At 45.3% G+C, this 288,358-nt stretch overlaps 1 protein-coding gene, 2 long non-coding RNA genes, 1 other non-coding gene and 1 pseudogene across 8 annotated transcripts; 4 read left to right on the top strand and 1 right to left on the bottom strand.

The window, feature by feature from the left end:
* The first annotated feature begins 6,355 nt into the window (after positions 1-6,355).
* On the top strand, positions 6,356-7,244 carry LOC109271394 (EP300-interacting inhibitor of differentiation 1-like; annotated as a pseudogene).
* Positions 7,245-56,443: 49,199 nt separating this feature from the next.
* LOC109271695 (uncharacterized) lies at positions 56,444-65,185 on the top strand. Its single transcript, XR_002082074.2, has 5 exons — positions 56,444-56,657; positions 62,418-62,524; positions 63,368-63,582; positions 63,681-63,869; positions 64,620-65,185. It is a non-coding gene; the product is annotated as an uncharacterized LOC109271695 (long non-coding RNA).
* A 55,774-nt stretch (positions 65,186-120,959) lies between these two features.
* Positions 120,960-283,329, bottom strand: CLIC5 (chloride intracellular channel 5). Of its 2 annotated transcripts, none has more exons than XM_019457315.2 (6): positions 282,575-283,329; positions 169,515-169,624; positions 165,652-165,777; positions 156,896-157,002; positions 131,826-132,010; positions 120,960-125,543 (listed from the first exon to the last, which is right to left on the bottom strand). In XM_019457315.2, the coding sequence occupies exons 1-6, from the start codon at positions 283,229-283,231 to the stop codon at positions 125,376-125,378; spliced, it is 1,353 nt and encodes a 450-aa protein (XP_019312860.2). In that variant the 5' UTR covers positions 283,232-283,329; the 3' UTR covers positions 120,960-125,375. The 2 variants fall into 2 exon arrangements, with proteins under 2 accessions (XP_019312860.2, XP_019312861.1); XM_019457316.2 differs by lacking the exon at positions 282,575-283,329 and adding an exon at positions 223,488-223,830.
* On the top strand, positions 223,971-271,501 carry LOC109271697 (uncharacterized). Of its 4 annotated transcripts, none has more exons than XR_008423071.1 (7): positions 223,971-224,071; positions 225,874-226,023; positions 230,380-230,601; positions 232,713-232,808; positions 232,975-233,054; positions 252,613-252,649; positions 269,368-271,501. It is a non-coding gene; the product is annotated as an uncharacterized LOC109271697 (long non-coding RNA). The 4 variants fall into 4 exon arrangements; XR_008423073.1 differs by lacking the exon at positions 269,368-271,501 and adding an exon at positions 259,977-260,444; XR_008423074.1 differs by lacking the exon at positions 232,975-233,054.
* LOC128777874 (U6 spliceosomal RNA) lies at positions 226,607-226,714 on the top strand. Its single transcript, XR_008423188.1, has one exon. It is a non-coding gene; the product is annotated as a U6 spliceosomal RNA (small nuclear RNA).
* Positions 283,330-288,358: the final 5,029 nt, after the last annotated feature.

The following is a 288,358-nucleotide window of genomic DNA, read 5'->3' as shown; positions in this document are numbered from 1 at the left end:
TCCTTCTCCAATGTTAGTGCTTATACTCATTCTTCCAGCTTTTTGGAAGTCTCTCCTTTCCTCTCCACTGTGCCTCTCATGCACCCAACTCAAGGCCCTTCTCCACGAAACCTTCCCTAGTCCACACTCTTCTTGCTCATTGCACATTCTGTCTGTATCTACATTGATATTTACACTATCTGATGACATCTCTTGGGTAGATGTTTAACTCTGGGTACATGTATAATTTACCTCACCAATTGGATGGCGAACTTGTAGGCAGAGGCCACTCATCCTTTGTTCCATACTGTCTTGCCATGGGGCAAAGCATGCCACCAGTTCGTCTGAAGTTGACCGCAAGTGAGTTAAGAACTCTGATCATTCATTCTTGGTACAACCCAGTCACCACTCAGACCTATTATTTATATGAATGGAGAAAGTCTTGTAGATAACAATGCTGAAAGCATTGTAAGATGTCTGCGGCTGGCTTATATTTCACATGGGTTTTGAACAGGAGTGTTTTGAGTTTTATGTTATTTCTTTACAAACACTCTTCCAGCATTTACCATGAGGCAGGTATCAGTCATTCAGGTCCATGAGCTTTTAAAGAGCATGCCCTTTCTTATTTTTATTTTCTTTGTCTTGGCATTTTCTTTGTATGGCGTTGCATGTTCATGGAGTGTTGTTCACTGACTTCAGTTCTATGTGTTGGTAAAGAACTGGAATTCTGGAAAAACTGTAGAATCTTCTGAGTCAGCCTCTGTCTTCTTGTGGGTTTGTAGCTATCTAGAATGAGCACACTCTGTCTTCTCCAGCAAGACTTCTAGTCTTTTTCCATAGCTTATTTCTTTTTACTGCTCTCTTTGCCCCATTGTTTTCACATAGGACTCTGCTTTTCTACTTCTTGAACCATTTCAGGACTGAGGCCTAAGGGCTCTACTTCCCTTAGAACTTAACTTCCAGGAGTTTTTCATCCAATAATGGAGTGGAGGATAGGCCTTAAGAACACTCTGAGAATGAATATTTCTTCTTGGAAGACCAGCTCATTAATAAACATGAACATAGAAATGTGGGATGAAATGTGGTCACATCACAGAGAAAATCAGTTTTCTTCTAGAATCAGGGAAGTTTAAAGGGAGTTTATTATTAAACACCTGCCTTGTGCAACCCTTCTCACCTTTCCCACATCTCTCTCTCTCTCTCTCTCTCTGTTTCTCTCTGTCTCTCTGTTTCTCTTTGTCTCTGTCTCTCTCTCACACACACCCAAACACACACACACACACACACACACACACACACACACACACACACGTGCACACACATACACAATCTTTTCTGGGCTTTCAGATATCTTATGGAGCTGTAATTAAGTTAGAGTAAGTTAGAAAATCTATGTTCTCAAATATAGAAATAAAAATCTCATTTTATGAAAACATAGTATTTTTCTTTAAAAAAATTTTTTAGGGGTGTCTGGGTGGCTCAGTTGGTTGGCCATCCAACTTCGTCTTGGGTCATGATCTCACAGTTCATGGGTTCGAGCCCCGCATCAGGCTCTGTGCTGACAGCTCAGAGCCTGGAGCCTGCTTCGGATTCTGTGTCTCCCTCTCTCTCTGCTCCTCCCCCACTCATGCTGTGTCTCTCTCTCTCCTTCAAAAACAAATAAAAACATTAAAAAATTAAAAAAAAAATTTTTAATGTTGCTATTTATTTTTGAGAGAGAGAAAGAGCATGAGCGGGGAAGGGGGAGAGAGGGAGACACAGAATCCAAAGCAGGCTCCAGGCTCTGAGCTGTCAGCACAGAGCCCAACAGTGGGGCTCAAACTCATGAGCCATGAGATCATGACCTGAGCCAAAGTCAGACGTTTAACTGACTGAGCCACCCAGGCACCCCAATGCATAGTATTTTTCTTAACCAATAGATCTGAGAGGATAGAATTCTGGGATTTGGGTGTTATATGACCTTAGTTGGTGACCTCTACATTTTAAGGATGAGGAACCTGAGACCCAGAGACACCAAATCATTCACCTGAGGCCACAGGTGCTTCCGTGATAGAACTGGACTTAGATTTTCCATCTCCTGTGTCCTGGTTGGTTGCTCCTCAAAAAGGATGATGATTGGGGCGCCTGGGTGGCTCAGGTGGTTGAGCGTCCGACTTCGGCTCAGGTCACGATCTCGCGGTATGTGAGTTCGAGACCCGCGTCAGGCTCTGTGCTGACTGCTCAAAGCCTGGAGCCTGTTTCAGATTCTGTGTCTCCCTCTCTCTCTGACCCTCCCCCATTCATGCTCTGTCTCTCTCTGTCTCAAAAATAAATAAATGTTAAAAAAAATTAAAAAAAAAAAGGATGATGACAAATCTTGATGGCTCACAGATACTTATTTTCTTTCACAGGCTGAACACCAATGGTCAGGCTCTGAAGAAAATTATAAGTTGACTGCTGTTTTATTTGGATGTACTCACTATGAGATTTGTTTTGAAATTGATTGGCACTGACTGTTTCTTAGTATCACAATAGGCTAAGGCTGAGTTTATTCTGTTGTTATTCAAATTGCATATTTTTATAAGAAACTTATTAGATGAAAAGCTTGGGAAACCAAATAGGTTGGATCTTTCAAAAAAGTGAAACACATACACACAGAAAGAATGTTTTCCAGATGAAAAGAAATATAATCATTAGAGGCTGATCTTATGGATCCACAGGGAAAATTGAAAGTACCAAGAAGGGTTGTAGAGAGACCCTATTTACCAGTTCTTACAATGAACCAATGTAATTAAGTTTGTTTCAGCAATTTTGTTTTTGAACAAGGCAAAGTGCTAGACAGGATCTTTAGATGGACATAAAGGAGTATAAAACCTGGTTTTTTTCTCCAAGCACTAGCAAACTAATGGGGAAAAGTGAAGAGATTTGAGAAATGCTCTGCAGAACTATGCTCCTGGTTGAAGAGAACAACTTTCTCCATAAGAAACTGTCTCTTCTTCTTTTTTTAATGTTTATTTATTTATTTTGAGAGAGAGAAAAAAAGGCAGAGAGAGGAAGAGAGAGGATCCCAAGCAGGCTCAGTGCTGTCAGCACAAAGCTTGATGCAGGGCTCGATCTCATGAACCATGAGATCATGACCTGAGCCCAAATCAAGAGTCACGTGCTTAACCAACTGAGCCACCCAGGTGCCCCAGAAATGGATTCTTCTTTGGTCAAAGACATACAAAGAGCTGCATTCTCCTTAAATCAAATTCTCAAATTTATAATTTTTTCTAATCTTTCTTGAATGGATTTATAACATCTGCTGGATCCTCCTGGTGGAATAACAAGTTCCAAGCATTTCCTTTGGATAAATGTGAACACTATCCCTGTGAGATATCCTTTAAAGGCATGTTACCTTATTGAATGGAATATGCTTTTTAATTTCCATACAACTTTCTTTAAGCTCCTATGAGTGGGAGAAAGGAAGGGTGTCATTAGAAAAAGCCCATGGTCATTTATTTCTCTTTTGTTATTTTTGTAGATATTGCTAACATCCTTTCTAAGTTACCCATTGAAGAATCTCCTATCCCTTCAGTTATTTTAATCTCTCTCTTTGAAATACTTCAGTCTGTCCTTCAGTTCTCTCTCCCTTACCCTCTTCTTATTTCTTTTGCTTTATTTTCTCTCTTTGTTTTCTGCGTTGTCTTATCCAGGTCATTATGTCTTTCCAAGGTCGGAGAATGAGAACAATGCCAATTATCCTAGTTGGGTTTCGCCATGCTTTTATTCAGGAGTTGAATAAAGTATCTGTATTTAAAAAAAAAAAAAAAAACAATCATACTGATTATGTGCCTGGAATTTTATTGGTCTTTTTGGCCCTGGGTACACACACATTGGGATGATGCCTTCAGGGAATAGCCTATAGCGTTTCTGCATTCCTTTCTCGTAACCAGTTACTTGTGAGGATGCCAGTTGGGTTATGGATGTAGCGGATGCCAAGTGTTTCTTTTTTGTTGTTGTTAGGCTTCCAGCATTCATGCAGAAATGCTTATAATTTTTGGCTTATTTTCCATCCACTTCCCATACCTGTTGGTTGCCTGATTAGGTGTGCAAAGAAATTTTCCCAATTTTTCCTATGCATATGGATTCTTTCCAAATCCCTCTAATAATATTCCTGAATCCAAGGCTTACATCCTTCTCACTGGTATCTCATTCTGTTTGAGGGGAAGTCACTTCAGCATCTCATCTAGTGGTATCAATTATTCTTCTTCACAGCTGAGGAAGCCTTTTGACAGACCAAATTTTAAACCTTAAATGGATCACTCAGTAGCATTAGTTCATGCATTCATTCACCCATATGCATTTTTGTGTGTGAGTGTGTGTGTATGTGTGTGTGTGGGAGAGACAGAGAGAGAGAGAGAGAGACAGACAGACAGACAAGCAGACAGACTGACTGACAGACAGACTCAGCCTGCCACTTGGCTCAGTAGTGGCATACCCCAGAGTAATTGTGAGAGGGGAAGAGGTGACTCTGTTTTTCTCCACCTGGTTTTGGTTCCTTTGGACTTTTTGCAGTATATATTTGGGTGATTTAAGGGTTTTTTTTTTAAAGGGTAATTTTGGTTCTAAGCAATTTCCCTTTATGAACCAATCTTAGGATCTTACAAGTACAGGTGCTTGGACTGAATTAGAGATAAGGATTCCTATCGTAGCATCATTCCTGCCTCTTTCCTTTCCTCTCTACCACAGGTTGAAGGAGTATGGCTTGTAAGTCAGTAAACTAGACTAATTCTATTTCATATGCAAGAAACGCTAGATTTAGAGGTAGTGTTGACTTGCTCAAGGTCACACAGCTGGTTAGTATGAGCATAAAATCGAATTTCTACCCCCTGAGACTCAAGGCATTGCTCTGGAAAGAGCACATTGGCTTTCCCTTCCTTCTTTTGGTTCAAAATCTCCTGTATCACCTTGTAAATATTTATTATTCATGATGCGGTACCACTTTAGTTCAAGCTGAGTTCACATTTCCTATTGATCTGTTGCCAAAGATCTCCCCTTAAACTCTACCCGTGCGCTAGTATCCAGAACGTCACTCCCCATGCACACCTTTCCATTATCTCATGCACGGAAGCTTAGATTGGTCCTCGCCAATCCCTGATCTGGGTCCTGCTCATGATGTGAGCAATGATTCTAGAACACCTTGCATATGAAGTCTATCTAATGTCATGGTGTTCATTAAATATCATCTACCCACCCCCCCCCCACCCCCACTAGATTTAGGGAGATATTTACAATAAACCTGGCCCTCTTTTAAGCACTTTACAAAAATTATATTAGTCAATGCCTAAAACAATTCCTGAGGTTAGGTCCTGTTTTCTCTTCTCTGGGTGAGGAAGTGAGGCTTGGAGAGATGGCATGGAAAGCAGCAGAGGGTTCGAGTCTGGGTTCGTCTGACTCCAAAGCCTAGGCTGTAGACCTCCAGGCTCTCCCGACTCAGTCATTTGGAGCCAGGACTTCCTTATACCATTAGCTCCCACATTTATCGTCTACATAACCATAATGATTAAGGGAATGGTGTGGGGGTGGACTGCTGCTTTATGAAGCAGTCTAAAATGATTTTCACTCCAGTTCGTAAAGACGGCGGATGGGCTTGTTCCTCAAATTCTGAAATCCTAGGGCGAACAGGCAGTTTGGAAGCTGGAGGTAAGTTTAGGGCAAACAAGGAAATAATACTTCTCCTAGCACGTAATAAAGTTATGGAACTCATTACCCTGAGAGGCAGTACAGACAGGAAATGTAAATGGATTAAAAAAGAGTTTGGACAAATTTATGAATGACAGAGTCGTAAAAGGCTTCTAACAGAAGCTGGAATATACGAGGTGTGACTATGAAGCAGTGAAAATCTTTTTTTTTTTTTTTTTTTTTTAACAAACACCAGAACTTGTATATCCGAATAAATATATTTTTCCTTCAAAGTAGCTGCCTTGGGAGAATACGTGCTTACTTTAATACTGCTTGCTTGCTCAGACATATTTGGAACTCACAGGAGTTTCTTAAAGGTTCAAGTTCACCCGCCTCCCCTTTTACAGATAAGGAGACTGAAACCTAAAGCCATTGCATAACGCACCCACGTTCACACAGAAGCCCTTCTAGGATTAGAATCCCAGCTGCCCGACTTCAGCTGTATTACCCCTTCATTGCCACGTGCTGTCTCCGGCTCTACATTTCTTCGGAGTCGGTGGCTCATTCTTTAGGTCGTCCTAACGGTGGTAAATCTTTATCCTTTGTGAACGGGTTTCTGGGACAGCCAAAACCGAGGAGATTCAAGGCTGATGATTAAGCTGTTTGTTCAAGCTGTGGATTGGTATTATGTGTTCGGCAAAAACGCCTTTGGAGAGGTCGAACCGCTTGTACGATGTCAGAAATGAACGGGCTGCCCGGGCTGTATGAAGAGAGCAATGACCTGCAGTGGACCTCGCAGTCCCCGCTTGGCGAGGGTGAACTCCCGCAGATGGAGGTAGGCAGCGGGAGCCGGGAGCCATGCCTGAATGCCTCCCGCAGCGGGGCCCAGCTGAAGGCCCAGTGGAGGAGGAGGCCCGGCCACAGCTGGAGGCCCAAGGCCCAGTGGAGGAGGAGGCCCGGCCACAGCTGGAGGCCCAAGGCCCAGTGGAGGAGGAGGCCCGGCCACAGCTGGAGGCCCAAGGCCCAGTGGAGGAGGAGGCCCGGCCACAGCTGGAGGCCCAAGGCCCAGTGGAGGAGGAGGCCTGGCCACAGCTGGAGGCCCAAGGCCCAGTGGAGGAGGAGGCCCGGCCACAGCTGGAGGCCCAAGGCCCAGTGGAGGAGGAGGCCCAGCCACAGCTGGAGGACCAAGGCCCAATGGAGGAAGAGGCCCAGCCAATGGTGGAGCCTCAGGGGGAGCGAGGCCTTGCTAACCGGCCCGGCCCTGGGGAGCCGCCGGGGCCTGGTCGCGGGCCCTGACTTCGAGAGCCAGGACGAGGGCGAGGATTTTGATGACTGGGAAGACGACTACGATTACCCTGGAAGAGGAGCAGCTGAGTGGTGCCGGCCACCGAGTATCAGCGGCCCTTGAAGCAGCCAACAGGATGTTTCTGAGAACATCCAGAGCTAGGGAAGCAGCCCTGGGTGGCGGGTTTCAAATGCATTATGAGAAGACCCTGTTTGTTCAGTTGGCTTTTATCGAAGAGCTGTTTACACGTATGGTTGTCAATCTTCTGACCGAAGAACTCGGGTGTGATGAGATTATTGATAGAGAGTAACTAAATGCCGTTAAAAGAGGAGGAAAAGTGGAGGAGAGACCCCACATTCTACAGTCTTTTGGGTTCATTCCAGAGAGTACCATGGCCATGAAAAACTTGATCTTCAAAAAAAAGATTTTTGTCATTGTTGTTGCCTTGCAGAATAGAATAGGGCAGTGACTGCACAGTTATGGAAAAGAAAAAATTGTTAAAGAAGAAGAAAAGGCATCTTAGGACTGTGGAAATCTGTTTTCGAGAATGTTCCTGAAACACCTGTGGCTTTGACTTTGCTATTGATCCAGATTCTTTTCCTTGCGTTGGGGAAAATATCTTTCATATTTCACTGTAAGGGATGGTTTTGCAAGAAAAAGTTAACATCAAGACAGACTGCCAGTACAAAAGCCCAGTGATAATAATTACATGAGAAAAAGTAACTAATACATCCAATTTAGGACATGAGATGTCTGAGTCATTTGGACTGAAAGCCCACTGAGAGAACTCTGAAGATTCCACTTTGTGGTCTATCCAAGCCAATTACAGGCGAAAGACTTTGGTTGAACTTCATGACATAAGACCTGTTAAAGGGAAAATGTCAAGTAAAAGGAAAGCCCTACATCTACAAAAAGACTGAACAATTATGCCCTCAATCTTTAAAGGTTTTAAACCTGCCCAGAAATCCTCTTTGCTATCTGAAGTTTCCCCTCTGTCTCCTCCTCTAAATAAGCTTGTTATTGGTTATGCACCAGCATTTGAGATAATAAAATTTCTTGTTCTGTAAAATATATATATTTAATATATATTTTTATATATACATATACTTTAAATATTTATATAAATATTTAAATATTTATATTTATATAAATATTTATATATTTTTATATTTATATTTATAATATTTATAAATATATTTATATTTATTTTATATATTATATTTATATATATAAATATATATATAAATATAAATTTATATAAATATATATATTATAAATTTATATATTTATATATTTATACATATAAATAATATATAAATATATATTTTTATATATAAATATATAAATTTTATATATAAATATATAAATATATATTTATATATATAAATAATATATAAATATATTTATATATTATATATTTATAAATATAAATTTATATAAATATATATATTATAAATTTATAAATATAAATATAAATATAAATATATATTAAATATTTATAATATTTATATTTATATAAATATATATGTAATTTATTCAAAACCTGGAGCTTTTTTTTTTTTTAAAAAGAGACACTAACATCATGTTCTTCTGCTTCCTATAAACTGGCTTCTTGCTGGCCATCTTCTACTGCCCTTAAGGGGTATGTAACACACCTTCACTTTTAGACCACTTCATAAGCCGGGTCTTTGAGCAGGATGGTGGCAGCATCTTCTTCCCCATGACAGGTAACGACAGCACAGCCAAAGGAAATTGCTCTTTGAAAGACAAAACAAAGCGAGCCCCTCTCGGGGCAAGAGGAGATGGCTTTGAAGCTCTTGGTACTTCTGGAAGGAATGCTGTAGGTACCCCAGAGCCCGACTTCAAACAGATGAAAGACAGTTTGAATAATGAGGATGGAGAGAAGAGCCTTGAGAAAGCAGGGTTAAAACGTGAGTATAGAACCACCATTGTCATTGAGAAGATAAAAGAGAATTGCAGAGCTCAGATGAAAAAGAGGGGAGATGACTGTGAGCCTCCCAGAGGCAGCAAATGTGGGCACCAGGGATGGATCTCATCAAGATCCAACTAAAGACAGAGGTCACTGGGAGCTCACTGGTTTGTATTCATTCATGCTCTGCCAGTTGAATTCACTTTGATCACCAAATATCCTTTTCATTTGGATTTATAACAAAAATAAAGGAGGAGGGAGAGTGATGGGAGGAAGAGACAGGCAGAGCGAAACCCCAAAGTCCATGAAGCATGTTACACCAGTTTTGCTAAGGCTTGGAAATGTTACTTCTCCAAATGGACTCACGGCCTTGAACCAAAGCTAACAAAGAAAAGACAAACATGTCACCGAAAGTAACATGTTGACATGTGTTGATGTCTCAGCCAAAATTTATAACATAACCCAGAAGGAACACTTGAGATGCCTGGCCATGCGTTCTAGTTACTGGTGTGTTTCTGGGGAATTCTGGTAGGACATACCCCAGAGAGGTCAAGGCCAGCAAAGAAAGCTGGAAACAGCAGCTCTAGGTCCTGTGACTAAAGCTGTTAAAAAAAAAAAAAAAATTAACCTTCGTCTTGTGATGTGTGAAGCAGACAGAGCAGAAAACCTGGTTAGGATAGAAATGGAAAAGAGTGGCTATCATGATGAAATCTTTGAAGAGAATCTGTAAGAAGAGAACAACTACATACGTATGTTTCTCCACACACGTACACGCACATACACGCATGCATGCACGCTGAAGATGCTTATAGAGGTGTCCACAGTGCATGGTTTCTTGGGGCTTGACCAAGAAACTGTAGGGCAGTGTAGGTAAGGTTATGGCCATGCAATCCTCGTGTGTAGGTTTGCACATGCACACGCGGCCCACTGTGTGCCTCTGCACGTGTGCGTGTGCACATACAGACGTGCGTACACACTTATCTCACACAACAGAATTATTATATACCCTCTTGGGTAAGACAGGGAGGGGAAGAAGTTGAGCCTTAGCTGTAGGTGCGAAGTTGCTAATGGTAGGAAACTGCTTATTTGGAAAACTTCTACAATTCCACTTAATCCCACCTTGGCTCCCACCCAACCCCACAGAGCCTTGTGGATTTAGCAGAGACACAGAGGTTAAAAAAGGACCCCTGGATGCTTTTTCGGGAAAGGCCCTCATTTTGGAGGGTCCCTACTGGGTCCCTGGAATGAGGGAACAATCACTTCCTCAGCTTTGCAGACAGGCTCCCAGGGAAGGTGCTACCTGGAGCAGCGCCGTCCTTTTGGGGCACAATTTGGGGGTGGGGGTTGGCTTACTCTGCAGTATGGGGAAAGTATAGATATGGCTGTGGAGTCCTTGCTGTCTTTACTTAAGAATGGACAGTCTTCGATATGGTTTCACTCTTATGTGGATCCTGAGAAACATAACAGAAACCCATGGGGGAGGGGAAGGAAAAAAAAAAAAAAAAAGAGGTTAGAGTGGGAGAGAGCCAAAGCATAAGAGACTGTCAAAAACTGAGAACAAACTGAGGGTTGATGGGGGGTGGGAGGGAGGGCAGGGTGGGTGATGGGTATTGAGGAGGGCACCTTTTGGGATGAGCACTGGGTGTTGTATGGAAACCAATTTGACAGTAAATTTCATATATTAAAAAAAAAAAAAAAAAAAAAAAAAAAAAAAAAAAAAAGAATGGACAGTCTTCGGGCTCAAAAATATTTTGCGGGGGGCGGCGCTTGGGTGGCTCAGTCAGTTAAGCGTCTGACTTCGGTTCAGATCATAATCTCACAGTTTGTGAGTTTGAGCCCCGCGTCGGTCTCTGTGCTGGCAGCTCAGAGCCTGGAGCCTGCTTCGGATTCTGGGTCTCCCTCTGTCTCTTCCCCTGCCCTGCTCACACTGTCTCTGTCTCTCAAAAGGTGAATAAAAGTTAAAAAAAAATATATGTATATACATATATATTCATATTCATATTCATATATATACATATAGGTATTTTGTGGATCTTTTCTCCCTCCATCTCTGTCTTGCTGTCACCAGGCTGGATAAGCACCTCATCTTCTTCCTGACCTTTGGCAGACATTGCTGTGGATCCTTGGTGGTCACAGGCCGCAGTGGACGCAAAGATGCTCTGAGTTCAAAGACGGGGCTCCCAGCCAATCCATTTCTATCCACCTGCATCCCGACTCCTGGCTACTGTGTCAGCCCGGGATCCAATATACCTCTTTTAAAAAGTGGCAAATATTATTTATTTAAAGAAAACCCATTCATTTTCAAATTACAGTGCATGTTTCAAATTGAAAATAAATCTTGAAAGACACTATGAGGTATTACCAGTGTTTGCCAGACTCAAAGGGGCAGAGAAAACACTAGAATCATCTGGCCCAAGGCGCCTGGGTGGCTCGGTAGGTTAAGCGTCCGACTCTGGCTCAGGTCACGATCTCACGGTCCGTGAGTTCGAGCCCTGCGTCGGGCTCTGTGCTGACAGTTCAGAGCCTGGAGCCTGTTTCAGATTCTGTGTCTCCCTCTCTCTCTGCTCCTCCCCTGTTCATGCTCTGTCTCTCTCTGTCTCAAAAATAAATGAACGTTAAAAAAAAAATTTTTTTTTAATCATCTGGCCCATGAATAACTTGAGGGCTAGAGAAGGAGATACTTATCATTCTGTTCAGTCTCCTGCATATTCCCCAAATGCGCCATGACAAACTATGAAAGCTTGTTGTCCTTTGATACAACAAAATAAAATCCTTGCTACCCCCCACCGCCCCCCGCCAAAGTTAAATAGAGATAGTCCATTCTGGTTCATTGTGATCTCTTCTTGAGTTTAGACGGACAGTTCACTGCTTCATGTGTTCAGGTGCCACCTGAAAACTTCATCAATAATGACCTGTGGAGATAGATAGGGCTTCCATGGGAATCTCAGAGTCCCACAAGCCCTAGCGAGAACTTTGCAGCTTTGCACCCTCAAAGTCCAGTTCAGGCTCCTCCCAGAGACTCTTCTTTCTAGGTCTTCTTGCTGCCCGGTCTCAAGAGTTTCTCCCGCCCCCTAAACAACTGACCAAGTCCACGTTATTTGATTAATCTAAAAGGAAATTAAAAACGGAAACTGGTAGCATGGATCCACTTACCTGATCCTGCTGTTACGTGAGAAAAAGCAACATGGCCTACTTAAAATCCATGTGGGTTTGAGACAAATAGTGCCTGTCAGAAAAGAAGCTTTTTCCTGTAGCATCTTTTTAGACTTTGTTGGGTTTTTTTTTTTTTTTGCTTCCCAGGAACCACTTTTTTACCTCCAGACATTCTTCAGACTAATTCCGCACAGTGAGCTACTGAAACGTGAGCAGGAAAATTAAAACGTAACGTGTTAAGGGACTCGTTCAAGCTGATCCATGACCCTGGACACTCAGAGGAGAGTGGAGTCCTGGCCTAGGCGTGGGGTATGGAGACCCGTGAGCGGATGACCTTGGGGCTGTGTCGCTAAATCTCAAGTCCAGGGAAGGACCTCAAGTATGTGGAATGGAAAACCAAGTATCTAAGCCAACCGACATGCATAGCTTTGGAACCCTGGTTCCACCACTGTTTAGCTTTGTAAATATGGGGCAGTTATTTAATCTCTGGACCCTCATCTGTAAAATGGGAATGATGGTGGGTAATATGGCAATTTGACTTGGCATTTGGTAGCCAGGGTAGAGATTTTGGCATTCACACCAAATTTTATGACCATAAAAGAAAAATAGCAAAATGCTAGCTGTAAAAATTATCAAATATTTTATAAGGAAGACACCCCGTGACTCCCACCTATCCGTGAGACTCATCCTAAGGATGAGAGGGAGTTTGGGATGGAATATGTTTGGAGAAGGGGGTGGGGGAGTCAGAAACGGGCTGAGGGTTACAGAGAAAATGGAACATTTAATTATATGACTTCTGAGCTTTATCAAAAGGTCTCTCTTTAAAATGCCCTTCCTTGTGGTGGGGGCGGGGGGCATCTGGGTGGCTCAGTCGGTTAAGTGTCCGACTTCAGTTCAGGTCATGATCTAGCGGTTCATGAGTTCCAGCCCCGCATCGGGCTTTGTGCTGACAGCTCAGAGCCTGGAACCTGTTAAGGATTTTGTGTTTCCCTCTCTCTCTGCCCCTCCCCCACTCGCACTCTGTCTCTCTCTCTCTCAAAAATAAAGGTTAAAAATTTTTTTTTTTAGATGTCCTTCTTTGGAGATGAATTCTGTAGGTTCTGGGGAGGTTTAAATGAGATAATGTTTGTTAAGAGCCCAACATGTGGCAGGTATGGCATTAATGTTAGCTCTCCTTCCCCCTCTCCCTTCTTCTACCCTCCATCCTCCTTTTCTCTCTTCCTCTGAGCCCATGCTGTTAACTCCAAGCTATACTGCCTCTCAAACTTAGTATCTCAGAAACTGGGCCCTGTCATGGCACAGAGAAATCGACATTCATTTTCTTGGCATCCGCAGGGGATGCAGCCATTTTCCTCAGTCAGTTAAAAGATTGAACCCTTCCATCACCTTTACACCCTATTCTCAAAGACCTTTTAGGTCTACCGACTCCCATTCAGGGTCACCGGTGAATCATTCATTTGTCCCCAGCTAGATGGATGGAAGATGGATAGGACAACTGTCCAGGGTTCTAGGAGCCCATGGTGGAGATGAACTGGGCTCGTAAGGAAAAGCTGGCCAATTATAGGGGCTTAATTAAGGGCCACGTTTTACAGGATGGGCCAGGAAAACAGGGGAGGGAGTTGAGTTGACTGAGAACCCACGTCAGCCTTGTTCATCTGAACTACTTCTTGGAATCAGAAGCACATTGTTCTGGGTCCCACCTGACACCTAGGAATAGGGTGATGGGAGAAGTTCACATGCTGTGATTATTTTCAGTTTTTCATTTTTAAATTACCCATGTACAGCAGGGATTTTTTTCCCTCCCTATAGCCTGCTTTTTTCAAGCCCTCATCCCTGTTGGGGAAGAGATCTTCCAGAAAGATATCGAAAACAGACTTCCCGGTGGAAAAAACTCATCAGAGTTACGCTGCTCAAGGAGGCCAATGTGGGCGAGAGATTGGCTGTTTGTAGATGGCCCTTTCTGAGGATCCCAAAGCCCTACAGCCTCCTGAGCCATGCAGGGGTCTTAAAGTTCTCCATGTAGATGGGACTAGGGCTGGGGCAGGCAGGGGGTAGGGCCGTCCCAGAGTTTGGGTGCTGGATTTTGGAAGAGCGAGGTGGCTGCCTTTCACTCTCGCATAGACCATCAGGCAACCCTTTTTTCTTATTAAGTAATTCTGACCACTTTCCCATACTCAGAAATTTATTTCTCCGACATCACTCTTTTTAAACACAGTTTCAAGTTTATTTATTTTGAGCGAGAGGGAGCACAGAGCCTGATGTGGGGCTCGATCTGAACAAACCGTGGGATCATGACCTGGGCTGAAATCAAGAGTCAGACACTTAACCCACTAGGCCACCCAGGCGCGCCCCTTCTCTAACATCATTCTTAGGGCCTGTAGTGAAGTCCATGGAAGGAAGGTACTCTTTTTAGTTTCTAACTTCCTAGTTTGTCTTTCTGGGCCGCTTGCAGTAGAATCTCCAGAACTTGTCTGCGTGGCTTAGTGAGCTTGGGGGAAACTTCCCCTCCCCAGAAGAAATCAGAGGCTGACGGGGCTGATGTTAGCACCCCTGCCAGGGGTCCATCTTGACCTGAGCCCCTGCTCCTCACGGTGGGACAGGGCCCAGGCCTCGATGTTCACAGCCACAGTACACATGGCATTTCAGCCAACACACACAATTACACTGTCCCTTAATTAGAACTCTCTCTTTATACCAGAGAAAGCCTCAGCTGCTTGTCAACGAAAACATATTTGTACCGTGGCCTTCAAAGCACACACACATAAATTGCCAATTATTCCCCATTCATAGACTCTGGCAAGACACAGGGGAGAGCTGTTTGCTTTCCCTTAGGCCAAATTAAGACTTGCCTTTCATGGCAACTTATTTGTGGGAGTAATTTTCCACCTCATTTAATTAGGCTAATTGATTCAGCAGTCCCGTCAAGGGGCAACACGGCACTGGGTGCTCGGGGCAAATTACTCTCGTGCTCCTTGGACTGGCTTTGAGCAATGACCTGATTAGCTTTCCTGTTTTCAAACCCAGGTCAGGCCAGACCCTGTGTGTCTGACTTTGCGGCACACAGGTAAGTACATGTGGAGAGCCACTAATTTATTAAGTGCTTTGAAGAGAGCTGGGTGCTCAGCCCAGGCGGGTGATTCCATCCAAGGAACAATTAGCCCACTGAAGCATGAGAGTGAGTTGTAGTAACCAGATTCCGGGGAGCTGGTGGACTGAGCCGATTCCGGAGCAGCTAAGTGTTGTCATTCTCTTCAACTGTCGGTTTAAATTTTATAGGAGCCATTCTGTAGGCCATGTTCCAGTACATCCGGTTCATGAATTGTTTTGAAAGATTTTTAGGAAAAATAAATAAGGGGTAGGCCCTCAAATCTTGCTAAATTACAAATGAGTTTCTGCCCCCTTTTCCAGGTTCTCCTTCTCTCCCCTGTCCTGATAAATGTGTGTTTTATGGAGTGTTAGGTATAGAGACATTGGCAATGCAGCGGAAAGGGACCATTGGGCAGCCAATATTCATTGGAGCCATCTATGGCCGGGCACTGTCCTCGACTCTTTATATGAATACAAAATGTCTATTCATTTATTTAATCCTTGGGAACTAGGTACAGTTGGTATCTTCATATACACATGAGAAAAATGAGACTTGAGAGGTTAGGGAACAGGCCCAGAGTTATATACCTGGTGACCATGGAGACAGGACTCAAACGCTATGCTCTTCACAACCCCCCAGGAAATGCTTGTGGGTACGGACAAGCAATGAAGTGTTCACAAGTTATGAGGGAGGAAGATGTGTTCTCCTTTTGCATTGTTATATAAATGTCCTCCTGTTAAATTAGGGAAGAAGATGAGACCGTGTGTCAAAGTTGACCTAAAACAGGAGGCGGCAAACTTTTTCTGTAAAGGTCCAGATAATAAATATTTTAGGCTTTGTGGATCACATGTGGTCTCTGTTGAACCTACTCAACTCTGTCTCGTAGCACAAAAGCAGCCATAGACAATATGTAACCAAGTGAAAGTGGCTGTGTTCCAATAAAACTTTATTTATAAAAACAGATGGCTAGGGGCGCCTGGGTGGCGCAGTCGGTTAAGCATCCGACTTCAGCCAGGTCACGATCTCGCGGTCCATGAGTTCGAGCCCCGCGTCAGGCTCTGGGCTGATGGCTCGGAGCCTGGAGCCTGTTTCCGATTCTGTGTCTCCCTCTCTCTCTGCCCCTCCCCCATTCATGCTCTGTCTCTCTCTGTCCCAAAAATAAATAAAAAACGTTGAAAAAAAAAATTTTTAAAAACAGATGGCTAGGGGCCCCTGGGTGGCTCAGTCGGTTAAGCGTCTGACCTCAGCTCAGGTCATGATCTCGCGGTTCATGGGTTCGAGCCCCGCGTTGGGCTCTGTGTTGACAGCTCAGAGCCTGGAGCCTGCTTTGGATTCTGTGTCTCCCTCTCTCTCTGCCCCTGCCCCACTCATGCTCTCTCTCTCTCTCTCTCAGAAATAAACATTAAAAATTGAAAAAAAAATAATAATTAAAAAAAAAACAAACACAGATGGCTGGCTGGATTTGGCCCACAGGCCTCAATTGCCAACCTGTGGCCTAAAAAATAGTATTGTATGCACTTAAACCACCATGAAACAGTCCAAAATCTTAAAAAGAAAATAAAACTTGTAACTCTTCCATTTTACTTATGATACAAATGCACTCATGTTTTCATGCCCAAGCTAATCCATTTCTTGAGCCTCATTCTCTCTCTCTCTGCTTTCTTCTTATAGGCGACAGTTCAGTGCATTGCATAAACATGGCTCTGAATTTACCATTTTCCCAACCTAAAAGCAAGGGTGGTCAGGCCACCTGGGGCAATGGTGAATGGTGGGTGAGAGGCAGAGCCCCTTTCCAATAAACAACCTGGGCTGTTTATTGGGTTTTTGAGGCAACTAAGCCTCAGGGAAATTCTGGGAGCCCGAGGTTGGCAGAGACACAGGGTGAGGTATCCCCCTTTGTCACTGACCAGCGCAAATGTGCCTTCATTTTGTACGCCATCAGGAACACCTCTGTAATAATTTTCCTGTCCTCATTAAGTTTGAGTTTGCAAGGAGACTCTCCAAAGCCAAGTTAAATACTCTGAGGCTTTATGTCTGTGATTCAGGCAACTGCCACCCAAGAGAGGGGAAATGCCTGGCTTCTCCCACAGAACAAGGTCTGGGGCAGGGGTGGGGGAGGCTTTCCTCTCAGGGAAACTGACATAACACGGCCAATATTTTCATTAAAATAATAGAGCCCAGTGAAGTCAAAATAATAAATAGTAAATAAAATAATGGCGTCACCCTCTGCAGTGAAGAAGGCAATTTTACTTTCACAGTGTCTTTAAATGTTATATATTTATTTCATGCTTGTTTATTTTTGAGAGAGAGAGACCGAGTGTGAGGGGGGAGGGGCAGAGAGAGAGGGAGACGCAGAATCCGAAGCAGGCTCCGGGCTCTGAGCTCGTCAGCACAGACGGGGATTGAACTCGAGAACTGTGAGAACGTGACCTGAGCCAAAGTCAGATGCTTAACCGACTGAGCCAACCAGACGCCCCTTAAATGTTATTTTTGTCATTGTGTCTGGAGTCAGATGCTTTCTGGAACAGAGCTAGAGGCCCATGGCCATATTAACAGGGCCCATGGAGAGTGGCCCTCTGATATCAGGTGGAGGAGGGCCAAGGTGTTCACCCGGCTTCCCTCTGCTGGTTCCAAAGACGTTGTTCTCAGAGGCGGCTTCAGACACATACATGGAAATGGCTGCACATGCCTAAGAAAGGCCTCTGTTGGGAGAGAGGCTGGGAGTCCCCGAAAGGAGGGGTAGCTGGGAGTTAGTGGGCTTTTATAGGCACCATGAGATACCACACATACCTGGCACTCCTCAGAGACGATGTTCGGCATTGTTCTGGGTTCTTTCCTGGCTCTGGCCTTGCTCCTGTCTTCAGGTATCTTCCTGTCTTTTACTCTCTTACTTCCTCTCTTCTGTATCCCTTCTTCCCACCCCCCTCCAACCACAGTTCATTTCCCTGCTCTGTTTTACACTATAACCGAGCATGACCAATGACAGAGAGGAAAGATTGCAATTTCCATTTAAGTTCCTGACAAAGAATTGCCAACATAAGCCTGTGGATAAGGGCTGAAGTTTTGAGTAGAAACCTGAGAATCACCAACATTCCAAATGAAAGATTCTTTCAAAATGAAACATGCTGCTTTGGCATGGGTATGTCTTAAGCCAAATTATAGAAAGGGCACAGACCCAAACTTCAAAATTCTCAGTGCATTATGTAGGCAGCCTTATCAACAAGACTCTAAAATGTCTCTCAGAGAGAATAATTCGAACATTTTCTGTTTTTTTTTTTTAAAGTTGCCAAGTTGACATGTAAAAATTAACTACATTTTCCAACAAGTTTTTGGAACTTGTTAAATTTTCATTCATTCCACAGATATTCATTAGATGCCTCCGAATCTGACAGACACCATATTAGACTTCAAAATATAAAGATGTACAAGACACATTTCCTTCCCTCAAGGAGCCTCATGACTTATTTGTATTCCACGACATCACAAATGTACCTGGCACACTTGTGTTGTTACTCTTCCTTCTTTGGAATTTTCTTCAGGGAGGGTAATTATACGTCTTGGTTTGCCCGGGACAATCCCAGCTTACACCTATTGTCCCTGGGGAATTATTGTTAACTCTGCCCTTTGCTCACCACAAAGCCTCACTTTGGGTGATAGGATGATACGGCAATCCTAACCATAAGCTCCGATGAATGAGTGGGTGCACGAAAACACGCTTTTACGTGGTGACCTGCTCTTTCATCCACATCTGGTTAAACCGGTAGCGAACATCTGTCTGAAGCAAAGCCAGTCAGATTCCCTCCCTTGAGAATTTGTACTGAGACTCAGAGGTCGAGCCAGATGGAGTTGAACAATGGAGCTGAGGTAAGGTGGAGTGGCCACCAGATCTGTCACCACAACAACCGAAAGCCATATCTGCAAATTCTCGTTGTGAGGGAAAAGGAACCAGGAGCTTTGGAAAGAAGCCATGTAATGGGGAGTGAGATGCTGCTTTCTTGTCACTAATGTGTCACACACCACCACCGAGCTGGCAAAGAAACGTGACCTCTACTAGTCTCCATCCCTTCTCCCACCAGGTATCAGAAGACAACTGGGAATGGAATGAAACTGCCAAGTTCAGGGGGTGCCATGAGCCCCCCCAAACTACCCTCCCTCTTTTTCCTAGGGGACTTGTGCTCCCTGAAGTCAAAGGATGGAGTCCTCAAGAAAATCACTTACAAGTTTTCATGTAGACCCTTGAAAGTAAGTCCAGAAAGTAGAGAGAGTTGGGTATTCCCTGGCTGTGACACTGAGCACAAGTCTTGAGAACCCAAACTGGGGTTACCAGAGAAGAAAAAAAAAAACCCTGGGGAGAAATCGCACAGTGTGTCACCAGGCAGAGATAAGTACTGCCCCTCCATGGTTCCTGAGAGTATGGAAAAATAAATAATTGCATGTCGTGAACCCAAGATTTGGGGTTAGGAAGGGTAATTAGGATTTGGAGGCATCGTCTTGACAGAGACCAAAATAGTTCGGGAACATCAGAGCCAGTGGGTATATCCAATGACTGCAGGATACATGAAAACGGTGGCTTAGTTTCCCAAGAGGCCACCCCAACGCAAGAGTGGAGAAGAGGACAGAAGCATACGTGGAAGCAGACTGTGTCTTACTCTCCAGCCCCCGCCAAACTCCTGGTATACACCGCCCTGGGGTCATGAAGGTGGGAAGAGAAGATTGTCCCCTTGGATATGAAGTTGAGGCTTGAAGTCAGTAGCACTGACTCACAGAACTGAAGAGAGGCTGCTTTGATAATCGAGGTGATGGAAAGGGCAACCACTGCTCAGCTGTGGTTAAGAGCAAGGCAGCCTACGGAAAGGGCAGGAAGACAGAGCCCAGCTGGTGGTAGACGCTCCATAAAGGAAACCGCCTCATGTTTCTCTCCCAGTGACTTGAGATTTCTTATTAAACCAGTTTGTGGATAGAATGTTAGGGATTCCCTCAAGGTCAGCAGCAGTCTTCCCTGGCAAACCCTGGTTCCTTAGCAGGCTCAACTGCCACCACACAGCTTCGGTGTCTCGACTAGCTGACATGGTGACACCTGCCAAAGCCCCATGAAAATGCATCAGAGAAGTTTTTGATGTGGGTAAATCAGACGCATCCCTTTATTAATACATTGCAGCTACTGCTCTTGAAAAGTATGGCATGATTCACGTTCCAAAAATCTGTTAGACTCCGAGCACAGGGCATAACACTAGATTTTATATAATTTCTTAAATTAAGCTGGTCTGCTTAAGGATGACATCTGAGTCTGGCCATCAAACATTGCAACAAGTGGTGTCATGTAACTCGCCCTCTGTCTCTCCTCTTCCTCATTATAACAGTGAAAGGACATTGAAAGCTTGTGTGGATAAGGAATTTAGGCATGTGGACTTGTGTACGAGACACCTAGTGCTGGGGGGGGGGGCGTTGGCGGGAACCAGTGAAAGCCTTCACCTAGAACCTGTGCTGGAGGGAACTCATGTTCCAGAAGATAATGGAAATGAGAAGCTAGCTGACCGATTATGACTTTCCAGGCCTTTCAAGACTTCCTGAAAGTGACTTCCTTGATATTTCCTTCATTGTAATAAATCTCTTTTTACATGATTCTGGACTGAAGTATGCCAATAGTGGCACCCAGATAAAGGAGAATAATTGCTATTGCAATTCTCAGGACAGGACATGGGAGCAACCTTAAAGGTGGTTTCAGAATATCTATTTCTCCTGCTTTCGTGAAGAGTTTAGACACTCATTTATCTAAGACACATATTCTTAACAGAGGAAATATTGCTGCCAAGGGGGCAAAAAAAAGTGGTTGGGGGAGGGGAATTAGATATTGCAATGAAGTACGGCCCTCCAAAACTCAGCCTTGCCCATCAACGTAAGCAGATAGACAATATATCTGCAGTGTCCAAATTTCATGATGGCAGGGATACAATTAGGAAAAAAATGTGTAAAAAGTCTCCCCAAGGGGGAGATATAATGAAAAAAGTCTGAGAAACACTGATCTAGGGAAGGGAAATAGACAGAATATGGAGCCCCTTCCATCTAAAACGCTAGACAATGTTTTCCCGCTTTCACTACACAAATATAAATTCCTCACTAGATGACTCACGTGAGAGAATTAGATTTATAGATGGTCTTTGCTTCTAAATGGACATTTGCCTCAGATTTCTGGCTTCCCTAAGGGTCTTAGGCCCACAGAGAGATTCTCCACACACCAAATCTTGCCTTTCTCCCAGGCAGCTTGAATGTGATAACAGACTCTGGGCTAGAAGGAATCCTGTCCAAGTTTCATCTCTCTCAGATGCACCTTCCCATCCTATGAGCAATTTTAGAAGTCTATGTGTATTTTTATAGCTTTGTACTAGATTAATGTGACGAAGTCTAGGATTTGTTGAGGACAATTTATTCCATATGACCAAAAATGTAGACTGAACTCTTAGAATATAGTAAGGCAAGTAAGTGGATGTGAGTTTCTGTGCATGAGGACTACATTCCAATAGCTTGATGCATTCTCCCCTCATGCTTTGTATGTTTATGGGCAAAATTAGAATTAATCAGCCACACTGTTCTCCAATAGAAATTACTGACCAGCTGAAGGCTGGTACCTCATTGGGCCCCAAGGCAGCAAGCTTTGGACAATGTATACATCTCCTCCTTAAGTCTAATTTATCCACAGTACTCTCTTCCTTGGCATGCTGACTGCCCTGTGATACTTGCCAGAATCATGGCCTGATGATCTTTCCCTGGATTAGTGTCCTATGAAACCAGCCTTGTCAACCTCTCTAGCAAGGTGAGGAAATACAGTGGAGATCAGGGAAAAAATAATTTAGGTGAGACTCAAAGAAACAACAACCAATTTGCATTAATAATCATTATTTGTACCTTCCAGGGATACAAAGCTATTTTAATAGTCAGAAATTAATCATTAACCATATGAACAAGGCTGAAGAAAAAAAGATCACATGATCATATCAATTAATTCAGAAAAAGCATTTAATAAAATTCAACACATATTCATGATTAAAATGCTCAGAAAAATTGGAATAGAGGGAGCTTCCTCAAATTAATAAAGACCATCTTCAAAAACCCTGCAGTTGACATTATACTTAATAATGGAAGACTGACCACTTTCCCCCAACAGTAGGAATAAGGCAAGAATGTCCATTCTTACCACTCTCATTCAACATGGTGCTGGAAGTGCTAGCCACTGCAATAAGGCAAGAAAAGGAAATTGAAGTTATGCATATTAGAAGGGAAGTAATAAAACTGTCCTTATTTGCAGATGACATGATTGTTCATATAGAGAATACTAAGGAATCTTAAAAAACAAACAAGAAATATTCTTCTAGAATAGATAATTGATTTCAATAAGGTTGTGGGACACATTAACATACAAAAATCAATTGTATTTCTACTTATCAGCAATGAGTACATGGACACCAAAACAAACAAAAAATACAACACAATTTATAATGATTCTAATTAAAAGAAATATTTAGTCATAAACCTAACAAAACATGTTCAGGACTTGAATGCTAAAAACTACGAAATACTAAAGGAAATCAAAGTTGATCTAAATAAATGGAGAAGCATACCATGTTCATGTATTAAAACACAACATAGAAAACATGTTGATTCTTCCCAAATTGATATTCAAGTTCAACTCAATCCCTATCAAAACCCTAGGAAAGTTTTTTGTAGGTATAGATAAGATTAGCCTAAAATTTAGGTGGAATCACTTCTTGGCCTTCTGGTTAAAATCAAGTGTAAAATTTATACAGAAAAGCAAAGGAACTAGAATAGCTAAAACAATTTTTGAAAAATAAACAGGAGGAATCAGTCTTTCTGATATAAAGACTCATTGCTAGAAGTATTGGTGGAGTGATAGGCACATACATCAATGGTAGGTAACAGGAAACCCACAAAGAAACCCACACAAATATGCCCAACTGATTTTTGAGAAAGGTGCAACAGTAATTCAATGGAGGAAGGGTAGAATATTTAACAAATGGTGCTGGAATAATTGGACATCCACAGCCCTGCCAAAACCAGAAACTTGACCTAAACCTCACACCTTACACACACACACACACACACACACACACACACACACACACACATCTCAAATGGATAATGGACACAAGTCTCAAATGGATAATGGACTTAAATAGAAAACACAAAATTATAAAATTCTTAGAAAAAAACCCACAGAAGTTAACCTTCAGGATCTAGGACTAGGTAACGAGCTTTTAGAGGTGACACCAAAAGCATGATTCACAAAAGGAAAAATGATAAATTGGACTTCATTAAAATTCAAAACTTTTGCTCAGCAAAAGGCTCTATTATGAGGATAAAAAGAGAAGCTACAGACTAGGAAAAATGTTTGCAAACTACATATGTGACAAAAACCTAGTATCTGGAATATTAAAATAAAAACTCTTAAGACTCACAATGAAAAAATCCAATTAAAACACGTGCAAAAGACATGAAGAGACATTTCGCCAATGAGGATATACAAATGGCAGGTAAGTACATGAAAAATTGTTCAACCATCATTAACCATGAGGAAAATGCAAACTAAAACTACAATATTACTAAACATATATCAGAATGGTTAAAGAAAAAACAGTGATAACACCAAGTGCTGATGAGGATGTGGGGAAACTATATCATTCTTCCATTCGCTGGTGGGAATGTAAAATGGTGCAGCCATGAGTTTGGCAAGTTCTTTACAAACTAAACATGCAACTACCATCCCCTCCATCAACTACACTCTTGGGCATTTACCCCAGAGAAAGAGAAACTTACGTTCACACAAAAACCTTTCCATGAATGTTTATAGGAGCTTTTTTCAAAATAGTCTCAAACTGGAAATAACCCCTGTATCTGTCCGTGTGTGAACAGTTAAATTGTGCTATATACCTATACCATGGAACTTATTCAGCGATTAAAAGCAAAAAACTATTGATGCATGCATCAACCTGGATTATGTCTAGTGAAAAGGGCCAATTCTATAAGGTTGCATACTGTGTGGTTCCATTTGTGCAACGTTCTTTGATTGTCCATTAGTGGTTGCTAGGAGGCGTTGCCTGTGAGAGGAAAGTGGATGTAGATATAAAAGGGCAACACGAGGGATCCTGTGGGGATGAAAATGTACCAGTATCAATGCCCTTGTTGTGATATTATACTATAGGTGTGCCAATTGTTACCACTGGGGGAAACTGGATACAGGGAACAAGAACTCTCTGTGTTATTTCTTACCACTGCCTGTGAACCTACAATTACATCAAAATATGATGTTTAATGGAGTAAACATTACTCCATTAATGGATCCATTTAATGGATGTAAAATGGAGTTATGTGGTGAAAACTAATGTTCCATCTAGCATTGTCTCCTGGTCCTCATCCACACTGTCTCTCCAGGGGCAATTTTCTTGTTTATCCGTTTAGAAAATTCTATGAATACACAAGCTTAAGCAAGAATATATCATATGAATATATATCATATGAATATATATATTCATAAGATATAATATGAATATTAATATATAACATTTTATGTAGAATATTTCTCTATAGTTTTAGTTTGCATTAATTAATCTTATTATGAGTTGAGTATCTTTTCATATAAGAGTGATTGTATTCTTTGTCCTGTGAACTATTCTTAACTTTAGCCTCTTTTTCTATTTGAGCCATCTTTCTCTTTCCCAATAGCAATTTTTAGGGATTTTGTGATATATTGAGGGTATTAGCTTTTTATGATGTGAGTGGCAATTATGTTTGTTTCACAATTTATCCTTTTGGTTTTTGTGTGACGTTATTTTTCCTATGCGGAAATTTTAAAATTTTAATTTGTCAAGTGCATTAATCTTTCTTTTTGTGGCTTCTGCACTTTGTCTCGCCCTTAGAATGGCCCTTCTACCTCCAAAATTATTTTGTAAATTTCCCACATTTTTCTTATTAGTAGGGTTCTACTTTTCATCAGGGATCCAGGCTTGTCCCGCCCTCCTCTGGTAGCACCTTATTGCCTAGGCATTGGTCTTTTCAGTCACGGGAGGGTTGTGAACTTCTGGGCATATCAAGTCCACATTCTGAGAAGCAGACCGGAGTGGGGGGCGGGGGGGGGTGAGAAACAAATGAACGAAACAGGCTATTGAGTCCATTCCTTAGAAAAAGCTATCTCGGAAGTTCCAGTCATCAACTTCTGCTGATACTCATGGGCCAGAACTGGGTCAGATGGTCACTCTCAGCCTCATGGGAGTCTGATGACAAGAATAATTTTAGCTGGGTACCTTGATGTCCCCCTCCACAAGAATTGAGGTTCTGTTAGTAAAGAAGAAGGTAATAGCAATACCAAGCAAGAAACTGACGGCGCTGCCCCCAACCTCCTTGCGTGACACACAGGTGCATTTCCTGGCTCCCTTCTTGTCACCACATGTGTGTGTTTGCACTGCTTACCCGACTTGTAGCACCTGCTGTAACCAACAAGTAGTCTGATGGCCGGTCTACTTCAACTTCCTTTATGAGAACCACCTTTTCTTCCAGAAACTTTAAAGATTTTCTCTTTATTTATTTATTTTTAAAGACTTATTTATTTTGGGGCACCTGGGTGGCTCAGTCGGTTAAGTGTCCGACTTTGGCTCAGGTCATGATCTTACGGTTCATGGGTGCAAGCCCCACATCGGGCTCTATGCTGACAGTGCTGAGCCTGGAGCCTGCTTCAGATTCCGTGGCTCTCTCTCTCTCTCTCTCTGCCCCTCCGTCACTCATGCTCTGTTTCTCTCTCAAAAAATAAACATTAAACACAATTCAAGATTTATTTATTTTGAAAGAGAGAGAGAGACCAAGCAAGGAAGGTGCGCAGAGAGAGAGAGAGAGAGAGAGAGACAATACCAAGCAGGTTCCATACTGCCAGATGTGGGGCTCGAACCCACAAACTGTGAGATCATGACCAGAACCAAAACCAAGAGTCTGATGCTTAATCAACTGAGCCACTCAGGTAGGTGCCCCTCTCTTTATCTTTTAAAATTCTGAAATCTCCCCCACCCCTGGTTGGGATCCTTTTAGACATTCTTCTGAGATTTCATGGGTCCCTTCCAATCTGGAGATTCCCATCATTTTTAACCCTGGGGAAAGTTCATCCCTCCTTCTTTTAAATTGTTTTGTCCTCTCTTTTGTTCCTGTTCTCTCCTAAAATTCTTATTGGACGTAGGCTGGATTTAATAGCTTTTTCTTCTACGTGTCCTACCTCACCTCTATATTTTCCATCTCTGTGTCTTGTTGCTTTACATTATGAGACGTTTACAGATTGCTTATACATCAGTTTATAGATGTTAATAGATCGGTAATAAATTCCAGACAACCACCTTGGTCTTTGGCCTACTTTATTCTATGATTGATACAATGGTTTTATTTTGGAAATTATTAGTTTTTAATTTCCCCCAATTTTTTCTTGCCCTTTAAATGCTTCTTTCTTACAGTAACCTGCTCTTGACTTCTGAGTGCATTATCTTCTTAAAACTCTCTGCAAATACTAACTATACATCTTAAAAATGTCACTTCCGTTCTCTGAAGTATGGCTGATCTCTTTATTCACCCGATTCTTCTCTTTTATGGAATCAGCTTTTCTTGAGCATTGGATGACCCTTGGTTGTAGGGTTCCCCTGCTTTTGTTTAGAGCTGTTTGCCTAATGGGCCTCTCCCACAAATAGGACAGGCCGCCTGCTCTAGGTACGTGCACAGAACATGGGCTTCCCTATAGGGTGCCTAAGTATAGAGTGTGCTAGAGAGCCCAGAGGGTCAAAATAAAGAGGGCTTCAGTTTGAGGATATTACCTTTCAGTATATTTTACTCCTGGATGGAGCTACCTTTTTGTTTCTCTAAGAATCTAATGGGTGTGATGGCTACAGTTACCAAATGATTTATTTTAATGTGGTCTCAGACTCGAACCCACACCTGGATCCTTCCCAGGCAGAACACCTATTGTCTTCAGGGATCAAGTCTCAGGTTTTATTCTGGGGGCAAAAGTCGCCACCAGAGGTAAGGTGTTGTAGGAAGGGGTGAGGTCTCACTGCCTCAAGTGTTTGGAATACAGTTTAAAAATAATAAATACCCTGATGATTACTAAAAGTTCCTCAACAGAATCTTAGGGCCTAGTAGAATGACTGATACTTATAATTAGAACCATCATGATTCATTGCTTACGGTTTATATTATGTTGAGAATGTTTTGTTTAAGAAGTTAGAGGAGTGTGTATTTTCTTTCAGAAAATTTTGTGATCTCAATTAAAATATATAACTTTAAAGGGGTGAGCTTTGTTTATTTGGGAAATGTACTAACAATAATGTCAGATAAATGAGGCATTAATCTGACTACAGATGTGTGTGTGAGTGTGTGTGTGTGTGTGCGTGTGTGTGTGTGTACATGACAAAGCTATAGTTAACTGGGCTTCACTTAGCTTGGTCAACAGTCAGGCCTTTTCTTCAGTTACCTGTTAGGTGCTTAGCTCTGAGCTAAGTGCTATGACTTATTCCTAAGAAAGAGAAGAGGGGAACAGAGACCCCAGGCCATATGTTTTTCATAATCTGGTAGCACATTCATTATTTAGAGTTATGTTTATATTTCTATTATGAACTTCTTAGCCTGAATAAGATTCTTTGTCTTTATGAGATATTCGAGATATTTACACACACTTGAGAAATAGGTATATAATTTCTTCTAAACTAAGGTATCATCACTGTTCCAAATATATGATTCTAATTATCAGTAGAAATGTATTCATGACCCTAATTAATTAAATGTCCAATTACTTGTTCCTTGTTTAACCCCATTAGCCTAAATAAAACTTTTTATAACATATAAACATATGTATCACATAAATTACTATATTTCTTCATTGTAGATGGGCTTCTGTGTGTGCATGTGTGTGTGTGTGTGTGTGTGTATGTGTGATGTGTATATATATGTATTTTTTTACAGAAAAGAGGCTCAATGTAATGCCTTGATTAGGTGACTCATATGACCATAAGGAATACATGGATTCATAAAAATTCATAAGGATTTATTGAAAAATTTTATGATTCAAGCTTTTGTCCCATCTTAAGAACTGATATTTGCCCTAATACTTTTATCACTAACTTTAGTTTTGTTTGTTTTGCCCAATACATATTTGTTAACACTATTTAAAAACAAAATTAATTGGGGCGCCTGGGTGGCTCAGTCGGTTAAGCATCCGACCTTGGTTCAGGTCATGATCTCACGGTTCATGAATTCAAGTCCCGCATCAGGCTCTGCGCTGACATCTCAGAGCCGGGAGCCTGCTTTGGACTCTGTGTCCCCCTCTCTCTCTGCCCCTCCCCCCTCACACTCTGTCTCTCTCTGTCTCTCTCTCTCTCTCTCTCTCAAAAATAAGCATTAAAATTTTTTTAAAAAACAAAAAATTAATTAATAGTAACATTATTGAAAAACAAAGATTTTTACCTCACATAAAATGCATGCTTAAAATTTTATAACCACTGGCTTCTAAAGCAACTAAAACTTTTTTTCTTTCTGTCTAGAAGTCTTTTTTTAATCTTTCACTGTAGAAGTCTCTGTAGGGACAGATGGGACACTCCAGGTAGGTCAGTTCCTGGGAGTTTATTTGCAAGGCCTTATTACAGAGGTACAGGTGGCAGATGGACGCGCCCAAGGGAGTGCCAGGCAGGAGAGCCAGAAAAAGCAGAACCATTTCCACCCCGGGGGCCTAGAGACAGGAGGAGAGGAGTGAGGAGAGGTCAGCAGAGCCAGAAAGGAGGAGATTTCTGAGAGAGAGAACGTGAGGGGCACGGCAGACCAGGGCAACCTCAAAGGGAGGGAAGTGAGCGAATCCATTCCGAAGATACCGAGAATACATAGAATAAGTATGCAGAGTCCACTCTCCTTCCTTCTCCTCTCCTACTGCCTGTCAGGGCTCCCCATTGACCCAGTGGGGAGCAGAAGGCCCAGGGATCTGGTTCTGGGTTTATACACGCATCAGTCTCTGGGGTCAGAGAGCAGGGTAAGATGCACATGAATGGGCACACCAGGCAACCAGCACATTCACAGTGTGTGTGTGTGTGTGTGTGTGTGTGTGTGTGTGTGTGTACGAGGTAATGTGTATATGTGGGGAGGAGGTGCACACACTTACATCAGTATCAGAGGTGATCTCCGAAGTCTGAGGCTTAGTTTGGCACAAAAGTCAAAGGAGGTAAATAAAAGGGACTCTATTTGATCTCAAAGACGGTAGATGTCTTACAGATACGACATAGGACTCTTCAGAAGGTAGGGATGGATAGGGTCTTACAAATCTTACAATTCTTCCATTTTCCAGGTGGTGACGAGGCCCAGAATGGTAACACGGCTTCTGTAGGTCTGTGCCAAGTAGAGACCACCTTGGATGAGGACCCAGGCCTCTTGGCTCCCTAACTTTCCTTCTTTCCACCCCCACACAGCTGCCATTCTTCTCCACATTCTGTTGACTGCCCACTGCTCTGGATCCCATGAAATTTACATAGTTGGCCTTTTAAGGCACCCGGTCCACCTGCTCCTGCTTTCCCGGGGGCAGCCTCTGGTTTTATTCTCCGCCAAACTGGAATCAGATTCCAGTGCTGTGTATGTAGCCCTACCCAGCCTATCCACCGAGAGTCACTGAAGAAAGCAGATTTTGCTGGAAATCAGAGGCGAGGGGAGAAAAATCCTCATTCAATCTCTACGATCTATCCCAACGTTACTGTTAGGCTATACATCTTCCCTTCCTTCTTCTCTTCCCAGATGTACTTCTGTGTCCCTTTCTTTCAGCTCTTCCTTCTCTGTCTCCATCTCTCTCACACACACCTGCCCACAAACCTACCCAAATCCACTTTTTCAGTATTTTTCAAACGGTGGGTTGGCTATAAACCAAGAATGGATGGGTTGTTCTGAAATCGATTTAGTGGGTGAGACCAAATTTTTTTTAATGAAATAAAAGTTGTTTAAAGTGAAATAAAGAGTGTGTGTGGTCTTGGGGGCAGTTGTAGTGTAAAATGTATTTCTTATGATGCGTCACAGTGAGAAGAGTTTAGAAATGTTGTCCTGCATCATATTGCCATCCATATATGAAAGACCATTATTCTGAGAATCATAGCACGGGGTTCAGTTTACTAAAGATCTTCTAGTTTCTAGGATTTGCTCTCTATAGGAGACATGGAGCGGAGGGTCAGAAACAACAAATGATGTTTTCCTGTCACATATGTAATGAGCCCATCAGTTAATGAGCAGCAACTGAATGTTTTAAGGTGTTGTTGAAGGGGGGCTTGGAGAGGTTCTCTAACCCCAAAGAGTAAGGGGTGAGATTGAAAAGCCATACTGTCCTCCATGATGAGTGAATAGGATGTAGGCGGACAGAGAATGGTCACAGCGGGAGGAGGCATCTGAGGACCATCCCAGCGTGGGGACCAAGCCACGTAGCTAGATTCCCCTGGAATATAGAATCAGAGCTCAGATGGTTGTTTAATTCACGGAAGGACCATCCCACCAGGCTGGAGGTTCCGTGGATATTCAAAAGTATAACTTGGGTTACATGAGCTTTGCCCTCTCTACATTTTTAAATACAAACTGACCTTCAGTTCTGACCCCTTTACTTCAGAAAAATATTCTATGATGGCTGGAGAAGGCAGAGAAGGTGGTTTTAAATGTGGAGGAATCCCTCTAAAGCCCAAGACACTGACAAGGTACCGTTAACTAAGGAGTTGGCTGGGACCTCTCAGGAAGGCACTCTTTGTGTTACCTATATACATTCCCAGGCTTTAAAAAAATATTTTTAATCTTTATTTACATTTGAGAGACAGAGATAGAGCACGAGTGAGGGAGGGGCAGAGAGTGAGAATCCGAAGCAGGCTCCAGGCTCTGAGTGGTCCCCACAGAGTCTGATGTGGGGCTCAAACTCGCAAACTGAGAGACCGTGACCTGAGCCAAAGTCAGAAGCTTAACTGACTGAGCCACCAGACGCCCCAAGTTCTGCTTTCTTAATGTCCAAATTGTTAGAGCATGAGTCCATGCATAATGTATGTTTATTGGAGCTCCAAATGTACCTCAGATGCTTCCAAGAGTCTGGCAGGAGACCGTGCTCTGAACAAATCTTCGTTTTATCTTCTCATTTTGCTTCTGGCTCAGTGCAGAATACTCTGAGATTGCCTTTCTACTTTGTCTTCTGAGTATCTATTGTTGATGACTCAACTGCACCATCAAGATGGGGTGTTGCTCACCTCAAGTTCACAAGAACATAGAAGCTTGTTCTTGATTTGTACAAGCATTATTGAAAACCTAGACATACCTTCTTGAACCTTAGGACTTCGTGACTACTGCCCTGCATCCTGACTGCCTATAGATGGGCCACCTCTCTACATTGTCATTGCTACCAGCTCCTTCCACTGTCTCAGGGACAGCTGGTTTCCAATACTGGAATGGATCCAGTGTATCTATGTCTTAGGGTCTGGGTCCAGGGAACACCTAGCCTCCAAAAGAAACAAGAAAACTTTCTAGTCCAAAGTTTATCCCTCATTTCTTCCATTATTCGAACTTTCCAGTGTAAGTGTCAGGTGTTCTTGGGGGAAATTCCACTTATACACACCAAAGTGGTTAATTACAAAATAGTACTATATTGGTGTACTTCAGAAAGTCTGGGTTATCCTGTCTTATCCATTGTCACCTTGGTAAAACTTTCTAAAAATGGTCATTCGTTATTCACTAAGCGGTTGAAGTTGCCTGTGAAATGACTTTCCTAGGTTCCATCTCTCTGCATTGCCCCTCATTCCAATCCCCTTTCTACCCCTTCAATTTCTTCTTTTGCTTTGCAGACTATGAATATTTTTCCTCTTCTCTATTCTACTAGGTCCACAGACCCCCTGAGTCTTGTTGATATAGACTAACTCAACACATATATTTTTGGACGTTTATTGTGTCCTAGTTACTGCTGCCAGACTACACAGTTTGCTCGTTCAGCAGAGAGAATTCATAAACTCATCTCACCATTGTACCATGCATTCAATGGTCCATGTCTGGAAGCTGCCCAAAGAGAAACAAACATGGAGGAATATCAGAGTCTCTATGCCTGTAAGGGCTGCTGAAGATTTGTCTTCATTCCAAATGGCAGGAATAAAATCCATCTGGGCAGGGTGTCTTAGGAAGCTACAATAAACCAGAAGTAGCATATTCATGTAGATTTTATGGGATTCTAGAGTGAAACCATGAATGAGTGTTTATTTTTAATCCCCCTCACAAGGGTCATTTTAATTAAAGTCTTAAGTTAAAGGGAGTTGGTGAGTTTATCAGCCTAACATTTGACCTAATGTATCTTCTGTTTCTTTGCAGGGCCATGAAATTCTTCATGCTCTGGGAGTTTTGTTTTCCTGTACCCTTTGACATAGAGCTTTCATTGAGAAGCTATTTCATGAATAGCCCCACCCTAGGGGGAGCCGCTTGTGAGCAGGGGAAGAGCTCTGGGTGAGTAAAGGCCATTTAGCTGACAAGAGGCTTACTGTAAAGCGTGAAGGTAAAGGGAATTTAAGGGAGGGAAAACAAATTGCCAGAAAACCATCCTTTCCAAGAGCGTCCTATTTTCTAGTTTGACTTGTCTAAAATTCCATCCTGGACCAACCACGGCCAGCCCAAGCCTCTTCACTCTGTCCATCAGTGAAGGGAGAGTTGAAAAATCACCTGGGGGAGAAAGATCCTTAGGAATAACGAGAAAGCATTGGGACAAATCTGGTCCAAACTTCACGATTCCTTAGTTTCAAGCTGAATTCAAACCTTTTGGGGCTCAGGGTTTTTTTTTCTGTTGGCAAACCACAACATCCTTTTTCTAAGAAAGGAGCTTTAAGAAAGACTTCTTGGCCATCAAATAGCTGTTAGAAAACAACATTTTGATGAGTTAAGTGTAAATGAATCAGAAACATGTGGATTAGATTTACCTCAAAGTCCATGTGGGTTTGCAGGGAAAGGAGGAAAAGGCTTAGGCAGAATCACACTTGGGGTTTTGCCGAACCTTAATGCGAGTGAAAAACAGGTTTGAGGGGTCATCAACTGCCAACACCAGGAGGCTGTGGTTGCTCCCCTGTGTACTGTCATCATCGTTGTTGTTATTATTGATTGTGTATGTGGGCATTCATTTTGCAGTGTTTCATTTTCTTTCTTACACTTGTTGCGCAGACCACGTCTGTGAAATGAACTGCCCAGAATGCAGAAGGGTCAATGGCAAGATTGTGCTTAGGACACAGAACTTTCCCTTGCTTTACCACTGAATGCTGCTTTGTCTCTCCAAACGTAAGAGAAGAGAAGGTGGAAAAATAGTCCTCACGTTGTTTAAAAAAGGAGGTTTGTTTGGATTCATTATGGGAGAGTTTTCAGCGTGAAAACTACCTACCTTCCGTAAGTCAAGAAGTCTAGTGACTTCCAAAGTAGTATGGAAATAAAAGGAAATTTCCAGACAGAAGAGGTATATTGATGGAAAGAGTAAGTAAAGTAGAAATGGCCTGTGTGACCCATTCCGTGAAGCATCCAACCCTTTGATTTCAGCTCAGGTCATGATCTCAAGGGTTCCTGAGTTTGAGCCCCACATCGGGCTCTGTGTCAACAGTGTAGATCCTGCTTGGGATTATCTCTCTCTCTCTCTCTCTCTGCCTCTCTCTCTTTGCCCCTGCCCCCCAAATAAATAAATAAATAAATAAAATGTAGAAATGGTTATACTAAATGGTCTTTAATATTCCTTCCATTCTCCCTTATGCATTCACCACAAAGTCTTCAAATCTCCCTGCATCTATGCTCTGAGTCCTTTCTATCTTTCAATGGAAAAAGTGTTCTTCATTCTATCAAAGGCCAATCCCTCTACTTGTGCTCTAGACCTACACTCTCCAATACGGTAGCCACCAGCCACAAGTGGCTATTGAGTGCTTGAAATACATCTAGCCTGAATTGAAATGTGCTCTAAGTATAAAATACCTAGTATCAAAGAGGAATGTACAATATGTTATTAACAATTGATTATACTGGGGAGCCTAGGTGGCTTAGTCGGTTAAGTGTCTGATTTTTGATCTCAGCTCAGGTCTTGATCTCCGGGTCAGGAGTTCAAGCCCCATGTTGGGCCCTGCATTGGACCACATATTGAACTCTGTGCTGGGCATGAAGCCTACTTTAAAAAAAAAAAAAATTGCTTATGGGAAGCCTGGGTGGCTCAGTTGGTTAAGAGTCAGACTCTTGGTTTCGGCTCAGGTCATGGTCTCGTGGTTTGTGAGTTCGAGTCCCATGCTGGGGGCTCTGAGCCTGCTTGGAATTCTCTCTCTCTCTCTTTCTCCCCTGCTCTCTCTCTCTCTTGCTCTCAAAATAAATAAATAAACTTAAAAAATTGCTTATACTGATAACGTGTTGAAATGGTAATATTTTGAATGTTGTATGAAATTAAATATATTATTGAAATTAATTTTACTTCTTTCCTTTTTACTTTTTCTAATGTGGTTACTAGGAAATTTAAAATTACATATGTGGCTTGTGTTATGCCCTAGGCCCAACATTCCCCAGGGGCTCAGGGACATTACTCTTCTAACAATGTGGTTTCTCTCCTACATCTTCAAGTTTTCCCTCTTGTCTGGATCATTCTGTTAGCTTCCCATGTGTGCAAATGGCTCTCCAAACAAAAGGAAACTAAAACCCTCTTTTGATATTGTCACCCTCGGTAGCTTCCACCCTGTCCCATTTACCATCATGGTGCAGCTTCTTGAAAGCATTGTCTACACAGTCTGCCTGCACTTCCTCATCAGCCAACCTCAGTCCGTTTTCTCCCCCTGCTAGCCCAAATTTGCTCTTGCTAAAGCCACACCTGGCCTCCACAGTGCAAAATCCAAAGGGCACACCTTTCCTGACCATATCTATAGTGTTTGACATAATTGATCACTTCCCTGCTTCTCAAAATTCTCTTTTCTTGGCCTTTTCCTAGATGCCTGCAATCCTCTCTCTCTCTCTCTCTCTCTCTCTCTCTGTCTCTCGCCATTCCTTCGCAGTCTCTGTTGTTGCCTTAGGTCTTTTATACTATCTCCAAATACAGGAGTGCCTCAGGCTTTTATCTGTCCTTTTTCTCACTGTCTATTCTTTCTTTAGACAACTTGCTCCATTGTCATGATTTTAAATGCCATTTACGGCATGTAGGCCCCCAGGATCTCAAGATATCTCCTAGAGATTTGGAAATACCCACACTCTCTTCCGCTCTTCAACCCCACATCTAAGTGCCTACCTGACTCTTTATTTAGGCATCTCTCACACATCTCCAACTTATCATGTCCAAAAGGAGCTCTGAAGCATCCCCTCCAATTGTTGTTCTCAGGCAGTCTTTTCTATCTCAATACAAGACATTGCTATCCACTCAGAAACCTGGGAGTTATCCTCAATTCCTATCCCCTCTTTCACATAAATATATCACCGAGTATTCTCAATTATAGCCCCAAAAATGTTTCTCAAATCCATCAGCTTCTGTCCAGATGCCTGGTCCAAGTGGCCAGCCTTTCTCCTAGATTCCCACAATTATCTCTGTGCTGGTTTCAGGGAGTAGCTTCAGAGCCAGAGCTCAAACCTAAGGCCATGTGATTGTTCCCCCGTGCTCATACTCCTGCCTTCTACTCTCAGTCCTTTTTGTTTTCCCTACAGGCAGTGGGGATAGATAAAGTTCAAAATCTCTGGATTTCTAGATTAGAAGAGCAAAGAAGGCCTCTTTGCAGAGGTGACATTTAAGCTACTGTGAGAAGGATGAGAAAGAACCAAGCATAAGAAGATCAGAAGAAAGAGCATTCTAGGCAGAGAAAGTAGCCAGCACAAACGCCCTGGGGTGGGAATGGGCTTAGAATATTTGAGGAACAGAAAACAGGCAAGTTGGAGTAGGTGGAGAGAGAGTGTGAACCTGCGTTAGAGGGTCACTGGCTACTGTAGGACAAGTGGATGGAAAGGGAGCCCACCTGAAAGCCTCAACAAGTGTTGGGAGCCTCTGTGCTAAGTTGGCGGCTTGAGCTAAGTTATATCAATGGATATAAAGAGAAGGAGGAGTGGATTTATTTGAGATGTGCTTTGGAAGTAGAACAAACAGGACTAGCCAGTGGGTTGAAGGTAAGAGAGGGGTAGGATTCCTTTTCTAAGATGATGAATACCCAAGGATTTGGATTTGGGCCACATAAACTATGAATATGCTAGTCTGGAGTCCAGAAAAGAAATCAGATGTGTATTTATTTGTTTTCTTATTAAAAATTTTTTAAATGTTTATTTATTTTTGAGAGAGAGAGATAGAGCACAAGTGGGGGAAGGGCAGAGAAAGAGGGAGACACAGAATCTGAAGCAGGCTCCAGGCTCTGAGCCATCAGCCCAGAGCCCGATGTGGGGCTTGAACCCATGAACCCCAAGATCATAACCTGAGCCAAAGTTGGATGCTTAACCAACTGAGCCACCCAAGTGCTCTGTGGGTGTGTATTTTAGAGTCTTCAGTGTATACATGACACTTAAAGTCACAGGTACAGATGAGAATTTCTAGAGAAGGAGAATCGAGGAAAAAGAGAAGAGGACTCATTACTGATAAATAAGTAGGAGAAGAACCGACAGAAGAGCATGAGAAGAAATAGCCAGAGAAGTAGAAGAAAAACCAGGGGACTGTGGGCTTCACAGAATCTAGGGGGAAACTGTTTCAAGAAGGTGGGAGCAATCCCCCGTATCAGGTGCCACTACAAAGATGATGGACATGAACCCGAAAAAGTGTCTGTCGAATCTGACTCCGTGGAAAGTTGATGGTGACTGATAAGAAAAGTTTGAGTAGAAAGGGTAGGTAGTGTTCTTAAATACTTTTAGCACATTTTTTATAAGGAATAGCCAAGAACCGAGGGCCGAGAGAGGTGTTTTGTGCAGATGAGAGATAGTAGAACCCGTTTACTTGCTGATGGGAATGGTCCAGGAGAGACAGAGATAAACAAAGCTAAGACCCATGTTTGACTTCCTCTAAAACAAGCGCTGGGCACTGTGGGGCCAATAAGTGTTTAACATCTATTTGCAGAGTAACAGTCCCCATGGCCATTGCCTACTTCTCTTCCATCTTGAGATCAGCTTGGAGGGCGTGCGGTGATTCCTTCTGGTCAGTTGAGAGTCTCCTTGTATTTCTCCTCCCCTGGACATCCGTGTGCCCTCTGCTGACAAGTGTCTGCCAGAGTTACCCAGGACTAAGCAAGGACACTTTGGTCTGATAAAGCGTACTCCAGGAACGGGCTCAGAACCTGCGACTTTCCCTTTGAACACAATATAAATGCTACCGTGGACCTTGGAGGTTAATTCATTACAACAAAGCAATTAAATTGAGGGACTGTTTGGAAGATAAAAAGCAGCGAGTAATAACCAGTTTGGAAAACTCGGCCATGATGGATTTCTATAATTTCCTCTGACTTCACAGAGGCGCGTCTGGTGACCCGAGGCAGGATGGTGTGACTGCCCAGTGGTGTCAGAAACGCGAGGGGGAGATTATTTTTATTAAACAAGTTCCTTCTGAAGCGTTGGCCTCTCTGGCTTCCCCTTTCTCTCTCAAGAAGGTCATTTGCCAGCTGGTAATGCATTTAACCCTTAAACATACAGGCAACCTCATGTTAGCCGGGAGGATCCTTTTACAAAGGATGGAAAGTGATCGAAACTGCCTTTTCTCCTAGTTAGTAGGCTCGGTTGTGAATTGGGACTGCTTCCCCTGGGCTGTTAACCCACCTACGTTGGTTTAATTGCTTTACTTGTCCACACTCCTCTGGCAGGTTTTGTATAAATTATCGAGAAACAAGATGCTTGGCTTGGCCTCTTCTTCGTGACAATGCTTCATCCATAGAAAGAAGAACGGAACGCTCTCATGGCAGGGCTGGAGCTGGGCTAAAACCCCTGGATTTGAATTAACTTTTTTGGTTCTGTCCTCTGCACCTCTTTCTGTCTCACAGAGCATGTAGCCATCCTAAACTGTTCATTCCGTAGACATTCTTGGGCACCCACTTCGTTCGTGACACCGTTCTGGGCACCGTGAGGCAGATAAATGTTTAATCGTGTGGCCCCTGCCCTCTGGAAACCTGTCCCTACTCTGTTTCAGCAGAGAAGATGATGAGGTTGCTGACACAGTCATTTTAGGAGATTGTTTTCTTGGAGCCAAATTGCCCTGTCTCATTAATGACAGGCTCAATTTCCATCAGGTTTCTTGCTGGGTCTTGCAAGATGTCCAAGAGGGAGCTTCCTTCCAGCCCAAATTGTAATTCTCTGCAGATACGTGTTGGCATCCACCACTCAGGAACATAATGAAGTTAATTTTAAGAAAAAGCAAACACAAACATAACAGCGATCAGGAGAGCAGCCACAAATGTCGGAGCCGTTTCTTCAGTGGAGGAATTAGCTCGTTAAGTAATTTGCACTGCCTCTTTTTCCACAAAGGATTTAAGGAGAGGATCGTGGGGTTCAGAGGCATACGGCTTCAGGTTTGCAATCAGGGGGCTGAGTTTGAGCCCCAGCTCCGGTTATTTGCCCCCTCCCCTGCCCCTTTGTAGCCTGTAGGGCCCAGATGTTGTTAAATCATTTGTTCTACCTACTTCTCGGGGCTGGTGGGAGGATGAAATGAGATAATAATATACATGAAAGGACCTTGTTAAGGAATAAAGCGCTATGCACATGTTAGTTATTATTTCGGAAACCAAAGTTAAGAAGAGATAAAAATCTTAATCGGGGAGGAATTTTCTACAGAGCTAGTTGGCAGGTCGTTTCTCTCTCATTTCTTCTCTGTTTGCAACCCAAAGAATTAGCAACCAGATAGGAAGGAAATGCCATTATTAGAATATAGGCTGTCTGGGTGGCAGGGAGGTTTTAGCTGAGGCATTTTTAGTGCTGTGGTTTCCAGGACTCCGATTTGCATACCTGCAACTGTCTAGCCCGCTGATGACAAAAATACACCCAAGTGACATATATTACGCTTTGGGTTGCTGGGGTATCTTCAATTTTTACCTTGAAGCTCATTCATTTGGGTGGAGGCATTGACTCCAAGCAGGTGGTTCAGAACAGTGTTCAGTCCAAAGGTCTGTAGAGAGTCTGGATATCAGAGGACCGTAGTGACCTCTGCCACCACCAGCTGCTTTGTCCTCCCTGAGAGGCATCACCTTGCATCTGATAGGACCTGGCAAGTGGCTCCTCAGGCCATATTTGCTATTTTGTGAAATCCATGTTAGACATTTCTTATTTGAAAATTAAAATATGTATATGTGCAGACACACGTATACACATCCATTTACTTATGGTTCCTTTTAAATCCCTGACCCGTTCGTTTTGCTTGTTTATTCATTCACCAGTTGTTGGTGTTGACCAGTTGTTTGCTCACCAAGTGGTTGTTCATCAGTGTTCTTTCAAAAAGTGTTTCTCAAAGAGCGGGGCCCTTAAAGGTCCACCTTTACGAGAATGACTTGGGGTGTTAATTGAAAATACGTATTCCCACCTTTGAGACTTGTCAAATAAGGCTATCGAAACGTGGGACCCTGGAATCTGCATCTTCAACAAGCTTTCCTGGAAGACATCAGGCACACTCAAGTCTGAAAACTCTTCTTTAAATAGCGTCCACATGGATTTGGTAGTTTTACTGCCATTTCTCTGGGGTTGAAAGTTCCTGGACTAGCGCTCTGGATTTCACTTAGAGCATCTGGATCAACTCTTATTAGCTCTACATTTATCTTCAGCCTTGGTAGACCCTTCACCAATTTTGATTTTATTCTCCTTGGCCTGAAGATCATTCTTCTTTCCAGACAGAACAAAAGCAAAGCAGGAGTCAGAGAGCTCTGTTTTCATTATGCCATCCTTCAAATTTACAGCATTGAAACCAGCCCCTATAGACCTCTTTCTGTGTAGTTAGTCCACGGCTGCCACACACACACACAAAAATAATAATAATAATCTCTTTTGACTCTTGCATTGTGACCAGCCTCACTCACCGTGGATCAGGAAGACTATTCTGGTTTATTCAGAAGTCTCCCTGGTTTAGCAACGTTCCATGTCCTCGGAAACTGGAACAGCTAATAACCCTATCAGGGTACCAACGTCCCCGCCTCTCTTCTTCCAGTTAAGCCTAACTTGCATATGCATGTTATATGCATGTTTCATTTAATGTTCATCTTTGTCCCTATTTCTTAAATTTATGTCTGAGAGTTTCCTGTGCAAGAACACTGGTTTATTTCAATGGCGTTACATTTTTTTTAAACCATGTGGTGATGCTACTTGACTTCTGTTGAATGAAGGGATCTTTGGGACTTCCACAGAAGCCTTCTGTGTGTGGAATCCGAGCTGCTCCAAGAACTGGCTGTGCTTTAGCCTCCTGCCTTTTTGCACTGAGTGACACATTAGCTGGTCTGCTTTCCTTATCTGTTAAGTAGGGTCATCCTCTCAGTGTCTGGGATCCTTTGTGCCATTCTTTTGGTCAAAGGTAGGATCTATACGGTTCAAGATGCATCTGAAAACAAGAAAAGAACCCAAGTGTCAAGCCAACTTGTAAGTAGAGTGGCATTTAATAAGCCACCAAGTGCTCACAAGGATACCAAGGTATTTCTAAGTCGATTCCATGCCTTCTGCTAATATTACCCCTCCCTGCGTCTCTTACTTCCACCCTCTGATGTGGGTGGTTCTAATGTTATTTTGGGAAGGGGCTGAAACCACAAGAAGATTGTGTCGTATTGAGTTAAGAGAGGGGATTTCTTGAGATCTGAATTAGTCATAGTCAGAGTGCACACATTTGCAGCAGACGTGGGACAGTACACTGTCTCCTCTATGATTCCTTGTCTTCAAATGGATAATAAGATGCTCAAAATTTACCCCATGCCAGACCAACTTCTAATTTTCTTCAGTTACACTAGGCCCCCCATTACTAAAATGGGGTTCAGGAATCAGTACCCTGTACTGATTTCTTCATTTATTTTATATTTAAAAATAAATAAAACCACTCAAGTAAACCATTTGGGCTACTTGAGGCATCTCCCTCTTTTCTTTCACCAGAGATCAATAGAGAATTTTCCGTCACAGTAATAAGTGCCCCCCCACTCCTTTTTAAGATCTTCCCACTGCCATGAGATAATGTTTCCTGCCTGACCCACAAGGCCATGGAAAAATGCCTTCAAATTCTAGCATTTGCCAGACACTCTGCTCTTGGCATCTCCCATCATCTACATCTGGATGGCATCATCCACACGCTGCAGCTGACCACAGCCTTCCCCCAACCTTCCTCCTGGCCTTGAACCCTCAGCCACCTGTTCTCCAGCAACCTTTTGGCAACAGGCTTCTGAATTCTAAGAGAGCTATCTCCTTGACTTGGGTTACTCAGCCTTCCCCTTCTAAAACATAATCCTCTTATTTTCAATTCTGGTTTGAAAATGCACCCCGCTAGATCTGGGGTTACCTGGGACAGCATAGTCTACATCATCTTAACTCCTCTTCGTTTATGCATCAAACAAAAGGCCATCTTAGTTTGCAAGTGAGGTCCTTCCTTTTTCTTCCAGATACAAGGACACCTTTAAACTCCGTGGAAATGTTTAGGAAAACTAAGAACACTAAAAGCCCTCCACAGTGATTGGAATAAATCCTTAGATTAACCTAGTATGGTGCAACCAAAAAAGAAAGGTGCTTGCTGCTTTTAGAAGTTATAGCCATGCTACTTCCTAGAAAGAAGACAGACCTTCTATTAAGTATGGAGCTGCCCTTTTTTTTTTTAAACGAAAATACGTTCATGAGGTTTTGACTATACATCATGTTTTATTTCTATGAATGCATTTGAATCAAAGAGAGGCCTAAAGTAGCTTTGCATAATTTTTTATGAAAATTTCAGTGTCCTCTGGGTTAGTCCAAGGGCTTGCCGTTGGGGAAAGGGGGGTAGTAGCAGGCAGAAGCTTGGTTAAGAAATGTGATAGAGGAACTCTGATGTACGGAAGACCTAAACCATGTGGTGGCCATTCAAGCCCTCATGACGAGCTTAAACAACCTACTTTATTAACATCAGTGTCTAATATCCAATCGCATTCAACAATATCCAATTTTAACTGTATCATATCCTCTGTTGTAATCCCCTAATTTATCTCCAAACCTTCAGAGTCTGTTCCACACAAGGCAAGTGTTGGGTCTGCACTGGGGAATAAAAGAAGGATGATATGCACTTGGGAGTAGTGGTGTGGGTAAGAAGATCACAGAATGAAATCAGAGTTGATTAGGGGGAAATCAGGAACGTGGGTTTAGGGCTCATGGGTGGAGGCAAGCTCCAGAAAATTGTAAATACCTTACAGAAATCCTAAGAAATACTTGAAAGTCAGTGAATTCCCCACAGTTACAGAGGATAGAGGCCTGAGTTATTTTACATGAATATTAGACAGAAGTTTGTAGAAGGTTGTAGACCTTGGGTCACTTGGGTTGTATTATTTATGGAGCACGCTTCTTTCTTGAAAGCAGACGATCTAAAATCTTCAGGGAAGACATCAGATCTCTCAACAGACTTTCATAAACACTATTGGTTGAACCCCAGTCCACTGAAAATTTAATTTGCATAATAACTTTCTTATGTTTTGCTACTTTCCTCTGACACGATCACAGATACACAGTAATGTTCACAGACAACGATTCCACTTTTGAGCACACACCAAGTACTTCTGCTGTCATGGCTGCAAGGCAATCTGAGACTTCTGAGATAGGGCAGCAGAAAAGGGGGGGCATGTCAGGATGTGTAAAGCCTATTCTGGGACTGGCCCTCAAGGGGGATAGCTGAGTGTGTCTCACAATGTCCATGCCTGAACTTGAGTGGAATGCCTGTTGATGAAAACACCCTAGGATGCTGATATGGTGAGTGGCTCTCAGCAGCAAGAGTGTTTGGGAGGGGCAAGATTCTTTGTCTGGAGGGTGGGTACCTTGTGCATCCAAGAACTTCTATTAGGAGCAGGATCCAGGTAGTGGGGAAGAGGATAGTGAACAGTCTCCTGAGTCTAGGGAAAGAGGCCTGGCCAGAGTTATGTGTCTGTTGAAATGAATTTGTCCAGGATTATGAAACTCTGATACTCGACCTGCTGCTTACTATTGCCACAAGCTCCTGAGGTAGAGGGGCAAGGAAAACATGCTTTATTTCTAACTCAGACTTTGACCCCATATTCTTGTCTGGTGTCATCCCTGAGACACTGGGCTGGGTCATACGTGAACAGTAATGACCCCATTTTTCTCCTCTTATCCAAGACCTAAAGTCAGGTCTCTTTGGCCTCTAGCCCCTGGGCCTATATACGGTTTTACTCCCACCACTCCGACAGTGAGGCTGCACCCAAAAAGGAGAACACTGGCCACATTCACAGCCATGGCATCCCCTTGAGTCACAGTTTCACTGCCTAGGAATGAAATCTAACTTTGTCCTGAGACCCCATGATTTCAGAACTCTTTCTGCTGGAAGTGGCGGAGAGATGAGGAGATTGGAGAAGCCAGCTGGAGAAGAGGGGAAGCTTTAAGCTACTTCTGGAGGTGACAGGGTATCATTAATGTTATGTTAGGGTAGAGACTCATGTGAGTGGGCTGTGGTTTAGAGCAGGGCGTCTGTCCCCATGGAATTAATGGGATATGGAGAAACAATGACTGAGAGGATGAGCCTAATGCCAAAGGTGTGGGGGGATACCGCATGCTCACCTCATTCCCACGAGCCATCGGTTAACATGACCGATTCCAAACCAATTCCAAACTTGCTCATTAATTGGTAGGGGGCCTCTAATTGACCACCCGGCTTGGTTAGGGCTGAATTGGGGCCAGAATGGGTTTGGGGTGGTAATGGAAAATGTTCAGGTCTCACACAATGTGAGGCTGGGGCAGAAAGGAGAGATAAAGTAGTCACCAGTAAGACGTTGTGGGCTCAGTCTTTCCCCACCAGGGAGACTGGCATTAGTCCTCTTTAGCTTTCCTACTTAGGCAGGATTGGGAAAATAAACATTGATCTGTAGCTATTTTGCAATGACGTCTCTGATATACCTAGGAGAGGGTCATATTCTCATACAACAGCAGGAAATTCTCAGATGCAATGCCCATTGCAGACACAGCCGTGCCTTTGGCTAGTTGTCACCCGGTTATTCTGATATGTTATCTGAACACATTGGTTTCTTGGCTATGTTTATTTCATGTAATACATTTACAACACATAACAATCAGTTGGACACTGGCTCTAGCAATCGGGAAGGATGTCAAGACCAGTGGAATGGATGCCCCACCCAATCGGAACGGACACCATGGCCAATCAAAATGGAAGCTGACCGTAGCAATCGGTAGTGCCACGACAGTGTGGACCAGCTCGAGGGGCAGCTCAGTTCCGATGAGTGCTGGGAACAATTAATTCCAATAGCAGCCTTCTCCTAGTGAGAATTTCAGGAAGTATGATGGGCTTGTTGAGTTTGTGGTTCTTTAAATCCTTGCAAGGGCTGCTTTGAGGCAAGGCTGGTCTTCTTAGCACATTGCATGGCATATGCAATGAAACATCTTCATGAGGGTAAGGCGGCAGCCGGAGCTTGGCCACTGGCCACCACTCTTCTGCTGAGAACTTTAAAGCAAATGTGTGTAGGGGGTGGAGGCAGAAAGATACACGCCAAGATTTAGCTTCGAATTCCCTCGAGACGGTCTGGAGGCCGATATGCACACTCACGCACATGTGCTGATGCTCGCGTGTGCACGCTCACAAGGCACTCCGTGCCGGTTAGTGCTGTAGGGGTTCAAGGGAGCCGGGCCCAGGCAGGGCCAGCGGCTGGCCAAGGCATTGTTCATTGTATTGTGAGTGACATGAAACCCACCGTTTGACAGCCAGCCCGCAGAGCTGTGGTGACGTGAAAGGCTCGCTTTAGATCACGCATTCCACCGCTGTGCATGGATTAATACGGCTTTGAAAGGGCTTTTCTTTCTTTCTTTCAAATTTAATATGAGAGTATATGAGGAAGAACATGGTAGCAATTAGCTGCTGCCATGAATTTTATGAGCAGTTTGCTAGAAACCACATTAATGACTCCACGGGTAGTGCTGAGATCAGTTTTGCTATGTTATTTTTTCTCTCTCCCTCCCCTTTCCCTCTTAAAAGAGGCCAGTTCGAAGCCCTAGGATGGCATCAGGTGGGTGGCCCTGAGGGGCCAAGATTCTCTTTTCCAAGACAGGTAACCCATCTCTGCTTGGGTCCTGCACAGAGCCCGCCCGGTGGCTCCAGCCTTGTTTTAGAGCCTGGAGCAGCTGTAAGGACGGCAAGTAGTCTGGCCTTGGCCCTGACAGGTGGAGAGAAACCCCTGTAGGAAGTGTCCACAGTGAAGTTGCCACCGAAGAGAAATTTGAAAATCCTGCCCGCTTCTCAGTTTTAACACGGGGAGCTAGAATAAAATGGGGGCATCAGCCAGGGGTGGGTAATGCAAGCAAAGAGTCTTTATAAATTCTCAGGAGGCATGGATGGAGATGATTTAAAAATATTGTACCCGAAGCCCAGGGAAAGAGGTGGTATTGGATGAAGGGACCGGATGCAGGAAGCCAAACCTTCTGCACGGCTTCTTGGGCACATGTGCCGAAAGCCAACTGAGGTCTGTGTTCAAAAGCGATTTCAAGGCTTGGATCTGGCACCCTGAAAGAAACAAAAACGTGTTTGTTACCAAGTCATACACCTTGATCCAGTCGTGAAAGGAGGATCTGTAAACACAAAACAAGCTCGAGACGGTCCCAGCCACGATAGTCAATCCGCTAGCTGGCAGGAGAGGTATAAGCAAAACAAAACAGAACAGAAACAATGAGCAAAAAACACCTCAGTCTGCTTGAGGAGAAATAGATGTGAGGGTGCTGAGAACGTAGCTTTTACTTCTGATTCTTTTCTGGGACCTGAAAAGTTAACAAAGGGAGCTCTGGAAGAAGTCGAGGTGAGATGGGAAACTGAGGCCTCCTCTATGATAAGGAGATGAGCCACCTACGGAGGAGAGAGGGAATGACAGCTGTCTCCTGGGGACAAGCATTTGCAAACCCTTCTCCGTTGGCCAAACTGAAGTTGTGGCTTCATGTCCGGGAAGCTTTTGGGCTTTTGACTCAATCAGCGATTCAGACTGACCAGAAATGAAGAGCCTAGGGGCGATGACAAAACAATACCTCATTAGCACATTTTCCCCCGAAATATATAATATGATGGGGGTGTTGCTTCTTCTCAAGTGCCTTTACGAGGCGCCATCTTTCTGACCGGTAAGAGGTGGAAAATTCACGGTAATCAATCTACCGGGGCTTGAATCTTTCATGCGAGGCACATCTAATTCTTGGCAGTTTGTCTGGATGAGGGAAACGATACCACCAAATATTGTTTGATAGAAACATGATTAAATGGACTGTTTCCTGACATTTCCTGATGAAAACATCGTATTTTAGTTCAGACATGAATATTTCAATAAGGGGGAACTAGACTGTTAGTAAACTTGGCTCATTGAGGACATTCCCCATTTGAAGATTTTTTGATCTGGGTTCAGCTTTTTTAGAGTGGGCCATCTTATACACCTTTGATGCCTCAGCTAAATATTGTCAGATTTGAAAGAGGCTATCACACGCATGTGTGTGAGAGTTAGAATTGTCGGTTTAAAAACACAGTCCCCGTGATGTAACTGTACATGCAATTTACAATGTGATCAGTGGCGAACTGACCCTCTGCCTCTTCTCAAATACAGCAAAATCAAATGCGAGGTCAGTGTTAATACAAAAAAAATCACTCGTGCCGGTCACTAGAGTTCTCCTTTTGTTTTATTTCTTCAACCATGCACGTGTGTTAGACAAGCTCTTTTCGATGCCTTTCACAATAAAAAAAGTGTAAAAATTTAACTTGGAACTCTGAGTTAAACTTCCCTCCTACACACACACACACACACACACACACACACACACTTAGTATTAGTCTAATCCTCATAAAATTTCTAGTTGGGGCCCTGACATCCTGGTGACACCACGAGTCATGAAAATAATAAGAACTGGAAATCAGCAGGTATGAGGGAAAGCTGAAGGCATTGGCGTCATTTAACCTAGAGAAGACAAGGACCCGGTTGATTTAATAATGGTCTCCCAGTTTATGGAGGGTTATTATGCAGAAGATGGTGTCCAGCTGTTTTTCATTTCTAGTGAAGACAGAAAAAAAATAACTCAAGAGGCTGGAATTGCATCGGGGGAGATCGGGGCGAGAGCTGAAGAAGCAGGGCCTGGCTGAAGGGTTATGAGACTTTGGAATGAACAACCAAGGAAGATTATGAAATCCCCATCTTTGGAATTCTGAAATTAATGGGATCTGCGCGGCCCAGCGTGGTAGAATGGGTTGGTTATCTGCCGGCTAGCCAGCGAGGGCCAGCCAAGCGGAGGGTGTCTGTAGGCCAAGGCCCCTGGTCACCAACAGCCTGCAGCCGGGATCCCAGTGCGGGGAGCCAGGAGCCTGGGGCCTGGTGACAGAGCCCTTCTCTGTGTGCTGGGGTGAGCTGATGCTTCACGTTCCTTTCAGCTCAAGTGGCTCCAGAGTCGTTTAGGATCTCTCTGCCTGCCATTGGCCACCCTGAAATAGGGAAAGAATTTGAAACAAACCCTCCAGGACATGCAGGCCCAGGATGCATTTGCAGCGCTCGGGATACACGGTCACCGGGCAGCTCACAGAGGCGACCGAAAAGTATCAGGGCAACGGGAATCCCGTGGAGAAGAGATGTGGGAAATCGGAAGATCTGGATAGTCAGCTTAACTCCTTTCTTGCTCTTTTTAAAATATTTTTTTGACACAGAAGCTAAATGTACTTGATGACCAGATTTCTCTCTCTCCCCCGCCCCTCTTCCTCTCGCGTTTCCCCTTCCTCTCTCGAGTTCTTTCAAACTTTCTTTACTTAAAAACAAAATATTTAAAGTATGACAATTAGGTCTCGTGGATGCTGAGAGGCAAACCCAGGGAATTTGAGGAAGGCAATCGAGGGTTTTTTTTTTGTTGTTGTTAAAAAAATAAAAGCCTAGAGCTTTGCTTCACTTAGAAAGGATACTCTTACTCGTGTCTGTTTTAAATATATTTTTTAAGGTGATGAAACATCCCAGGGAACAGAGCTGTATGTGAAGAGATTTGTGTGGAAAGGAGGATTTTAAAAACTTTTTTTTTTTCATCTTCCCAGAGCAGCCCAACCTCATACTTCAAAGGAACTGAGCAGAACTTCTACCTAAGGGAAGCCTTGCCTCCCCCAGCGGGCTTGGTTTCCATACCATGGTTTTTCTGGAAATGTCCTCTTTCCATACACTACCTCTGAGTCACGCCTCATTGAGAGTGATGATTATGATCTCCTCTGGACGTTCAGTTGCTGCTGAGAATCGGGAGGATATTTTGAGCCCTGGAATTTGGGCTCTGCCACATGTTTGGATTAACAACCAGTTAAACCTTGCAAGGGCAATATTTTTCTATGCAGTTAGTTTTTATACCAAACAAGGTTTGTAGTAATTGGATGCCCTACTTGAGCAAAACTGTTTACCAGAAAATAAATCACTCCTGGCATTAAGAAAACACAAGGGCAGGGATTCGCCAGCACAGCATCATCCCGTTCATTTCTCATAAACCTAGCCCCAAACATGTGCATTCTCATCTATGATGACTTATGCTTTGAATTGTGGTCTCTTTATTTCCATGCCCATTATAATGCTTACCTAAACATTTCCCTCTGTTTAGCTGCAGTGCTTCTGGTAATGACTTCTATTTGGCTGCTGGGAAGCATTTGCCAGCTTTTAGCAAGCCCCTCGGAAAAGAGAGAGACAGAGAGATTGGAAGGGGGGAAGGAGGGAAAATAGAAGAAAAGAGGCACATTTTTTTTTCATAATTGGCCACTGAATTATGGAGAACTGAAGCTTGCAGCAACTTCAGGCTCATCGAAGTTAGCTCTGTGATTTGTGGATGCGGAGTGTGGGAGCGTGCTGGCTCTAGGGGCCGTAAGAGGCAAAAAGGTGGAGTGTGAACTCAGGCCCTCTGACACCTGTTGACCTTTGCCCTGTACTTCTGCGCTCCAGTAGTCCTCTTTTTCTCTGGACATCGTGGATGCCTAAAAAGGAGGCTACGAAACCAAGATGATAGGCCATGTTGTCTCGGGAAGAGACTGGAATAAGGCTAACGTTAGAGGACATCCATCACGGTAGCCAAGAGAGTCAGTGAGTTGCAGGGACGGGACCACAAGCTGATGACGTGTAGGCGAACCTCCACGAATGGTCTTGCCCAGTTGCTGGCAGTCACTTAACACCAGTTAAAGCCACGTTGGAAGAGGCTATTAGTAATGCACATGTCAGGAGAAAACAGGAAAATGGTCCAAATATATGAGGTTTTCAGACTTAGAGACATTTGTTGAAATTCGTATAGAAAATGGAAGAACAGCTACCCCCCCCCCCCGCCCCCGAGTAATGATTTATTTGTTTTAACTGACCTCCATCAGAACTGGTAGCTCTAATCATTCGGAATGAATCTAATTGGCTTACCGCCAACGGGAATATCTGATGCAAGTCAATTCTGCTCCTAAACCGTAAGTGCTGTGAAAGGGAAAAAGCACCCCAAAAGTAATCCAAAAGATTTAGAATTAGCTCCCTTCATTGTTTTAGTCGGACTTTGGCATCTTGGAATATTTCGGGAGCCTGCACAGCTAATGTGTATTTTTGACAATGGGGGCAAACTCGTGGCTTTTGAGAATCCAAAAATGAGTTGCTGAGCATGAGAAGATTTTAGTCATTAATGAAGTAAACATATTTTTTCTTCCAAGTAGACTTTTTCCTTCACTTTAACTGGGTACTGTCATTTGCAGAGAGGCTGGGGTCATGAACGTGGCTTCAAGGGAATCCCCCTGCTTCACTTATCTCAATGATAAAGTCATTCACATGGAACCACACGGAACTTGGATTCTAGTGTTGAAACCGCTTCTTCAGGCCTGATTTGCATACGCTAGAAGTATCTTGAGAGCTGGGACAAAATTATTGAACCAACCACATTGTCTAGCACTTTTCTTTGCAAGTACTAGGAAATAAATACACTTTGGAGGAAGGAATCCGTGAATGAATGAATGAATGTCAGAAGTCATTTCACCGTAGAATAGATAGATGTTCCTACTCATATAACAGCAGTGACTGTTGGGTCCTTGCCACGTGCACTGCAGTGTGAGAGGCACAGAGTGAGACATACAGACGCGGTATAGCAGCCAAGGCTCCTGCCCCAAAATAGCTTACACACTACACAGGGCACAGCCACAATTTGCAGTCTTTTCCTCTGGGCGACATCATGGATCCAGCCAGCTGTGGGGTCACCATCTTCCCCAGCGGCCCCTACCACCGTAGAGGCTAGAGTTCCTACCTTTTTTTCCCTGTGAAGCCTTAACTCCCCCTCCTCTCCCTGCCCTGGAACCCGCTTCCTATACCAAGGCAACCGGCAGAAGGACCTGTGCTGGTGATGTGATACCTCATCTACTTGACATCTACTTCACCGACTTCAACTCCTTGACTTCATCATCTTCCGAATACTGCTGGGGGGAAACCAAGTGAAATTTTGAGTGTTTGTAAGTCAGAATGGCCCGCTATTGACACTCTCACAAGATGCAATCAAATTTTGGCATATTTGTACAAAGTGGATAATCCATAAGCTTTTGGAAGTATTGTAGATTTTTCCAAGAAGTCCTTCCTCTAGGACTCTCTCTCAGCCAGGCAGGCCCGGTGTCGGGGGATGATGTTTTTGATGGACTACGCTTCTGGGAGGTGAGCGTTGATGAGGTTTTGTTAATTGTAGCGGAGGAACCCTAAAGTGGAGGCATGCTTTGAAAAGTAGTTAAAAAAATGCCCTTTGTTTGCCAAACAATCTGATTGGGATAAATACAGCATAAGAATTTCAAAGTAAACACAACTATATGAAAAGATCTAATAGCTCAACATGACGTGATCCCTGCAACCACAATGTAGAGCTGCTTTTATTATTTCAGTCAAGATTCTTCTGGACTTTTTTTTTTCCACATGGGTAATACTTTAAAAATGGAAATATTCTCAGGAAGTTTGAGGGGAAACTATTAATCACTCATAATTTACTGGGGATTAATTTATATCAAATGCTTTCAGAACTGGAAGTGACTTTAGAAATATTTTAGACCAGTTCTCAACCAAGGGTGATTTTAGCCTCCCAGGGGACATTTGGTAACGTCTGGAGACCTGTTTGGTCGTCACAGCTTAGGGGCCCTCCTGGAATCCAGTGGACAGAGGCCAGGGACGCTGCTAAACATCCAACAGTACATAGGGCCATCCCCACAACAGAGAATAATTGGCCTCAAATATCAGTAGTATGACTTGGTGAGAGAGCTTGTTTTCAACCAACTCCCTTCCTTTTGGAGTGAGATGCCCAGAGCTTGAAGATGATTTGCAAAGTCACTCAGCCAACCAGTGACGGGAGGAGGGGTGTCAACCTTGTCCCCTGTTCCGTGCTCAAGGCTCATTTCACTGCAATGGAATAAAAGGCTTTCCTCCTGATATCTTATTGAGACCAGCAGTGTGAGTTGAGAAAATACAAATTTTGATAGCTAATGGAGGATTCAGGAAAACGTGAGAGGATAATTCTCCACCAGAGATCTGGGAGGAAAGATAGATACAAGTAGTGGGAGGTGAGAGTCTGCAAGCAAGAGAAACGAAACAGCCAGAGAGCCATAGTGGGGGTGATGGAAACCAATTGTAGAAGAGGCACAAAAGGAGCAGTGGGGACACATCCCCCCAAATATTGCTTGCTTAGCAGTTTAATATGGATATTTCTAGGGTGACTAACTTGTCCCAGTTTGCCTGGGACTGTCCTGGTTTTAAGACTGAGAGTCCCATGTTCTGGGAACCCCCTCCGTTCTGGGCAAACCAAGTGTGTTGAGTTTCCCATTCCTTCACATGAACAGACTTGATCAAAGTTTTTCTACCAAATTGCATATTTGGACAATTTCAGGGAAGGGCACATGAGACCTCTTCTGTACATTTTTGCAACTTCCTACGAATATATAATTATTTCAAAATAAAAATTTTTAAGTAGTTTATTGAATGTGATCTGAGTGAATCACTAACCTTCTCTCAACCGAGACTCCAGGGCACTTTTACGGGACCTGATGGGACAGCCAGAGTGGAAAGTCATAGGATGTCACAACCACTGTGGGCACCAATTTCATAGGTAGTAAGGGTACCATGTGGTCACGGGACAAATGGTGTGGTTGCCATTTAGGCATGGTCAAAGGGTTACTTAATCTTGAAGTAGTCCAGATCTTTCTGTGGTGGTAAATAGTGCAGTTTAGGGCATATGCAAAGCAGAATGATTTATATAAGAAAAAAAATTGTAGGGGAAACTTCCACTGAGACCATTGCTCATTCATTCATTCATTCATTCATTCTAGTGCCACACACTCTGCTAAGTGGTGAGGAATAAAAGTTGGGTGGGAACTCTTCTTGTCCCTTGAAAGGTTTTTTAGCTTGGGGCTGAAAGAAAGGTATTGAGCAGAAATGTCCATTTTAACTTTAACAATGTAAAACGTGCTTCTTTCATAAAAGGGAGAAGGGAACATTCGTTGAACACCTTCTACATTCAAGTTACTGTGTTCGAGTTAGACAGCTCAGTATCTTCAGGCAGATAAAACCGGACTTTCCAGAGGAACCTGGGGTTTTCAGTGTTTGGACATCTTTAAAAGAACATTTGAATGCAATGGAATATTCATTTTTTAAAAGTAATTTTTAGTGCTTATTTATTTATTTTTGAGAGAGATAGAGAGTGAGAGGGGGAGGAGTGGAGAAAGTGGAAGACAGAGAATTCCAAGCAGGCTCTGCACGGTCAATGTAGAGACCAATGAGAGGCCTGAACGTGTGAATCGTGAGATCATCACCAGAGCCGAAATTAAGAGTCGGTCACTTAACCAACTGAGCCACCCAGGTACCCCTGGAATATCCATTTTTTAAAGAGGAACATCCACAAGTAAAAATTGGCCTCACGGGCCTGGGAATCTGAGCATTGGGTAGCAGTGTTTGACCAGAAGATTTCTCAATCCATCCCAAATTTCTTATCTCTTTAGGTTAAATCCTGGAAAAAACGTATATAATTATCTGAAAATTTTCTAATTTTCAAGGGCACATGACTCTTCCACACGGGGAGGGAAGGTACTATTTTACAGGGTTTGTTGTCAGCCTTGCTCCTGTCTCTTAGATGAATTCTCTTTTAGCTGCAAATGAATGCTACTGTATGTTTTACCAAAAGCAGGAGAAAAGTACAGTGGGCACTCGGCCATATCAGGTGGGTCAGGAGACAAAGGAAACAGAAGGAAAAAGGAGAAGGAGGAAGGAAAGCACAATATGCTAAAACAGAAACTGGAAGTCATGGAGGCAAACCATGGACTCTTGTTTTCATTCAGAATTGCTCATGGTTAGGAAGTCAGAGCAGCCATCTTGTTTTTAGGTGAGTCCCTCTCTAGGTTTCTGTCTTTGGCCTTCAGCAAAGACATTACTGGAAGAATCCCTGGGGGGAAGCTTTTAAAAGAATACCTACCCTCAAACCCCACCTCCAGAGATTCTGATACAATTGGTCTTATATAGGACTTAAGCATTAGTATATCCTCCAAGGTCCCGGGGTAGAGTCATAACTGAGAACCAGTATTTAGCATAAACTGCTAATTTTTATGGATGGAGAAATCAAGTCCCAGAGACATTAGACAACTGAGAGAGGTTCACACGGCTAGACGCAGAGGTGGATCTAGAACTCAAGCCTCCCGCTTCCCATGTGATAATTTTCCACTACTGCATTTCGAATGCCTCACATATGAAGAATAAGTCCCTAATGCACTTCTGTTTTTAAAAACACCTAACATGGTACCGAGCACAAAGCAGCACTTAATAAATATTTGCTGAATGAAGGAACATGGCACATGTTTAATTTTCTCCCCCACACCCACCAGAAGTATTACAATAACATGTTCTTAGACGCTAAAGTGAAATGGAATGACTTTCACGTTGAGTCCCTTTCTTAGGGTTCAGTACCTTTTTGTGACTCAATCTACGAGCCTGTGATTGAGTGGATCATAGAATTCAAGGGGATTTCCATTAAAGTAATGAAGTAGCAGTTGGCTTTTCAGCTTCAAATTCTTTCCCTTGTTAAAGAAAGTGAAACATTATCTTGAGTAGGGTCGGCTATTTAAATCCCGCTGAATGGATTTTCAATAGAAGTGATTGAAAAAAAACATTTTTAATTTTTTGGAGGAATTTGTTCCATTCTGTCTTGTGTTTCATTATAAACAGGTTTTTTTTTTTTTTTTTAGCAGAAATTATTCTTCGTGCCATAAATGTGTGGTGAATGCCTCCCAACCATATTTCCACACAGACCACAAGTCTTTGCCAATTTTTTTTTGTATGTAGAGCCCCCACTGATGATGGCTCAGAACTGAAACCCGATCTAATGCTACTAAACTCCTGGATTGAGAAGAGTCTTAAAATCAACTTTGGCGGTTTAGACAGAAATTAGCCCAGAGCCTCTGGTTTCTCTCTTTTACTAGAATTGTTGATGATGCAAGACAAAGCCTACTGAATATCGGACAGTAAGCCTTTGAGGGCAGGGATCAGCTCTCTTCTCCTCACTTTGATATCCTTCACACATGGAGAGCTCTCTAAACCATGCATTCTCAGTGGAGATGAGAGCACCCTCCAGGGTGATTCTTGGGGGAAGGGCATAAGAAAAACCTTAGAAATGGTTTATGGCCCTTCAAAGGGCCACAGTGCGAAAGCAGATACACAGTATATCTGTGGCATTAAATTTTCATGGGGAGATTGGGTGAAAAAGATCTAAAGGCTCCTTAGGGGAGTCATAATTTAAAAAAAAGTTTGAGGGGCCCCTGGGTAGCTCAGTCGGTTGGGCGTCCGACTTCAGTTCAGGTCATGATCTCACTGTTGGTGGGTTCTAGCCCCGTGTCAGGGGCTCTGCACTGATAGCTCAGAGTCTGGAGTCTGCTTGGGATTCTGTCTCCCTCTCTCTCTGCACCTCCTCCCTCGCACTATGTCTCTCTGTCACTTGAAAATAAATAAAGGTTTGAAAAAAAAAGTTTGAGAAACACTGCTCTAAACATATTTATTGACTGAGTGTAATGTATGGCTGGGGATGGTGTTTCATGGCTCCATCTTGGACAAGTAACCCAAGCAAAGATTCCTGTATCTGGAGACTTAGCCAACTGCCATAATATTTTGACTTTGGTTTCAATTATACTCCACATGTCCCACTGTCCTTGTGGTTTGAGATTCAATGTGAAGCCACAGGCACCAGGGAGGACTCTTTGGTCCTTCACCAATTTGAGTGCGAAAAAGAATTCCATCATGGAAAAATCGGAAGGGAATGAAACTGGTACCACGAAAGTAGCAAGGAACAAGGCAAAGCTATTTCATGGGGAATGACCCACAAACTGTCTCTTACAGAGCGTCCATTCAGCTATGACTCTGCCACTTACCCAATTTTTTTAAGACACAAATCTCAGTTTCCTCCTCTCTGGAATGGGGACAATAGTAGGTGTCATCCCCACCTCAGAGTGTTCTGGTCGATCAAATGGGATCACATATGTGGACACACAGTCTAACCTGTAAGTTGTTAATTTTAGCATATTGTTATTTTCCCGATGATTGAAATATTATTTCCCTAGACTATGAGGACACAAGCAAGGATTTGAAAGAATAAGATCTTTCCATGCCAGTGAAAGATCCATTTCAGGCCCTGGAAGACTTTGCATGACGTGCCACATGCCACGTGCCCCTACTTGGATGCAAAAAGAGCTGGAAGGTGAGGCCTCAGACCAAGCACTTACTTTCCAGAAGCGAATTTGTACAATTGAAGGGCGCCACAAGGAAGACAGCTAACAGGCTGTGCCATGAAAGAAAACCACTTAAAACTATACCTAAATGTTAATTATCCATAGCACAAGCATACAAGAAGTTAAACCATCTTAGAATGGTACCTACAAAAGTGGTTCCAGTTCTGCATCTTGACCCCCATTTCTGTCCTTGGGTCTCTTTCTCTTTGCAAGAACACCTCCTTCTTCCTACTTTCATTGTGCGTATTTTACCGTTAGGGCAAGTGCCCTTCTATCTGTAGGAGTTTCTTTAACCATAGATTCCACCCCTTTACCCTACAGGAGTTTTCCCCTATATTGGAGTTTATTCAGTCTGGAATAATCTGCCATCTTGGGAGATTCCTGGGGAGAATGTAGGACAGTAGGGCATTCCATGGAAGCCTTTGACATTCTAAGACCTTCAAACAAATCCACTGGGAGGGGAACACAATGGTTCCGGTCCCTGTAGAGCTTTCCACACCAAGGTAAGGGGCAGTTACACTTTCTTATCTTTCCACTTTTCTGGAGTATTATTGAAACAGATACACACGTATACCCACATATAGAGGAATCTTCTGAAGACAAAGATCACTTTCCAGAAAAAATTCCAGTTTCAACCCACAGAAAGGGACAGAAACCCTTTTTTAACGGCACCACCATGGTAAGCTGCTTTGGTAAACTGCTTCTCTCATAGTAGAGTTCATGATTCAAGTATTAAAACAGAGTAGTGTTGGTTGGTCGTTTGTTTTTCACTCATCTTTGAGTTTAAACAAAAAGTTTATTTATTTATTTTGAGAGAGACAGAGAGAGTGTGAGTGGCAGAGGGGCTGAGAGAGAGAGAGAGAGAGAGAGAGAGAGAATCCCAATCAGGCTCCACAATGTCAGCTCAGAGCTTGATGTGGTGTTTGAACCTGAGATTGTGACCTGAGCCGAAATCAAAAAGTCAGATGCTTAACCAACTGAGCCACCCAGGCACCCCTCCTCTTTGATTTTTAAAAGTACGCTTAAACTTTGGGAGAATAAGAAATATGAAGCATTGTATTTATCATTTGCAATAGTTTAAATTCCCAGACAAATGCTATTCCTCACCCCTCAACCCTGTGGGGAGTAAGACTAGTTTCATTCTTCCACTCAAGACTTATTTTCACTTCCTTCCAGCCTGCTTTCATTTGTGCTTCAATGCCTTTGCCTACTGTGTCCCCCTGACTAGCAATGCCCTTTGAATGATTTTTTTCATCTTTCAAGATCCAACTCACTCTGTGCCACTTTCCCTGGCTTCTCTGGCCCATGCTGGCCTATTTCTCTGACCTTCTACTATGTTCCACAAAGTTGAATAAATAATTGCTTTACATGTTTTTTCCTCTGTTGCCAAGGTTGTATTTGCTGGTACGCGGAGTAAGTGCTTTATACATATTTATTGTCTGGATGAATCTCACTTGATGGCTGGAAGTGAGAGAACATTCTTGGGTAATTGATGAGAACTGGTGTTTCTTCAAACTCTCTGGGAACAAGGAAATTAGCCTATGACTTCATTCTCACAGGCTGGGCAACCTTGAGCCACTTACCTAACTTCTGTAAGTCTCGGTTTGGGTATAAAAAGGAGATAATGGAAAAACGACCACTTTGTCCATTTTTTGGGAGAATGAGGAATAAGATAGGAAAAGTGGCTAGTACAGCGCCTGGCATATAGCAGGTGTTCAATCAATAGTAGCTGTCATTAAGAGTGTTGTTATCGTCGTTATGGTAATTCTCCGCATTATCCGATACAGTTCTGGGCATGTTGATTGACCATTTAGTCCTGAACAATGAGGCTGTTCAAATGTCCTGTAGTATCCTTCACTGGTCTGTTCTCTATGATTTGCTCAGGGTGCAAGAGACCTGTTGAGGAAAATAAGCTGGAAGATTCAGTAGAAGTGCTGTATCCAACTATCATAGCCAAGCTACGTAAAAAATGAAAACTTTCCCACTGAATTTCCTGGACTGGCATGAGGTGGGTGTCGTACCCACACCTTAGTTCAGACTACGTGAGGAGTGTGATAAACCAGAACTCTGAATAGTGGCTTTCATGAAGTGGCTCAGATAAAAATCTTACTATTCAATTTTTTATTTACAACTTAGAAATTCTAGATTGGTTGACGTTGGCTCCATACTTTAAACCAACTGATGGGAAGAAAAATCTGTTATTGATTTACTGGCCTTCTTTTTTTTTTCCCTCTTGCCTCTGAGCACTGATGAAAAGTCTCTCCAAAACAAGTATTGGGGGCCTCACAGTCCTCAGGGAACTGAGGGAGGAGGTGTGGGGTGGGCGGCATTTGCATCTCATTGCTGGCTTCGAGGGTTGTGTCCCTTCTTCAAACGTTTCGCTCTGGCAAGCCACTCTTCTTCCCCCATCCTCAGGGAAGCTCTTGCCCAGCAGAGTGGCCCATAAGCAGGAATCAGCAGACCTGGATTCGGTTCCAACAGGGCTCCCTCGACAGCCCCTCCCATGAGCTAGACACATCTCAGTAGACGTCTTTCCTGGACAGTCTCTTACCTTTGCCACTCTGTCCCCCGAGGGGAGGGTCTAGAGGTGGAAGAGTTCCATCAGGTAGGTAAAGTTCCAGGGGGGAAAGACAGACTTTGATCCAGCCATAGAGGAAGCCTCATACTCTGCGTTAGGGCTAAATCTGAAATTGGACACAGCACACACACGCACACACACGCACACACACGCTAATGATGGGGAGCCGAGTGCCAGGTGCCATGCTAGGTGCCATCTTACATATTCTTCATAACAATCCTGGATAGTGGAACTTACTACCTTGAATAAGGCTCAGAGAGCCCAGGCGGCTCCCCCAACATCACATGGCAGCGCCCTGTCCCTTGCCCTGCCCGGTTTTCAAAAAAGCCGGCCTTAGACCAGGCCCAGCATCACTCCCACCATATCTGATTCGATAAGGAGTTGCAGAGCCCGTAAGATTCAAGGGGAGGGACGTGAACTTCGCCTCTCCGTGGGGGAGATGACAGTAAATGTATGGTCCTATGTAGTTTCACCGGGTCTCCAGAACAACTTGTTCCCAGGGAGTTCTGGGGGCGCTGAGTTTTTTACTGTACTTCATTTTCATGTTGTACCTTGTGCTTTTCAGAACATCTTAGGGACTATTTACTTCATTTGATTCTCTTCTCTATTTTTTTTTTTAAGTTTACTTATTTATTCTGAGAGAGACAGAGACAGCGCGAGTGGGGGAGGGGCAGAGAGCAGGAGAGAGAGAATCCCAAACAGGGGCCGCGCCACCAGTGCGGAGCCTGATGCAAGGCTCAAACTCACGAACCATGAGACCATGACCTGAACTGAAACCAAGAGTCGGTTACTTAACCGACTGAACCACCCAGGTGCCCCTCATTTGATTCTCTTTTCTAAACAGAGCAGCTGGAGAGATTCTTTTTAAGAGTCAAGTCAGATTATGTCATACGTCTGCTGAAAATCTTCCAGTGGTTTCCATCCTACTCAGAGTCAGAGTCAAAGGCCTTACAAGGTCCTAATCCATCTGGTTCCATTTTCTTAGGACCTCAGACTTACTACACCCCCCACCCTCATCCCTTCCATTGTTCTGGCCTTGCTGTTTTTTAATGTGCAGGCTCACTCACCTTTGCCTCAGGGCCTTTGCACCACCTGGAATACTCTTCCCCCAAATGTTCTCTGGGGTCCCTTCTTTGCATCCTTTGGGCCTAAGTCTCAATAGCCGGCTCTTAGACATGCCTTCCCTGGTCTCTCTTCAGCACTCCTCATTCTCCTTCATGTCTGACTATTTTGCCAAGACACTTATCACCGTTAGAAATTCTACATGTTTAGTTTACTCATTTATTTATCTGCTTCCCCCCGTGGAGTTCTAGGGAGAGAGAGATTTTTACCCAGTTTTTTTACAACTGTACCGCCCCCCACTTCCCAGAGACTACCACAAGGCCTGCCCCTGAGCGATGGTCCATAAATATTTAAGTTCAATATGAAATATTGAATAAAAGCATGAATTCTTGCAGCAATGATCTTTTCTAGTCAAGGTAAGTATTGTGCTCTCAGCTTTACAGATGAAGAAACAAGCCCACGAGTTTCCGTGACTGGTCTGAGGTCATGCAGATGGTGGTAGAACTGTCTAGAACCAGGTGCCCTGACCCCTAGCCCCAGGTCTTTTGGGCAATAAATTGCTGAGTTCCCATGTGGCTATTTCCATGCAGGGATGTGAACGACTCTGATATGGGTTCAGATACACAGACACGCAGGCTCCCACTGCAGTGAGAAGAGGGTACCACACGACTATCATTTCCTGGACAGAGAAATATGCATCTCTGCCCGCTGGGTTCAGAGCAGTAGTAATTACGAGAGTCTGGAAGGAAGTGAGAAAAACATCAGGGACATTTAACAACCTTCACTGACCTGCAAATTATTATTTACAGTAACACAGAGCATTTCCTCTGCGGAGGCGAAGACACAGAACATATTATGCCTTTTTTTTTTTTTTTTTTTTAACATATAAGCCTGAATCCCCATAGCACGCTCCGGAAGCAGACAAAGAACAGAAAAGAGTGAGTGGACAGGTCAGGATGGACTTAGCCTTAGGGGATGAAAGGAACGAATTCTCGCCATCCTTTTTATTAAATTCCTCCCAGAAACTCCCTGAATTTGATATTAAAACAGCCTGAGAATCGCATTGTAAACTCTTCAGAGTCTGGGTCGGGCCTTACTGTTCGTGCATCTCCTGTTGGTTGAGCGTACTGCTTTATGACAGAAGGTCCGGAGAAGTGTATCCAAATTGACTGCCAGGGCCAGGGCTGGAAGAGGCTTTGATTCGAGGCTCTTCCAACCTTGGCCCCCGGGGCACCCACCATCCCTGGCCTGGGCCTACCAGAGCTCTCCGCCTCTGCCGACAGGGAGCTCATTACCAACTAGAGCAGTCCTTGGTTCTTATTATACTTCTCAGGCTGAACTCCTGTCTGCCTCCTGTGAGGCCCACCCTTCGGCTCTAGTTCTGGGCTCAGGGGTGAGAGAGACCAAGTTAACGTCAGGTAAGCATTTGCACGTGTTAACGAACATGTTCTCAGTGTCTCACAGGCTCTAAAAGGCAGAACTTGGCAGCTAGGAGTTTTTGAAAGCAGGAGTTCTCTGAAAGTCCTCCTGTGTGTGTGTGTGTGCGCGTGTGTGTGTGTGTGTGTGTGTGTTACGGGGTGGGGACTGGGTTTCTAGCATGATGGTGCAGAGCATGACGTTGGAGTCAAGATGCCTGGGGTCTGCTCCTGGCTCTGTCACACAGCTGTGTGGTTCGGGTATGGCACTTAGCCTTTCTGTGCCTCAGTTTCTCCATCTGTAGAATGGAAGTAATAATGACAGCTTCATAGGGTTGTAGTGAAGCTCAAGTGAGCTAATGTCTGTGAAGTGCCTACCTAGCCCATCGTTAGCCCTTCTATGCTGTCCACACACGCCCGCTCATGCTCAGGCGCTCTCTCTCTCTCTCTCAAAAATAAACATTTAAAAAAATTTTTTAAATAAATAAATAAACGTGACAGCCTCTACCTCTCGACTAGTGACAAAGCCTGCACACCAGAATGAATTTCTGGATTCATTTAGTCAGAATTAGCGCGAAATCACATAAAATAAGAAGAAAATGGTAGCCATGTACCAAATGTTGGATGGGTTAGAAAAGAACCATGAAGAAAGGAAGCTGACACTCCGAGGGCCAGCTGTGGCCTGGGCCTGTGTGAGGCCGTCCGCCTGCCCCCTCCTTCCACAGCCCTTGGGGTGGTGGTCAGAATCTCCCTGTTGTTAACGATGAGCAGTGAGCAGCTCAAAGTGCCCCGCTTTGAATCGAGAATCCCAACCCTAGTCGGTCTGCATCCGGCGGGAGGGGGGGAGAAGCCTTCAGGATGTGGCGGGAATTTGGAGCCGGGGGGCAGGAGACCTGGTTTCTTATCACAAGTATTGGGGCAGGCTGGCTCCTGTTTCTTCACAGGTCAAGTGGGCATCGGAATATCCACTTTACATTTCTCCCAGGGTTTGTAAGGTTGCTTTTGATCCTTTGATTCATTTATGTGTAATATTTATTTATAGGCACAAGAACAAAACCAGAACTACCAAGGGCTGTTGGAGTGGGGGGGGGGTCTCTTTCTCGGGCCCCAGCTGTGGGCCCGTGCCCCGGATGGTGACTCCCTATGTCGGTATTTAGTTTTGGCGATTTCTACTACAAACTTAGATAATTCCCTTATACAGCTGTGTCTTGAACGTGTTTAAATTGCATCCGTTCTCCCTCTGCTATGACAGGGATTTTAGCACAATTACGCTCTCTCTCCTTTCCTCTGTGTTTTCGTACCTAAGACCGTTGTCTTCATAATCTCCTGGTCACCTTCATAGTTTTAAATAATGCACCTAAATCTTCATGTTGTGATTCCTCAGCTGTTAAGCAGTACCTGTCGACTTACCGGTAGAACAGAAATGCCACAGAAACGTCTGCCCCTTTGGCTCCTTGCCACCTCCCAGGGCCCAGGACCTTCCCAACACAGGTAGGCACTAGCTTGCTATTTGCTGCATGGACGACTGTAACCTGAGCCAGAAGCACACCTGCGCTGCCTTCCCCTCCCCTACCTTCCCCACTTCCTTCTCTGAACTGTAGTATTCACTTTAGTTTTTCAGGGTTTTTACGATTTATATTCTAGGTCTTCCAAGTGTCATCTGTAGGTTGGTTGGAAAACCTGAAAAACAGGGACTCCAGGGTGGCTCAGTCAGCTGGGCGTCAGACTCTTGGTTTTGGCTCAGGTCATAATCTCACGGTTTGTGGGTTCGAGCCCCCCATCGCGCTGTGCACTAACAGCGGGAAGCCTGCTTGGGATTTCTCCTTCTGCCTCTCCCCCACTTGTGCTTCCCTCTCTCTCTCTCTCAAAGTAAGTAAATAAACTTAAAAAAAAAAAAGAGAGAGAAATTCTGAAAAGCAATACACAGGGTATAAAATACTGTGATTATAAAAATATTATATATTGCAGAACCAAGGAATATAACCACATCTGCATCACTTAACAAGGGGACCTTGGGCAGGGGATGTTCCAGAAGCCAAGGCCAAGTGGATTTTTTTTTTTTTTTTTTTACCCAAGCAAATGCCGTCACAGCCAGTTGCTGTCCATGGAGGAAGGTTGGGGGCTGTAAAACTCAGAAAGTCTTTTAACGGTGACCCCACAGCCTATCCCTTTTCTTCATAGCTATGGTTCTGACTTGGGAGTCTCCCCAGGGCTTTTCTGGGAAGGGCACCTCCTTCCCCAGGCTAGTTCTCTCTTCCTCTATGTGTTTGTGGGGTGTAGATTATTCCACTCAACTTTATCCGTCAATATGACCTCATCCTCTTTGTGTTCTAGGCGTTTGTGAAATTTTCTGGATTGCTGCTGGGATCTTTCCATGCTTGATATGGATTTATTCTTTTGCGTGTATTTACTGTTATTTCAATAAGATTTGGGAAGAAGGAGAGGTAAGGTAGGCCCAAGGTACCCTTTTGACCTTCAGCATTTATTTTGAAAATTTTGAAATGAACAAATATTTCTTCAGTGAATAACCAGGAGACCTTCTGGTTCAGGTGAGGAGGCTCGTCATGAGTGGGTGTTTGATGGGGTCAGAGAACCAACACTTACATCCTAACAAACAGTGCCAATTTCATGTCCTTATAGATAAAAGAATACTTTCACCGGGACTACCTTGACAAGTTCATGTGTCCATGAGATGAGAATAGAGAAAAAAGTACAGGAACAAGTTCCAGCGATGAGAAGAAGAATGACCGAAGCATTCCATAATTTATCTTAAGGCAGCAATAATTTGTGTGTCTGGAGACACGCTTTGCAGGGAAAAGAATCAAGACTTGCTGAGGTAATGTCACGTAACAGAAAGCGTGGGGTTGGTGACAAGCAGACGGAAGTCTGAAACCTCGTTGTGTCTTACATATCTTCTGCAAAGTGGGTACAGTAAAATCTGCTCGGCGAGGATTGAGCAAAGCGACACATGGGAGGTACTCAGCATAGTGTGGGTTCTTTGGGACTGGTAATCCCCATGAGGCCGGGGGAATGGACTAGAAGAAAGTTGAAAGATTTTTATAACAGCTCTGTTGGGTTTACTGCAGCCATTGCTGTATCTTTATTGTCTTTCTGTCTGTTTTTGTCTGTTTCTCTCCCTGTCTCTTCTCCTCTCCCACCCCAGTCCTCAGCGCTAGTAAAATCTTTAAGCATCCTTTGAAAGAAAATTGCATGGTATCAGTCACAGGAATGTGCTACCATTTCACGGTGGCCATCCGCAGCTCTCTCCCAGGACCCCAGATGGAGAATCCCAGCCGGGCAGGAGAGACTTTGGTGGAGGGGGAGTGGTGTTTCCTGGATGCTCTTTTGCCTTCTCAGCCATTTCCCTTAAGATGAAATGATCCCCTAGTTATGGGACAAATTTAGCCCCTATCCCTCCATGGCCAGGGGCTGTGGCAATATTCTACTGACTCCTCCTCACTGGATTTTGGAAGTGTAGGCTGGAAAATCACTGTCAGGTTCTGAGGGCAGCACATTATGGAATAATCAGGACTTGGCACAGGATGATGTTAAAAGTGCTTTCTTTCTTCCCCAACACTACTTTCAGAGATGCTTGGTCAGATCGTTCTTCACTGCTTGGGGGCCGGCAACAGTGCACAGATCCACATGACCTCCCGGAAACCGGGCAAGTCCTTACTCCACCAGAGTCGGACTAGACCTCTTGGTCCCATCAGCCTCTCGTCTATAGACATTTTTCCTCGTGGTAAAGCAGCCCACCATGAGCTCCCCAAACACTCCCTGAGGTCAAGCCTCTCCCCCAGTGAGGGATTAGAAGCACCAACCTCACTGGCTGTGTGACTTTGAGCAGGTTACCTAACCTCTCTGGGCCTCCATTCCCCCAGCTCCAAAGCGGAGTTAACAATAGAACCTACCTCAGAGGGTTGGGATGGGAATTCCGCGCGTTAGTTTATCCATGAAAAGCCTTAAGACAGTGGTTCTCAACTTTGGTGTGCTCAGAATCCCCTGGAGGGCTTGTTAAAACACAGATTGCTGGCTCCCAGCCCAGCACGTCCCTTTAGTTTGCATTTCTAACTAGTTCCCAGGTGATGCCTACGCTGCCTGACCGAGAACCGCCCCCAACCCCCCCGCCCCATTTTAGAACAACGCCTGACCTGGGACAGCGCTATATGATTTATTTGTTACTTGTTATTTACCTGAAAGATTTAAAAAAGGAATGCCACGGTACCTTTGGAATACATGGCCTGATTAGGTAGTCCTTTTAGAAGATTCGGGATATCAAGGGGATTAGCTAGCCCTCCTATTGAGCTGGAAGGGCTGTAGGAAGATTAGGAGATGGTGGGGACCGGAGATGAGACGGGCAGCCTGGATGCAGTTCAGTATCCAGGAGCCCCGTGGGCCTCCCCCTGCCGCTGAATTTATGGGTAAAACAGAAGGCAGGCGCTGGGGAGCCAGATGAGGCCTGCCTTGCCTCACTCTCCAAGTATTTGGGGCTCAGGGTGGTACCAGGGGCTGTGGGAAATCATGACACTAAAGACTGGGCCGCGGCCTTCGGCGATCTCAGTTGCAGAGCTCCCCCTCCTCCACACCAAACAGTAAATAGCCACTGGGGGCGTGTAAGGTGAACACGATGTCCCCTGTGTACTAGCCTTACGGCCTTGGGGAAGATGCTCTCACTGGCTGAGCCTCAGTGATCTCGTGTATCCTCCCAGGGTCCCTGTGACGATAGGAAGCGCGGTAGAGCCCCGTGAGAGCGGGGACCTGTCTGTGCTTTGCACCGCGGCATCTCTGCTCCCGGCTGGTCCCCCCCACATGACAGGTGTGCCCTACTCTTGGTAGAAGGGGTGCTCTGCTGAGTAAAGCACCCGCGGCATCTGGCTGGTGGCGTCTGGGCACGGGCAGCTGTCCTTGTGACTTCGGGTGAGGACTGGCCTAATCGGGGGAGACGACTGGAAGATGTGGCAAGCTCTCCAGACCTGGAGGGATGGCAGGGAAGAGGAGGACGGAGGACGGAGGAAGGAGGGTATTTCAGATGGGGCTGAGGGCATAAGGCAAGGGGTGTTCCAACAAGGGGCGTTCATCTCCCCACAACTGCCTGCCCATGAAAAAAACAAGAGGCAAAGAGTGCAGGTCAGTTTCTTCTTGTTTGCCTTCTAACTGACAGAGCATTTTGATAGAGACCAACCTGGGCATAAAAGAACATTCTTCATGTTCTCTGATCATGCCAGAGTGTCCTAGGTCAGTGCGTGCATAGGAGGCGTTCCACAATCTGTCTTCAGCTTAACCTTCCAACCGCATATCCATTTCTTCCCATCCAGGACTGTGGTGGCCCCCTAAACCCGGAAAACTCCTATTCATCCTTCAGGACCCAGCCAGTGCCTCCTTCTTACGCAGGCCTCAGAAGAGGAGGTCGCTTCTGTTGCATTTCCCCAGCCTCCGGTCTGGAAGGAGAAACACAATTCAGCAAAGCTCCCTTCTCCGGCTCGGGCCCCACCTGTCACTAGGGGAGCCTCAGCCGTCCGACCTTCTACCGCTTCCTTCTGTAGTTTTCCTGAAAGTCTCCAGAAGGTGTCATCTGTGTGCTCTCCTGTGGGCAGCTGTTTATCTCCCGCATGGCATTTGTCAGTGCCCTTCTCCGCGGAGGGGGAGCAGGCTGCGGGGTCCCCCCACCCCCAGCCAGGGGAGGGGGGGGGTGCCAGTGGTATAACTGAGGCCACAGCACAGCGCCGCCTCCCGCTGCTGCGTGCTGAAAGCCGTGCTTGCTTTCCCGCAATCACGTGGTCTGGCTCCCAGATCCGTGCTGCAGAACAACTCCGAAATGGGGACAATGAGAGTCTAAGAATACAGACGGGCTATGAATAGCTCCCGCTCACCACGCCTTTCCTGTGCACGAGGAAGGGCTCTATAAACCCTTCTGTGGAATCCACGTTGTAATCCCCGCGCTGAACCCTGGATTGTTGCTAGTGAGGACCGCAACCCCCAGAGGCTCAGGGAGATTCAGTAGCTTGCTTCGGTGTTCACAGCTGGTAACGGGCAGCTAGGAGTTTAAACCCGGGTCAGCTTGGCTCCAGAGTCCAGAACCTTCATGTCCCTGCCTTGGTATGCACACCAGCTCCCAGGAGACGGAGCGATGCCCTCCTCAATGCTTCCCAGTTCCCTTGGCAGTCCATCGGCTGGAAGGCTCTATCTTACCCCACAGCAACGCCTGGAAGGCTCTATCTTACCCCACAGCAGCGCCTGGCTCTTAGTACAAGTTCAACAACGATTAAATGAGTGAAGAAACAAATAACTAGAGTCTTAGTCTCACCTGACACTCCCACCCCCAACTGATGGGCCTGGGGAAGGTCTCCATATCTATCCTTCCTCAACTTTCACCAATCAGGGCAATAATATTGCTTGGATGGGGTTCTTATAAAGCAGGCTGAGACGCCAACGCCTAGGAAACAGAGCTCCAGTCTCAAAGGGGTCAATGGCAACAACGTACCAGCCTCACTGGGTTTGGCCCCCCACCTGATCACACAGGCCTCAGTCCTCTGCAGAGCCCTGCCCAGTCCTTTTGGGAATCCTGGGAGAATATGTCACGTGTGCCAGCAGTGGTCACCATGCGGTATCTTCCGCTTCCCTCCTTTCCCTCTCAAGGCCCTCGCGATGATGTCCTCTCTGGGCAGGGCCCCCTAGGCCACCTCACACTGCACCTGCACCCACCACAGGACTATTGTCCACCATGGTCAGGGCCATCTCCTCTGAGAGTGGCCAGCCCTCACGGTGCCAGAGCCACTCTGTGTCCTGCTTAGACGTGAAAGGGCTGCTACCCTGATCCGTGTCACACATTCCATCCTCTGGGGCTTGACCAGGTGATGATATGAGTGCCCCATGACTTACCAGGTCCTTTAGAAATCCTCTCCTCCAGGGGCGCCTGGGTAACACAGTCGGTTGAGCGTCCGACTTCGGCTCAGGTCATGATCTCACGGTTCGTGAGTTCGAGCCCCGCATCGGGCTCTGTGCTGATGCCTCGGAGCCTGGAGCCTGCTTCGGATTCTGTGTCTCCCACTCTCTCTGCCCTTTCGCCGCTCACACTCTGACTCTCTCTGTCTCTCAAAAAAAAAAAAAATTAATAAATAAACATTAAAACATTTTTTTAAAAGACAGAAAGAAATCCTCTCCTCCAGCTTCACATGGCAGCCCATCCCCACAGTGCCCAGACGCATGCGTGGAACCGGGGGGTATGTGTGCACGCGCGTGCACTCTTGGGACTCCATGCTGTCCCCCACCCCACCCCCTGCCTTGTTCCCCACACTACACGCCAGGCTGCTCCTTAGACTTCTTTCCCCATGACGTTAATCAAACCCTGAGTATAGCTGTTTGCTAGTCTTGGTTCCTCACCCTCCTCCCCACTCATCAGGCAAATCCAGCCACATATGGATTCATTTTAAGGATTATGTGGGACCCCCCCCCCACTCCCCACCATCCCTTAGCTACAGACTTAAGAAGACCAGCTCCTCAGTCCAGACGTCAGGTGAGCCAGCCTACTGGGGGAGGTGAAGGGTGGATTGAGCTTTATCAACAAGTCTGGCATTTCCAGATTTAAGGCTTGGATTTACTATGAAGCTGATGAGGGCTTAGGTTTCAGGACCTCCCTCCCCGATTTGCATGGGAGAGGCCCCGGTGCTCGTGTGTCTTTATAAAATTGGCAAAAGTATGCTATTTTAAGGCAGTCGGTTAATTGCTGGTTCTTTTTCCTTCCCCATCTTCCCTCCTGCACCTCCCTTCCTGTCAGGTGACATTAGAGTGGCCATGGACATCTTGGAGGGTCTGGGTAAAAGGCTATTAGGCTGGGGATACAGGAGTTCGGTTTCCTTGGGTTATGTTAGCATGGTCTGTCGCCATCCCCCTGCGTGGCTGGGTCACTGCAAACCCTCCCGGTGTAGGAAAGGCAGAGAGACTCCTGCTACCGAAGGGGGAGACTTGCCTCACATCATGGCCCAAATATGTAGTCTCAGAGTCATCTCTCACTGTGACTGTGTCCCAAGGCACCTGGCGCTGGTAGTCGGAGACAGCAAAGTAGAGGCAGGATAGCAACGTGTGGAGCCAGAAGCTATGCTGTGGAAAGTTCTTCCCACCATCATGTGCCCAAAATTGTATGTGGAAGATTCCGGTACCACATGGAGGCCTAATTAAAACTATTACCCCCAAATACCAAAAACCAAAAAGCGAATGTTGATCAGTCACTGCTGGAAGAAAGACTGAATTACCTCTCCTCCCCGTATATAGAAAAAAATAGTTCATAATCATCACCTAAAGAAGTAAGACATCCAAAAGAAATGCAAACGAAAGCATAGGAAAAAAAACCCAGTAGTACGGAGGCGTGTCAGAAAGTTCATTGATAGAACTACCGTGGGTATCTTTTTGGATTTTGTAATATTTGGGTACTGGATGACTTTTGAAAACTTTTGTAACATCTTGTGGTTTCTTTTCTCCTTCTAAATAAAAATTCACACTTGCAACACATAATGTGCAACAAAATTCATTCTTTGTAACATGCTTTGTATTTTTTTCCCTTAAATTTAATTGTAATTAGCCTCAGGCTACTTCTAATTATATTAGCCTGAATGGAATGGTATTGTCTTCAGGACCCGTATAACCTGCATCTGCCCTGGGCATGGAGTTAAAGAGTATTTGGACCTCTCCTCGTTTCTTGTCTGAATGTCTGAAGGGCTAGGGTGAGGTGGGGTGAGTTTCCCTCTCTTCCTACTTTTCCTGTCAGAATCAGCCATGGCAGCCACTAGAAGTTTCCTGCTTCTTATAACTCATTCTCTCTGGGTGTCTTTCTAGGCTTTTTCTCCTCAGATCTTCTTACTCGTCACCAGTTTTCTTAGATATGTCACCTTAGGACTTGCTACCCAGTCCAGCCTCAGTCAAGACTCTTTATACTCTGCAGTCTCCCCTCCTGTGCCCCAGGTCCACAGGGTGATGTTGGATCTTTCCTTCCTTTGCTTTCCTTTCTCGCTGCAGAGTCTCAAGATGTGCTCAGGATAGATCAGGCTCTATTACTAAACAACAATTCCATTCAAGGTCCTCATTGTCCTCAGTTCTGGAAAGAGAGGTCCAGACATGTTGCCCATGGCCTGAGTCTACAAGACCATGGTTCATGAAGGGTAAGGGAAGGGTGTCTCCAATACTTTGTGAGTTGGTGATATTTGTATTTGAGGTCTCAGCACAGACACAGAAAGGGATGAGGATATCCCAGTGTCCTTCTCTCCCATCAGTGTGACAACTTTTTCAATTATTTATCAACTTCACTCTCACTGGGTGGGAAGAGCATTTTATCTGTAGTTAGAAGATGTGAAATTGACTCTGCTACTAATTCACTGAGTGGCCCGAAACAGCTCACTTCTCTCTTGGCGTTTAGAAAATGAGGTGGTTGGGTTATGTGATTGCCACAGCCCCCCAAGCTATAACTTATCATGCTCTATGAATCACTGTGCTTGCAAATCTCTAATTAAACAGGGATTACCTACTCCTAATCTTTGCAGACCTAGAATTTGAATCTTGTCAGCTCAGCATTGACAAGAAATCACAAGAAAACAGGTTCACATTAAGGAAAGGGGCCAGGGGGAAAATAACCCCAAGTTTCAGTAGAATCTTTTGTACTAACTACAGCTATAATGTTCTATGGTCATCAGACATTCAATAATCTAAAAGCTCAGTTATGTTTATTAGATTTTACTAACTAAGGTAGGCAGTCAGTGGAAGTATTTTAGAAAGAGTAGCACCTTCAAGGTGAACTTTTGATGTTGTTATTTTTGTTCTTTTAACTGAAAAAAAAAAGTCTGGTTCTCAGGATTCTCTGCCCTTTCAACGGTTGTGGGGAGTCTTGTTACCTCCAAGTGTGCACGGACCCTTTTTTCTCTGCCATGGTTGGCCAACGCTAACCCTTCACTTTCTTGGCTAAAAAAATAAATGACTGAAGGAAGGGAGGAAATCCAGAATATTGGAAGATACCAAGAACTTCTTTGAAGTAACTGAGGCCATGGGCTGTGGAGAGAGACCTTCATGGCTCCAAATACTGCCTCCACCACTGACTAGTTCCAGGAACTTCTGGAAAGAATGAGAGCATAAGGTACAGCTTGGAACAGTAGAAAGACAGACATGTACATGGAGGAGTCATCCAGGTCCATTCAGGGAAGAGGGACATTTTGGGTGTTCCAAAGTTTCTTCAAGTCCATCCTCCTGCGTTTGTTGAGTCAATGCTCTGTGACTAGCCGCCTTCAGGTTTTCAGGGTGCTTTCCCTGGTGTCTGGGGGAAAAGCATTCCACATAGGGGTGGGGGGGGGGGCAAGCGAGCAGCAAATCAGCTTTAGGAGAGGGTCAACCTCATTGTTCCTTAATAAGTTAGCTTCTGGTTTATACATCAGCTTCCTATGTCTTTGGTTATCAAACACCTGTCTATAAGAAACTAATCTCTCGTTTCTGGGTCTGTATGGGCCAAATCTAACTGCTGGACCGGGCGGGCTGAGGACCAATGTGTGGACTGCAGAAACTTCATGCAGCTACTGCTTCCCTGGGAGGTGGTCAGCCTACCCTGATGACAGCCTCCCTCTTACCAAGCTTCTTAACTGTAACAGATCTCAAGACATCTTGCAAATAAACAAGGGCCATCACTATACTTTGGAATATACTACTTAGCCAGTACAAACAGGGTTTCTTTCTCTCTCGCTGTCTCTCTCTCTCTCTCTTTGTTTTTAAACCAAATTTGGTAGTCTGGCTTATCGCTCCCTCCTGCCCTCTGGCAGTTGCAACATATGTTAGCGGTTTGTTGTGGAGCATTGGATCTTTGGGGTTGATGATTTGTCGCTTGGGTCTATGTGGCAGAAGAGGTGGATTCCAAGAAACACATGTTTAAGAAATTCAGGAAGGAGCAAGGAAGTGGATATGATCATTGGCTAATTGGTTTGTTAGGCCAAAAATGCCTTTTGGTGCTCACCACAGCTCCAATGCCAATTCTTAAGTGGTGGTGACCTCCCTTGAGGTCACTGTGTGAATGACTATGATAAATGGCTGGTTTTGGAAGGTTAGGGATTTTTCTCTCTTTGCTTGTTCTTTCCCCCCCCCACTTTGGTTGTTTGGGATCTTATTGAAAATCACAAACCAGAAAGAAAACAGCTGCCAAGATCAGTGGTGAACATTTCAAGAATCAGGTTACTGTGGCCTGTGGCTCTCAGCTCCACTTGAAGAAAATTCAGGTTGCTCTGGTGATCTCCCAGTACATTTTCCCTAAAATACACGCTTATCCTTGGTTTACCAGTGAGCAGGAGGTGGAAATGGGCAGAGGGGTCAGCCTAAATAATGTGGCAAGATAAATATACATCCCTTCTCCTCCCCAACCACTCCCCCCCCAACCCGCCCCAAGCCAGATAGTTGAGTCTATATGGGACTAACACTGAGTCAGATGCCTTGGAACAAAAGCAAATCCTAGAGGCTAAGGATCATGGTTTGGGGGGAAATTGAACAATTTCATAGGCAGGCTCCCAATGTACCTTAAATAAGTGATTCTGTGGCTCTTTGAGGTTAAGGCACTGGGTCAGCATGCAAGCAAGAGGATCTTCAGTGAGGTCAGCTGTTTTCACACAGACCAGGGTAGTAAAACAGCCTGAACCAAGAGTAAGGAGCCATGCTTTCTAAGGCTTGCTTATTCCTTCTTGCTAAACCGAGGAGGCTCAGCACATCAGTTTGCCTGTCTGGGCCTTGCTTGCCTCAGGTCGGATGAGAACATCCATGCTTTGATGCTAAGCTGTCCTTCTGTGTTCACCCAAATTCACCTGAAACATTCTCATCCCTACAAATGTCTTCATCGTTACCCTGGGGTGAGTCGCATGAAGCAAATTTCACACTGTGATCAAGCACGTCACGTTTTCCCACGTGATATGTTATCTAGTGGCAATAGAATCAATTTCTATTAAGTTGTGGCACAAGTACACCCAGAAGGGAAGGAGCCGGAATTGTGGAATGTTTAAAAAAATAATTTCTATTATAAACAGTGTCGCAAGTAGTGGCTAAAAATATATGGTGCAAAGAGGGGCCATTGTGACAGTTTTGGAGATTAATTTAGGGTCATTTGTATTTAACATCTTTTTTTTCCAACGCAAAAGATTTTTTTTTCTTTTTTTTTAACGTTTATTTATTTTTGAGACAGAGAGAAACAGAGCATGAACAGGGGAGGGTCAGAGAGAGAGGGAGACACAGAATCTGAAACAGGCTCCAGGCTCTGAGCTGTCAGCACAGAGCCCGACGCGGGGCTCGAACTCACGGACCGCGAGATCATGACCTGAGCCGAAGTCAGACGCTTAACCGACTGAGCCACCCAGGCGCCCCCGCAAAAGATTTTTTAATGCACTTAAAACAATGCCTTCTTGAGAATGTGAAAATTCCTTAATTGTCACTCACATTACTCAGTTGCTTAGATTTGCCTATATGCCTGCAGGGCACGTAAACTCTAAATTAGTGAGGTCTAAATTAATGAGATGTTACTATACTTACTTTTGGAACGGGTCGAACCGTTTGGTAACTGTTGAATCACGCTGAGCTGGAGAAATAAACCTGATATGATCCACGAGCCTACATCTGAAGCAGCGATTCTTTTATTTAAAGATTCTAGGATATATAGAGTTAAATTTCAACCAAAATGAGATTTCCTGAGCTCTCGAATGCTAATATGTACCGCATTAGCCTCGAGATGGTAGGGTCCTTCATAACAAAATAGAACATTTGCCAAATCTGGTATCTTAAAACAGTAATGTAGACTCCAGCCTTCTGATTACATTCTTTGGATATTAAAATTTGGTTTGACCTAGATTCAAAGTGACTAGATTTTTTTTCCCCCCTGTAAATTTCAGGGAACTTCCATAGGAAGGCAGAGGAACTGTATCTAAATCTCTCTTTTAAAGACACTCGTAAAAATGCACTCAGAGCTAAAAGTTTCCACCCAAGGAAATGAACAAAACAAGTTGGATTCAAATGGCAACAACAGAAAAGAAAAGAAGAAGAAAATTCCACAATTAGCCTTCAATGTGGAAATATGTTCTAAATAATTTAAGTAATTGTGGTCAAATCAAGAACAGAAAGACCAAAGCTGCTCCGTTTTTGCAGGAGCGAGTTTTCAGTTTCTTTCCCGGGGCTCATCAGCATCATAAAACGTTAGTACTGGAAGAGTTCTGAGTGACCCTCTGTTCCAGGCCCCCCTTAAGAGAGGAAGAGGCCCGGGGAGGCAATGGGGTTGGCCAAGGTGGGGAGCCAAGTAGTGGTGGCCTGGGGACTCGAACTCAGCTCTCTCCAAACTCCCACACCACGAAACTGTGTCCTAACAGGCACTTACCAGGCATTTGTGGGATTGGATGAGTTTACCCTTTGAGTTCTTACTGGGAACCAAACCAACCAAAAATCATCCATTCCTTCTCGAAGGTGTCTTTTCTCCAGACACCTTTTCCCAGTCTGATTTCCCGGATTCAAGAAAAGATTGGGGAGAAGGGAGTTGAGCCGGGAAGAGGTTTTTCTCCACGCTGGAGGTTGCGCTGGGGGAGAAGGGGCAAGAGAAAGAGAAAGGGGTTTCTCAAATGGAGTTATGATTTAACGCTGAGTTTCTGAAACAAATTCTTCTGTGTTTTCATAAGACTGGTAGCTAAGTCTGCATTCTCTATTTTTTTTTTAATTTTTTTTCAACGTTTTTTATTTATTTTTGGGACAGAGAGAGACAAAGCATGAACGGGGGAGGGGCAGAGAGAGAGGGAGACACAGAATCGGAAACAGGCTCCAGGCTCTGAGCCATCAGCCCAGAGCCTGACGCGGGGCTCGAACTCACGGACCGCGAGAACGTGACCTGGCTGAAGTCGGACGCTTAACCGACTGCGCCACCCAGGCGCCCCGAGCATTCTCTATTTTTGAGGGAGTTAAAAGTCGTGCTACGTAGAACAGAGTGGGTACTGGCTAATTGTTGAATGAATTCATGAATATGTGAGGGAAAAGGCGCTATGTGTTTCCTGTACAATATCTTGTTGAAATCCCTCTAGCTCTCTGGAAGGGGCCATCAACCCCGGTTTCCTGAAGGAGGACGCTGATGCTCAGAGAACACAATGGCCAGCCCGACGTGTTAAACAGCTCCTTTGTATACCCGATGCTTTCTCCGCCTGCTTCTTCGTGAAAGAATGCCAGTCTTCCCATGAACCTCTTGGTTCCTTTATGAAATTTTTTTATTTGGGAGGAGAGAGGAAAAAGATAGGCCTCTAACGCATGGCTGAAACCGCAGATGAATAGGAAAAATCAAAATGGCTTTGGGTTGGCCGCTGCCAAACGGCACTGAACAAAAGAAGTCGCATTTCCAGTTGGAAGGAGAGGAGGGTGAAAATGGATGACAGCTCAAATGCTTTGTGATTTGTAACTGCTTTACTTAATCCTGTTTCCAATTTAATAGTACAGTCCAGGTCGACAGAGTCCTGCATTCAAAGAGACTTTGTGGTGTCTATATAATGGGACTGGTATTGAGTTCCTGAGTTCCCTTCTCTGAAGAACCCAGCATAGCTCCATGGCCGCTTTCTTCCAGTGAGAGGAGAAGAGCAACTCCGTTTATCCCCATATGCCTTGTGTCCGTCTCCGGGAATGACATCGCCCCTCACTGAGGATACTTCAACTGATGGAGAAGGTCGGGAAGAATGGCCAGCGTCGCCCTTTCCCGGACCCTGCTCCATCTCCAAAATGAGCTTTTTACATGGTAAATGATTCACTTACCAGGTAAAGTAAACACAGAAACGTTGTCAAATTAAAATGGGGCGAGTTTAGATTCGGAGTGACACAGAGCAAACAGCCCGGCTGGGCCTATCAGGCCCTGTGGGACATGGGTGTGCCTGGATGAGATTGGCTCCAATTAGCCTCAGCGGGGAAGGGCTTGCAATGTGGCAAGTCTGCTCCACTGGAGCCTAAACTGTTCAGCCCTGGAGAGCAGAAAGGCGGAGGTGCAGAGATGGGAAGATATCCGATTGCAGCACAAGAACACAGCTTCACTTCTTAAAACTCTGGAAATCATACTCTGAAGAGCTGAGACCCTCCAGGTGAATCCTGTCTTTCTAAACACGAGGAAACTGAGGCTCAGGGAAGCTTGGAGGCTTGGCCAAGGTCCCAGAACAGTTAGCATCTGAGCCAAGTCTTAGACCCAGGTGTCTTTGTTATCATGAGTTGGGAGGGAGGGTGTCTACCTTCTGGCATTCAAAGCAAGAATCATCTAGGAGAGTAGGAAACACATCTGACTTATTCACCAAAGTACTGGGCGCATAGAAGATGCTCAAGAGATATTTGGAGAATGGGGGCGCCTGAATGGCTCAGTTGGTTGGGCATCCAACTCTTGATTTGGGCTCAAGTTCTGATCCCAGAGCGGTGGGATCAGGCCCCGCGTCGGGCTCCATGCTGAGTGTAGAGCCTGCTTAAGATTTTCTCTCTCTCTTTCCTCTGCCCCTCTCCCTCTCTCTAAAAATAAAAATTTTTAATGAAAAATTAATAAAGATTGGAAGAATAAAATGAAGAAATCTAGATCTAAATATTGATGAGGTCCGAAGATAAAACCCACCCAAAACTTTGGATTATACCCAGTGTGAGCCATGAGCTGGTTCCCAGGATGTAGGCTGGAAATTACATTCTGAGCCTGGATTAGGCATATCCCAAAGAGAATCTAGTATCAAAACGTTGTGTTGATCGAGTATAAAGGTCAAACCCTTTTCTCTAGCTCATGGTGTTATAAAGGTTAAATGAGTCCATAGCAAGTACCTAGTGGAGAGTTCGTGGTGATGATGGCAATCATGATGATGATGATGAACTTTGTGCTATATCAGATAGAAGCCCTTGGCTTTAAGTTCCTTTCAAGCTTTGGGAGCCTGTCTGACTCAACCATAGTCGTTTTTTTTTTTCGTAAGTAGAACTAGGACAGATATATTCTTTAAAAAAAAAAAATACAAGAAAAGAAAGATGTTGGGCCTCCACTCCAGACTTTCTTACAATTTATGGCGAGTGTAGGTGAACAAGAAGTGAGAAGGCAGAGACTATTCAGAATTACTTCCAAATGTGGTGAACTTAGGGCAAGAGGCATGTGGGGTTCTTGCCATATCCTTCCATGTCACATAGAATGAGAGATCAAAATTGTGTTTATCATGTCACTTCTCCGCTCAAAAACCCTCGGTGGCTCTCCACTATCTCTCCAGAATGATACAAAGCACACAAGTTCATTAGCCTGGTGTTCACAGGTGTCTTCAGTCTTACCTTGACCAGTTCCCGTGATCCACATGGAATGTGTGCTATAGCCTGGACCCACCTGCCGTTGCCTGAACTCATCTTGCAACCTCTACCTTCCCATTTGCCTCTTGTCCCACAGTTCTTCCAATTCTTTAAGTTCCAGCTGGTCTCTACAACCAGTGGGAAGATCCCTCATTCTTTTGGACTTTGAGTGGTGATTTGACTTGTTTTGTTGCTGAGGCTTTGTACGGCTGCCTTATTTTGTGATCTTTGAGGTCATCGCTCACACCAAACTATACACTCTGAGGTTAGGGACCATTCCTGTTTTCCACGGGTAAGGGTTCATATTTACTTGTGGAAGGAATGATGGAATGATGGTCGGACAAGAAGCCCCAGCTTCTCACAGATTGAGGGGATTACCGGCATAGGGTGTTAACAGCAAGGACTCCGGCTACAGTTCCCCACTTGATTCTGGCAAGAGAAGATGACCACTCTGCCAGGGGAGCACTAGCAGTGTGGAAGGATTTGCATCCCCTGGTGTTGCCCCAGTGAAAGAAGGAAGGCAACGCGAGGTATTTGATGCCCTGGATCTGCTCAGCGCTGCATTCCTAGATGGCCCGCCCAGCGCCTGGGGGTTCTCGAAGGGCTTTCCTCAGCTGGAGTCTTGAGCTCACTGACTTAAAAGATTGCAAGACCCAAGGCTCTCCCAGCAAGGTGCTCTTTCTATTCACCGTCAAATGACTGACCAGCCACTGCAACAGCACCGGGTGTGCATCTACGGGTGTGCGTGAGAGAGGGATTACATACGCGCTCATGTGAGAAGGATTTGCAGGAGCTGTGATATTTTCACTGGAACCTGGCTACATGATGAGGACTGAGAAATGGCAGGCACATGGAGGCAGGACTGTACAGACATGTTTAGGCTCAGGGAGTAGCCTAGTTTGGCTAGAGTTTCACACTGAAGAAGAGTGAACATTTGAAATGCAAGAGTGGGGTCACATTAGAGAGAACTTAGGAGACAGGTCTGAGGCTTTGAATTCCAAGGAAGGGAAGGCAGAGCAAGATGGCAGGAGGGTCTAGACTAGGGATGGCAAGCAGGTTTTGACGCCCGTCCCAGAAGTTAACCTCTCTGTGTGATGGTTTATTCACAAAATGGGGTATGGTACTTTTTTTTATATGATCATCAAGAAGGTTCGATTATTCAGTGTGTGTAAAATTACCCGTTGTGAAATGAATGGTAAACAAATCTGGCAAATTGTTGGCCCTATTTTCCAAAAAAGGTAAGAAGATAGGTTTTACTAACTATAGAGCAATCAACACGATGGGGCTCTCTAGATCACACTATTGAGAACTTGGTTTGTGAGCATGAGAGAAAGAGTCTGAAGGAGTCGGCAAGGGTTCCCTGAGAACTCTTCGTGGAAGTGTAACGTCATTCCCTTTTTGTAAAGGTTTCCTGACTCAGAAAATGCAACACAAGTAGCGTGCCTATATTTCGGTGAGGCAACTTGCTAGGTTCTTCTTCATAACAGGCTGATGAACAAGACGGAGGAGAGTAAGCAGGACAATGTATTTGGTTGATTTTAAAACATGCCTTCAAAGTGGTGATATTAATCAAAGTGATGTCGATCTGCATGCAGATGGTCTAAGGCATGATCCACTCTAACATCAAACAAAGAACTTAGAAGAATAGGTAGAAGGTTTGCTTATTGAATATGCAATGGTGAAGAGCTTGGGAGTGAAATATATGTTAAGTAATAGGACCAAGATTTTTAAAATTCTATTATTTAGAGGCTGCTACAGTTTTTAGGTTTTGACAATAAACACTGTTTATTTCATGATGAGTTTTCAGAACACTATTATCCATGCATCTAAATCACTAACACACTCTCTTCTCTCTCTCTCTCTCTCTCTCTCTCTCTCTCTCTCTCTCTTGGCTTCCTAAATTTCTATGAATATTCTGTTCCTCTGGCACTGAACCAGCACCATAGGAATGGAACAAAGACGGAGCCCTCCTTCTCAAAGACCAAGCTGTAAAATTAGCAAAGGAATAAAAAACAGCTGGCGAAATATGATAGCTGTTATTCCGAGCCCATGAACCTGAAAAGATAGTTTATTTTAGAAGACAAACAAAATCTGCCTTCTGTTTGATCTGGGACAGCATCCGCCGTCAGAAGCAGTCCGTTCACATTTAGTTACTCAGGAGGTTTGGGACACGAAGTACAGGCGCTATAAACAAAGAACAGAAAGGATCGGTTTCCATCTTAATTTGACAGTAAACAGTACTAATTTGACTCTGCAGCTGTTTATCGATACCCAGGGAAAAAAAAAAGTTGCAATTCAATAGAGAGAACAGTAGCCAGTGTGTTGAGGCAGAATTGTTCGTAAGATGGCAGGAGCCAGGCTGTCTTGAATCTCCTGATGTTAGAAGAACACAATGTAAATTGCCACACGGTGCGGTTTTCATCTGGCAACACGGCCAGCAATGAGAGCCTATAGTTTTTAGCCCTCGTATAAGGTTCCCTGTAGTGGCTTCATCTTGACTTGCCTTGGAACTACCAATGGATTCCCTGTCCGTTGTGTAATATTTTACAGAAAATAGGTCTAGCCCAAGGCAAAATTCTTCATTCGCTCACTCACTCATTTCATAATGGTTATGAAGTGCCAAATGCTGGGCGGAATAGTGGAGATAAAAGGACGAATATTATTCATGCCTACTTGACCTTTACTTTCTAGCTATAGAGAAACCTGCAAACAAAGAATCATGAAACGATAAGGCAAGCCAGGAGAATATCCTGGCTAATCAAAGAATCTGTTTAGGTGAGTTCTTGTGTGTATAATCCATGGATTGGTCATACAGAACTTGGCCATGGTATCATAGACTGGATTTAAAGCTATCACCTACATAGCTCATTCATTCATGCATTCATTCATTCATTCATTCATTGTATTCTGGGTGATTCTGACAAGGATTAATACACCAGACACCTTGGGGAGTACTTTTCATGCATCATCTTCGTCAACCTTCACCACCATATTATAGAGTAGCATGATTGTCAACATCCATTTGGCAAATAAAGAGGCTATGGTGTGGTGGTTCTGTTTCTTGCCTGTGGAGATGAAGCTACTAAGCGGAGAAGCCAGGAACAGAATCCCAGTTTAGTAGACTCCGAATTTTGTGCTCTTTATAATAATGCTTCCATTTAAGATGCGTAGAGGTTGTGAATCCCAGTGGCTCGCCATGGCCACCCAGTTTCATTGTCATACAGTTTTGAAACAGCATAGGTATTCCAATGAATCCAACATGTGCCCTAGTAATTTCTTACAATTTCTATCTCAAGCCTGTTCCTGTGATATTAAACTGCCACCTCGAGATGATACTTCGGGTCTTCTTTTAGAATACGTGGGATAGTATGCTTCGGTTTTTTAAAACATCTTTGAGGAGCCCTTACCATGTGCCGGGACTGAATGCGGGCTTTGTCATACCCGAGAGCCATAAGGTCCGTCAAGACATTGTCTCTGACATTATCCTGATTCTTTACCAGGAACGGCCGCCTGCCTTCCCAACACAAAATCTAAAACAAAAACAATCCCACAGCAGTTTAAATAATTTTGAAGACATTTACCCTTTGCCATCAAACCAGAGAGAATAGTAAGAGCGAACAGCTATCAGAAGAAAAAAAAACATCCTGTCATACGTTCGGTTTAGTAAGAACATGCCATTTTACTACTTACGTTTTAATTTAGCTTCCTTTCAGATGCAATTAAATCTTCATCATGAGGTCATCTCTGGCCTGGCCCAATAGAACATTCTATTTAGAAAATGGAACACTCGGTGCAGCCAGCATCGCTCCATTTCACTTAAAAAAAAAAAAAATAGAAGCAGTGGACTTGTGACTCGCAGATTATTGCCCACCGTTGGTTCGCCTATGTTCTGATGCACAGTAGACACAGAGATCTGGATGACAAAGGAAAAGTACACACGGATTTGGTAAAGGGGCAGAATTCGCTCCTTTATTATATGCTCTTTCTTTAGGACACTTATCATTTGTCGAACACTGAAAAACACAGGGGAGGCAGAGTTCTGAGCATCCTCAGAGGGGGATGCACTGTGAAATTCAGCTGGACTCCATTTTGCACCAACCCTCTGTTGCTCGCGTCACCCGAGCGCTACAACCCACCGGGGGTTTTCTGGGAAATTTGCTATTAATCTCCATTACACTGAAAATTTGGAGCATTCAATACAAACAATGGCTCCGTAGATACGTAAAACTGTACTTTACAGTCCTCCGTCCACCGGAAGCAAGGCACCTGACCCCACTGCCTTAAGCAAATAATACGTGTGTTATTTCATACCTGCAATTTCAGACCCAGATATGGCTACAGCCAGGGGGAAAAGATACCATTTCTTCCTTATGCCCCCTTTTAAAATCAAGGAAACCTTTCCCCCAAGCCCCAGGGGGATCTCGCCTCACTTCTCAACGGTCAGAATTGCATTACATGCCCTGACTTCCAGGAGTCGCCAGCAAGGAGAATGGAGCCACCTTAGGAGGCGGCTTTATTTGGCCCGGCCAAAGATACCTAATTGAGATTGAATTGCATCCGAAAGGAAGATCAATTAAAATATAAGTAGGAAAATGGCATATTCTTACTACACTGGACACATGACAGGATCCTTATCCCCTTAGGCCAATCAGAGAATATCCCCTAAAGTGCACACCTGAGTGCAAGACGTAGATACCTGAACAAAGTTGGGGTTGTGTCACTGAGTGGTTGGGTGAGTGGCTGTTTAGGTAGGCAGCCAGCAGTATCTGCTACAAGCCATCAGGCCTGGCCTGTCCAACCTTCAAACAGCCTTGTGTGAAAGCAAGTCAGGTATCACAACCTCCAACAAGCAGAAGAGAAAACCAAACATTTCAGTCTCTGCTCAAGGCCACCTGGAAGTACACGGCAAACCGAAGATTCCAGCAAAGTCTTCCGTCCTGAGTCGGCTGCGTTTTGCGTTCGTTGTCTCCTTGATGTCGGCATAATCTGTGACGTTCCCTCCCACTGGGGCCCCGTATCCTCTTTCCTGGGGTCTGACTTCGGCTAGGATTTGTCTTCTCACAGTGATGGACGTGCAGCCAGTACTCAGAAAACATTTACCCTGCCAGGCACCGCGCTCCACCATTAGTCCCGCAAAACCCCAAATCGCATACGAAATGTGAGAAGATGGGGTCCGATCCCAAGCAATTGATTCTAGAATCATGTTCTTAACCACTACACTCTTCCTATCTGTTGTGAGGGCAGCAGGCTGGGCTGGGGTTAATTCAACACTGCACAAGCCAATGAGGGCTTTCTGATGGGGGCTGATTTACAAGGGCAGACCATGTGCCCTTGGAGCCCACTGCCATGTGGGTGATAGGAGAAGGCTAGCATCGAATCTAGTTACTCCCAGTTACAGGCTATTAGATCATGGTAAGAAAATATTCCAACTGAGCCTCAACTTTCTTATCTGCACAAGGGAGATAGAAGTAATTCCTATTTCACAGCTTTGTTGTTACCAAGGTTAGGGAAGAAACTGTGCAGAAATACTCTGTAAGTGGCAGAACATTCTGACGATCATTTTCTATTATATTAGTTAGTAATTATTCGGATCATTATTGGCATCATCTGTTTTCAGAGGTTAGGGTGATCCGTGCACATGACTCACCTTCTCTGCCCTCTGACGTAGTCAGGGGGGCGAGCAGTGAGAAGCCGTGAAGGGATACTGATGGCTGCAGTCTCGCAGGTGGCTGAGGACTGTCATCAGCTTACTCCTGCTCGGGACCCTGATGTTCTCCGTAGGAGCTTTGCTCTCCACCACCCCTCCCCTCCTCCCAGGATGTCTTCGTCACCTCTCTCGCGGGTCCCCACGTGCTTCACCTCTTGCCCTCAAAGCTGTAAAATGCTCTCCCCGTCTTGTGGTTTTTTTTCTCTAGGTGGCAGAGAAGGGTGAGGTTGTACACGACACTAACAGAATCAATGAATCCACATAAATCATAATACAGGCAAATTTTGGTACAGGGCACAGCCCTGTGTAAGCTGAGCTTTTGCCATTGGAGCTGGTTTTGCATGTGCTGCAGAAGACACAGGCCAGAGTGGAGACAGCCGGTCTCCCAGGGGCAGTACGAGGTGGGCCAGTGGGATGTCACAGTTGGAAGAGACCCTGGTGACCACCTAAACCCTCCTGTCCCAGGTGTTAATGGATGTGACCCAGAAAGAGAATCCATACTCACACTTGTTTCCCAAGCACAGAGCTAAACACAGTTAAACAGGCTTCTTTACCCATGGTTGGATCCAAAGGACGCTGATTAATCCCGTATTATTTTATATTTGGGGAAACCGAGGTTCACAGAAGTTAAATGAGTGGCTCCAGCTAGCCAGAGGAAGAAGGAGGCTCCTAATTCACCATGCTCTGTGTTAGGTGGTTCTCGATCTCGAGGTACATCAGCATTCCCTGGAGGGCTTGTTGAAACAGACATGTCTGGGTCCCACCCCCCTGAGTCTCTGAGTCAGGAGGTCTAGGGAGGGGCCCAAGAACGTGCATTTCTCATGCCCTCCCAGGTGATGCTCTTGCTGCTGGCCTGGGGCTCACACTTTGAGAACCGTGCTGTGCATTGCTTGACTCTCCGGAAGAGAGATGGCGGAAGGCAGATGCGTCAGGTTTCTGATCTGAGGACAGGGGCGACGTCCTGGACACTGAAGCAGCCTTAGCCCTTGACAGAGTAAGCAGTTGCCTTCATGATGTGACTCACGGGGCACTCGGAGACCGGCTCAGCCTTCCGTGAAGGCTCCCACCCTCTCTGAAATTCTCCCCCGACCCTTCGCCACCCTCCCCGGGATCCTACCAATTAGAGATTCATCACCATTTTCTGTTGGTTTGTTTTTGCCTTAAGTTGCTCTTTGACGATATAAATATTCCTGGCAGGGTTGAGAAAGAGTATTAGTCACGTACATGTAAGATTTAGTTAAACCCGATCCCCCTTTGTACTTAGCTGAGAATACTCTCATGAGAGAAGGGGAGTTTTGATGGGTCCAGGTTCGAGAAACTGCAGGAGGAACCCTTATTTTTGGACGATGGAGGCTACCTTAAAGTGGGTTGCGCGATGCTTGGTGAGTGAGTGTGCCCAGGAGGCGGTATGCCACTTTGGGTCACTGCTCCTTCTTGCTGTGTAGCATTATCCTCAGTCTCACCGGCCACTGAACCAGGGTGGGGCGAAGGAGGGGACGGAGAATGCAGATTTTCCTTTTGGATCACAAAGGCTCGTCCTCATTCAAATATGGGAATCAATCGAAGGTGGTGGCATAGACCCAAGACTCCCAGGGCCCCTGTTGACCGACAGGACTCCCTCTGGTGACAGAACCCCAGATCTGGTAACGGAGCCGGAGTGCTGGGTGGTCTGTGCCCTGCTGTGCCCTCTGTTCGTGGGAACATCTGCTCTCCTCTTAGCTGAATTCTATTTACCCAAGTGTCTTGGTTTATTCTTTTGCACTGTAACAAAGACCACGCAGCCTCTGACTCCAGCTGCCTCGCTGTAGCTCCCTCTGGATCTTTCTCTCTTTCTTCCTCTTGCCAGCCTCTCCATCTCTCTCTGTTTCTAGTCTCCCTCTCTCTTCCCATGGAAGGAGATGCGAGGAAACTTTTCTGGACACATCTAAATGGCCAGCACCTGCACTAAAACTTTACCAATTTTCAGGGGACGTCATTGGCAGAGAATGCCCCCAAAATGGTACCTCTCAAAGTCATGACTCTTTGGTGGCTGTGACTGGTGCCTTCCATAGTTCCTGCTTCTGACTAATAAGGAAGACTGAGGGTGGTGAAGAGTAGAGCCCCCTTCAGCAGGCCCAATATCAGGGACAATTGCAATCCCCTTTCAACTTCTCCTCTGTCACTCCAGGGCAAAGGCAGCTGCTCGTAGGGTCGACCCTAACTAAGTAACAGACAGAAGGGAATTTCAGAACCTGGAATGCTGGTTGGGGAAATCAACCTCTGGTTGAGGTCATAGATTTGGGGCTGCCCAGAGTTTTCAGAATACCTGTCTCACGCTGTATCTGGGGCAGTGATCTCTGGAGGGCAATTGACCTGCTACCCTAGTCACTGAGACTTCTGGATCCCCCCAAGGACAGTTCCAAGGCCATCTTCTCCCCCAAATTCCTGTCTTTTGTTCGTGAATCACAGGGCTGTGCACAGCAAGGACCAACAGCCGTGGAGAAGTGTGGAAATCATTTACTACAAGTCCCCCAGAGGAATGCAGAATTTCGGATCAAAGTTAGAACGGACCCGTCAGGCAGTATTTATCCTCCCCTTTCTGAGTTCTGATGACTGACATTGTTCTGTTTTTATTACTGGCCCTTGGAAGCAATTGTTTTAGAAAAATATTGTCTAGACCTGAAATTGAGTGAATATGACATTAATTACAGAGGCTTTCCTCTGAGTGTCTCTTTGCCAGCTGTGTTCTCTGCGCGGGAGCTGCTGGGGGCTCGCAGGGGATACGGATGGTGAAGGGAAGGAACCGCCACATAGCAGGCCTGCTGTAGGCCAAGTTCTGGGCTCTGCCTTTACCGTGCGGTCCTTCATTTCACCCTCTCAACAACCCGGTGCAGTTGGTACCATTTACCCTGTTTGACAGCTATGGAAACCGAGGCGCGAGAAAGTTAAATACCACGCTCAGGAAGACACAAGGCAAAAAGGTGCCGTCAGGATTCACATCCAGGTCTCTGGGCTCTGACACGGATGGTCTTTTCATTCCCTCCAGCCCATCACAGCTAGGTAGCTTGGAATGAGACAGCTCCATGTAGAATGGATTCGCTTAAGATAATAATTCCTTTGTACGGATTTTTAAGGGAGTGTTCTTCAGCTGCAAAGCTTTCAATTTTTTCTTAATGTTTATGTATTTATTTTGAGAGAAAGAGAGAGAGTGAGGGAGTGAGCAGGGGAGGGGCAGAAAGGGAGGGAGAGACAGAATTCCAAGCAGGCTCAGAGCCCAACGGAGGGGCTTGAACTCACAAACTGCAAGATCATGACCTGAGCTGAAAGCAAAGAGTCAGATACTTAACTGACAGCCACCCAGGTGTCCCTTCAACCGCAAAGCTTACTGTATTACTAGGCTATAGCATCAGTATAGTTGGTTATGATGACCAGCATCAAAAAAGAAGGAGAAGAAGAAGGAGGAGGAGGAAGAGGAGGAAGAGGAGGAGAAAACTTGTTTTTTAATAATAGACTGAGCGCGTACAAGTATGTCAATAGGCCAGGTGTTGTGGGCCTAATGCTTATACGATTTGTGGGGCCCCATTTATGAAAAAGGGTACAGAATGGTTTTAGAATAAAAACAAAACCGTAAGATGCTGCTAATTTTAAAAAGCTGACCACAAACCTCGCAAAATCCAGAAAACAACATGATATTTTCATGAATTGTTTGACACGTCCTGTAACACGAGTTTCCCCACATTTGTCAGCTGCACGCCTTTTGATCTTTTTAAATAATTGCAACATTATTATGTAATTGTCTATTGAAGGAAACAGATCATTTGATCCCAACTTCCGTGTGATCGGAAAAAAAAATTTTTTTTAATTTTTAAATTTGTTTTTTTTTTAACGTTTATTTATTTTTGAGACAGAGAGAGACAGAGTATGAATGGGGGAGGGGCAGAGAGAGAGGGAGACACAGAATCCGAAACAGGCTCCAGGCTCTGCGCGGTCAGCACAGAGCCCGACGCGGGGCTCGAACTCACGGACCACGAGATCGTGACCTGAGCCGAAGTCGGACGCTTAACCAACCGAGCCACCCAGGCGCCCCTTAAATTTTTGATAGAAAGTAAAGTGTTCTTCGGCTTCACAACTTTGTAATTAATAGTGTCATTCAACATTTTAAGACTATCATCAGGTTTGGGAAGATCTGTCGAATGCCTTTCGTATATGAGCTGTAAGACCGGGTAGACTTTTCCATAGACTAGCTTCTGGCTTCATGCATCTCAAAACCGTTTCTCCCCCACAGTTTCACACATTCGGTGACGGGTGCCCTGGGACATGCTCATCTAGCAGGAGGACAGCTATGCCTGCGCCTTTGTGTCACAGTCACAACACCAGTGGGGCAGTACAGTGGGTGGTTGGACTAGGAATGATTCGTGTGCATCATTCCCATCTTGGGAAGGCTGGCAATCACATAACCATGAAGAGACGTGGCCGTGATAGCTTCTATCTATCTCTACCTATGTCCCAGTAAACTCAAACTAGATATATCGCCTAGTCCCCAGCTCAGCTTCTGTTTAATCGGATTCACAAAATTCCCACATCCCTTCTGGCACCATCCAGCACATGGAGAAGATCGGTGGAGGGAAAGCTGGAATGGAAAGAGACGATGGCCTCCATATCTTGTTTGTGCAAACATTGCTAAAACATATAACCATATGAACACATGACCGGGGCTCCTTCCAAGGCTTCGTGCAAGCGAGAGAATCTGAAGCTTAAATTTCACTAGCTTCACGGAAAATCTTTTTTTCTCACATGTGTGTGTCCCGGGAGCATCTCCACTACAGACATAAAGATGATATTACTAACGGGAACACGTCTTTTCCCCTCTGTGCTGGGGTGACAGAAGGGTTGAGAGCCAGAGCTTTGGAGTTTATAAAATGGCAATCTTGGTGTTCTGCGGCTGGTGTTCTTTCTAGTACAAGTGTTGGCAAACATTTTCTTTTCTTTTCTTTTTATTTGAGAGAGAGAGAGGGAGAGAGAGAGAGAAAGAGAAAGTGCATGAGTGGGGGTGGGGAGGGGCAGAGGTAAAGACAGAGAGGAAGAGAGAGAATCTGAATCTTAACCAGGTTCCATGCTCAGTGCCAGGGCAGAGTCGGGGTTCAATCCAAAGTGTTTTTTTTTCTATTTTTATTTAAAAAAATTTTTTAACGTTTATTGAGTTTTGAGAGAGAGACAGAGAGTGAGCTGGGGAGGAGAATAGAGAGACGGAGATAAAATCTGAAGCAGGCTCCAGGCTCTGAACTGTCAGCACAGAGCCAGATGGGGGGCTTGAACTCACGAGCCATGAGACCATGACCTGAGCTGAAATCAGACACTTAACAGACTGAGCTACCCAGGAGCCCCAATCCAAACTTTTTCTATAAAGAATGAGAGAGTAAGTATTTCACCCTTTGTGGACCGTGGGATCTTGGTGGTAGCCACTCAACTCTGTCTTTGTAGGGTCGAAGCAAACCTAGACATTATGTAAACAAATAGCACGCCAAGTTCCAAGATAACTGTATTTAGAAGACAGGGATGGTTTGCTGACCCCTGTTCTAGCACATCTCCCTTGAGCTGCAAGTTTTCTGTATCGAAGACAGAGAGGCACTGAAGGAGGAGGTGTGGCCTTCACTACCACTACATGGGGCAGAATCGCTTCCGGAAGCCACCAGAAGCCTTTTGGTGACGTAGGGGCAGAGGGGTTTGAAGGAAGAAAAGGAGGCGGCTTGTGAGAAGGACAAGATCGAGGACCTTTTAGGTACACAAATTGTGTTTGCTGCTTCTTCCTCCCAGTTTTCAGTCACACGTGCTCCAACATCTAGAAGCAGACATATGGCTCTTTTAATCTGACTTGGGCCACCCCGCCGGGTGTAATGGAAATACTTGGTCCGTTGAATCTGTTTTGTCTCTGAGTTGTTTTTTTTTTTTTTAATTTTTTTTTTTTAACGTTTATTTATTTTTGAGACAGAGAGAGACAGAGCATGAACAGGGGAGGGTCAGAGAGAGAGGGAGACACAGAATCTGAAACAGGCTCCAGGCTCTGAGCGGTCAGCACAGAGCCTGACGCAGGGCTCGAACTCACGGACCGAGAGATCATGACCCGAGCCGAAGTCGGCCGCTTAACCGACTGAGCCACCCAGGTGCCCCTGTCTCTGAGTTTTTGAGAGCTACGGTAACCCTTCTGGCACTGACCCTTGCCATTCAGATCTGCCGCCACTGGCCCATGCCTATTTTGACAGCCTATGTGTTGGCATTACCAACCATCTTAACTTCCCTGGGTTGGAATATTAGAATGATTAAGGTAAGGTTTCTGTATTTATCTTTTTGAAGAGAGGCCTTGTAAGAAAAACACAGAAACTATTCTTTTTTTTTTTGCTTTGGAAACTTCAAACTATTTCACCAAATCACAGTGATTATTGTATACTTCAGAGTCAAAATTAGGAATAAATTTTAGTATTACTTTCCCTCTCTCTCTTCTCTTCCCTCTCATTTTAACTGAGTTATAAGAAAGGACTTGATTAAATAAAGTGGAAGGCATCATGTTGTAATTTAAAGCATTTTGGAGTTCAGTTTTCCTCATATATACATGTCTTTATTATATTATATTTCCACTCCCCTAATTAGATGTTTAACATCAGTAACAGATGCATATATTACGTCTAACGCACACTGAAGGGATAATGTCCAATATTAGTCCAGGGAGCTAGCTAATGTTCAACATGAACAGTATAAAAATATTTTATTTAACCCTTCAGGTATGAACAGCTTCATCTCCCAACCTTACCAAGGAAAATAAGTGACACTGCATTTTATTTCAGTTTTGGCACAAAGAGTAAGCCTTGGCTAATGATGAGTTCATTCACTAGAAAAAGTTAGTGACTGTCATTTTTACAAATGCAAAGTATTTGTGTTTTGGTTTTTATTTTTTTGTAATCACTTCCCTGGGAATTATTTGAGAAGATGTCATATTTCTTCTTTGAACTATATAGGACCTATCAGAAAGGATGGGTCCCGAGTTGCATTTTCCATAAGTGGTAAAGTTGGGACAGTCTGATTGTTGGTGCTTTATTGGAAGACGTTCCCCCATGGTGAGCGAGTTGGGATTTAGTGTTGGTTCTTCCATAGCATGGGGTACTGAAGGCTAAAAAGCAGAGCTTCTGAGTCAACCTGAACGAGGTCAGCATCCACTCTGATGGTATGAATTTGAGCAGTAAATTAATCTCTAGAATCTCTGGTTTTCATGTGTGATTGGGAACAGTAATACTCAATTCTTTTAGAGTTAAATGAGATTATAATATTAGAGCATTTCATAAGCTGTAACTGACCTAGTTAGGTTAGATATCTTTTCTCTACCTCAATTTCTGGAAATAATGGTCACTGACTTTGGATATATGCCTTTGAATTACCCGGATAGCTCTTGAGGCTCTGACAGAACCCAGATTAATAAAATCTAACAAATAACTGAAAAAATCAGACCGTTTGGGTCTGAGATCATTGAACTGTATCCCACACCCAAAGCGGGCACAAGTGAGCCAGAAATCTTAGCTGTCCACCCAACAGCGTTTCATTTGTGTGTGGAAATTTGGTAAGAGAGAGTGAAGGATTGTGTGACAAGAGATTATATTTTCACAGCTCTTTCATATTACGTTTTATGGAGCTCTTCGTATATGTTACTGATTTTATTCTCTTGGCCAGTCTGGAAGATTTTCCCAGCTTCAAAAAGATTCCCCCCACTTGCAAAATTTCCCACAGAAGTGGCAGAATCAAGACTCGCTCCCCCATCTTCAGACTCCAACTCACTCCCGGTCTCCAAACTCATGTTAATCCACTGCCAGAAGATGCTCCGTCAGGCGTTGCTTGCCTCTGAGCAGACTGGTGAGGGCAGGAGGAGGGAGGACGTGACCTGCCCCCATACCGCCAGTCCTGGGACAGCTGGAGAATGGGACCCACACACTAGGCGGAGTTGCATCTGCAGTCTGAGAACCCAGGGTAAGTGGTTCTTGGGGGTGTGGCTCTCCAGAGGAGAACAATTTCCCCTCGAACTGGGGGACCAACCTGGGACTGCCAACTTTTTACTTTACTGAATGAGGTCATAAAAAGCAAAAACAAAACATCAGTCATCTCCAACCAATATCATCTCAATGAAAACATTTAACACCACCTCCAAAAAGGCGGAACATAATTCTCAGAAAAAAGGACAGCTCTCTCATGGACACTCCCCCCCCTCCCTGGCTGCCTTCCTTTCTTCCTTCCACCCTCTCCCTCCTTTCCTCTCTCTTTCTCTTGTTCTCTTTTGCCTTCCCATCTCAGGGCAGGCCAGCCCACGAGCAGACCTCTGAGAGCCAGAATCAAGCTCTCCATTGTCCCTGGGAGCACACACCTCTTGGTTTTGGTAGAGGCCCCTGGTTAGGAGTGAACTAAACCAACTGTGTGTTTCTTGGAGTCCCTGAGGTCTGTGTGTTTCCAAGAAATGTGAAGGATTAAAAATACTAGTGCACCATGATGCAAGAAGCATGCAGCAGAGCAGAGTCAGGCCACCAAGGTATTGAAATGTGCCCACAGAAAACAAAAGGGACCCACCTCTCCTCTTCCCAAAGGAGGTGCAAACAGCCCAACTGCCATAGAAAACACGAAGTCTGAGAACCGCCCAAGTGTTTGACAGCCCTGGAGGGTTCCCTGAGGAACAGTCTGGGTGGGTCCTGTCAGGAGAGGGTGGAGGCTGTGTTGCTTGGAGAACGGCGCTCTGAGTTGGACGTTCCCCTTTGCAGTGGGGAGATTGGGTTTCTCTCATGCAATCACTGTGAGCATGAATCACTTCATTTCCTTTATGTTGCCCCACCCTCCTACCCACACCCCTCGACACACACTTAAACCTACCCCAAAGTTCCCAGAAACTCCCCACTTAAGCTCAGATCTTTGGTAGTCTGGACTATCTCTTGGGTTGGTTCCTCTGCCCCTAAGGGAGCGGGGAACGGAAGTTCACGGATTCATTCAGTCTTTGGTGAAAGCTGTTTGCATCCAACAAGCTCACTAACATGCTGTCCATGGGCCAGCATAAGTCAGCATTACCCGAGGGCTCATGAGAAGCGCCCCACTCCAGAACTACAGAATCAGAATCTGCATTTTAACAAGATCCCCAGATGATTCTAATGTACACCAGAGTCTGAGAAGTGCCACTCTAGCTGGGTGTTGACATGTCTCTGACACTGGCCTCTGCCCATGGCCGAAATGTAGCTGATAGTTTTAGTTCTTAGTTTTCAAAAAAACTAAAATCATAATTCCCACACAACTGTAGAGTGAGCACAAGTCAAGGATTTATTGAACCCAACCAGGAAGGCTGCAAGATGCTTAGGCTAGTTTCAAAGAGAATAAAAGAGACTGTAGTAATTACAGTCAATGCAAGAGATGGCTGAAAAAAAGAAACTTTAAATACAACAGTAGTTAATGTTCAACAGAACAATAAAAGCTTTGAAGTTATGTTTCCTATTAGGCAGGTAGAGCTTGCATTTCGCGCAGATAAAAATTATACATGATTTATCAATCTTCCATAAGTTAACATCTAACTTCACAACAGATGGGCTCTTCATCAATATTAAATAGTAAGTCAAAAAAGCTATGTCCTCAAGGACAGAATCAGATAGTTCTTAGGAAGGCTTGTGAGACAACACTTTAGTACGACTCTGAAAGGGAACCAGCTAATCTTTTGTGCCATTTCCAGATTTTGGATAATCTTTCTTAACACGAAGTGGGACCAGAGGGGTGCTACCAGCTTCGCTGTGCCACAGATCACCTTCTCCAGGTTCCCAGAACACACATCCCGTTCTACAAGACTTCAATTCCCCTCATTGGAGACACTTCGGGATCAGAAAATAGATGCAGGTGCTGCCTCCAGAAAGAGCCATGAAGAACATGGATGGGGTCTACCTGGGACAGAAATGGGGGGGGGGTGATGAGAGGCTTATGTATCGCTCTCCCTTTAGCCCACTGGCATGGAGTTCATCAGCTGGTTGACCACCGTCCTAAATGGCAGACAGAGCCCGCCTCTAGGAGGTTAAGAAGCAAGATGAGAAGGTGGGTTCAAGGAAAGAACAAGTTCTTGGATACTGGGTGGGGGGTGGGTGGGTAGGGGATAAGCCACAGTGAGCAGGTCTATGAGAGTTTTCCACACAAGCACTGGGATCAGCAGGTCACTTGAGTCTGAGGCCCATGGAAGGCTGACTGGTGAAGGTCTCTAGGGCCCAAAAAGTAAGGGAGATACAGAATTCATTCTTATACAGTCCATTCGGCCTTTATTGACCAACTGCTGTGTTGGCATTGGGTTACTGAGATGAATAAAAATCAAGTATCCCTCAGGGATGGTTCGGTCAAGCATTTTTTAAAAATTCTTTATTTTGATTTTTATTTTATTTGAGAGAGAGAAATTTCCAAGTAGGCTCCACTTTCAGCAAGGAGGCTGATGTCCCACGACCCTGGGACCATGACCTGAGCCGAAATCGAAAGCTGGGCACTCAACAGACTGAGCCACCCAGGCACCTCCAGTCAAGGCATTTTAACCTCGGTTTCATGAGGCTTCAGGGGTTCCCTAAAACCACAAGCATAACTTTGTGTCTATGTCAATTTTTCTGGGAGAGAGCCCACAACTTCTGTCAGATTTCCAAAGCGTTTGTGTCCCCAAACAGAATCCAATGACCAAGTAGGAACAAAATCTTAAGAAGAGGGCTCAAACTCACAAAATCTGCATTATTAGCACCAGAGGCCAACAAAGTGGGAAAACTAGTCAATATGGAATAAAAATAACGCCTATTTAGAAAGCTTCTTTACGGAGAGTCCACGGGCCTCCCAGAGTTAAACTGACCCACAGAACAATGGTGGCTTGCCTGACCTGCCTTTCCAGTTTACTGCTCCTTCTCACTGAAAGTGTGCAACACTTCCGGCTGTGTTTCTGGAGCCCCAGCCATCCTTCAGGGCCCAGCTCCTCCAGAGAAACTTCTAGAATTCTCTAGCTTTCAGAAGGCCATTTCTCCTCTGAATGCCTCTGGCCCTTGACCTGTCTTGCCCTATTAATGGCTTATGTCTTACTTTCTGTGCATCGTAAGCATTTTTAGAGCAGGGAATAGATTGGAGAAAGGTGTTATTCTTTTGTGTCCCATGGCAGCATTGTCACTGAATGGTGCTGTGATTTTGGCTTTTTTTTTTTTTTTTTTTTTAACTTTTTGGTCTTGGGCGCCCTATATAGGAAAGAGGGCTGTCTTTCTGGGAGTCTCCTGACAGGAAAATAAGGAAGGCCACGGATACGAACCAAACGGCATGAGGCAAGAACAACTAGAAATCAATCCTACCTTGGCCTACTTACGGCCTCCATTTTACTCCATTTCTAACTTGAACCATTTCCTTTGCAAATTGTTTGGGGTGGACACATGTCAGTGCTGCTGGAGGGAGTGGAAAAGGAGATACGTGAAAGGAAGCATCAAGTCTGGAGAGGGCCGAGACTGTAGAAAGAAATACAAACTATGGATTCCAGAGAAAAGCAAGAGGCTGTGCAAATAAGCCGAAACAAGGAGCGACTTCTCGAGACAACACGGGCTCATCACTGTGCATGCATTGCCCGCAACTATGTTTGCACAAATATATCAGGGGTATCAAGAATGTTATAATGATACTCCATCACCCATGGTTCTCGTTTTAACCACTGTAATAAGCAAAACATACAGAGCACATTGCTGGCTTTAAAGACTATAATTTTCTCTGAGGAGAAATATTGCAAAAAGGGAAAAAGGAGAGAGAGAGAGAGAAGAAAACATGATACTTTGTTCTGTTCCTAAAAAAAGCGTTTTTCCCTTTCTTTGCTGCTCTTTCCTTTCATTAAACTGTCCTTAAGTGCTTTTAGAGAAAACTAAGTAGGCCACAATTCTGGGCTGCTGACTACATAATTATAAGTCTGGGAGGCTGTAGGGATGGCCAGAGAGAGGCCCGGTCCCCTTCCTGAAATCCAGAGACCCATGGGGATTGTCCCAGTTGTGGCCGGACGCCTCACGTTGAAATGATTTCTCATTTTGAAGGAAAATCAGGGACATTCTTATCCTTATTAGTCCTCTGAGAACTTGGGCCACTGCCAGATTTTATTGGAAAATTGCAACAAAAGAAATTAGAGATAGTGAGTTCTGCAGGGGTCTTATATTTGAAGGGTTATGCTAGAGGCATATCGAAACCAGATTATTTCCAGATCAGCTCTGCTCTGTGAAATAAAAATGTATTTTTTGCTTTTGAAATATTTGCAACTCCTTCAATTGAGATTCATATTGTTAACTAGAGTTCATTTCTCTCTCTGTGTGTGTGTGTGTGTGTGTGTGTGAAAACTGGTCGTAAGATTACCATAAAGAAAGTTATGATAGAGGGATGGGTGGGTACTCTGCCACCAAGGGGTTCACTTCAACTGGACAAGCATCTCCCTATCTGTTGGGGCTCAGAAGACGGCTGGTGGTGGGGCAGGGGCGGGGGGGGGGGGACACACCAGACACCAGACAAGTGACACAATAGGAGTCAGGACCCGAATACCCATTGGAGGGAAGGGCAGCAATTTACAACCTCAGGTAGAAAGTGGTCATTGCAAAGGCCTGAGAACAAATGTGTTTGATGCTTGAATCTCTCTGAACCTCCCAAGGACACCCCAACATGGGGAAGGAACGTAGGCTTGGGGCCGGATACACCTTGCATGGTGTCTTAAGTTTGGTTCCTTGTTTATTGTGACCAGGGCAGATTACCTACCTTGGTTTCTGAGATGAAAGGATTGTAGCAGAGCATCTCCAAGCCACATCTTATTCTGAAATTCAGAGATTCCTCATTTTCTGCATCCAGTATCCTCTCTGCATCCTAACCCTCCCCCTGATTACTCATGTGGCAGGCAACCCTGACAGTGGTTAATGTGGTGCCCTCACGTTCCAGGAGAAAAAACTATTGGGGGGAGGTGACTGTTAGGAATGTGAAATCAAACAAATCATGACATCACATAAACTCAGCACAGTGAAGTGTGACATGTGTCATGTATATCTCTATCCTCTGACAGAAGGGAAACTATAAACGAAGGAAGAATCATGAGCACAATCTCAGGAAAAGACCCCCACCGGGTTGTGTCTCTCCCCCAGCCCCGCACATATTGTCACAGATGGTAGTGTTCGTCCCAAGAGAGACCTCTGGTTCTTCCAGTAATAGAGAAACACCTTCCCACCTCATTAGATCTTGAGTTTTGCACTGTGATTAGAGTCTCAAGGTTTCTAAGCTCTGTTGAAGTTTCAAATTCCTCCCTCCAGAGCCCTTGGGATTAGATGCCCATTCTAGATGTATCCTAGATGAATTCTAGCCTCATCCATGAGGCTCTGAATGCCAGGGGTACAGCCTCTGTCTTGAAGCATTTCCACCATGAACCGAATTTCAAGAGCGCTTGCACCCCAAGGCCGATGACCCTGAGCTTGGGAGGCTGATCTCCATCAAAGACACTGGTTTGGGCACTCTTCATTTGCATATGGGGTTTCCATGAGCTGTCATGAATTTGAAGGGCCGTATCAGCAAGGTTAAAAAGTGATCGGATGTGAGATAGATAACTTGTAGTATTCATAAAGAATACTTAGGTGCTTAAAACAGAACAAGAATTGGATAGCTCAGGGCAAGCAATTCTCTCCTCTCTTCCTCCAGCTGTGATTTTTGGAGATCATAAAGTGGTTAATTCTGCTCAAGACCTCAGCTAGAGACCTGTGTCTTTCATCTCCGTGGCCCAGAGCGAGCCGGGTGTCCTGCCCCTGGCCTGGCACCGGGAGGCAAGCCTCATACCTCCTTTCAGACAGATGGTCTGTTCATCGCTGTGTCCCAGTTTCTCCCATACCAATTAGAGTTCAGGGAACATGTTAAAACCCCTCAGAAAAGCAGTCCCTTCAGCACCGTTATGAAATACTTTTTCCAACCCTCGGCCTCCTCTCTCCTTGCTCTCTTTCCAAGAAGCGCTTTGCACCTGAGGCCCCCACTTTATAAAGGTTAGGCTGGCTTCTCTCATTGTTCTCTCACAGAATGCTCCGTGCAAGGAGGATTGGGCCATATTTTATCCCGTTTGGCAGGGTTCCCATGCGAGCTGTGGAATGATTCTCCCCATGTGTTACGGGGGGCGGGGGGCGTGGACTTATCTTGCTCGTGGTCATAACAAGCCACACAGGAGCAGAGACAGGGCCTGTATACTTCACACAGAGAAGGCATTCAACACTTATTGGATGCATAAAATCAGTTAATGACACCCCCCCCCTTTTGCTTTGAGATGCGAGAGACGTGGCTAAAGGAGTGTCTATTTTATCACACACTTTTCTTTGCTAACTTCCCCTTGGCTGAAACTGAAGTCCACCCCCCAACAGCATTATCGGTAAAGAAGGTCCCTTTGGTATTGCCTGCCTATGCCTTTCCAGCACTTTCTGCCACAGCCTTTTCCCCCGTCGTGGGGGCGCCCTTCTGTAGCCTTCCACAGCTGGACAGTGTCACCACCACTAGTTGGTCACTGCGTCTCAGTTTGTGTTTCTACTTATAACTGTTCTGTGACCATCAGCCAAATCTTGCTGAAATACATCACTTGGGTTCTCCCTCCTGGGGCAATATATTTGCATTTAATGGAAGCCCGTAGGAGATCCTGTGCTCTCACTTCCAGAGGTGTCTTCCGAGTGAGGATTTTGGCAATAGAAATTTAACAGCAGGTATTATAATAATTTCTCTCTCCTTTTGGACTAAAATCCTCTTGAGGGCAGTCCCCCTGTTTTAGTCATCTAGTATGACTGGAAACACCTAACTCTAGCCAGTCATTGGTAATATTTCATGAGTAAATGGCAGTATTTCATGTCTAGCTAATATAGTAACATAACTTGAGAGATGATATATATATAGATTCATATATATCCATATATCCAGCCCACATAACGTATTTGCATCTTCTACAGTTCTGTTCAATGGTTTCAATCCATTTCACTGACAGAGAAAACTCTTAATATAGAAGTTCCCAGGGACCCCCACATCCTAGTATTCATGGCCTTGTATAATCCCCTTTCCTTGAGTAACTTGCTCCTAGCCAATAGAACATGGCAACATTGATTAGGTCATGTGATCAGACTGCACTTCTACGGTTACGTCACAAAAGACTGTCACTTCCCTTACGGTAGCAGACACCTTTGCTGGCTTTGATGAAGTAAGTGGCCATGTCGGAGACACCCATATGTCCAGGAACTGAGAGCACCCTTTGGCTAATAGCCAACAAGGAACTGAGACCCTCAATGCAACAACTCTTTAAGGAACTGAATGTGGCCAACAACCACCTAAGTAAGCTCGGAGGCAGATTCTTCCCTGGCGGAGCTTTTAGATTAGACCTCAACTCCAGAGGACACCTTGATTGTAGCCTGGGAAGCACAGGACCCAGCTGAGCTCTGCTCCCACTCCTGACCCACAGGAGCTGGGAGATCATAAATGTGTGCTGTTTTCAGCTACTAAATTTGTGGTAATCTGTTGTGCAGCGACAGAAAACTAAAATGGAGGTCTTTTGTTTCATTTGTCCTCCAAGTTGTCCTACGATCCCCAGTGACATTTTACTTCTTTTTAAAAAATGTTTATTTATTTTTGTGAGAGAGAGAGACAGTAAGCACAAGTGGGGGAAGAACAGAGAGAGAGAGAGAGAGAGAGAGAGAGAGAGAAACAGAGAATCCATAATGACAGCAGAGAGCCCAACATGGGGCTCGAACTCACACACCACAAGATCACGACCCGAGCCGAAGTCAGATGCTTAACCGACTGAGCCACCCAGGTGCCCCTCCCCAGTGACATTTTAAATGAAATTAGCCCTGAGAAAAATGCCCAGGATTGATTGCTGACTGGTAGGCAGGTCTTGGAGAGTTGCCCTTTTCCATTTGGTCTCTTTCCTCAACATGAACCCTTCAAGAAAATTCATAGCATTGGCCAAACTTCTCATCCTCTAAAATTCTATATGGTTCTGACTGACAATGGCTGAGCTACAGCCAAGAGATCATTACGTTGTGCCTGCCTGTCTAAGTCTAACTTCATGTACCCTGGAGGTCAGCCTCGGTCCTTAGAGGCATGCTTCTCCCTGTCCTTGGTCTTGCCCATAGGAGTCCGCTGTCTGAAGGAAATGCCAACCCCTTTAGCAGTGGGTACCAATCCATTTCCATTCATAAATCACCCAGGAAGTTTGTTCAAGGAGCAGATTTGAGCCTTACAAATAGAAAGCCTGATTCAGGGAGTCTGAAGTGGGGTCCAGGAATCCTAATTTTTAATATGCTCCCTTGGGATTTTGATGGCCATAGTGCAGTCCCTTGATCCAGAGGCTCAGAAACATTTCCCAAAGTTTCCCAAAGCATACCCTCGACATCAAAATGTCCATATTTTAATGACCTGCCAAGAGTGTTAAATTGCCCTTGGGGGGGTCACTGGGTGGCTCAGTTGGTTAAGCATCCGACTTTGGCTCAGGTCATGATTTCTTGGTCTGTGAGTTTGAGCCCCGTGTCAGGCTCTGTGCTGACGACTCGGAGCCTGCAGCCTGCTTGGATTCTGTGTCTCCCTCTCTCTCTGCTCCTCTCCCACTCATGCTCTGTCTGTCTCTCTCTTTGTCAAAAATAAATAAACATTAAACATTTTTTTAAAAATAAATTGTCCTTATGACCTTGAAAAAGTCAGTTTTAAGCTCTCTACACCTCAATTTTCATAACTGTCATATGATTGACTGATCTAACCAGTCTGTTAGCCCTCTAATCTAGGATCTCAGTAACGAAAGGGATAGTTTAATAAGAAAATAAGAGCACACAAATGGCATTTACTATGTAGCAAACACTAACGTCATTTTACACGAAAACTCAACCCTTAACTAATCCCATGAGGTACATGCCGTTATTATCTCATTTTACAGATGAGGAGACTGAGGCCCAGAAAGACCAAGTGATGTGCCCAAGGTCATACACCTGGTGGATACTGGAGGCAGGAATCAAATACTTCTGGGGTGGCTTCAGAGTCCTTGCTTTCAGCTGCCATGCTAGACCACCTCTCTTGCAAATTGCGTTTGTGAGTTTACCAAATGGCAATATTGGGGTGGACTGCACTTGTTGTGGATGAATACGAGTTATGATGGTCCTCCATTGTGGTACATAAGATCGTCATTGGCAAAGGTGTGAGAGAAAACTATTGCAAACAGAGGGAACACCCAGAGAAGAAACGAAGCTGGCGCCTGAGACCGCTTTGGGATGGGCATGTGACTCAATTCAGCCAATGAAACCTAAGTAGAACTCTGCTGGAGGCCTCTGGAAAAAGTTTTCCTTTATAATAAAAAAGGGAGATCCGTGAGAATAAGTCTTTCTGACGCCTCCTTGTCTTCGTCGCTGGGGTGCTCTGGTGTGAAGACATCATGTTTGGGTCTTTGGCAGCCATCTTGCAGCAATGAGGGGAACAGCAGAGAACACGGCAATGCTGGTCCCGCTCCTTGGTGTATTCTGACTACTCGGTGTTCACAGAACTACTGAACTGATCCTAGAACCACCTTCCTCCATGCTTTTTTCTTCTTTCTTTTTCTTTGTTTCTTTCTTTCTTCTTCTTCTTCTTCTTCTTCTTCTTCTTCTTCTTCTTCTGTACTGTTTTGTTTGTTTTTGAGAGAGAGAGAGGGAGAGAGTGCAAGTCAGGGAGAAGGGCAGAGGGAGAAAGAGAGAGAGAAAGAGAGTGAAAGAGAGGATCGTAAGTAGGTTCCACGCTCCGTGCAGAGTCAGACCCGAGGCTTGATCCCATGACCTTGGGATTATGACCCGAAACAAAATCAAGAGTCAGACGCTCAAAGCTCAGCCGACTGAGCCATCTAGGCACCCCACCTCCCTCCATTCTTGAGTATATGTCAGATGATGTAATGCTTTTCTCATCTGGGCAGCCGACGGTTGAGTATCCTGTTGCGTATGTGGCCAAATGTATCCTGACTGATAGACTATACCGGGAAGCCAGGGTCTTCCGTGAAATAATACCAGTAAGAATTACCAAAGTATCGTGCTCCTGACACATTTTGACATTGCATTAGAAACGAAAAAGCTTGGGAGGTAAAGAAATCATCCTCTCCAGCCTCAGTTTCCTCACCTGTAAAATGTGCAAAATAGTATCATCCTCTTCGAGTTGTGAGGATTAACTGAAATCATGTTTTTGTGGCATCCAGCGTGGCACCGAGCGCTGACTACCTCTAGAGGGTGGATACATACACTGACGTTGATCATAATAGCGAATACTTACTGGGCTCCTACGGCATATGCCCACCTCCTCTGTATCAGGAACTTTCGGTGCATTATTTCATTTAATCCTCGTGGAGACAGGTGTTGCTAAAGGCACCGTTTATGATTCTGAGTCACCAGAGCTCTTGGAGAGTAGGGAGGGCAGGTGGGATCATCACTCCTCCCAGTCTGCAATTCGGGAGGTGGTACAGCGACCGGGAGTGGCTTGCGGAGGGTTACAGGATGGCAGAATTGGGAAGTTCAGGTTTCCCCAACCTAAATCCCGAGGGGGAGCCATGACGTGTCAATGGCGCGTCCCAGTGTCTTGGCGTCTCATGCCCAAGAGTGACCATTTGCCTTTGGCAGGCCTCCCTTGTTAACAAACGCGGTAGCATCTGTGATTGTTATTAACAGTATTCACGGCCACAAACTCTGGAGGACGAGAGACCGTAATGCCTCCGCATGTCTCAGGAGACGACTGCGGTTCCCACCTGATGCGCCCAGAGCACCCATCCAAAGGCCTGGATGCACCTGATTTAATGAGGTCGTTAGCCGGCTCCCCACGGTAGGAAGAAGGAGCCTTGCTGGGAGGAGCTTCCCATCCCCAAAGGAGCTCTTTGTGAGGTGATGGACCAAATTGTCGGCAGTGGGAGGTCTGGAGAAAGATCTGGGACTCTTCTTGTGTGGAAAACTCCTCTGAGCAGGTACACGATCTTTGCCACTTCCCTGCGGGGACCACCCACGTGCTGTGCGCACTGGAATGGGGAGGGGAAGCGACCATGTGTTTTTACTTAGGTGTGGGTCGCTCAATTGTGTAAGTGTCACTGCCTACATTGCTTCAGCCCCACGCGGCCCCCAGACCCTGAACAGTGGCTCTGACTCCTTTGCTCTGGTTTTGATCACGCGAGTTGAAAAAGAATCGCAGAAGTTACGGGAGGACTGCGTCATCAGTGCACCTTCCTTGCCCGCCAGGGGGTCAAGTGGTGTTTCTCAAGCTCACGCAGCCAGTTAGCATGGCACAGCCAGGCCTACAACCTAAACCAGCCGCATGCCAGAGCGGAGACAGCCAGGAATGTCAAAGGGCACCCAGGCCTGGATTCTGCTTTCTTTAGAAAATGGAGCCCCAGGATGGCCTTCTACCACCTTCTGGAGTCTACTCAGCATTGCTATTTGCGTCAGCCTGCAAGGTACACGTTACCGTGCTATGCGCTGTGCAGATGGCTGTGGCTCAAGGTCACAGAGCAAAGAGGAGACGGAATTATGGGTTTTTTGGTTTTTTTTTTTTTTTTTTTGGTTTTTTGGTTTTTTTCTCACACTGCTCAAGGTGAGCCTGATGTTTGAACAGATCCAAAGTGTCCGGGACCGTCCTGGGGCTCGCCTCTTCCCTTCCAGCATAGCGGGGCTTGCAGTGTTGGGAATGCTGCTTTCTTGGCTTTATTTCCAAAGACCTGAGGGATTCTGGAGCTACACTCCAGGTGTCCAGTTATCACTCGTTTTTTTTTTTGCCCATGCCCCTCTCCTGACACCCCATATCCATTATCTGGAGACAGCTCCGTGGGGACATGAAGTGTAGAGGCTGCATGCGGTGGGATGATTTGAGGGCTGGGGGGAAGCCCCCAGCCCCAAATCCCTTCCCTGGCTGGAGGCTGCTGTTGATAGCTAAAATTTGAAGCCTGGCTCTTGATTCCAGTCCCCTTTAAATGCAGACCTTCCTTGTGGAGACAGTGCACCCCATAATTCTTGACAGTTCGACTTCTGTCATTTGCATGTGGAGCTTTCCCAGCTCCCAGCCTGGAAGACTAACAACATGAGAACATTTGGGTCTCAGGGATGAGGGAGGAACCGGACTGTGGGAAGAAAGAGGGAGAATCGGGGCTGCTGAAGGGCTGGACCTGGATTGCAACCACGGCCCCGTCGGGCCACATCACGCCTCTGAATTCAGAGCTTCTCGGCATCTGGTCTGGCCGAGGCCAAGGCGAGACTCTCAGCCATGCACACAGGGAGAAGTGACCCAGCAGAGCAAAGGAACCTGCCGTGCGGTGGGTGTCTGCACAGGGCACTTGGGGAGGGTGTCTGTGGGTGGCACAGGGACCCGACTCTGGTATTTCCATTCCTGTCTGACGAGGCCAAGTGAGCCCAGTCTTCCCAGGGCAGTTCCAGCACAGCTCATTTGTGCATGTTTTACAATGGTGTTGATAAAATCCCCATGGAGCCCCGGAGCATGTGTGAGGAGTTCCCACCAGAAATCTAAACAACGCCCTGGCGTTGCTGACAGCTTAATAATGTGACAAAGTTCAACTCGTTCAATGACAGGGACAGGAATGCAGCTGGGCTGGTCTGACCTAGAGCTTTAAACATACCCCCCCCCCCCCACGCCCTGACCTAGCATTTGACAAATAACCTTTTCTTAGCCTCCTCGAAGGCACCAGACAGAACCAAGTGCCACACAGGGGCCACATGCCACCGTTAAAATGTTAAATGGAGTGGCAAGGGCCACCAGAGTCACTTGGGGCTGACATTTATCTTTATTATTATTATTAATAATAATGCATATATTGCTTTCTGGTGCATTCCAGGGTTTTTTGCACTCCTAAATCACGCGGCTATACATCAACAGGCCCGATAAATCACCCCATGGACCCAAATTCGATGCAGCTGTCAGGCCAGATCGGAGAGACGCAGAGTTAGCTTAATTGAGCTACAGCAGGGAACCAACGGGCGTTGCCCAGAAAATCAGAATAATAGCAGTGTTGCTGGTGACATTTCAAGAGCTAGACGTGAACTGCTAGCTTCAGCTTTAATTTTATAAGAAGGAACAGGGGGACGGGTGCAGGGAGAAATCCAGACTTCAACAAATATTTAAACTCTTTTCTTTTTTTTTTTTTTTCTGCCTCAAAGCCAGTACAGACAATGAGTTCCACATTTAGAAATTTCAGTAGAAGAAATTCCACTTTTTCTTCTTTCTCTAGCTTCTTCTGATTTCTTCAGCCTGCTCCCTCCTCCACCCCATGCCCCTTTTCTACAAAAAGAAAGCTGAAAGCAACGGAACAACAGGATTTGAGTGGGAGCCAATTTAGTGGGCCAGGAGGTTACATATGGAGTCAACAAATCATGGAACCATGAAGGATATTACTGATTTAAAGTTATGTACGTTAAAGCCCAAATCTTAACAGCATTCATAAAGGTAAAGGTAACTAATGGAGAGGGTAACCGACGGAAAATCAACCTTTCCCCTGGCTGCCCTGCCTCCCTCGTCAAGATGGCAGCGCTTCTTGGCTGGAGAGGGGCCCCCAGCCACAGACGCTCCCCGTGAGCTGACCAAAGGGAAGGCCTCAGCCTTAACTCACCGAGGAAGGACAAGTTCTGCCGGATCCTGCATTTATACAAGGCCTCAGAGACCATGACTTGGTTTATTTTTGTGTGCACGGGAGTGTGTATTTCTTCTTCAGATGTTTTGGGGGTTACCAGAAAAACCATTCCCTTTCCCCCCTTAATTGTTAAAACTGTGTGTAATTTCAGGGAAATTTGATCCATGTGCTCCAGATCCCTTGGCACATAATCATGAAAAATCTCTCTGGAAAGAGCTATTTTCTCCCCCAGGAGACTTTGGTGCCCTTTTTAATAAGCCCTATAAGCGCTGTTCTACCCCCAGTTCACCCTCTCCAAGTGCAGAAGGTTGTGTTTGGCCAAAGGAAAACCAGCCTGACCACCGAGGGCATGGGCCTGGCTTGAAATGTCGAACACGAGAATTTGGACTGGGTTTTGGCAAAGGGAAAATGACTTCCCCCTGGTCCCGGTGTTTACACAGAGGAAGAAGCCGTCCTTTAAAAAAGGAAAAAAGAAAAAGACGTGATGATGTACACATCAACTCCGGAGCGTTACCCGGTGGCCATCGGCATGTGAGTGTTAGCCTCTGGTTCACAGGTTCAGGAAGAGCGCTTGATGCTTTACTTTGAGGTTCTTTGAGAAAATGCTTTCACCCAGAGACTCCCAGCTACCCCCAAACACTCCGGAACCCTCTTGGATGGATTTCAAGGACCATGGCATTTCTGCATCCAGGACATGCATTTCCCCACCCTCCATCCACAGCAACCCAACCACTGCATGGAAGCCACAATGGCATTCCTTCAATCCAAAACAAACATGTCATTACCAATCTCAGATTAATTGACGCCATTTGTGTGCCCTGCCTTTTGGGTTTCAGCTGGAGTCTGCCCAACAGCAATGGCCACCGCCCTTGCAAACCTCAAGGCACTCACAACTTTGGCCTTTGGCAGAATTCTCCTAGCTATTCTTTGTCACCCCTGTGACTCCAAGCCCTTTCTCCTTCCCACTCCCTTCCCGCTCTGAGGCTTTGGGTAAATTTGAAATGAGTTGCTGGTAGAATGAGGTTATCTGCAGAGCAGAGTTTCGCTTGGAGTCAATGCCTTTGTTCTATTTCATGAATTGTAAGAAACACATTTGTTTTTGTTTTAACACCCCCTGAAATTGGGATATTCCTTACAGCTCACGATGAGAAGCATTATGGTGAGGTCATGGAAAACATTTCCTTTTCTCGTGGTTCATGTGATGGTGCATCTATTCTGGTCCCCAAAGAGATACATGATCACTCTTGAGAACACCGATAAACTTTCACCTCCCTCGCTCATTCTTTTGCCATTCATTCTTCAGTAAGAGCATACTGACCACATGCCTGACTCTGCAGTGAGGAGATTGGACCAGTGTTGAAATGGCCTCTCCCTTTCAGAAAGCTGTAATTTAGTTCTAGACATAAGTGAATACATGACCAACCATGCACAGTGCTAAATTAGCGGTGTGGCCAGAAAGTGGCGCAGGAGAGTAAGACAGAGCCACAGAGTGGGATGGAGTGACTCTAAGCCAGGGGCCGGGCGGCCTCACTGCTGTCGTGGCTCTGTGCTCCCACCTGTAGTATGAGGGCCTTGTAGCAGATCCGAGCATCCCGGTGTGGGTACGGCAGAACAGAGTCCAAGGGCATGCTCTGGGACACGAGGGCTCCGCGGTGGGGGTGGGGCATCGACAGCTATCACCCCACTCCTTTCTCAGAGATTCTTTACATGTACTAGCACAGTGTGGGCTCTGGGAAGTTCTACAGTGAAGGACATGTTCGAATTGTGTTTAACTCCGTGTTTCCCAAATATATTGGTTCCTGGGGTCCTTTCTTCCACTCAATATAGCCATTGCTCTAATAAAACTTAGGGACACTGCAAGTCTATTCCGACCCCAACATCGTGGGAATTCATGAGACGACACAGAGCTGTAGCACATGGGGAGAAGAAAGCCTGCCCGAGAGAAGAGGCAAGGGCTGTGCTCGCGGTGTGCTGGGCTCCTGCATGGGGGCAGAGTGTACCTGATAAAAAGAACATAGTTTAATCCTGACAGTGTAGATTGTAATAAATAGAACATACCGTGCTGGCTGCCAGGAACTCAGAAACGAACAAAACACTGGCCCTGACCTCAAGTGCCTCCTAATCGTGGAGAAGACTAGATGTTAACAAACGGTATACCTGGCTCGGCGATTCTCCTGGAGGTAGAAAGAATGGGCCCTGAGGAGACGAAGAATGCCTGGAGGAAAGCAATGAAGGCTCCGGGTAGAAGGAACCGTCAGAACTGGATCTTGAAGGAGGAGGGTGAATATCCGTGTGCCTGAGACAGGAGCAGGAGGAGAGCATCCTGGGCAGGAAAAGGAACATGAATAAAGAGAAAGAGGCAGGAGAATGCTTCCGTAGCTGGAGGGCAAGATACATTGTGATGAAGGCTGGCTGGTTAGGTTGGGAGCAGACCATGAAGGGTCCAACTCAGCAAGTAACAACAACAGAAGAGGAGACTTAATTATCTCCCATAATAAGGAGTCTCCGGGTCCGTAATGAGAGGGTCTAAGACTGGCTCAGTGGCTCAGTGATGCCTCCAGGGGCCTGAGCTCCTTCCATCCCTCTCCTTGGCCATTCTTCACCATGCTGGCTTTTTATCCACATGCTTGTTGCCTCCTGTCAACAGATGCTGCCCCAGAACCAGGCGTATTTCTGGTGGATGATACACCTTATCCTTAAACATCGGCATCTGGAGCTAATTTTCAGGCAAGGGAAGCAGGCTTTTTTGCAAGGAGAAGTGAGCTGATCCATCAGACGGTTGTTTTTATAGGATGACTGGTCACAGTGTAAAGGCAGGAGGGGAAGAAGAGAGACTGGAGGCTGGAGACAGTGTAGCATTGAAATGTTCTAGGCAAAAAACTCTTGCGTGCTAACATCAGATCCCTAGCAGTACTTGGAAGAAGGAGGCAAAAGAGAAAGTGCTGTTCTTTTATTACGGAAGGCAATTCTAGGCAGCCCCAAAGACTCGCCTTCTCTTCCATTGGCTAGAACCTGGGCACATGGCCACTCCTGGCACATGGAAGGCTGAGAAATCCAGTTTCTGGTACAGGCAAATGCCGTAGCCATGAGACCACTCGGGATTCAGTCACCGCAGCTGGGCTGCGACCGGAATGACAAGTTAACCTTGTATTTCATTAAGCGCTGAGATGTGGCAGTTACCGGTTACAGCCGTTAGACCACCTTTTCCAATACATGAGAACCCCAATGCTTAATCACTAAGGAAGACAATATGGCTTGATGTACGAGAAATGGAATTGAAAACTGAACTGTGTCAACTGCACTTTTGGGGAGAGGGGACACGTTGGGGATCATGTACCCCTTGCCGTTTCACCTCTTCAGAGGTTAATGATTTATAACCACCCCAAATGTGATAAGCGGTCAAAAGTCCAGGAAAAGTGCTGTGTATCTCATGAAATCATTTTTCGATGATTTCAACTTTTTTATTAAGGGTTAAAAACAATGACCATTCAGTTGAGAAGTCTAATTGAGACCCCCCACCCCACCCCTGCCCACTATCTAACCCAAGTATTAGCCTCCCCTAAGTATTTTAGTCAATGTTGTGTTGTGCCCGTCATGTCCACAGAAAATCGTTGTTTCCCCAGAGAAACAGGTCTGATTGAGAGGGTGGGGTCTGGTCAGTGAAGGTGTCTGGAAAATGCTTCCCCACTGTTGACACGAATCTGACAGGGAGACGATGAAAAGATGGGAGGGACTTGCAACTCCCTGGTTACTGCCTCTGAATCTAATTTCAAACACAAACAAGGCCAATGAAATGAAGTCACAGAAATCCAGGGGAAAGTGGCCCTCTCATTCTAGAGCTCCTAAAAGCTAAGGGAGCACCGTGATTTTAGGATGTAGGCGGACTTTCAGAAGTAGGCGTTCAAGTAGGGCCAGAGAAGAACACGTATGCAGCCATGTCAAGAAGCTTCAAATGTAGAAATGGCCCACGAGGGATGGGAGGCCCTCAAAAGTCTGAAAACATGATGAAAACATGACCTTGGTGAGGAAGCAGGGCTCCCCATCGGAAGTAAACCGATACGGCACAGGAACTTCTTTGGAAAAATTCCATGAGACGAAAACAGGGGAACATGGATGTTCTTAAGATGGGTTCGAAAGAGTGGAACCAGCTGACTCGAGGAAAATATGGGAGATGAGCTCCCAGTGAGATCAGCCTTGTAACCTGACTACCACAGGGGCTCTTGTGGGTCTCTTCAGAATAAGTCCCGAAAATGGGTTGGTCTGGATTCATAGATGGTACCACACGGCGTGAGGAAGCCAACTCCTCAGCACCTCTCCCAGGTGCAGTCGTGACGCTCCCCAGGCTTCTGCCTCAGCATCCGGGTCAGTAACGGAAGGCGAACCCCAGGGAAGACGCTTGCCCAACCCTCCACCCTTGGGTGTGCGCTGAGCGGCCCCCACCCTGTCCTTGTCCGTGTAAGTCACACCTGCACAGACCCCTTTCATCAGCCCAGCTTCAAGTGGCAATTTAAACCTTTTAAGGCCACCTGTCGAGCACCCACTCTGTAGATTTCCTTTTATCGCCAGCTCGAGGGGAGTAACTAGATAACATAATTATGAGGCAGGAGAATGGGGTGTTTTGATTTGTGTTCTTTGAGGATTAGCCAAGTGCCCCACTGCCAAATCCGCGATCACCTGAAAGGAAATCTGAAGGAAGAACCTGCCAGGTAAGTCCTCCAGGTGCTCTTCAGGCAAACGGCTTTGAAAATGGGCCTTTTCTGCCTTTTTCTCGTCACTGCAGAGCTCAAAGGCGTTTGGGGTGGACAAAGTTGGTGGGTGCCTTCTTGCACAATGAGGTGGAGGGAGGCAAAGAAAGGTGTTTTCCAAACGCCTGGAGCTGGGGCAAGACATTTGGGAAGCCCTTTGGATGTGGGATGATGTGCAAAGTAATGAAAGTAATGATATGGAGCCAGACCTCTGATCTCCCGAGCATCCCTGGGACATTACCTGTGCCCCCTTCGGTGCAGACGCTCTTGACTACTTTCAGGGAATGTCAGGGAGGTGGCAAGAGCAGGCAACTTCGTCTCAGGCTGCAGGATGTGAAATGCTGAAATCCCGTCTTTGAGGCAGCAGGCGGCCTCTCTGAAGATGCTTGAGTGACGTGCCAGCTTGGGTGGGAGCACGCAGGCTCAGATCAAGAGGGGCCACGGGCAGGACATTGTTGCGAATACAGATGCACAGTGTGTTAGTCTCCAGGGCTTCCATAATAAAGCACCATATCCTGCGTGGCTTAAAACAACAGAAATCTATCTTTCACAGTTCTGGAGGCCAGAAGTCCAAAGCCAAAGTGTTAGCATGCTTTTCCAAGGCCTCTAGAGGAGAATCCTACTTTGTCTCTTTCAGCTGCTGGTGGCTCCAGCTATGGCAGCATTATCTCCAGCCTCGGCTTCTGTCTTCACGTAGCATGTTCCTTCTGTGTCTGTCTGTGTTCAAATTGTCATCTTCTTATAAGGATGCCAGTCCTGTTAGATTAGGGTCCACCCTAAGCCAGTATGACCTCATCTTAACCCGATTACATCTGTAAAGACCCTACTTCCAAATAAGGTTTGCATTCACCGGCACCGGGGGTTAGGTCTCCAACGCATCTTCTGGGGGGATATAATTCAACCCATGACATGTGGATATATGAAAAAGCAAAGTTACAACTGCTCTAACTTATCACATGAGTAGCTGGAAGGCTTTGGAATCTTGAACCTATTGTCACTTCAGTTTTGGGTTTGCCCTCTAAAAGAGGCAATGGCTTTTTAATATTTTGCTCTAATTCCAAAGAGAGACATAAGACATTAAATAATGTATAACAAACTCACATGCAATAAAATTATAATACAAATTTAGAGGGTGGTTGTAAGCCTGAGGGAAAGGGAAGCCACAGGGGAAGACTTGTTATAGGAAGACGTTAGGGGAGAGGGGTAAAAAAATATTGAGAGGAGGGAGGAAAATGATCTACTTATTAATGGATAGAATTCCCCGCCCCCGGTACCTCCTGCTGATTATAGCATGGCTTGTTGAAGGTGGTGGTTAAAGACAAACCAACAAGGCAGCACCAGTGTGGTCCTAAAATTCTCGGAAGGTCCAAGTGGTGGGTTTTGGTTGGTGACACTTCTGGGCATTCACAGAAGTAGCAATTTAGAGAAGTGGACTGAGTGAGAACAGTTCCAGAGGGTTCGCCCCTGGGAACCTGCGGAGCTTGAGGCTCAAGGCAGTATGTAGCCCCATCTCACCCGTGGGCCCTCCCCTGGGCTTGGCAAACCCAGGCTGCCAGAGAATTCTCTACAGCCATATGTTGTCTCCTCACCCAATGCTGGATCTGTATGTCATATGGGTATTTTCTACCAATTACATTTCTTTTTTTTTTTTTTTTAACTCTTACTCATTTTTGAGAAACAGAGACAGAGTGTGAGTGGAGTAGGAGCAGAGAGAGAGGGAGACACAGAATCCAAAACAGGCTCCAGGGTCCGAACTGTCAGCACAGAGCCCGAGGCGGGGCTTGAACTCACGGACTGTGAGATCATGACCTGAGCTGCAGTCAGTCGCCCAACAGACTGAGCCACCCAGGCACCCCTATCAATAACATTTCTTAATTTAATTCTGTAGGAAGGATCTGTTAACTCGTATATCTTTCTTTTTTAAGATACTTTTTTTTTAATGTCTTATTTATTTTGAGAGAGAGACAGAGGGCAAGAGCATGGCTGTGAGCGGGGGAGGGGCAGAGAGAGAGGCAGAGAGAGAATCCCAAGCAGGCTCCACACTGCCGGGTTCCATCCCCCAAACTGCGAGATTATGACCTGGGCCGAAATCAAGAGTCAGACACTTTACCAACTGAGCTGCCCAAGTGCCCCCATGTTAAATGGTATTTCTAATATTCCTAGGGTTTCAGGAAAAGGGATAATGCTAGCAATACTAAATGAAGCAACTGGGGAAGAAAATTCATGAAAACTTATGCTGATGGTTGTACCACAAGCCAGGTGGAGCAGAGACGGGATGGATTTGGAAAAGAAGCATATGGACATTTATAACTCTGTTTCAAGAGCCTGTGGATGCCCTGAATGGCCCGTTTTAAAAAATAACATATGAGTTCGCCTGAACCTGTCATAAACAGATTTTGATGCATATTACGTATTATCCAAAACAGGTACAGAATGCAGCACTATAGCATAGTCACATGACCTAAATAATAAAATATCAAAAGGGGTACAGAGAAAAACCTCCTTCCTATCTTGTTCCCTTCCATTCAGCTCCCGTCCTTCCCAGCAAGGAACATTATTGTGTTGTCTGTTTATCCTTTCAAGGGATTGTCAAAAACCTGCCTGCCAACACAGATATGTAATCCTGTTTTCCCTTATTGTTTTAACCCAACTGGTAACGCACTGTATGCATGTTTCTATATTGATTCACACGAATGCACAGTGATGTATGTACATATTTATTCATTACAGCCTTGTATGCAGTAGCAAAAATTTAGAAATAACTTTGGGGTCCATCAGAAGGGGATTAACTAAGTTATGGAATATCTATACTTATGGAATGGTATGAAGCTATAAGAAAATGAGGAGAAGCCCTATGTGCTTATACGGAAATATCCGGGAGTACATTAAGTAAAAAATGTAAGAGGACAATGTATGTAGTATGTACTCAGGGTAACGGAAGAAGGGAAAGGATAAGAATACATATTTGCAGGGTGCCTGGTAGGCTCAATCGGTTAAGCGTCCGACTTCGGCCCAGGCAACGATCTCACGATTTGTGAGCTCGAGCCCCACGTCAGGCTCCGTGCTGACAGCTCAGAGCCTGGAGCCTGCTTCGGATCCTGTGTGTGTGTCTCTCTCTCTCTGCTTCTCCCCCGCTCATGTTCTGTCTCTTTCTGTCTCTCAAAAATAAATGTTAACAAAAATAAATAAATAAATAAGAAGAATATATACTTGCATTTTCTTTCAATTGAATGAAGAACAATCTGGAAGGATTCACAAAAGCTAATAAAATCTTTACTTACAGATGATGAAGGAAGTATAATGATGAGGGATAGGGTGGTGAGATTTTCCAATATTTATTTTGTTACACTATTTTAAGTTTTGAACCACACAAATGCATTTTCTGTTTAAAATACAAATGAAGGGGCGCCTGGGTGACTCCGTCGGTTGGGCATCTGACTTCAGCTCAGGTCATGATCTCACAGTCCTTGAGTTGGAGCCCCGCGTCGGGCTCTGTGCTGACAGCTCAGAGCCTGGAGCCTGCTTCGGATTCTGTGTCTCCCTCTCTCTCTGACCCTCCCCCGTTCATGCTCTGTCTCTCTCTGTCTCAAAAGTCAATAAACATTTAAAAAAAATTTTTTTAACAAAAAATAAAAAATGAAATAAAATGCAAATGAAAATGAAAATAAATTAATTAAATGCATATCCCTCAGATCTGCTAATCCTATAGTTATGTTCTCATGCATTCTCAAAAATACCACCAAGAATGTTGGCTGCAGCATTATTTCAATGGCAAAAGACTGGAAATGACCTTATTGATTATTAAACGTAGGCTGGTTAAGTGAATTAAGTCACATTCATACAGTCAAACACTCTGCAGATGTTACAAAAGATGTGAAATGTATTGATAAAAGATATTTATATTTAGTAAAAAAAAGGCAGGATAAAAAAATCATGCTCCCTTTTGTTGATAAAATAAATATGATGCATGTATATGCACCCACATATCCTATATTCTTCCAGTGAGGTGCAATGTGGTGTGTGTGTGTGTGTGTGTGCGTGTGTGTGTGTCTGTGTGTGTGTCTGCATTAAAAATTTCTGGAAGTTGATGTAAGAAATTGTTAACAGTGGTGTCTTCTGGGAAGTGGGTGACAGGTGTTTGCAATAGTAAGGTCGCCCTCTTCTTGTAATTCCTCTTGAACTTTCCTTTTACTGTGCATGTTTTTCTTTTCCAGTTCAAAAATATTTACAAATAAAGCAACAAATAAAGGGGCATCTATACAATAAAAATTGTACACCTATAACACAAACAACGGAGGAAGTTCTTCATGAACTTCTACAGAACAGTTTCCACCATACGTTGTTAAGGAATGTATATTTTTAATTTTCGATGTTCCAGGGATTCCCATGCTAGGTGTACCTGGTTCACACCTCCACCTGGTGAGCAGGTCAGGGGGCTTTTCATTCCTTTGGGTATGATCTTATTTCAGCTCTGCCTTTCAGATTGAGGAAGACTCTTTTGGTTTGTTTGTTTCAGCTCATCTTCCTCACCCATAAGATCCGCTGTCAGTCTTTTGGGTTGAAATCCTAGTTCCTACTGGCTAGTGAACACAAGCAATTTGTTTAATGTTGCTTAATGTTCTTAATGGCTACGGGCCTCAGATTGCCTTTCTGTAAATACAAAATGGATTACGTTATGGGAATGTTGTGACAGCTCGAGATCATTGCAATACATACTATTTAGCATGTGAGGACCCAAGGGTAGGCATTCAACATGGTGGCTATTGCCACCATTAATATTCCTTGGCGTATGTCGGTCTAAACCGCGGACAGAAGTGACCACACCCTGGGTTTGCACCAGGAAATACAAAGCTTTGTGTGTCGTGGCCAGTACTGTTCCAGAGGAGCCCAGCATTTTTCTGGTCTTTTTGACAGTAGCCTTGGGCTGGTATCTCAGAGAATCAATGTTCTGTGAATGCAATTGGGGTTGGATTCTTACTCATATGGGGCATTTTACAGCCCCTCTTAGGGAAACTTATTCCCACTTTTTGGACATAAACTTTATCCAGCGGCTTCCCCCCCTCAGGATGCCTCTTGTTGCCATCTGTTGCCCCAATCCTATTTGAGTTGGAGTCCATGTTTAGGACAATGTCTTCAAAAGAGGAAGTGAAGATGTCCTTGTAGTCCTTCTTCATTTTTAGAGAGTTAAAAAGAAAAACAACTGCCTCTCCATTTTATCTCTCAATATAGCTCTGGGTCAAGTGGTCTCACTGATTATCTAGTTGGCTTTCTGCCTTGATGCATTTATAGGATCTTTTATTATTGACTTTGGAGCTCCTTGCAAGGTACTCCAAAAAAGCATATTACAATAGTCTCTAGTGGGCAATTTACCTTTTAACTGCTCCTTTCATTACCCCCCCCCCAACACCCTCATTTAGTTCCCCTTTCTAGAATTAAATAACCACATGATAGCTTTTGGGCTCCATGTCTCTTTTGGTTGTTGAACTTGGCCCTGTGGTGGTCTTAATTATGTAATGGTTCAGTTAGACTCTCATGCTCTTTTACATTCATCCCCTTTCTTCTACATTTGTTTTCAGGTTATACGGCATCTTGATAGATTCAGAGCCAAATAATTAGGACCATCTTGGTTTGGTTTTTTGAGAATCTCTCTGAGAATCACTGACACCGTGATAAGAGATCATGCTCAAGGAGTTGTGTGATGCATGAGAATGGGCTGGGGGCAAAAGGAAAAAATAAAGGCTACCATTTCCCAAAAGTCTTTTGGTTCCAGGTGAATGTGAAGTCTCTTTTCCCCATTAATTAATCTAGGATTAAAGATCGAAGATCTGCCTGTCTATTGGGTCTTACTTTAGAGGCCATCGTACTCTAGAGACCATCACCCTAGAAATACAGACTTGGATTCAAGGTTTTCTCGATTTACTTTTCTATCACACTTCCCATAAATCCCATGGCAGGGCCTGCCGACTCACCATTTTTCTCTCAATTCACTTTATCCACACTCATCTTCCCTAAGGACGGGACTGACCTTACTCTGAAGGCCAAAAGCTCAGTGAGTTTCTGGTAGAAATTTCTGGCAGAAAATAGCTCTTCCCAAGTCCAATGCTAATGTTTCCAAAGCCATAAGTCAGAGAGGAACCTGCCCCTCCCACGCATATCCATAGACAGCTTCTCACCATGTTCCTAACACCCTTAAGGCTATACCGACAGGGTATAAACTGAGTTTGATCTAGAGTAGCAATCCTTATGTCGCCAAAAGTATTTCTTTTTCTTTTTAAATTCCCTCACATTTGATCTAAAGAAGGAATTCTACGTGTTTCTGTTCTACTTAAAAATACACCAAGGAGTCCAAAGGGGAGCAAATAAACCAGTTTATACTCGACTCATTCCATGATGTGGCAGCTTCATGGATATGTAGTAGCTAAATACTGGAGGAGGAAACTTGCACACTCCCTTCTACGAGAAAGAAAACCTAAAGACAGTAAAGAAAGTAGAATTGTGCACTTAGGAGAGATCCTCAGCAAGTGGGTAAGTAGACAACCATCGGGAGCATGTCACTTCTCAAACTGAGAAGAATTGAAAAAGGATGAATCTCTATACTGGCAATGATGTAAGAAAATAAGCATTCGTATTCTTCTGATAAGAGATTGAGTTTAGAACAATCTGGAGGCAAATTTAGTAACACATAATAGGTGTCTTAAAAGATGCATGCCATTTGATTGAGTAATTTCACTTCCAGAAGTCAATTCTACAGGGAAAATAGAGGTAATGAAGAATCTAGCTTACTGGAACTTCATAATAGCATTGATGATGAGTTAAAAACTTAGAAAAATCCTAAAGGCCAAATAATAGGCAGCTGATTAGATAGATTATGATACACAAGAATGATGTTATAGATGTTATGGAAAAGGGACATGGAAAGGTGTTCACGATATGTGAGTGGGGAAAAAAAAAAACACTGAAAAACGGTAAGCAGAATGCCAGTTGACAATTACCAAAACAAAACAAACAAGAAAAAAACACCAGAAAAACTTGATTTTAAAAAGTTACATTTATTAGATTGATTTCAATCAAAAAGAACACCTCTTTGACAGAGTCTTAGCAGTGTTAGAGGAGGGAGGTTGGGAAGGATATTTACAGGGTTTCAGAGCCAGAGTCCTGTGACTATAAGGTGGGTCTCACCAGGTAAGGGGCTGGTTACGACTGGGCAGTTGATGACATAATAATTTTGAACTGGCGGTCACAGTAAGGTAAGGTCTTGAAGCAAATACTGTTGAGTAAGATGCTGGTTTTAATAAGTAAGCAAGTAACAAGTTTGTTACTATTCTTGTCTGGTCCCAGTATTATCCGGCAGAAAAACAGGAAAAAGTGCTTTACTCATAACTGTTTATCATAGAGACAGGAAAGTTCAGTGGTTTTAGCTCTTAATCATAGCTCTCTTTTGGTGAAAAAAATATATATTCACGTTTATATTTCTATCTCACTAGAAAAAGTCTAGGAAGATAATCATTTACACATTAAAGGTGGTGGTTATCCCTGGGGTCCCATGGGTGGCTCAGTCGGTTAAGTGTCCGACTTCAGCTCAGGTAACGATCTCACGGTTCATGAGTTCGAGCCCCCCATCGGGCTCTGGTGCGGACAGCTCGGAGCCTGGAGCCTGCTTCGGATTCTGTGTCTCCCTCTCTCTCTGCCCCTCTCCCACTCATGCTCTGTCTCTCTCTGTCTCACAAAAATAAATAAACATTAAAAAAATTTTTAGAAAAAGGTGGTTATCTCTGGATGGAAGGATTACAGGTATTAACTTCTTTGCTTCTCTGTATTTTCTAAATTTGCTCTAATGAACATATATTCAGAAAAAAAAAGATTTATCTGTTTAACTCATATGTAACCAGACTATGCCAGAACTACAGTATCCAGAGTCACCCTCACTTCAGAGCATCTAGTCTTCTTGTAAATATAACACGCCATCTATGCAGAATTTTGTGGCCAGCTTGGGAAACTGGCTAAACCATTCCCTAATCACAACCATGCAATCCAATAAGCATCAGGCAACTCTCCATCTTTTCAGACAGACAAACAAATGCTGTGTAGACTGCTTAGGAGGCCCCATTGGTCAAAAATATAATGGAAGCGTATTTAACCAACACAGATGCCTGTTTCTCTCCTAGACTCACGGTTATCACCCCCTCTTCAGAGTTCTGGTGCAGTGGGTGTCGGGGAAATGAACTGTGAGATATGAGGTGAACCCAGAAGCCTAGAATACTGACTCATGACCTCTCCAGTGAACCACTAATGGATGTTTTTGAGCAAATAATATTTGCTGAGTGCTAGACAAGGTGAGGCGTGGTACAAACATTGGATAGCTGACATCCCGCCCCTTAAAAGAGCTTAGTTGTGGGTTTTTTTTGTTTGTGTTTTTGTTTTAGGAGCTTGGGTTTCAATTGGGGAAGGGGTGGTGAGGAGCGACGAGCACACAGGCACAATTCCAAATGCACAAAATGGCATGCAACCAAGCACTGCTCCACAGGTGGGGGAGCACTTCATTCTATGCTGGCCCCATTACAGTATTTGTATCGTGGGTCTTGCATGGTCCAGTCTCTGCGTCATATATTCATTTGGAGATAAGAAGCTTTGGGTTATCAAGCTATCCTAGTCAAAGGAGGTTAAACTCAAACTTTTTTTTTTTTAATTTCCATACTTCTTACTGACAATCTTACCAAAATTTGATCTGCTTTATTTTCTGCAGCTAATGACGCAAAGTGCAGGTCCCCAGGGTCATTTCAATTGCACATAGATATCGATTTCATGGAATGTGAACTCAAAAGGTAGGAGAGTGACATACATGTGCATTGATCCCAAGACCAACTGAAGTTTACTTTAGAAGAAAGGAAAAGAGGGGCGCTTGGGTGGCTCAGTCGGTTGAGCGTCCAACTTCGGTTCAGGTCATGATCTCATGGCTTGTGAGTTCAAGCCCCGTGTCGGGCTCTGTGCTGACAGCTCAGAGCTGGAGCCTGCTTCTGATTCTGTGTCTCCCTCTCTCTCTCTGCCCCTCCCCTGTTCTGTCTCTCTCTCTCTCTCCCTCTCTCTCTCTCTCAAATATAAATCAACATAGAAAAGGGAAGGGAAGGAAAGGGAAGGGAAGAAAAGAAAAGGGGGCTCCTGGGTGACTCAGTCAGTTGAGCGTCTGACTTCTGCTCAGGTCATGATCTCACAGTTCTTGAGTTCGAGCCCTACATTGGGCTCTCTGCTGTCAGCACAGAGCCTGCTTCAGATCCTCTGTCCTCCCCTCTCTCTGCTCCTCCTTCCCCCACCTCAAAAATAAATAAACATTTAAAAAAAAAAAAAAAAAACAATCCACCAGTTCCAAATACCCAAGTCTTTTCTGGTGATCAGCTTCTTCCATTAAGGAGGATCACAATGAGACCTTCTAATAGACTGATAGTTCCAATTGGTTGAAATGTCTTTTCACTTGAAATAACCCTTTATTACCTATAAGCACTCTTCATCAAGGATCTCATCACCTCAAATAAGGAACTTTCGTAACCCTCTTGGGGAAATGGGCCCAGAAAGTTCACAGAGTTAATGTAGTGATGGATTTGGGATTACAAGTCGGACCTGCTGTTTTCAACTCTGACCCTCCTCCAGTCTGATACCCCAGTTCTTTTCCTACAAGGTAAAACTTATTGGGGATTCTGGGGATCTTAGCTAGTAGACATAAACATGAAAGAGACACGGCTCATGACACTTGTAAGTACAATGAGACGCTCTTGTCCCCCAAGGGCACTTTCTTGGCAGGTTCTCTGGAACAGGACTCTGTTCTCCTTAATGCCAGGCACAGGCACCGCCACTCATGTGCCCCTTGGTTTCATCACCACGCGATTAAGGAAACCAAGATGCAGAGAAATGAAGTCTCCCGTGCTCTCAGCTCTTGGTCAGCCTATGCAGCCAACAATGGGAACACGGAACACCTCCTGGCTGGGCACTCTGATGACCAAACTGACTCTCAAAAACAGCGGTGGGGCGCTTGGGTGGCTTGGCCAGTTAAGCGTCCGACTCTTGATCTCAGCTCAGGTCACGTTCTCACCGTTCCTGAGACCAAGCCCTGCGATGAGCTCTGTGCTGACAGTGCGGAGCCTGCTAGGATTCTCTTTCTCTCTCCCTCTCTCCCTGTCTCGCCTCTCTCTCTCTCTCTCTCTCTCTCTCTCAAAATAAACAAACACTTAAAAAACAAACAAGAACAGCAACAACAACAAACTTGGCTAATACACCACTTAAGATGCCTTTGGCTGCCTGTAATAACAAACATACAAACACCCTTCAATGCTCTAGGATGCATTACGGAACAGGAAATGAAGAGTGAGAGCCACTGGCAGGGTTGGCTGATTCAGCAGCTCAGTGGTCCATTCCAGGAGGCAGGCTCCCTCCATTCTTGGAGAGAATGTGGTGTATTTCCTGAAGCACACCCCTCATGGTCTCCCTGGGTGGCAGCATTTCCAGGCCTCACGCCCGCGTCCAGGAGCAGCCTCAGAGGCAGTGACTTAGGGAGTCACTTCTTCAGACCAAGGAGATCTTTCTCAGAAGTTCCTGAACAAATCTCCTTTCACAATACGGAGTGGAACTTGGTCAAGAACCCACTCTGACGTCAACCACAGCCGGAAGGACAGGATCAGACCCTTCATGATTCACCCCCTGGAACTGGGGTTGGAACCACGTTTACCTGAGTCCTATGAAGGTAGGGAGTAGGAAGGAGTGGGGAGGAAGGCCCCGGACCCAATCAGAGCTCTGCCTGAGGAAGCCAGGGGATGGTCAGGAGGGAGGGAAACCATCGACAGCATCAACTACACCTACTCTGAGCGACAGGCCACCTCTGATGGGAGTTCCTGGAGTTGGGTGTCACCTCCCTTCCAAGGTGAGGAGAGCCTATTCTGACAGAGCAGGAAAGACTCAGGAAACTGAATGCTCATAGAGGTCCCGTTGGGTGTTCATGCTGGCTTCAAGTAAAACTTACTAAAGACTCTGGGGACCCTAATCTAGAGTCAGTGATGTTCTAGGGGTAGAAATTAGGGCCACGAACCCTGACAGGGCTAGGTAACCGGGGGGTGGGGGTGGGTGGGGGACAAGAGAGAGTTTGGGGTGCAGGTGGACCAGTATTTTAAAGTACTCCTTAAATCATATCTGGATTGTCACTGTTTGCCTACCCCCAAGTGTGACCCTACAGATTGGCAACTGAAAGGAGAAACATGAAGAAACGTCAGTGTATTTCTTGACCCAGCCCACGTTCTATAGAATAGAATCGAATTCATTCTTGCTAAAATAAAAATTGATTTTTGGGTGACTGGGTCACAAGCTTCTTGCTTTTCCTTCCCCTCTTCCTCTTTTTATTTGCTTTTGATTTTTAAGAATAATGAACATATTCTCTTTTATAATGGGAAAACAGAATAACCCTTATTTGGAAAAAAAAAAGGGGTATTTCACGCTTCTCATTTAGAACAGCATAGGAAATCCCCACCTCAAATAAGCAGTCTGAGGATCGCGTTTGTAATATTTGAAAATAAACCAACTTTATTTGAATCAGCCAATACCAATCAAGACTGGAAAACAAATTTCTAACTGCTTCAGATTCATGAAGAAAACATTCAACAATATCTTCATTAAAAGGCAACTTATATTTATTAAGGCTTGAAAGCATGTCTTAGTACTTTATCACCACAGTTAAAGGTCTTGAGAAAATCAAGTGACCATCATTTGGAGTGTCTTTCTAAAATGAAATTTTGTCCTTCTATAAAAGCTAGGCATCTTTTGCTAAATTAGCTACACCCCAGCTTTCCAAATGGTAAAAACAGGAAATCAGGAAAGGAAGACAAATTCAAACGTCAGCCGGATATTATATATTTTAAGTATAGGCATAATCGATAATATGAAATCGCTAACTATACATAAAATACCTTAGATAATTGGATCCTTAAAACTATGGTTTTCCAAAAAAAGATTGCTTTTAGCGACACACAGATTAGCCCAAACCCTATAATGAAGCAATCCTCCATTTTATTTTTGGTGGGTAAGGGGAACATTGGATCTAATTCCTCAGGTAACATTAGGCAACATTATGCACACTTTGGATCATACCGAATGATGAAAGGAAAGCATCCTGAAACTAAGCTGCGAGAAGAATATTGGCAAAGGTCGAGGAACAGGCATTCATGAAGGGGGCACACGTTCCTTGGTTTGAATGCTACAAAGCACTGGATAGAAGACAATGGTCTTGTTTGCAGAAAGGGCTCCAAGCCCAAAGATGTTCAACTCCAGATGTTTCACATGCATACTTTTCTCTAACGCTTACAATTCTTTTCAATGGCATATCAAAAACGACGAAGTGATCCCTTAGGAATCAATGAACTTAGTTTTACTAATGACTTAATACTGCTTCATCTTTCCAAGGAGAGAGACACTGGCATCTTGATTCACTCTGCTATCAAAAAGGCTCCTGGCCACTGGCAATAGTGGTGCGTCAAATACATCTCCTGCTGCCTCTAAACCAACGGATTTTTAGACACAGACCTCAATGATTTCTCGCCACGGAAAACTCTTACTAACACACCCTCCTGACTCTGTCCCTTTCTTAAATTCTATTTGCCTAAGCCTCCTGGGATTCTTAGATCTGCAGGGTCTGTTCCAGGCATCATCCACTTTGCAACAATTCTAAGATGCTGGCGTCGTCTGCCTGCAGAGTGGCCAGAGGGCACAGATGTCGTGAAGAGCTTCCGTTGTTTCATTTGATAAATGCTAGCATGTGTAGCTCAGGAAACTTCACTCTTGGTGAAGCCTTTTTTCTAATGAAAAGGCCAAGATCCTTGCTGGCCCCACCAGCGGGGGATGTGAACACCAAAAACAGTGGCATTTCCTGGGAAGCTGAAACTGTCCGAGATTGTATGACCAAATAAAAGTGGTTTTCACTTTTCACAGCCTGTGATTCTGAATTGTCAGGCATCTGAATTCCCTTATCAGGGGATAAAGACACACAATAGAAGGGACCATTATCCAGCCCATCTTATAAAGTTATTAAAATCATATCCAATACCTTCTCTCTGGGCCATCCTGGGAGGCAGCCCAGCCTGACAGATGGGTAAATTCTACACAGTTATTCTAAGTTGGGTTCTCCTTTCTGCCTCTGCCTCCCACCATGCTATCCCATAAAAATCAAATAAAACAGTGACATGGAAACCAAAGAAGAAAAATAAATCCCAAACAAAATAGGATCTCATCCCAAACCTTTTCAAATGCCAATGAAATGTTTTCTGAAGGATCAGTATTCATTCGAGACCGGCGACAAGGGTGACCTCCTCTTAAAACTCTGGAGTCTACACTGCAAACCTTGAATACTTCCTGAGTTGGTTCTGGAGACACCTAAGGACCTCACCATACGGATGTTGGAAGATGATTTGCCATGTATATAACAAGGTTATGGCCAAGATTCTTCAGGGAGGCTGCAGAATCTGGAGGCAAATCTCTTTTGGAAAAAAATAATCAGAAGATAATATTATTGTTACTTAAAAATATTCTAATAAATCTGGTCATAAAACATTAAAGCTCTCAGTCAATACTCGTATTATATAGTAATCTACTGTTGAAAGAAAAAAGATATTCCTGAATCAAGTACTCAGAAGTGCTTTCCATCTATAACTCTGCCCCCTGTGTTAAATGGTTATAAGTGATCACGTAACTGCCCCCCCCAAACTCGTGCCTTAATATTTATGTAAAACTAAGTCAACCACAGAAGGAATATCTAGAAACAACCATGTTGATTTGGTTTGGCTTGTTTTTAAAGACTCGCCAACGCTGAAATCTGACAATCAAATCAGTCATTAGTATCTGACAACTCGTGTGGGGAGCCATCCCCCCCGGGTGGCCTGTTTTCTCTGTCGCGCTGGCCATGCTAACACCTACCTGCTTCAAGAACAGCACCACTGTGGGTCTCTGGAAAGTAAACTGCCTCTTAGGTCATCATGCCTGTGTTGGTCAACTCAGGAAGGGGTTTCTGGGGACAACAGGATTTACACTAATTCGAAGTCTCTTGGGATCATTCAAGACTTCATCTCCCAAGAGGCCAGTCTGGGGCTTTACTGTAGAGTAAAAGGGGCCATTTCCTCAGCATTCTCCTTTTTAAACATGTCTCGGGACTAAGTTCCCGGGGAGTCCCAGGGAAGGTTCCTTTAGGGGTGGAAATGAATCGACTCCTCCTGCCCTTGCAAAGCTCTCAGGCTAATAAAATGTCCTACTGAGAAATTTCCTCTTCCTCAGTGGGCTAAGGGGTCCCCTGTTTCCTCCCCAATGCTCAGATCTGTGTGCCATTTTTGTTCTCCAGAGCTCCCTGGAGGCAGGTGGGTCTGGGGCCTGCCGGGTTGAAGATGCACGGATGTCTTCACAGAAAGGCCCCATGCTGTCCTGCCACCCTTCCTGAGCAACGAGCCAGGTCCCGAGGCTTTCTAGCACTTGGAAGCCTCATCCTGTGGCAGGTGGCTTTTCTCATAGGGTGTTCACCAGGATAGGGGGCCGATGGTTAGCTCATTTCCCTGAGTTTCCTCTGCCCAGGTCCCCAGGCTCAAGCCAGGTGAGCTTTGAAGGAGGTGACACTCAAGGAGAGTGACCAAGGAGAGAAATACCAACTAAAAAATATCCTTTTTCATCTGGCAGGTGAGTCAGATGGCAGGAAAATTAGCCCAGATGGGGCACATATTTTTCTTCAAGTTCAAACCACATGGTTTCCCAGTCAGAAAGGCCCATGGACTTTCTTCCTAAGGTGTTCCATGACCATGCCACCTCCCAAATGGACCCATCACCCGATGGAGGCTGCAGCCGACTCAGCCAGGAGCGCCCAGCTAGCAGACCCAAGACCCACATCCAGGAGCAACTTGAAGGAACTGGAAAGTCATGTTTGGCCAATTCTTGGTTTTTTTTGTCATAGGGTTCGCAGTGATATATAACATCAGCAGTTCAAGACTTAGGGAGATCATAAGAGAGAAGACCTATCTGAAACATTGCCAGGGAACATGGAGCCTCATGAAGAACTTCTTCACCCAACCGCCCCCCCCCCCCACCCCATCTGCTTTCTCCAAGACTGAAATTCACTCGTGGATCAAACGTAATCTCCACCAAAACAACTACCCCTAAAGCAAGCAAAATCCATGGCTGGTAGACCCCGTGGTCCTTTTGGCATTGACGCTCCTCCTCTGGCCCTTCCCAGTCACTCTGCTTTGCAACTGCATGCCAACTTCCCTTCCTCGAAAGGCCTGGACAGTGTAAAAACAGAGGCTGGTGTCAGCCAGATACACGAGGGCATCGCAATGCCCTCAGCACGGCAGCAAACGGAGACTACGTCTGAAGTGGTTTTCCAATCTGGTCTTCAGCGCCCAGTGGGACGGCAGGTGTCAAGACTGGGTGTGTCTGTCACGTGCCCAATCCCCAGCCTGCCTGTCCTCCGTTCACTCTCTCCATCTCCCCCAAACGCAGCGGATCTGTTTCTACTAAGCACTACGATGGCATCTGTCCTTGGCCGTGGAGTTCCCAACAAGGAGGAGGGCGGAAGAGGGCACAGTGTCGCACGTTTTCCTAATGCAGCTGAGGAGAGGTTCTGATATTGGCGGAGGGGGCAGTGACGGTCCCTTATGTGGGTTCTCCAACACTGACCCCAGATGCACGGAACCCAGGCCCGGCCCAAAGGTTGAGAGCTTGACTATTTCTATCATTTCTGCTTGCAGATTCCTGCACGATCAGATGGGGTCGGCGCTGACCTTCCTAAGAGACAGCAGGCCGGGGTTCCATGAGGCCAGCAAGAGGCGGCCGGCTACAAAAAGGAGTGTCCCCGAGGCAACGCGGAAGAGGAGTGTGTGAGGCCGGAGTCCTTTGGGAGAAGCGGAGTCCTTCTGCTGGAGCGGTGGGGCAAGGTGGCCGAGCTCAGGACCGACTGAGGCGCTTGGCAACATCCGCGTAGGCCGACTCGATCTCCTTGTCTGCCGCACAGGTGTTGGTGAACTCATCCCGGGCATAGGCGTTCTTGAGGTACCGCCACAGGCCCGTCATCTCAGCGGGGAAATCGTAGTTGCGGTATTTCTTGGCCACAATCTACAACACAGGTGACAGGACAGAGATGGCGTGAGTGGGCAAAGCAAATCACTGAGAAGGAGTTAAGCGGCTTGACCTACCATGTGGCCTGGGAGGAAACCCAGCAGGCATCACAGGGGGCCATCAGCAAAGTGTCTGTGACACAACCTGGCAAGCGCTGCCTCCTTGTCATCTTATCTAAGCTTATTTATTTCTTAAGTAAATACAATTTGCCCTTTGACCTCGCCATTCTGCTTCTAGCGATGTTTCCTTAGGAAACAATCAAGTACGTATACCAAGATTCAGCTACCCGTATATGATCATGGAACTAACAGTAAAAAAAAGAATGCAACGGTAAAAAAAAAAAGGTATAGAACACAAATGTCCGCCAATATCGAAATGGAGAAATACATCATCATACATAAATACAGGGCCATTCCGGACAGCCATTAAAAATGATGCTGCGGGGGCGCCTGAGTGGCTCAGTTGGTTAAGCATCCAACTTTGGCTCAGGTCATGATCTCACGGTCCGCGAGTTCAAGCCCCACGTTGGGCTCTGTGCTGACAGCTCAGAGCTTGGAGCCTGCTTCAGATTCTGTGTCTCCCTCTCGCTCTGCCCCTCCCCCACTTGTACCCCCCTCTCTCAAAAATAAAGATTAAAAAATTTTTTTGAAAATAAAGTGCAGTATAAAATAAAATTTTTAAGAAGTGCAGTATCATGCATTTGGAGAAATGTGTGTGATTACTTAGAAGTACGGGTACCAAAATGTGATCAGTGGTTAAGTCTGACTGATCGAGCTATAAACTGTTTCTTGTTACCTGCTCTGTTTTACCTAAGCACCCGTATTTTTAGGAGAGAATAAAAAGCATAAGGAGTGTAAGTTACATGTGGGAATGGATAGGCAGGTTCTCGAATGAACAGATCTTGAGCGGGAGTGAATGAATGGTGATTTTTATTCTGTCTGGAGTCTGCCACACGTGGGGGCTGTGGATGGGCATTCTGGGAAAGCGGAGTTCGTGCTGAAACGGTCGGACAGTGGTTAAAGCGTGGGCTCTCGATCCCAGCTGAATGCATCTGGAATTTTTACTCCACTACTTAATAGCTGTGTGGCCTTGGACTACTTACTTAGCCTCTCTGAGCCCCAATTTCTTTATCTCTCAAAGGAAGATAATAATAGAACCTATCCTGGAATAACAAATTAGTTAACACACACGAAACGTTTAGAGGGGTACCTGGCTCATACTGAGTGCTCGAGAAACATTACCTCCTCTTCTAATTCATTGAGACCCACCTTTTGCCCATTTGCATGCATTCACAGATAAGGATAAGGTGGTCTTCGCTGAGGGTGACCTGTGTAGTTACACAGGGCCTCGAACTCAGAGGGGCCTGTTCTTGGTTTAATGCTCTGCTGTCACCATCTGGAAATTCTGAGTACTTTTTTTTTTTTTAACAGGGCCCCCTTTATTGTCACTGTACATTGGGGTCCACACATTAGCCGTTCTTGCCTCGAGCCCTCAGGGGGCTAGGGTGGGAACAATAAAGAGTAGCCTCTCTCCTAGGCACTGACTTCTGACTCCTTTCCTCGCTTTCTTTTTAGAGAGGTTGTCAGACTGCTGACCCTGGGATCCTCCCACTCAGAGAACCTCCCCCCCCCCCCCGCCACCCCAATTCAGCTACTCTGGACTTTCACCTTCATGTTGATGCCCGTGATGTTCAGGGTCCCCTAGAGAGCTATGCTGAGTGAGGGCAACGATGAGGGAGGGCAAGAAAAGCTCAACCTCATCAATTTGACCACATTCCCAAGGAGCACGCATCTCCCCCTCCCTATTCTTCAGTTTGGAACGTCTGTTACTTACTAAGCTCTGTTCTATTCTGAATTGCAATTACTGTTTTCATATCCTCTCTCTCTTCTCTAGCTTGTGAGCAGTAGGAGGACAGGAACCACAACTTCTTCATTTCTGTACTGCCTGATAATCTCAATGACACGGTTTATAAGCATAGCGACACTAGCAAATACTTATCTACTCTGCACCCTGCTCTAGGCTCCACCTTAAGCCCTCTGCAAGCTACTTTAAATCTCTAAATAACTTTATAAGGAAGAGTGTATTATACTCCCATTTTTACAGATGTGGAAAGTAAGGCAAAGGGAAGTTAAATAAGTAAAGGTTCCATGAACAGTTGTACGGAATCTTTACTACCCTCAGTTATCCCAAATCAGAGTGCATCTCCTAGAGTCAAACGTAAGAAACGTACTTTTAAAGACCAGAGGTCCTCAGCAATGAACAAACTGAAGCCACAAGAGATTCAATGGCTTACACAGCATTACACAGGAAATGAATTAATTCGACCAACATCTACTGAGTAATCACTAATATTTATTCCGGTCCTTGCTTTTCTTTTCTTTTTTTTTTTTCATTTGAGTGTAGTTGACGTGCAATGTTACATTAGTTTCAGGTGTACAACCCCGTGATTCAGCCAAGTTTCCATGCTGTGCTGTGCACAGCAACAGTGTAGCTCCTATCTGTCACCACAGGACACTATCAGTATCACTATGTTCCTTAGGCCCTGCCTTTTAGTCCTGTGACAGTCCTTCCCTCCTAATCTGCGGTCCTCTCCACGGGGCTACCGAGCCCTGTGCAAATGATGCAGGAACCGCTATACTCAGAATCCCTCTTGTGCCAGTTATTCAGCTATAGCTGCTGATCTCCAAACCACCCTTGGGCTTGTTTCTTCCAGCCGCTGGGGCAGGGACTCTGCAAATCACATCTCTGCTTTGCCAGTGACTCCCTGTGAGACTCTGTCACGAGGGGGCGCTAGAGAGAGAGCCTTCAAGGCTGGAGGAGGGGGAAGAGACCTCCCTTCCCTTCCTAGGCATTCTGTTCCTCTCAGTCCCCTTTGCTCCCGCAGTGGCAACTGACTCCAGTTTTCTTGTTTTGCCTACACTAGCGGAACCCGCGCATCACCCCGTCTGAGGGAGGCCAGCACACGACAGTGACTCCTCTGGACTGTCCTCTTAACTCCGCCTCCAGTGCTGGCTCGGCAGCGCCCCACCTCAGAGGTCCAAGGTTCAGCTCTGCAGGGGCCCCTCATCTAAGTTTCCAAGTTTAGATAATTCTGACCTCTTCCGTTTACCTCTGCTGCCCTGGGGATTGTAGCTGCCTCATCCTGGTGAAATGTCATGGTACACTTTGCCTTCCTAGATCTTCAGTACTTAGTGCTTCTTCCTATTAAATTCTTTTGGTGGGGCGCCTGGGTGGCTCAGTCGGTTGAGCAACCGACTCTTGATGTTAGCTCCGGGCAAGATGCCAGGATTGTGGGATCGAGCCCTGCATCGAGCTCCATGCTGAGCATAGATCCTGCTTAAGATCCTCTCTCTCTCTCTCTCTTTTTCTCTCTCTGCCCCTCTCTCCAGCTCATCTCTCTCTCTCTCTCTAAAATGAAAAAAAAAATTAAATTCTCTTGGCTAAGATCACTGGTCTGGTGTGGTCACTGGAGAAGCCATCCCCACAATGTTGTGTCCGGCTCAGGTGTGGCTAAAAAAGCAAAGGGGATGGAATCTGAATCCTCTGGCAGAGCACCGGCCATAAGCAAATGCCGGGTCCAACAGACACTGCCCGTTCACCTTGGCCTTCCCCTGTTCACCGCAGGGTGAGGGCCCTTGGGTTTGCCCAAGAGCCTTTGAGAAGAAGCTGTCCCTGCCCCGGCAAGAACAAGTCCCTGCAGGATCCGCGTTTCACACGCTGACCGACAGAGCGGTCTCAAGTCCCTCCGTGCTGGGATCTGTTTTCATTTTTAAAGGATACGACATGAGATTTAAAACAGCAGAAAAGCAATTTATGGACATAGACTTGTGTTCATGCCTCCCTTCCTGTTTGCTTCAGGGGCTGAAGCAGGTCACTGTGCTAGGCAGGGGTCCCAGTGGCCCCGAGAGAAGGCCCGCCATGCCCCTCCCTGCCCGGATCTGCACGCCCTGAGCCTTGGCCACGGAACCGGCTATTTCCTCGCATGTCGGTTTGACTTGAGGAGCCAAGGACTAGAAGGGAGCCAGACAGCACGAGTTCAAACCAGGCTCTCAGGCAGGATGAAGATGAACCTGAACGAGAGCCAGGCAAGAGAGAGAGAGGGAGGGAGAACGTACGCGCAAGAGAGCAGGCGGGGATGCGCGCACGGAGCTCTGACGTTCACAGGAACTTCCACGCTCCTGCTCTGAATTTGCTCTTTCATATGAAAACAGTTAGCTCCCACAGCCCAGATTAGGTTTTGGCATCAGAAGCCAAACTTGACTTGGCTCCCCCTTCACTCTTTCTTCATGTCGGGGGTTTGCCAGGTCTCTGGGATCTGATAAGCTGGATCAGCAGAAATATGAGGAGACAGAAGGCGAGGCCCAGCCTTGTCCCCTCCAAGGCCGCCATCCCCCCCCCCCCGCCCTGCCCCGCCCCGATCCCCAGCTTCTCCAAGGACACGGGTGTCGCTTCATCGTTTAGGGCTAGGAGGCACTGGAGGAGTCGAAGGATGAAGCACGGGGCCTGGGAGATCCATTTGTTTACCTTATTTGACAAGAGATTCTTCAAGACAGAAGAAAAGAGCGAAGGAAGAGAGAGAAAGAGGCAAGAAGGAATATACTTCCTATCTCTTCATTGGGGCATGAGAAAAAAGAATTCCAAAGAGATTAAATGACTCGCCCCAGCTCATGCTGTCAGGACTAGCATGGGGGTCTCACGCCTTTCTGAATGGGGGTCCTTCCGTTACACCACTCTGACGCAGTGTGGCTGACCTGGAATCACACCATCCCTAAGGGTGCCACTTGTAACTCAGGAAAAGAGAATAAAAGGCGTTTCCAGGGCTGTGGTGGTGCATGCAGTAATTAACAACCTGAAAGACGTGTAAGCTTGGGTGGACTTACAAGTAACCGTCAGCCTGGCCCCGAACCCACAGTGCCTTCATATTCATAGGCTGCATTTTCCCAGCCTATGGGTAACGGCATGCATGATTCCCACCCAGTCTCCAGCTCTGACCAAGTCGCATGGCGCTTGCCCAGCTACGATCGCAATTCAAGCTGGTTGTGCTCTGATTGGAGGGAGGCCCGCGTTTCCAGCTCAGGACTACAGCTGAAACACGATAGGCAGATAGCCAGCTGATAAACGGTTCTTTTTACGAAGGGTAGAAGGAAAGTGGGTATGATAAAGTCACAAGCTAAGTGATGAAATGGCCAATCAGTGAGTATTTATGAAAGGGCCACCATGAACCCGCCCACCATCATGCTTGGAGAAGCCACTATCCCCACAGAGCTGACTGCCTGAGACGTACGATACGAGTACGTATGAGAGTAGACGACGATCTAGCTGCGCGATCCCACTGTGTGTTTTTCTAGGCTGGTGAGGGCCGGGAAAGGAGGTAAGAAGAAGCATCAGTTTAGAGAGAGAATGTTGGGGCACCCTACTGTTGTCTTCAAATGAGATGAAACAGAGCAGTCCCGTTCCATGCTGTTCCAGAATACAAAGGGTGGCCTGGAGGCTGATGGGGCTCAATATAAGGATGTTTTAATAATCACCGCTGTCCAAAGGGATAGGGCTGACTCGCTAGGCAGGGGACTCTTCATCATCAGAAAGGTGCAGTGACAGCTGCATGGAAGCCTGTCACAGACACACAGAAAGTGGTCCCGTTTGGGGTGGGAGATGGTTTGGGATGACCTTGGAATTCCCTTCTTTCCAACTCTCGGATCCTCTGATTCTTAAAGGACAGGATTATACGGGGTGATGAAGTTGACCAGTGAGTGCAACCATGACAAGAAAATGATGTCACTTCTTACAGCCTCCGGCTCTTCAACTGATAGATGAGGAGGATGCTATATGCCTGCCCTAGGGAGTTACTGAAGGGAATGAGAAGGCTCGCACATGAAGCAACTTCAGAGAGATGTGGGGGTGTGGCCAGTGAGAACCCAGGAGGCAGAGACAAGGAAAAAGTGCCCCCACTCACTCTCTCTCTCATACATGAAATGACAATGAGCTACTATGTATTGAGCCTTTACAATATGCCAGGCACTGTCACACTGTATTTACTCTCCCAGCCAAGAAGTAAGAATGAGAATAAGGAGGAAGTAATATATGCCTGTTTTACTGACACTCAGAGAGTCTATACAGCCACCAGGCAGTGGAAGCTGACTCTGGGTTCCTATTCGTGTGACTTCAGAGCCCAGACTCTGGACCGGCCGTGTGGCACTGTCCTTGACTCATCCACACAAGTGACCGGGCCTATGGCGGACCTGGATACAGCGAGCCACCTGCAGATAGAGCGGTCTTTACCTTGACCACATGGAGTTTGGGCAACAGATTGCAGTCGGCCAGGGTCAGCTCGTCCCCGTCTAGGAATTTGCGCCGGGACCTCTTGTCTTCATCCCCGCAAGTGTTGGCGTCGATCTCCTCTGGAAGAGGGGTGTTCAGGTAGTCATCCAGTTTCTTCAGTGCCTTGGTCAGGCCTTTCTCAAGGGCTGGCATGAAACAGCAAAAGAAGTATCTTTAGCGGACCTTCCTGCCACTGGCAACAACCGCAGGGACTTCGGAGTAAAGGGGCTCATCCCGAATCCTGTCCCCCTCGTCACACGGCCAGCTCCCCACACACTACCGAATACCTGGCAGTCACCAATCCAATGCAGTGAAAGAGGACTAAGTGGTCTGAAAAAGCAAACTTTTTTTTATTAAAAAAAAAAAAGCTTTTGAATATTTATTTATTTTTGAGAGAGATTAGCGCAAGTGGAGGAGGGGCGGGGGGGGGGGGGGGGGCAGCGGGGAGACAGGATCCAAAGCTGGCTCCGTGCTGACAGCATTGAGCCTGATGCAGGGTTCAATCGAACTCATGACCCATGAGATCACGACCTGAGCCAAAGTCGGACACCCCACTGACTGAGCTACCCAGGTGCCCCAGAAAAAGCAAACTTTAACCAAGCAATGTATACTAGCTAATCATTTGTGGAAAAAACATAAATATAGAAATACAACCATTAGGATATACGTCCGAGTTTTTAGAGTGCTTATCTCCAGTAGATATAATAATGACAGTTAATTTTCATTTTCTATTTTGCTTCTCTATATTTTGCCAATATTCCACAATCAACCCACATAATAATTTTGCAGAAAGGGCTCCTGACTAAGTAAATAACAACTGCGTAAAATCCCTAGGACAGAGATATGCACCAGACTTTGCAGAAGCATTAACCATGGGAGCACTGACGAACCCAACCTGAGAAGGGAAGGTGACAAGGTTTGCAGGAAGACCTGACATAGGAAAGTAAACCACCTGTTTGGTGTTGCCCCTAGAGGACCAATGCATACCAGAAAGCCCTACTTCAGTTTAATGTAGAGAAGGTTGTTCTAAAAATCAGGGATGTCCAAAATGGAAGGGCCAGTGCACCAGAAATGCCCAGTCACAGCTTCGTGGAAACCTGTCACGGACACAGCTCAAAGAATGAACGTCCAAAGGAAGATCATGTGGTGGATGACGTTTGCAGTCTTGTCCCAGTAATTTCCTGCCGAGTAATTCATTTAGTCACAAGAGCAGAACAAAATATTCAAAAGAACAGCCGGATGGGGCGCCTGGGTGGCTCAGTCGGTTAAGCGGCCGACTTTGGCTCAGGTCATGATCTCGCAGTCCGTGAGTTCGAGCCCCGCGTCGGGCTCTGTGCTGACACCTCAGAGCCTGGAGCCTGTTTCAGATTCTGTGTCTCCCTCTCTCTGACCACCCCCCCGTTCATGCTCTGTCTCTCCCTGTCTCAAAAATAAATAAATGTTAAAAAAAATTAAAAAAAAAACAAAAAACAAAAGAACAGCCGGAAGTCACTATCACTCAGAACCATTCCATCCAGAACTTCATAGTCTATTCCAGGCACAGACCACTGGCCACCTGAACTCAGAGGACAGAAGCGGACAGAGGTCAGGTCACCAGCCAGTCTTGATGCTAATTCTAGCAGACGAAAGGGGGATGCTCCCTCTGGAGGAAGAGCCCAGAAGACTGTACTCTTATTTACTTTTTCCCAAATGGGCCTTCTGTTAGCCACTCCTCCCTCAACCCAAGTTTGTCTTTTCATAGAAGGCCTTTGTTTGAGACAATGAAATGACACCAGCCCAAGATAAATCAATTGAACGCTTACTGGAATGTTGAAAACAGGCTGGAGGTTGGACGTGGTTTCTCAATACTTCCTTCTCCCTGGTGTGGCATTTGAACTTGTACTTCATCATCTGCTTTGTGTTTCCAGTTTGGGAGAATAGTGAGCAGGGCTGGGAAAAATGCTTGTATTCCCCTTAGTAATTGTCTAGACTAGGGATGGGACTGCAAGCCTATTCAAGGGCAGGAGCAGAGGGTGGGTACCAAACAATAGTTATTATGCTCCCCACCCCCACCAAAGCACTTGTGATCTATATTGGGTTTGTCTGCTCCCTTAAATCCCTCCCTCCCTTTCAGTTATGGAGATTCTGACAAAATCTTGATGATAATGGAGATAGGAAAAGTCAAATAGAGGAGTGCTTGTTGAAGTCTGACCAATGGATAGCAATGCAAGGGAAAGAGACATATGATGGGAAATGAAACACTGCTGATTGTACTTCTAAAATGCCCGCTGGAGACCGGAGCAGGCCACTGCAGAAGTCTGTGCCCAAATTGCCCAGCGTGGGAACTATCATGACATTTGCAAAAGCCGCCTAGCACAGCAACTGGAGCTCCTTGGGAGGGCGGTTCTGGATAAGTATCAACTATCCCTCAACGAGCTCTTGAGGTGGAAGAATAAAGTCCGGCAGTGGGCGTGGCTGTTGTCCTATCCTGTAACTGACATGTATGTAACATACCAAGTGGGCGTGTTCTGAGGATGTCCTCGGAGCTTCAGTTTCATACTGGAGTTTGTGTAATTTCGATCAGGAATGTGAAGGGGGTGGGGGAGTTGGTGTTAACCGTGGTAGAAAGAAGAGGAGACCAGGCCGCAGGGAAGGGGCCAAGTGACCTGGAGCTAACCCTGTGTTTAAATTTTGACCCCGCCCAGGGTGTATTTACTGCGACGTTGCTGAGGTGAAAGCTTCGGTTCCCTTAATCACATGGGCCCCTTCCAAGGCCTTGAGCTTGATTTTTTTTAATTCCTTATTTGTACTTATTCCATTGGCTTCAGACCCCGCAAGTGTTGGGAACGTCCCTGATCCTGGAACTTACCAAGAAGTGTGACCTTGGGCAAGTTCCTCAACTTCACTGAGGTTCCGTTTTCTCATGTCAACTGTGAGAGGAAGATCGCTAATCTTCGTAAAGCCGGGGCGAGGACTAGCTCAGATTATGCAGGGAAAAGTGCCTCAGACTACGCCTGCCCCATGCTAGGACAGCAGTTAATGACTGCAATACCAAATATGGCAGCCATCTGTGCTCTGTCCCTGACCCCACACTCACCACCAGTACTTTCCTCAAAAATCCGAGGTGCGGCAGGCCATGAGAGATTCTCAGAAGCTCCAGTTCTGAGGCCCGGTCCCTGGAGGAGAGAATCAACAGCCCCGAGCCCTGCTTCTCTTCCCGATTTAACATACAGCCACAGCCAGTCCCTTACACTCCGCCGGGACCCTTCTTGGTGACAAGCTGTGTGAGGGGCACGGCCAGAGGGAAACAGACGCAACATGTCTGTGCTAACACACTGCCCTTATTATCGAATACCAGAGGCCAGCACCAAGAACTTCTCTGCCAGTTCTTTTCCCTCCCACCTGCCAACTTATTCCTCTGACCCTGGCTCAATCTGGCATCCATAGAATTTAATTATCTCTTTCGGCTGACGGTACCCAGGTCATGAAAGCACAGGCGTTCACCTTTCTGGTAACAGCGCAGGGGACGTAGAGAAACCAAAGTGACAAGCAGACGGTAATCCTTCCGTGTTCGCATTTGGAACCCTCCCTCCCAAAGACTTCCTCTGAGCCGCAGGATGGGGCAACCCTCAGACCACAGCAAGTAAGCCTGAGGCCAGGGGACCCTGAGACCCAGGACCAACCACGTCCCAGGCACTTGACGGGTACCCAGTCCTTTAACTGCTTTCTGCCCTCTCCACCCGCCCTTCCTGTAAAGATTTATTCTGTACCACACGCAAATGTGCTGGGTAAAATATGTGATGAGGAAGCAAGGGGAATAGTTCATAAATATTCTCAGCCATATGCAAACAATCTCAAATTTATTTTTCTCCTTTTTAAGGAGGAAAAAAAAATCCACCCATTCCATGATCACTTCCAGATTCATTGAGGTTGATATTACATAAGAACCAATATTGTTTTCTCGTCGTAGAGAAATAATGACTTGGAAACGGCAATTTGAGCTAAGAAAATAATATACTCTTACCAGGGCATGGAGGCTGAATGAGGACCCGGGAGCCAAGACTCTAGCTCAGCCTCCAGCAAGCTCTTGCAAGCACGGCTCAACCCTGCTTTGCTGGCACGTCTTGTGCAGCGGGGATATCAGCAAGCAGCCACACAGACTCTTTGGGGCTCAGAACTCACTTAGAGCGGAACAGATGTCAAAGGTGGTCTTTGAAAGGACAGGAGCAGCTCTGTGGGCCCAGGTTCCTGTACCCTCAGCTCCTAACGCGTGTTTTCTCTCTGGCATGTGAACTTGCAGAGAGGTAAGAACCAGGGGACCACCTCCGATCACCGGCTGCAGCCTGGATGGGCGTCTCTTCCACTCTCCCGTGCAGAAGAAGATCATGGCTCCTGGGAGCTGGCCCCAGGCCGAGGGACTCTCTGTCCCGCGGCGCCCCGTTCATGGCTCTGATCCAGCACCGGCAAGAAATACACTAGCTGAATTTCTGAAGTAGACGGGATGTTTATGCGACCTATCATCTAAGTACACAATGAAGCTATTGAGATGGGCATTATTATTCATACCCATTTAGCAGATAAAGAAAAAGTGAGTCCTAGACTTTCCCAAGGCACACACATATGTACAAGCAAACTGTTCCCAGGATACGTACTGAAATTGCACCTTGTTTGCTTTTTCACTGCTGTTGCCTTCCTTACAAGGCCCAACCTCTGGGTAATGGGAAAACAACAACTTTAATTTAGTCCACTCTGGATTACAACATAGTCCAATGTAATAAATAGTCTCTCAAAAAGAATTCTCAGTCTCTTTGACATGAGAATGCTCAGTCTTACAGAAAGTCTCCATCACCTGTGCTCTCCTCCCTGAGTAAATGAGGGTGGGAGGATTCCTGTGACCTCATGGCCTTGGGGAGAGAGGGGTCCTGGGATCTAGTGGGTGGAAGGCTTTAGGAAGCTACCACAGTTCCCACGTTTCTGCTCAGTTACCGTTTCCTCAGCAAAACCTCCACTCCCTTCCAGAGTAAGGCTGGGGATGTTGAGCCTTGGGTGGTGGTCACAGGTAGGCTGTTGGGCTCCCTCCAAAGCCCTGGAAGGCTACCTGAGCAAAGTGTCATGTGGGGTTTCCCAGATACGACTCTAGGCCCCTGGCCCTTCTACCTCTCTCTCCTCCTTCATCCCCAAATCCCCTGGGCCAGGAGGAGGAAGGAAGGCTTTCTTGTACGTCTTCCTAGGTCAAATAGTCTAACAACCACAGACTACTTCTCTAGGAGTCAAGTCCTCTAGATACGGTTCTTGATGTGCTAAATCTGAGAGATAAAGGAATTGAGAACATTCGGAGATAACAGCTTGGCTTGTGAGGCCACTATCTTGACGGAAATGTTAGTTTGAATCAACAGCTAAATAGTGAATGCTTTTTTTTTTTCTTCCTTAGAATTCCTTCTGTAGAATTCTTCTCTCTCACGGGGCCAGTGGATCCTCAGGACAGATTAGAATCAAGAGTGTGGCTACTCCCTCACGTCCTACCTTCGGCTCCTTTGATAAAATATCTGTGTTCTTCTAGTAACGGCTTGACTTCCTCTGGAGTTCTTGGTACTGTTAATGACCATCAGTGGATCCAGAAGGAGTTACTATCTCTGAGAAGCGAGCCTACCAGGACCCTTCCCGTCATTTCTCAGCAACAGATACTAACTTTGTCTGCACTCAGGGCCAATGCTGTCACATTGTCTGTGTGAGAGCAGAACATCTGGGTGAAAAGACAGAAAGTCATTTGGGTTTTGCCTATGAAGAAAGAAATATCTAGATATTGGGAAATACCTGGAGGACCAAATCACGTTGTTTCTCTTCATCTCTTTCGAGATCATGTCGATACAACAACGACGACGACAAAGCATAGCTGTGGCTTGAGGGAGGCCACAAAGGAGATTTCTCTGGCCATCACATATTCTTGGAGAGAAAACACAAAGATGGCCACACCTTGTTGACATTTGATAGTTTTAAACCTGAATGATAATGTGATGGGAACCCCCCCAAATCAAATGGTAACAATGTCATATCATCTCTCCCTCGCCTTTCTGGAGCAAGAAGCCTTTCTTTAGAAACAGTGAGGTCATATGGCTTTAGACAAGATGCCCAGGGCCAACGATCCAAGCAAGATGAGGCGGCTGGGGCAGCAGTAAGGCTCAGGAGAGTTACCGTGGTGGGAAAAAAGGAGGTGCAGGTAGGGTGGGCAGGAACATAAATGCTCATAAAGAGGACATGTTTAAGGAGGGACAAGGATGCTCTAAGGTGGAGAAGGGTGGTTAGGACATTTGGCTTTGGGCTGGGCAGTGTAGTTCCCTCCCCCCAAGAAACCTTCCATAAAGATCTACATTCATCTTTCAAGTTTAAGGAATTGGAAGCCATAGAGCTTTTCTGTGTTGTCCAAGTCCTTAAAGACAGAAAATGTAGCCCTGTTATAGTTGGGTTACATGAAATATGAATGGTCACATAAAGGCAAAATTATAAGCAGGTGGAAACCGAGGTTCACACCCTCTGATCCACAGCGACCCGTCTAGAACACATAGCAGGTAAGTGGTAGTGGGTCCCCATGGTCCTTCTGTCTCTCAAAGTATCATCTTCGCCTGGTCCGTCGACCACAGGGTCAAAAAAAGGCAGCAGGGTCGTAGAAGATGGGAAGGAAAGTTTGTTTCAGGCTTGGTGAGCCCTACTCTCCTGTGTCTGGGTCCTCTGGGTATGTTAACACATCACAGGTATCAACAGGGAAGGGACAGGGAGGGGCTGGTGGCCCTGTACTGTGCTTCCCTGAAATGTCTGCACATCCACTCTGTTCTTCAAGAGATCTGAGTTTGAATCCTGCACTGATTATGGTTATTCACAAGTTGCTGTTAAAGCATCTTCTACAGACTCTGGTGCATAGAGGGACTTAACAAAAATCAGGCTACAGGGATGTGTCACACTTACTTGGTCTGATAGTTTGGAGAATTCATGTCCACCTTTGGCATGAGACCAACACTAGACTTGGCCTCATAGCCAGAGAGGAGGATGTTGTCAAATTGGCTCTAGCTGTGAAAGACCCAGGGGCTCCCCTGTGGGAAGCAATTCCCAGGCCTCCGTTTCTAGGCACTGGTGAAAACAGGAAAGGTGGAAAGACAAACAGTGGTTTATGAGAAAGCAAAACGCAATGGCAACTTCAACAGATTCCCTACTGTTCACTCTTGCAATGTCAGCTGAGCTTAAGAGGAGTCTAGCTCTTGCTGCCATGGGTATTATTTGTTTGTTCTAGAAAAGACTTCAGCCTTGAATGGGAGGGTGGATTAAATGACAAACTCCCATGGTTCTTTCCAGTAAGTGGTCAGTAAACGATTCTCTAGTCCCAAGGCAGGATTCAGGTCTTACCACTAAGGTGGACTGGGGTATAGGGCACTATAGGATGCCCCTTACCCACCTTGGTGGAAAGATTCACCAAGCAAATGGGTTTATAGATTTCTTTGATGTTTTTTTAAGGTGGTAAGGGATTTTTCCTTGAAGGAGAGAAGATCCTCTGTACGGTTTCTTCCCCAAGCCCTAGAGGGGATCATGGTGAAGAATCATCTTTTTTATACAGTTCCGCAAATCAACCCAATATTTGCCCCCCATGTTTAGAAGTATGACTCCCAACAACAAATGAACTGTGTGTGTGTGTGTGTGTGTGTGTGTGTGTTTCAAGGCATGGCTTTGGCAATTAGCTAGCTGTGTTTAAAAAACCAGAATGGTTGGGGCGCCTGGGTGGCTCAGTCGGTTGAGCAACTGACTTCAGCTCAGGTCATGATCTCATGGCTCGTGAGTTCGAGCCCCACGTCAGGCTCTGTGCAGACAGCTCAGAGCTTGGAGCCTGCTTTGGATTCTATGTCTCCCTCTCCCTCTGCCCCTCACCTGCTCACACTCTGTCTCTCTCAAAAATAAATACATATTTAAAAAAACCCAGCATGGTAAAGAATTTAGGACTTTTTGGCATGCCTTTCATAAGATATTGTTTTTACGTAGGAAGGGAGGTATGCATAATATAGACACTTCGAGCTTCACATAATTTTCTAAATCTAAAAGCCACAGTACATTTGAAAAGAAAGATGATCACTTATGTCTTCAAATTTAAGTTTCCTTTTGTGTACATAGTCTGTACCCTGCAGGCTCCCCCCAGTGATAACTTATCAACGGGAAGAGAAAGAGAGACAGAGAAAAACTGGGGCCAGTGGAAAGAGGAAGCTTCAGAAACTCCCGGGGAGGGTGCGAGCTGGCTGCAACAACCCAGAGAGAATGTGGTCCCCGTTGGAGCCCTGCCCAGGCTTCAGCCACGGGGCGGTGGCGACCCCTCCTGGCCTGTCCTTAAGCAGCGGAAACTGCATCTTCCACAGCGAACACGTATAACATGCATGTGTGTTTTCTATTAGGCTTTCCAGAAACTCATAAATGGTTGTAAAAACCATTGTGCTAATAGAAAGAACGACATAAATGCTGACTGAAGCTATTAATGCTGGTTGTAGTTTATGTAGCAGACTGAATCAGGCTGAAAACTGTTAGATTTTTATGGCTACTTTGTAACAGGTTATTTTTAACTATCAGGCCATAGATTAGGCTCAGCCCTCATGTTCGAACATCGAACATTGGGAATGAACGAGACAAGGGAGACGCTTTCTCAGTCCAGCGTTGGGACCTAGGCATGTTCTTTCTCAACGCTCCCTGCAAACGCTCAAGCTGAACTTAGCCACATTTTGCCCTGTTCATCCTCCAATGCCCACATCTTTTGTAGAAGAGCCATTGACAAATTTAAGAATCATCACGCAGCCACCACAGCTCTAAATTTAAATAATTACTGGTTTCTGTCATTCTGTCACTATCCCGTCTGGAAACTCTCCCCCAGCTGCCCATTCTTTCAGTTGTTAATACGTCTCTCTCCAGCGCCCTCTGTGGGTGGGCCAGGTTTGGTGCCCCTCGCCTCTCACGGATGTTGAGTCACGACTCCCCAAGAAAAGCTGGGGGTTGTGTAGTGTATTTGGAACATGCACATGCTAGTTGTTCCGTGGTTTATGAACCGATTTGATCACCGTTTCCTAAATGACCTTCCTACTCTTGTTGGAAAACTCAGCACCACGTGCATGTTAAATAATGAATTATTTCAATGTCTCATGTATACAGGTCAGGTGCACAACTGCGGGACCAGCGGCCTGCATGGGGATCCACACTCGGCCATTTACTAACTTGGATGGGCTGCTTCACCTCTTGTGCCTCAGTTTCCTCCTCTGCAAAATAGAGATCATAACAAGGGACACCTTGTTAGGATTGCCATGGCGGATGCCTGGAGGAGACTTAGAACTACCTTCGCCTCTCAGCGTGTGGTTCTTATGGGCAAGGCGTGACGCTGCTGCTGTGTAAGAAACAAAGCACACAAAAAAGCTGGTGAGTTCTTAGAATTGCAAGCAAAAAAGCCTGCTTGGTAAACATTGTGCTTGACTTGTCCTCCACCCTGAGGAAGCCACCCCAGATGATTTACGCAGTCTTTTGTTGAGTTTTCAGCTGGCCCTTTCACTCTGACTCTGCTGTCGTAACCACAGTCCCACCAGAGTGAGCCTTGTTCCTGACAGTCATGCAACGGGGCAACCTTAGAGGGTAAGTTCAGCAGGGGTTGGGGGCGAGTGATATTTTGCAGAATTCCCCAGATATACCACAGTAATACCCACCCTCCCCCGCCCTTGCTCAGAGGAGTCCTCTGGGTACCCCCACTTGCCCCCTCATGGCTTACAATCCGCGGGGAGAAGCTTTAGTTGCACGACTTTAACTTGCATCTTCTAAAGTTTGAGGTAAGAGTGTTGCAGATTAAGTATGCAACTTTACATTTCTGTTTCTTAAAATCTACGTGGGGTAATGATTCAGATTTGGTTAACCCCAACGGAGAATTTGAAATACTAGTTTTTGTTTGTTTGTTTGTTTGTTTGTTTGTTTTTGGCATGGCCAGATCAGATATTTTCACTGTAGTTTTTGTGTGTGTGTGTGTTTTAAATCCCCTTCTGTTGAAAATGCATTGTATGGAGAAATTCACTCTCACCTTCCTGGTACCTAAAAGAACCCAGATTTCTTCGTAGTCATGTGCCCAGTCAAAAATACTTATGTTCCCAGACTGTTACTAGAGAAGGCCAAATGACCAAGTTATGACCAACGAGATCAAAGTGGAAATTTACAGATGGGCTTCTGGGCGACAAAAGACCGACACAGCTGCCCTTGCCTGGAACTCGGACGTAATGTCCGGAAGTGGAGTACCTGTCTTGTGACATGAGAATGACAGTCACACATTAACGGTAGAGAATCAGTGCTCCAAGGATCTAGATCGATGACTTCTATGAGCAGCTACAACTGCCTGGACCTCTCTACTCTCTGGCCTTCTTGTTATGTGAGAAAAGCAAACTCTGATTAAGAAGTAAACATTTAGAAAGAGTGCTTTAGAGCAGGGCATGGCACATAGTAAAATGCTATGTAGGTTTTTGCTAAGTAAAATAAAATAAATATTTGCTTTGGTGTCTGTAATCAGGTTTCTATTATATGTGGCCAAGCACTGCCCTTGCCAATTCACGTAGATATCGTCAATATTTCTTTATTACATTATTATTCTAGCACCTTGTGCAGTGCCTGGTACTGAATAAGTGTTTGTTGAAAGAATGAGCTATTCAGTAGGGTCTGAGGAAAGGTGAGGGCCCCTAAAATGTAACTCTGTATGTGTCTATATGCTTATGCAACTGCTTTATCTCGTTAGAGGGCCTACAATGGTTCCCTTTCTTTGTGTAATGGTAGCCCTCGGTCTCTCGGGGATGGATGAAGGGATTTCACTTGTTTGGCCTGGCATGCCCTCCTGGGGGTGCATCAGAGCCAAATGCGGACAGGTCCCCACCAACCTGCCCCTCTCTGCCCGGTGACACAGGGAGGACTGAGGCCAGGGCCAGGCGTAGACAAAGTGTTGAGTAAAACCTGTCTTTGAGGTCCCCAAAACAGAAACAAAACGTGGGTCAGATTGTTCTTATTGATTGGTTTTAAATGTGGTTCTTCCCACCCCACCCCGCCCCCAGCCACCGTAAGGCTGCATTTAACATAACAAAGGTGATACGAACATTATGTACTTTCAGCTGAGAGAGAGTTCTGGTCATAGGACAGAATCAACCAAGCAGACGCTGGGAAGTTTCAAAAGTAGCCACGAGAATGGAGGGCAGGGGATATGGGACAGGCTTACAGGTAAAGCTGGAACAGGAAGCAGATGGAGGAAATGGCCGTGACATTGATGAGGCAGGGTAGACCCTTTTATCGAACGTCTCTTGGGTACCCGAGCAGACAGCACAGGTGCCTCTTGAAGCTTCTGGGAGATGATGCGTTCATTCAGCTCACAAACGTCGGCTGTGGGCCAGATGCTGAGCTGGGCTCTCGAGACAGTAACTAGTGAGACGCACACAGCACATGACCTCATGGAGACTGCTGCGCAGAACCCCGCTTCCCAAAGCTCCCTCCTGGACCATCAACACTGAATCATCTGGGAGCCCTCAGGCCTCACCCCAGACCCACTGTGTCGTTATCTGTATTTTACCAAAACCCCAGGGGATTCAAACGTGCATTCAAGTTAAAAATGACCTGAATAACACGGCAAACAAACACTGGGCACATAAGTCCTAAACGTGGCTCTTTAGCTCATGGGGCTACTCAGGCGAAACTCACGCATGGGCTTGAGGGGGTGTGGGGTGCCCTCCGGAAAGACAGCTCGAGAGCAGATTTTTAAAGAAAGTTAGGAGTTTTAAAGTCAAAGTTCTGTGTGGCAACCTTCCACCCCCCTCAACGAATTATCTAAATAACTGATAAATTCAGAATACCAGACTGCATTTATAACCCCTTGGCTTCACTTCCCATGCTTCAGCATCACTTAGTCTGTAGCAAAAGAGTTTCAAAGCTGAGAAATGCCTGGTTCGTCCCGTGACCATCATGGCTCCCTCATGTCTCCGGAACAAATTTTCCACACCCCAACTTTTCCTGTGTGAAACGAAGAGAACGTTGTCCATCCTGCCTGGACAAGATAGTGACCAATTTGGCAAGGAGAGTTTATGATTGAGGTGTTTGAAGTTTTCGAGAGAAAGTTTAATATGCCACCTGGATTTCACATCTTGTCATTCCCCAAAATGGGAAAACCCAGTCTCGATGCTAATTTCCCCAGAGCCATTCTCCAACGAGAGTCAACAGAGGAGAGAGAATTTTCCCTCAGAGCTACATTCTAATGACGGAGGAGAGGTTATGAGTACAGACATTGCATAACCAATTAGAGTACTCCTGAGCCACTCCTGGGTGGCTCAGTCGGTTGAGCGTCGGCTTCGGCTCGGGTCATGATCTCACGGTTTGTGGGTTCGAGCCCCGCGTCGGGCTCTGTGCTGTCGGCTCGGAGCCTGGAGCCTGCTTCAATTCTGCGTCTCCCTCTCTCTCTGCCCCTTCCCCGCTCATGATCTGTCTCTCTCTGTCTCTTGAACACACACAATGAAGTGTGGACACACTTACGCGCCCACTGCCGCACTTCTGAGGCCTACACACCGTTATGCTTAACAGTACAGCTGTTAGACCCGTGTCAAGTCTTCTCACTAACACAACTTCGCATGCAAGCACATTTTTCAGATTAACGGATACACGTCCTGTTTATTTAAGGAAGTATGTAAAGGCCTCTGCTAGTACCTGGAAATATCAGAACACACAAGAGCTGTCTGTGTGTGTGTCCGTGTGTGTGGAGAGAGAGAAACATATTTAGCTCCCACGTATAAACTGCACAAAGACAAGAGGTGTCGGTTGCACAGGATGAGGTAACGGTAGCCAGAGGTGAAAGAGCATTTAACTCGCGTTCAAATTAGTCATTTAATGTTCCTTTATTCCCCAGGCCTTGATCTGAGGCCAGGCCAGGCCAGGCGAATTCGTTCTGGTCAGACGGCGGGAAATTCCACCACATGGAATGGTGTTGGTGGTCTCCACTCCCCTCCACTCCGGCCGGGGAGCCCACACAGCGAACACGGGCTCCTTGCACTAATGAATGCGCCCACCCACACAGGACCTGCCCCCCCCCCCCAACCCGGCCCCTGCCCCCCTCCCCCGCCCCCCTCCCCGAGCGGGCCCCGTCCACATGCAACCCCACCGCCAACCGCCTTCCAGAGACTCGTTTCAGAAGCAAAATTTGCTAAATTATAAATGGCCAGCATCCGCCTCAATAATGAACCAAATCAAAGACCCTCTGGAGGAATCCTCTGGGCAACTTCTGGGAGGTGCCAGAAGGAACTACTCACGCCTTCCCCTCCCTCTTGCTCTAAGCCTCAAGGACCCCACCGCCTGTGAGGGGGCACATCTATTCAGGACATGCCAAGCCTCGGACGTGGGTCTCACTGAGCCTAGGTTATTTGTTTTTCCTTGTTAAGAATGCTAATCAAAGCAAAACTTTAACCCAACAAACAAACAAACAAAATATCCTGAGTTGGCTACTTGCACGCAGGGGTGGCCAAGGAAGGCAGCCTGAAGGGTTCCTTTATGACCAGAGGCGTTTTTGAAATGAGACAGCGATGGCTGCTTTACGAGGAAGTGGCAAGACAGTCACCTCGTTATCCTCACCGCTGTGGTGGTCTGGGGACCACCCAGGAGCCTCCACCATGATAACAGCCTGGGCTGAGGTCTTCTTCCAGGGAACCAGTTGTCCCGAGTTGGGACATAGCTACCTTTCTCCAGAGAATAGGTCGGTATTTCTGACAGAACAGACATGGAACACCACTGGCTTCCTCGCTCTCGGCGGACTAATTAGAACTCACATTCCTGCCTTCTTCCCATTGCCTTAGCTCTCCCCTCAGAGCATGACATTGAATGAGAGGAGGGGCTGTGCCCATCCCCTTGGAAAGACTGGGCCCACCGGGATATGGGGCTGAGGGTTGGGAGGGAGGAAGAGGAGGGGGAAATAATCACCTTGTGATTGAAGTGGCTTGGAATAACAAATACACACGCTCTTTTAAACATGGCTCACCACATCCTGGGGAATCTAGAGAAACGTTCCACATCACCTCCCCAACCCTCACTCCCAAGAGTAGTTGGCTTTCAGGACGCTTTGGGAGAAAGCACAGGGCCTTTGATAAGAGGCTTGTTAGTTCTGGGCTAACAGTCCTCCCAGACCGCTTTGAATCCTTTCAAATATTTTCCCATTTTAGGTCAAGGAGGTTCGTAACGGTAAACACTGAAGGTGGCGGAAGGGGAAGAGAGAAGGGAGAAAGATGCGACCAGGACAGTAAGTTACCAGGTAACCAACGACCTCTCTGGAGGATCCATTGGGTCTGGTGGACATGCCCTGCTCTGGGTGTAAGGGAAGGTGGCTTTGAATCCCCAAGGGAGACCTGGCCTCGTCTTGAACCCCCAGTTTGGGCATAACTGTGTTCTATGCAGAGGATGCTTGAAAATCCTTAAGCTAAAAAGGATTAGCCCTCTCTGGCGCTGATTCTTCCAACCGCCAGAAGAGGGCAGCACATGCTTCTACATCACAGCGAAAGCCGGGCTACCCAATCCAGAGAGTGGACACGAGGGAATTTGGGACAGGATTTGTGAAATTAGCAGCAGCAGTCGTAGCAACTGTAGCTATTGTATATTGGTGCCCATGGTGTGCTGGGAACTGCCTTAAGGGCTTTAATGCATTAATTCATTCAATTAACAAGACCACGCTACAAGAAAGAACACTATTATAATCTCCCTACTATAGACGAGGAGGCTGAGAAGTATAGAAGTTAAGAGAGCTGGCTACTGTAATCTGAGACTACCTGAGACAGAGGTCAGCAAAGTATAGTCCAAGGGCCAAATTCGGCCAAATTCAGCCCACTGGGTGTTTTTGCACTGCCCTCAAGCTAAGGATGGTTTTCACATTTGGGGATGGTTGGAAAAATTCAAAAGAAGAATAACGTTTCATGACCCCTGCAAATGACGAGAAATTCAAGGTCAGTGTCCGTAGGCAAAGCTGTACTGGAACACAGCCACACTCACTTGTTTACGTGTTGTCTGTGGCCGCTTTATCACTCCAAAGGCGAAGCTGAGCAGTTGTGACAGCCCACAGTGTTGGAAAAATCTGAAGTATTTATCATCTGACCCTTTCCAGAAAACATGTGCCAAACCCTAACCCAAGGGGTAAGTGCTACCTGTTTCCAGCCACCACAGACACGTTCCCGGACATGGAGTTAGGACAGCTAGCCTAGAGGGATCCGGAAGTAATGCTGACCTCAGGTCACTTTCTTTCCACCAGCATTTCTGGGAATAGCCTACCTACCACGTTTCATTTTTTCACACCTGACATCTCTGAAGTCATACTGCTTCTTACAATCACAATGTTAAGCATATTGTTTCTTACAGGTAGTTAAAATAGTAAGGTCTTATCTTAGATGACACCTTAGATGAGGCAGCTCCAACCTCAAAAGTCCGGCCGCTTTTTGTACCTTTCCATGGATGGGACACTCACTTCTTTTGCTGGGAGCCCATTCTACAATTTTAAGGGCAAGTTTCTTAATATCGGGGTGGCGCCTGTGAGCCTCAATTTCCATATATCAAATGGAGATGGTCTAAGGGAGTGACGGGTATATGTTAGGAAGCAGGTACTTGGCCACTGGGATAGGGAGGCACGTGCACAGTGGCTACAAGATGAGCCTGTCTGCTGGTGTGGTCAGCCAGCCGGGCAGGCTGTGAGGTGGAAGGACAGGAATGAGCTCGTGGGGACACAAACCACGGGGGACATGGCAAGGGAAAGAAAAATTTCCAGTGTTGCAAACAGATTCTTTTTCCACCAGCATCAGCCAGGAGCATGGATGGCCCACCACATCACCTCTTAGAAGAGAAGACAGGACAATTCAAAGATCCGGGCCTGATGGAAGGAAGAGGCAGGGAAAGCAGGTGCAGCTGGCTTGGTCACATTTCCGTGAGGGCTCTGGGGGAAGATGAAGAGAAGGGGGGGCAGGATGGGAGCAACTGATATTGTGGCGATATTCAATCACACGTTGGTCAAGTGGGACTGGTCATCCCAATGATGAGATGAGCTCGCAGAGTTTTCCGGGACATTCTAGGGGTCCTCTTCCTGATATGTGGTTTTGGATTGCCCATTTTCTCAGTATCAACCTGGAGAGCCCAGTGCTTGCTTCCAGGTCCCTGGAAGTGAAGCCGCTGACAGGAGCCTCAGGAAGGAGGAAACCCTCGCCCTTATTCGTAAACACACGACAGCGGCTCAGAGAACTCCGCGGTTAACGGCAACTTGTGTGTTGCAGCCAAGAATCTGGGGCCAGGAGGCGGCAGAAGGAAGCCATGATATACTCTCCCTCCCTCTGTGGCGGGGCAGCCAGGTTTGGATTTGGGGTTGGGGAGGAGGGAGAACAGAAGGCTAAGCCCCAAACAGGTGCTTTTCATTTGGGGACATGTGTCCTGGATTTTCTGGGACAGTACCAATTTCTTCTAATTTGATTATTTTCAATGAGGGCAATTTGTTCGACATCTGATCTTGAGTTTGGAAAACGACGGCCACTACGCTTCTAACTTAACGAGGGCACCAGCTCAGTCTCCGGTGTGAAACCCTACTCTCAACACAGAGCACTCTATCCAGCACATCACAGGTACCCGGGGAAGGCGTTTAGGACTTTGCTTAGGAAGTCAGACGTATTTTATTAGGACAAGTACTTTAGGAAGAGTATTAGGACCGCACAGGGTCTTGCATGAGTGGAAAGGGGCCCGTCTCTGCAAACACAGCACAGGAGCCTGAGAGTAAGGATAAAAACACACAGGCACGGGCAGCCTGCGATGGAACAGAGTAGGCAGGCTGGTGACACAGGCCTGAGGCTGCAAAGATTTCTCTCCTGCTCCTCAGGAGAAGCTGGAGAGGAAAAAAAAAAAGAAAAGAAAAGAAAAATACATCTCAGGGGTAATACACACCAGCGGGGGGGGGGGGGGGGGGGGGGCAGGGGCAAGGTGGGGCCAATGCCTGCAGGGAAGAGACCGACAGCTTTGTCTACAGACAAAGGAAAGGGAAATCAAAGGAGGCCAAAGGTCAAAGTAAATGAAAATAACAGCTCCGCCAAGCCTGGAGTCCTCAAATCAATAAAATTTGTCATTCTTCCCGGAGGTTGGTAGGTTTTTGTCTCCTGGGAGAACCCAACTGTAGCTGACCGGGGGTCCCTTCTGGCTTTCGTCTGCTGGTAGGTTTAGTGCCAGATTTGCGGTCTGCGTGTGTGTGCGGCTTCGGGGCTCTCGGAACTGGCTGTTTTAAGCTCACCCTGAGTTCTGTTTTATGGTGCCCCCGCCTTGTTTTTCTTTCTCACCTCGTTCTGCTGTGCTGCTCTGCTGGGCATGGGCTCTGCGAGCGGTTATGAAGTCTTTCCTGAGCAAGTGGAGTATACATTTGAGGATAACGAGGCGGCTCATCGGAGGGAAGAACACAGACACAAAAATAGAAGAAAATGCTACACTTGACGGGGGAAGAGACGAGGGGATTCCAAGGAAGCCTCGAAAGCCCGAAATCATGCAAATTGGGAAAAACACCATTCGGCACAGAAATGTGGGGGTACCAGCAGCGTGATGAGTATGCGTTAGAGGAGTTAAAAAAGGAATATGCAAATGTGGCTGGGGAAAGCCATAAGGCTTCACAGGAGGTGTGGACGAGATAAAAGAGACGGGGTGTGAGGCTTTGCACACCCCTTAGGAGGGAAGAGAGTCCCTTGGAAGTGGGCATGTGCACGAGATTGGAGATGGGAGGTGTGGTGTGAATGCAAGAGGAGAAATACTGGATTGTCTCAGTCCACGTGCATACACCTGTCTGCTCCCTCTCTGTGCAAAAAGAAAATGGGGAAAAGTACATAACAATACAACACGAGGGGCGCCCTGGATGACTCTGTCGGTTGAGCGTCAGTCTGACTTCAGCTCAGGTCATGACCTCACGGTTCGTGAGTTCAAGCCCCGCATCGGGCCCGCCACAGTCAGCACAGAGCCTGCTTTGGATCCTCTGTCTCCCTCTCTTCCTGCCCCTCTCCTGCTGGCGCGCTCTCTCTCAAAAATGAATAGACATTTATAAAAAAAAAAAATACAACACAAGCCAACAACAACATGAATAATGATACTGGAGCAGGAATATTAACTGTATCTGGGGAAACGTGATAGGGCTAGAAGAAATGTAGAAGGGACTTTAAAGACAGTGATGAACAGAGGGGTGCCCCGGGGGGCTCAGTTGGTTAGGAGTCTGACTTTGGTTCAGGTCATAGTCACAGCTTGTGAGTTCGAGCCCTGCATCGGGCTCTGTGCTGATGGCTCAGAGCCTGGAGCCTGCTTTGGATTCTGTGTCTCCCCCCTCTCTCTCTCTGCCCCTCTCCTGCTCTTGCTCTGTTTCTCTCTCCTTCAAAAATAAATAAACATTAAAAAAAAATTTTTTTAAATAGTGACTAACAGAGAATTAAAGATGCACATTAGACCTCCTGTCAATCGCCTAGAATGCACAGTATATACAGAAAGTGAAATAAACCTGTAGACTTAATAGGATAAAGCATAAGGAAAAAGGGAAGTTGTGAAAAAGTGTAGTATTTTGGGGTGCCTGGGTGACTCAGTTGCTTAAGCGTCCGACTTCAGCTCAGGTCATGATCTCACAGTCCATGAGTTCGAGCCCTGCATCAGGCTCTGTGCAGACAGCTCGGAGCCTGGAGCCTGCTTCGGATTTTGTGTCTCCCTCTCTCTCTGCGCCTCCCCCACTCACACTCTGTCTCTATCAAAAACCGAATAAATGTTAAAAAAAAAATTTTTTTAAATATAGTATTTTACCCCCAGATTAGGGTAAGTAGCGAAAATGAGTTTCTTGAAAGCCCAGGGGTTGGGCAGAGATTTTTAGAGTCTTGAAATGGCAGTTTGAAGGTTCGGAATGCAAAAGGGAAGATGGGTGGGTATTCAGAGAGAAAAGCCCAGGTCCTCTTGGAGAAGACAGAGTGAGGGACACAGGTTTAAGGAGGGTGTAAAAGAAACCCTTCAAGGGAAGGGACAACCAGAGAGGCAGCGATGTCCCCGTGGCATGGTGCCGGAGCAGGATGGGGTACGGGAGCCAGGAGAGCCAGAGCTGTGGGTCGGGGCTGCCACCAGGTCACCGGACCTCCACGTGTGGCGGTGGCATCTCAGAGGAGGGTGAAAGCAGTAAGTCCAGGAGGCAACACTTGCAGAGAGAGGTGGAGGACGTGAGCGATGTAGGCCCAAGCGCTGCTGAAGGTGGAGGCCAGGCCACCACTGCACTCTGCCTCTCAGGGAAGCGGCATGGCAATCAGGGTGGGGACAGAGCTGACCGCTGGTCACACCTCACCACCAGGTGGGTCACCAGATGTGCCGAAGACGGGATGGCCAAAGCTGGCGCCTTCCCCTGGTCCTTCTGCTGTAAACCTTCCATACTGAACCAGCTACTTGCCCCTGCTGGATTGAAAATGCACCGTGCAGGGGCTCAGAGCAGGGGCTCCTACAGCCGAATCCAAGCCCAGTGATGCTCTCTCCATCCTGAGATGTCCTTTCTCAGGCCATGAGCGCTCCCTCCCGGTGAGCTCTGGATCCCATTCCCCCATGGTCTCCTCCTGTGCAGATCACCCCCCTCCCCGCCAAAGGAGAAGGGCCCTGCTCCTCTGGCCAGCCTGGACTCTCTCTGGTGGTGTAGGATCGGAGACATGGGCAGCTGCAGGCCAAGGGGATGTATCCAGAGAAGCCGCCCAAGGACTGCTCCAGGCAGCTGTGTGCGACAACGAGGCTTCCCGTGACCCTGTGCACAGCATTTCATACCACGGATCACTCTTAAAGCAAACAAACGGGGGTGCTGAATGGCTCAGTCCGTTAAGCGTCCAGACTCTTGATTTTGACTTAGCTCATGATCTCATGGTTCGTGGGTTTGAGCCTGCCATCGAGCTCTGCGCTAGCAGTGTGGAGCCTGCTTGTGATTCTCCCTCCCTCCCTCTCTCGTTCTCTCTCTCTCTCTGCCCTTCCCCTGCTCACTCTCTCTCTCAAGATAAAAAAATAAACTTCAAAAAAACAAACTTTCCTTCCTCATCTTCAGCATCTTTTCCGTCTTCTACCCTTCCTAGCTTTCTTCTTTACTCCCTGGCTAGACCTTAACCTTCCTCCCTGACTCCTCTCGCGCTGCCCTCCCATAAGTATGGGTGATCCTTCATGTTGTCCCTAGTGCTCCCCTCTTCTCACTCATGGACTTAACTATGTGTAATTGTAATCAAAATAATATAGTTATATATAACCTGAGGTACGTACAATTATTGCGCCCATCCTACAGATGAGAAACCGAGGCACACAGAGTTGATATGATGGGCCCAGTGTCACAAGGCCAGCAAGAAGAGAGGCGAAGCTGGGGTCTGAGCCCAGGCAGCCAATGCCAGAGGCTGCAAGTTGGAACCACCCCACCGTTGCCTGTAGGGTCCTTGGTTCCCCCACGAACTAGGGTGGCAGTGGGGATCCCAAGTGATAAGAAAGTAAGCTCGCGTAGGACCTTACTCCATGGGGGGTCTTGGGCCATTCTGATGAGGAAGTCAGTGCTACCTTTAAGCAGAGTGAAGAACAAGTTTGGGAAGGGAGCATGGAGGGCGTGGAGGTGGAATCAGGTCTCAGCAGACCAAGGGGACCAGGATCGGGTAATCACAGAAGGAGGAGGCTGAGCAGTGATAGACAACCTGACAGAGCACAGGACCAGGGCTTCGGGGTCAAACGTAACAATCCCAAAGGTGTAACAGGTGGAGCCAGCTCACAGACCCTCTTTGACGTGTCCTGCGGAGAGGAGGGAAATGCAACAAGGAAATGGGAAACACTTAAACAAGTGGAAATGAGCTGACACGAGCCGGAGATTTGAAAGTGCTGGTTGCGGGTAGCGGGAGTACGAGCTAAGGCGGCAGCGTCTGATGCCGACATTCGTGTTGGTCTCATTTTGTTCAATTAGCAGCGAGACCCAAAGTGAACATTCAATGAGCATTTACCACGGGTCAGGCACGGTGCTAAAAGGATTTACAGGCACCGACTGATAAAGCAAATGAGTCTGCGTTACAAACCTGGGATATGCTATTAATTGCCTTCTGTGGCAATGAAGACATTGAAAGTATTATTAAGTATATTTCGGGGCGCCTGGGTGGCTCAGTCGGTTAAGTGTCCGACTTCGGCTCAGGTCACCATCTCGCGGTCCATGAGTGCGAGCCCCGCGTCGGGCTCTGGGCTGATGGCTCAGAGCCTGGAGCCTGCTTCGGATTCTGTGTCTCCCTCTCTCTCTGCCCCTCCCCCGTTCATGCTCTGTCTCTCTCTGTCTCAAACATAAATAAACATTTAAAAAAATTTAAAAAAAAAAGTATATTTCACAGATGCAGAAACAGAGGCTCAGAGAGAAGTCTCTCTAGTGAGGTTGTACAGCTAGACGCAGCAGACCTAGAATTCCAACCCCGGCCAGCAATCGCCTGTTTATATGTTTTACAGCCCCTGGTTAGCTCACTGATGGCAATGACTTTGTCTCATCTGTCTTCACAACTCTAGAACCTAGTACAGTGCCTGGCATACAAGAAAAGCTCTTTAAATTTTTTTTTTTTAATGTTTATTTATTTTTGAGTCAGAGCATGAGCGGGGGAGGGTCAGAGAAAGAGGGAGACACAGAATCCGAAGCAGGCTCCAGGCTCTGAGCGGTCAGCCCAGAGCCCGATGCGGGGCTCGAACTCACAGACCGTGAGATCGTGACCTGAGCCGAAGTCGGATGCTCAACCGACGGAGCCACCCAGGGGCCCCAAGAAAAGCTCTTGAAACATTAGCTTTGACTTGTGGCCACTCCATGCAATCTGTTTGTTGAGTGAATAAATGACTGTGTGTACAAACTGGGGGGAATTCTCTTGTGTGCTAGCTGGGGATGGCTCCCCTGGATTGGGTCTGGGTCTCAGTAGCTGGGGACTTTTAATGTTGTGTGAAACAGGGAAATTTTGAATGGCAGTCCCTGTATCCACCGTGGGAGTGGAGAGATGACCCAGCATGCAGACGATGTCACAGTATTGGGTTTTTTCACGCTTTGATGTCCTGAGGGCAGGAAAGGAACAAGCCACGGCCCTTGTATATATGGGGTCTGAGAGGTATTGGGTGGGCCAGAGGGAAGGGAGGGAAGGCTTCTTTCAAGAGAAAAAAAAAGTTGAAAACATGTAAGGGCCAATCTGAAGACAGGACATTGAAGAAATAGATGCAGAGCTGAAGATCCAGAGAGAAAAATGGGAAAGCGGTATAGGAAGGCATGTCGGAGGAAGCCGGGGGTCTCTTGCTGAAGTTGTCACGAGGGGCTGCCTGGCACAGCTGGGACAAAGCAGAGAGGGGTGTGGACCGTCTTCCAGGTTAAGGGGCCGCATGGGGTGGACCATGGTGTTACTCTCTGCCTTGGCTTCTGGCTTGCTAAGCCTCAGAACCTTTGGACCCAGTAGACCGTAACTCGGGAATAAGGGTGGAGGGAAGGAAAAAGAAAGGAAAAGGGCAGGGGTGGGGGTGGCCAAGCTATGGTGACAGGGGAGGAACAAATGCGTGGCATCTAGCTCAAGGCAGGAGAAGAGACCGGCACAAAAGGCCATGAAGGGGATGGGCTCCCTGGGACAGCAGAAATGCCGGAGCCCTGAAATGCACAAATGAGTCAGGGGGAGAAGGAGTCAGGAGGGCAAAACCCGCCCCAGAGAAAAACAGGGTGAAAGAGAAGAAGTGGAAACAATGAAAATTGGAGAGTGTTGAGTTTGTAAGAAATTGATACATGATGTTCAGTGGAAACTGCTGCTTTGGGTTTGGGAATAGAAGAACTGTAAATATGGAGACTATGTAAATACTGTTTGTAACTTGAAAAATCTGGAGGGCTCAGATGAGAGAATCCTCCCGAGGGTGCTTTGACAAGTATGAAGGAAGGTATTTGTGGCTGAGAGGAAAGGGCCCTGGATGTAGAATCTGCAAACCGGAGCTGAGAGCTGGGAGCCAGTCCTGGCCCGGGGGGGACAAGCACTAACCACCGGTCGGCTCATTTGTCTCGGGTCTCCAGCCAGGCAAGCCCGGCCTACCGCCGCACACACGGCCGTGAGGGGCCACATTCGTGCCCTCAACAGAGCACCACAAAGTGGGTGGCTTACCACACCAGAAATCTGTTCACCCACTTTTAGAGACCAGAAGTCCACCATCAAGGTGTCGGCAAGGCCACACTCCCTCACAGGGCTCTGGGGCGGGCTGGGGGAGAGAGTCCTTTCCTGCCTCTTTCAGGCTGTGGTGGTCCAAGGCATCCTTGGCTCCTGGCCACAGCACTCCAATCTCTGCACCACGTTCACAGGAACCACCCCCCTGCTCTCTGTGTGCCCTCTCCCCTTCTTACAAGGACGCCAGTGGTTGGATTTAGGGACCACGCTAAACCCAGGATGATCTCATCTCGAGACCCTTAACTAATGATATCTGCGCAGATCCCATTTCCAAATCGGGCCTCAACCAAGCAAGAGCACGGAGCATGTTTAAAATACCTCCACATCCCTTCTTCTTCCTCTTCTCTCCGTAGGCCACTCTCCTTATGGCGCCTCTTCACGCACCTCTAATGGCTGGCGTGGCCCACAGGATAAAACCCAACCTCCCGGGCTGACGCTTCAGGCTCTGGCCACCCTCCCCAGTCTCTGTCCCTGGCACTTTCCCAGCTCCCCATCACCTCCTCCCTATAGTCACAGCCAACTGACTCCCCCTTAACCTTCATGACCCAGGGGAAACCCCTTCAAAGCAGCTTTCTCAAAGGCCCTGGGGTACATTCCTCCTGCTCGGAACCCCTCTGGCAAGTATTGCTTCCCCTTCCCCATGGCAGCTAATGAGCTCTTCAGACTCCCTTGCCTCTTTTCTTGCTCTTTGGCTTTTTGTGAATTTAAGCCTTTTCTTCTGCACCAGCCAGGTTTTCAAGACAAGAAAGTATCCGTTTCTGGTTTTCCTAGAATCTAGTCTGTGCCTGTTACCACCCAGGTCCTCAGTAACTGTTAACCAAAATATTTACTTTCCACGGCACCAACTCTGTTCCTGCCAAAATGTTCTTCCCTTTCCCTGCATGCATGGCTGCCCCTCCTGGTCACCTTGTCCCCAAAGATGCCTTTCTCCTCTGATCTCCTAAAGCGTCTAGCATTTCCCACCTTGCTTGGGTCCACTGTGTGTTCCTCTGATGGCCACTCATTCACAAAGATTCATGAGGCCCCTGCTCTGTTTGGCTCTGTGCTGGGCTCCAGGCCCCCACCCTTAAGGTGCTCCTTTTCCCCCTTGAAGGCAAGTGAACTTTCTCATCCTTCTTCTTTTTCCTCCCGGGGCCTATCACAGTTCTTCAAGTGTTACCCGCGCTCAATGTGAGTTCTATTCAAATTGCTTCAGCGAATTCTTAAAGGAAAGGCCAAATGAGGGACTTAAAGTGCACTGCGCTTAAATGAGGCGCCCAGACCCCTCTGAGAAGGCCTCATAAGAAAACTCGTCCTGGGCTCTGTAGCCAAGGCCAGATGGAGGATGAACCAGGTCTTGAGATGTGGCTTCCCCAGCACCCTCCGCACTTGCGGTAGGGCAAGGCTCTGCTTGCCGTCCCACCATGGCCTCTGCACAACTCCTTCCTTGAGCAAGCTTTCAGGGACTGGAAGGAAGTTGGAATATGTGGTTCCAGTCAGGGCCTCCTGAGAACACAGGCAGGCAGGGTTATGAATGTGGCACAAATGGACAGTGGTATGGCCGAGGCAGGAACCTTCTGCGCAGGCCATTATGATGTGCAGTAAGGCATGCTCAGAACACAAAGTGCATCCCTCCCTCCAAATTCAGCAGAAAGGGCCACGGGCCGTTCTCTTGCACTAGACAAAGAGAAGGATCTACAGCCCCTTGTCACAGGGGACACGGGTGTGGGCGAACAGCAAGTCGCATGGGTTCCAGGTGCTTCTCTGGCCTAAGTACCTGAGGAGCCCTGGGCAGGGGTCACTACTGCCAGGGGCTCTGGGTGGAAGGGAGCCACTCACCAGCATTGTTTTGCTGCTTTGTGTTTTTGATGTAGGCAGAGAACTTGGAGAAGATGTCGATGCCTGCCGTGTTGGATTCCCGGTGTTTCGCAGCCAGTTTAGGGTACCTGGAAGGGAAGGCATGGTGTTCTAGAATCAGTGAGAACTTGAAGCTCCTTTACCCCAAACGACTAGCAACATCCCTGTTTCTAGTTTGATCTACAGATCTTTTGGGGGATCTTACACCTATCCTATAGGGTGGATGGGCAGAGAAAAGAGAGAAAACAGAGGCCAGTGAGGTTAGGAGAGTTGCCTGGGGGGGGGGGGGGGGGGGGGTAGGACACAGTCTGTGGGCAGAGAGCCAGAAAAACCCTTCAGAGGGCCTGGGTCGTGCCCTCTTCAGAGATGACCAAACAGCGTTTGGACAAACAAAAGGACTCTAATCAAAATTCTAGAGGAGTTTGTCTCTACACCAGGTGGGGTCCTTGAGGTTTCCCAAATCATATTAAAATAACCAGCCACTTCCAGGCTTGTGGTGATAATCCTAACTGTACTGAGCTAATTAATTCCAGGGGCCAGGGGATACTAAACACCTTGCCGCTGAAGCTTGGAAACCATTTCTCAAAAGAAAGGGTACCGTTGGTCCCCTTCTGAAATATCCTTCCCACGCACTTCTTTTTTTTTTTTTAATGTTTATTTATTTGAGAGAGAGCAGTGGGGTTGGGCAGAGAGGGAGGGAGAGAGAGTATCCCAAGCATAGGCTCTGTGCTAAGCGTGCAGCCTGACCAGGGGCTCGAACTCATGAACCATGAGATCACGACCTGAGCCCAACTCAAGAGTCAGACACTTAACCGACTGAGCCCCCCAGGTGTGCCTCCTTCGCACACTTCTTACTTGTGTGAGGGAAAAAGATGTGGAAAGCACCAGCCTCCAACAGCACAAGTGTTTTCAATGGTTTTATTTCCAGGCGTGGAGACAGATTTGCAATGATCCAGCCTCTCACCTTTGTACAGTCTTTCATGTGAAGCCAGAAGAATACACGAGGCAGACCGGAGTTAGGACTGTTTTCTATTGGCTGTAAAACTGGACGAGGTAAGGTTGCTCATGTGGGAATCCACGGCTTTGACCCCCTCAGCACCATCCAAGTGACCAATTCAGACCAATTCTTCAGAAATGTTATTTCACAAACGTTTTATGTGTGCGACCAGGCAGGGGTGGACGGAGATGGGGGACAGATGCATACTTACACAGTTATGTGGACCTTTGTGATCTCTGCATAAATAGCCGGCTACTGCTCGCTGTTTGCTTCATGTTAAAAAGCAAAATACTTTTTAAATTTCTTTTAACATTTTAAGTAATATGAACCAAAAAGTCTCTAAAAATTACTTGTTGCTGTTTTTCCTTTCCTTTCTTCCTTCCTTCCTTCCTTTCCTTCCTCCCTCCTTTTCTTTTTCTCTTTCTCTCTTTCCCCTTCCTTCCTTCCTCCTTCCTCCCTCCCTCTCTTTTTCTTTTTCTTTCTTTCTTTCTTTCTTTCTTTCTTTCTTTCTTTCTTTCTTTCTTTCTCTTTCTTTTCTTTCTTTTTCTTCTTTTCTTTTTCTTTCCCTCTCCCTCTCTCGCTCTCTCTCTCTCTCTCCCCTTCCTTCCTTCCTTCCTTCCTTCCTTCCACTCCTCAAATGGCCCATTAGGTAAGACCGTCCACTCTTGGGCCATGCTAGGCGGCTGTTTAATCTCAGATATTGCTATCAGAAGAGTCCTCAGAAGGTCACTGGGTCCAGCCCTCTGCCATCAGGCAGATACAGAAGGCATTATGGTCCTCATTTTACAGGGAAAGCAACCAGAGACCAGAGAGGTAAAATGGCCATTACAAGGGCCCATGGATAATAAATGGTTGCGGGACCCTGAGAATCCAGCCTGCCCCTGGAGCAGTGTTCCTCATATTCAATCACATCACTTCTCTGATATCAGCAAAAGCTACATTGTATTGAGTGCCTGCTATGTGCCAGGCACTGTTCTAGCCCCTTTATGTGTATTCGTCATTTATCTTTACAAAACTTTTGCTATTATCGGGCTCATTTTCCACATGAGAAAAATGAGGCCTAGAGAAGTTAAGCAATTTGCCTCAGGTCACACGGCTAGGTAGCAAAGCCAGGACTCCAACCCAGGCAGTTTCACTTTGGAAGCCCAGCTCTTCAGGGCCTTGTCCTGTGGCCTCTCACGGACTCTATACTGTTTACCCTTAAAGCCCCAAAGCCCTCCCTCCAGCCTGGCTGAGCACCATGAATGAAATCTCTCTGTTCACCTGCAGAGGGCGCTCTGGACAAGTTCAGCACACATGTCTTCTTGAGTATACCAGGAATTATCAGATTCACCTGCTATAACTGAGGGCACAACACCGTTTCCTGCAAGATGCTAGGTAATCCAAGATACTTAACTTAGGATCAACTTTCCCTATTCTGGCCTTTGCGTGTGGAATCTGGCATGCTCTTAGAATTGATTGCCTTATTGGGTGTTGTATGTAAGCGATGAATCACGGGAATCCACCCCCGAAACCAAGAGCACACCATATACACGGTATGTTGGCCCAAGTGACAATAAATTATATTTAAAAAACATTATTTGGGATCCTGAAAGAAAAAAAAAAGAATTGATTGCCTTTATTATTAATAACTACCAAGGGCTCTTTGTTTTTGCTTGATAAGGTAAAGAGAGAAGGGCCTAGAAAATGCATTTTCAGTGGACTATTTGTTTGGATTTGTTGTTTTACTTTGCTTTATGCCATCATTCGGTCAGACTTGAAACAATGTGACCATTTCTTCACAATCAGCGTGGGCCCAACATGGGTAGATAGAACCAAAGCTAAGACAGATAACAAAGGGCCATGGTGGTAATATTGTCCGGTTTTCTAAGCACTATGATTTACTGAGACTTTACTGCATAGCTTACTGTCCCATTTGAAGTTTGTCTTTGTGAGAAATGTGTATCCAAATATTAATCTCACCGGTTTCGGTAACTAGACTTGAGAAGGCTACTATCCAGGATGTTAAGTACATTCACTGCAGCTCCATATTTATACCATATTTTGCATATGCATATAAGTGGGCTGGCTACAGAATACATTCTGTTTCTCTAAAAGGCTAAGTAAGAAATAGCGTTTCATTCATAGAAGCATCTTTGAAGGTTGTGATGTGGTCTAATGACAATCAGAGATGATGAATTGCTCTAACTCCGGGGTTAGTAAACTACAGCCCATGTGCCAAATTCAGCCCAATATCTGTTTATATATCTCTCATGAGCTAAGGATAGTTTTTAACATTTTTAAATGACTGAAAAAAAATCAAAAGGAGGACAGTATTTTGTGACATGTGAAAATAATATGAAAGATAGTATTTCAGCATTCATAAGCTCTATCAGAACATAGCCATGTCCGTTCATGTTGTCTGTGGCTGTTTCACTCCACAACAGCAGGATTGTGACACAGACTCTATGGCCCCTAAAGCCAAAAAGACTTAGTATCTAGCCTTTTACAGACAAGTTTGCTGATCCCTGCTCTAACTGATGACAATTTCTCTCCATTCTATTTTTAAGAGATCGTATTTCAAATGCATTCATCTCAGACAAGCACTTAAGTTTCATTCTGGGATGTAAAACAGTTGGCTTCTCATAAGAAAAATTTTTTTGTACATATTAGTGGGAAAAATATATATATATATGCTATAAATATATATATATATATATATATATATATATATATATATATGCGCTATGACTAGCTTAGGATCCCAACTAACACCTCACTTCAGAGACGACCATGCCACTGAGCAAAAGGGGCCCATACAATAAAACCAACATGCATGAAGCATCCACCAGGCCCTGTCTGTCCCTGGGGTTGGGGATACACTGGAGAAAGAAAGACAATTCTCCTGCCCTCATGAAGAGGCCTTAGCTGATTCTAGGGTCTCTCCTGGCAGTTGAGTGTTGACCGTCCTTTTTCTAATGAGCTGAAAAGGGGATGGACCTCCTCTCTCCCTTTCTCTTTATTTCTGCTTCCTCACCTCACCAAATCCTCACTTGAGAAACAGGTTAATGCTTCTGATTCTTCTGATCTTTGTGTGCTGGCTTGTCTCTGCTAATTAAGCAAATGATTTTTAGAGGTACACAGGGTCTGGCTTAGTCATTAAAAGACATCCCTTGGGATCTGTGGTTTTGAGACAAAGGTCCTTATGATTGCATCTGGAAAACAGTCACCAAAAAGGGAGACTGGCTTCTCTTTCTAATGCTTCAAGAGGCCATTTAATGAGCTCTTACTCAATGTCAGGCACTAGGCTAAGAAGTATTATCTTCGATGATAGCCCCATGAGATCAACATTACGATCATTAGTTTAGAGATTTGAGAATGAAAGATTAAATATCCACATGCTTCTCTGCATTTCCCAGCTTCTACCTCTCGGGCAGATTGGGGCCATGTGACTGGATTCTGGCCAATAGGATGAGAGGGTAAGTGATGTAACCACTCACGACCATGGCTTTTAAAAACATTTGGTAGGGGGCGCCTGGGTGGCTCAGTCGGTTAAGCGTCCGACTTCCGCTCAGGTCATGATCTTGCGGTCTGTGAGTTCGAGCCCCGCGTCGGGCTCTGTGCTGACCGCTCAGAGCCTGGAGCCTGTTTCCGATTCTGTGTCTCCCTCTCTCTTTCTGACCCTCCCCCGTTCATGCTCCGTCTCTCTCTGTCTCAAAAATAAATAAACGTTAAAAAAAAAAAAACATTTGGTAGGAACCTTCTTACTTCTTCTCTGCTGAAGGAGCCTTGGAGGTCCCGTACTCCAAAGGCTACAATATGGAAGGGGGCCATACTGCCCCTGCCCCCTCGGACTTTGCTGGAGTGAGGAATAAACTGCACTCTGCTCAGCTACGGAGATTTTGTGGCTAATCTGTTACTGCAGTGTGGCACAACCCAGTGGTGTGGATTAGAACGCAAGTCCCTCTGACCCCAAAGCCCATCCTCTCAGCCGCCGTGCCATCCTGTCGTTGGTACTGAGGCTGCTTCTCTACTTCCCAGAGGGTTGAGAAAAAGCACTCTTGTTTTACACTATTGTGAGAGATCCCTCAACACTTCTTAAACTCATGAATTCGGAGTGTTCCCCAATTCTGGCAACGTTCCAAATCCTGTTTACACCCAACGCGTTCTTGCTAGTTGACTGACCACATACTACGCCATGTTCCGTTATCTGTTTCCCCTCTTGACCTCTTAGCACAGCCATCTATGCACTAGGGTTATTTTAAATAATAACCAGCTCAGGTAAAGCGCTTTGAGACCCTCATGGGATCACAGAGCTTCTGCTGAAAGGCATTTTTGAGACTATGTAGTTTCACCCCCTCGTGAGAAAATGGGAGACAGGCTTGCCCAAGGCCATACAAACAAGCCCTATAGACAGGTGGCTAGAGTCTGGTCTCCTGCCTCTCAGTTCTGGATCCTCTGAACCCTGGCCATTCTACAGAGGTGAGAGGTGAGGCCCAGCATGCCTCAACAGCAATCGCCAACGCTAATCCCGGGGCTTCCCTGCTGAGCATTAACTGGGCCAGTCTTTGGGAAGAAATGGAAGTGAGTCTCATTTAGAAACTACTTGAGACTTCCTGAATTCCTTTTGACACCAAATGCTTTGTGGGACCAAATACCAAATATGATTTAAAAAGAAAAATGGTTGGAGTGTTTGCATGCGGTTTTTTCCTTTAAAAAATAAAGCTAAGGGGAAAAAGGCTACCACAATGCCTTGGCTCTCTGGCAGCTTTTACAAACAGTGGTGTGATGAAAAACACATGGCCGAGCGGCATTCAGTGAACAGTTATGGGGGGTTTGCTGCCCCCTAGAGAATCAGAGGGGCAGGCTGCACTTCTCCTGGGGTCTCCCAGATCCAGGCAGCGGGAAGCCAGCAAGGGCTTGCGGCTTGTTGTGGGTAGAATAGCAGGTCTCCCTTTGTGGTGTCGAGGTCCCGGCTAGGTGGCATTTATTGGAAGGTAACTGGGGCATCTGCCCCTGTCTAACCCCTAGAAAGGCATCTAAAGGACACTCCTCGGGGCTCTGGAGGGGTTGATGGTCTCATCGCTACGGCCTCCATCTTGGTGGAGTTCGGGAGACAGGCATTGTAACAGTTTTGAGTTTCCGCTACTTGGGTGTGGTGGGTTGTTGCATCACTGACGCACAAAAGAGCATGGAGGAAGCAGAACTCGGGACAGGTAATGGGGGTGGACAGGGAAGAGAGGAGGCAGCGTGTGCGTCCAACCCCGCTTAGCTCTAGTTGGATCATGGAAATTTTTTAGAAGGATGAAACGATGACGCATCTGATGACGGTCCTCCCGTGGAAGAATGTACACGTGCACTGGAAGAGTGTAACTCCAGGGGTCTTATCGGCCCCGTTGGTCCCACTATGGATGTAGACAGGAGACCCCTGAGTAAGAGAAGCAGCCTGGAGAAAGGCACAGCCGGTTGAGGCGGAGGGACCCTGGCTAAGGTGAGCATAAAGTGCAGGAGGGGCCCTCGGGTCATCCTTTCACACCGAAAGGGAACATCCGAGGGGGTCACAGCACACGACTGAACCAGGAGAGCAAGCCGCACCCCCCCCCCCCCCCGCAGGCCCAGCCCAGGGCTGCATACGTCCACCCACGGGCCTGGCCGAGGACCCGGTTGGACCCGCTGCTCCCCACCGCTTCCATTTCGCGTTCCCCACTGGCCTTGACCAAGTGGTCACTCCTGAGTGTGGGTCTCACTTCCCAAAGAAAATAGCTTCGCCCTGGACATCCCCTCCTGGGTCTCCCATGCAAAGTCTAAACCCTGTCTAGTTATTGCAAACAGCATGTATTGTCTCATGTGGGATTTCAAACCAGCACCAGCGAGGAGATGGGAGGCCCGAGGGAGGGGGGTGGCCCCTGAGCCCTCTCGGGCCCCTTTCAGCAAAGTGGCTGGCTGGTGTCCTGAGAAGGGGGATATGGCTAATTTAATTAATGAGCTCATTCAAAGTCTACACTCAGCTGCTTCCAATGGGCTTGAGGCAGCTTTCCGCTCTCAGTGTGAAAATCAACTGTCCCAACGTGAATGACAAAGAACACCCTTCAGGAGGAATGTAGAAATGTTAAGGCTTATTCAGAGCGTGACTGGGAGTTTTAATTTAACAGTGACTTGTTAGATGCGTGACCTGAAGCAAGTTACTCAACCTCTCTATGCCTCAGTTTCCCCAAATGTAAAATGAGGCGACTGGTGGGGCGCCTGGGTGGTTCAAGTCAGTTAAGGGTCCAACTCTTGATTCCAGCTCAGGTCATGATCTCAGGGTCGTGAGACGAGCCTGCTTGGGATTGTCTCCCTCCCTCTCTCTCTGCCCCTCCCCCACTCATTCACTTGTGCAAAAGCTTTCTGTCTCTGTCTCTCTTTCTCCAAATACACTTAAAAAAATGAGGCAACTGGTAGCATCCATCTCGCAGGGCACACAGTTAGGGCTATACAAGTATTGATAAATAAATACAACTTTAAAATAAATGCAAGATGGTGATTTCCAGTGGTCAAATCCCAGTTATTTTATGTGCTAAGTAAATACTGAGGTCCTTCGTCCCTCTCTGTCCCCAGTTCACTGCCTCTGCCTTAGCTCAGCCACCTGGTCTGTCTTCCATGAGCTGATACCAAGTAGCTCCTCCTCATTGAGTTCTCCACCTCCAGCTTTTCCATCCTCTGCCCTCCTGTCGCCCCAGCCCCGACGTAAGCCTGAAAATGGGCTCTAACCACTTTCGCTTCAAACTTCTCAGTGGCTGTCCTACAGGATGGAGTCTGTGCCTTGCCTATAGAAATCTTCTTCTAGTTAAAACAAAACTGTGTGATTGTTTGAATCCCCGATTACAATGAAGTATAGCCAACAAGTCTAGTTTCCATCAATTTTCAGAATTCACCTTCCTCCCTTTATTCCTCTTTTACAGCTTGTCTACCCAAACCTACAGTCAGCCCTCTGATCTCCTCCTTACCATGTCCCCTGGGGCTCACTTCAGACCAGGGGTCAGTCTAGGGGCACTGGTGGCTTAGCGGGTTAAGCATCTGACTCTTGACTTGCAGCTCAGGTCGTGATCTCATGGTCTGTGAGTTCGAGGCCACGTCGGGCTATGTGCTGACAGCACAGAGCTATACAGCTTACTTGGGATTCTCTCTCTCTCTGCCCCCCTTCCTCACTCTCTCTCTCTCCCTCTCAAAAAAGAAAAAAAAAAAAAAAGATTAAAGAAGAGGAGTCAGTCTTTTTTAATCCTTGGATATGGGCTCCAACCAGACCTTGTCAGGTTTGTGACTCCTATGCATACTTGGGTGTGGTTTTAAGTCACGGGGTTACCGCTCTCCTGGCTTATTCACATTTTGTCAGCCTCCCAGCTCTCGTTCTAAAATGAGGGAGCCTTTGCCCTCGGTTAGGGGTCTTTCAGGCAAAGTGAACTGGAGAGGACTCATTTAGGGGGACGGAGAGGGACACCCTTCAACTGGAGAGGACTCACTTAGGGCGACAGGGGGGACACCCCTCCCGGCGCTCTCCTTAGGAGGCATATCCTGTTCCCAGGGGTATCCACCCTTGGAGTTGGACTTTGTGGAGCGGTTTTGAGATTGGTAGCCCTCTGGGGTTGAAAAGAGGGTCCTAGGCTCTGGATTGATGCGGCTCCGCTGAACATCTGCCTCCTCAAAGCTAACGCCGTGCTTTTTCTAGTTCCAACACGGACCCACCCCGGCCCGTCATCAGCTTCGGAAATAAGCAGCTCATTACTTTTCAGGAGTCAAGGTCTCCTCCAGGAATTCCTCAATCTTATTGACGTCCGTCTTCACGTCCCCGTTGAAAGTCAGGAAGGGCGGATGCGTGCCAGGGGCCAGGTTGTGCAGGTCGGCTGGCTTTCTGCAGAGAGATCGAGATTCAGGAGGTGGCTTACATCAGGGCGCCTCACCTTCGGGGCAACCTGCGACTTGTCAATGACACTCCCTGGGCCGTCCAGCCTTTCTGTGGGCAGAACAGACGTGTGGTGGGGGGTGTAGGGCAAGGGAGGGTGGAGACAGCTCTGAAGGGATGTGGTGTGACCGCGAGTCTGTCCGGTGGAAGTCACGAGAGTAAGTCAAGATGAAGGAACTGAGTCCTACCGAAAAATCAGAAAGGAATGGCAGGTGGCTGTCTAAATGAGCGCCAAGATGTTAACACCCAGGGCAGAGGCTGGGCTTTGCTTTCAAAAGTTCCTTCACCACTCAGCTTAACAAAAATGCACTGTACAGAATCCCAAGCTTTAGCATTTTAAAAATTAATGGATCCAATCACACTTTTATGCTAAGAAAGATCTTCTGCACCGTTAAGGGTATGGGCCACAGGAGAGAAAGTGGCCTTGGGCTGGCCTGGGGGCCCTGATGGTGCCAAGGGCGTGTTTCCATGCTTCCACCAGCTGGCGGAAATGCAAGTGAGGGAGGAGGACCGGTCGATGCAGGGGTGGTGGGTGGGGTGGGCATGAGACAAGGAAACAGTAAGGGAGGGAAGGGACAACAAAAGACACTTCCCTGCGCAGGGCTGAACATCCGAGTCACCCCAAATGCTCCCGCAGAGCACACAACACTTGTGGGAGTCGGGAGTGGAAAACACGAGAGGGAAGAACAGAAGAAAAGTACACAAGGGTGAAGAGGAGTCTGTAATGAAACAAATTCCTGGCGGGCGTAATCAGTTTGGGAGGGGACGGGAAGAATTTCAATTAGGGTGCTACTCCCGTATCATTGCCCAAACACACATCCTCTCCAGCTGCATTGTGTGACACTTGGAACTCCTTAAGGCGGCTGCGACCAGAAGTATTTTTAAAATCCCATCTACTTGGTCCCTTTGTTTACTGGGTGCGTGTCCCTCATCTGGACAATGAGAGGACATTCTTTACCTGCTCCTCCTGTTCTCCAGAGCTGACACAGGCAGAAAATGCTTGGGTTCCTCAGTTGGGAGGGGAAATCTATACCCATTGTATTTGTCAGCCACTACCTCTCGTGGCTTAAGGATACAGAAACTGGGGAGCCTGGGTGGCTCAGGGGGTTGAGCGTCCAACCTTGGCTCGGGTCATGATCTTGCAGTTTGTGAGCTCGAGCCCCGCGTCAGACTCTGTGCTGACAGCTTGGAGCCTGGAGCCTGCTTCGGATTCTGTGTCTCCCTCTCTCTCTGCCCCTCCCCTGCTCATGCTCTGTCTCTGTCTCTGTCTCTCTCTCTCAAAAGTAAATAAACATTAAAAAAAATTTTTAAAAGATACAGAAATTATTTTTTTTCCTGTGACTCGAGAGAACGATGGCCCCTGGAGTCTGGCATCGCTGAGGAGTGCTGCCTATAGCTGTCAGTGTTCAGGTGGACTTGGCCAGTGACCTGCTGGTCAGTTACGGTCCTCTGTCTTTGTTGACCCTCTTCAGCATTTATGGATGACACTCGACATTAGCATTTAATTCCATGTCACCAAGTCTAATTTATGGCCTATTTAATATAGATCAGCCCTCTTTTTCTGACTGCATCATCAGTTCCACAAGGGAAGGAATGATGCTAAGAACAGTCTGTGGGGGTCGCTCCTGATACGAGCCAGGCACAATAGTGGATGTAAATGCTTTCCATGGCTTGCCTCACTACATCCTCAGTTACCCTATACAAGGCAGTGCTCTTATCCCTATTGTACAGATGAGGAAACGGAAGCTCAGAGAAATGAAGGGCCTTGTTCAAGGTCACTCAGCCGATAACTGGTGGTGCCAGGACAAGAAAGTAATATTCACCGTATCATACGTTTAAAAGGTCCTTAACTCTTTGCTATATATATGTTTTCTTTCTTTGTCTCTTGTTTCTTTCCTTTTTTTTTTTTTTTTTTTTTTTTTTGCAGTAAGAAAGTTTCCGTATCTTTTGGACTGGAGTTCTGATATTGCCTGGCCTACCTCAGTGGGTGTTGGCAGGGTCAGATAACAGATATGAGACAGCAATATAAGCATCTGAGGAATGCTTGAGGTGGCTTCCTTTCCCATTCTGATCCCCAGCCAAACCTGCAAGGGCACTTTTGCAGATGATAATCCGGGGGAGGGGAGCTGAACACCAGTCTGTCCATTCAGGAAGGCGGGAGAGCCTCCAGAAGGCCGAGGAAACATCCTAGCCAGGGGCTGGAGGCCAGAGGGGACGGGGCAAAAGGCAGTCCAACCTGACAGAGATGGAGAGGCCACCGAGAGAAGCATCGGGAAACAACGTTGGGAAGGGCCGAAGATTAGACAGAGAGCTGCAGCTACATTTATTCTGCAGATGATGGGAAGGATCAGAAGGTTTTCTGAGTGGGGGAGCCCCATGATTAAAGAACTATTTGGGGAAGAATAAGATTTGGATAATATAAAGGATGGATCAGAAAAAAAGAGAACCCAGAAGGGAGAAGTCCAGTTGGAAGAACAAAGAAACAGTCGGGCTGGCAGTGGTGGGACCTGAACCACTGCTTTGGGCTTTGGGAGCAGATGAGAAGGCCCTAAGGTGAACAACAGCACAGAGGGACAATGCCCTGCCTTTGGCAACTGATTGACAATGGAGGTGGCAAAAGAAGGGAGCTGGAAACTCTCCAGTGCTTAGACAACGGAAGAACCCAGGAATTCAGGAGGGGAGCCCAACTCAAAGGAGGAATGACAGATAACAATTTTTGACACATAGATTTTATTTATTTACTTATCTTTTAATGTTCGTTTATTTTTGAGAGAAAGAGAGAGTGCTTGAGCAGGGGAGGGCCTGAGACAGAGAGAGAGAGAGAGAGAGAGGGAAAATATGAAGCAGGCTCCACGCTGTCAGCACACAGCCTGACATGGGGCTCGATCTCACAAACCTGAGCCGAAGTTGGATGCTCAAGCGACTAAGCCGCCCAGGCGCCCCTCAGTTTTAAAGTGATAATAGAAAGTGCAAATGGAAATATCTCTAGATATTTCTAGATGGCAGGGTTCTGGGTATAGAATAATTTACACAAAGGCAACATGGAGAATATGCTAAACTGGCCAGGGAAGAAGGCAGAGGTGGATGATAAACGCTCAGAGAGTGAGCCTTGAGCTCACTGATAGGACAGGCGGAAGACAGGAAACAGGATGTAAGACTGAAATGCGTGTGGCTCCAGATAGTGAATGATGCCTGGTATTTTTAACAACCATTAAAACTGCACGAGTGACTCTCCGTCCCACCCTGTGGTCCAGAAGGCTCACACTAAGGAATTCTAAAACTGGGGACAAAGCAGAGGAAATGGTCAGATCCCAACACCCCCTGGAAATTCAGCCTCTTACACCTGAAGTCCCGCTAGGGTCCCCCAGGATGGGGCACTAACACTGCTGGAATGGTTGACTCCTGGATTTTTAGATATGCGTGTCCATCTCTGTGCCGCTCACAGCTGCACATCCAATATCCATTCCTTCCTTCTTGCTACTCAAATCTTGTTAATTTGGGCAGAGAAATGTTCAGTCCCGGGTGTCTCTCCTGTAAGTGGGGGAGGGTCCTGAGACACGGTCTGGCCAATGAGGTGTGAGCAGGAGGCTGCTGGGAGCCATGGGCAAGCTTTGCGCCCCCCCCCTCAGAGAAAGATCTCTGGTCCTGCAGCCAAAGGTACCCCTCATTAATACAGCATTTTTTACCTTTTCAGATCTACGGTGGTGACGTTGAACACAACGCCTTTCAGCCACAGGATCATAAACAGACGCTGAGAGAAGGGACAGTTGCCAATGCTTTCCCCATCGATTCCAGCCTAGAAAGAAGAGAACCAGAGTCTTGAATCGGCATGTACATGTTAGCAAGAAGGAATATACAGAGAATTTACTAAAGCCATGACCAGTCTAACGTCAAAGGGCAGTTGCCCTATCTTACTGTTGTCTTCCTAATATCTTTGCAGGGCAATGCCTGGCACACGGTAAGGACTCAATCAATACAGACTGAACTGAATTTCAGCTCCCAGTATGGCAAGTATGTACTCATAAATTTCTGAAACCATAGAACCATCTCAGGGTAAAGGGAGACCTTCAACATCACATAGTCTAATATAAATGATGTTAGACCACCAACTTCTGTCCCCCCAAGTCATCATCTAGTTTATGTTTGAATATCTCCACTCACCAACAATTTATATCGCTCAAAGGAGTCCATTCTGAGGGTACTTCTAACAATTAGAAATACTTTTCCTTGGCTATACCGAACCCAACTATGTTCCTCCCTGGTTTACTCTGTTCTATCCTTTGGTCGTTGCTCCATGGTATGTCATGAGTACAAATACCTCAGACTTTAACCCATCTCTTTATATCCAGACAGCAGACTCAAGATTTTAATCAATAACACCCTTAGTACTGGTTCTTTACCTCAGTGTCAAGAAGCCATTTGCTTGTTAAACTATTCTTTTACTCAATAACTGTATATTGGCTCTCAATTATGTGCAAGGCACTGGAGAAAATTACACAGGAGATTAAAAAATGCATGTGGTCAAGGAGCTTATGGCCTTCTGTGGAGTTGGCTGGTGGATGAGGCAGGAACACATATACAGTAAAACCTTGGATGGCAAGTAACCTGTTCTGTGAGTATGTTCTGCAAGACGAGCAAACATTTCTAATACATTTTAACTTGATAAATGAGTGATGTCTTGCCATACGAGTAGTACGTGATGCTGAACGTCACATGATCACAACTGGGCCCGTGGTTCTCTCTGTCTCTTTCTCTCATTGCAGGATTGTGGGTGATCGGCTCCCAGGCTCGGATGCTCAGTCTCAGGCCAGCGTGTGGCAGAAAATCAGTGATGTTTCAGAACATTGGAAGGTGCCCCCAACTGGCACTAGTGTATGTTTTGTCACTTCAAAGCACCTATGCACGGTTCTTTGCGTTTCTACACAAGAGGAAGCTCAGGAATGTTTTGCTTCATTGTAGGTCAGGCTGCCTGCGGATATAGCCCCTTTCCTCTGCTGCCTGATTGCCAGTTACATTAAATACAGTATATGACAAGTGTTTATTAATACTGTATTGTAGTCTATATCCAAGTGAGCGTATACAATGGCCCCCATGCAGAAAAAGATTCCATTGAGCCAATAGATAGCAGTGATTCCATTAGTGATAGTGAAAGACGTCCTACACAGTAACCCTCCTCTCTCTTATCTCCCTCACACCCGCCAGGAAGGTTTTCAAAGGAAAGCGCAGGTCAATTTGTTTATTTTTCTTTATATTTGGTATTTTCTTTATTATTTTGTATTATATTACAGTATTGTAATCGTTTTTATATGAATATTTTTGGGTTGTGGAACCAATCATCTGAGTTTCCATTATTTCTTATGGGGAAGTTTGCTTTGATATACAAGGGTGTTTCTGGAACGAATTAGGCTCGCAAACCAAGGTTTTACTGTATAATGATAACAGCATTACTGAGTGTTTGCATAATTCTGCTCACTAGATGTCCCTTTCTCAGTATCTTCCTCAAAATAGCATGGCTTTTTTTTGTTTTTTAATCAACTGAAAGGCAAGTTTCGCTTTATTTCTGAGTGGGCTACAGAGACATGAATTTTATAAGGAATTCATTTTCAGCACATCCATGAACAAACAAAAAGGTCGGGAGCCGATCCCTGTGTGATTCATTTCCACCGAGTGGTTTATGGGCCCCTGACATGGTGCCTAGAGGGGGAATCACCCACTCACTCTAGTTTGTTAGCAGCTGCCTTGGAAACGACGGCCCCAAGAGGTGGCTGGAGTGCCTTCCTCCAAGGACAGGGAGGGCCAGGGGAGTGAAGGCCCCCGGGCTTCCCGGCAAAGCTGCAAACAATCCAAAGGTCCCAGGATGGGGGCTTATTAAGACTTTTTTCTAAGGGAGGGAGAAAAAAAATGCACTCCCAAAATGCAACGCGAATTTTCCCCTTTGAGGTCTGTTCAGCTGTGGCATTTGGGTGGGGAGGGGGTGACGCAGTCTTTCATACATGAGAGCCTAACTGTGTGCTTATTTCTGCCTCGCAAACTGCTCCCAGCAGAGGCTCAGGTTTATCGCAGAAAACTGGCGCCTTTGACGGTGTTGGTTGTAGGTAATTGCTATGAAATTACAGTTATTTTACCTCTCTCTTAACGACACCAAAAGCCCCATCCCTATTCAGTTCTCACTTTTCCTTGGTGCTGGAAACGGACCCACTCCCGAGCAGCTGAGACACCATGGGCTCCGTTATTCAAAATCTGAAAGGTGGGAGGGCACAGCGTGGGCGCCACACCTACCCACAGAGCTAAAGTTACCGATAAAGCCACACTCCGACAGGCAACGGTGAATTTAATAACAGCTTGGTTTGCTAACTTGCGTTTATGATGTCAGCCCCTTAAGACCTTCCCAGGAAGCACTCACTCAACAGGTACCTGGTTCCTGGTCCTTTAAGACATCCTGACAAAGGAACTGTTCCCTAGGGCCCGTTACACTATAAGCGACAAGAATTAAAAAACAAAACCAAAAGTCATATCCATATACTGTCACCTGTTTTATCTCTGGTGGGAGTGGGGAGGGGCAATGACAGGGAATCGAAGGAGGAACCAGTAAAATATTGGAACTCTTATTGGCTGGACAGAAAACTCATGTAATGGTAACAACTGATGTCTGTGTTGTCAGGCACTGTTCGAAATGCTTCACATATAATATTAATTCACTTATTGCTCATGAGAAGCCTATGTAGTGGGATATTATCACCCTTTTGCAAGATGTGGAAACTGAGGCACAGAGAGAGGAAATAACTGGCCTAAGGGTCCCTGGATTGAACCCAGGCCATCTGGCTCCAGATGCAGGGCTCCTGCCGCCATGCCTGTGGTCCAGTCTGAAGACCCAAACAAGGTTAACAGGGTGGCCCCAGGTCACAGAGCTGCAGGTGACAGTGCTCAGGCTGTACGCACGCACCCCGCCCTTCAGACAGCGTGCACGCAGCTGTGCTGGAGGGTGCACAGGGTCCTGGCCTTCGCAGATCCCCCCATTTTCACTATTGTCCTAAACTAGGATACTAGGCCCGGTAAATGAAAACTGCCAAAGGAGCAATAAACACAACGTGGGAGGATTCTCAGCTTCCTCTTTCGTTTTCTTTTTTTTCCTCTCTTTTCTTCTCCTTTCTTGTGGGAAGAACACCGAACACGAGATCTAGCCCCTAAGACATCCAGTGGACAATACATTACTGTTGACTACAGGCACGGCGTTGCACAGCAGAGTTCCAGAGCTCATTGATCTTGCTCACCTGAAACTTTATTCCCGTTGAATAGCACCTCCTCGTCTCCCACTCCCCCACCCCGGGCCCTGACAACCGCAGCTCCTCGCTTTGATTCGATGATGTTTACCATTTTCGTGACCTCACAGGAACGAAATCATGCAGTAGGTGTCTTTCTGTGATTGACTTAACTCACTTAGCCTTATGTCCTTGAGATTCCTCCCTGGTGTCTAGTTTTCTGAACTTCCTTCTATTTCAAGGCCTCTTAAAATAGACTTTATGCAAGTTCTTAGCCCGTGTTTCAATCCGGGTATTTGTCTTTGTTGTTGTTATTGTTGTTGTTTCTGTTTTCCTACTGAGTTGTTCAGCTTCTCCCTTTCCTCCTTGGCAGCTCACCAGTTATGCGGCCCAGATAAACCGTGGTTAAACTCATGGGTTAAATGAAGGGAACTTGTGGCAACCACTCAAAACACAAACAGGGAACAGCCAGGTGAAACTCAATGGGACTCCAGGCCCTGAAAAGTGTGAGGGACAATGTGATGGATGGCCCAAAGAGGCTCTGAACAATGAGGGCAGAGGGCAGGCACAAAAGCAGTGTAGTAAGTTAAATAATGCCTCCCCCCCCACACACACACACTGAACCTGTGTCCTTCCAAAACCTGTAAGTGTGACCTTATTTGGAGATAGGGTCTCTACAAGAGGAAATTAAGCTAAGATGAGGTCATATTGGATTAGGGTGGACTCTAAATATGACTTATGTCCTTATAAGAAGAGAACAGTTTGGCCACAAGATATGCAAGGGAAGACTTCATGTGGAGACAGAGGTAGAAATTGGAGTCCCTCATCTACAAGCCAAGGAACAACCAAGGATTGCCAGAAACACCAGAAGCTAGAAGAGATGAGGAAGAGAATCCTTCCCTAGAGCCTCTGGAGAGCATGTGACCTTGCTGACACCTCGATTTCAAACCTCTAGCCTCCAGAAGAATTTCTGTGTGTGAAAAGCCACCCAGTTTACAGTAATTTGTTATGAAAGCCTAGGAAACCAGTGCAAGCCAGAAAGTGTCAGGAGAACAGGGTACCACTGATGGCAACCTTCCCAAGTTCACAATTCTGCTTTGAATTTTTTTTAAATGTCTTATTGATTTTTGAGAGAGACAGAGAGAGAGGGAGACACAGAATCCGGAGCAGGCTCCAGGTTCTGAGCTGTCAGCACAGAGGCCAACACGGGGCTCGAATTCACAAACTGTGAGATCATGACCTGAGCCTAAGTTGGACACCCAGCCGACTGAGCCACCCAGGCACCCCTCACAATTCTGCTTTGCCATGAGCCTAGTGCACATGCACAAAATCACCAGCCAACTATGACCCCAAAGTACTTCCTATTTCCTATAGTGAATGTATTTACTATAAGTTACACTCTACTATATTATATGCTATATATAATAGAACTTACATAATACATAATGTCACATAAGATAATAACCGTATAATGTAATTATGTAGGTTGTATGAATATACATTATGTTATGTGCCAGGTAAGTCATATTATATACTATGAGATATTGCCTTTCATATAGTCTCTCCCTGTAAATGGTGAGCTTGGGTCCTCCCAAAACATGGGCCATGTTTTATTTACTTTGTCCTCAGCAACAAGAAGTGGCTGCAGGTTGAGGGGAGGGTGGTACTACTCCCTTTTTATGGCTTGAGTAGCTCAAAAGTCTGATGTTGGAACTCTGAAGAGTGTCCTGAGAAAGAAGTTTGGGCTGTATAACACACTATAGCAGGAGATAATTGTTCTAAACCCATCTCTGCCTCTAATTTGCTGTGTGACCTTGAGTAATGCAGCCACCTTCCTCTCCGCCTTCACCGTCGCACTCACAAATTCCTATAGTTTTATAAATTCAAGTGACTAGTGGAGATTTATTGAAGATAGCAATTCTCAAACATTGTGGTCTCAGAACTCTTTTTAAAATAATTTTTTAAATACTTCTATATTTTTGAGAGAGACAGAGGGTGAGTGGGGGAGGGGCAGAGAGAGAGGGAGACACTGAATCCGAAGCAAGCTCCAGGTTCCGAGCTGTCAGCACAGAGCCCCACGCAGGGCTTGAACTCACGAGTCTTTAGACCATGACCTGAGCCAAAGTCAAATGCTTAACCAACTGAGCCACCCAGGTGCCCCAATGATCTCAGAACTCTTAGATGCTTTTAAAGATTGTTGAGAATCCCAAAGAGCTTTTGTATTTACTGTATTATAAATGAAAGCTAAAAAATATTTTAAATACTTATTGATTAAACATAACAGTAATAATAAGAAACATACTGTATGTTAAAATAAATGACATATTTTAATATAAAGGAAGTATTTTTTAAGAAAAGAAATTGAGTGAGAAGAGCAGCATTGTTTTATATTTTTGCAAAATCTTTCATGTCTGACTTAATAGAAGCTAGCTTCTGCAATCTTTTGTTTTTGGTTGAAGTATAAAATGAAAATCTGGTCTCACTCAGATATGTAGTTGGAGACAGGAGGAGTAATCTAATAGCTTTTTCAGATAATTGTGGGCATTTTTCTTTAATGCCATACCGAAACTCGAGTGATAGTTTCTTAAAACCGAGTTGATAGGTGGAATTTGAAACCCTATCAATGAAGTTCTTCTGTTCCACTAAACCCCATTCATCTGTCTTGCACTATGAATGGATCTTTCACCCATGAATGATTTTTTAACATCACAAATTCGTCATTTGGAAAATAGCATTTCACCGAGTTATGCAGATCTTCCAAATGCTGATACGTTTCATCACACAATGTCAAAATATTTCATTCAGTAATATCACCACTGAGCTCATCGGAGAAGTTTAAGAGAAGTGGTCAAGTGCGTGGTAGCAGGTTATCTGTTTTCCAGTAGTGTAGTGTTCTCTCGAAAGCTTGTGTTTTATCACTGGCAAGAAATACTGTCAGTTGTTATCCTCGAAATGACAGGCTCATTTCATTGATTTTCCAGAGAACGTCTGGGAAACACCAAGCCTGAGGAGCCACAGTTTGTCTGCCACTGGCTCTTTCGAGTAAAATCTCTGTTCCGTGAGAGAAGCGGCTGGTTCGGTTCACAACTCAATCACGAAAGTGCTATTCCTTGGAGGACCGTTGTGCTTCGGCACGCAGCCCAACAGCTTTATGTGCATTTCCCATTTCATCAGCCAGAACGTTTAAAAGACATGTACCCAAGGGTTGAGACTTTATTACGTTATATACTTTTTACTGCTTCATCAAGGACATTCATAAATGAGACTCTTTTTTTTTCTGCACCCACGTGACTCCTAACACTGTTTGTACCACTGCCTTGATTTTTGCTCAAGCACTAGTAGCTTTTACTCATGAAATTTCAACCTCAGGGAGAAATTCTGTTACTTTGAAAATAGTTGTGACCTCCCAGAATCCCCGAAAGAGCCTCAACGACCCCAAGAGGCCACCAACAACGTTTGAGAATTGCTCATTTAAGACCCCCCCAAGGACAGACCAGGTACATAGAGCTTTGTCTCCAGACAAAGAAGCAGCTGGTAATTGTCCAAAAGTCATGTGAGGGCACCAAGGTCCAAAAGAGGGAATGATTTTCCAGAGAGGTTCCAAGAAGGAATGGCAGGAAATGGATAAGTGACATTTAAGCTTGACAGACCCTGTATCATTGATCAGTTTATTGTCTCTCAGCTCCGAACGCGCCCATAGGAAATGGACTCACTGAGCCTCTCACAGAGATGTGAGGCTTACAATAGCCAGAAGGCTTCCTACCCCCGCTAATGCCTGGTTCCCGCCGACGCCTGTGACACCACTGCTGACCACATGCTGCCACTCGAGCTCTGGACAGTGGCCGGTTGCTTGCCCAAGCAACTCCAGACCGGTTCTGGCCTGGCCAAACCAGTGAGCTTCTATGCATTTTGCTGGGCTGACTGTAACTTCTCCACTGAGATTTGAACCCCTTCCTTGGCTATTCTCCTTCAGCTCCAGAATTCTCATGTCTGTTGTGCTTACTCTCTTATCACGGTTAATACTTTTTGTGAACGTTCCCCTGTTTCAACTACTCTGTGGTTTTTCTCTCCTGACTCGGCCCAGCCTACTACAGATGCTTAAATGTCTGATACTTCAAAATGCAAGATTTTTAGGCTCTTTGATTCATTTAAAACCCAACAAGGTTGGGGGGCCTGGGTGACTCAGTCGAGGAAGTGCCCGACTCTTGATTTCAGCTCGGGTCACGATCTCACAGTTCCTGAGACTGAGCCCCACGTCGGGTTCCACGCTGACAGCATGATGCCCACTGGGGATTCTCTCTCTCCCTCTCTCTCTCTGCCCCTCCCCTGCTCTCTCTCTCTCTCAAAATAAATAAATACACATTAAAAAAATACTTTCATTAAAAATAAAAAGTAGTATAGAAATAGTAGAAGACAGAAACCTCCATTTTCTGCAGAAAGTTAACTGATGGCACATTTCAATTTTTTGTTGCTTTAGCCCATAAAAACTGTCCTCAGAGACTCAAATAATCAGGCAATTTTCTCAAGTTTAGAGATAAAAAATTCTACAATAATAGAGCCAGAACTGATCTCAGGGACGATATGGTCTAGCTCTTTCTTCCTGGTCAAGAAACAGGTCCAGAAAGGTTAAACAACTTGCCTATGGTTGCACAGTCTGGTCCCATGACAGGATCAGGGATAATTCCTGATTTCTGATTTATAGCTTTCTGCTATGCTAGGCTGATTGTTATCTTATGGGAAAGAGTGTCAAGGTGACAAAGGCCACAGGAAGAGAACTTTCTTTGAATACAGAATGACTCATCTATAGAGCACTAAATGGATTCACATTACATGAAAGAGAAAGAATTTTTCTTTATAATGACAATATTTGGAGCTGCCCACTTTTTCCTTATTAGTGTAGGTCAGGTAGTATTCCTTATTAGGACTATTTTTTAAATACCAAATGGTGTGTAATAATTAGTAAGCCCGCTGCTAGCAGGGATGGGACTTGGTGGTTTGTGGTCCACTTGAACACAGGGAGTTCTGCCCTTGAAGAAACAACATCCCTTTTCTCAGCAGACACTTAGGGCCTCACTCCCTGGGGTCACTCGGGCTTTTTTCATTCGGTAAACACAGAGGTAACAAGTACACATTTGAGGCTTCAGACACTGTCAGCATTTATGTAAAGTGGATTAGAAAGGCTGAACCAGCACTATGCAGGTAACCTGAAGAATTCCAAGTGTATGAGTCAGGATTGCCTAGATAGAGCCTACAGGATGTATGTGTGTGTATGGGTGTGTGTATGGGTGTAGATAGATAGATATATAGAGATATCAAGATAGATAGAGACAGAGACAGAGATAGAGACAGAGATATTTATTTTAAGGGACTGGCTCACATGATTGTAGAGGCTCAGTGAGTCCATAACCTCATGGAGTAGGTCATCAGATTGGAGACTCAGGGAAGAGTTGCCGGTTCAGTCCAAAGGCAGTCTGCTGGTAGAATTCCCTCTTCCTCAGAGGGGGTCAGTCTTTCTATTATGGCCTTTAACTAATTGGATGAGTCCCACACACTGTAGAAAGTAATCTGTTTTACTCCAAGTCCACTAATTTAAATGTTAGTCTCATCCCAAATACACCTGCAGCACAGAAATATCTAGAATAATGTTGGACGAAATATTGACACACAAAATTAACCACCACACCAGGCAACTGCAAAATTATTACCTGAGACAGCAATCCAATGTCTGTCACCAACACCTTAGCTCGCCAGATGGTTTTATAAAACAACTCAATATAGCTATGTAAATATCCCCTCCCAAAGGCCCTTGTGGGTGCGATACCAGAAGGCTGCTCTGTTAAGCGTCTGACTAAGAGAGCAGGGGCCGATGGTGCCCGTGACCCTGAGTAATTGGTCTGGTCTGTTAGTGGCTTCAGGCCCAAAGACGCCTACAACTTTTTGTGTTGCATACTGTTGCTGTGCTCGCGGCCTCTTGGGAGTGTCCCTCAGCTTTCCTTGGGCTTTATGTCAATCTGCACTGAGTCTATATACACCTTGGGGTTCTTCCACATACTCTGGGAGAGTGCTGCCTTTTCCAACCCAACACCAGTGCCCCTCCTCTCGGCCCCTTCTTCCCACTCCTAAGTGGCTTTTTATGTCTATTCTTTCATGTCCATGCTGTTTGGATAAACGAATGGATCCCTTTTAAACCTCTTGCCTGTCCTGCTTCCACTTCACACCCTCTTTTAAATGATTCTCTCTCAATCACAGGGCCTAAGCAATGCGGTTTTTTTTTTGTTTGTTTTTGTTGTCTTTTCTTTGTAACTTACTCCTACTTGACTTTTCTCTTGTAGTTAGAACTTTTGCTTATCCCTGCTTCTTAAAAGTCAAGATGGCGCGGCCTCCCTGTCACTGGGTGCCCCCCGGCCTGCTGGGCTGGCTTCACGGACAGGCTTCCCATGCAGGTGCACGAGGCCCCAGGCTCAGAAGGCCTCGAACATGGCTTAATGTGGTGCTGTTGCTGTCGGTTCTGCATTTGACCCTCCTGCTCCCTGGCTGACAACCTCCTCTTCCTGACCTTTGCCCTCTCAGCTAACAGCTCTCAGGGGTGACGCCCTCGAGAACTCCTCTACTCCCAAGAACATGATTATCCTCCTTAAGTCAGCAGTGCTCTGGCTCTCTGACCTATAAACATGCCATTTACCCTGTGAGCTTAAAAGAAAAAAAAAAAAAAAAACACACAAGAAGCAAAAAGAAATGCAAAGAAAGAAAGAAGAAAAGAGAAAATGCTGAAAGGCTATAGGGCCCACTTGGCTGCATTCTTCTTTGTGAACTCCACCCCTTATGCTATCTAGAATTTGCCTCTTTACAATTGAAGTTTTCCAGTTTTTAGATACCTGAGGGGTTTTTGTAATTTTATTAGTAAAAGTCAGGTAGTATTCTTTGTTATTCATATTTTTAATACCAAATGATCTCCCTTTCTAGTAAGATAGTTGATAAATCTTTCATTAGCATGAATGGGACTTGGCGATTTGTTTCATTCATTCATTCAGTTAAATTTATGAAGCCCTGGGAACCCAAAAGGTGCTCAAGAAATATAAATTTGGCGGTCTTAGTACATCGTCCAAGTTACTGTATTGGGCTTCAGGAGACAGAACGGTGCTCCTATCACAAACCTGCGCCAAGTTTTGGGGGGGCCCCCCACATCCAAACCTCTGCCTCTAAGTTAGGCTCTGTCTGATCTAATAGCCCCAGGTATAATATTTAACAACTAAATGCCATTACACTAGAAGCAAGCTTGCGTCCTTGACTTCACAGAGTTCTGTAGTACAGTAGAAAGGCCATGGTGTAGAGCCAGGCAGACGTGAGTTCAAATTCCAGCCGTGATATCAAGCAGCTGTACGTGGCAGGTTTTATTTCCCAAAGTGGCTACAGCAGTATTTCTAGTTCCAAATATTCTCCAGAGGTGGAGTCTATATTTGCCTTCTTCTTGAAATTGGCTGGGCCTTTATGGCTGCCTAGATGAAATGTACAATGTCAAATTGTATGACTTCTCGAGACCAGGTCATACAAGGTGATACAGATTGTTCCCAGCACTCCCTCTCTCCTTTGGGATGCCTGTCCTGGGAACCCTTGTCATGAGGAAGGCCAGAGCACAGGAAGAGGCTTTGTGTAGTGTTCCAGCTAAGTCCTCGGCTGACAGGTGGCACCACCCATCAGACGCACAAATGAGCGAGACTTCAGATGATTCCAGCCCCCGGTCTTTGAGCTGTCCCAAATGACACCTAGTGCAGTAAAATGCGTTATCCCTACCACCCCCTGGCCGAACTGCCACGTTCAGGGACAAAATTAATGTTTTGATCGCTTACAACCACTAAGTTTTGGAGTGGTATGTTAGCCAGCAGATAACACATACACGCTTAACCTCAGGTTCTTTATCTGCAAATTGGGGGTAGAAATATTTACGTTGCAAGGTTGTTATACAACGGAGTGGTAGTACGTATAAAACCCATGATATCCACTTTATAAATTTAAAGCTATAGTCATTATGACCACAGAAGACAAATATTTAGGAAGAGCTAATTAAACATCCCTGTTTGTGAAATGCTATGCCCTGGTATAGAGTCAGGAGACCTCTCTTTGATGGCACAACAATTCAGCATTACGTTGGTGTTCAGGGTTTTGTGTGTGAAGCAATACGTTCGGTAGAGAAAGAAAACACACGAAGAACCATGATCGCTGTCCACTGGCTGGAAAAGTGTCCCTAAATGAGGACAGTCTCCCACTGACCATGAGGGAGACAAGGAAAGCGATGTATGTTTGGTTAGCTGTAGGTATGATCATAGGCACATGCGTGTCTATTCTCTATAAGGTCACTGAGTTTCTCTGCAGAGCTACATTCTTCAACACAACTGTTTTCAGGTCATTCAGGTGCCAAAGACAAGAACTCCAGGGAGGTGGATGGATGAAGGTGAGGGTCAGGTTGTGGCAGATTGCTGGTGATTTTCTGTTGAAGCCCAGTGGAAGCCTGTGCGTCCTCTCGTTATCCGGGAACCTCTGCCCTAAATATTTACAGGATCATCGTGCTGTGTTCTTCAGCCTTGTCTATGCTTGAACCCCAATGCTTGAGTCGGGCAAGCCAAAAACTGGAATTCTTCCACGTCAGAAATGTACGAAAGCCCAGGAAACCAAAGAGCGATACAAATCTACAGCCTCAAATAAACAGAATTCCTTCCCACATGGGTTTAATTTGAAGAAGATGCCTTCTTGCTTAAGCCTACCCCAGAGTATACCAGTCCTAACGGAGAAAGCATGCTTTCCACTCAATTAGGCCACTGTCAAAATTTTGCTTTCCTCCCTCGACATACTTTTATTTATTATTTAAGATCCTAGAGAAACTGCTTCCAGCTTTTGACCAAGGATCCATTTCCCCTACATTCATGAAATGAACCTGCAACTCCTATAACCTTTATACCAAACCAGGATATCCTGACATTGAGTTGGGCTTCTTCCACAACAGTTGGCGCTTGGGCTCCTGTGACAGCGACGACCGTCCCTCCATTACTATTCGTCCTGCCCTCTGCTTTGGCTGTCTGAATGTGGAGTTTTCAATACCGCATCTTGATTATCACAAGCGGGTCTGGGAAGACTTTAGAGATATCAGAAAATCTGTCATCCCGCCTCTCTGTTGGGCTCAATAACGCTCATCCACCCTAACCTCCCAAATATGGCAGATTAAAAGCTTATGCCACTAACAGCAAATCTGAGTCATGAAATTTATTACATAGGTTCACCTAAATCTGGGACCCTATGGAATTTTTTTTTTTTTTGCAAAATTCATATGTTATAATAGGTCAGCAAAGTAGGTTTACAGAACTTGAAAAATCTAATGCTCATTTAAAAATGCATGCCCAGGGGCACCTGGGGGGCTCAATCGGTTAAGTGTCTGACTTCGGCTCAGGTCATGATCTCACGGTTCATGAGTTCAAGCCCCGCATCGGGCTCTGTGCAGACAGCTCAGAGCCTGGAGCCTGCTTCAGATTCTGTGTCTCCCTCTCTCTGCCTCTACCCTGCTCATACTCTGTCTTTCTCTCTAAAGTAAATAAATGTTAAAAAAATTTTTTTAATGCCCCACTCTCAAATATTCTGATTTAATATTGAATTCTTTTTTCTTTTTTCAATGTTCAACCAGTCCGGGCGACCTCTGACCTAGTGGTGCTCATGGTTGGGGCTATACAATAGAATCAGTGGAGGAATGTGCTAAACAAGAAAATTGACAAAAGAGGTCCCCAGGCCCACTCCAAACACACCAAGTCAGAGTCTCAGGGAGATGGCAGGTGCCTCCTTACTCTTTTTGTTCCCTATTTCCTTGGTACTCCTGCACTGGAGAAGCCTTCAGGTCCCAGCCCTCCTCCTCCCACCCCACTCCTACTAATGCTCCCTCCACGGTCAGCACTTGCATAAGGCCTATAAGAAGGGCGCCATTTTGAGCCATTCAGGGAATGGAGAATACACTTTGGATGCAGACATCTGGAGAACCTCAAGTCAACACAGCCACAATGCCAGGAGCCTCCCTTGTCAGCTAATGTCTTTATGGTTGCACCTCCACACAAGATTGCTCTTGATGTCTGCAGGCCGGTCCTCCCTGATGGTGACAGACAGCCCTGTGATCAGGCCCACGTACTCACATGGTCATATGTGCTCAACCATGTCTCCTCTTCCCATGCACTATCCTCTAGCCCGCATACAACTCTGCTTCTTCTACAGGTGGGACCCCCGCCCCCCGCCCCATAAAGTCCTAGTTCAACTTTCCTGACTGTGTGGAGCACCAGGAGGCTTTAGCCACACCCTGAACTATATGCAGTCACCTGACCACTTGGGCAAGGTGGAAGACAAACATCTTCACTGAAGGCCTGCTCGGTGCGGAGCCTGGGAGTTTGATGATGAATGAGAACCAGTCCCTCTCCTTGGAAAGCTGGCCCGCGTTGAGGCATCAAGAGGTAAGGAGATGACGTCTGGGTCATAAGCGAAGTGCAGTAATGACAGAGGTAGATTGGGAACATGAAGGAGGCCACAGGAGAATCAGGGAAGGTCTTAGGGCGGCAGTGATCCTTGACGTGAGCCTAAAGGTAGGAGGATTTACTCAAGCAAAGCAGTGGGTGAGGACATGGGGAGCAGAACTGACTGCATATGCACAGGTCTGGAGGCTCGATTACACAATGTCGGGTGTGCAGGCAACTGCAAGCAGGTGGCCTTGTCCTTTGTGCTGTATCAGGGGAACCCGCCCCCCCCCCCCCCAGGAATTCTCCTTTCTTCCTTCAGTCTGAGGATGCCTGCCCAATCACAGGCAAGGCCACAAACCAGTCAAAAGCCTATCTTCTGGGCGTCCCTGTATCCCTTGGGTCTGTTATTCCTGCCATCACTGGTCCCTAACCCCTTCAGCCATACATGACCAACATGGCATCTTCCCTACTTCCATTTCTTAAAGCCCACTCTGAAAGCATTGAAATTTAAGTGTGAATTCTTGATAACTATGTAGCATTGATTGTGGACCAGATATAAGCAGAAGGTATAGAGCTCTAATGGTGAGGTTCCAGGCATCAAGCAGGTGAGTGAGGATCTGGGAAAGAAGGAAGATGGGCAACAGCAGCCTCCCGGAGTCTTGAAACCAGACACATGGGCTTTTTCCTATTAAATCCTATGTGAGATCTGGTCAATTCTTACCTCTGCTACTTACAAGGGCAGAGCATCCGTAATGGGTGCCCAGGCCAAAGGGAAGCCCTTCTTGTTACGGAGCTGCTTTGGTTTCCATTTAAAAATCTCTATTTAACAATAATTCAGCCCTGGTTGGAAAGGCAAGACTCAAAAACAAAAACAGCACATTCTTTTTTAATTAATTTGGAAGTGGGGGAGACTACAGGAATGTTTAACTTCGCCTTTGATATGAGTGCTATGCATTTGGGATCGCTGCTTGTGGTAAGACCCTAGCCAGGATATTTGCAGGTTGTCTGGGTGAATCAAGTTCCTTGGGTAGCCCTTTAAGCAAAAGACAAGAGTGGAATAACAAGCAGAAGATTAGAAGTCCTGTGTTCCTGGGGCGCCGGGGGGGCTCAGTCTGATGGGCATCCAACTTCGGCTCAGGTCATGATCTCACATGAGATTGAGCCCTGTGTCGGGCTCCGTGCTGACAGTTCAGGGCCTGGAACCTGCTTCAGATTCTGTGTCTCCCCCTCTCCCTGCCCCTCTCCCACTTGCACTTTCTCTCTCTCAAAATAAATAAACTTAAAAAACAAAACAAAAAGGCGTGTGTTCCAGACCTAGTTTGGGCACAAGTAACTGTGTGATCTTGTGCAAGTAATTTCCCCCTCTTCCTGAGCCTTAGCTTTGTTATTTATAAAGTGGATAAATTAGAAAAGACGATCTCAAAAGACACTCTAAAATACTGCCAAAGTGTGGGTTGGGGAAGAAAAATAGCACTGAATCTTACAGCTGAATCTAAGAATTCCACTGGCTGAATAGAAACTCCGTGATCCAGCATGGCCCTAGGCTCCCAGACCACACTGGCTCCTGGCACGGGCTCCCTAAACGTTTGCTGAGAAGATGGAACTTTCGGGCTGGCCCTCTACCATGAACAGCAGGCAAGTGGACCTCCGGGGGACAGTGGGCATCACTGCAATATGAAGGGGAAATGAAGACATAAAGTGAGAACCACCCATAACCACCTTCATGGGTCCTTCAAGGCTTTGCCTTCCCACAGTGTTCCTCTAACAGCTTTCCACGTTATTCTCAGCACATTACTTCAGAAAGCCATTGAAGAGGCTTTCCTGTTGGAAGGCTGCCCCACCCTCACCCCCACCCAGATCCCTCAAGCCTCACCCAACTCCCTCATTTCTCAGACGAGGCCAACTGAGGTCCAGAAAGCACAAGTGACTTATCTGAGACGCGACTGGAGGGGTGGAGTCTTCAGTAGGAGCGGAGAGGGTTGAAATCTCTGTCAAAACCATCCACCGTAAGTAATTCAGATGCACTCACAGGAGCTATGAGAACTGAATCCTTCCAGAATTCATCTCTAGAAGTGTTCCTGTGAGCCCCTGCTCACCTGTCATCACCCGTCTCTTAAAACAGCAAGATACTGAAGTGGCAGGAAGAAAAATCCTGCGATCGCAGGATACAGATTCAAACCAAGGTTTATTCCACTTTAAGGTGAAGGATTCACTCAGGGTAAAGACAGGAAGCCAGACTCACACGGAAGGTCCTGAGCCCCCAGTGGGAGTAGCCCCCACGGGAGAAGCTCTATTGCTAAATCCCCACCTCCCCTCGTCCCTCCTCCCCCATGGGGTGGCTGGGAGGATTCAGAGAGATTACACACATGAAACGGGGGCACCGTACCCATCAGAGAGCAAGCCCTAGACCCATCAGCTGCCCTCACTCTCACTCCGCCCTCTGGGCCTGTCCCTCCTTCCTCTGGCTCACCAGCCCCAACCAGAACGCTAAAAGTCAGTCTGGAGAAACTCTTCCAGGCAATAGGGAGAGGTTCCCACCAGCCGGCGCCTCCTATCACATAAGCCCACCCATCTCCTTTCTTTCAAGGTCGTACAGAATTTACCGTGAAGATTGTAGTCCTGGATGATTATTTCTTCCGATTTTAAAAACAGCCTCCCAGCTACAGACATAGAAGCTGAGCCAGCTTTTGTGTCAAGGAGACCCACGTTCGTCTTCCCTGCGTTGCAAAAACTCAATCTGACCTCGCTCCTGGCTGAGTTGTACGTTCAAGCTCAGCCCGAGCTATAATCGAAAAGGAGTCTGTCTTTTGTGATCCCCTAGGCCCAAAGGGGAAATGAAAAGCTTTTCCAAATGTCAGGCTAAGGCAGAAAATGTTCTATTTATTGTACTCCCGTTAAAAAATAAATAAATAAACTCACCCTAGTAATTATACCACACACACAACAGTCCAAGCCATCACCCAGGAAGCCATAACCTGAGATGAAGTCTGTGTTTCTATTCGGAAAAGGAATGTTTCCAAGACCTACAGCATTTTCTTTCATAAATTCTACAGTTACCGGAGACAGATTTCCCACCCTGCCTTCTGTCTGGCCAGTGGCGGTCAGAAAACCTGCGTGTCCTGCAAGACAAATGTGCCCTTAAGCAAGTGATTGCCTCGAGGTAGCCTTCCGCATCCTTGCCTATAAAAATGAAGGGGTTGGGCGCCTGGGTGGCTCAGTCTGTTCGGCATCTGACTTTGGCTCGGATCATGATCTCACAGTCTGTGAGTTAGAGCCCCACATTGGGCTCTGTGCTGACAGCTCAGAGCCTGGAGCCTGCTTCGGCTTCTGTGTCTCCCTCTCTCTGCCTCTACCCTGCTCATGCTCTGTCTCTCTCTGTCTCAAAAATAAATTAAAAAACATTTTTAAAAAATTTTTAAAAATAAATTAAATAAGTAAATAAATAAAAATGAAAGGGTGACTGGATAACGTCCAACTCTGCTCGTGCTCACTCAGGCAGCAATATTATTTGGACACACAAAAAGTTGGAAATGGCCCATGCCTCTGAGGAACTGTCAAATTCTCCACTTCATGCCTCCGAGGGACAACCGGAAGTGGCCTTTATAAAGATACACAACTACTCCCAGGTGACTCCAAAATAAGTGAGGTGTGGGAATTGTTCTGCACTATTGGGTCCTTTCTGGAAGCCTCAGAATTTGGCATAATGCTCTTGGGGTACTAAAGCTCACAAGCACCAAAAAACCTTACTATTGCTTCCGCATCATTATACTGAGATCCACAGAAAGGACGCCTCAAATCAGCCACTTGGTGTATCAGAAGATGTGACGTCGTGTTCCCAGCTCTCACAGAACTTGCTCCTTCCATAGGTTTGGAGTAGAAGGTTATGTAACATAGGTTTAAGTCAATAGTCACGAAAGTACATCTTCTGTATCTCTGTTTAGTTTGAAGGTACCCAATAAGGTAGATGCACGCGGTTGTTAAAAATTGTACCATGGGGACGCCTGGGTGGCTCAGTCGGTTAGGCGTCCGGCTTGGGCTCAGGTCATGATCTCACGGCTCGTGAATTCAAGCCCTGCATTGGGCTCTGTGCTGACAGCTCAGAGCCTGGAGCTTGCTTCAATTCTGTGTCTCCCTCTCTCTCTGCCCCTACCCAGCTCGTGCTGTCTGTCATAAATGAATTAATGTTAAAAACTTTTTTAAAAAAATTGTACCGTGGCCCTGCCCTCTAGACCAATCCTCAACCATGTCCACCACTGTAAGCCAGGACAAGCCATTCACAATAGCTTCCCTTCATTTGCAAGCTCTACCTAAGGAAGGAAGCTCGCTATTGTTGGGCTGTGTTTAGAATGGATGATGCAAAGCCCTGACCTTCAAGAATAGCAGATAGATTTCTGAGTTCTATCAAATGTTCAGGATCAGCCCCTTCAAATTATCTTTTGATGGAGGCTCAGGAAGGGCCAAGATGTTTCCATTTGTGCTTCATCTCTCACCCATTGGAAGAGAATGCCAGAAGCGTGATGCAGAAAATTCTGAGGCCTCAACTGGGATCAGTGGGACAGAATGTCAGTGTCATTTGGTGATTACATGTTTTATTTATAAAGCCACCCTTAGATGGGATTCTGCAGACACTTCTCCACAGACAGCAGAGGACTGCTGCAGAGGGACACTAGGACAAAGCTAAAATGAGAAGCTTAATTTCCCCCCTCTGTTCTCCCAATTAGCTCTTATCAGATCTTTTTTTAAACGGGATTCTTCTACTAAGTCCTAAAACAGACCCTGTTTTAGTTTTCTCTTCTCAGTCTTGTGATAAGTGCAGGGCCAGACACGGTCATTCTAATTGTTCAAAATGTAGTTAGTTTCCATGCAAATACCACAGCCTCGGGGAAAGACCTCAGGGCTGAGGAGAAACAAGGCCTTTGAAACAAATGTACTAGAAGTGGAGTGTTAATCATCCAGGACTTTAGTCTAGTGCATCTACAGGTACCTAACTAGCTTTGAGCAAAGGCCATTCTTCTCTCAATCCCGTCTGTGGTGGGGAAGGCAGAGTGGCTTGAATTAGTCTCAAAGCTCTGCTCCTCCTCTGTCACTGGGAGTAACAACAGCTTCCCAGGTGCTTCCCAAGTTCTCTGTGAGGCTCAAATGGGGGAATGCACACGCAAGTGCTCTGGGAGAGTGAGGCACAATAATAACACCGCAAGCCCAACAGGAGATTGACATTATCGCTGGCGAACCATGCCCAGTCCACATAGGAAAATGGAACATGAGCCCATTCCCCAATCAAGTCCCATTATGAGCGTTTTATCTCTCCCCAGGATTCCCAGCCATGGCCCTAAAACAGTTCTCCTGATGGGAGGAAATTGTAGGCTGTCTATGCCTTGCTACTCAAAGTAGCCTACAGACCAGCAACATCAGGTTCCTCAGAATGTAGGTCCTGGGTGGAAACTATATCCTCAGGCCTTACCCCAGGCCTCCTGAATCACAATGTTGCACTTTTAACGATCTCTAGGCCATTTCTCCCTATTGGTATTTAAGAAGACTAGTATTCAGAACCTTTGGAAGACAAAGGCCCGCCTATGGCAACAATGCAAATACCTTCATGACCTATGCCCAAGTCCACGATATCCAGCTTTTCTTTTTTCTTTTAAAGAGTACATCTTTGCACATCTGGATTTCACATTGCTCCTATTTAAAAAAAAAAAAAAAAAAAAAAAAATCTCTACTCCCGCACATGGTAATCTGGCCCTCCCGTGTTCTAAAACTGTTAGTGAATCTCAGCCAAATTTCCATAACTCGCGCAGGGGCGGGGCCTGCTTGCAAATAACAATGGCAGCCTGGTGCTGAAAGTGAACGCTGAGGCTGAAACTAGAGCCAGGATTAAATTATTTATTGAAATTCCATGATGTGGCTTGTCCAGGAGGAGCCCGGCGGAGCCTAGAGTCATCGAATGTATCCATCCTGTGCCGGGCCCCAACCTCTGCCCCCTGAAGTCACCTGCCTCTTTGCCCAGGAAACCACGGGACCCTGGCCTGACAGGTTAGGTTATGGCAACCTGACATGCTGTCGGCAGTGAACGGGGGTCCTACAGGCTGCAGACCGAGTGCTCCCAGGGCCTATCACCGTGCGGTAAGGCAGCTGGGCAGGCTACCTGCCCGCACCCCCCAGAGCATAGAAAGCCTGCGTAGAAAACTGCAAAAATACAAGAAAGGCAATATGTTGCAGCTAACCCCTAAGAAGAAAGAAAGAAAGAAAGAAAGAAAGAAAGAAAGAAAGAAAGAAAGAAGAAAAGAAGAGAAAAGAAAAGAAAAGGAAGAGAAGAGAAAAGAAAGGAAAAGAAAAGAAAGGAAAAGAAAAGAAAAGAAGAGAAGAGAAAAGAAAAGAAAAGAAAAGAAAAGAAAAGAAAAGAAAAGAAAAGAAAAGAAAAGAAAAGAAAAGGAAAGGAAAGAAAAGGAAAGAAAAGAAAAGAAAAGAAAAGCAACATCTGTCTCAGGATTTCCACCTGTATAATGCAGACAAACGGTTTCTTTGCCAACCAACATGCCACTTTATATAAGGTGAACTAAACTCTAACAAGTTGCCCTGTTATACTCACTACTCAAAATCAAAATACTGTATGGGGCGCCTGGGTGGCTCAGTCAGTTGAACATCCAACTTCAGCTCAGGTCATGATCTCACGGTTCATGAGTTTGAGCCCCACATTGGGCTCTCTGCTGTCAGCACGGAGACTGCTTTGGATCTTCTGTCTCCTGCCTGTCCCCACTCACTACCCGCCCCCCCCTCAAAAACAGACATTCAAAAAACCCAAAATACTGTAAACATATGTCCACCAATAAAAAACTGGTTGATTACAGTATGGTGTGGCCAGGTTATGAAATAGTATACAGCGGTTTTAAAAGAATGAGTTGGGTTCTTATGCACTGTTCTGGAAGGAGTATGTGATCCCTTTTTTATTTAAAAACATTATAACTTTATCCTTCATTGGATCAAATCCAGTGATTCTCAGTATGAATAATCACTTCAGGCTCTGCTGAAATGGGAGATGAACATTGTAATGGTGCAGACCTATGAGTTTTCCTAAAATAAGATAAAAGGCAGCTAGTCAGGAAACCAACAACAAAGGGCTCTTGTTGATTCTCTCTAGGGGCAGAGTGTTAGGTGTGTGTTGTGTGCCTGCAAGGTGCATGTCGTTATTGCCATATTTGTTTGACTTCTCATTGTTGAATGGGCAGTGTAGTTCAAACAGATCTGCCCACATATCAAAAGAGGAAATTACTTCCTTTGAGGGCTTTGTCCGTTGCAAAGAAGCCCTGTTTAAGCTCTGTGATGACTTATAATAAATGTGATAAATATTTATTTTAAATAAATAGATGGGGTAAGTGCGGTCATTCTATCCTTGAATAACAGAGGTCGTGGAACCTCTCCATTCTTTGTTTTTGGCCCCATGGTCTTTTGGATTTTGCTTCCCTCTTTTCTGGGACGGTATACTGGGCTTCTTACAGTGAACTATAAACCTCATTTTTATCAACTGCAGCTGCAAGCTTTAGTGACAGGCATACTGTAGTTACTATAATGGCATGCAAAATGGTAACGGATCTTGTGGCCCATCCAGGCAAACTCTCCCAGATCTGCAGTCCACCCAACTTTCCTCTGTCATCTGTAAAATTAAAAATAGGGGCGCCTGGGTGGCTCAGTCGGTTAAGTGTCCGACTTCGGCTCAGGTCATGATCTCACGGTTTGTAAGTTCGAGCCCCGCGTAGGGCTCTGTGCTGACAGCTCAGAGCCTGGAGCCTGCTTCGGATTCTGTGTCTCCTGCTCTCTCTGCCCCTCCCCTCTTCATGCTCTCTCTTTCTCTCTCAAAAATGAAAGAGAACATTAAACATTTAAAGAAACATTAAGGAGCACCTGGGTGGCTCCGTCGGTTAAGTGTCCGACTTCGGCTCAGGTCATGATCTCGCAGTTCGTGAGTTCAAGCCCTGCATGGGGCTCTGTGCTGACAGCTTACAGCCTGGAGCCTGTTTCAGATTCTGTGTCTCCCTCTCTCTCTGCCCCTCCCCTGCTCTCAAAAAATAAATAAGTGTTAAAAAGAACCTCTGTACCGGGTGTCAAGGATAGAGAAGAATTAAGGCAGGTGTGTGGGTTGGCCTTCCAAAAGAGCCAAGCACCAGGGTCTGAAGAAAACACACAGCAGGGTGGAATGAACCCTGGGCCTGGTTCGAGTACCCAAATTCTAGCCCTGGTGCCATCCTTCACTGGACTATGACCTCGAACAAGTCAGTCACTTGCTCTGAGCCTTGGTTTCCTTATTCATAACATTAGGATAGAACATTCCCTTCATACCTCACGGTGCTGTGTGGACCAGGGACCAATGTAAAGAATGTAAAGTATTATAGGTACTGACTGGAAACCAAACTTGAGAGTCGGGGGAGGGGACATACCCTCCCCTTCTCCAGTCCAAAGCGACCCCCTAAATGGAAGAGAAACCCCCTAAGCAAGCCGCATTCTTTCCCAGTTCACTGAAGTATTATTTATAACCTTAAAGACCCCAACTGCCTGAATAGATTCCTCAAAGCCTTAAATCAGCTTTGAATCAAGAGCCCCTCTCTGGAAAGTGACATTAGGGACGATCCACCACGGGGTACAGGCACTCTATCTACCCTTTGACCTTTTGCTTTGTCTTGAACCACACTGGGCTGCCAGTAGTGAAAACCTCCTACCACTTAAGGTTAGAATCTGTGAAAATCATTTCACTTTCTCAGTGTTGCACACACACACACACACACACACACACACACACCATACAAAACATCATGTGAGAAATGATCTTAGAACCCCATGGCACATGTAAAAACAATGCTTCACGTGAAGAGTAAAAGCCAGTGATAAAACGTTGTGAATAGAACACACTAAAACGGAGAGGCTCTATGATCCCAATATTAAACAAACAAAAGACTGGAAAGAAAGATACCGAAATGCTACCAGAGGTATCTTTGGGAGATGGATCACGGGTGATATTCTTCATATTTATCCGTTCCAAGCTTTCTACAAGGAACATGAACTGCTTTTATAAATAGAAAACAATTAACATTATTTTTCAAAGTAATTCAGCGGTAGGGATTTTTATTTCCTCCAAAAAATTAGGTGGCTTCTTCCACTCTCAAAAAGAGCATTCTATAACTGATTGCTTTTTGCTTTTTCCTTTTTTCCCCCTGGCCCTCCAAGAAGCTCAGAATCCTATTTAAAGCACACCAGAAAGAGCTGACATTGAGACCCTTATTAGAGGTGCATAGAGTCCTTTGCATTTTGCATTTTACTGCGGACTACATGTACGGACTACAAGTACAGACTACCTGCTTTTACCTATTAGGCCAAGTGGAAACTTCGTGTCCTACATCATTTCTGAAGTCTCTAAACACTCTGAACTATTTAGACGCTCATTAGGGGGCCCCAAGCAAGCTAAAATTTTAATTTAACAGATTAAATGATGGGAGCCCCTGAATACCCGCAAAACTAACATCGTTTCTCAAAGGCTTATGGTTTGTAACCCGAGAGAAGTTCAAGCGGTGGTTGAATCATCAATCAAATCTGATTCATTGTGCACCAAAGACCACAATATGTGTGCAGTGTCCCTTCTACGTGAGTAGTCGATACTCAAGACCAGATACGTGAGGGTTCCCCTGACTGTGGTCTCTGCGGGTGTCAGGCCAAGGTGGAGGACAACTCTGCACCTCCCCATCGCCGTTCAGCTTAGTGGGCATCCGCCAAGGGGACCACCCTGCAGGAAGACGTGGCACCTGATGGAACGTGGAGAGCAGTCCAGGATACCCCCGAGGCTTTGACCTCAGGACACTGGGAAAGGCAAAGAGGACGTGAGAAATGAGACATATGGGGCACCTGCGTGGCTCAGTTGGTCCAGCATCCGACTCTTGATTTCAGCTCAGGTCATGATCTCGTGGTTTGTGAGATCGAGCCCCACATCGGGCTCTGTGCTGACAGTGCAAAGCCTGCTTGGGATTCTCCCTCTCACTCTCTCTGCCCCTCTCCTGCTCGTGTGCACACGTGCACACACACACATTCTCTTTCTCTCAAAATAAATAAATAAACTTAAATAAAAAGAAATGAGAAATAGGAGGGTATCTCACTTAAGGGGAAAATTTTGATGTCTGGTGAGGTGGCAGGAGGAACAGCGAAGAAGGCCAGACCACAAACCACACAGGTGCTTTGATTCTGGTCCCAGCCTCTCCTTATCAGTTGGGACGACTCAAGGTAAGCCCTTCCTGCCTCTCCTTGAGACTCAGCTTCCTTATGAGTCGAGCTAGTTCATCTCTAAGGTTCTTCCAGTTGCTTCAGTGGATGAGTCTGTGACAATATATATAGGCTCTGCAACTCATGAGAGATTTCACACAGAGATAAAGGTAATAGCTCTGTTTGTCTCAGATTGCATGGCTGCACAGAGGAGTGGTTTTAATAAGACACATTTAAGAATAAGAGACATTTGGGGCACCTGGGTGGCTCAGTCGGTTAAGTGTCTGACTTCGGCTCAGGTCATGATCTCACAGTTCATGAGTTCAAGCCCCACATCGGGCTCTGTGCTGACAACTCAGAGCCTGGAGCCTGCTTCAGATTCTGTGTCTCCCTCTCTCTGCTCCTCCCCCATTCGTGCTCTGTCTCTCTCTCTCTCTCTCTCTCCTTCAAAAATAAATAAAAAACATTTAAAAAAGCAAATAAAAAGGAAAAGAATAAGTGACATTTAAGAAATCAACGATTAGATTTTAGTACTGACTGACATCTATCTCTTGCCTGGGAGCCCGTCTAAAAGACACACATTCGGAATCTGTAAAAACTAACAAGGACAACGATAAACCCAGAAACGAAACAGAAGGTGAATAGAACAGAATGGTGAATGGAATAGAATGGTAGAAGGTAAGAAATGATTCAAGCACAACATGAATTACTGAGGCCGGCTGCCTAATTTTATGGGCTGCTCAGGGGAAAGCATACGTGTTCAGGGAAATGGAGGAAAACGAAACACTAATAAAACAGGGGCTGAGCACCCCTGTGGCGTATACTCAAAGAGAGCGCATACTTGCCCATAAACCCGTTAGATCCTCAGATGTCCACCCCGGGGCTTTTCCACAGGCTGGTCCCACCAGATCTGAAGTTCATCCAGCCATGCAGGAAGGGAGGAGTGGCGGTCAATGGCGAGGTAGGGCTTTGTTAGTATTCTTAGTGGGAAGCTATAAAAATCCATGCCTTCTGGGAAGGGGTGTGTTCAGTCATGCACAGAGCCAGCAAAGTGCCATTGAAAGTAATGTCCCTGCACTCCTGAGAGGGGGCTGGGGTCGGGTAAGTGAAATCAACACAGGAAGAGGAGTGCTTGCACACCACATACTGGCGTGGGCAGGTGTCATCACAGCCTGCTGGAACCGTGAACGTGGCACTCTGCAGAGTTCAGCTCGAGCCCACGAGGCACATCAGGCTTACCTCAGGGGATAGCAGGTGTATCAGGAGGAAGGGTGGACGAAGAGTCACATGGAGTTAAGTATGGACCAAAGGGGCAACAGGTAGGTCAGGATAGAATGCGGGGGGAGGTGGAAGGGGTGGATGACTGGTTAAAAAGAATAAAAATAACTGTTTATTCGCTCACTCATTCATTTTAACTTAAGCACACATACATTCATTCAACAAATATTTCCTTAGTACCTGCTTAGGGGCTAAAATATAGTGGCCTTCTCAGCTAAGTCTTTTGTTCCTTCTCACATGGAAATTAGCCCCTTACTGGGACATCTGGGTGACTCAGCCGGTTAAGTGTCCGACTCTCGGTTTCAGCTCAGGTCATGATCTCACAGCTTTGTGGCTTCAAGCCCCGCACCGGGCTCCTCGCTGGCAGTGTGGAGCCTGCTTAGGATTCTCTCTCTCTCCCTCTCTCTCTGCCCCTCCCCTACTCGTACTCTCTCTCTCTCTCTCAAAATAAATAAACTTTATTTAAGAAATAAATAAATTAGCCCCTTGCTTATTCTCTTAATAACACTATGTATAATCTGAAATTACCTGACTTCTTTATGTCCTATCTATCTCATCCATCAGAATATAAGCCTCGCGAAGGCAAGGATCAGGTCTAATGTTTTCACTACTAGACTCCAGCACCTACAATAGTGGCTAGCACACAGTAGGCCCTCAAAAAACTGTTCTTGAAATGAATAACTGACAGAAATTAACAGAACCTGGGTCCTTGGAGAAGATATTCTAAGAGAGTGTGGGAAAAGCACCTACGAGAGTAGTAAAGGGAAAGAGAAACCAGTACAAAAACTGAATTGCCCACCCCCTAAAATTTAACGAGATACTTGACATCAAAAACAAAACATCAGAGGAACCGTCCATACATTGGATCCCATGTGCAATGAGAGGGTTGAGCAGTATTAATTCTTAAGTGCTTTCCGGTCCCTCTGGTCTGTGATCTACTGTCTTCAGCTAGACAATGCCAAGGCTCTTTCGTGTTGTCCGTGCTATCCTTCGTCTCGCTGTGCTGGAGTGGAAAGGACACACTCGGCAGAAGGTCAGAAGGCCCAGCCCCACACTGCCGTGTAACTGGCTGTGTGACTTTGAGACAAGACCCATGGCTTTGGGACAAGACGTGTGACTTTGGGAGCTATGGGTTTCTTCTATCAGAAAGGTGGGGATAGTGACATTTGAGCTAACTCTGCCCATTTCCCCAGCTTTGTTTTGTGGTCCAGACTGAAAATGTAGTGCGTGGACTCTGTAAACCGTGAAACCCCATGCAGACATTTGCTATGTGACAGTCACCGGGATGCCTCTTCCTGTGACTCACTGCAACGCGAGTCCTTCATGGGATTGTTGCCTTCACCAGAACTGGCTACTCACAAAATGGAGTTCTAAGAATGGGCTTTAAAGGAAAAATATAAATCAATAGGTGAGTGCCTTTGTCTACAGCTATTGATCAAAATCACTCATGAAGAATTCATTGAGTTTTCCAGGACACTTTGTTTTCCAACATGGGCAGACTGGTGGGCAAGAAATCCTTCTTGTCTTTCCACAAATATCCATTGAGAAGCTCTGTGTGTCAGGCACTGTCTTAATACCAGGGCAATAAGGTCAACAGTCACCATCCTTGATCCCATGACCCCTCAAGGGCAGACACGGAACATTCGACATGCTCTCAGAAGGCAATGACATGGGAGCAGTGACAAAGCCATGCACAGGGTGTTGAAGAAACCCCCAAGTGACTTATACCAGGGTGGGTGGGAAAGAGAGCTGAAAAGGCTTCCAAGGGCTCTAAGTCCAGGCAAAAAGGATAAGAAGGAACCTCCAAGGTAGAGAGAGAAGCATGTGCAGGACTGAGAGGAGAGAGCTCTCCTGGGCCCTCTGGGAGCCTTGAACTGTTTGTTCAGCATGGTTGTCACTTGGATGGTGAGGCAGCATATGGTGATGGATGGGTCCAGAGAGATACAGGAAGCAGACCCTAAAGCAATCCATCCTACTCAGAGCAGAAACATAAGGATTTAATCTCACATATTAATTTGAAGGAAAGAATCTAAAAGTCACTATACCCTTTTGGTACAGCAGAGTAGGAAATATACATATTTACTTAACCTCCTCATAAACGTCTTCCCATAATTCCCTTTCTGTAAAAAGCAAGCTCACCTCAAAACAATGTTTGACCAGGGCCCCTGGATGGCTCAGTAGGTTAAGCATCTGACTCTGGATTTCTGCTCAGTTCATGATCTCACGGTTCATGAGCTCGAGCCCCAAGTCAGGCTCTGTGCTGACAGTGTAGAGCCTGCTTGGGATTCTCTCTCTCTCTTTCTCACTCTCTCTCTCTCAAAATAAAATAAACATTAAAAAAAAAACACCCCAAAAAACCAACAATGTTTGACCAGGCAGTGCAACAGTGAAATGACAACTTCCTAACCAGCTGTTTTGGATATCTCTGTCCCTCCAGACCCCCTCTCCACCTGTCCCACTTGCCTGGACCCTGGGAGGCTGATGTGGGGGAACGTATCAAGGGGTTCCATGCCCCCTGGCTGCCAAGGATGGATTTGACCAGTGAGGCACCAGAGGAAGACAGGAGGTCTGAAAGAGCATAAAGTCAAGGTGTTTATTGCCCTGACCCTACCCTTATCAGGCTACTCTGAGTTGGCTGCATCCCTCTAGTGAAGGCCACACTCCTTCCAGGGACTCCCTCTGGGTCTAGGTAAAGGTTCAGGCCTAAGAGGGTTTACCCTTAGACTCCTTGCTGCTGCTCTCCCAGATATATTCCTCTACTGTCTCCTGATGGTGCCTCTAAGTCCTGGTCATACATTTGTAAACAGCCCCGTTTACCAAACTCTCTTCCAAGTGCCTATTTTGAGGATGGCCAATAGTTTCCATCGAGCTCCTGACTGACACACCTTCTCATTGTCTTCCTGTGTCGCTGGGTTCTTTGGTGTAATTGGGACACAGCGTTGTCAGGATCCTTAGTGTTATTGGACGAGGCCACCCAGAGGGTAAGGAGCACTGGCTGGAGTCAGAAAACTCAGGTTCCAGTCCCATCTTTGTCCAGAAGTGGCTATGTGACCTCAGGCAAGTAAAAATCCTTCTGGGCATTAATTTGGATGAAAGGACTTTGTTGCCTAAAGAGAGAGGGCAGTGGTAGGCATGAACTGAGGTTTGGGGACCACGGTCCCTGGAGCTCCAATGTTTTTCAGAGGTGCCTCAGGGCCACTTTCGGGTAAGGGGAAGTGGACCACAGTAGACCCTCTTCTATGTTTTTTCGTATAGTGGGGTTCTATATATGATTTAGTTCAACAACAACAACAAAAATTCCTTGGAAATACTTGGAAACTACTGGGCTTGATGAAGCAGTGTGATCTTTCCTGACTTTTTAGAGCTGAGATTTCCCCTCTGCTCATTCATGGAGTGGAGAACCTGGTAAGGATGTGATCACCACTACAACCCGTATGGCTGCAGGTAGCATCATTTAAATGCTTAGATTACAATGAGGCGGTGATTGTGACCCCGCCCACCATAAGGAGGCTTGTGCAGGGACAGACGACCTGGCGCCATATTTCTTGCGCACGATTCCAGAACAGCATTTACTTGAGTCATTTTCCACGAACTGTTCATATGTATCGACGGCGGTTGTGCCTCACTTGGAAGTCAGTGTGGCTCCTGTGTTGCCCACGAAACTGGAGACCTGATACTCTTCCCCTGGCAGCCAGTGGAAAGATGCTGAGAATAGCAACATGAGTGGTACGGTGGACTTAACCCAAGCATCTGACCCCATTAACTTATCTGGTATGTGGGAAGCTCTGCAAACGTTTGCTTCCTACAGACATGTATTAACATTACTTCCCACTCTACAAAACTTTTCTTGATAACTCCCTTGTCAGAAGTCATTGCTCCCTTTCCAAACTCAACATTCAGCACTATCTTCTGCTGACCTTCCAAGATAGATTCTTGTTGGTGTCTACACCCAAGCTTTATCTCTTCTGCTAAGCTGTGGTCTCCACTGGGGAAAAGAACGTGTGGTGCACTCCTGAATTCGCTGGCAGGGAGGTGATGTCCTGGGAAGAAAACTGAAGGCCAGTCTCAGACTAAGGGGTCCTGGTTGTGAGTACACAGAAGGTCAGTACTGAGGGCCAAGGCTCTCCCCATCCCAGGGGGTGGCATGAATCTCCTGCCCACATGGGTACAAGTGCTCTGCAGCCTGGAGGTACTGACATATGGGACCTGGTCTGCTCTTCTAGACTGCACTTGGTGTCCATTTGATCTTGTTTCACTCTTGTCAAAATGTTGCGGGGAGGAGGGAACACACAGCATGACTGGCTCTAACTGAAGACTCTCACAGTCCCCGGTGATACTTTCCGGGTGTCCTTTTATATGAGATGTGTCCCCTTCCCTGATTGTCATCACTAGGACCTCAGAGACCCCCTTCCAGCTTCTCCTACCAGTAGCCCCAGCATCCCATTGAGGTTATATTGTACTGTAAATATCCTACCTCCGAAAAGAAGAAATCAAGTCAGGGTTGCTTTGAAATTCGGGAAAAAGCATTGAGGAAAATCCCCAGCCTAAAATTAAGATCAATGGAAGTCGTTTTCTAGATTCACCACCTTTCTGTGCCTAACATCTTGGATGCTGGTTTCACAATCTCACATCCACAAGGTCAACATTTAAACCACGTAGTACAGTTTAATCTAAATGGGAAAACAGGAAAGGCCCATCTTGCTCATCGCAAGGATTCTCTGCCTGGCTCTGCTTTGTGAATGAGGGATATTGAAACACACAAAAAAATACCTTGAAAAATTAGCATCCCATTAAAGGTACCCAAATCCTCCAAGGGGCAGAGTGCTGGGCAAGTCACATTGCCCTCCAGGATGCGAGGTAACAGTAAAAGTACCAGCCCTGAGCTAGTGGTTTGAGGAGTTTACCAAAAGGCTGTTGACAGGTAAATTTTGGGGTCAACTCTGCGGGTCCATGATGGAATTCATCTCACACGCATATGGTTTCTTCAGTGATGTTCCCACCCATATATCCATCTTTGCTCATGAGAGAGGGAGTACAGATGGAGGGCTTGGTAATAAAGACTGGGAGGTAGACCCAGCTCTTCCTTGTATGCACTGTGTGACCTTGGGTAAGACGCTGAGTCTCTCCCTGAAATGTCCCCTCATCTGTAAGTAGGGACATGGGAACAGAGTCGTTAGGAGAACTCGATTATATAACTATACAAATATGCTTTAGGCTGCAGACTGTTTTACAAACGACAGGTATTATAAAAATCAAGCCAAACAAGGTAGGTTCTCTGCCCTCCTCTGCAAACCTCACCCTCTGGATCACTGTAGGCAGCAGCAGGCTTGTGCTATTATTTTTTAAAGTGGTTTCCACTCATGTTTAAGTCACTAGTTTCCAGTCCAGCAACAGGTCAGGGAGTTAAAGAGGCAGCTAAACAAATAACTGCCTGACGCAAACAAACAAAAAAATCCCTCCGTCTTGACTTTGATTTTTGTTTCCTTTTTGTTTTAGAAAGTGATTTGAGTTGGCCCGTGGGTGCCTGATGGAATAAAGCACGATAGGGAGATGGGGGGTTTAACATCTGACTCCCAACAACTGTGAGAAGTTCAACGTCACATCACCTGCCTGAGCTTGCAGCTGAGTTTCCTCGTAGCGAGAATTTGGATAATAACATTCACACTGCAGAATGGTTATAAGGGAATATATACAACCCCCACCCCCTCACGCAGTAGGAGTGTCCTTCCTTCCGCAGAAAACAGATTGATGCCAAAAAGTCCAAGGTCATAGATGTGCGCTTCATCTAAGCTTGGGAAGAAATATAAACAAAGTGGGGAAGCTTCCAGGAAGGTCAGAGTAAAACTTTAGTTTCCAGTATAATGGTGTCCTCAGAGGACTTAAGACTGTCAATGCACTTAAGTGGCACAGAGACTTTTTGGTTGACTGGTTTGATGTCAGACAAACCTGAATTTAAGACCAAGTTCTGTCCCTACTAGCTGTGTGACCTCGGAAAAGGGGCTGGACCTCACACCTCAGGTTCCTTTACCGTGAAACGGGTCCATATCAATTCTTTCCTCACACAGTCATGGTGATGTGAGAAGATGGTGTATATGAAGTGTTTGGCTGTTATTACAGGTAGAGGCAACTTAGCTCAACCTACCTATGACAGACAGACCCTAAGGTGACCCCTCCTCCCCACCGCTGACCATGACTCCGGTCTTCTGACATTCATGCTCTTGTACAATCCCCTCCCTCCCTTGTTTCTAGCTAACAGAATATAGTAAAGGGGAAGGATTCGGGCAAATACAATCACAGCCCCAAATCAGCGGATCTTAATTTAATCAAAAGGAAGCTGTCCTGAGTGGGTCTGACTTAATCAGGAGACGCATGTAAAAGACTCTCCTGTCGGCCTTAAAGAAGCAAGCTGCTATGATGTGACTCGCCCGTGTAGGGGCCCCTGTGGCAGGCAACCGTGAGGGGCCCCAGGGGCCTCAGGACCTCAGTTCCACTTCTGCCAACAACCACAAGGGCTTGGAAAGGGCTCTCTGCTCCAGAGGATATGCTGAGCAGAGAACCCATCTAAGCTGATGTGACTCCCAACCCACAGAAACTCTGACATAAAAAATGCATTGGTTTTAAACCACTAAATTTGTAATAACTGTTACACAGCAATGGGAAACAAATGCAGAGCCGCTTCTGGAAATCATTTCCTACAGATAGGCTGGGATCGAAGGAAGACAGCGTCCGCCTTTACCCCATCTACTGAACTGTTGGATGTACGGGTGAGGGAAAGAAAAAGGAGCTTCCCTAAACACATGTCATTCCTGTTCTGATGCGGCACCTGGGAAAACTTCTCATGGAGCGCTCTGGGCCCTCCCCTAACCTTTGCCGCGCTGGTCACACCCAGGTCCCCACGAAGGCTGTTCAGTGGCCACCTGACTCTGGTTTGCTGCCCTGCTCTATAAAGTTGGGCTAATCTCTTCTTTTCATCTGGGGGGTGGGGGGCTTTCAGTTTCCACATCTGCAAAAAAGGTATAATTATAGGAGTTTTACTCAGTTCAGAGGATGGTGGGAAGGTAATACAAAGTAATCACTGTGGAAATAGGGTTTTTAATAGTTAAAATCAAAAAGAACACCAGTGGCTCGCCTATTGAAGAGTGGGGGCGGGGGGCAATCTCTACCCCCTTAAAAGAAGGCTTCAAATGCAATCTGGAAACAGCAACTGCTCTCACACGTACGAGGGCATCAGGTGCAACAGCACCCAGGTCTTGGTAGCTCAAAGCTCAATACAGGTGGAGGCCATAGATTCTTTAAGAAATTTCTTAAAACTTAGTCTTTAATTTCATGTTATTGATTTTGAAACTCGGCGCACCTGCGTGGCTCGGTCGGTTGGGCGTCCGACTTTGGCTCAGGTCATGATCTCGTGGTTCATGGGTTCGAGCCCCGCATCGGGCTCTGTGCTGACAGCTCAGAGCCTGAAGCCTGCTTGGGATTCTGTGTCTCCCTCTCTCTCTCTGCCCCTCCCCCAGATCACACTCTGCATCTCTCTCTCTTTCTCTCAAAAATAAATAAACATTAAAAAATGTTTTTTAACTCAAAGCTCCTCCCTCCAAAATTTTGAGGGCACTCAAAATCAATATCAGCTGTGATCATTAACAACAGTAATTAACAATAATCATAACTCAACTTATTTAGTTTCATTAAGTAAACTTACTAAAACCACCTCTCAGTGCCTGCACAACAGGCTCCAAAGTCTTCTACCTTCTGTGGAAGAGCCGTTATGAGGCTGTCACGAACAGAGTAGATATTTGGGCCGTGCCAGCCGTTCGAATTGAAGTATCTGCACAGGTCGGCCAACAGCTGTGCTGGAGCACCTCACCGCCACTCGGACGTCCCTCCCTGGGACCCTCTGGACTTCCTCAGCGTCCAGCATTAATGGATTAATGGCAGACATGGTGTGGGGCCCCCCAGACCTCGTTCCCAGTGCCACAACTGGTGCCCAAGGTCAGATCATGTGATTATCATCCGGACAACCAACCTTTCTGGTTAATTCGCAGTCCTCCTCTGGGCATAGCCAAAGCGGGTTTGTCACTGGACGCCCCCCCCCACCCTGCTCCCACTCCATGCCCTAAACTCCAATGCTCTGTCGTATTTGCCACACGGCTCCCTCCACCTGCAGTGTCTTCTCCACTCCCCGCTGCTCTCTGCCTGACCATGTTCCTCCTAGCTCTGAGATGCTGAGAGACAGTGACCACCTTTCTAAGCCTCAGTTTCCCCATCCCTAAAGTGGCAGTTCTAAGAGGACGTACTTTCATGAGGTTAAGGATGAAATCGCAGCACGGGTGATGCATGGGTACAGTTCTAGGAGCAAAGAGACAAAGTGTGGCCCATTTGCATGACCAGTCCTGCTCCTTCCAAGGTCCTCCTCAAATGCCAGGTGAAGCCTTCCGCTACCCTTAGCTTGAAATGGAGGCTCTCCCTCTGAAACCTTGTAGGCTCCCCAGACCTTCCTCTTGGTTCCGGCTCCTCTCCATCAATCTCTCCGTGGTAGGCACGTGGGGACGTGGTACCTCCCCCCAACCCAAATCCGATCAAAGGCAGACGTCCTGACTCATTCTTGTCATTTCTGAGCCCAGCCTGGACACAACGCGGAACGCTTACAGCAGTCCAGGAGCCTTGGCTGACATAAGACAAAATACCAAGGTAAGTGTTTGTCGAAGGAATCAAGGCCAGAAGTCTTTAAATAAGAAATGCCAAGAGAGTAATTCTTAAAAGTTCTCCTCACAAGAAAAAATATATATATATAACGCTGTATGGTGATGGATGGTAATAGACCGATTGTGGTGATCATTTCACAATCTATGCAAATAGCAAATCATTATGTCGTACTTTTGACACCAATACAATGTTGCATGTCAGTTACACCTCAATAAGTAAAGCCAATTTTTAATGCCGGAGAGCATGACGAGAGCTGCACGGCCACGTGCAAAGCCAAATGACAACAGTCAACATCGACCAGCACTTACTACAGGCCAGGCACTATTTTAAGCACTTTGTAGACGTTAATTCATTCAATCCACCCACCGACCCCGTGAGGGAGGAACAGAGATCACTCACTGACTGTGTACCTCCCAGGGAGCAAGCTCACTAAGGGGACCTGTCCTTCATCTCCTGTCCTGCACCTGGCACAGGGTAGCTGCTCACCAAACAGGGAGGGCTCACAGACTCGTTGGTGTTACCTTCTCTGTGTCCTCCTCTCGCTGCTTTCAGGAGTCCTGTCCCCTCACCACCCCACCCCACGTCTGACCTCAGAGGCTTCACCCACACTGAAGTAGAATAACCACTTAAGTCTCCAAGGGGTAGCTGCACTATTTGGAAAAACTTGGGGGAGTTTTTCTTTGTGTGCCTGAAATCACACCTATCTTAATCAGACGCAAAGCTGGTATTGCAAATCCATATTCTATTAACTGGGACACAGGGCACAAGAACCAAGTGGAGGCAGGAGAGTGTGCGTGTCAATCAGAAAGGGGTTTCTTGGGGCGCCTGGGTGGCTCAGTCGGCTAAGCGTCCGACTTCAGCTCAGGTCACAATCTCGCAGTTCATGGGTTCGAGCCCCGCGTCGGGCTCTGTGCTGACAGCTCAGAGCCTGGAGCCTGTTTCAGATTCTGTGTTTCACTCTCTCTCTGACCCTCCCCCATTCATGCTCTATCTCTCTCTGTCTCAAAAATAAATAAACGTTAAAAAATTTTTTTTTTTTAAAAAGAAAGGGGTTTCTTTAGGGGCGCCTGGGCGGCTTGGTGGGTGAAGCATCTGATTTTGGCTCAGGTCATGACCTTGCGGTTCAATCTGTGAGTTCAAGCCCCACATGGGGCTCTCCGCTCTCAGTGCAGAGCTCACTTCAGATCCTCTGTCTCCCCCCCCATACCCCTGCTCCTGTCCCTCCCCAGCTCCTGCGCCAACGTGCTCTCTCAAAAATAAATAAAGATTAAAACAAGAAAAGGGTTTCTTTAAAACAACAAAAGCTGATTTCTAAGAAGGTAAAGGAGAGAGGAAAAGGAGACAGATGAGCTTTCCAGGTGAAGAAAATGGTATGTCCCGAAGCAGCGGCCGCAACGTGGAAGTCTGGCGTTAAGGCAACAGGAAATACAGAGTTATCTTTCCATACCCAAGTTCCTTGGTGGAGCCTAGGGGCTTGTATTTTTCAGAAGTTCCCAGGAAGGTTGTGATGCACAGTCATTTGGGGGACCTGATGGATTAAACAAGTAATGCCCAGATTGGTTGCAATTAGAATCATCAGGGGAGTTTTAAGACAAGCAGATGCTTGGGCCCCACCCCCCAGAGGCTTGGATTTAATTGGTCCAGAGTGGGGCCGGGCATCGACATTTCTTGAAACTCCCCGAGTGCTTTCTAAGGAGGGTTGGGAATACATCATGGAAGTAAGTCAAGGAGTAAGTATGAGCAGAGGGCCAGTATAATGGCCAAGAAGGTCACTGAGATGGAGTGCAAGGAACTCAATGCTGACTCTAGACAGCCTTGACGAACACAGGTATTATATGTACGAATGTGTAACAAGACTTTTTTTAAAAAAAATTAGACTTTATGAGCAGCTATGTGGCTCAGTTGGTTAAGTGTCCGACTCTTGGTTTCGGCTCAGGTCACGATCTCACAATTCCTGAGTTTGAGCCCCGTGTCATGGGGCTCTGTGCTAATGGCATGAAGCCTGCTTGGGATTCTCTGTCTCCCTCTCTCCCTACCCCTCCCCTGCTCTCGGTCTCTCTCAAAAACAAATACACGTTTTTTAAACATTTAAAAAAAATTAGATTTTATATGTACCACCTACTTCCAAAAACATTTTCAGGGCACTCTAAATCAAAACACGGCGTGATCACAGCAAAAATAATTAACAAGAGGAAAGATGAACATCAGGATAAGGTTGATAAAGGAGAGCGAGGGCAGAGAAAATTGGATCGGGAGTACCAAAGGATGTGAGGTCAGCCCCTTCCCCTGTCTCGGGCTATTTCAGTCACCTCCGTTCTTCAATGGCTTCAGGGGCGCTCACACCTGTAAGGCCCACCCCTAACCCTGACTCTACTGTGGGGTCTCAGACCCAGGGGCCGAGCTCCCCATCTCTGCATGCCCCATGGGATACCTTACAACACCAACCGGGGAGGGGCTCGGTGGATGTCTGGTAAAGTGAGTTGGTGATCCAGCTCATGTCTAACAGGCAGCCTTTCCACAGAGTGACAGCGAACACAGATTATCTGTGTTTGAAGACTGTGCACAATGTTACCTGAAGTGTCGGCAAGTTAAAATGAGGAAGGCAGTTCATGGCACATCAGATCTTTAATGGGGGACATGACAGTTGAAAGCGAATCCCTCAGTTGCGGGAAGTTTCACAACGAACACAGAATTCAGTCCTGTCCCTGTCACCAATTCAATCAGTTCAATTTTGGGGTGAATCTACTATAGTATGTATATGTATATGTTTATGTATATGTTTATGTTTATGTTTATGTATATGTGTGTTTATGCCTAATAGACATACATGCATGTATGTTATATACATGTGGCCCCACAAATACATGTGTATTTATATATCAGTGAATCTGCTATACGTCTGTATCTGTGGTTTTCAACTTTTTTCATTATTATCTTCCCCAAGAAGCCTTTGCAGTCATTTTCCCCTCATTACCCCCACGGAAATTTAATACCACAGATACATTATATATCTGGTTCTGTGTTATATATGTATTTGTGCTTTATCTACCAAAAAAGAGTAAGAATTTTCACCCCACAAGAGCCAATTTTATCCCCTTGGGGAGATATTGTTCCCCGTGAGAATGCACGCTCTATACATGCCTCTGTTCACACGTGTGCACATGTCCGCGTGTGCATGCACGCGCGCACATATGCACACACACTCAGCACACAAGCCAGCTGGTTCCTGGGAAAGAGACCTACGAAGCATTTTGAGCTCCCACAGGAGAGGATCCCCGTCAATCACAGCCAATCAGAAAAGTGGTTTCTGGCCCAGCAATTCCTGCAGGAAATAGATGCTGGCAATTACAAAGCCGGGCGCCCTAGCCAGTCTAAGCTCACTGGGCATGACCTCATTTCCAAGTTTTCAGAGTTGGGAAACATTTCAAGAAGCCATACGAGCAGAAAATATCTAATTATGTATAAAAGGAAAGGTTCTGAAATTCTCATTTTCACATGGCCATTGCAAACTATTAAGTTCACGTATCTATTTTAAAGAAAGTGGACAGAACATGCTTTGGACAAAAGACAAGAGTCAGCATATTTAACATTTTCTAGATCTCGTCACCAGGACTGGCAAGATTTTATTGAACAAACGATTAATCAGTCTCTGAAAACTCCTCGGGTATCTGCCAAACGTTTGGCCCTTGCAAAGACTTGCAGGGGACACGGAAATAAAGGTCAGTGCAACTGCCTTCAAATGCCTCACGGCCCAGTTTTGTTGTAACTTAAACTAGATAAAATGCATGGGCACATCAACTCCTGTGTGAGCTACAGCAACCCCAGGACACAGGGGAGAGAACCCCTCCCGAGCTCCTCTGAGTAACTCCAACACTTCAAAAGCGTAACGTCATTTTAGCAGATTTCTAACCTTCACAAACCCTTCACATAGTAAGTACTGACCACTTGCATGTTTTCCAGTTTACAGCAGAACTACAAATTAAAAAGAATATTAAAACAACAGGCCACTAGAGGGGGAACAGGTTTGCTAACGATTGCTACTGTTTAATGAGCACCTACTATGTGCTGAAGACTATGTGCTAGGCCCAAATACACAGATTCTTTCTCCACCAAGCCCTGTGGAAGTCATCCAACCACTGTTTAAATATATCCTTCATGGGTAGTTCACCACCTCTCTCGAGGTACCCATCGTTCTGTTTGACAACTCAGTGCAAGGAAGTTCTTCAGTGTGTGAAATTAAAATCAGCCTTCCCTACTTAAAATTTAAAATCAGCCGCTCAGGGGCGCCTGGGTGGCTCAGTCGGTTAAGCACCCGACTTCGGCTCAGGTCGAGATCTCAGTTTGTGAGTTCGAGCCCCGCGTCGGGCTCTGTGCTGACAGCTCAGAGCCCGGAACCTGCTTTGGATTCGTGTCTCTACCTCTCTCTGCCCCTCTCCCGCTCACGCTCTGTCTCTCTCTGTCGCTCAATAATAAAGAAACATTAAAAATAATTAAAAAAAATCAGCCCTCAACATTCACCCTTGGGATTGACACAAGTCTAATCCCTTGTCCATGTGGTTGACTGAAAGCAGGGCTCAGGCTCAGCAGATGTCCTCACGAGGGTCCTATCTTCAGCACAGGCTGAGAGGGAGGCATCGGGAGGCTGAGGGTAAGGCTGTTGGTTAACAGCCACTTACCTTTTTAATATTTCTGTGTCAACTCGGGGTATGTATAATGAACAACATCTAAGCCTGTTACAGTATTCAGAAAGGGGAAGAGAAGGAGGTAGTAAAAAGGCCCACAGGTAGTCAGGGAAGACTGTTCCTTCACCCTCATACACCACACAGCCTCAGGTCACTGCTTCGCGGAGGCGGTGAGTTAGGAACACTTGTGAGCTATGGGATCTGGATAAGCCACTTACCCACTGGTGCCTCAGTTTCCTCGTCTTACACCATACGGTTACTAGTAATAGTATTATTATGTGTGTGAAGCAGTTAGCACATCGTAAGCACTTAATAAATGTTAGTTAATATTACTATACTCTTCGTTCTTAAAGGAGGCTCTCGGATTACCGTAACTTGTTTTCATTCAGTGAAAAGGCTGCACTTCGGTGACACTAAAGGGGACGAGAAGGGTGGAGAAACCCATGTGATCTGCTCTATCCCCGCCTACCCCAGGCTGGCCGGATGAGTCAGATTAATTCCGGGTTCCTGGATCTACGTTTGTAGTAGCCTTTATTAAAATCACCCGCAAGAATTTACTGGGGTTATAAAAGAAATATTTGGTGTTCAATCTCCTATTGGGACATTCTAAGGTTTTATAATGAATGTCAAAGGATCTGTAAGACTTCAAAGAAGATCCTGTTGGGCAATATTTTCTGAGGAAATACTGATACGGATTCTTTGTTGCGAACCACAGAACACCCGCTCACTCATTTAAGCAGAATGGGAATTGGTCTCCAGAGTCAGTTCCTGGCTTCTGCTTTGAAGAAGCAGGGCCTGTGAGGAGCGTGTTCAAATGTGCTGGGCCTCAGCCGAGAAGGACAAGTGCGCGTTCTACATGTCAATACTGCAATCAGTTGAAAGGACTCTCCAAAGGATAAACACGAATGATGGGCGAAAGTGCCCTTTATGAAGACTTGTTGGTACAGGAGAGAAATAATTTTCTGCCAGATCTTGGTATGTGAGGCTGCTGAAAAGACCTGAATATGAGGAAACTAGGTGCACACCCATGCGGCCATGCACACACTCACACACCCTCACGCTCACACCCATGCACACTCACATGCACGCGCACAGTGAAACTGGCTAATGTGAAAGTTAATCGAAATAAGTAAACAATAGCCAGAGACCGTAAGTGGATTCCATGAATCTACACAATCTGAAGTGAGGCCAGGATCCAGCAGGCCTAGGAATGCAGTTTCATCCACGTCATAGTTGAAAACTTCCCCGGAGAGGTCAAGTGTCTTTGTCAAGGACACAGGGGAGTCAACGGCATAAAGTGCCCCCAGTGTTTACCATCGGGAATGTTTGCCTCAGAAGACAACATTCTCCTTTCTCAGGAAAGCAACCTTCTGGAGCAGTCTTCAGAGGCCTCACAGAGGGGCTTGCCTATTGGAATTGCTTACCTATGTCACTTGCTGTGCAAGACTGGTTTGGAAATGAGGTCTTCTCTGTATTTTCACCTGGTGACCTCCCTGGGTAGACCCTGTTGTAACTCCGTGCAGCCAGGTGGTCGTGCCCCAGCACACAGATGTTAGAGCGCTGCCCAGAGAAGCAGCGAGTGTTAACGTCAAAGGGAACAGAACCGCTCCCAAGCACAAGGGAAGTGAGAAAAAGCACTCTTCTACATACTGTCTATGGCTGCCTTCACGCCACAATGGCGGAGTTGGGTAACTGTGACACAAACGGGACAGACCACAAAGCCAAAAACACTTACTATGTGACCCTCTCCAGAAGCAGTTTGCTGGCCCTGACTAGGTTGTGGGAGCTCCAAGACCCTTCACCGGGTAGATGGGAACCTGCCTGAGGACTCAGTCCTTTTGGAAGCTCTCTCAGGGCCTCCCACAGTGCTCGGTACACAGCAGAATCAAAGGACCGATTTTTCACGGGACCTCAGCTATCATTTCATCCAATCCCCGTGTTTTAAGGGATGAAGAAGCCCAAAGCGACCAGTCCAGAATATCAGGCTGGCAGAAAGCAGAAGCAAAAACCAAGTTTCCTGAATTCTATTGTACTGCTCTGTGACTCAACAACTATGTGGTGGCTATGGAATATGGAATAAATGCAGATTAGGTATGTATGATTTAGCAATAGCATTATTTGAACATATAGTAAATAAACATATGCCAAAGCCTTTTTATCTAATGTATGTCTATAACATGTATTGCGTATAATATATGGGATCTACAGACACAGCAATAATAAAACGAGGGCACACAAACTCCTTTGTAGGAAACAGCCAGCCACCAGGAGAGGATCTATCTCATCTGTGACTTCAAGGTAACCATTGTCAGTTGGTTACTGTCCTATTCACTTGGACCCAACTAAAGGAAATCAGCACCCGGGGAGCAGAGCCATGGCCAGTGAGACATGTATCTTCATCCTTGGCCTCTTTTTCCAGCTCCTCGCAGACTGTCCTTCCCCCCATCAACGAAGTGCATCTGATAACCACTCCTTTCCCCTCCTTGACTGATGGCTGGTTACACGCCAGGAGGTACTCCTTCACTCCCAAGTGTGAACCGGCCAGGCATTCCCACCAAGGGCCATTTATCTCCCGCTCTGGAATGAAAGGTGCCTCACCCTTGATAGTGGAATTCTTGGCACACAGGTAGAAAAATGTTTTCTGGAGAGCATCAGGCCTAGATAAGCTTCAGATAGCCCTTTAAGGTGACTTAGCATGGGAGAGGGGCCAGAAGGATCCTCCACGGCTGTTCTTAGCGGTGTCAAGAGAAGGACCTGGAGTCCTGAGAAGGGTGGAGAACCTAGGGTCCCTTCATCACCTGCTCCTTCCAGAATCTGCGCTGGCCATGGGCCCGTTGAGGGGAGAGGTAGATGGCATCGTCTCCCTTCTCTGCCTCAGATCAGCAGGGACTCTCATGTCCCACCCCTGAGTTGTATCCTAAGTCCTTCCTTGCCTGTGCTACAAAACTTGCTTAGTGCCTTCTTGATCCCGGGTCCCCTTGCTTGGAGGTCCCATAGCCTTGTACTTGCCCTGGGTTCACAACCCCCCTGCATGTCCAGTGTGCCCTGCCCCCTCCATTCCCAGGCTGTGAGTTCTGCCAGGGCTCAACTGCGCCTGCCTTGTGCAGCTCATTCCCTATCAGAGCCATGGCCTGGTGGCTGGCAGACCTTGATAAAGAGCTGCCACATGGAAAACGGTATTTCAAGCAACTTTAAAATTTTTTTAATGTTTATTCATTTTTGAGAGACAGAGAGAGATTAGAGTGTGAGCAGGGGAGGGGGGGGGGTGGGCAGAGAGAGAGGGAGACAGAATCCGAGGCAGGCTCCAGGCTCTGAGCTGTCAGCACAGAGTCCGATGTGGGGCTCAAACTCATGAACTGTGTGTGAGATCATGACCTGAGCCGAAGTCAGATGCTTAGCTGACTAAACCACCCACTTGCCCCTGAAGCAACTTTGACATTAACTTTGTTATTTTTTTTTAAGTCTATTTATTTTTGAGAGAGAGGGAGAGAGAGAGAGAGCACTCATCAGTGATTAAAAATAATTGTGGGGGCACCTGTGTGGCTCAGTCGGTTAAGCATCTGACTCTTGACTCCAGCTCAGGTCATGATCTCAAGGTTCGTGAGTTCAAGCCCCACATCGAGCTCCGTGCTGACAGTGTGCAGCCTGCCTGAGATTCTCTCTCTCTCTCAAAAATAAATAAACTTAAGAAAGTCTTTGGGGGACAATGCCTACCATGTCCTAGCTCTGCAGCCTTGGCCAGGGGACGTTGTCTCTCTGAGCTGCAGTCTCTTCATTTGCAAACCGGGAGTCACGATCAGGATTCAGCCAATGCAAGTAAGGTATTCAGAGCAGCATACAGCCACGGCTATTATTATTCAGTCTCCAAACTGACCGTCTGGTTTCCACAACTGCAGAGAGACCCAGGGCACCAAAAGAGGACTGGAGAGTGAGGTCTGGTTTTGCTACCTCAAAGTCAAGTCCATTTCCCTTTGTCTCTCCCACGCATTGGCCCCCTGCCATCCCCCCAATCTCTTTCCTGACATCTTCTATTTCAAGCACCTTATGATCTGGGGATGGGGATGAACAGCTGGGTAAAAAACAAAAACAAAAACAAAACCCAAAACACCTGCCAATGACTGTTTTTATAGCTGCACAGTCTGTGGAGTGCATTCTAAAAGCATGGGCCACTATTTAAGATGGGGTGACCTGAGAGCAGCTGGAAGGCCCACTGCTCCCTCAGGTTTCTCTCCCGTGTCTGCATGTCACTGTGCCTTAAATGTCCACCATTAGTTTCACTTCTTTGGGATCAGGATATTCACAGGGGCCCTTGTTATGTTATAGCAATGTTCCCATAACGGACCGTGCATCCGAATCACGGGGTACTAGTGAATTATAGACGTCTGGGGCCCCATCCCCTGAAGACTCTGGCTCCTAACTTTGGGCTAGAATTTGGAAAGTGTCCTAGGTGGTTCTCGTGATCTTACAGGACTGGGAAACCCTGTCCTGGTGGGGACTGGTCAGTTCTGGAATCAGGATCTCCAGGTTTCTCCCTCGGCTTGTGCAGAACAACACAGCACGTAGACCCCGGCAAGCACCTCGTCTGTGACAAAGCTTAAATCTCTTCCTTCCTCAAAGGGGCTACAGGTGAGGATAGAATCAGAGAAGAGACTCAAAAAAGCATAAAAAACTACTAAGACACATAAGGAACCATTTTCAGGGAGTATGGGAAAGAAGGTCGGGAAATGGAATGCTGGCTTGTTCTGGACAGTCTTCAATATGAAGCTGAAGCACCTGAACTTGATCTAGCAGGTAGAGGAGAGGGTGTGATAAAGGGAGTATCTGAGGAAGATTAAGCTAATGGCATTAAACCTGGAGGACAGGAGGGGCGAGAGGCCGCAGGCAGGATGCCCTGACAGGGGTGATGAGGTAATACGGTGGCAAGAAACAAGGAAATAAATCATTTCTATGGTAGATAATGACTTGTGGTTCACCAACCTGTTCCCCCTCTTCCTGGGAACACAGCTAGATGATACTTGAGTTCTGGACTATGGAAAGTGGGTGACAGTGACGTGGCCACTTGCGGTCAGGGACCACGCACACCTTCCAGGGGATCCTCCTCCTGCCGTCTCCCCCTGTGCTGGCAAACGTGGAGTCCAGACAGAGGAGCCGGCAGCCCTAGGGGGTGCCCTAGGAGCAGAGTGGAAGGAACCCGAGTAGGGAAAACCATTCACTAAACACTGCACCGAGCTGTTAGGGCCCACGCTGACCAATAAGATACCTCTCACACTCCAACAGGGAAAAAACGCTGGCTTGCAAAAGTGATTCGTGTTTCTTACTTGTCCCTTGTAGTATCCTGCCAAACAGGTCAGCTCTCTGGTAGGCTCACTCAGTACCCAAACGAGGAGAGGTCTCGTAGCTTTGCCCACGTGGCTCCCCTGTGCCAGAGTCCTGTGGTCAAGCCCTGCCCAGAACTCTTTATCCACCCAGGAAAACTCTGAGGCATTGGTGATACATCACCACAGGCGTGTGGCTCCTTTGGTTTCTCAGGCAGATTATAAAGACACTGTGGATCCTAGATTTTACAATAATGACTACAGAATGCCACAGCACCCAAATGTGAGCAAACGAACTGCCTGCCGCCCACCTGCTGTAGCGCCCGGGCCTCTGTTCGCCGTCAGCACCGGGCAGCAGAGGCGTGCGGGTTCGGAAGAGGGGAGCCTTGAGCTGAATCGAGAAAACTGGCTCTGTTGCCATGACAACCTCCCAAATTGGATTTTTAAGAGATAGTAACGGACACCGAGGTTTTCCCTTCCTCTTCCTTCTAGGTAATGGGCTCCCAGTTGGACTCCATTCACTATAGGCCCTTCCCTCCCTCACCTCGGGAGTCCTCTCTCCAGCCTGATGCTGTCGCTCTCCTCCTTACCAGAGGATAATGATTAACGAGCATGGATAACCTCCTCTTAAGGACCACAGAGGTTGTTACCCGGGGGGGGGGGGGGGGGGGGGGGGGTGGAGTGACCAGCACAAGGCCTGTGACACCGTGAAGACCGCCGGAGTTTTAAACACATCTCCTCGGATGCGACAGGGCCAGGCAGGCCAGCTTCAGATGATTAAGCGCTTCCCTCCCCACCAGCAGGTGCTTCCACAGGCAACGTTCTACATTGTAAAAATGCTCCAAATTGCTCGGCCTGCCATCAGCGGTGCCTCAAAATCCGACCCTAACTTATGTTTCTGTCGCCTTCCTGCTTCTCTTCTCATTCTCTTTGCCACAGCCACAGGGCACTCAGTTCTTCGGGGACACCCTGCTGTTTCCTGCCTCTGAGCCACGTTCCCATAGTGCCCTTCATCCAGGGCGGCTCATTCATTTCCTCCGTCTCTGCTCCTTCCTCACCTTTGCCGGCTTCTCTGGGGCCTCACTCCTCCCCCTCAGGTGGGCATTTCCTGAGCACAGTCCCTATTTCTTTACTCCTCACGCTCCTTCCTCCTCCTCTGCGGAACTTAGTCCTTCAGCTGCAGCTCTGAGCAGAAATCCAACCCCCCACCCCTCACCCCGGCCTTCCGGTCATTCTGAGTTCGGGCTTTCCAGCCCTCTGTTGGACATCTGCACTTGACTGACCTGCCATTGCCTCAAACAAAACCCTTCTAGCACTAGAAGATTATTCGCATTAGCAACCACTCCTGTCCTCGCCGCTCTATGGTAGACTCATAGGGTTTCGGGGCTAAAAAGAACTGTAAAACTCAAGCCCAATTAGTTTATCTGCACTCAGTCCATTTACAACATCTTAGACAATCATGAACAAGCCCATCAATGATGTCACCATCCCAAATATGGAAACCTGTGTCTCAGGAGGTGAATATAGCAACCTAAAACGTTATACTGTGAATTTATCTGCTAAGAGGGGGTCAGAGCAAAGGACTTCCAAGAGGTTTCTCCAAGTCAGAAGTTCTACCACTTTATGATCTCGTATCCCATGTTACAGAAGAGGAAATTTGGCCTTAAAGACACTCACACACCTAACATGTGGCCAATCGGATTTGGAGTCCAGGGCTTCTTACTTTTGAGTTCATTCAACTGCCGACCACATCATGCGATACGGCATATGAGCCTTTCCAAGCAGGCACCGAATTAAGGTCCTATCCTGTGCAGAAACTTCTGGTTGCTTCCCACTTACTTATGATGGAGCAAAAAACATTTACCGGCCACTCACAACCCTTCCCACTGTTAGGTTTTTTCTACCTTATTTCCAACTGCACCCCTCCTCATAGGCCATTCTCTTCAGACAATCTTATATACCCCCTGGGCCCTAATATCCTCACCGCATTCTGTTGCTGGACCTGACCTGGTTGCCACTCCATGAATCCTAACGATTCTTCGAAGCACAACTCAGGTCCCACTCCCCCCAAATTACACCTGGAAACATCATTCAGGACATGCTGGTCCCTATACCTGCACCCATCATTTCATTTCCTGTCATTCATGAGGCACTGATGCTTGCTTGAAGTTTTACTCCTCAGCTGCAAACTCAAGGACTCCTAAGACCCTGTCTTCCTTGCTCTCCAGCAGCCCCTCTTGAGTTTCCATAGAGCCTGGCACAGAATAGGCAGCTTCATAAGCATGTTGGGTAACTGGTTGATTGGTTAGTTGGTTGACTGACTGTTTTCAATCCCTTAACTCCAAAAGTTCCAAAAGTTCTTTATCTCACGAATATCTCCTTCATGTCTACCTTTTAAAATTACTGGTCACTCCCGGGGCGCCTGGATGACTCAGCTGGTTACACGTCCGACTTTGGCTCAGGCCACGATCTCACGCTTCATGGGTTCGAGCCCCGCTCTGGACTCTGTGCTGACCCCTCAGAGCCTGGAGCCTGCTTCGGATTCTGTGTCTCACTCTCTCTCTGCCTCTCCCCCCCTCCCTCTCTTTCAAAAATAAACAAACTTAAATAAATAAATAAATAAATAAATAAACAAAATTACTGGTCACTCCGATGTCATAACACAATATTACAGACAATAAAAGCAAGTTACAAAAGAAAGGTCAAATGGATTCCTTTCCTCCCTTTCCCGGTTTATTTGTGCTCAATCCAGGGTGATGCACGCTAGTAAGAGTACTTGCCTCAGTCTCGTCCACCCTGCGAAATGCACGCTTCAAGCAGGGGCTGGACTTCACGTCGCCCTTTGGATGCCACTCCTTGTACAGCTCTATTTACCCATGGTCTGGGCTAGTGGCTCTCAGTCTTCGATAAATCTCAGAATCACCCAGGGATAGCTTCTTAAGGAGACAGATGCCTGGGCCTTACCCAAATCCTCCTAAATGGGGATTTCTGAAGAAAGGGCACGAGCAAGCCGGTGTATAGAAGCTTTGCAGTGCCTTTCGCACATCCCCAAACCGAGCGCCACTGGCCCAGCTATTGTTCACCGTGAGGGCTACGACACATGCAGTTCAAAGAATCTTCCCACGGAAGCAGAGCGAGAGGGTGCTGGTAGAAGTTAAAACTCCATTTCTTCTTCCCAGAAAAGATTCATTTAGTTTCTGACAACAGGCTCTCTATCTTATTTATCCTGAAAGAATTTCCCATCTCAGAACTAAGCTATTACTTCACTACATGTATGTGTTTCCAAAGTAGATTCTCCATCAGGGAGCTGGCAGACAGATTTCCCCGTGGTTGGAGCTGACCCCTCAGAATGTAAGCAGAGTCAGGTCTAGGATGCCCTGGGTAGACAGAGAATCTTTTGATCACTGACCCACATCTTCAGGAAAGCCACGCTTACCCACTTTGCTCCTTCACGATTTCTAGTCCTCCAGCCTTGATGACAAAGACAGATAAGGATGTCTCCTGGGTAATAATTTTTAAAAATACCAGATATCGAGAGTCTATTACGTCGCTTGTATTGTGCAGATAGATAATACACGTAGACACGCGTGTATATTTTCTAGAAGAGCAGCTATGGCTACTCAGAGCTGGAAGGTTGCTGGGGTGGAGGGGGGGGTCCTCCTGAAACCAAAGGTCAGAGACTCTAGAGCCTTCTTTCTCATCCTAAGGGTTAAAGGTATAGGCATGTTCCCGGTGAGCCAAAGCCCAGTGACCGGAAAGAGAATGACGCCCCTAAAATAACATCCCCACAAGAGGCCTGTGATGCCCCCATCCCCCCCTCGGCGCACCCCCCCGCCAAGGGTTTGATGCATCCTGACCCAGCCCCCAGGGCTAACGTGGGAGTTCCCTTGGATGAGGGAGCAACTGATGGGGAGGAATCAACTTCCACTGAGCTCCAGAAGCCCAACCACTGGTGAGGGATCTGCACACACCCTGTGGCCAGGCCAACCACATAACTGCAGACAGCGGCCTCTGGGGACACAGAGCAGCACTTCACAGAGGCAATCAGATCCAGTGACGTTTGTACCCAGCTCCAGCAGCAAGGCAGAAGCAGGTAGGACTGAGTCTGTGGCTTCTCGGATACACCAGGGTAGGAGAGCTCATGGGCTTGGCTTCTCACCAAGGACGCTGTAGCGGAAGAAGCTACGTTTTTGCCCCAATTCACGCACAGCTCATTCAATGCTCACACCAACTCTACAAAATATGTACTACCTTCATCAGTATTGCCCTGGTTAAAACAAAACAAAACAAGAACAACAACAAAAAACAAAACAAACAAAAAAACAACTGTGGCACAGGGAGCCACAGCCTGTCCTAGCCGGCATGGCTGGGAGCCCACGGCCTGACCCCAAAGCCAGCAATTCCTCCAACACACCTCCTGCCGCCACCAACAGGGGCCCAGCACCTGGCAACTCAAAAGGAATCAAGATGAAAAGGTTTTTACCTGACTGTCAAAATTGATGGAGTCTTTGCCCTGGGAGGGGCGGAGCTGCGGGGAAGGGAGGGGAGCCAGGCAACCTAGAAAAACAACGCAAGCGGGCAGGGAGGCAGGAGCTGAATGGACTTCGCTTCTGCAGACCCACAGCCCTCACCCCCACCATCTGCCACGGGGCCTGAGGCATACGCCAGTTGACCTCTGACCCTAGCACTCCCATGGATGCGTTTCCGGAAAAGATGTACTCATGGACACAGCAGGGCAGGTGAATGTGTGCACTGGATTATTGACCTCAGACCCAAACCTGGAGTAGCGGAAAAGAAAAACAGCTGCTTAAGAAGATGAAGGGGATGTCAAAACCTAATGATCCCCTGCTCAGGCAAGGTGCCCAAGGTGACCGGGCAGCCAGTGGGCCGCAGAGATCTGAGAGGGAATGTCACAACATGTGATCCTGTCTGTTCTGGAAGTCAGATGACTGTACTATGGGTTACCATGACTTGACTTGTGCTCTGCACCACTGTCAAGAGCCTTCTGGATCACTCAATAAATAAAACAACTAGTCATTTCCATCAGACAATCAGCAGGATGCCGTTTTATTTCCCCCACGCTGAACTGAGGCTTATTTGACTAGACCCCATGCACTGATTGTTCTGGAGTCCTGTGGAGAGGGCTTTATAGTCCGTCAGCATCTGTTAACCGAGCGCAGATTGGGTGCGAGCTCTCTATCAACATCACTCCTGATCACGATGCCCTGAGGCTGTTACAAATTCTGGACATTAATCCGCACTTGTGAGGCCACCTATTTCAGAGTGACAAAAGCTGCCTGCAGTCAAACTTGCCTCTGATCATGACTCAGTGACTCTGTACCAAAGCTGCACCCTGGACTCGCCTGGGGGTGGGGGTAAAAATACTGCTTCTGGGTCCCACGCCCCTACAGAGACATCCATGTAATTGACCAGGGAGTAGCCTGGCATAGGGAGTTTTTACAGCTTCCCAAACAACCTGAATATGTAGCCAAAGTTGAGAACCACCAGTCTCTATTGAAATTCACCGCCCTGGCACCAAGAGACATTTGTAGCAAATTGGTCTAACCACCTTAGTGGTTTTCTACTTTTGGGGGTCTAAGGATGAGACTAGGTGAGAAGGCATCAATGCAGATGGGAGGAATGTCTTGATCTAACCTACTCAGCACATCCTGTGTTTGTTTTCCCAGAACCACTTTCTGTTTTGCTTTTACTTCCTTGCTCTTTCTTCGTTCTATAAACCACACTCACTGCCACTGTCAATTTAACCTGCTGTCTTCCTTATGATCAAAGTCCAAGCTGTGTGTGATCTCATTTAGTCTTGAAATAGCCCTGCAAGTGAGGAAGCAGCCAAGCTTTTGTTCCTTAAGGCAAATCAGGGGCCTGCAGATCAGGAAAGGTTTTATCTGACATGGAATTCATATCATTATTTTACTTATGTGTGTTTATAGCCCTTTTCATTTACGAAGTGCTTTCACCTATTTGCTCCTGTGGAGTCCTCACAGCAAGTCTGTGGTGAAAGTATTTTCATAACCGAGTGGCCACACATCTTGATCTACCCCGAACAATTCTTGTCCTAGCCCAATTATTCATAGCACCCCCTTTCACTCTCCAACCAAGTGTCTTTGTCGGAACAATACATGATACGATCACCTTATTTATGACCATCCTCTTGTTTTTAAAAGAGGCTACTAAGGCTCGTAGAAGTTAAGGAATTTGGAGGCTCCTGGGTGGCGCAGTTGGTTAAGCATCCGACTTTGGCTCAGGTCATAATCTCACGGTTCTTGGGTTCAAGCCCCGCATCGGGCTCTGTGCTGACAGCTCAGAGCCTGGAGCCTGCTTCCAATTCTGTGTCTCACTCTCTCTCTGCCCACCACCCCCCGCTCCCGTCATGCTCTGTCTCTCTCAAAATAAATAAATAAACATTAAAAAAAAAAAAAGAAGTTAAGGAATTTGTTCAGTCATCAGCCAATTAAAAGCAAAACAAGACTCGATCTCATGTCCTGTCTCTCCAAACCTCTGTCCCGCCCATGGGGATTATGAAACATTAGATCAGAGCTGATTTACTCAAAGCTTTCTTATTGTTGAAGAAATTAAAAGTGTGAGGGAGATAATCTCCTAAAAGTCACTACTACAATGTTCTCTGCAAGGAGTACAGAGCAAGGAGAGCAAACTCCTTGGCTGCATTCTATGACTACATTAGAATGCATTAGTTAAGTATCAATGAATTGTCCTCTTGGATGGCCCTCAAGAGCTTAACTCAGCAAAACCAGGTACAAGGCCTAACATGGGTATTTGGAAAAGAAAGAGAAATTCAGAGTCCAAACTGCTACATAGGAGGCCTGGATCTGAATGTGACCAGGCGTGTTCAACCATAAAACAGGTGGAATCATCATTCTTACTTCCCTGGGTTGTTACACAGAAAGCAAACTGTGGCTCACTGAGTGCTCTCACAGCAGCTAAGTCTCACGAGGTCCCCGTGAGTCACTTTTTTTTCGTTCTCTTCATTTTTCACGCGAGGGAACCAAGGCTCATAAACAGGATGCTGGGGATCCAACAGGATAAGGTATTTGAATGTGCTTCATAAATCCTAAAATGCTACCATTTATTATTATTATCATCATCATCATTATTATTATTATTATCAGCAGCAGTAATAGTTAACAGATGATAATCAGTTGATGTGGGCTAGAATCATGTGTCCTTGAAACTCCCTGGGCGACCCAGGTTTTGAATGATGCACCCAGTGGACAGGCCCGGTGGAGAGAAGGTCCCTTCCAGAAAGTTGTTGAAGATGACACATAGGATTCTGGGTGGGCCCCAGCCTGACCGAGAGGCTTCCTAGAAACCAACCTATCCTGCCTTGCTGGAAGGACCTCAGGCACCGGACACCCTCCACAAGAAGGCCTTTCTTCATAAGAATCACAGAGCTCAGAGAAATGTCAATTCTGTAAATTGATTCTGGAACTCAGGACATTGTTTCCCTAAAATAAAACCAATCATCACCTGGACAGGATCTTGATTTCACAATCATTTTTCAGCCTTTGCTGCTCCCTATAAATGATAACTACAAACCAGAATTGCAAAAAAGAAGGGGGAAAAATCAAGAGCTTTCCTGATTTTTTTTTTCTCCCATCAGTCCGGTTTTTGAGCTAATCATGAAGGCCTGCCTGGTTCTCATGGATTGCCTTCCTTTAGGGGCAAAACAAATAACAACACAGGCATTTTAGAATTCTTTTGGGGGCACTGAGGGCTGTGCAGTGAGCTTTTTGTATACGTGGAAAAAACCTTCAAAGCTGCCAACACGAAGTTCCCAAGGTGCAGGCAGAATTGGTCTCCGTGCCTAGTAGTGGGTCAAAGGGCTCCTCTGACTCTAAAGAGTCAATTTGTGTTTCAAATAGCTTTCAGGAACTTGACACTATGAAACTACCTGCTCCCAGGAAATCTGAGAAAGTCCTAGAATAGCTTTCTTCAGGGAGAGCCGTGAGCCTCCTGGCTTTGTTAAAGCTCTCCCTGTTCATTCCCTTCCCTAGGCCACAGGATTGGATGGTGAGGTTCAGGGCGCCCGCTCCTGGCCCTTGGTCCAACAGGGCCCAGCTCTGGAGAGGACGCGACCTCTTTCGCTATCTGGGTCTGCCAAAGGACCTGGTAATCCTGCCCAGAGGGGACCCAGATACCAAATGAGGGAGACAGAAGCCACACCTGAGGGGAGACAAACAGGTTCAGCAAAGCAAATGACAGGCATAATTTCTATGGATTATTTTGAAAAATAAACCCAAAGAAGGTAACACCTAGCCAAAAAATATTTAACAGACCTTTGTGGTACGCTAGGGCCAACTGGGGAGGACCACTTACCAAGTCGTAACCTGATGGAGGTTTGGGGATTGTTCTGTTCGGTTTTAGGCATCAAAAGATACCAAAGACCAAAGGGTTGCTGTCAAGGTTTATGCAGATCTTATCCTTTTTTGGTGAAAATCTCTCATCAGCTTGGAGATAAGGGCAATTTGCTCAAAACAATATCTTTCCCATCGCAGATATATAGGTCTTTTCAATTCAGCGGGGAGACTCCTGAAAGGCACCAAGGAACTCTCCTCTCCTCACTCACCTGTGCCTTTCCTGGGAAACTTTGCATTTGAAGGCTATTTCCCGCGCCCCTCCCTCCCCCCCGCCTTGGCTCTCACGCCGCCAGCGCACTCCCCTCCCCCCAAGCCTGGCGACTCTCCCCGCACCGCCCAGGAGGCCGCTCTCCGGCCGCCTCAGGTTTCCCGGCTTCTGCGGTGAGCCCGCCACAGCCAGGACTGATCAAATGTTTCTTTCTTACACCGCACCACCCGCGGACCGGGAAACGCCGCCTCCTCCGCCTCCATGCTTTGCCTCCTACAGGTTGCAAATGAAATACAGCCGTTTGGAGGGTAGATTGTTTCTGCCCAGGGAGCGAGGCGACTGAAGTCAGTTTGTGCACTGTGCCCCTCCATCCCAGCCTGCCCCAAGTTGACCGGGGGTTTTTTTGTAGTTGTTGTTGGTTTTCTTTGTTTGTTTGTTTGCCAAACCTTGGCATTTCCTGATACTCCCCTGCAGAACCATGATTATGACAATAATAGTAATGTTGGCCAATGGAGTGTTTGTTTTCTGCTTTGCAGGTCACAAAGCAAGAAACACCTTTGTTTCCTTTGCTTTTTTTTTTTTTTTTTTAGTAGCTCTCAGCAAAAGAGAGAAAAGACATTTGAAGAACTGTTATTTTTATTTTGCCAAAGATAATTGTCCGGATCGGCAATGTTTCCTTTTCTTCCCTTCCCTCTCTTAGCCCTCTCTCCCACCCAATTTTAGAGGCACGCTCACGGCTCCAGGCAGGTTCCGGCCACCTCCTTATACCTTGAGATGGCCCTTAAGGACTAGCCAGAATCGCACCGGGCAGGGACCTGTAGCGGCGACCCGCTTGCTCTACAGCGGATCTGACAAACGGCCGGCCAACTCTCCAAGAAGACAGCCACCTGCAAGATTGCACCTGACTCCACAGCAGCCGGGAGCCCCGAAGCGAGGCTCTCTGGCTCGCAGGAAGGCCACCCAAGGGATCGCTGGGGCTGGGTTGTCCTCCCTGGGGAGGGTCCAGCGTCCCGGCTCTGTCCGCGCCCAGGCACGTGAGCCCGCGCAGCCGGGAGCCCGACTGCAGGCGCGACAGGTGCGGCGGGCGCAGGGACGCCGACCTACCTTCACGAAGAGTTCGATCTCGGGGTCCCTGTCGTCCCCGTTAGCTGTCGCCGAGTCCGTCATGCCGTCGGCGCCCGGGGCCAGCGTCCCGGGGCGGGGAGGCGCCACCTCTGCGGCGCCTGAGCCAGCGCTCTGCGCTCCTGCTCCTGCTCTGCGGGGCCCTCCTTGAGAGCGGCTATTATTATTATTATTATTATCGGATCTATTTCTCAAGCCGGGAACCGCAGTGTCTGACAGATCAAATGTCCCGAGAGATCACATGCAAAGGAGGAGAGGGGAAAGGTGGGTTCAAGGATGGCAGCAGGTCCCCGGAGCAACAAGTGCCGGGCTGCAGGGAGGTGTCACAGGATCCGCTCCAGTCAGCGATCCCCGCGTCGCCGCCAACGCGCCCAAAATAGCCGGAGGCCGCGGGGCGGGGTCAGCCCGGGCGGGGCTGGGCGGGAGGGGCGCCCGGCGAGCGCGGCCTCTGCCCTGGCCCCGGCCCCCGCCCCCTGCCCCGCCGCCCCGGCCCCGCTGGACCGGAGGCAGTCGCGGCCGACCCGGGCTGGCACCGCCTACGAGGCCCCGGGGACCTTATGGGAAAGGTAAAGGGAGGGAGAGGGAGTCCAAGCGAACGGGAAAAGAGAGGGGAGAAAAGATGGCTTTAAGTCTTATGTGTCATTAACGATGCTTTAGCTCGTCCAAGTTACTCGATTATTGGCGTTACCCACTCGGAAAGCCCCTTCCTGCCTTAGCCGTGCTCAGAGTGGGGAGGAGCTGTGGAGAGGGGGCAAGGAAAGAAAGGACCCCTATGAGGAGCCATCCTGGAGCTGGGCAAATGGGGTAGGACATGGGGTGGGGGTGGGCAGGGCTCATGTCTAAGGTAGAGGGGTGAGCCAACCTGGTCAGGGGCAGCCGGAGCCGAGCACCCGCGTCTTGCTGATCTTCTAGGCATACTTTTTTTCCCACTTTCTTCTCTTGTCTCTTCTTTTCATTCCTTTCTTTCCTAGTCAAATTTCGTTCTCTGTTTTGTAGTGAAGTATGATGCACATATGGAAAAATGCACGTATCACAAATGTCCAGTTCAATGAACTGAACTCACCCATGGAACGCCAGATGAAGAATTAAAATACTAACTACACCCCCAGAAGCTCCTTTTGGTCTCTCTTCTCTTCCTTTCCTCCCCCTCCACCCCTCTCTTCCGCCAGAGTAAACATTATCTTGACGTGTAACAGCACTTGTTCGGAATCTTACAGTAAATACAGTATATATACTCTTGATGTTTGGCATCTTTTGCATACCATTACGTTTGTGACATTCATCCATTCTGTTGTGTGTAGTTGTAAATCATTCATTTTCATTGCCACAACTTAACATCCGTATTTTTGGTTGATGGACATTTGCATGGTTTCCAGTTGATGACTACTGTAGATACTGCTGCTATGAACATTCTATCAAACATTCTTTGGTGATAACATGGACACTTTTCTGTTGGGTATATCCTTAGGAGTGGAATTTATAAGTTATAGCGTACAAGAATGTTCTTGAATAGACACTGCCAAAGGGGTTGTACCAATGTATGTTCCCACCTTTCATTTATTTTAAAAATAGGTACAAAATCTTTTGCATCTGAAATCTGGTCAACTTTCATTTGTTTTCTCTGCCTTCTCTCTAGCTAATCCTGTTGCTGCTCTCTCTTGCCTTGCTCACAAATAATGCATTTATTTCACAGCTTTGTAAGAAAAAGTAATCCTTTAATAATAAAAATAACTAATAATACTTGTTACGTACCAGACAAAAAAAAGCACTGGAGATCTTAACTTGTTTCATCTTTACAGTTAGTGTTATTATCCCAGTGTTCCAAAGGGGGAAACAGGTTTAAAGTATTTAAGTAACTTGCCTCTAGTCATTCAACTAGAAAATGGCAGATTTGAACGCAGAAAGACTGAGCCTCTGCTCCCAACTACTCTACTAACTGCCTCTCTCAAATTTAGTGCATGCTGGGTAAGTCATTCTGAAGAAACAAAGACACTGTCCTGGTCTGAATGGAGATTAAGTTCCATTTCAGGATAATAGTCACATGGGAGGAAGACTAAGGCTGTCACATGAATTGGGCTCCATAAATCAGCATGTAGACAGATTATTCACCACAGTGGGAGTGGGTAGACAGAAAGGCCTCATAAAGCAGAAGGCACTCCGCTGAATCTTCCTGAATGGCCAGGCACCTGACAGGCAGAGAAGATGGCAGGGTACGCTGACCACCCTTTATGGCAGGCCATTTCCCCAGAAACCACAAGTACAAATGTTCCTTTTCACTGAGGTCGCCAAGCCCAACTTGCAAGCCCTCACAATACGCTACAGCTTAATCAAGGTGAGGTCTAATTGCTCTCCTCCTCCTTGGTTTCAGGCTTACATCACCAAAGCCTTTAGAGAAACAGTCACCTTCACAGCTCGTACATTCTGAGCCAATGACTGCATACCTTCACTGCATGCTGCACAGACTCATCACTTCCTGCTCTGGACTGCAGACAATATTTGCAATAGCGATGTGGCAGAGGTAAATAAAATTATATGCGTGAAATGCCCTTGAGGGTTTTTTTTTTCTTTAGATGAAAAATGCTTTACACGTGTGATCATGTTCTTGGCTATGATCTAAACAATGTATGGTGTAACCTCCACTTTCCTGACTTCCAGCCTAGCAGAGTTGGCTTCCATTTTGTTTTCTCTAAACATCTACTGCTTACTGCTTATTGGAAATGAACCAGTTCCCTTTTAATCTCTAGATAATACCTTCCATTTGGACATCCCTACAGACAGCTGATAGTTTTGATATTCTAAATCTTCATGTTGCCACACACACACACACACACACACACACACACACAAGTCAGCGTTGGTGATGAAGTACCTTTGTGCATATTTCTAGTTTTTAAGTCCACATTCTGCTTTCACTCAAGATAAAAAAAATCTTTGTTTTGTACCCTTTAATGTCAAATCATAATTGGTTAGAGTCTATTCCAGCATTGTCCAGAGAAAAACACTTCCTTGATCATACACTACTTCTGATAATCATAGTTTCACACAGTTAGTGCAAGCTTTGGGTAACTATTTACCAGGAAAGCACTTCAAAGACATATTTAGTGCTCACTTTGGCTGCACATATACTAAAATTGGAACAGTACAGAGAAAATTAGCATGGCCCCAATGCAAGGCTAGCATGTAAGTCTGTGTAACATCCATACATTTGTATGATTATTGAAAGCAAAAATTATCACATGTCTTACGGGGTTTTAAATATATTCAGACTCAAATGATATGGCATAAAGGTGAAGGTAAAGGGATTTACATAGTGGTAAGGTTTCTTCAAGTGGCAAACTATGACCTCTAGGCAGACTGAGAAAAGTTAGGTATGTATGTCATAACCACTCCTAAAGCAACAACTATAAAAGTTATATAAAGAAATGTAGTAAAAAGCCAATAGGTAAATCAAAATGGAATGGGAAGAAATTTTCAAATAATCTAATAGGCTTGATGGGGGGACAAAGAGAACAAACATAAAACTTACTGTTAGACGGCACACCTAAATCCAACCATATGAATATTTACACTAAATAAAAATGATCTAAACACATCAATTAAAAGCTGGAGATTGTTGGATTGGATTTTAAAAGATACTCAGCTCTACAATGTTACAGAATCTCACTTCAAGCATAATGATACAGATAATTATAAGGAAAAGGATGGAAAAAAATACCATGCAAACACTAATCAAAAGAAAGTTAGTGGTTATATTCATATCTGACAAAATAGACCCCAGAACAAGGAAATTATCAGCGATAAAGTTGGATATTACACAATGATGAGTCAACCCATCAAGAAGATATAACAACTCTAAGTGTATACGTACCTAATAAAAAACTTTCAAAATACGTGAAGCAAAGCTGACAGAACTGAAGGAAGAAACAAATACACGAATATAGTTGGAGACTACAAAATTTTTTTCTTAGTAATTGATAGCACAAATAGACAAAAAAAAAATCACTAAGAATATAGAAGACTGAAACAGTACTACAACCAATTTGGCCAAATGAACTTTTATAGAATATCCCATCTAAATAACAACAGAACCGGGGCGCCTGGGTGGCTCAGTCGGTTGAGCGCCCACTTCGGCTCAGGTCACGATCTCGCGGTCCGTGAGTTCGAGCTCCGCATCGGGCCCCTGTGCTGACAGCTCAGAGCCCGGAGCCTGTTTCGGATTCTGTGTCTCCCTCTCTCTGACCCTCCCCCGTTCATGCTCTGTCTCTCTCTGTCTCAAAAATAAATAAACATTAAAAAAAAAAAATTAAAAAAAAAAATAACAACAGAACCCACACTGTTTTCAAGTACACATGGAATAGTCACCAAAATAAACCATATTCTGTATCACAAAACAAACATTACATGTAAAAGAATGAAACAATACAAATATAATCTCTGACTATAATAGAACCAATTACATCAATAAAAAATGTTTCTGGAAAACCTCTAAATATTGGGAAATAAAGCAATTCACTTTCAGAAATTCATTGGTTAATAAAGAAGCCTGAAGGATAATTATAAAATATTTTGATCCGAATGTAAAGGAACACACAATGTATCAAAATTTGTGGGATGTAGCTAAAGCAGTTCCTAGAAAGAAATTTATATTTGAAATGCTTATTTAGGAAGGGAATAAAGATCTCAAATCTAAGCGTGTACCTTAAGAAACCAGCTAACCCTAAAGCAACAAGGAATAAAATAAATATAAGAAAAAAAAATGAAATTGAAACAAGATAAAACAATGGAGAAAATCAGTGAAACCAGAAGCTAGTTCTTGTAAAAGATCAATAGAATTAATAAATTTGTCTCTGGATTTGCCAAGAGAAAAAGAGAGAAGGTGTATTTTATCAGTATCAGGTGTGAAAGACGGCTAGCAATGCAAACTTCACAATCAGGAGAAGGTAATAAAGGAACAATATAGGCAACTTTTTGCATGTAAATTAGATACTTAAATGAAAAGAACCAAATCTTAAAAGACACAAAACTCATTCAAGAAGTAGGAGATAACTCTAAACCATAAGAAACTCTTAAATACAGAGAACAAACTGAGGATTGGTGGGGACGGGAGGGGAAAATGGGTGATGGGCATTGCGGAGGGCACGTGTTGGGATGAGCCCTGGACATTGTATGTAAGTGATGAATCATGGGAATCTACTCTCGAAGCCAAGAGCACACCGTATACTCTGTATGTTAGCTAACTTGACAATAAATTATATTTAAAAATAATAATAAAAATAAATAAAATAAAAAACATTGTAATAAAAAAAAAAAAAGAAATAGGAGATAACCTGAATAGTCCCATATACACTAAAGATATTGAATTCATAGTTGAAAATCTTCCCAAAAAACCCCTACCAAAACTCAAAAAACTCCCAGGCCCAGATGTCTTTATTAATGGATTCAACCAAACCTTTAAGAAAGAAATCATAGCGATTCTTTTTTTTTTTTTTTTAATGTTTATTTATTTCTGAGAGAGACAGAGACAGAATGCAAGTGGGTTAGGGGCAGAGAGACAGGGAGACAGAACCTGAAGCAGGCTCCAGGCTCTGAGCTGTCAGCACAGAGCCCGACACGGGGCTTGAACTCACGAGCTGTGAGATCATGACCTGAGCCGAAGTCAGACGCTCAACCGACTGAGCCACCCAGGCACCCTGAAATCATAGCAATTCTACACAATCTCTTCCAGAAGTAAGAAAAGGAGGAAATAAAGATCTTGTATCCAGAATTTGTAAAGAATTTTCACAACTCAAAGATAAGAAAACAAACAACCCAATTAAAAACTGGCAAAAAGAGGGGCACCTGGGTGGCTTAGTGGGTTAAGTGTCCGACCTCAGCTCAGGTCATGATCCTGCATAGGGCTCTCTGCTGTCAGCACAGAGCCCGCTTCAGATCCTATGTCCCCCTCTGACTACCCCTCCCCCACTCACGTTCTCGCACTCTCAAAAATAAACATTAAAAAAAAGTTGTTTTTATTTGGCAAAAAGAATCTGAACAGACATATCCCCAGAGAAGACATGCCAATGGCAAATCAGCACATGAAAAGATGATAAATGTCATGATTCAGCAGAGAAATAGAAATAAATACAATGATACCACAGTATACCTATCAGAATGGTAAAAATATATACACGTGATAACCTCATGTGGTAGCAAGGATACAGAACAACTGGAATTCTTGTACATTGTCAGTGAGGAGGCAGAATTGTACAGTCATTCTGACAAAACACTTTGGCAATTCCGTGTAAAGTCAAATATATGTTAACCATAAGACTCGCTCGTCATCTCCTGGATATCATCCTAGAGAGATGAAAACTTCGGTTCTCACAAAAGCCTGTACATGAATGTGCATAGCAGAATTTATAATTGGTGCAAACTGGAGACAACCTAAATGCCCCTCGATAGCTAAATGAATAAAAAAAAAATTGTGGTACATCCATACAATGATATACCACTTAGCCATTAAAAAGAATGAATACCTCCAAAACACGGATGAATTTCAGCTGTATGTACCAAGTCAGAGAAGCCAGTCTCAAAAGATTGCATACTGAATGGTCCCACTTGTATGACATTCTGGGAAGGCAACATTATAGTGATGGAGAGCAAATCAATGGCTGACAGGATTGCAGAGGGGTGGGGGACTACCAAAGGGTAGCACAAGGGAATATTTTCAGGTGATGGAACTATTCTGTATCCTGTCCGTGGTGGTGGTTATAGATGTTTCTGCATGCATGAAAACATACAGAGCTCTAAACCAAAAAAGAGAATTTTCTGTAGGTAAATTTTTAAATGATCAAGATTCTTTTCCTTTTAATGTTTTCATTTATTTTTGACAGAGAGAGAGAGAGAGAGAGAGAGAGCATGAGCAGGGGAGGGGCAGAGAGGGGGAGACACAGAATCTGAAGCAGGCTCCAGGCTCCGAGCTGTCAGCACAGAGCCGGATGCAGGACTCGAATTCACGGACTGTGAGATCATGACCTGAGCCAAAGTAGGACGCTCAACCGACTGAGCCACCCAGCTGCCCCTAAATGATCAAGATTCTTAAAAACTGCAGAAAAAGGTAAAACTACTAGATTTTATTTTTACATCCCCTTTCCACGCATTCTTTGCTTCAAATCCTTAGTCTCAGATCTCATCTTACCATTGACTTCAGATGTATGAAACGGCTCTCTGTTCCATGAGACCTGGTGCTCCTAAGTATAGTCATTCAGTAAAATAGAAAGAACTTTCATTGAAATAAAAAATGAAACAACAAAATAAGCATATTTAGACTGAGAGCGAGTGTGTGTCTGTGGTAAAAGGACATTCAGTATGAAATAATGATGATCCTTTTAGGAAGATTTGGTAGAAATGTTCACCTTGCCCAGTGCCAGAGTAGAAGAACGTCAGTAGATATAAGCTCCAACTTTTACGTACCTAATGATATTCACTCGAACCCACTCAGTCTGCCCAGGGTAGCAGCTACTTCTGTGAGAATTAGATTGTTCCACTCTTACGTTCTTCACGGAGAATCTCTCAGACAATCCCAAGAGCTTGAGGTTCAAGCTGAGGGGACAAGTAGGTTTTGATGGCAGCTGCAGGAGCATCAATTACATCGTGTCTCTGTGAGGGGACCAGGTGGGTGTAGACAAGAGGAGGTGAGTCCTGGAGGAGTTACAATCCCATGAAGTCACTGGTTGGGCTGTGAGGGGGATTAGGGTGGGTTGCTAGTTCTATCTATCCCTTTATAAACTAATGTGCTCTTGGGCATGCCTAACATTACCAGTAATCTTTGTCCCCACCGCAGTCGGCCTACAGACTCCCGGGGAGAGCCTGGGAGTGGGCTGGACTGAAGACAGGGGTCCTTGTCAACAACCTTCACTCATCCCACTGATTCAGCCATTACTCATTCTCTCCACCAGGGTTTTGGGGAGCACTGCTCATATGCTTTCTAGAACCCTCTAAGAACACGCATTGTGCACATCACCTCCTGTTGATAAGCAGTCTTTGCTCCTGCATTATTCCTTCATGGATTGAATCAGGACTTTTCCACAAAAGTAAAGTCCCCTTGAGGACAGGAATGCACTTTTATGTCTCTTTTGCATGACCCTCAGAACATAACAGTTCCCTGCTATAAACTTTTAAACAAACAAAAACCACTTATCAAACAAACTGTTGATAATTCAAGTACAAGTGTACATGCTCAAGAAAATAGTTGTTGGTGGAATGAATTAATGAATAACTGGAACTTTCTTTCACAGCCTCCTCCTCCACTAGAGAGTCTGCCCTTACTTATATTAACTCAAAGGCTGACATCACTAAAATGGACATTACAGTGTGGAGGGTTTGTAAAGATTCTAATTTTGAAGTAAAACATGGAAAAGAGTTTGTAATAATAATAATAGTTAACATTTACCAAGGGCCCACCACGTGCCTGAAGCTCTGAATCTCTTATGAGCTCTCTTCATCTCTATAAATAACCCTGTGAGACAGGTGCTATCAGTCCCATTTCACAAATGAGGAAGCAAAGACTTAAAAAGATTAAGTAACTTGTCCAAGATGACACAGATAATAATAAACAACACAGCTGGTATTCTGACCCAGGTCTCTCCATTGTGAAAGCCCATTTTATTAACCAGCATGCTTTACTGTACGTGAGAAGCAGGATGGATTTGGAGGAGGCTGGGATGATGTTAGAGACTTAGAAATTGCTTCCTGAATTGCAGTCAGTGAATAACTGGTTTTGGATAAGAAATGGCTAGATTTGGGGATTCTAGAATCCCTCTTCACTCTGCTTAACCCAAGAGACACCAGAGACAAGCTAAAAAAAGAAGCAGGGACCAAAATGTGGTTCATGAAAAATAAAAAAATACAGAGCCCCTAGAGAAAGGAAAGCTGTGGGAGACAAGAGGCCAGGGAAAAGTGATCTGAGGTCATGTTCTGTTGCATCACCATGAATTTTTGGCAAGATTTATTGCTCTGGTAATTGTCTCACTTAATGGCAAAGTTCATACTTTAGTCACAGCAAGATCACATTAAAATACAACTATTACATAAGTATATTTTTAAAAACCTTGGGCCAGATCCAGGATAAATACATAATTCAAAATACATAATTAATAATAATTCAAATACATCATTTGTAACAAAATCCCCAAAATATGTTGACCCATATTACTTTTATACACACAGCTAATTTTCTTTTGGCCAACAAGCCCATCTTGACAATTGATGAGAGATCAAAAAAGGGCATGGTGTTAAAGAGGACCCAGGCTGGAGAGAAGCAAGGTAAGGAATCTTGTGGTGTGGAAGTCAGCTTGTCCATGGGTGGGAGCAGAATGAATTGAGGGAAGTGGGAAAATGCCCATGACCAAGCAGATTAGAATTCTGAAAGGAAAAGTGAAGAGTTGTTATAATGATTGACAACTAGAATCCATTTGCCCTTTTGTTAAAGGAACCCTGAACTTTCTTTGGAATCTGCACCTGTTCCATTCACAGCCCATTAGCTTCAAGCGGAGCTTCCTGATTGGGCAGGTAACTTGGATTGGCCAATGGGAGCATTGACTCCCTGTGAGCACTATGATTCGTCCAAAATGGACACATGATCAACTTGGGGCCAATTTTCTGTTTTTAAAATGGAAAAAAAAAAAAGGTCTTCTAATAGACTTGCAAAGCAAGCTACTTAGTGTTGCGTTCATGACATTCTCATTTACAGTGTAGTTTGTGAAGAATCATGTTTTAAAACTGTAATTATGTTCTCTAGTTAAGAGAACATAGTTAACTAGTTAACTAGCAAAGCTAGTTAAGGCTGTTTCTTTGTAACTCTTAGAAGACGTTATATGAATCCTCATTACGACATAGTAAAAACAGCTCAGACTTTGCTCAGATTTGGGGCTTTTGTCAGAAATGTGCCTAAGAGTCAGTCTTTCCTTCTGTTGGACTTACGGAGAAACTAGGATATGGTCCTGGAGCTGCCTGTGCTATGTAGCCACTGCTAAGACAGTATAATTGAGAGTAAAGCCAACAGAGAGAAAATGAGGGCCAAAAGCTGGAGAAGGGAAACCCAAGTTCTGATGTCTTGTTTGAGTGACTAGATGAGTGACTTGTTGAGTGACTAGTGGTCCACATGATAGAAAAAAGATTTCAGGGCTCTTGTAAGGTGGATAGGAGTCAACAGCACAGTGATGCCTTTTTAAAAAGGAGGCTGCATCCTAAGATGAATAAGTCATAGTTTTAAAGTTCCAGACCCTCTATATAGGCACTATTTAGTCTTTCCAGGCTTGTAAGCCAAAATACAAAATGAAAGTGAAAATACGTCCAGAAATTGGCAGAGTTGCAGAGAAGCTCCGTGTGTCAATTTAAAGCAATAAGACAAATGATACAATCATAAAATTATGACTCCATGCATCAATCTTATTTTTCAACAGAGAATGTCTTATACAGTGAAAAGAGCACAGGGCTTGGATCCAAAAGTTCCAAACTCAAGACTTGGCTTCTGTCACTTTCTAGCCTTATGCCTTGATGATCAACCCTCCCAAACCTCAATTTCTTTTATTTTGTTCTTTTTCCAAACCTCAATTTCTTTTTCTGTAAATGGAGGTAACTGTACCTTCCCTGAAGTTAATGTAAAGTTTAAATAATATTATTTATGAATACGTGTAATTCATGCAGCATGTTGACTATCCCATAAAGAAAGAACAAAAGAGCTGCCTCTCCACAAATGCATAGAAGACAGCACTGTGTTTCAGAGGTAGTTTCTCACTTAATCCCTCACTCCAACCCTATTCAAGAGGTAGCTACTATCATGGCTCCATTGTGCAGAAGAGAAAACTGATACACACAGATTAGTTAGTAAGCATAGCTAACCAGAAAACTCTAGAGCTGGGATTTTAACCCCAAGACACTGACTCCCAAGTGTCTGCTTTTATGACCTCAATGAATGAGGACTATTTAGTATTATTTTATTATTAATGAATTAAATAAATGAATAAAAAGAAAGAGAGAGAGAGAGAGAGACAAAAGGCTCCAAGTGAAAGCTGAAGGTCAGCTACTGGAACATTCAAATGACAAAATAAGAAATGCCCCCAGGTAAAGAATGGAATATATACCCTGTCGTCATTACTCTGACCACGCTGGATGGCCTCCCTCCTTTATCTGACTGTCTCCCTCTTCTAATGTCAGCTCTTCAAGCTACATAAGGAATTATTTCCAGAATGGCATAGAATATTTTTGAGAACCTTGCAAATTCCTTCTTGGAAATGGGTAGAATTGATCTAACCAAATTGTTTTTTTTTAAAGTTTATTTATTTATTGGGGGGTGAGGGGAAAAAATATATATATGTATATACACACACATATATATGTATATATTCACACATATATATATATATATATATATGCAGAGAGAGAGAGAGAGAGAGAGAGAATCCCAAGCAGACTCCACACTGTCAGCCAACGTGGAGTTGGATGCAGGGCTCAAACTCAAAAACCGTAAGACCATGACCTGAGCCAAAATCAAGAGTTGGACGCTTGGGGCGCCTGGGTGGCTCAGTCGGGTGAGTGCCCGACTTCGGCTCAGGTCATGATCTCTCGGTCTGTGAGTTTGAGCCCCGCATCGGGCTCTGTGCTGACAGCTCAGAGTCTGGAGCTTGTTTCGGATTCTGTGTCTCCCTCTCTCTGACCCTCCCCTGTTCATGCTGTGTCTCTCCCTGTCTCAAAAATAAATAAAACGTTAAAAAAAATAAAAAAAAGAGTTGGATGCTTAACCAACTGAACCACTTAGACGTCCCACCAAATTGTTATTTTAAAAATAACCTATCCTAAAGGTAGGGGCAGTTATATATGTCCATTGCACCTCTAGAAGTCTAAAAACATATCTCTATTTGAGTCTTTTTTTTTCTTTCCATTTATTTCCTTGTATACATATGTCTCCTTATTTTAGGATCTCAGAGAGACAGAATACAACATTTCTATGCCTTATTAGTTGGTCATAACTAGGCAGATACAGAAGAAATTTATCTCGGCAGCACTGTAACAAGTGGCTCTCTTTAATCTACATTCAGGAAAAAAGCTTTGATTCTATTTTTTGTCATATATTTTTCCCAACTGTGCAATCTTTTATGATCTCCCAGGAAGATTAGCCTTACTGCCGCAAAGCTTGATGGACAGAAAATCAGAGGCTTGTCTAGAATTGTTTCAATTTCCTTCTCCTGGAGAGAAAGCAGAAAGCACCTCAAATATCTCATTTTGGCTAACTTCAGCCAAGCATACCTTGGTTGTGTTCTATGCCAGGCACTGTTCTCAGTGCTGGGGAATACATGTGTGAGTGAGCCCTAGCCTCTGTTGCAAGGAGCTCACAGTGCCTACAACAGAGGGGTGCTCCCGCTCTTCGCCCCATTTCTAGCTGAGGAGGTGCAACGTGTTTGTAAAAACACAGAATCGAAATAAGCCTAACAGTATTGAGAAAAGATGCTCGTTGCCAAAATTTTCGTAACCAGAGTAGGAGATAGATGTACACTTGGGTCCACACCAGCTGCCTCCCAAATGAGTCCTCTCCCACCAAGTCAGCGATGGTCAGAGGTAATTCATCATTTCCACGTCATGTTTCTGTTGACCACCTGTTACACACCAAATATTCTTGGAGACACTGAGTGTATCTTGGGGAATAAAACACTTGTGGATAGCCCTTGCTTGGTGGGCCTTGCAATACAGGGTAGGAGATAGGACAAACATGTGAACAAATAAATAGATGCATACTTATAAAATGTGATAGATACTTTCTGGGAATCTGGGTTTCAATGCTAAAGAATCACAGTGGAAGATGAGGGAACCCCGCTTAGGCCATGCATGGGGAAAGCTTATCTAAGGAAGTGACATTTAAGCCCAGACCTAAAAGATAAAAAGGGGCTGGTCATTTGAAGACAGAAGGGAAAAGAGAAGTGAACAGCATGTGTGAGGGGCCCTAAGGTAGGATAAAGTATTTCATGCTTGAGAAACTAAAGATCTAGCTTGAATTCCTCCATGTATCCCTTTAGGGGTCCATGCCGTGGGGTCCCAGATTTACCTTTTCCTACATAATTATATGGACAAACTTTTGGAATATTAATACCCTCTTGGAGAAAATGTGCCCAGAGGCTTTCATTCAGTGAAAAAGTTATATCTTAAAGAAATAATGGTGGCACCACTGAATATACGCTGAGTTGGTAGCAAATCATGCTCTCCCTTGCTCTCTAATGCTTCAGAATTTCTTTAGTTAAATACACTTTGGAAAGGGTTGCAATTCACACTTGTACAAAGACAGACATCAACCTAAGACTCCTTTGCAATATATGCTTTTCACTTCAGTGTCCCTCACGCTTTGGTTTTGCTCACTGGCTGCATCTACGACAGGCAAAGACATTTGCAGGATGGCAAAACCCACTCCCAAAGGCTGAGGTTTTATCTAAGTCATTTTATGATAGAAGATTGCATTGAAATCCATTCAATTCCGTTAAAATTCATTCTTTTTTTTACCTTGCTTTTTTGGAATCTTGTAAACACAACCATTGTCACTTTTTCCTCTCTTGAGAAATTAAATCCCAGGATGATAAAAGCTGAACATGGAGTCCATCATTTGTCTCCCTTCGACACATCACAGGGTAATTCCATCAGTAGACATTAGGCTTAATGACCTTAATGAAGCCTCCCTATGTTAGGGCCCAGAGGGTCAAACTGCTGACCTAAGCTCTGCCTTACTCACGGCACCAGCTCTCTAGTCAAAGTCCTTATATTAAAGGGCAGAGGATACAGAACAGCCTTGCCAAAGTGGTCTGGCCAAGTTCTCAAGTCAAAGCCAACTCCTCTGCTCCCTCCCTCTGGTTATAGAGATGCATGTGTGCCCATCATGTGGGTGCTGACTAGCCAAGACCCCTTGCCCTTGTGCCGAGAGATCACTTGGCAGTCAGAGTGTCCATTCTCTTTTTATCCCTCGTATCTCATACCAAGTAGGCACTCAGTGGGCATTTATTCCATAAGTGGGTTGAATAAATGAGCGAATCAACTTGAGTATAGTTCACACACACTTGACAACTGTTTACATGGAGGCCTACAAAGTGTAGGCTTTCTGTCTGGCATCTTCAAACAATCTTAGCATTTGCATGAAACTTCTAGAAATATTTCTTATTTAATGATTGTCATAGCCATAAAAAGTAGAACAGATATTTTTCTTGTTACCCCCATGTTAACAAGATCAGGGAACTCAGATTCAGAGAGGAGGAATAACTTGTCCCAGTCCTCTGCACTGAAAAGTGGCAGTGCCCGCACGGGCTTCTGTGACTCTCTGATGTACCTTGATGCCTTTATACGGTACATTGTCTCTCCTTGAAAGCTAGGCTCTGGGTCATTCAAGCTGACAAATATTATACAGGAAACTAACTCATGCTGATAAAGGGCTAAAAGAGACCCTCTCCCCAATCTTGTTGCTCAGGGGAACCCATCTTGTCACAAAGAAGAGTGTCCTTGGCTTTGACCTTGCAGCCCATATCAGTGAATCCATTTTCCTTCCACCATAACAAGCCAGCTGCTTCTGGGATGTGAAATGAATCTCTGCGAAGGACACTCTAACAACTGATGGGTGAGTAGCTCATCCTCACTCAACAGTAAGAATGCACTGCTGGGCTCCCCTGCTCCTGTTAACATCAAAAGGACTTCAAGGATCTGGGCCACACAAATCCATCCAGATCTGCAGTTGTGATGGGCCCTCGAAGGGACAATAAACTGACGTTGATGTTGTGCCTGGTTATGAGTTACTTATGGGTAAGGCTCATGAAGACCCCTGCCTTGAAATCCAATGCCATCCAGAATTCATTCCTTCATTCCCAGATTGTAACTTTTAGCCTTCATCTGTTCCCTGAGAGCCTCATCCCAATATGTAACTATTTGAGGAATATACCCCTTGGGTGTTTCCTCAAGGACAACATTTCCAAAATGCCACACTAATAACTTTCTTCCCAACATCCTCTCCTTACCCTGTATTTTCTTTCCCGGTCAGTGACACCGTCATCTCTCCAGTCACCCAAACCAAAACCAAGCCCATATTTTTGTTTAATTCCTTCATCATCCCCAATCCAATTAGTTACCAAGTCCCTACCCAAATCGCTCCACTTTTCATCCTTGTAAGCTGCAGCTGCATTGCTTCATGCCCAGATGGTCATAGAACATTCCTGACTGCATTCTGTCTTGGCCACCCACCGCGCTCCTCAAATTGACCTTCCGCCTGGCAGCCAGGGTGAGCCATCTACAATGCACGGCAGATCACCCAGCCCAGGCAAGAAACCCTTTGGCAGCTCAGCATGGATCACACTCCCTGGCATGATGTGACCTATCTGCCTATCGGGACTCCTCTGGCCTGAGGTGCCAGAGATTCTGGGAATCCTAATATGGTTTGCTTTCCTAAGTACACACCCTGCTGTCCCATACCTCCATGTCTTTGTTTCCATTATTTGACTTTCCTCGTGTTTCCTCACTCAGCTAACTCTCTCTCATCCTTAAAACCCACGCCTCAATAACATCCTATGCAAATCTCTACTCTTGCACTATTACTTTGAAATTATTTGTTTATGAATCTGCTGCCTTCTAGATTTAAGACCTTCAAGGACAGAAGACCCACTCATCCCTCCATTCATCACCTCTAACGTTGTAATTATCACTTTACACAGCCACAGCCCAACAGATCTTCTAGCTTTTTGAAAGGACTGGTGTTTCTTACGTGTGTTTCCCTGTGCCCAGCACAGAGCCAGACGCATAGAATGTGTCTAGATCTGCCTGTCTGTCTACAGTCACTCATTTGTTTGAGAAATAACTTAAGATCGTATTTCATTCCAGTCACTGTGCTTTGCTCCAGCTCTTAAGGTTTACACGCCGAACGATATACGCGGTGGTTTTTAATAAGCTGCTGGTTCTGATATCTTGAGTAAGCGGAAAAGGACTCCCTTGCTCTTCCCCCGCTCCGTGGATTTGCTCTCTGCGGCGCGTGACCATTTGCTGTTCGCCACAGATGCCACGGTGAAAATAAGAAAGCACAGTGTTTGGCAACACAAAAGTGAGCCTTGACTCCATGGTAAACGATAATGAACAGTTCATTCACAGGAACACAGGGATAAGAAGGATCTGAAAAAGCACACCGCTTAGCTACAAAACTGAAATTGTACCAATGGGATATTTTCTCACTATTTAATTGGTAAAACTTTTTAAGGACTCACGAAAAAAGTTGTGAGCAAATATGCCATACAAGTAGGGACCTTACATTGGTACAACCTTTTGGAGGTCAGCTATCTATCAAATTAAAAAAAAATTTTTTTTAACGTTTATTTATTTCTGAGAGAGAAAGAGAGACAGAGTGAAAGTAAGGGAGGGACAGAGAGAGAGGGAGGCACAGAATCTGAAGCAAGCCCCAGGCTCTGAGCTGTCAGCACAGAGCCCGACGTGGGGCTCGAACTCACAAACCGTGAGATCATGACCTGAGCCGAAGCCGGACGCTTAACTGACAGAGCCACCCAGGTGCCCCAGCTATCTGTCAAATTTAAAGACACAGTTGGGTCATACGAAGGCTCAACAGGCCCACTGATAAGAAACTCTTAAGTGAACAAAGGGTCAAAGGTGTTCACTGCATCATTGTTTGAAATAAGAAAAAACTAGGAGGGGACTAAATGTCCATCAGAAGATAGATTAGGTACGTTGGGTACATCCATATAATGAAGGATATCACAAAAAGAACATACATGGAGTTCTTTTCCATGACATGGAAAGATGTCAGGATATATTGTTAAATGAAAAAGAAAACAAATTATGGAAAAGTACATGGGTGTTTTCATTGTAAAATATATATAATCTTATATTATATATATTGTCTGGAAAGCTACACCTAAACTGTGAATAATGGTTATTTCGGAATAGTTGGATTAGGAGGGAGAACATTACAATTTTTACTTTTTACAATTTTTACTTTGTGCGTTTTTTTTTTTTTTTTTTTTTTTTTTTACCACAGGTGTCTTTTCTTTTCCTTTTTTTTTTAAATTAAAAAAAATTTTTTTTTTTAACGTTTATTTATTTTTGAGACAGAAAGAGGACAGAGTTTGAACGGGGGAGGGTCAGAGAGAGGGAGACACAGAATCGGAAGCAGGCTCCAGGCTCTGAGCTGTCAGCACAGAGCCCCGTCGGGCTCAAACTCACGGACCGTGAGATCATGACCTGAGCCGAAGTCGGCCGCTTAACCCACTGAGCCACCCAGGCGCCCCTTTTCTTTTCCTTTTTAAAAGTTTTATTTATTTTGAAAGAGAGACAAAAGGAGAGCAAGTGGGGTGGGGGGGGCAGAGAGAGGGAGATACAGAATCCCGAGCAGGCTCTGCACTGTTAGTGCAGAGCCCTACTTGGGGCTTGAACACACAAACCATGAGATCATGACCTGAGCAGAGCCCGAGACTCCTTGGATTCAGAACCCTCATCCCTTCGCCAAACTCTCACACTAGCAGATCTTACTTTCCTCTTGTCCGTTTATTATTTTTTTAAGCTTATTTATTTTTGAGAGAGTGGAGGAGGGGCAGAGGGAGAGGGGGAGACTGAGAATCCCAAGCAGGCTCTGCACTACCAGCACAGAGCCCGATGCAGGGTGTGAACCCACAAACCATGAGATCATGACCTGAGACAAAATCAAGAGTCAGATGCTTAACCGGCCGAGCCACCAGGCGCCCCATCCTCTTGTCCATTTAATAAACACACACCGAGACCTGCCTACTGCTGTTGTCCTCACATCTGCCCACAGAGAGGAACTTAGTGAGTCAGGCTGCAGTCATATCTGCATTTTAAAAGTGCATCCTAGGAGAAGGCCATTGATGACACAAAGACCAGCAGTCCCAAAGGGTATGGGACCAGAGGAGTTTCCTAGCACAGTCTGAACCAATCACTTAAGGAGCTTCTTAAAAACGCATCTATCTGGGCCCTTCCCACAGACACTGAATCTGAGGGTGGGGCCAGGAAACTGGGGGCCGGATACTTTCCTGTGGCTCTCCACAGCCTTTGTACCTTTAGTCTGCACACATCTGGGTGTCCTTGACAATATCAGGTTAGGAAAGTTAAGTTTTGATTCTGAAAGCTCCACAAAGACACCAAATAGAGAAGGGGGAAGAAATACCAAAGAGTGGAAGCCTAGCATCACTTTGCAAAATAAAATTTCTACCCATAGATGTGTTTATCTATAGATGATCTATGTCCGGGAAGAGTCTTTCCTGCTTTGCCCTTCCTGTGCTGACCATCATTGTAACCAGTAGATTGATCACCGCCAGGATATCTGTTTAATAAGAATGAAGCTTTATAAAAAATCGCCATTGATGCTTAAATGACATCTGCAGAGCCAGTTTTAACAAGAAGCAGAAAACATCACCATAAAAGCTATGTTAACACAAGGGGTTATTACTTTTTCAGGGTGACATTGACATGTTTGAGGAAGACCTAAGGTAAGATCCTACGACTTCTATTCACCACTTGCTAATATAACAGAAACCAACCAACCAACCAACCAACCAACCAAAGATGCTCTTTGAGATAATGCCAGAGTAGCTTCTCCCCATTACTGGAAGAGTCTAAAAATCTTAAAATACTGGAAGCTCAAATTTGTTCCTAGGGAGACCCTTCCTCTGTCCTGTGGGATCAGTCGTTCTTAAACGTGGCTGCATTTGGGGACTAAATGATGTCACTGGTCTGGGATGCAGCCTGGGCTCTGAAATTCTTTGTAAACTCCTCAGCTGATTCTCATGGGCAGCCAAAATTGAGATTGTTGCTTGTTAGAGAATTTTTTTAAAATGTTTCTTTATTTTGAGAGAGAGAGAGAGAGTATGAGCAGGGGAAGGGCAGAGAAAGAGGGAGAGAGAGAATCCCAGTCTCTGCACTGAGCTCAGACCCTGACATAGAGCTTGATCTCATGACCATGAGATCATGACTTGAGCCAAAATCAAGAGTCAGACCCTTAAACGACTGAGCCACCCAGGTGCCCCTAGAGATTCTTTTTAATCCCACAGATGTGAGGCAAGACCTACCCTCCGGGAAGCCCTGAGCCAGGAGATAATCCCAGTTCAGGTGCTTCAGGGTGAGACGTGTAACATGTTGTCTACGTATATATGGGTGATGGGAGTCCTTGCTTTGGACACTGCATCACATCTTCAACCCACCCCTGTTTTCTGCCTTACTTTGTGGGACAGCGCCCTGTGAGCCTGACACAGGCTAACCTCTCACCTCAAGGCCTGCACTTTCAACCTGGTGTCTCAGACCTTCTCAAAGCAAAAGGGGCCCCCAGCTGATGGAGGACAGAGCAGGCATTAACTGTGGGCTCAAACTGTGTCACGTGGGCATTAAAGGAGAGAGTACCTACTCAGGTTTGGAGAGCTGGATTACAATTGCTGGGTGGTGTTGAGCAAATCATCTAAGCTCTCCAAATCGTCAGTTTCCTTATTGACGAATAGAGCTACTAATACTTAATGTGAGCTCTTGTCCTCGGCATTCAATGACATAAAGAATGTGAAATTATTTGATTCGAAATAGGGGCTCAACACATTACACATTTTTACCCGTATCGTTTTACTTCATCCCAAATAACCCTGTAAAGTAATTAAGGTAGATGGTATCACCATCATCTTGTGGGGAAAAAATGCAGATCTCGAAAGTGTAAGTGACAAGCCTCACGGTTCAAAGAATATCAAGGGCAGGACCAGGCCAGGAATTCAGGTGTCTTGGCTCCTAATGGCCACCTCCTCCTCCCTATTTTATATTGTGCTGTGACCTCTTCCTCAAAAGACAGCAGAAATTTTCAAGTCTTTGACAAATATTAGAAGAAAAAAGAAGGGCGCCTGGGTGGCTCAGTCGGTGAAGTATCTGACTATGGCTCGGGTCATGATCTCACGGTTCGTGAGTTCAAGCCCTGTGTTGGGCTCTGTGCTGACATCGTGGAGCCTGCTTGGGATTCTGTCTCTCCCTCTCTCTCTCTGCCTCTCCCCCACTCCCTCACTCTCGCTCTCTCAAAATAAATAAACTTAAATAAAAAAGCCCACATAATTAGAACTCTATACATTTAAAAAAGAAAAAGAAGAAAAAAGAGCTAATGAAGCAGAAGATGTTTTCCTTTAAGCAAAAGGCACTTTGATAAAGGACAGGTGTAGCCATTTGTTTCAGAATGTATTGTTTACACAAGCGTGTTGTTTAATGGATACCTGGCAATCCTCCCATGCTTCAGTTCCTCTTAAATGACATAACTGCCTCAGCTCCCCTATCAATGCCTCCGTCTCTCCCACGAGTTAGATTTGCTTGCCTCTAGATGTTGAATGTCTCACAACTGCATTTGAAAACTCTGGTCTGGATCTGCATCGAGCTTGTGCACAAGCTGCCTCTATCCCGGGCTCTCACTGTGGCCATTTGGGCAGAAGTCACTGGCCATTTTGCATAGTTAGTCAAGTGACTTTTTAGACTGGGGCCCCAGGTGACCCAGGAGGGGCTGTGTCATAGCTGGGGTGGGTTTTCAATAACTTCCCCACTCATGGCCTTGCCTATGTCCTCCCTGTGTTCAAATGTTAAAGTCCTACCTTGCCAGGGAGACTTTTCTGACCCTCTCAACCTACAGTGATTTATTCCTTTTGAAACTTGCGGTCTCTTTTAGTTATCTCATTCGGGACTTACTTTAACTTTTTTCCAATTTATTTATTTGCATCCTGCTTTTTTAATCTTAAGCTGTGTTCTTTTATAAACCTGTCCTTTCTCTCTGTAAATCTTATCTCCTCAACTGCACCACCATGTCTTTGAGGTTAAGGACGATGTTTCATACTTTTTTCATTTGTTCCCAGGGCACAGACAGTGCTAGAATCATGCTTAGGAAGTATTTGTCAAGTAAATGAATGGGTGTTGAACAAACTCAGTGGCTTTGCAGAATATCAATTATTTTATTAGTGGAGTCCCAAGCGTTCAACCTTTATAAACCTTATGGGTTTTGCAGTATAACGGTTGTGAACGCTTGTTTTGAAAATAATACGGGAAATCTTAGTCTTGGGAATTCCTGCCTTCCAAATTCTCTGTCCGTCTCCTTACTCCAAAATTACAACTAAGACAATAACTGAGGTCTCCATAGTATATTCTATAAAAGCTGAAAAAACTGATTTTAAGGCTCTTCCAGAAGAACAAGCAGGAAAAAAATACCAAAAAAAATTATTTTCCATACTTAGTTTAACAACTCTTATTTAACCTCAGCTCTTGACATTAAAAAAATTTCAGAGATATAATTGATACATAACATTATGTTAGTTTCAGGTATACAGTATAATGATTCAATATTTGTATATCTCGTGAAGGTCTTAACATTTTTTACAGGTGCTACATTTTGTCTCTTTTGCTTCCCTCATGAATATTCAAGAAATGCCTCCATAAGAAGGTCATCACTGTCATTTAGGTTGGTGACTATTAATTATTTCTTCTTTTACTCACAACAGTACTAAGGACTTCTTTTGCAAATGGATATCCAAACCTTGATTTTGGCTCAAAAATCAAAAGCACCTGGGTGGCTCAGTTGGTTGAGCATCCGACTTCGGCTCAGGTCATGATCTCGCGGTCTGTGAGTCCCGCGTCGGTCTCTGTGCTGACAGCTCAGACCCTGGAACCTGCTTCGGATTCTGTCTCTCCCTCTCTCTCTGCCCCTCCCTCGCTCATGCCCTGTCTCTCTCTCTCTCTCTCTCTCTCAAAAATAAACATTAAAAAAAATTTGTTTTAAATAAAAAAAAATCAAAAGCACAATCTTTTGATCACAGTTTATACACTGAATGAGATAATTGGCAAGCTTGGAAGAACAAATTACTTCCGTTGTGTGTTGGGGCAGAAAAGGTGTGTGTGGGCACATAACCAGTGTTCTGTAAGAAATTAATGGAAGCAAAAAGGAATTAATAAATAAGCGGATAGACAGTCTAAGGAACTGCGCTGACATCCAAGGGCTTCCTTGGTTTGCTGAGCAGTTCTTGCCTATCCTGGGTGTGTAGCAGGGATGTGGTCATCCCTGGGTGGACAAAAGTACAGGGGACGTATAAGCGGAGAATCACAGGAAGGATGGGTATTTGGTTACCGATTCACCAAAAGGCAGGTCATTCCGTGGGTAGAAGACACTGAAATTGTATTGAGAAGATTAACCCAGTGACAAGGAGCCTCAGAGGCCGAGACCTGGGTCTTCAGACCCAGCTCAGGACCTATTGGGCTCATAGGGCTCACTAACTAATATTAGTTTTTCATTTGGCAAAGCTCATAGACCCAGCCTCTCAAGTACCTATTTTGTGATAGCAAACATCTTAATTCTAAGGTGAAAGGGACCTAGGAGCAAACCTGATCCAATGCCTTTATTTCTCCCTTTTCATATTGATAGATTTTTTTTTTAAAAAAATGGAGACCACGATGTTTTATCCACAGTTAGTGGATTGCATGGCTCAGTAATATTTGTTGAAGAAGTAAATGAATGGAGAACTCACCTACTTCTGCTATGACTGCAAAATCTAATCTCCAAGCTTAATAACCCTACCTTTCAGAGAGGCTCACCCAGGTGGGTCCTCAAAACCCCAAGATGCCATTAGTGCCTGGGGGCAGTGCTCTATTTCTGGAAGAAAGGGAGCAAACTTCTCAGGGGCCCATCTTTGCGATGATTTTGCCAACTTACACCCCAGTCTTGACTGCTACTCTCTGCTAAAGTCAGCACATAGGAGCCCCAGACAATGGAAAAGGAGAGAACTTGGAGAAAAGGAAGTTTAAGTGGCCTCAAAATCCCACTTCACATGACAGTTTTCCAGAAACTCAGCCCTAGCGTGCTCGTCCAAAGTTGGTTTACATTAATGGATATCCATGTGCTGGGAGACTCTGTTTTTCCCAGATTAGTTCGTCTGGAGGCCCTGCTTTTCTGAAACATTTTGGCTTTAAAGAACATGTCATTGTTTTTACTAATTTGGATGTTGCTTTTCAAGTGGCAGAAAAAATCGTTATGGTATCTGAACTGTTTATCTAAGATTTTGCAGTTACCGCAAAAACTGATGCATTGGAAAAGATAAATTCATTAAAATTACTTGTATCCCGATACTTAGGTGATGAATCACTTCATATTGCTGTAAAATCTATATACCCTTATGATAAAAATACCAATAACTGCTTAGATAATAATTTAGCTCCAAATAATAAAATGATTTGGAAAGGAAAAATAATACTATGAATAATGGGAAATTAAATCTTATTCATGAATGCAAAATCAAATATTCTTTTTTTAAAAATTTTTTTAACGTTTTTTATTTATTTTTGAGACAGAGAGAGACAGAGCATGAACAGGGGAGGGGCAGAGAGAGAGGGAGACACAGAATCGGAAGCAGGCTCCAGGCTCTGAGCCATCAGCCCAGAGCCCGATGCGGGGCTCGAACTCACGGACCGCGAGATCGTGACCTGAGCTGAAGTCGGACGCTCAACCGACCGAGCCACCCAGGTGCCCCCAAAATCGAACATTCTTAAAGTAACAAACTCTCTGTTCATATGATAACAATTAAAGTCTCCATAGTATGTTTTCTAAAATCTGATTTTAAGATTTCTCCAGAAAAACAAGCAGGAAAAAATAACCAAAAAGTTTTTCCAAAAGGATTAGTGAAAGATTTATTTTCTAGATTTTAAAACAAGTGACAATTACCAAAACTATGTGATATTAGATTAAAAGCAAGGAAGAAATGATGAGATAGAGTATATATTTTAAAAGTAAATTAAAACCATTATAAGAACTTACTACATGAAAAAAAATACAATGCAAGAAATAATCATAATTCAGTACGTGGGCACAATCGAATCACAGTACAGAGAATATATTAGATTCATACCTCATATCATATACTTATAATAAATTTTGGTCAAAACAAAATGATGAACATAAGAAAACTAGAAGAAAATAAGCATATTCTTTCCAACTAAAAAAGGGAGAAATACTTCTGATTCTCTAATGTTATAATTAGACATAAAATAGATGTTATAACATCCAAAAACCAAAAGAGCTTAAAAGATAAAATATAAGTGAGAAGGGGCACCTGGGTGGCTCAGTCGGTTGAGCATCTGACTCTTGATTTCAGCTCAGGTCATGATCCCAGGGTCCTGGGATTGAGCACCGCTTTGATCTCTCTTTCTCTCTGTCCCCCTCCCCCCCGCCCTTGCACTTGCTCCCTAAAATAAAAAAAATATGTGTGTGGGGGGGGAGGGGAAGAGTATATGTTATAAATGTTAAAGAAAAGTTTTACCATCGAAAAAAATCAGGAATTGATCTAATCATTTGAGGTCAATATTCAGCTTTCATGTAAAATGAGGTCATAGGAAGGTTTACACACAAGGAAATGTAGACAATAAATCACCATATGGAAAAACGCTCAGGCTGAATAGCAACTAAAGAGATGTAGACGAAAGAACTTTGAAAGACCACAGAACAGGGGCGCCTGGGTGGCTTGGTCGGTTGAGCGTCCGAGTTCGGCTCAGGTCATGATCTCACGGTCTGTGAGTTTGAGCCCCGCGTCAGGCTCTGTGCTGACCGCTCAGAGCCTGGAGCCTGTTTCAGATTCTGTGTCTCCCTCTCTCTCTGCCCCTCCCCTGTTCATGCTCTGTCTCTCTCTGTCTCAAAAATAAATAAATGATAAAAAAAAAATTAAAAAAAAAAGAAAAAAGAAAAAAGACCACAGAACGTCAATTAAAGTAAGTGCAGTCATTGGCGCTACAGAGAAAGGGCTTTGGAGTCTGACTAATACAGATACGGATCTCGGCTTTGCCATGGTCCAGCAGTATCCTTGACCAAAAGTCTTAATTTCTCAGCGTCAGTTTTGCAGTCGGCAACAAGGGGCCATTATACACCTAGAAGGGTTATTGTGAGCCCGGAACGATTAGTGTAAGTAAACACTCAGGACGAGATTTGGCACATACTGGATGTCTTCAATAATGGTGGTGGCATACAGTGACGATGGGGACGATGATGGTGACAATAGCTGATCACGGGGAAGGCGGCGGTTATAAAAGTAATGGTGGCGGTAGTGAGTGATGGAGATATGGGTGGCCGTTTTGCGGATGAGGGTGATCGTGATGTCAGTGACAGTGTTGTGGTGGCATTTTGAAGGTGATGGTGACAGTGGGGGTGGATGATGACGATGGGGATGGTATTGACGGTGAAGGTAGCTGATGACTAATGGTGCTGCTTTTGGTTGTCTGGGCAAAGGTAACGATAATGGGAGTGGTCATGATGTCAGGGGGCAGGGGTGGTGGCAGCGATGTGGTAAAAACACTCAAAATGATTAATGACGTTGCTTGGTAGATAAGTCAGCAAAACGGAATGCTAAAGATTCAATGCTATATGGACTTGTAATTTATCTTTTAACCTTCCCAGAAAGCAGCCTAGCAAGATACAGCAAGAGCCGATATATTGTGCACTTTGACACAGGAATTAAACCCTTGGGAATATGGATCGGAAAAAAAAATCCCTAAATTAAAATTGGTCTGGAAATGGTATAGCGATGCTATTTATAACTGGGAACAATCCAAAGCCTCAACAATAGGGAGGTGACTAAGCAAATCATGATACGTCAAGATAATGGAATAATATCATGTAGCTATTTAAAGTGAAACATGAGGAAATATGCATATGAAAAAAATTGTGTTAGAACAGCACAGAACTGTGTGTGGACAGTCAGTGTGTGTTTGTGTGCTTTTACCAAAGAACAGAAGAAATGATAAACACATGTGCATAGAGTTTTGTAAAGATTCAACCTGCATTCAGCTTTTTCCTTTTATATATATATACTTGCTTAATGGACCCTTAATTTTTTTTTTTTTTTAATTTTTTTTTTCAACGTTTTTTATTTATTTTTGGGACAGAGAGAGACAGAGCATGAACGGGGGAGGGGCAGAGAGAGAGAGGGAGACACAGAATCGGAAACAGGCTCCAGGCTCTGAGCCATCAGCCCAGAGCCTGACGCGGGGCTCGAACTCACGGACCGCGAGATCGTGACCTGGCTGAAGTCGGACGCTTAACCGACTGCGCCACCCAGGCGCCCCTGGACCCTTAATTTTTATGAAAGATTATGATGGAACTTGAAGCTATACCTCACTCCAAAGAGCTGACCCCTAACTGATCAATTCCAAGGTCAGCCATCTCCCATCCCCTCCTTGGGCCCCATTTACCACCCATCTTTTAGGGCTCCTCCCACCTCTCTGTGACTCATTTTGTCTCCGCAATGGTCAGGGAGAGCTTTCGGAACCAAAATAATGTTCTGTTTCAAAACGAAACACAGAGGTCCTAAAAAGCTTAGCGGCATCTATCTGAGTGTATATCTACGAATTTGAATGTGGGATCGATTTGTGGCTGTGTATGAAAGGCCCGGGAGTATTGATAAGCCGTAAACTTGGGGGTAGTTACTTGACCCCTCCGTGCCTCCATTTCTCCGGCTGTGAAAGGGAAAAAACAATGGTAATGAACTCATTGAGCTATTGCAAGGGTTAAATGAGATACTCCCCGCAAAACATGGCAGGATGCTTGATTCATAATGAGTTCATATTCATTGTTATTTACACTGAATATTAGCATTGCTCTTACTAGTCTAAGTACTCTTCCAGAAATTATCAAGAACTCTGGATTAAATATAAAAGTTCTGGGTTACCAGCTTCGTCATCTATACAATGGAGCATTAGATCAGGTAATTTGTGACATTCTGTTTCTCTGTTGTCTAGGAGACAATAATGCTCCTTTTTATTGATTTCTGCCTCATTTTTGGAAGGATAATAAACAACTCAAAAAATATAAACTTAAACGGACTTCCCCTCTGTTTAAATATTGGTTTAATAAAATACTAATGTTTATCTTGTTAAAATATTCTGAACCCTGTCTTAATTCTCTCAGTGGAAACATCAAAACGTTATCGTTTCTCCTGAAACACGTTACACTTATATTTGAAATACATAATACATAATACAAAAGCTCTCTGCTTTTTCAATAATTTCTTATTTGATTTGGGGTTCTGCACCTCCAAGTTTATTCTGGGGGTTTAATTTTCATTTTTGCTAGTTTTATTCCTTTGGGGTTTTGTAATTTTTCAAAACAAATTTATTTCAACCCATCAAGGTAGAAACAACATTGTGAGGTCTACTTAAGAAGTGAGGCAGATAAGAAAAAAAAAGAAAAAGAAAAAGAAAAAGACGCAAGACAAGTAATTGTAGGCCTTAGGAAATTCAGAACCCCCAGACCCTCCTCGGGGTGTTTTTCATCCTTACATCCTCAACACAGGCACGCCTCGGGAAAACCCTAGAGGGCGCTGTTTTCCTGCTTGTTACCACTTTTGCCTTGCCTTCTCGATGGGAAAATGGAAAGAAAAAGAGAGGAGTGAAGCAAATTCATCATACACAAAACACAAACCATCCAAGCCCGAGGGGGGTGAGGGTATGAAGACTCAGTGCCTCTTCACCGGGTGAGGATGCAGAAGCCCGGTGAGCTTGTCCAAGGTCACTCCGTCACTCCTTAGTGGCAGAGACAAAGCTAGAGTCCAGACCTCGGACCCAGACCTTTTCTCCACCACCTGCTCTTTCATTGGATAAAACACAGAATATCAAGTGGGAGGCCCAGACTAACACTTCTGGGCACACACTCTCCCTTGCTTACTAGTTCGTGTTTCCAAGGAGTATGGTCACTGACTGACAGGTAAGGGTATATTTAGGAGTGTAGAATTCACAGGGATTTTCAATAAGAAATTTTTGAAACCTCAGAGAGATCAGCTTATTTATTTCGAAGTATAAGTTTCATGTATTTCATGAGGAAATATAGCATTTCGATGTTTCCACTGAGAGAATTGAGACAATGTTCAAAATATTTTAGCAAGGTAAACATTAGTATTTTATTAATGCAATATTTAACATTTTTAAAAATAAAGTTAAAAAAAATTTTTTTTCTTTATTTACTCTTGAGAGTGAGACAAGGTGTGAGCAGGGGAGGAGCATAGAGAGAGGCAGACACAGAATCTGAAGCAGGCTGCAGGCTCCGAGCCGTCAGCACAGAGCCCGACGTGGGGCTCGAACTCATGAACCGTGACATCATGACCTGAGCTGAAGTTGGATGCTCAATCGACTGAGCCACCCAGGGGCCCCTAAAAATAAAGTCTGGAGGGGAGGTCCACTCTCTACCTAGGCCACTCATGAATTATACTGAATAACTGCCTTATTAGCCCCAACCAGTTGCTACTGGATGGGATGGTGATGCTATTATTGATGATGATGATGATGATGATGATGATGGCTTACATTTATTGAGTACTTTCTGTGTGCCAGGTACTGTGCTAGGTGGTTTGTATCCATTGGCTCATTTACCCCTCACAATCGCCTTATAAGGCATGTACTATGAGGAGAGTGAGAATTAGGAGTTTTAAGTAGCTAGCCTAGAATCATACATGTGGCAGGCAAATAATTGGACCGTAAAAATAGACCAGGGGTTTCATTTGTTTATCTGCCATGTTCTCAGATACCTGCGACTCTAGAAAATGCAATCGAGATGAATTAAGAGAGAGGGGCACCTCGGTGGCTCAGTCGGTTAAGCATCCGACTCTTGGTATTGCCTCAGGTCATGATCTCACGGTTCATGGGACGGAGCCCCACACTGGGGCTGTCAGTGCAGAGCCTGGTTGACATTCTCCCCTTCCTTCTCTCTCTCTCTCTTTCTCTCTCCCCCTCTCCTCCTCTCTCTCTCTCTCTCTAAAAAAATTAAATACACTTAAAAAAAAAAAGATGGATTCAGAGAGAGAAAGACTTGAGGTAGTGGAGGTGTGGCAGTTAGACTAATTTTCTATCTTTTGTGCTGCCGAATCGAATAAGGCAAAGTCCTAATGTGCCTGGTTCATGTTCTAGTTACGAAGAGAAGACGGGAGAGTTGCTTCACAGTTGGAGGTAGCACTTAGAAGAGGTTGAGGTTAGGACCCACATCAAGGACAGGTCAGAAGAAACACATCTGAACCATGGAGAGGAGGAAGAGAGAAATGCCCTTCAACTGTGTTTCCTTTTCTTCCAGAGGCCAGTTCCCTCACCTGTTGGCACACGGCACCAAGGTAAGGCAGAAAAGCTCTCTGTATATAACTTGCATTGGGCGTCCTAATTTGTCACTGCAGGCTCAGAGGGAATGACCGTCCATCCTTCAGTTCCTAGATTCATGGGGTTGGCAAAGCTAAATAAGGCACACTGCCTGCTTTGATATGCTTGTGTTGGAGTTGAGAGAAAAGGCATCCCCATCTAGAATCTGGGGGGAAAATCATGCTTGATGTCTATAATGAGTGTTGCCCAAATCAAAAGCAGGCATAAGTACAGTAAATTGTCATCCCTGGAATGCCACTTAGGGCTTCTTTCCTTGCAAAACGTCAGGGGTTCTTTCCTTATAAAACTTTTGGGGACTGAAGTTTGGTAAGGAATTCCTTGTTGTAGTTGAAGCCTTTTTGATTAATAAAAAAAAGCAAATATCCTGATAAAAAATAACCACCTCAAACCATATTTATGCCTTGACATGACTGTACTTGCCAGATATTTTTCCAAGAGTAATGCTGGAAGAAGGTGTGCAAAGAGGGGCGCCTGGGTGGCTCAGTCAGTTAAGTGTCTGACTTCGGCTCAGGTCATGATCTCGTGGTCAGTGAGTTCGAGCCCCACGTCGGGCTCTGTGCTGACAGTTCAGAGCCTGGATCCTGCTTTGGATTCTGTGTACCACCACCACCCCCCCCACTCCTCCCCCACTCGTGCTCTGTCTCTCAAAAATAAATAAATGTTAAAAAAAATTTTTTTAAATAATAATAAAAAAAGAAGGTGTGCAAAGAGAAGGCAAGGGAGGAGAGACAGGAGGCAGTACAGGGAAACTGCAGATTTTACCTGCATCATCACTGTGTTCAAGAGTAAGCCTCCCAGAGGCGCCTGGGTGGCTCAGTCTGTTAAGCGGCAACTTCGGCTCAGGTCACGATCTCGCAGTTTGTGAGTTTGAGCCCCGCATTGGGCTCTGTGCTGGCAGCTCAGAGCCTGGAGCCTGCTTCTGATTCTGTGTCTCCCTCACTCTGTCCCTCCCCACTCATGCTCCCCCCACCCCCCTAAATAAGTAGACATTAAAAAAAAAATTTTTTTAAAGAGTAAGCCTCTCCAGGAATTTACATACATTTGGAAATTTTATGCTGCGGCTCTGAATTCTTTTGCTTTCGTTATCATCATAAACTTTCACAGCACGGGTAAAATGTAAATGGAGACTTGGTCATCTTTTGCCTCACATACGGAGAACAGACCTATTTGCCAGTGCTAGGGGTCTAGATTTCTTCAAGGGAGGCTGGCTGAGAATGCTTTGGGGGAACTTGATTCTTTCATTGAACAGTCATCTATTTCTCTCGCGTGGTTTGTCTCTGGGGGCCATAAAGTTATTCAAGGTGTAAAAACGCAGCTCCAGGGATTCCTAGGATTACAGCACAATTAATGAAAGCTGCCATCTAAATTTGATCCTACTGAAGTCAAAGAAAGTGGGAAATCAGCAGCTTGAATCCACAATACAACTTGAAAAATCACTGACGATGAAAACCGCATTCAAAACTCTCTCATAAGTCATCAGGGTTGAAGGAATTTATCGGCTGCGTTCGAGCGCTCCATTCTTGGGCACGCTGCTTCCCCAGAACCCTGCTGACACCTAGCCCCACTTTCCATAAATAAATAATTCTTCATTTGCTGACCTGGAGCCATGAGCACGCAGCCCCTCCACCCCTGCTCTCCTCTGAGAGTAAAATGCCCTCTTGCATTTTTAATGCAACTCCCAAGACTGTGTGTCAAGTTTCCACAAAGTTTGCCAGAAGAATTAGCTGCCCCCTTTTAAGAGGCAAGAGGTCAGAAAATAAACCTTTTTTTTTTAATGACAGCGTTTGAAAAATTAAGAAAACGAAACACTTGATCCAGCGTACTGCATTTCACATTTTTGCAAAGATTGGTTTCTATAATTTTACCATCTGGCCCAACACAGTGAAATTTACTTTATTGGATACAATAACAACCAAGTTATTATTATTTTTCTTGCTTCCTTCCCTTCCTTCCGCTGCAGATGTGGGAAGCATGAGTCACACTGGACTGACTCAGAGGAAGTATGACTTCACGAAATACTCACAGAGTCGGGGACTTGGGGGGCTCATCCTCCACAGTGCTGGGAACCAAGAAAACATTGGCCTTCTGGGCAACCATTTCTCGATTTCAGGATCTCTTGTGGAGATTTACTTAATGTCAGTAGGTCTGTTCACTGTTTCTACAACTAGGCACCCGAACTAAAGCACTAAGCCAGATAAAAATGTATTTAATTATTATTCAAATCCAAGGTAGGGGCACCTGGCTGGCTCAGTTGGTAGAACATGTGACTCTTGACCTCAGGGTCATGAGTTCAAGCCCCACTTTGACCGTGGAGACTACTTGAAACACACACACACACACACACACACACACACATCCAAGTTTATTTTATTTTCTTTATAAAACCTGTATCTAATTTTTTGTATTGATGCGTTGAAACTAGTGTTAAACAGTTAGACATACTTAAAGAAGAAAAAAATGACAAACACTTGTAAGATGACTATGCAAACATAGACCCCTTATTAAGAGTTTGTTATATCTCCTCCCTATTTGTGTTCTACCCAGGTTTTTATCTTTCATATCTTACAAAATTGAAATTATATTCTATTACCAGTTGGTATTCATCAAGGTACCGCAGTCTTCCACATCTAATTCTTCTCTCCTGATACACAGTATCCACAAAATTTCGAACATGCCCTGGTCCTTAGAAGCCCTGGATAAATGATGCCCAATGGATATACATATTTGCTATTATTGCTTTACAAATACAAGTTTCAACAATCACTCTAACTGTGTACAGGCAGGTGTAGACACTTTGGGGGAGGTAGGTGGGAGTGGGGGTTAGGGTGGGAGCCGAGGGGAGGGTGCCAGAATTATTCCTTAGTTTCCTGAACCATCTTCTCCACTAGGATTTCAAGAAAACCACAGTTTGCTTTAGAGGTAAAGAAACAAAGTGGACTTGGCTTCCATGGATGAATCTGGGCTCCTTTACCTGTGTGTACCAATTTCCTTAACTCTGATATGTCATTTTGCCCATTGGGACTTTAATTCCCTCCACTGTGCAATGAAAATAATCTCTAAGGTTACTTTCTCCTCCGATATCCTCCGTTGCTATCTTGTCTGCCTCACCTGAAGATCTCCCTAGTTAAAGTAAACTTATCAGCGAGACCAGCTCATCAACTCTACCTCAATGGAAACAAAAGAAACATGATGAAGGTTTAGCACGTTTGCTCCCAAACAACCCGACTGCTCACTAATGGCACTAAGAAGGTAGCGAAGGTCAAAAGCCTCTTTAATGTCTGATCACCTGGTGTTCCTGTCCTGGAAGCAGACCCTCTACTTGAGCCTGCGTGGTCACCAGTGTGGTCCCCAGAGACCTCATTTCTTACCTGAACACTGATTTTTCCCTTCCAGTTGGGTGTATACCCCATGCTGATTTTTTACAAAGGTGTTTTTTTTTTTTTTTTTAATGTTTATTTATCTTTGAGACAGAGAGAGACAGAGCATGAACGGGGGAGGGTCACAGAGAGAAGGAGACACAGAATCTGAAACAGGCTCCAGGCTCTGAGCTGTCAGCACAGAGCCCGACGCGGGGCTCGAACCCACGAACCGTGAGATCATGACCTGAGCCGAAGTCGGACGCTTAACCGACTGAGCCACCCAGGCGCTCCTACAAAGGTGCTTTGAAACACAGTCCATTTAGAGTAGTGGCAGTGTCCTTCTGTTATCAGTGGCTTCCTTAAATGGAAGCATGTGGCAGTGAAGTCTAACACACAGGAGGTGGGTGTTCCTGACAGATATCACAGAGCCTGGTGCCCTTCCTTACCGCATGCCCAGAGGAAGTGTGGAGTCCGGGATGGCTCAGCCTTCATGGGTAAGACTGTTGAAAGGTCAGGACTGACCAATCTGTGTCTAAATACCCAATTGGTATAGGAAGTTGCTTGGAACCAACCCTCTGACCTAACCCAAGCAGGATTGATTGTGACATTAATAAACCTCAAGATCCTTGATCCCCTCCCTTGCACTGGTTCCTTCCAAGGTTTAGAGAATAACCTATGATAGACTTCACGTAATCATTTGTTTTTGTCAAACTTGCAATCAAGAGATATTCAAGCAGCAATTAGTTAGGACTAGTGTCTCCTTCCACTGCAACCTCACCTCCATCATATTTTCTTTAGTATAAGATTATATTGGGAGTGCCTGGGTGGCTCAGTTGGTTAAGTGTCTGACTCTTGATTTCAGCTCAGGTCATGAGATTGAGCCCCATGTTGGGATCCGAGTTGCATGGAGCCTGCTTAAGATTCTCTCCCTCCTTCTCCCTCTGCCCCTTCCTGCTCTCTCTCTTTCTTTCTCTCAATTTCTCTCTCTCACTCTCTCTCTCTCATATATATATATATATATATATATATATATATATATATATATTTTAAAAAGATTATATTGGAGTGGCCTTGGGCATTTTGGGGACTTCACAAAATGGCAAGTTCAATTGAAGAATGTATTTAGTTTGGGTTCAGTGGGATATATTTGTGTGGTTCTAAGTCATTTCTGGTAGTAATGATGTTATTGTTAGATGTCCTCATGAAGGACTGATTTCTGTTAATAATCTTGCCATCCATTGTGCTGACCTAAAGGAGCAAGGTCAGGGGTCTAGTGCAATATAAATATGTCCCACGGCACTAGGCACTAGACGTATGTGTATCAAAGAGGAGAGTCAAGGTTTGAAATATAGGTAACCAGAAGCTAGTCTGTAGAGAATTCTCCCAGTTAGCAGATATGGAAAACTGCAAGCAGAGGGTTTGGTTCTTACCAATGCTTATTCAAAACAGAAGTTCTCTCCTATCAGAAGTATACTCAGCCATGCAGCATATACAGTAACAAAGGCACTGTACGTTTTTAAGGGGAAGTACCCCAAATACACTTTATATATTTATAGTTTATCAACTTGTAGTAGTTCTATAAGTAATTACATTTTTGTGACCCCCAATTCTAAAAATCAAACAGTGATAATTGCATTAGTGAAGAAATTATCTTTCTCCTGTCTTATCAAAAAGTATATTACAAGATTGTTGTAAAATGGAGAAACGATCAGAGTGTATGTAGTCCAAAAAACGCAGGGGGAGAAAGTATTGGAGAAGGGTGGTAGGTACTTAATAAAACAGTAAGTCACTTTTCTGGATTTCTGATATTTGTGGTATTTGACAGCTTTTAAAAAAAATTTTTTTTAATGTTTATTTATTTTTGAGGCAGAGAGAGACAGAGCATGAACGGGGGAGGGGCGGAGAGAGAGGGAGACACAGAATCTGAAGCAGGCTCCAGGCTCTGAGCTGTCAGCACAGAGCCCGACGTGGGGCTCGAACTCACGGACCGTGAGATCATGACCTGAGCCGAAGTCGGACGCTCAACCCACTGAGCCACCCAGGCGCCCCCTTGACAGTTTTTTTAAGTTGGTAATTAGATTCGTTTTCTCACTGCAAATGAATATTCGCTTCCGTGTCTAATGTTATATTCATAATTGTATAACCGTTTGTTAGGAAGGCTCCTTGATTGCCCCAGCCCGGGAAACCTAGATCCACCCCTGCCCTTCACCTAACCCTTGCCACAAGCATATTTTCGTACTCTGCCTCTTCTCCACCCTCCCAAGTTCAAATGGCCTCTCTGTGGGCTCCTTGGCCTCCCATCTGGCTTACATCTCCTTCCCAGACTCTTTGCCTCCTTATTCCAAATTCCATCTTTGCTGCTACCTGCTGTCCCCCACTCAGCTCTGCTCACCCTCAGCTCTGTTTTTCCAGTCCAAGTCCTGGAACCTAAACACAGGACAGAGCCCTCCCCCCCCTCACCCCCCTCCCCTCCTGCTCCCCTCCTTGCTTGGAAAAGGAGTTCAGGCTGGCAGTGGGGACAGCTTGGAAGAGTCTAACCTACTCCTTGATCAGGTGCTCTATGCCTCTCGGGGGAAGAACGGGCAGAGAGCCTGAAATGCTCAGTCGGTCACACCATGGTGGCTTAGCCATAGGGATTCACGCTCTAGACCATCACAACAGCAGGGAAAATGAGCTCTCCTCACCTGGTAGAGGGCATACATAATCTGAGAATTCAAATTTGCGAATTTAAAACTCAGAGTGGGCAGAGACAAGGGAGGAAAACAAAGAAGGCTGCTGTTCAAAAGCACTTTCCTAAAGGCCTCCTGTATCAATAACTCTGCAACCCCTAGGGAAAGGTAGGTTTGGTACAGGTTAGCCGGCTACACTCTTGCTGTTTTGCTTTGCAAATGCAGGCTGAGAAGGCTTAGAGGCTTAGAGGCTGCTCCACCGGAAAATCTTTGGAGGCTAAACCTGGGCCATCTCACTCACAGTCATCTTGCCACCCTTTCCCCATCCTGGGGAGATACACTTTTGTCATCTTTCAAACAATGATGTCTTAAACCTATGGCCAAGCATAACATCTCCCTCGGAGTTGTGACAATGATAAGCAAACAAATGTTACAAATGCCCAAAAGTATTCCTGTGGCTAAATCTTACCTATGCTTCTACAAGAACTTACTCCTCCCTCCTTCCCTGCCTCCCTCCTTCCCTCCCTTCTTCCTTCTCTCTCGTTTCTTTTTTCATTTCTAGCAGGCGGGGGACGTTGGGTAACAGAAGACAATGAGATTCCCCCAACTATTGAATTATCTTCAGAGAGAAGGACTTTAAGTGCACTCATATATCAAGTAGAACAATACACAGTTAAAAATCTGGGCTTTGGAGGCCAACAGACACAGGTATGAGTCCTAGTTTCAATAGAACCTTCAGGTCCAGGCAAAAGCCATCAAGCTGGTTCTAGGAACGAGAAGAAATTTCAACAAGTGGCAAAGCATTGGGTTGGCTAAATCATCTCAGGGGCAAAACTATAGATTTCATATAGACTCAAATTGTCTCTTCTTTGTCATAAAAGTAATTTTTTTAAGATTTATTTATTTTTGAGAGAGAGAGAGTGAGAGCGTGCAAATGGGGGAGGGGCACGGAGAGAGGGGGACAGAGGATCCCAAGTGGGCTCTGTGCTGACAGCAGAGAGCCCAGTCTGGGGCTCAAACTCACAAACCGCAAGATCATGACCTGAGCCAAAATTGGATGCTCAACCAACTGAGCCACCCAGGTGCCCCTGTCATCAAATTAGTTTTTGATGTGCTGTGTTAATAGCCTCAGTCAGAAAGTTTAGGACACATGGATTCCACTGTATGGAAGGTTATAGTTACTATTTCCAAAATGTTGAGACATGCTGGTTTATACAAGTTCAAGTTTTCTTGACTGATTTCTTTGCTCCTTTCAGAGGCCAATGTGTGCTGCGAATCTGTAAGAGGAGGAAATCGTGGGTAATTTTTCTCAAAGTTCTTTAGCCATAGGATCCATTTTTTGTGGAGTATGTCAAGGAAACAGTGTTCTGTGGGGTATGGCTTTTGGAAATAATCACCAGTCTTAGGAGATTGCACCATGGCTATTGACTGTATGTATCCTCAACAGCAAACCATTTTTGAGCCACATGGATGTGAGCAGGCTGGTTTTTTAGTTGCCCCTTGATCCCTGTCTACATCCCTCTGGATCCCTGTGAGTCACCGGGACCATATCCCTATGCAGAGCCACCAAAGCTCATCTACTCAACTGAAGATAACTGTCCTCACATTGTGGACTACTGCAGAGTGGTCTAACTGGCCCTTGTGCTGTTGAATGCTCTGTGCTCTGGCCCTAGTTCTTTGGTTAAATCGAATTGTCTAACATAAATAAAATGGGGAGATGTTTTAAAAAAAGATCTTCTAAGAGATGGAAGCCAAGAGAGTATGCCATCGGTCCAAACTCCAAATAAACTTGGCATCCTGAGATATTCAACCGCATCGTGTCATTACTCCTGCTAATGGGAGACAGTGCCCACTAATTGCCAAGATTGAATCATTCCATCTGAGGGCAGAGTTACTAACAGAGGCCAGACCAATTTACTGCTCTATAAATTTTAGAAATGAAAATACTGATAGATGCATCAACCTTCCAAACACAAGGATAATATTTCAATAGTAAGTAAATATTGTTGCCAGGAAAATGGGTGTTTTCTACTTCCTCGCCATGAAAGGAATGTACGGGCTCTGAGGCACTTTGGCTTAGGTGGCAGCCAATATATTTCAGGCAGAATGCCCTCTCCTAGTAGGTCCCCCTTTCTCTTAAAGCTTTTAAGCTCAAAAACTGTCTTTGACATTTGCAACAGATTCTTCCACTTGCATCTGTATATAGATCCCAAAGTATTCTAAAAATAACCAAAAAGAAGAAGTAGGAAAAGAGTGACAGCCTCCCTAAATCATACATATTATATATGCATATAAAAATCAGAAGTCTATACAGTAAAACCTTGGTTTGCTAGCATAATTCGCTCCAGAAACGTGCTTGTAATCCAAAGCCCTTGTATATCAAAGTGAATTTCAAGAACCATCGGCTCAGTTGTGATTCTGTGATGTCGCATACGACTCGCATTGTAAGACGTCTCTCGTTTATGGAGTTAAAATTTATTAGAAACGTTTGCTCGTCTTGTGAAACACTCACAGAACAAGTTACTCGCATTCCGAGGTTTTACTGTATTTTATATCTGTATATAAAAGCGCGCGCGCGCGCGTGTGTGTGTGTGTGTGTGTGTGTGTGTGTGTGTGTGTAATATACATAATCTCATTGAGGCGTCTTTGAGATGAAGAGGTAGAATTTCTGAAAATGGCAGATACCAACTACCCAAAACGTTTCTGTCTCAGCTATGAACAGAGGCTCTTTCTCTGAACTCCTAGAACACTTCACTGAACAACCTATTCAGTAATTGTCACCTCTGCACTAGTGATGGCTGTGCATCCTCTGAGCACTTGCGAGCTTCTTCCGCGTTGAAACCATGCTCCAGCCCCTTGACGGCATGGCAAACCCATGCTGGAGGCTCAGTCGGTGTTTGTGGGACTGAGTTATTTCAGACCTGCTTGCTAGCTCTGCCTCTACCATTATATCAGTATGACTGGGGACGAATTATTGGGTTAGGGTTTCTCTCCTTTTTTTCTAAGTGCTCCTCCCTGTGACCCGTGGCTGGGGACATCTATAAATGTAGGGCGATGGGGTAACCAGCCACGTGATATGCTTAGAGAATGCTCGAATGGCTTTCCCTTTCATGCTGTAACTCCTGTGACATGTCAGCTGAATCTCACAACAGCAATCCCTTGTATTTGGTTAGTGTTTTACATTTTACACAATACTGTCTCCTATATTTTCTTTGGATACCCACGGTTACCTTACCAAGTAGGAAGAGTATATATTATTCTTACATCAGAGATATGGAAATTGGGACTCAGGTACATTCATTTGACTAGTAGCACTCGGTTAGCTATGAATTCAGCCTATGTTTTCTTTCCACTATAGTCACTCTCTGAGCTTAGGCATCCGGGCTGTGAAGTGCGTCTATTCTTTGGGTGGGGTGAGGCGGTATTTAGGACCCATATGTTCGGCCTCTTTCTGCACAAGCATTCAGTAAACGTGGTTAACGTCTCACACATCCAGGTCCCAGGGCTAACGTGATACCAGAAAGTAATCCAGTATTTTCCACCATGTACTTCATGAAAGACTAGCATGATGAGATTTCCCTGAAAAAAAGAAAATCTTGCAGTCAAACCAATTATGTTATGTTTATATTCAGGACCCTTTGTGCATGAAGTATTACTGGCAGATTTCTGCCCACAGACCCTCCTGAGACCCTCCTGCTGAGAAGCAATATATGAAAGTATGAAGAAGACAAATTCTCACAAGAATAAAGAAAATGGACAAAGTCACTAACAGACAAGGAATGTAGACAAACTTGTGGAGGAGAGAAGGCAGCTAGGAGCATGCCAACGGGCGATAGGGGACACAGAAAGCTATTGCCCAGAATAAATCCCAAGGGGGCTACAGAGGAGGTGGGGACCATGCTTCCTGCCAGGACCCTGGAGAAACATGGCCAGTGGGTGGGAAGCACAATGTGGGGTTCAAGTGGGGTGACTCATTCAAAGTCTGTCTTGGAACAACTACACTGGATGACAGCCAAATGCCTCCCCCAGCTGGAGGTGACATTTACCTCCAGGCTCTAAATGGAAGGTTCTTCTCAGGAAGCCGTCTGATGAGCAGGGGGAGAGCTCAAGCTTCACGGTATGGGCATGGCAGCACCGGGGTAAAGCCTTGCTCACTCTGGCATTTGGAAATCCGCTCCCTTCCTGCTCATCCTGAAGTGAGGGTGGTTGATTTGACTTCCTCTGTCTCTCTGCCTTCATAAGGTGGCATGGGAACCTTTGACAAAGGACCAATTAGAAAATAAGGCCAGAATTATTAGGAATTAAAAATGTATCTGCTGGCGCACCTGGGTGGCTTAGTCAGTTAAGCGGCCGACTTGAGTTCAGGTCGTGTTCTCGCGGTTGGTGAGTGCGAGCCCCACATCGGACTCTGTACTAACAGCTCAGAGCCTGTAGCCTGCTTCCGATTCTCTCTGTCTCTCTCTCTCTCTCTCAAAAATAGTAAAATATAAAAAATTTAAAAAAAAACGTACCTGCCAAAAATAAAAAATCAAATAGAGCTGCAAAATAAAGAAAATCTTTCAGAACATAGAGGAAAACAGAGAGAGACAGATGATATGAGAGAAATAACAAGAAACAGAGGCCAAACCCAGAAGGGACAACGTCCAACTAATGGGAGTTACGGAAGGTTTGGAAAATACAGACAGCAGGGCCCTGCCTGATACACCACACACTCGGTACGGCCATTCCTGTGCCAGACCCCAGACAGGCAAAGCCCCTGCCCCTGGAGCTGGCCAGCATCCTAGCAGCACAGGCAAAAACAGTCAAGTGCAATGCCAGGGGTGGAAAGGAAACAAGAAGATAAGGGAAGAGGGCAACAGGAGGTGCCACTGGCTTGGACGGTGAGGAGGTAACACCGGACACTGAATCAAGCGAGGGATTGAGCCCGTCAGTGTTTGCTGCGCCGAAGAAAGGAAGAAAGTGCCCAGATGGAAGAGGGATGTGGTGCTGAGCAAGGACCACCTCACTGTTCTCACTTGTAAACTGAGGGCTTCCACTAGATAATCTCCGAGCCTGTCGTGGTTAGAAAAGGGCCTTCGCTCCCACCCAGTAAATCCACTTTAACTGGTGAGGTCAGCATTAGTGGTTTCAGGGCACACATCACGTCTGATGATGTGTTATGAAACACCAGGCAACGCTTTATCTCAGCCTGTGCTTCTTTTCTGGGCGAACTGTTTCCTCCAGAGGTCCCGGGACTGGGGTTTTATACTGTGGCTATTTTTAGTCGCTGTCCGCGGTGGCTGCTGGGACCTATTGCCTCAAGAGGCTGACGAGAACTTTCCCCCCGGGGGGGGGGGGGGGGGGGGGAGGAGGCATTCTGTTCTGTAATCTTGCCCTGTAGAGCTCTCTAATTGAGATTTGACGATTTCCAACTCGGAGAACTAGATACTTCCTTCATGCATTGCGAGATCAGGTAGCTGTGCTGTGTATTCAGCAGTCAGCAAGAAACTAAGTTATTTTGGTCGGTAGAGCCATAGCTCTATTCAAAACCTTCTTGCTGAAGTAAAGGGGACTGTTTTGCTCTGGGTTGACATGCTTGGAAAGTGTTGGTTGAGGGAGGTCCAAGGATGATGCCCCTCCTACTGATTTTTCACAAGAGCTTCCCAGGGCCTGTGCCCCCAACGCATGTTCCTTCCTTACTAGTCAACCAAGACACCGACTGGCATTCAGGGAAGCAACTCGAAAGGTCTGGTCAGGAGATTCTGAGCTGGCTTTTTAACCTGTTAGTGCTGACACTTCCTTCTCTGCTCCAAGATAATACAGGCAGGAGCGGCTGTAAAATCCCCCACTGCCAAAATCATCTTCCCAAAGCACAGTTCTGACCTTGCAACTTCCTAGTTCAAAACCTTCAGAAACTCCCTGCTGTAGACCAAATACACTTTATAAATCTTAGCTGCCATTCCAGGCCTTCTTCAGTCTCCAACACAATCCCCAGGTATAATTTTGTTTCTCCATGCCTCTACCTTCAACCCCCATATGTTCCATCCAAACCATATCACTGAATGTTCCCTATAAAGGTATTTTTCCACTCCCATGCCTATTATGGACTGACTGTGTCCTCTCAAAATTCATATGTTGAGGCCCCGAGTCCCAGTGTGGTAGTATTTAGAGATGGGTTCTATAAAGAAAAGGTTAAATGAGATCATATAGATTAGATTACCAGTTAGATTATTGTCCTTATATCAAAAGAAGAGACACCAGAGAGCCCATTCTCCTCCCCATGGGGACATGGAGAGGAGGCTGCCATCCATAAGCCATAAAGAGAGCTGTCACCAGCCCTACAATGCTGGCACTTGGACTTTAGGTTTTGAGGCTCCAGAACCGTGAGGACATAAATGTCTGTCCTAAAACCTCCCAGTCTGTGGTACTTTGTTACGCAGCCCAAGCTGACTGATACAATGTCCTTGCATGTGCAATCCCTCTTCACAGAGTGTCCCTTTCACTTTCCATTGGACCAAATCCTTCAAAGAAATTCTTCCTTTTCTGGGAAGTTTTCACAGATCTTCTTAGCCAGAAATATCTTCCTTTTACAACTTCCCAAAGAACATTGTCAGCACTTTAAAATTGTTTTCATTTTCTGACTAATAGTTACTTGAAAATATGAAATCTTCCCTACTGAACTGAAAGTCCTTGAAGGCAGGGACCTTGAAGGCAGGTACTTGAAGGCAGATACTCATCCGTGTGTCTCCCATAATTATCTAACCATCATCTTTAACATGTGAAAAATGATATCTGAGCTTTCTCTAGGCATGTGTGAAATGCTTTCTGCATTTAGTTGGAATCTTCACAATCACCTTACAAAGAAGGTATTGTTATTCTCATTTTTAAAATAATGACATTTACTGTATAATTCCACTTTTATGAGGTCTCTAGAATAAACCAACTCATCAAGACAAAAAAGCAGGATGGTGGTTGACAAGGACCAGGGGGAAGGGAATGGAGAGTTAGTGTTTAATGGGTACAGAGTTTCTGTTTTGCAAGATGATAAGAGTTCTGTGGGTATATGGTGGTGACGTAGCATGACAACGTGAATGTATTTAATGCCACTGAACTGTATGCTTAAAAAAATGGGTTAAGATGTTAAATTTTATGCTAGGTGTATTTTCCCACAATTTTTTTAAATAATGAAACTGAGTCTCAGAGAGGTAAAGTAACTTGCCCAAGGTCGTCCAGCGAGAAAGGGGGCATGCTTAGATTTGAGCCGTCTCTGCCCACTCTTCTTGTTTTATTTCATTTTGGTGCATCTTCTTTCTCCATTGTATAAATTCTGGTGTTCCTCAAGGCTCTATCCTTAGCTTTCTTGGATTCTGGGTTCAGAATTAGAAAACGATGAACTGTCTGGGCAAACAGAGTAGAATAATGTGCCCCCTGCCTAAGCAGCATCCCTACAACAGCTGGTTTCTTGGGTAGACTTGAATGGATGCCAGCCCTGCCTCCCTTAGACCAGCACCCCTGCATGAGGTGTAACCTGCACAAGTAGTGGTGTGTGTAATGGGTTGTCCCAGCTCACGAGAGCCAACTACGTACATCTCTTCCCAACTTCCTGTTCAGTGATGCCACACCGGCCGCTGGAAATTGGCTTTGGTGGGAATATTTACATTATGGAAACCAGCAAATACTAAAAATGAAGACATTTCTCCCCAGAGAAACTGTTGCTAAGATTTACCAGCACACTGCTGTGCACAACGCACAAACTGGCTTTCTTGGGGTCTCTCCTCTCCTCTGGCTTGAACTTCTTTACATCAGTTGCTACGGCTGTTATTTCCATATGCCAGCGAGACCTCTACATCTATTCTTGTCCCTCTTTCTACTTTTAGACCCATAGGTCTGCCGCCTTATTGGGCACATCAACCTGTATATGCCAGCGCACATTAAAATGTTGAAAATCGCTCCCTTCCTTCAAATTTTCTCTTCCTTAAACTATAGTGTCACAATCCCCATGGTCTTCCACATCCAACTAGGTACCCAGTCTCAGAAGTTCTGTCTCCTAAATAGTTTTCACTGACTCCGTGTTTGTCATTGCTTTCTGTATGAGTTCAGACTCTCATCATCATCATCATCATCATCATCATCATCATCATCTCTCACCTGTGACATAATATTGACTGTTCCTCTTAGCCGGCTAACTGGTCTACCTGCTTCTTCCATCCTCCTTATTATATCAGAGGTTCACAGCTGTGCAAATGGAACCCATCATTATTCCGCTTAATTTTTCATGATACCCCATTCACTACAAGGTAAAATCCAACTTCCCTGGTTTAGCACACAAAACCTTTCACAGTAGGGCCCTAACCTTGATTTTCAGTGTCATCTACTGCTTCCTGAAATATAGTCTGTGAACCACTTGCTTATTCCAAATACCCTCAGATTATTGTTACTGCTATCAGATTACCTTCCTTTCCCCTGCTCTACCTGGGTTCCCACACGACCTTTAGAATCCAACTCACGTGTCGAGTTGTGAAATCTTCCTGGGCTTCCTCCCTCCTCCTGAAAGATCAACCCCTCCTTCACCACACATTATCGCCTTGCATGGTGTCCCTCTTCCCACCTATGTTGAGTGTTTGTGAGATTCCTGTTCATTGGTATAATCTTAGTACCTCACAGAACTCCTGGCATATAGCAGATACCAAATATAAATTACCTGGAGACATAAATTTGAAGTGAAGTAAAACGATTTCTGTTCTTAATGATTAGAAAGTGTAGAAAATCTTTCCATCTCTTGAGCTCATGTCATGTATCCGTGATTCAGTTAGGCACTTCACTCTGTGCTCTCCGTGACTAGCCTCTGTGGTGGGGATCACATCTTATCCTCCAAATAGAGATATTAGTGTTCAGGGATGTGAGTCGATTTCCTTCAAAGTTAAAGAGTTAGTAAATAGCAAATCTGATATTTGCACGCAATTCTAACTCGAAATTCCATGTGTTTCCCACCACTCCATGACTCGATTGAACAAGGAAGGAAGACCTTTGTAGGAACAAATAATGATGACTAAACGTAATCGGGGCGATATCTGGAACATGTGCGAAGTTCCATGGGCACAATCTGCAGGGAGCCACTGAGTCTGAGTGGGAGGGGACTTGGAGGTGAACTTGTGCTCTGTGCCAGATATTGCTTACTCAAACCTTTCCATGGCTGGCATGACTGCCTTCTACTATAAGACCAAAAAATATTATGCTTCTTAGACTCCCTCGCAGTAAGAATCTAGATGTCTGGTTTCCCCCAAGCAAATGCGCTATGTGTGAGAACTGACTGGCAGAAATGAACCTCATGTAGCAGCAGGGTGCACGGTATATGAGATCTGATGGCGAGCACTGTGGCAGAGGCATTGGGTTTTCCGGGTTGCAGGTCTGGCGGAAGGTTTAAGGCCTAGCCCTAGTGTCACAGAGGCCAGCAGCGGAAAGCAGCAACAGTGGGCTTTCCTCTAGAACCGTCCCAAGATGTGGTTCAGTGTTTCTCCAGGCTGTTTTGTCCCTGGAGGCATAGCACTTAACCCTGGTTCCTGGCCAACCCAGAAAAATCTGTGAATTCCCTAACACTGTGCAATAAATCCCTCTCTTCTTAAACTCTTAGCGTGGATTCTCTTGTCTGCCACTAAGCCTGCTTACCAATACAAGTACTGTCGTGGACAGTGATCGGCTTGCTCCCCCCCAATCCTGGAGAGATTATTACAGAAGCGTGTAGCCTGTCTTAGCTATTTCTTTTTTTTTTTTTAATTTTTTTTTTTTAACGTTTATTTATTTTTGAAACAGAGAGAGACAGAGCATGAACGGGGGAGGGGCAGAGAGAGAGGGAGACACAGAACTGAAAGCAGGCTCCAGGCTCCGAGCCATCAGCCCAGAGCCCGACGCGGGGCTCAAACTCACGGACCGTGAAATCGTGACCTGAGCTGAAGTCGGACGCTTAACCGACTGAGCCACCCAGGCGCCCCTGTCTTAGCTATTTCACGAACAAGGCCACACGATCCATCGATCAGCAATTTGAGCTCCATGTGAGGGTTTAAAGCAGATACATATTTGTGTTATTCATATTGTTTTAGTTTATTTTTGTGTTTAAGTTAATTCGGATGGTATGATATTATTGTTCTAAGCAGAGCCAGTTCAGACTGGAGGGAATCCTGCCTCCTTCTTAATGTGAAATTAGCCTGAGGAATTGAGTAGCAGCGATGTGGCTCCTTCTCAGAGAGGGTGGTAATAAATCCAACTTGCCGGGATACTTGAGCGAACTCCTGCCGCATGCCAGGCATTGAGTCAGATAACCATGGTTTAATCTTCTGAGCAAGTCTGTGAGATGGGCATTGATGGAAAATGAGGCCCAAGAACTTACGACGTTTGCCCTAGTTCAACTGGTTTATAAATGGCCTCGTTGGGACTATCACCAGGGTTGGACACAGAAGCCCACGGTCCTTCCATGTTGCCACTCTGCCTGCAGCGGGAGCGAGGAAGTGAAGCAGGATCATCGTCCCTCTTACACTAATGAGATGCTCATTAGAACGAAAAGTCCCGGCAACAAGGGAAAGAAAGGCAATTGAGGGGAGGTGGCAGGCATGGTTTGTTCCCTCCCCAAGAGCACTTCCTTTCAAACTTCCTTAACATATCCTACTTTTCCAGGTGCTCAGGGGCCCTCTTTACCTTGAAGAAGGTGGACTTAATCCCTGTTCTACAGCGTGGCCTCCCATGTGACTGAGAAGTGAGGAGGGCTGCTCTCGACCTCATCGTGGAGTCGGCTGACCTCACCCCAACAGCCAGGCTCCAGGACTCTCACCACACATGAAAAATAAAACCCTGCTTTTAAAGCCATTGTCGTGGTTCCTGTAACAAGCAGGCAGAAGCCCTTCTTGCTCATACAGGGGTTTATAATTCATAGGAAATCTTAGGAGTGTTTGATGAGATCGCAAGAAGACATGAACAGGAACCCACCCAGAAAGTGAGGCTGGGAAGTTCTATTACGTCCTCATCTCAAGCTATGAAACCACTGAGAGCTTGAGCAAACCAGAATCACCTCATCAGCAGATCCTGGTCAACGTGCCCCCCAGCATCATTACAAGGCACGAGCCAACCATAATCTGGGTTGGTTTTGGCCTGATGTTCTGTGTTCCTAGATTGCAAGGACGGGGCAAGTCTTCGAAGGTTCCTCTGCATTTCCTAGGGTATCGTTCTCTTAAAAGAACCAACGAAGTGATAGACTGTTCTCATTAACGCCATGACAGCGGGGACTGTGCCTGAGGCGTTCACCACTGGACCCCCGACATCCGGCCCTAAGACAAGCACAGAGGAGACACTCACTAAACGTCATTCAAATTGGATGGAATTGAATTACGTTAGCATCGCCAATAGATGTCGGGACCAGGATTTGACTCACATAGTCTAGTTCCATGGTTTCTGCTATAAAACACTCTGATGAACTGCCTCCTAACATGACATAGGATTAAAAAGGACAATGCATTGCTGAGGCCTGGAATCTCCTCCCTGATTCCTCCCTGCCACCCCAGTGCCCACATTTCCTTCAAAGTTTAAGACCTGCTTCCTACATGAAGCCTTCCCAGATAAATCCAGTCTCCTTCATCTCCGAATGCCTTTCGTGCGTATTGGGTACTATGCATCATATGTTCGAGAAACTGTCTTGTATCAATTTCTAAATGCCTTATAATGTTAATCCTTCTTGCTGAGCCAGCCGGTCACAGTCTCACAGAAATAATCCCATCGGAGACTGCTTTTCTGTCTCTCACAGTATCAGCACGTGAAGTACAGAGTACATGCTCTATAAAGATTAATTGACCTTCGTTTTGAAATGGATGAAAGGGATGCCTACAAAGGTATGGGCAATTAACCTGCGCTCATTCTCACAGCTATTAAATTTTTTATTATAGAATAAGAATCACGTTCACAAGAGAATTGTCCAACCTTCACCCTCACATTTTCTTGGTAAACAACCCCCTCCCCTAGCCCAGCTGACCTTGCCTCCTTTAACTTGCTGAGTTGTTTTGAATAAGGAGAAGGATCCTGGTCAGTGTGTGCGGGTCTCAGGATTAATACTACATTTGGCTCTAGTGGCTGAAGGGGCAGCCTCTTGGATCCTCAGAGTTATGCTTCGGTGGAGAACCCTTGCCACAGAGAGACCTGCAGAGAGCCTGGGCATGGCCAATGGATATTGACAGCTTTCCTGACATTTACAAGAGCTGATTATTAGTTGAAGAACTTTGCGTAAACAGTCGCCATTTCAAACCAATTGATTTCTGTGAACTTATAGCACAGGTACTGCTTATGAATGTCAATACTTTTCACTGGTGATTTCTTTATTTTGTGGGCCTGACCACTCCTCTGTCTCACTATGAAGCCCAACCTCTTATTTTCAGATGAAGGAATAAAGGCTCAGAGAGGGACCTGTGACCACACAGCTGATTGATTTTCATGCCAGATCTTAACCCATCTCGCCCTACAATAACACTGTCCTATAGAAACTTCACCAATAATATTCCATATTTGCACTTTCCATGTACTTAGCCCCATGTAGCTGTTGAGCATGTGCAATGTGGCTATTATGATGGAGGAACTGAATTTTCAGTATTTTTTTAATTTAAATTAATTTAAATTTAAACAGCCACATATGTATGAGCGTCCGGCGCTTGACTTCAGCTCAGGTCATGATCTCATGGTTTTGTGGGTTCGATCCCCATGTCGAGCTCTGCACTGATGACACAGAGACTGCTTGGGATTCTCTCTCTCCCCCTCTCTCTCTCTGCCCCTCCCCGACTTGTGTTCTCTCTGTCTCTCTCAAAATAAAGAAACTTTAAAATTTTTTTTTAGAGGTTTTATTTATTTTTGAGACAGAGAGACAGAGCATGAACGGGGGAGGGGCAGAGAGAGAGGGAGACACAGAATCGGAAGCAGGCTCCAGGCTCTGAGCCGTCAGCCCAGAGCCCGACGCGGGGCTCGAACTCACGGACCGCGAGATCGTGACCTGAGCTGAAGTCGGACGCTTAACCGACTGAGCCACCCAGGCGCCCCAATAAAGAAACTTTAAAAATAAACAAATAAACAGCAACATAGGGCTAAAGACTATCGTTCCAAATAGTACAGCTCCAGAATAACCGACCCAATTTGTAGAGGGTCGGTATAAATATAAAAAGGCTATCTACCAAGTTCCTTCCTTTCTTGCCCCACAGAAGAACAGGGCAAGAATATTCCTGTGGAAGGACAAAGCATGCAGTTACAGTGAAGTCAACAAGAGGCACTCGTGTCAGTTACCCATCACCACCCCACATATTTGCTATGCAGTTGCTATCGTCAAAACCTCAGAACGTTAGTGGTTTCCCAAACAATGCATTCTCTTATTTATTTTGGCTGTTGCCATGTTACTGCTGTGCACGAAGCCCTGGTAAAAATGGGAGGCTGATGGCTTGTGACAGGCCTGTCACTTCTGTTGACCCACAGGCTCATGAAGGGATGTGGAACGCTCTGCCATAAAGCATAAAAGTGACGCGTGGCTTAAAGCCCAGATTTCTAATCTTTGTCTTCACAAGATCTTTGTCTTGCACAAAACACTTGGTTTCAGGCCCCCCTGACAGGGGAGGTCATCTCATATTTTTGAGGGAGTATCATCTGAGAATAGAGCTGCCAGTTAATGCGTTTTTTTATGTACACAAATTCATCCTGGACACTTGGGGCCTGGGTACTGGAAGGTAGCTTGAAAATAGGATTCTCTCTTGGGAGTAGTAAAGCCCCCTCCTCCTGGGATTTTCCAAAGGAACTCATAGAATCACCAGGTCTGAATGGTGAGAGGTAAAAAGATGAGAAGGTGACGCTGCATTCTGGCTTCTGTTGGTGAATGATTAGCTGTGACATCGGTTCTCCTGTCTCTTCACTGCTGAGAACATTGAGGCACAAAATAAAGACTTTGCAAGCGACAACATACTCTTCAAAGAGAAGGGAAAAGGAGGAAGTTTAGCGAGCAACCTTGGCCTGCAAGCCAAAATTTTTGCTATGGTTGTCTCCCACAAAATCACTTTCATGTCATTATCATTAGATGTTAGTCCAGTTGACGTTTATGACTACATTCCAGGCTGTGATTCGAACTTGAATCCTTTCCAGTGTTTGGAAAGAAAGGAGAAGCCACTCAAAAGAAGTGGGAATCTTAAAGTCGATTGGGATAACCTCCACCTCTGGCCACAACGGAGTATAAAGACCCAGATTTATACTTAATAACCAGAACATTACTTTAAACAACTAGTAAAACAGGCCAACTATATGAAGTGTTGGTCTTTAGACATTGGGGGGGGGGGGGCAGCACAGAGCCCAAATAGAGCCTGATGGTCTCTCTTAGTTGAGGAGATAACCGAGTTTGGGGTTTGGAAAGGTCAGGGCAGCTAGAATTCACAGATCTAAATACCAGAGTGGATGGAGCTAGAGTGAGACAGCAAGAGAGAGGAACTACCAAGTGTGAGGAAAGAACGGGAAGGGAGTAGGAAAAACAATTCCAGGATCTCACATAAGACTGGTAATAGTTTGGTTCCCAGCAGTCAGAGTGGAAAGACCTCCTTGTATGCAGTAGTTGGAGTCCTCAAAAGGGTATTCCTTCCATAGTAGAACCAAATTGGCTTTAAACCATTCTTAGGGTAGGATTTTCTGGACCCACCCTCGCAAAGAGTACAAGTAAGCTTCAAAAGGATCAAATTCGTTCCAAGTAACTTAACTGCATTTCAGAATGAGGTCCAACATTACTTAAAGGAACACAACAAAATCCAGTATCAAACAACATAAAATTCACTGTCTGGCAGCCAAAATATATTATCAGATGATGCAAATAACTACAAAAACATAACTCATAATTAAAGAAAAGGCCAATCAATAAAAGGAAACCCATATATAGATAAGATGAAAAAATAAGTATACAAAGGCATTAAAATTATCATTGAGGGGGCGCCTGGGTGGCTCAGCGGGTTAAGCGTCCGACTTCGGCTCAGGTCACGATCTCGCGGTCCGTGAGTTCGAGCCCCGCGTCGGGCTCTGGGCTGATGGCTCAGAGCCTGGAGCCTGCTTCCGATTCTGTGTCTCCCTCTCTCTCTGCCCCTCCCCCGTTCATGCTCTGTCTCTCTCTGTCTCAAAAATAATAAAATAAACATTAAAAAAAAATTTAAAAAGATTCTCTCTCTCTCTTTCTCTCTCTCTCTGTCTTTAAAAAAAAATAAATAAAATAAAATTATCATTGAGAATAGACTCCATATGTTTAAGAAGGTAAAATAAAACATGAATATAAGGAGAGAATTGGCAGTAAATTCAACATTTAGATTAAATCAACAAATAATTTGAGGGATGGGAATTACCAAATCGATCTACAAAGAAATATATCCCTGGATTTCCTTATATCTATTAAATACACTGAATTTTCAAGGTGGGGGGGGGGGTGGAAACCTCCCCACCAAGAAACGTCAAGTGAAGATGCCTCCGCTGGCAACTTCTACCAAGCTATCAAAGAAGAAATAGTACAATTCTACAAAAGGTCTTCCAGAAAACAGAGGAAGAGGAAACACATTCTCAACTCACTCTGTGAGGCCTGCATTACCCTGATAACAACACCAGACCAAGAAATTAAAAGAATACTACAAACTAATATTCTTCATGAATCCAGATGCAAAAACTTCAACAAAATTGTAATAAATCGAATCTAGCAATCTATAACAATAATAAATCATGACTAAGTGAAGTTGATCCCAGATGTGTAAGGTTCGTTTAACACCTGAAAATCAATGAATTTATTTCACATTAACAGAAAACCAGATGATAACCTCATAGCTGGAAAAATTCAGCACACGTTCATAATTTAAAAACTCTCAGGAAAAAAAAAACTAAGAATAGAAAGGAACATAAGACATCTGTGAAAGGCATACAGCTAATATCATCCTTAATGATGAAAGATTGAATATTTTCCTTCTAAGAATGGGAACAAAGCAATGATGTCTGCTCTCATGGCTTCTGTTCAGCAATGTCCTAGAGGTCCTGGCCAGTTTTGTAAGACCCCATCCTACCAGGGGGGAGTGGGGGGAAGAAAAAAGAGAGAAGGAAGGAAGGAATAAAAGAAAGAATACAGTTTGGAGACGAAGAAATAAAGATATCCTTTTTTACAGATGATGTGAAAATAGAGGAGAAAATCTTCATGACCTTGGGTTAGATAATCATGTCTTAAGAAGGACACAGAAAGCATGAACCATAGGAAAAAAAAAAAGGAAAAATGGACTTCCTCAAGGTCAAAGACTTCTGTGTTCCAAAGACACTATTATGGAAATGAAAAGTCAAGCCACAGACTTGTAAACTATTTGCAAAACACTAATCTAAGAAATTGTATTGTGAATCTATAAAGAACTCTTAAAATTCAGTATAAGAAGATACCATACTAAAATAATAATAACTCAACATCACTCATCATCGGGGAAATGCAAATTAAAACTACAATGAGATATTAACCTCACATCCATCAGGATAGCTAAAACCAAAAATATAAGAAACAACGAGTGTTGGCGAGGATGTGAAGAAAAGGGAACTCTTGTGCACTGTTGGTGGGAATGCAAACTGGTGTAGCCCTTGTGGAAAACAGTATGGAGATTCCTCAAAAAGCCCTTAACCATTCCTTAAAATTCCTTAAAAATAGGGGCACCTAGGTGACTCAGTCGGTTAAGCATCTGACTCTTGATTTCGGCTCAGGTTGTGATCTCTTATTTCTTGGGATGGAGCCCCACATCCTACTTTGTGCTGACAGTGTACATCCTACATGGGATTCTCTCCCCCTTCTCTGCCCCTCCCCTCACTCACACACATGCTCTTTCTCTCAAAATAAACATTTTTAAAAAGAAAATAAGAGAAAAAAAGTTAAAAATAGAACTACTTTGTGATCCAGTAATCACGTTACCCAAAATACAAAAAGGCTAATCTAAAGAGATACATGCCAAATTGTGGACGCAGACCAAGTGTCCGTCAGTTGATGAACGGATGAAGAGATGCCATGTCTATGTGTATACATACACACACACACACACACGCGCACACACACACGCACATATACATACATACACATACACACACAATGGAATATTATTCAGTCATAAAAAAAGAATGAGGTCTTGCCATTTGCAATAGCATGGATGGGGCTAGAGAGTATAATGCTGAGTGAAATAAGTCGGTCAGGGAAAGACAAGTACCATTTGACCTCACTCACGTGTGGAATTTGAGAAACAAAACAAATGAACAAAGAAAAAAAGAGAGAGGCAAACCACGAAACACACTCTTAACTAGAGAGAACAAACTGATGCTTACCGGAGGGGAAGGAATGGGTGAAATAGGTGATGGGGATTAAGGAGTGCCCTTGGCGCGATGAGCACTGGGTGATGTACAGAATTGTTGAATCACTATGTTATACATCTGAAACTGATAGAACATTTTATGTTAACTATATTCGGATTAAAATCTTTTTTTTTTTATTTTTAATTTTTTTTTTTAACGTTTATTTATTTTTGAGACAGAGAGAGACAAAGCATGAACGGGGGAGGGTCAGAGAGAGGGAGACACAGAATCCGAAACAGGCTCCAGGCTCTGAGCTGTCAGCACAGAGCCCCACGCGGGGCTCGAACTCACAGACCGCGAGATCATGACCTGAGCCGAAGTCGGCCGCCCAACCGACTGAACCACCCAGGCGCCCCTCGGATTAAAATCTTAAAAACGTACTTTAAAGCTGCAAAGAAATAGCATTATACTTTACCAGTGCACCTAAAACTTAAAAGATTGAAAATACCAAGTGCTGGAAAGAAAGCAACTAGAAGTCTCATACAAAATATAGTAAGTCACTTTGAAAATAATTTGCAAGTTTTATTATAAGGTTAAATATCCACTGACCATATGACACAATAATTCCACTCCTAAATATTTGCCCAAGAGAAATGAAAACAGAATCAGTAGAAAAGCTTCTGTGTGTATGTTTATAGTCGCTTTATTATAATAGCCCCAAACGGAGAAAGAGCCCAAGTATCCATCAACTGTTGAATGCATGAACAAATTGTGGTATATTCATACAATGCAATACTACTTAGTAATAAAAAGGAATGAACCGCTGATATATATACTAACATGGATGAATTCAAAAGCATAATGCAAAGTGAGAGAAACCGCACACAAAAGGTGACACAGAGTTTAATTCCACTTGTGTGACAGTTTTTAAAAGGCAAAACTATAGTGATAGAAAGAGGATCAGTTGTTTCCAGGAGTCAAAGGGGGGCTGGAAGGAGACTCACAGCAAACGAACAGTGGGGAGCTTTTTGGGGTGATGGAAATATTTTACATCATGATCGTGGTGGTTGTTACACGATTGTATCCATTTGTCAAAACTTATTGAAGCTTACGCTGAAAATTGCTAGATGCATGCAAATTATATCCCAAGAAAATTTGTTCCAAAGAGGCAAGGTGCACCATAAGGTATGCAGTAATATCATAAGTGTTAAATAAAAGGCAGAAAAGGAGAGAATTTCAAATATGTACCCATACAGGCTGGAATATGCACAAAATATCTCAGGAAGCCTATACATGAAATTTTTAGAATATATTGCTTCAGAAAAGGAAATGGGGCATCTGAGGGGGGTATGATGGAGCAGAGACTCTATCTTTTGTAACTTTCAAATTTTGAATCATGCAAATAATAAACCTATTCAAAGGGGGAGAAAAGTCCGTCGCATTCTAAAACCTGCTATTATTCAGTATGATTTGAGTCAGAATCCTGTTCTATGTGTGAACATCTCTCTTTGTTACTCATCATTTCCTCCTTCCCCTGTTTTAAAAATCACAGGACTGCCTAAGAGTATATTCAATATATACTTCGGAGCATGACAATAAAACAAGTTTAAAATGTGAAAGAGAGAGGGTGCCCGTGGGATTGAGACAAGGTTACTACAGGGTCGAATGAAGTTCCATGCACAGCAGGTTAGAACCAGTGGGTGCTTTCGAGCTCATCTCATACACCTGTTTTTTATTTTTTATTTTTTGTTTTTTGTTTTTTTTATGGGGAGAAATCTAAAGCCTAGAGAGTGCATGGGACTTCCCCAAAGGTGCACAGCTAGTCAGTATCAGAATCCAGTTGGGGCTTAGCTCCTAAGTCTTATTACAGAAATAATATCAGTAGAGCAGGCAACCTAGCACAGTTCAAAGTACAGGTTCAGTAAAATGAGTTTCCCCTTCGCCTCTTCCCCCTGTATCAGCTGGCTTTTCGTCAGGACTCGCCGTCCACCCATCCCCAACTCAAAGTCAAACATCAATGGAAACAGGAACCTAGGGTCTTTGCTTTAATGCTGACCAAATTTCCCAGAATACACTAATAAGTTTTCCTTTAAAAAAAAGAACTTAATTGCCCTTCCCATAACCGGCTCAATTTTAATCCATTTGACAAATATTTATGAGCCTCCCCCCGCCCCCAACCCCAACTACGGGCCAGGCTCTGGGCTAATGGTGGGCGGACATACAGAGGTGAATACGATGTGGTCCAGAGTGCTTTCCCTATGGTGCTTACAGACCAGTGAGGAACAGCCTTACCCAGGTGATTGTAATATTAGGGGACACATGGTAAGACGGAGACAAGGACAGAGGCAGTATCACATAGAACAACCTGGAGTTTTAGAAATGGCTTCACGGGGAATTTGAGTCCAGAAAGATGAGGACAAGGTGACAAGGTGACAGAGGGGAGGAAATGCTATAGACAGAGGAGTCAGCACGGGCAAAGCCAGGTGAGATTGAACATGTCCAATTTGTGGGGAGCTCGGTATTCCTGGGACATACTGAATGAGGCAGGATGTGATGGGAGGAGGGACCAGAGAGGCTGTTAGATTGTTAGGAGCGAGGTCAAGGCCTTGGTGCCGCTCAAGGGTGGACTTGATCTTGTTGGCAAGGGGCAGGGCTTAAAGCGGAGAAGTATCTAACGTACAATTCTGTTCCAAGGGATGGTCTTTACTCCAGTAGGTGGCTGAACCATACTTGACAGTTGCCATTACTCTGACCAATATTTATGGAGCCCTGATGACAGTGCCAGCAGCCCGCAGGACACTGTGCTTCAGAGGTAAGTAAAATGTGGTCCTTTCCTCAAGAACCTGACCGTCTGATAAATTACTCTTCAGAAAATGGGAGCTCAGAAAAGGATCTGTCACCCACTTGTCCAACCCTGTGCCCCTCCCCCAATATTCTGATTGGTAGCGCCCTTCTGGTCAGTTGGTGTTCTCTCCCCCAGTGTTGACACGACTCACCTTCTCCTGGTTAACGTGTTTGGTTTTGGCCTCTACGTCTATTGAGAAGACAGTGTTAGGTCAATTATATAGCTGCAGAAACACAACGGCAGGCCCAGGAGGGAGGACACATTGCATTAGCTACGGTGACATGGTTGCCACAGGCTGCTCCTTGTAATGTTTAACACTGACAGCTGTGGGAATCCTCAAGTCCTTTGATTTAATGTTCCTTCCAGAGCTCAACAAATCAAATTAAGCGCTCACATATTGGCCTTCTGCCCAGCCTCAGGATGATGTTAAGAACGTGTCAGGCATTCTCATAAATGGCTGGGAACCAACGGGAAGGTACAAACCGTCCACGACTTCTCACAGAACCCCTTGCATTTGGTGGAAATACGGATCCCAGGAATGGCTGTCCATGTTCCCATGCTTTAACTCTACCAATTCCCGCCCTGTAGGGGCTGTAGCGGGTTGAAGAGTGCCTCCCTCCCCAAAGGTGGGTCCAACCAGAACCTGTACCTGCTACCTTATTTGGAAAAAAGGGTCTTTGTGGATATAATTAAATTAAGGATCCTGAGACGAGATCATCCTCGATTAGGAAGGGCCCTAACTCCATTGACAGGTCTTTACAAGGGAACGGAGGAGAAAATAGAGACAGTTAGAGGAAAGAAGGCCATGTGATGTGGAGCAGAGGGTGGAACGATGCAGGTACAAGCCATCAGAGGGGATGCCAGGAGCCACCAGAGGCTGGAACGGGCAAGGAAGGATTCTCCCCTAGATCTGTCAAATGGAGTGTGACTCTTACCCCGGAGCTGGGAGGAGGAAGGAGCCTAAGCAGGTTACCCTTGTACCCTCCTCTTCCGTGCAAGCAGAGAAGCCCCTGTACCCCCCACTTTCACTTATAATTCCCATTCAACATTGAATAAAGAACTGCCATGGGGATGGGTAGGGAATTGGGAAGCAGGGATTATGACTGCCACTCTTCTTAGCACTGCTGAATTTCGTGAAAAAAAAAGTTCACACATCGGAGCTGAGGTCTCTGAGTGAACAATTATTTTAAAAGGAATGTAAACTGAAAGAGTTAACTCCAATATTTGCTTTCGGGAACTACGGATCTTAAGTAACACAAGACCACACGTTACTATCAAACAGTCTTTCCTGTTGCTAATGCCAGCTGGAGATTCCAATAGTTCTGTTTCCTCCTGCTTCTGTTTGGTTCAACACCAGTGGCAGGCTAATTTCTAGTGAAATCAACACTTTGCCAAATTTACAAGTGTCTTCATGTGCCCATAATGATGGTGACGATCCACCTTGTCTGTTGCATAAAGTTGCATGGATGCTTCTGTCCTGAGAAAAATATACCTAGTCCTCACTAGGAGTGGGGTTTTGTGGTCTTTTCTTTTTTCTTTCCTTTCCTTTTTTCTTTTCTTTTCTCCTTTCCTTTCCTTTCCTTTCCTTTCCTTTCCTTTCCTTTCCTTTCTTTTCTTTTCTTTTCTTTTCTTTTCTTTTCTTGTTACTAACTTAATGGTGGATATGGAAACTGGAAGACTGCTTGAATGCACCTGCTTGAATGTCACCTCCTTGGTGGGACCCCTCCTGACTCCTTCCTGCACTCTTGAGCACTCCATCCCCAGTACCCACAGCAGTCAGTTAACTCCTCTATTTCACTGAAATTAACCATGTGCAAGTCTATGTCCCGCACCACGTTGCTGATTTCTTGACAGCAAGGTCCCTCCCTGTCTTCGTACCCCTTTTCCCCCAAATGCTCAGCATAACACCAGGCAAGTTTTGACGGGTACCTAAGTAGAAGCCAAACACTCTGCTAGGTGCTTTTTAAAGACTGTATGGTAGAAAAAAGGAAATACAATGTACACACAAAACAACTAGGGAAAAGTACAAAGTAAAAAAATAATAATATATGAAATTGGCAAATAAAATGTATTTTATTGGAGGAGTAATTGGAAACCACAAAGGGGAGAAATAAGCATGACCTGGGGGCTTTGTGGGTTCATTTTATTAGCCAGAAATAGCATTTGCTAATATACGGTCCTCAAACTAAGAAAAGTGTAAATATGAATATCATCAGGGAGTGGACGTTGGGGGAAAATGTTCTGCCTTCTTGATTAATAAAGATGATTTGTCTAGCCCAGAATGCTTTTTTATGTTCTGATAAATCGTAATAGTCTTTACTGTACATGGTCTGTGTGTAATAAATAGACTATTTATTATAATATCAGTCTAAAACAAAGATTTCCAAAGTTCTCAGTTTATATATCATAAGCATTAAACATTAACACTGGCTGTTAGTGTCTTACTACTACACCACTGAAATCATTTTACTTCATCAGATAGTTTAGTTATATTGGTGTCAAAAGGGCAAACTCAATGACAGAGGTTACATTTATTGACCATATATCTGAAGTATCTGTGACCTTAGAAATGCTAAGAAGGAAAGCCCAGCACCTGACTGTTGATTTGACTTCCTCTCACCAGCCTTGGTTTCGTTTTTGAAAATCAAGTTGACAAAGGAAATTTAACCAGACAAGAAAATGTACTTAACGTCTGTCACAAAGGTAAGGATTTGAACTGCATTTTCTGCTCACTTGTAAGTGAACTTTTAAAAAAATACTTTGCCCGTGGTGTATAAAAGTCAGTGATTAGACACACAATTTAAATGCACTTTCCAATGCTTATACTTTTGAACAGTCCCACGTGAACTCTGGAATGACTTGTTTATTTTTTATTTTTTATTTTTTTTCAATATTTATTTATTTATTGAGGGAGAGAGACAGAGACAGAGGGTGAGTAGGGGACGGCAGAGAGAGACGAAGACACAGAATCCAAAGCAGGCTCTAGGCTCTGAGCTGTCAGCACAGAGCCTGATGCGGGGCTCGAACCCACGGACCGTGAGATTATGACTTGAGCTGAAGACGCTTAACCGACTGAGCCACCCAGGCGCGCCTGATTTTACTTTTTGACTGGGGGAACACAGCAGTCACATTTTCAAAATTACACGAACAGAAACAACATTCTAGAACTAAATTTTGACAGTCATTGTGACATTACTATATGCACATATATGTGTGCATATTTTTATACCATGTATTTGACAGATATCAAAATAAATGCCTTTGATATATTGTTGAAACTTAATTTTCTTAAACAAATAAAAATAGAAATCATCTTTTCTTTTTCTTTTTTTGTTTTTTTAATGTTTATTATTTATTTTTGAGAGAGAGAGAGAGATAGGGCTCAAGCAGGGGAGGGGCAGAGAGAGAGGGAGACACAGAATTTGAAGCAGGCTCCAGGCTCCCAGCTGTCAGCACAGAGCCCGACGCAGGGCTTGAACTCGCAAATGACGAGATCATGACCTGAGCCGAAGTCAGATGCTTAACCGCCTGAGCCACCCACGTACCCCTGGAATGACTCATTTAACCAGCCATACTCTTGAATATGTCTGGAGGTCCAAGGACCATGACATCATGCATCTTTCCCTGGACACTCAGAAAAAGAAGACACCATTTTCTCCATCTACACATGCAGAAGTGCCTACCAGAGACAGCACTTACCTTAACAAAGAGGATAATCTCAGGGTCTGTGGAAGTTGATTCACTTTCTTCCAAACCATCAGCAGCAGAATGGCAGGTGGAGGAATCCTTGCTGGCAAAGAAGGCCCTACTCTGCTGGGTGGGGAAGGTTGGAGAGGGCAGGCCTTTCTCCATCACGCCTCCATCCTCCTGGGGTTCCTGGGCTGGTGAGGGTACTTCTTCCCGGTCCTGGGCTGGTGAGGGTACTTCTTCCCGGTCCTGGGCTGGTGAGGGTACTTCTTCCCGGTCCTGGGCTGGTGAGGGTACTTCTTCCCGGTCCTGGGCTGGTGAGTGTGATTTTTCCATTGAGTTGTTCCAGTCTTCACTGGAGACTGGTGGCTCACCCGGTTGAAGATCCTGGGACTCAGGACATATGTCACCTGGCAGGAGGTAGTCTCCTGCTTCTGGTTGGGAAGAGGTCAAGCTGTACTCCTCACCCTCAGCAACATCAACTGACACAGAGTCATATTCATGGTTTTCCAGCTCAGTGGCATATGCATCATCTTCTGACCTCAGGCCTTCATAGATGTTATCATAAAGAGGGACTTCGTTTTCTTCTGGCGTTTCTGGAACCTCATACATCCTTTCTTTTTGGACTGTGTCATAGATGGTGCTGCTATCTTCACCATTCATGTTCATTGATCTGATAGATCTTTTGCAGGCAGACCCGAATAGATCAGAAATGAATAAAGGACTAGAGGATGCTGCACCACCTTGCAGAGGAATCAACAAGCTTTTGAAACACGGCAACTAGCAACAGCTACCAATGACAGGTCTCTAACAATCATTTACCAGAGGCTTTAATCAGCAAGGCACGAGTCCATTGGACACCAGATAAAGCTTACACACTCAGTTAACTCCTTCACTGCTAAGGATAGTTTCAAGTAGAGTCTGGGGTTTTCCTCACTGCCAGTAACTCCAAGATTCTTTGGATTAACCGGAGGTTGAATTATCTTCCCAGTGCATGCTTAAATTCTAAATATTTAGCCATTGGTCGCTAAGCAGGGCTCCCTCTTCTAATTGCCTCCAAATGTTGACAACATTCAAGAAGTCCCTGCAATTCACTTCTTCACCGTTGTCACTGATCTGTTAATGGCTGAATTCATTGCACAAAACAATTCCTTGAGTATCAGTACCCTGTGATGCATGAGCTGTACAGGCTCCAGCTAGGTGACAAATTCCATTTGCATTTCTTATCTGGAAACACCACCAGGTGATTAAATGGCAGAAGGGAAAGGAGATAAATGCACTGGCCTATAATTACATCGGTACAGACCACCCAAAAATAAAAACTCAAAGATTTATGGCTTTGAGTTTTACGTTTCCCTCTTAAATCCATATGATCATCAACAAAGTCAACGAACTTTTATACCGAGGTTCTGCTATGCACAGGATACTGAAATGAGCGCTAGTCCTATGTGTTAGAAGATTCATTCTCTGCTGTTGAGAAACTTCTTTTTTTAAAATTTTTTTTTTATCTTTATTTTTGAGAGACAGAGAGACAGAGTGTGAGTGGGGGAGGGGCACAGAGAGAGGGAGACACAGAATCCGAAGCAGTCTCCAGGCTCTGAGCTGTCAGCACAGAGCTGACGCGGAGCTGACACGGGGCTCGAACTCACGAACTGCGAGATCATGACCTGAGCTGAAGTCGGACGCCCAACCGACTGTGCCACCCAGGCGCCCCTCTGCTGTTGAGAAACTTCTAAACATAGTTGGAAGACTAGAAAGAAAATCTAGACCCTAATGGGCACAGAATAAACTATCCAAGGTTTTCTTAGTGCAATTGCCCCAGGTCTGGGATAAGCAGTAGGAACTAGATGTACAAGGGTGCCTAGTTGATGTCACTTACAAATGCCATAAAAATACAGGCTCTTTGTTTCCAATCTGGTACTCTATTCTGTTAATTCCCATTTCCCTTCATCACACCATGTACGTGGTTCTCTGTGAAGTGACAATCAGAGAGGTTGTAAAGGGACTTTAGTGTCCAGAAATCATGTGAAAATTAGGAAGCAGTGCAACTGTGGACGTAGAATTTGATGAACATCTTATTAACAAAACTACCTTGTACCCTTAGCTCCAATAATGTATCCAGGAATCTTCTGCAGCAAACTAGAGCAGTATTTCTAGAACTCTAGCTTTGGGGATGGCTCAGAGACTAGATGAGCGGAAGGTGACTAGAGACAGACTTTAAGCATCTTGATGTTTGTTAGCCCTTTCTCTTATTGCAACATGAGGTTCGGTGTGTCCAAATCCCTGATAAATTACCATATACCATATACCATTACCATTACCATATACCATTCTATAATTAGGCACTTATATCTCAATGGAGCGCCCCCCCCCCAAATTCTATGCATAATATTAGAGCTGGAGAAAACCTAAAATGTCATTCAGTCTAACATTCATTTTACGATTGGAAAAAAGCCTGAAACCTAGAAAGGGGAGGTGAGTGGTCCAAGTTCACACAGAGAGTTAATGACAGCTGATTTCCGTTGCGATTTCCTAACCTCCAGCTTGGTGATATCTCAGCTACTCCCTCCTGAAGTCAGTGTTTTCCAATCTACTTTCAGCATCACACAAGCTTCCCCTCCTACCCCCCCCCCCCCAGGAATCATTTTTAGATATTTCCCCGCCATGAAATGAAAGTCAGTCAACTGGGCTCAAACTCAGGTAATGGCTCCCCATTTCTCTTAGTAAAAGAGCCAAAGTCCTTACAGTGATCCACAAGATCCTAGGAAATCTGCAGCAGCTTTCCTATACCTTTCCCGCCTTTGCCTACCCTGTTTCAGATGACCAGGCCTCGTTGCTATTCCTGGAACATTCCAGAATCGCTGCATAGGATCTTTCCATCGGCTGTTTGCTCCACCTGAAATACATTTCCCCTGGATGTCTGCATAGTTAATTCCCCAAACTCTTCTAAGTCTTTGCGTATACATACTCTTGCCAATGAAGCCACTCTGTCCTGTTTAAAATGTCAACCGATCCCAACTCCTTTCTGTAACCCCTCCGTTGCTAAAAACCCCTACTTGATGTTTTTATTTCTTTTTCCATAATACCTATCACCTTCTAACAAGAAGCATACATTACTTATTTTATGTCTAGAATTTATTTTCTGTCTCCTCCCACCAACATGTAAACACCCTGTATGGTCACAAATTTCTACCTGCTTCTTCATCATTATCTCAAGCCTTTAGAGAAGTGGCTGGCAAATATTAGATACTCAAAAGGTTTGTTGAATAAATTTTTGTGACTGTTTGATATCTTTATCCCTCACTGGACACGTAAGTTCCATGAGAACAAAGCCCATGACTATTTTGTCCATCAGTATATATCTAAAATTTAGCAAATATCTGATGTATCGTTGATGTTTACTAAATATTTGTTTTATAAACAACTAAAATGGGGATGTGCCTAGAATTCATGCCCTTTTACTCCTGGTCCACTTTTCTTTCTGTACTATGTGTATAACTATTATCTCCGGATTATATTTAAACTCCTACAGGAAAAGAACATACCTGGGTGTTTCACAGCACTTTGTCTAAAATGGTACAACCAATTTGTAAAATTGTGTGGCAGTTTATTATAAAATTAACCGTGCGTGTATACATGTACCCTATGACTCAGCCATTCCAGCAAATCTTAGAACTATACCCAAGAAAAAAAGTAATGTGAAAATCATCACAACAGGCTTGTATGAGAATGCTTAGAGAAATTTGATTCATAATCCAAAACACGGGAAACTTCTCGCAAGAAGATAATGGGCAAACTGTGGTGTACTTATGTAATGAATGTTGCTCAGCAATGACGAAGGAATGTATTACTGATACGGGCAACAAAATGGATGAATCTCAAAGACACTATGTTGAGTGAAAGATGGCAGACAAAAAATAGTATATACCGAATGATTCCATAGAATTATGTCAGTGGAAAAACATACAAAGGGTTACGGGATTCCTAATCATGCTTTTAATGGGCACTTGAGCAAAAGATTTTAAGGATCACTTCTAGAGCCGATGGGTAAGAAATGTCCCATGTTAACAATGGCCTTAGATTTCCAGCTCTGGGAATGGAATGGGAGTGGAATTTCTTGGGTTACTGTCATTAAGTCGTGAGAGTTAAAAGCACCTCCTTCTCTGGAATACAAGCATCAGGTTGAACAAACCAGGCCAAAGAATTTACAGTAAGCCCATGGTGCTGGCGACATCCTGACCACCAGGGCTGTTAGGTGACCATCGACAGTGTCATTACAAAGCTTTCAGAGTAGGGGTGTCTGGATGGCTCAGTTGGTTGCTCATCCAACTCATGATCTCATGGTCATGAGATCGAGCCTTGCATTGGGCTCTGTGCTGATAGCTCAAGACTGCTCAAGACTCTCTCTCTCTCTCTCTCTGCCCCTTCCCTGCTCGCTCTCGAGTGCGCTCTTTCTCCCTCTCTCACAAAAATAAATAAATAAACAAACATAAAAAAACATTTCAGGATAGGTATAAAACACCCAGGAATCGGTTAAGAATGCCCCAATCCTTATATGGTAGGAAAAGATAGGACTCAGTAGGCAGAGGGGGATAGATCAGGATGTGAGGTCCCTGGGTGAGGGAAAAACACATATTTTGGAACGATGCTGGGAGCGGCTGACCACAGCAAACCCCCTAGGGAGTAAGGTTCCTCTTAAGAGTGTAAGAGACCCTACCTACACCCCTTCAGGTTTCCCTCAGGAATTTGACAAAAGATCTGATTAAAAATAGGTAGACCATAAAACATATGACCCACAAGGAAAGGTATGGCCATAGGCCACCCCTCATACAATGGAAATGAGCCAATCAGGAATGGACAACCCAGCACCTAGAGCTATCAAGTGAATAAGGGTAGGACCTGAGAAGGAACAAGGGGGAAAGGAAAGGGAGGTGTGACCAGAACCCTGTAAAATGAAGACCCTTGCCTATTGTCGCGAGTGTTCACCTTTGAATGTGCTCTCTGTCAAGAAAGCTTTCATACTATTCTTCCTTTCTAATCTCATACTCTAATAAAGTTTTGCCTGCTGCTCATTTTGTTCCACCTCTTTATTCTTCGAAGAGTCGAGACAAAGAATCCTGGGTATTGAGGTAAAAAAAAAAAAAAAATCCTGCAACACTTATGCACCTGAGGAAATATGTCTTAAAATGTCCCGTTTCATAGATTCCTTCTTCATCCTTTTCTCTGAATCTCTGCCCATCTATGTATTATTCAGATGCAAAATGCCAACTTTTCATCAGTTTCTATAAGAAGCATCCACTCACACCCAAAAATCTCATGGAGATTCTGGGGTCACAGGCAGTAAGTGACGTGAGGTGGCGCCATTTCACTGGCCCCACCCCCATCCCTACCCCTCTCCTCTCTCTTCCTCCACTCTCAGAGAAGCCATCCGTTCTTCTAGTTTCTTCCACAGATTACTCATCAGACTAACTCCCCTCACGTTTGGTTTGGGGGAGGGGCCTCTTCACCTTCCTTCTCAAACAGAATTTTAAAGAATGTCTTCAGAACATACCCAGTACTCTCTCTGAAGAGAGTCCCGATGGATATGATGTTCTCCACCTTGCTGCATTTATATTCGGATTTGACAACTTCCTGATGAGATGTTTGGGGCCACTGAAGACCCAGTGGCCATGAATTTCCAAACGGAGGCAGTATCTCTGGATCGTTTGATGTTTAAAGCATAGACATGGCTCGGCTCCCTGAGAAAATGGGCATAGCCAGGGTACTTCAGACTGAGGGAGCAAACCTCCAGCATTG

This window comes from Panthera pardus, unplaced genomic scaffold (genome assembly GCF_024362965.1).
Source record: "Panthera pardus isolate Hobbes unplaced genomic scaffold, ASM2436296v1 HiC_scaffold_17, whole genome shotgun sequence".
Classification (NCBI taxonomy): Eukaryota; Metazoa; Chordata; class Mammalia; order Carnivora; family Felidae; genus Panthera; species Panthera pardus.
This window is presented reverse-complemented; position numbering and strand designations above follow the sequence as displayed.

Coding starts and splice junctions, on each gene's coding strand:
- CLIC5 (XM_019457315.2), bottom strand. CDS start 283,231: ATGAACATGAATGGTGAAGATAGCAGCACCATCTATGACACAGTCCAA. Junction 132,011..156,895: donor AAAGCAGCAAAACAATGCTG/GTGAGTGGCTCC, acceptor GTTTCATGCCAG/CCCTTGAGAAAGGCCTGACC. Junction 125,544..131,825: donor CCAAACTCCATGTGGTCAAG/GTAAAGACCGCT, acceptor CCTGTGTTGTAG/ATTGTGGCCAAGAAATACCG.